The sequence below is a fragment of the Epinephelus fuscoguttatus genome, linkage group LG9 (genome assembly GCF_011397635.1).
Source record: "Epinephelus fuscoguttatus linkage group LG9, E.fuscoguttatus.final_Chr_v1".
NCBI classification, from domain to species: Eukaryota; Metazoa; Chordata; class Actinopteri; order Perciformes; family Serranidae; genus Epinephelus; species Epinephelus fuscoguttatus.
Window position 1 is genome coordinate 24258399 of NC_064760.1, and position 288358 is coordinate 24546756.

A 288358-nucleotide genomic window follows, 5' to 3' on the forward strand; every position below is an offset into this window, starting at 1 on the left:
CATGCCAACAGACGAGTGTATACAAGGCAGAGGAGGGGAGGGGGGAGATGGGAGAGAAAGGGGGGACGTGAAGGGGACAGGGCAAAAAGGTTTAGAAAGAGGCAAACGAATAGGGTCTGGGGACATGAATGGGTAGAAAGGTCTTGGAGGGGGGGTGGCAGCGGAGGAGGAGGTGATGGAGGGTTGAGAACTTGAGATTGTGCCACTGGCAGTGAGGACACAGAGCGAAGGCCAGCGCAGAAGGAAAAGGGGGGTGCTGGGACAATTCCAGATGGACCATAATATGGGGAAACTGTTCAGAACTGTTCTCATATGTTTGCAGCTTTTTACACTGGCAGGACTTTCACAGAGTCTTGTAACTGATTTTGTCAGTGTGTGTGTGTATGTGTGTGTATGTGTGTGTGTCTGTTGGGGAGGTTAAGAGGAGAATGATGTTTTATATCAGATCTTGATAGATTAAAAAAAAAATTCTGGCAAAGACTGTTTGGTGTGTGTGCCTGTACCTAAATCTGCACACAGTTATAAGTGTGTGTGTTTGTTAGCGTGCTGTGTGGTAGGTGTTTGTGTGAATATAATCTTACATGTGTGAGAGAGATTGATATATTTGGGGATAGTTTGGAGAGGCAAAGGAGACATTCCCTCATTGCGTAACTTCATCTCTCTTATCTCCGCTCTCAAAGCAAACTGTCAATGCTGCGTTCCCATCTCTCTCTTTTTTTCTCTCCCTCTCTTTCTGGATCAAGTCTTCAAGGGCACAACCTTTTTGCTTTCCTCCCCTCTCACCCTGCTTTCCATCTCATCTACTGAGTATTCAAGCTGTTTGTCTACTTTGGAAAAGTGCTGTTAAAGTGCCACTATGATCCAAACCTTTAAGCACTCTGTGTGTGTGCGTGTGTTTGCGCGTGCTCAAAATATGCTGATGGTATGAGCCGTACGTGTTCATATGTGCATAATGCGTGCAATCTATTTTAGTGTTTGTGCGTTGTGTGTGTGTGCGTGCGCTCTGTGCACGCTGACCGCTCTTGAAGCCGAATCAAAGTGCTCTGCTTTCAATAAGAGTCACAATCAGCAAAGTGGCAGCAAGCAATGACATCACTGCAGCTGGGTCCCCAGCTGGAGCACAGAAAGGACTTTGGCAAGTGCGTGTGTGTGAGTGAGTGAGTGTGGACATATGTGTGTAACAGAGTCAAAGACCAGTGTACGCATAGTTTATTTGTAATATGCATATTTCATGCAATTCGTAAACTCTGTGGCTGAGCAAAATGCAAGCAGGTCCATGCCAATGTAGAACCTTTTTCTTGCAGCGTCCATGAGTGTGACTGCGTGTGTGTGTGTGTGTGTGTGTATGGTGGCTGAGAGTGTAAGTGAGATTTCCAACCTCAGTCGTCCCCATCAGTCTCTCTGCACATTCTGTGCCTTGTTTCTATTGGAGCAGACAGTGCTGCGGTGAGAAAAACAACAGGAATTTCATCTGTCATTGATTAAGCCCATTAACGGTGGTGTCTGATGTCTTTTACACTCATTCCACACACACCGACATGCAGCTGCACTCACAAACACACAAAGTTACACACACCCTGACTCCCCCCACACTGCACCGCTACCAAGACTACCATACAGTAACGGACACACCATGGATTATCATCAAGATCCACACCATTACTGTGTGTGTGTGTGTGTGTGTGTGTGTGTGTGTGTGTGTGTGTTTGGGTTGGGTGTGAATGGATTTTCACACGCTAAGTCATGCAAGCCGGAAAATACTGATCATAAACTTCCAACCAGCATGAGCAACCAACAACCCCACAGAGAGCCAACACACACACACAAACACACACATACAGACACACCATGCTACTGGACGCACAAGCTTCTGACGCGGTCCACACACACACACACAGAGTCACACTCACACAAACTGTAAACTGCCCTCATATGAACAAACCATGCTTTCAAACACACACACACACATACGACACAGCCACTGAAAACACACAGCTACTGAGCATACCGCGCAACCAGACACTCCAAACTCACTAAACAAATGTCTGATGTTGTCACTCTGGTATTTACCACTCCACCACTGTCATTTTATAAGCCAGCCTCACTACTTTGAATGTGGAGGCATTGTGATTTTAGCTGCGTGCTGAAAAGTACAGCTCACATAATGTGACAGTTATTGGTTGAAAACAGAGCTCAAGTGCTACAATTCCACTACGTCGATGTGGTTTACGTCTCTGTTTGACTGCAGAGTAAAAACAAAGGTGAAAAACTCCATGTATCAGTGATCTACCTGGAGGCCTGAAGTGTTGATGTTGACATTGTGATTTTCGTCACCAAAGACACAGTCCTCAGCACTGTCTGTTCAACACAACAACAATGTTGGCATTGTACTTTTCTGGATTTGTTGGAGCTTAACTTTTCTTTAAATGTTGTTGTGAAGGTGTGGTTAGTTTAAGGCACAAAAAACACTTGGTTCTGGTCAGGAAAAGAACATGTTTTGGCTTAAAAAACCCACATTTAGTAGCACAAAAGCTGCTGGAAAAGCAGTGACGGGTAGGTGAAAAACACCCAAGTTCAGTGGCTCAACACCGCCTGGTAAATGCTGTGATGTTTTGGTAAAAACACCCAGGTCCAGTGCCACAAATGCTGCTGGGAAACACTGTGATATGCTGCAAAAACACCCAGGTTCAGTGAAAAAAACTCCCAGGTTTGGTGCTACAAATGCTACTGGAAAATACAACGATGTGTTGGTGAAAAACACCCATGTTCAGTGCCACTAACGCCGAATGTGCCACTGAAACATCCAGGTATGGTAGAAAAACACAGAGGTTTGGTGCAACAATCACCATGGGGAAACACCACGATGTGCCGGTAAAAATATCCAGGTTCAGAGCCACAAACACGGGTCAAAGTACAGTGAAGGTTTGCCAAAATACAACAGGTGTTGTTGTTTGTTGGTCTCAAACAGTGGTCCACAGCTTGGCAGCTGTCTCGCCAATGTGTCAAGCCATTCACCATCCCTCCCACCTCCTGATGACAAAATCAGCTCATATACTATGTCAGCTTAGAAATGCTGATATGATAGGTATGGAATGTAAAAATGTAACATATCTGTGGTTTACAGAAACATATAAAGCAAACATTTTCTTCTGGCGACTTCTCTGCACATACACTTCCTGCAAGCCTCATGTAATCTTAAAATTCGTATGATTTTGCTACAGATGAATATGGTTCTACTAAAAAGCCTAATTAAAGTTTACTTATACCTTGTTGCTGGTGCTTTCAACCACATTTCATGTTCTTCCTCAACAGATTAAGATGGCTGAATTCTCACTTAAGTCTTAAACTTCACTCTTCAGGTGGTTGTAAACAGTACAGATAGTCACTTCTTGCTTTTCAGACATGCTCTTTGTTACTTAATGACATCCATGTCAAGCAGAATAACAGAAAACTTTAGTAGGTGGACCTTGAGTAAAGTATCTTCTGTCAAACTATTATTTCAATGTAAAGAATGAACTTTAATGCTCAGTTGAGAATACAATCTGTCATGCAGATGTCTAAAATGATGTGAAAGATATTAGGTGCGCTTAACTTGATCTAATGCTGCAGCCAAATGTCATCTTGGGTTTAATATGTTTTATTCAGCACTGTAAATGTACCATATAGTTGGAACTGAAGCTGTTTCGGTCCCTAAATGTGGTCCCTAAACTCCACTGGAGCAATGAACACCATTCTACCAAAAGATATTTCCTCATTTGGTGTTTTTATCATGGTGGTGGATAGCACTGTGTAACATGTCGGTCCAAAATGTCCCACACTGTAGGTGTTCACAGTGTTGAGATAAAGTCTGTTTACACATGGTATTAATGTGCGTCAGCGGTGATCCAATCACAAGTGGACGGCTTTAAGTACATCTTTTCACACCTAGCATCAGAATGCATCTCCATATGCATCTCAAGTGACCACGTGAGATCAGATCTCACTGTCCTGCTCTATGTGCAAATAAACTTGTGAATCATTTCCATTTGCAAAGACCAAATTGTTGTTGTTTTTAACCAGCGGGAGGTTTGTAGGGCTATGCTCACACTTATACCCTTTACTATTTAAAATTAGTAAGCCAAGTTAAAATAAAAGATGAAATATGACACAAATAAAATATGAGATAAGTGATATATATGGTGAGAGTCCGCCCCTGCAATATGCACACAGTGACAGGGCCAACTGTTAGCATCACACAGCTAACATTACCCAACGGTTATTAATGGGTTTAATGACAGAGTGGTGTGGTTTCAGTATTGGTGCGAGTTTGTTGGAACTGTTACATGGCTGCTGCTGCTGTGTTAGCTTGTACTAACCAGGCAGATGCTGAACTGACCGTTCACAGGGACGACAATCTGGTTTGACACTGAAGTCGCTGAAATCCGGCACTTGGGCAGTGACTTGTGGCATCAGACACTGATGAAAAAGTCGTCCTTTAACATTGGCATGATACGCAACCGATTGGTGGTATAGTTTAACGGTGCTCAGTGGCATCAGGGGGAAATATGGCTGGACAAGAACAAAAATTGAGGTGGCAAAAGTCCCACTAAGGTGGGCAGAAAAGGTGGTGGACACTGACTTTCACCCGGGAGAGCGGTATTTGTGTTTTGTGTTTTTCCCAAACCTAACCACATGCATTTGTAGCCTAAACCCAACCACGTGCGTTAATGGTTAGAGTAGATGTAAATTCAAGGTGCTGTATTGACGAACTGCGTTTATTTTGAAAGAGACTGTATGTAACAGGCAGAACTTGACACGACATCCCAGAACATCAACAAACAACGCACCCAGGGTACCTTTCACATCGTATCTGGACGTGGAAAGTCCATGACCAAACGTCAATTTGTGATGAGGTCGGTGTGAGAATACGTTGGGAAGGAAAATGGCGCCAGAGACAGTGCTTCACCTCTGCATCTGTGTAACTGCATCAACAGAAAGTTTTCTTATTCAGTGGGGCTAGTAAGCAAGGATGTCAGCTAAATAAGTGGTCCTTTAATGTGGCATGTGACTCTGCTGAAGAATGTGGCCATATGTGGCCCAGACCACGTCTGAATGTGGTTTTAAGCAATCTGAACTCAAGATGTATTGAAGATGCATTGGGTGTATTTACACTCGTATTTAGACCTGTCCACCTGAGATCCGATCACTCAGGATACATGTTAATACCAGGTGTAAACAGGGCCACAGTGACTCTGAAGGCCACAGCATATGATTCACATCATTTTCATCAAACCATTCAGTGACTCCTTGCACCCTCTGTGAAAGCATCTGCATCATATATTTCTCCATTCATTTTTTTCAAGCTTTCTTTAACTTGTCACTCGTCTGTATATGGAAAATGTCCATTATCAGTTTTATGGGAATGTTCATAAAGCTATGAAGCTTGAGAAAAAGGAATAGCTCCTTAATTGCTGTGCAGCGATTGAAAATGTGTGGGAATATTTTCTTGGCTTTGCACAGTACAAAGGAATCTGGATGAAGATAATTTAGCCATGTATAATAGGAGTTCCTTTGTTCTTTTTTCCATTTTCAGTGTTTTATCCAATATGTAGTTGTTTGGGTATTTATAGCCTCTGAAGTTTCCCTTCACTTCGGTCAGCGCAGTTCTCACCAGATCATTTGGGTCCAGAATAGTTCCCTCGTAATAAAAATAATTTCCTCCATCCAAGCAGAATATGGGCTATTGAGCTGTAGAGAATAATTTAACCAAATGGTTGTCTACCAGCTGTCACTACTTGATTCATTCTTTTTTTTTTTTTATTATCGCAGAAGCGAGAAGGGAGTTATGACTTACAAGATATAAAAATAGACCTTTCAAAACGTATGAATTTAATCATCCAACTCTAAGCTTCAGACCAGTTAAAGCTCAAAGTTATTATCTGTATTGTAAAATATACACTGGCAAAGCTCTTTACAAGCACTCCAGTTAGTCATACTTTCAGCAGTAGAACAGTATAGATATAAATTTGAATAGAATACAATAGAATACAACAGGGTAAACCAGAGCTGAACACAAAGCATATACAGACAGCATCACAGCAGAACAGGAGAGCAGAGTGAAGCCAACAGCAGAGACCTGGGGGAACAGAGCAGTGATGAGGGACGGCTACCAGAGACACCCAGCAACTCACATGGGTGTGCACAGCAACCCACACACACCAGTGCACACGGGCCATTAAAAAAAAAAACACATATGATTATACACATAGATACAGCAGCCAGGAGAGGGCAAGCATGCAAACACACACACCAGGCCATGCACAAATACCTGATCACACCTGTAGTGCACATGCATACCCATCTTTGTCTCAGTGCACACTGAACACATAAATTCATGCCTGTAATCATGAATCCTTTCTTATCTATATGTTTCCTCTCGTCCATTTCTCTGCGCTTCCATCTCCGTCCTTCTTCTTCTATTAAATTCCAGAGATCTGTCACATATTTCCATCATAGGAGACAGCCCCACGGCCCTGCCGCTCTCCAGAAGTCCACGGCTCTGTCCAACACACCAGTCTGTCTCCAGAATCCTGTCATGTGCTATAATTTAGCTCTTTCCAGAGCACTTTACTTTCCCTCTGACTGTCACTTCCCATACATCACTGTCATTCAGCTCATCTGTCGGGGGTCTGGGAAAAGGGCTACGGGTGACTGAGCAGAGGTGTCATCAGATTCCTGTCTGAGTTTTTCTTGGTTGCTTCCTCTTCTCATAACACACACACATACATGCATACACACATATATAACCTCAATCTGGATGACAAAGGGCAGAGGGGAAAGGCAGGTGGGTTTACCATAGAGTAAGAGGTTGAAGAGAAAGAAGGAGGAAGTGACAGAAGCCAACAGAGAGAGTGTGAGCGAGGGGGAAAGAGCGTGAGAGAAAGAGAAAGCAGGAGAAGAAAATGGAGAATAAAACAACAGGCAAAGTGGGAGAGAAAAGGAGAGGGAGAAAGCCTCCGGAGTGCTTTTTCGCTCCAACGGGACAAAAGGTTACAGCATGACGGGGGTAGGTGTCAGGTGATGTGTGACAAGTCCAAATTAAAGATGACATAATGGTGGGGGCCCGGATGGGGTCCAAAATGGGGGCTGACTGAGACCGAAGGTGGGGGCAGACTGTGGCAACCAAGTCGAGCTGGGCCACGCTGGGCTGGGCTAGGCTGGGGCTGGGCAGCAGGGGGCTACCCTGCAGGCTCCTCCATATGGAACGCGTTAGCCTAGCGATTGCTAATGAAATGCAGGCTGACGTCAGGCAGACACCCACCCATTGTTTTGCTGCTTAATTTGTTATAATATTTGTCTTACAAATGAGGATTTTGCCAGGACAGGGGAAGAATAAGAGGCTACAGCCGCAGATGAACAGAGGTGGGCAGAGGGTATTACAGTAAGAGTCCGATGTTAAAGAAAATGGGGTATGAGCGTTTGCAGTAAAGGTAGGGAAAAGCTAGGGAACTTAGCATGTATGCTAACACTAGAAGGGCCAAGGCCTCAGCTGTCTAAGTGGGAGGTATAGTGACCCGAGGACTAGCATGGGTGGGTGCGCTGGAAAGGGAGGGACTGCTGTAAGAGGAAGTGAGTATGTGTTAATTGCATATGGAAGTTTTTAGCATAAACAAACATTTCTGCATTACTCACAACAATTAGTGTGAGGAATGCACCATTCAGGCTACTCCTGCAGCTGCCTGCCTGTTTTATGCATCCTCATTTACACTCTTTCAGTAAGTGTTATTTCTTATAATTCACCCCCCCCCCCCCCCCCTTTCTCCCTCTCTTCCTCTCCTTCAAGCCCATTCACCCAGTTTCCAGCATACAGAGAAGTCTTCCTAAAATAGGCTCAGTGGAGCAAGTTTAAGAATGCTTTTGTTATTCCAAAAGGAGTTGTGCTGTAATTGACCACCACCTGGGCATCTGGCAGAAGTCACAGTGAGCTGGAGAGAAGGGGATGCAGAGGGAGAGGAAGGAGCTGCGGATGGAAAGAATGAAAGAAACGACAAACAGAGATGAACAAATGGAGACTGAAGAAAGACAAGAAAGGAGGAGAGATTAATGGAGGCGGGGGGGTTGAATGATGGAAAGTGTGTGTGCTGTGTCCTTCTCTCTCTCTCTGTCTCCCGCTCTCCCACTCTGACATGTCAATTCGAAGGTGCTTTATTGGCGTGAGTAATGATGGGAGGTGTTGCCAGGGTAATTACATAGCACATTAAAGGGTTTCATAAACATTACAGTTCCTCCTCTGCCCGGTGGCAAGGCTAAAGGGGCAGGGAGAGGGGAAAAAACAGAATGAGAGAAATAGACACAGTGAGAGGGAGTAAAAAAGGATGGAAGAGTAAAGGGTGCTAACTGGAGAGGAGGGGGAGGAAGAGAGAAGGGAGTATGTGGATGAGAGGAACAGAAAAGATGACAGGAGTGGAGGTTACCGTGATCATGGATTCCATCGCTGAGCGCCTGAACATGAAACAGGAAGAAAAAAAAAAAGAAAACAACATGCTGCCGGAGCAGCGTCCAACACAAGCCACAGCTGCAATTCACATCACTATGCATGGAGAGCGCAGGATAACTCTCACTCTCTCTCTCACACACACACACACACACGCACACTGCAGTCATGAAACACACATAACTTTATGCATTCCCTTGTTGACGCAATCTTTGCATGCGCTTGTAACCATTTACACTATAGCCGCAAACTCCCCACACTCAGCTGTGCGCAGTCTGTCACTGAGGGTCATGACACTCTCACTCAACCAAACACACACAACCACAAGGACCATAATTAAACAAACATCCACCCAGTCGCTGAGCGTTGCATATTTATGTACAACCTCATCGGTCAAAAGCAATTATCTTCTTCTTCTTCTTCTCAACATCCTCATGGAGCACAATAACATCTCCTGCCAATCAGCGTCAGACAGCGTGCAGTGCCACTCCTGCAGTACATCTCCATCACGCAGGACTTTTTGCGTTTGCCATTCCCCCTCCCTCGTTGCAGAAACTTATCGTTAGTTTTAATGTCAAATCAAATACTCAGATGGTCCCTGTTGTTGTTGAAATTTGTTTCGGTCCTTGATTTAAGTGGCCCGGGTGGCACATTGGTGCAGTGGTTAGCAATGTCGGGCTGGGGCCCATCTGTGTCAGTTTGCATGTTCTCCTTGTGTCAGCAGGGGTTTTCTCTGGGTTCAGTTCCGAGTTCTCCCACAGTTCAAAGACATGATGGAAAGTCATGTGAGTTGGGTTAACTGGGGACACCAATTCGCCTGTAGTCCATGCCTATACTCAGACAGCCTGCCCAGCATATACCCCACCTCTTGCCCAGTGTCAGCCGGGATAGACTCCAGCACTCCCATGACCCTGAATTGGATAAGTGGTTGCAGATAATTGATGGATGGATAATAGCTGGTTCCTTCATGAGTCTGTCATGAGTTCCTGGTGACGCTGATATTTGATACAGGTGCATGAGGATGACTCCTTCCAAGTTTGACATCTTTGTTTTTTACGTACCACTTCATCAATGCAAAGTGTCCAAACTTCAACAGGCGGACTTGCCAGATGGCGCAGAGGTGAAGATAAGACAGTCCCACTGCTGGATTGCATATGTTGTTGGATCTGAAGTCAATACTTTGCACTTGGTTAATCACAGATGTTTTGTATTATGAAATGTTTTGGCAATCCTTGTCCACAACAATGACAACAAACTCCTGAAGCCACTGAATAACTCGCTATGAAGGCAGGTGTAGCCCAAAAAACATGACCACTTGATTCACTTTACAAAACCAGGCTTTGGCCTAACAATGACAAGCTAGATTACATGAATAATTACCCTGACACAAGTCCAAAGCAGCATCAAACCCTCCAACTTGAAAGTGTCAAAGTAAAGTTATTCCAGTGCTTCAGCTGGGCTATGTATAGAGACAACAGCTGCAATGGATTGTGCGACAGAGGAGAGTAAACGTTCATATTCACTGGATTAATCCTGCTAAGCGAGAGAAGGGAGCAGGCTGTGCACCACCAACATCGCCGCTAATAAAAACAATATTTTGCTTTTCTCTTCATCTCAACCACGGCTCACTATCGTACAAACGGCTCTCCGCTAATTAATTCCTGCTCTTACTTAGTTGCAGCTGTCGATTCTCTCATCTCGCAGACGCGGACAAGTGGCGAACAGGTTCTCATTTCAAAGCCCGGCACACTGTACGCATTCCTTGACTTCGCATGGGCCCCCCTGTCATCAAAGGGCCTTTATTAAGTGTCTCATACATTTACACATTGGGGAACAGTTTAAACTTGGCCCATGATTAACAGAGTAGGGATATCTATCCCAGAAACCGATGTTAGCCTGACATCTCAACATCTGATGTGAAGTTTAAGGCCCATGTCTGCAGGTATTAATCAAAGCCAAAAGCCTATTTCTCCCTCCAGAGATCCCACATATACACAGACCCGCTTCCCCCCTCCCATCCAAACATATACAGCCCATATCTTATAGTCAAAGCTAATTGGACACAATCCACCGCACTTGACACATCTGAAAACTCCAGATCTGTGTGTCACCAGGATGATGGATTGCATTTATACTGTTCAAAGTTTTCACAGTGTCTAACACTTTAGAGCACACCGCGGGGGGATGATATCGCCTGTCTGCCAACTTGTCTTTGACTCCATCCAAACAAAGAATATCTAAACTTGACTCCTCACCCACACAACAACAACTGTCACAATGAGTCAACAACTGGCCCATGGCTCAGAACACTTCGAGCTCTGAGTAAGGTTCCACTCCAGTCACCCATAACACAGAGTCCAGCACACCATGCCTTTCCTCCACGATGACCTTGGGGTCAGGCAAGAATGCCCTCATATAATGAGAGTGCTGTTTGGGGATTTGTTGGACTGTGATAGAGAAAGGGCAAGCACACGCAATGCACCCTGGGTCTTTGTCTGGTTGCTGACGGTATTGACGAGCACTGATCGATGTTAATTGCTAGACAGAATGGCCATATTGACCAGGCTCCCTGGATGAAGAAGCCTGCAGGCCCAGTCAAAGAGAGAGAGAGAGAGAGATACACAGAGTAAAAGCTGCTGGGCCCAGACCTACAGCAGCTACAGGGCCCCAGACACACACACACACACGGCTCTCATTCACTTTAATGAGTCGAGAGAGGAGCACAAAGGCATAACGTCCATCAATGCCAAGTCTATTCAACACAACAGAGGGTATATGCAAAAAATAAGTATCCTGGTGTGTGTGCCTTTGTGTGTGTTTATGCACACGTGAGTGCATGCACGTGTGCATTTAGGAATAATGCTTGTGGCAAAGTTGGTCCGCGTAAAAGGAGCGAGGATTTTTGAGTGCAGAGAAACGGGAAGGGGACATCCATGTATGTGAGGATGTGTGTGCATACAAGTTTGTGTGTGTGTGTGTGTGTGTGTGTCTTAGCTAAGGATCAATAGGCAGGAGCTGCAGAGGCAAAGACATGGGCAATCAATATGCTGGCTGCAAACAGAGGGAGGGACAGAGTGAGCAGATAAAAAACAGCCGGGGAGATTAAAGAGACAGATAGGGAGGACAGAAAATGAATGAGCAAGAGTGATGTGACAGAAGGAGAGAGGGAGAGGAAGAAAAGGTCTGGTTGGTTTACAACCTTTGTTTTCTTTCAAACTTCGTTATTTTGTCAGATAAGGTAGGTGGAATGTCATTTCTGAACCAAAAATGTTGGCACTGTACGTTTCTGCAAACCACAGATTTCTTACATGTGTAGGTTTCAAGATATGTATCATATCAAAGGTTTCTAAAGTGGTGTAGTGAGCTGACTGTCATCTGGAGGTGGGGGGGATGGTGAACGGCATGTCACCTGGGCGAGACACCTGCCAAGCTGCAGACCAATGGAGACCACTGTTCAAGACGAACAAGCATCAAAACTGGTTGTGATTTAATGAATAATAGCTGCGTTTCCAGCGGATTTTTAGACACCAAATGTGCGTGTTTTGTAGCGACCTGTCACTGTTTTTCAAGCAGGAATAGTACAATGAAAAGCTGTTGTTTTTAACTGAGACATCACTGCATTTCTTGTCAAGATAGTGGCAAAATGTGATTGTTTTTTACTGACATGTGGTTGCTTTTTCCAGAGGGGCCCCCAAAACTGGGCAGTTTAAGCCAAAACAAGATCTTTTCCCAACCATTACCAACTGGTATTTGTGCCTAAACCTAACCACACGTTAACCACAGCGTTGTTGAATCGTAAAGTTTCAACATATTCGCCACACAATAACGTGCACATGTACTTATCCGTGGTTTGTAGAAACACACAATGCCAACTTTTTTTTTCTGGCAATTGTGTTGCTCCAAACCCAAGAATTGTTTCTCCATCAAACTCAAAATAAGGAGCAGGCAAAGTCATTTCTAAGACTCGCAGCTACTGCTTTGTTTGGTGAGGAACCAATCACAGTTCTAATTGAGGTATGAACAATGTGTTTTTCCAAGTGTATAATGTATGACTCCAGATGTGAACGGGGCTCCGTTTAATTTTGTGCTTTGTTTTCTTTTTGTATTTCAACCAAAACTTATGTTCATAGTGCTGTGCCAGGTTGTGTCAGAAGAATCTTCCTGTAGCATAAATTTGACAGATTTACAACGGGAGTAAGATTATCTCTGCATCGGGATCCTTTGGGAAAATCTACTACTATCTACAAATCCACAGCTACTGTTAAATCAGGCTTTCGTGCACAGTGTGTGAACAGAGTTGAGCCCCTCTGTCTGCTTTTTCTTACTCCACCATTGTACCAAGATGTGCTATAGTCCCTGTTCTGAACCCTTCCATCTGGGCTTAAGAGTACCAGACGGGCCTCATTCCTCATCACCAGAATGTGGTTCAAATCCCTCTCCACAACATTTACACTCGTGTCCCTTGCAGCAGTGCGGTGAGCGGCGAAAAAGCACCCAGACACAGGTGCAAAGACAGAGAGAGCCAGTAGTAGGAAAGAAGGCCAGAGGCTTGTCTATGGAGCATGACTGGAAAGGCATTCAACCACAGTACCCCTACCCAGCCCAGCTCAACCCTGTCCAGTTGCAAGTGTGTGTGTGTGTGTGTGTGTGTGTGTGTGATTTGAAAGTACAATGTTGAAAAGAATAAGCCTACACTTGGAGCCAAGATAACTGTCCCTGATGTATGAGGCCAACCCCCTCCCACCTCTATTACACACACACACACACACACTCACTCACATGCACAAATTTACACTCTTTTCCCCCTATTCTTTTTCTGTGTGTGTGTGTGTGTGTGTGTGTGTGTGTGTGTGTGTGTGTGAGTGAATGAAAGGTATGGCAGGAGTGTTGTGTTGGCTTGGCTGACCGTCTGCGGTTGTGCGGCGGTGAGAGGGAGTTTTGGGAGCGCAGAGCGGGCGTTGCTGCCGAAATCCCTGAGAAATGTTCGTTTTGGATCCGTGTCCGTGCTTACATACCGCCCTCCCGACTGTCTCTCATTCTCCGTTTCATTTTTCCCTCTTAAGGTTTAACTTAAAAGTTATGAAATGGGGAGTCAAAATACATCACTTGAAAGCGCGGCGGCTCTGAAGGTTGTGTGTGTGTGAGTGCACTGCCCTCCACCCTCTCATCCTGAGTCCGGGGCCACTGAGGCTGCAGGGGTGAGGTTATCTACGGGGGAGATAGTGGAGGGCAAGAAGTGCGCTCGGTTTTAAGACAGATGTTCACTTGACTGAGACAGGTGTCTTTGTTTTGTGGAGATCTTTAAAAGAACACAGAAAAAAAGTTGTTGCTTCTTTCTCTTTCTGTCACATTCATTTACTTTAAAATCCTATTTCCTGGACACAAATGAAATCCTCCCGGCACCATGACATCATTCAAATTGTTTCCAATGAATTTTCTTGTTTCAGGAATTCCCACAAACAAACATTATTTGAAACAAGACAGAATAGCATAATAGCCCAAAAGAAAATTGCCTGATGTGTAAAAATTACAGAAACAAGTTGCTTTGATGTAAACAAGTAAAATTATCTCACCTCGTTAGCAGATGTTTTTCACATAGAACAGAACACTTGTTAAAATTTATATTTTTGCAGTGTAAGTTGGGTCGGCATCGCATAGCGACTGACTAATCCCATTTTGATCCAATAAGTGTGCATGTGCGTGTGTGTGAGGCAGAGAGAGAAGGAGAGGGGAGAGAGAAAGAGAGGTGGGAGGGAGTGAGGAGAGGAGAGGAGGGAGGGAGGATTGATCCGCGTCTGTTAAAATCTTGTTCTGGTTTTTCTTGGAGTGAGGTCTGTGCCTGCCGACGCGCCTCTCCTGTGCAGCCCCCCTCAAGAAGAGCTTTTTATGGAAGGGAACCTTGGAATTTTTGAAAGGGAGAAGGATCTGCATAATACCAGTGAAGTGGATAAAAAACGCACGGCTGGGCTCTTTTTGCTTTCTCTCTTGCGTTTTCTGCTCTGGTGTCTGAATGAAACAGGGAGGCAAATATAAGGGGAAGGGGCACGGTGCAGGTTCTGGACTGGGAGTCGATCTGTCAGTGTGATTTTTTTTTTGGGTAAACACGTCTCCAGTGCGCCCGTTTTAACTTTTATTTCTTCAGAAACTGGTGAGCTCGACTCCTCTCCTCTTGCACGGCGGAGTTCGTTTTTCTCGGAACGAGGAGACTTTCGTGTTTTTCCCCCCTCTGAGAAACTGCTTAAACTTTCTACGTTTAAAAAAATAAATAAAAAGATCGGATTGCATTTTCCCCCTTCAAACATTTTGGAGGTGATGTCATCGTGCTGTGTTTTGGCTGGTATTGTGTCGAGAAGGCGCAGGGAGGACTGCTGCAGCCAGGCGGTAACCAGCGGCTGAGGCAAGCGGGGAAGTCCGGAAAATCAGGTGCAAAGTGCGGCTGTCATTTCCTCGCGGTGTCGCGGGTGGCTGAGTCCGCCACCCAGTCACAGCTGTTCCCATCCTCTCCAGCCACCCCTCCCTCCCTCGTCTTTCTCTCCCCTTTATTATCCCCTCCCATTTTCATTCACCACTCTCCATATACCCCTCTGAGCTGGACCGCTCCGGGACCTTATCGCCCTCTTTGTCGGACACTGTTGGTTGGTGTCACCTGAGCCACAGACCCGTTGAGCCAGCGTGGGGGCGCAGTCATGACCGAGGCAGCCCTGCATTACCCTGCGCCCGCAGAGCCCCCGTCTCCAGCTCGCCATTTGCTCCATCAGCCAGCCCAGGTAGCCCACCTCCAACAGCTCCTGACCCTGCTCTGCTGGGACTAAACCTGCCTGCTACTCCTGTCTGTACCGGAACAAACACTCCACCACTTTCTTTTATCATCTCACCGACTACAGAATTCATTTTGGTGACCAGAAGCTTTCTGTTGCGCTGAAACGTTACGCATTGGATTACGCAGAAGATTACGCACGCACCGCATCTGTCCACAGGGCTGAGCATCACTCTAAGGGTCAACAAGGTCGATTGGAGTTGGTTATCTGTGACGCGTGAGCGCGCTTTCACCTGTTCCTCTCCTTGTCGGGGACGCGCAGCCTTTAAAACCCTAACCTTCCCCCTTTGCTCCCCCGCCCATCCGTCTCTCCACCGGTCTGGACAGCTGTTAGAGGTTGCCCGGCGGTCACAGTGGCACAGTTACCCCAGCCTCACACCCCACATTGCCCGCGCCCGCACATTTACCCACGCCGGGAGAACCGGGGCACGCCGCCGCCGATGCCAACGGGAGTGTCCGCTGACTCTTTGACTCTGCACAACATCCAGCGGATTCAAAACACAGAGGGGAACTCTCCGGACTGTCGGACTGGCTCAGACCGAGCGAGGAGACTGTCTCTGGGACACGTTCCATAGTGGAGGGGGGAAGCAATGTGGCCCCTTCTTTCCACGCTGACCGTCTTGTAAGTCACTTTTATCACTTATCATGTAAAAATCTTGTTTATCAGCTCAGGTCTTATCTCTGTCTTCGGCTGTTTAAACTAGTTTCGTGACAGGCCTATAGCTACAGACGAAGATGATGGAGAGGAAGGTTGCAGTGTCTAACGATTACATCACTCCTCATCAGTCCCCATAGAAAACATGCCACGGAAGGCCCTGTTTTGATTGGCTGACAGTTCAGGGTCACTGGGTCAGAGTCAGGGCCCTGTTACTCATAAAACCTGCCATAAACATCTCCATCACCATCTGCACTTACTTCAGGGATGGCCAAGCTGGCTTAGGAAAGGCCATTTTCCCATCGCCAAGAAAATACTTTTTTTCCCCTATTGAAAATATTTCAGAAGTTGAGTCAAATAACACCGGCTTTATCTAGTGGGATAGGAAAATGATAAAGTGCCAAGAGCAAATCTAAGGGAGGAGGATACAGACTCAGGGGGCTTGAGTTTGCCCATTTGAGGTGTGTCTTGTTAAAAGCCAAGGGATTTATTTTTCTTTCTTTGTGTCGGCTGTACTTCTCCCAGATGGCAGTCATCTCCAGATACTTCTCATTCCTCACACAACCTGGACAGGGTGTGTGCTGCTGCTGCTGCTGCTGGTGTCTGCCTGACTTTCTCTCTCTTCGTCTGTGTCTCCCTCACACTCTCTCCACTTACCCACCTAACTGCCTACATCTGTCTTCCTGTCTTGCCTATACCCCGTTTTTCCACAGATACTTGCTCAGATAAAAAGTATGAATTAATAACTGATGAATGATGGCGCCCCTGGCAGTATCTGAGGAGGAGCAGTCTCACTGTTTAGTCTGCTGGTTTTAGTTTAGGTTTTTCAGAGCCAATCATCTTTCCATTCATTTCCTTCTTGCCTATCAGTGTTACCACAGCCACTTCATTTCATCCGTGTTGTTTTACCAGCATGATCTTACTGAATGTCTTCAGCCAACAAGAAAAGCCAAGGGCCTTTTGCCACAACAACCTGTTAACTGCTCTTCTCATAAAGCCGCAGCTCCATGTTGAGGCCCTGTGCTTCCCTAACCATTGCTCCACCATGGGCCCTATTACTGCTGATACCACTCACACGCCCACTAGCCTAACCACTATTCTTCACCGAGGCCCGCTGCTGAACATCTGAAACTCTTGCACCATGCCGAAGCCCACTGCTCCAGTGTTGGCCTACCACGCTAACCACTGCTACACACAGCTGAAACCGCCGCTCTGTGCTGAGTCCCACCAGGCCGACCGCTCTCACTCCACGCTGCTGCCCAGTCCTCGGTGCTGAGGCCTGCTAGTCTAACCGCAGCCTCCATATGGTAGATCTGCTGGGACGCAGGTTTATGATGTCAGACCTTTGCTTGTTTTGGCAGCCGGCCAAGGCGCACCGGGCTTTCCCTCTCTCCATACCTTCTTCTGTCTTTACTCTCCCCAACTTTTACTCGGCGCTCTCTTATTCTCTCGTTTTCTCATCCCTCCCCCACCCCTGGCTGCTCCTGTCTCCCTCTTTCCTCTCTCCTTCTCTTTCTCTCTGTGGCTGGCATAATATGGAGTGTCTGTGGTTTTTGTGGGAGCGGGGGAATCCAGTGCCGAGGCACTTTTCCTGCAGTGTCCTCGGCGGCAGTGCAGCCGTGGTGTTTTAACAGCTGAGAGTCCTCACAATGCACAGGCGCTCAGGTTTTTTCGGCTGCGCAGGCAAAATGTGAGGGCCAACACTCTATTGCATTGCCCAGGATATCTGCATCTATTAGAACGAGTCAGGGGCCAAAACACCAGCTATGGGAAAGAAATGTTGAGAAAGAGAAACGAGATGAGAAAGAGTGGGGATGAGAGAAAGCAAGCATATGTACATATGTGTGTGTTAGTCAGGAGGCAATGACATGTGTTACGATGTGCACAAGTTAACCCCCCCTTCTTTCATTCCCATTATTTATCTTTTTGTCTACTTCTCACGCCAGACCACACTCTGTGGTTACACTACTGTCTCTCATTTTGCCACTTTTTCTCCTCCTTCCTTCAAGATGTAACCTTAGTTCTTTTTCACCGTCTCCTTCTCACATCTGTGTATCTTCCTTCTGATTTTATCTTTCACCTCTCTTACTATCTGTCAGCCTTCTCTTGCTTCATCTCCCCTTTATTTATTCTTACATCACCTTCCCTCTCCCTATCCCTTTGTGTACCTCTCAGTCTCCCTCTCTCTCTCCTCCTCGCTATCTCCCTCTCTCAGCAGCGCGTATGTCTCTGCTTTGGCCCAGCTGTCAGCTGCCTGCTCCTCCTGTACACACACATCCACCCTGCACACATCTGCACATCTGTGTGCATGCCCATGACAGTGTGGAGGAGTCACCCTGCTAACCCCAAACATAAAGGAAGAAGGGAGGCAGGGAACGATAGGAGAAAGGTAGAGTGGACAGAGACAGGGAGGAAGAGATAAGGTAGAAAAGAGATAGGGAGGACAACAAGTCAGAGAGAAAGAGTGGAGCACAGAGAGACGGAGAGAGAAAAGGCATGCAGAGAGATAGCAGACGATGAGGTGGGGAAAGACAGAATTCGTAGAATTGCTTTTCAGCCCACACACTTGGTTCTGAACTTCATCATGTCTTCAGCCACTAATTCAGAACAGTTCAAGGACTGCCAGAGTAGTTTTTGCGCAATACAATCACTCCCTTACTAAAGCTGTGAATAACATTTGATACATTCAAGGTCAAGGTCTAAACTTTAATTAAGGAATGTGATAAAGTGAGACAAATTTTAATTGTAACTATAACCAGCTGTCTCAATCACAGATGTCTCTGAAAGTCCACATCAGAGGAACAAGTAATAATGCATAAAAGTTATTTTTTAAAAGAACAATGCACATTAATTCTGCATGCTACGTCACCATGGTTACTCTGCACCAATTGATTCCTCCATTAATCATCTTTCCACAGCTCATGTTCTCACTTATTCATAGCATCTCTAAATGTAACCACAGTCCACCGCTCTCCAAAGCCACATCACAGCAGAGTGTACACCTGTAGTCCAGCCCAGCTGTCTACATACACAGAGCAGCCAAATAAGCCAGCCCAGTCCCTTAGATGTCCAAACCAAAACATGTTCTAGTTGTCTCGGCATGTTTGCCATTTCGCCACGGTCCAATCAGGTCATTTGGAGGCCAGATTTTGGTGTGGCGAAAGTCAGGAACGGGTCAGAAAGTGGGTTTGGACAGAAGGCTGGTAGCGTTACGATAAACAGTGCCCTGGGTGTTGTCTGTCTGCCGATGCCTGGACATCTGCCTGTCTGTATGTCATGTCCCCGTGCCAGCCACACACCCAGCAGTGTGAGTAATCACCCAATAAGGAAAAGACATGTTGAACAGAAAGAACGGCAGAGAAGAAAGAGATGGAAATCATGGTGTCACGCATGACTCTTCCAACATTCAATGTTGCTTACATATTTCTGAACTCATCTGTTTCTACTTTTTCCCAGATGTATCCAGATGTTGCTGGTGATGTGCAATCCATTACAGGTAAGAGTCTGCATGCATGTCAGAGAGCAGCCATACATTATAAAAGACAACTTGTATATTGGTAGTATCTGCAGTTTTTCAACCCTGTTCATGACTCTATAAATGTATGTGTGTGCCAACTTCTGGGTGTGTGTCTGCCTCTGTGCGTGTGTGTGTGAATCCAGCAGGTACTTGGTGTGGATGGGGTCAACTTCAGTGTGCATGTGGAGAACCAGACGCAGGTGCGAGACACCATGAGTCGGCGACACCACCGGGTCTACCAGCTCTACAGCCGCACCAGCGGCAAACACGTCCAGGTGCTGGGACGCAGAATCAGCGCTAGAGGAGAAGATGGAGACAAATTTGGTAAGACACACACACAGGCACACACTCTGGTACATGTGAATGTATGCACAGTTAGATGCTTCCCTGCACACACATGCACACTCACACTGACTAACGGCTGCAAGTACAAAGACTTGAAGGTTGACCAAGTGCATGCATGAATGGATACAGAATGCAACTGTGCAGGCACACTCACAAAAGCACACACACATGCCTCCCCAGGCTTTGGCAGAGGGGCAGTGGAGCTTGTCTTGGGAGTACAAAGACCTCATCGACTGGCTGCTGACTCAATGATTCACAAGAGAGCAAAAGAAAGAGAGAAAGAAAGAGGGAGAGAGAAAGAGGACAGAAGGTGTTAGTGAAAAAAGTGAGTTAGCGGGAGAAGCCTGGCAGGTAGCGTGTCGGACCGAGTGTTAGAAACTCATCTCCGTCATCGATCCCTCCATTGATTTCTCATCCTCCCTGTTGTCTCCTCTGGATTTAAAACAGCAGGCTTCCTCTCCCCCCCACCATCCTCCAACACTCCCTCTGTCCATCCCCCACTCCCTCCTCCTCTCCACCTTTCTCCGTCTGTAATGATGTCGAACCCATTCTTAAACCACACACAGAATCAATGAGCAGAAGAAAGCCAGAAAGCAAGAGTTCATATTTCTGTATGTGCTTCAGCGGTGGCTCACATTGCACACCCCGTCGATTCACAAACATGTCAGGTCACTCACACGCCACTTCAAGCCGTAGGTGGGACCCTCCTAAGCCGAACAATCCACCCAAAACTGACCAACTACGGCGATGAGGTATTACACAAGGGAACCAAGAGCAGAGAGAGAAGAAATAAAGCAAAGAAGGGGCGGGAGCATGAAGGTATAAACATGAAGCGAAAGAGCAGAAGGGAGACGAGAGGAGAGTTGGGGGAAGAGAGAGGAAGAGGGCAAGAGGGAGGGAGGTATTGATTTCTCTTGACCCCTTTGTTGACTAAGGTCATGTAGGAACCATTTTAGGGATTTATTTTTAAACAGGCAAAAGCGCTCTCTGAAGATGTGTACTTGGTGAAGCGGTATTGCCTGGAAGGATGAACATGCATGCACCTGCACACACACAGATACACAGATGTGCATGCGCACGCGCACTCACCTTAAAACAACAGTATCGCAGACACTCAGTCTGAGTGTTCTCCCGCTCCTCCCAGCCCTCCGTGCTCTGTCTACTCTTGGCTGTTATCTTTTTTACGAGGCCCATTTGTGGTCAGCGGCCTCACATCCATGTGTGTGACCGGGCTTATCTGACAACCATCTGTCCAGCAAGAGACATTTACATCGGCCTGTGATTTATCAGCAGGTTTAATAGCAGCTATGAATCCTGAAACTGTGATTTAATGTGAATGCCTTATCTGGTTATAAAAACACAAATCTGATTTAATGCTGGCTGGTAATCTGTGCAATTAGTGTCACACTACTTGGCTGTGGGCTTGTTTGTGTAAGCTTGAATGTTGTTCTTTGCTTTGGCAAATAATCCTGGACAATATGAAACAAAGTGAGCTCTAAATCTGGGTTATCTTTATCTTCCTTCCTCTAATATTTGTGTGATACAAACTAATTAGGGATGTCAGTTTCAGTTAATTTTGCTTTCAAGAGCCTGACACCCATTGACCAGTGTCTAACTTTTAATTTAAAAAAAAAAAAGCAAAATGAAGTGAGATATAATAGACCTTTCTTTTAGTCTGGCACTCAATTGACTCAGTCACTTTAGCACCACATTTCAAAGCGCTATCCATTTAGAGGTAATCAAATGTTAATGCTTTGGGTTGTAAATCTCTTGCCTTTTAATATCTGTTGGCTTTGCTAACAGACAGGTTAGCTCGCTGCAATAAGATGTGGAAACATACAGTGCCCATTGCCCACCCTCTTGCCTGCCTTGGCTGCTCTCTACTGTACACCCGGGTTAGGTGGGAGCTAGCTAGCAGCACCACTCATTCGCTATTATTGCTTGTAATGCTGCCTGGCGGCAGGACAGTGTTGCTGTGGAGACATGGCAGCATCCCTGTGGTCTTCCCCAAGGTAGCCCTGGTGAGGACAGCAGCTTTACTTTGAGCCACAAAACCCCTTTAGCATTGTTAGCACCACTGTCGTGCTGACACTGCCAACGTTACTAACAGTGGGGGTTTGCGGCTCAAAACTGAGCTGCTTAATGATCAGGGCGACCTGGGGGGAGACTGAGGGTTGGGTCAGTGTTTCCAAAGCAATGGCATAAAGTCGAGATGGCATTACCAGTAGTAATCACCACAAGTGGCACCGCTAGCTAGCTCCCACCAGGACTGGGTGATTTATAGTCTGAAAAGCGTATAACTGCTCAAATATATTCTCTGCAGCTAACCTATTAACAGTTAACAATTGACATCCCTTAACTTAATGAACCTGTGAAGTGCTGCAAACACAACAAAGTGTTTCTTTGCATTGCCTGCGGCTCTAATGTCTGTCTGTCCCTCTGTCTGTCCCTTCACAAGCCCAGCTCGTAGTGGAGGCCGATACCTTTGGCAGCCAGGTGAGAATCCGGGGCAAAGAAACCAATTTCTACCTTTGCATGAACCGCCGTGGCAAGCTGGTAGGAAAGGTGAGACTTCTTTCTTTTAGAGATGTGTTTATCAAAAATCAAATTATCTTTCAGTTTCCTGACCAGCCTCTTTTTGTTTCTCCCAATGTGTGTGTGTGTGTGCGGGTACCTGTGGTTTCTCTGCTCTCTCAGAAGGCCAGTAATCGAAGCGATGACTGCGTCTTTGTGGAAAAGGTTCTTGAAAACCACTACACAGCTCTGATGTCAGCACGCTACACAGGCTGGTACGTGGGCTTCACTAAAAGAGGCCGTCCTCGCCGCGGCCCCCACACGCTCCCCAACCAGCAGGACGTACACTTCATGAAGCGCTTCCCGCCTGGGGAGCAGCCCGACCTCACCACCCCCTTTCGCTTCACCACCGTCAGCAAGCGGGGAAAGCGGGTGCGCGCTACTGGGCCCCGCTAGTAGTGGCTAACGCTAGCACCCACTGTCTTGTCGTCCAAAGCCTTGACCTGAGCCTGCCAATGGCTAACCCAGTCATCTCCTCTGTCGCACACGACTGAACACCTCCCTTTGTTGGGACAAACATTGACCAGAAACTTGATGAATCATTCATGGGGTTTAGCTTTACACCTACTAATTTGCCACTACAGCCCCTAGTTAGTGATCATTCCTCTCAAATTTAGTTCCCTTACTGGACCAACTGGATCATTACTGGTCCATCGCTGGAAGCTCTATGGACCTGATCTGCTTCTCTTCATAGGCCAGAAATACTGAGAGGGAACCTGAAGGGCAGCCAGAGTCCCAAGCTCTACAAAGGCCTTCATTCCACAACCACAAAAACCACAAGGCCTTCATGTCTCCTGTTCTGGACTCACTGGACAACGTCAAGTATGGGATTACAACTGGACCATACAGAGAGAGGACAAGGGTGGGAAAGACTGACTGAACAAGAGAATGGGTGCTTAGCCTACGGATAAAGGGAAAAGAGGAAGGAGAGGACAGGAAAACGGCATAGTGGACAAAGGGATAGAAAAATCTGCACAGATCAAATGGACCAATAATGGACTGTTGACATGTGACGCACTTATTTGTCTCACTGCTAAATTGGTGGGTACCTGTGAGACTGTTGGATGAATGGATGACAAAAGGATGAATGAGGGAATGATCGAGTGAGTGATGTACTGAATAAACGCATGTTTGTAAGAACAGGAAGACGAGGAAATGTATGTAAGTGTGTGTGTGTGTGTGTGTGTGTGTGTATGAGTATGAGTGAGTGCACCAACAACCAAGAGTGAAGCTGGATCACAAGGGACTCTGGAAAGGGACCATTCAGTCCCTGCATGAACCCGTGACAACTCACCGCAGGGACTGAAGCTTTAGGAACTGGAATGTATAAAAACCAAGCTGCACCAAAAACAGCCAGCCAACCAAACCAACGACCGACCAAAGACAACTGGAGACCTTCTTTATGACTCCTCCACACGCCCTGCCCCCCCCCCACCCCCAGAGGACACTAAACCCTCTGCTTATAGGTGCAGAGGGTGCTGAGCGCAGGGGCGAGCACGGCGGGAGGGTGCCTTGTCTATTAGCATTGCTATAGAAACGACCCAGGGGATGATGCTCCCGTGCGATACCGTGGATACAGAATGCTGCTACCAGGACATTCAGTGGAACAAACCAAAGTCTCATGCATACACACAGGAGAAAAAATATTAAAGGGAACAATTTATTGAAAGTTATATATATTATATATATAAAAGAAGACAGAAACCCTAAATAAGCAATCTTACTATGATGGTTATTATAATTATTACGATAAAATTATTTCATTTATTTATTTCAGCTCTGTGTGCAGCAGTCTTTCTCGACTCAGTAAACCTTACAGAAACATTTCCTGTGTCTCCTAGCCTCTTTAAACTGCTTCTTCACATGCTCTCTTTTCTGTCAAGGGATATATCTTAGGAAGAGATTCAAGTTCACCCAGGCTCCAGATGTGGTCAGCTGGCTTTAATGCACAGTTAGTTGATCGACAAAAAATAATTGGCAACTATTTTGATAAATAATAATAGCTTAACTCATGCATCAAGCAAAAAAGCCCAACATTTGCTTGTTCCAGCCACTTCACTGTAAGGGTTTGATTGTTTTGTCTGTTTTATATCATTCTAAATTGAACATCTTTGGGGTTTGGACAAGCAATCTGAAGAACTTTCCTTTAGCTCACAGTAATTGTGATATGCAGAAGGTTTGGGCGATATAATGACCTACACCATGATCACAGAGGATGCCTCACTGTTTATACCAAGGTGTTTGTCCCTTTAATATATCTGGTTGTATTGGAGCAGGTGTTATCAAAGTTTTGATCACTGGGTGCCAATTTAGTAAGCCAACATATGATTGAGGGCCAAATAGAAAAAATACACTAATGAAGCTAACAGCACTACGATTGATATATACTATACTATGACTTTTTACATATTTGTTATGGCAAACTATACTATGACATATTTTTTATGCATAATATATTTTGACTTTTTATATATATTTTTAGCATACTATACTATGATATTTTTAAATATTTTTATGACAGATTCTGCCATGATATTTTAATGACATACTATATTATGACCTCTTGTAGATTTTCATGACATACTATACTATGACATTTTTATGACAGGCTACATTATGACTTTTTATATATTTTTATGGAACACTGTACTGTCACTTTTTTATGGTATGCTACACTGACTTTTTACATATCTTTATGTTATAGTACACTATGACTTTTTAATATATTTCTATAACATGGTATACTACGACTTTTTATATTTATTATAACATACTATACATTGTTACTTTTAAATATTTTCGTGACATAGTATACTATAACTTTTTAACTGTATCTTATCACATACTATACTATGATTTTTATATATATATTTATGGCATACTATCGAATGACTTTTATATTTGTTATAACATACGATACTTTATTATTTTTATTTTTATTATCTTTATTAGTTTTATGAGTTTGATGTCATACTATACGAAGACTTTTAATATATTTTATGACATACTATACTATGACTTTTTTCACATTTTCATGACATACTATACTATGACTTTTTGATCAAAATTTTTATGACATACTATACTATGACTTTTTGATCAAAATTTTTATGACATACTATACTATGACTTTTTGATCACAATTTTTATAACATACTATACTATGACTTTTTTCACATTTTCATGACATACTATACTATAACTTTTTTTCACATTTTTATAACATACTATACTATGACTTTTTATAGCATTTATATGACATACTATACTATGACTTTTTGATCACAATTTTTATAACATACTATACTATGACTTTTTTCACATTTTTATAACATACTATGACTTTTTATAGCATTTATATGACATACTATACTATGACTTTTTGATCACAATTTTTATAACATACTATACTATAACTTTTTTTCACATTTTTATAACATACTATACTATGACTTTTTATAGCATTTATATGACATACTATGCTATGACTTTTTTCACATTTTCATGACATACTATGCTATGACTTTTTTCACATTTTCATGACATACTATACTATGACTTTTTTCACATTTTTATGACATACTATACTATGACTTTTTGATCACAATTTTTATAACATGCTATACTATGACTTTTTTCACATTTTTATGACATACTATACTATAACTTTTTTCACATTTTTATAACATACTATACTATGACTTTTTATAGCATTTATATGACATACTATACTATGACTTTTTTCACATTTTTATAACATACTATACTATGACTTTTTATAGCATTTATATGACATACTATACTATGACTTTTTGATCACAATTTTTATGACATACTATGCTATGACTTTTTTCACATTTTCATGACATACTATACTATGACTTTTTTCACATTTTTATAACATACTATACTATGACTTTTTTCACATTTTTATAACATACTATACTATGACTTTTTTCACATTTTTATAACATACTATACTATGACTTTTTTCACATTTTCATGACATACTATACTATGACTTTTTGATCACAATTTTTATGACATACTATGCTATGACTTTTTTCACATTTTCATGACATACTATACTATGACTTTTTTTCACATTTTTATAACATACCATACTATGACTTTTTTCACATTTTTATAACATACTATACTGTGACTTTTTGATCACAATTTTATGACATACCATACTATGACTTTTTTCACATTTTCATGACATACTATACTATGACTTTTTTCACATTTTTATAACATACTATACTGTGACTTTTTGATCACAATTTTATGACATACTATGCTATGACTTTTTATAGCATTTTTATGACATACTATGCTATGACTTTTTATAGCATTTTTATGACATACTATACTATGACTTTTTTCACATTTTTATAACATACTATACTATGACTTTTTTCACATTTTTATAACATACCATACTATGACTTTTTTCACATTTTCATGACATACTATACTATGACTTTTTTCACATTTTTATAACATACTATACTGTGACTTTTTGATCACAATTTTATGACATACTATGCTATGACTTTTTATAGCATTTTTATGACATACTATACTATGACTTTTTTCACATTTTTATAACATACCATACTATGACTTTTTTCACATTTTCATGACATACTATACTATGACTTTTTTCACATTTTTATAACATACTATACTATGACGTTTTTCACATTTTCATGACATACTATACTATGACTTTTTCACATTTTCATGACATACTATACTATGACTTTTTATAGCATTTTCATAACATACTATACTATGACTTTTTATAGCATTTATATGACATACTATACTATGACTTTTTTCACATTTTTATGACATACTATACTATGACTTTTTCACATTTTCATGACATACTATACTATGACTTTTTATAGCATTTTCATAACATACTATACTATGACTTTTTTCATATTTTTATAACATACTATACTATAACTTTTTTCACATTTTCACGACATACTATACTATGACTTTTTTCACATTTTTATAACATACTATACTATAACCTTTTTCACATTTTCATGACATACTATACTATGACTTTTTTCACATTTTTATGACATACTATACTATGACTTTTTTCACATTTTTATGACATACTATACTATGACTTTTTGATCACAATTTTTATAACATACTATACTATGACTTTTTCACATTTTCATGACATACTATACTATGACTTTTTATAGCATTTTCATAACATACTATACTATGACTTTTTATAGCATTTATATGACATACTATACTATGACTTTTTTCACATTTTCATGACATACTATACTATAACTTTTTTCACATTTTCACGACATACTATACTATGACTTTTTTCACATTTTTATGACATACTATACTATGACTTTTTTCACATTTTTATAACATACTATACTATAACTTTTTTCACATTTTCATGACATACTATACTATGACTTTTTTCACATTTTTATAACATACTATACTATGACTTTTTGATCACAATTTTTATGACATACTATGCTATGACTTTTTATAGCATTTTTATGACATACTATACTATGACTTTTTTCCACATTTTTATAACATACTATACTATGACTTTTTGATCACAATTTTTATGACATACTATGCTATGACTTTTTATAGCATTTTTATGACATACTATACTATGACTTTTTTCACATTTTTATAACATACTATACTATGACTTTTTATAGCATTTATATGACATACTATACTATGACTTTTTTCACATTTTTATAACATACTATACTATAACTTTTTTCACATTTTCATGACATACTATACTATGACTTTTTTCACATTTTTATGACATACTATACTATGACTTTTTTCACATTTTCATGACATACTATACTATAACTTTTTTTCACATTTTTATGACATACTATACTATGACTTTTTATAGCATTTATATGACATACTATACTATGACTTTTTATAGCATTTATATGACATACTATACTATGACTTTTTTCATTTTTATAACATACTATACTATGACTTTTTTCACATTTTTATGACATACTATACTATGACTTTTTATAGAATTTTTATGACATACTATACTATGACTTTTTTCACATTTTTATAACATACTATACTATGACTTTTTATAGCATTTTTATGACATACTATACTATGACTTTTTATAGCATTTATATGACATACTATACTATGACTTTTTATAGCATTTTTATGACATACTATACTATGACTTTTTTCACATTTTTATAACATACTGTACTATGACTTTTTGATCACAATTTTTATGACATACTATGCTATGACTTTTTATAGCATTTTTATGACATACTATACTATGACTTTTTGATCACAATTTTTATAACATACTATGCTATGACTTTTTATAGCATTTTTATGACATACTATACTATGACTTTTTTCACTTTTTTATAACATACTATACTGACTTTTTGATCACAATTTTTATGACATACTATGCTATGACTCTTTTTTTTTAATCACATTTTGATGACATATTATTCTAAGATTTTTTTGATCGAAATTTTTTGCGCCATGCTATACTATAACTGTGTTAATCACATTTTTATGACATGCTATTTTATGATATTTTTTCATCCCATTTTTTTGACATACGCCTTCTTTTAACACATTTTGATGACATACTATACTATGATGTTTTTTGATGAAAATTTTATGAGATATTATACTATTACGTTTTTATCATATTTTTATGACATACCATGTTATGAGTTTTTTATCACAATTTTATGACATACCACACAATGACATTTTTATCACATACAGTATTTATGACGTACTATATTATGACCTTTTTTTTTTAAATCATATTTTGACGACATACTATGCTGTGACTTTTAAATCACAATTTAAGACACACTATACTATGACTTTTCATGGCATCTTCATAACATGCTATACCATGACATTTTTATAACATTTTTATAACATACTATACTATGACTTTTTCACATTTTTATATCATACTATACTATGACTTTTTATAACATTTTTATGACATACTATACTATGACTTTTTATAGCATTTTTATGGCATACTATACTATGACTTTTTATAGCATTTTTATGGCATACTATACTATGACTTTTTATAGCATTTTTATGGCATGCTATACTATGACTTTTTTTTAATATTTTAATGACATGCTATACTATGACTTTTTTAATGCATTTAATGACATACTATAGTTTGGCTTTTTATAGCACTTCTATGACATACTATACTATGAATTTCTTTTTTAACACATTTAATGACATACTATACTATAATTTTTTTAAATCTTTTTTTATGATATACTATAGTATGACTTTTTGATTACATTTTGATGACATTCTACTCTATGACTTTTTTTTTATGACATTTTGATGACATACTATATTATGATATTTTTTGGTCAAAATTTTTTGACATACTATACTATGACTTTTTTAACATATTCAATCACATACTATACTATGACTTTTTTTTCAGATTATTTTTTGATATACTATATACTGTGACTGTTTTTAGCATTTCTATGACATACTATACTATGACTTTTTTATTACATGTTCATGACTTACTATGCTATGACTTTTTCTTATCAAATTTTTATTGCATACTGTGCGATAATATTTTTTGACCATATTTTTATGACATACTATAGCATAACTTTTTTCAGATTTTTTTGTTCACATTCTATATACTATGACTTTTTATAGCATTTTTATGACATACTATGACTTTTTTATTACATTTTTATGATATAATATTCTATAACTTTTTGATCAAAATTTTACGACATACCATACTGACTTTTTTAATCACATTTTCATGACATACTATGCTATGACTTTTTTTTTATCATATTTTTTATGATATACTATAGTATGACTTTTTGATCACATTTTAATGACATTCTATTCTATGACTTTTTAATCACATTTTGTTGACAAACTATATTTTTTTGCTCAAAATTTTTTGACATAATATCCTATGACTTTTTTTTACCACATTCAATCACATACTATACTATGACTTTTTCTTATAAAATTTCTATGATATTTTTTGTCATATTTTTTTGACATACTATAGCATGACTTGTTTTCGGATTTTTTTTCCACATACTATATACTATGACTTTTTTATTACAGTTTTATGACATACTATACTATGATATTTTTTGATCAAAATTTTACGACATACTATACTATGACTTTTTTTAATCACATTTTGATGACATACTATACAATGATATTTTTTCATCACAATTTTTTGACATATTATACTATGACTTTTTCATCACAATTTTTATGACATACTATACTATGATTTTTTTTTATCATATTTTTATGACATATCATAGTATGACTTTTTTGGGGATTTTTTTCCCACATACTATATACTATGACTGTTAGATGTTAGATTATGATATACTATAACTTTTTGATCAAAATGTTGATGACATACTATACTATGTTTTTTCATCACAATTTTGTGACATACTATAGAATGATTTTTTATAGCATTTTTATGGCACACTATACTATGACTTTTTTCAATCATATTTTTATGATATACTAGCCTTCTGATGACATACTATACTATATTTTTTGATCAAAATTTTGACATAATATACTATGACTTTTTTAATCGCATTTTCATGACATACTACAGTATGACTTTTTTTTCACGCATTTTGACGACATACTCTACTATGACTTTTTCATCACATTTTGATGACCTCATATACAAATTTATATTTATATTTTTTACGACATACTATACTATTAACTTTTCTGGGACATGCTATAGTATGACTATTTATGACATACAGTACTATGCCTTTTTATATGTTTTTATCATATACTATTCATTGATACCTGCTTTTACTTATTTCTACAATTTTTACAACATACTATACTTTTTGAGTTGATTGAGTTTTATTATTTCTATATTTTATGTATCCATATATGCTACTCCTAATAGACATTATTCACTATTCTGATTTATTATTAATTTTTTCATTTGGCATTTTATACATAAGAAAAGGGTAAGTGCTACTCAAATTTACTTAGTTGCAGCCCTAGCTGGCTTCACCATTATTGGAAAACTGTATACCTAATAAACTCCAAGCAAGTATCAAGGGCCACCAGCAGCCTGTCATGTTCATCATGCCAATTCATCAAGTTCCCCAACTACTTTACCGTATTAACATCTCACCAGCAGATTTCCAATAGAGACAAGGTGCAAAGATGCACAGGCTGCAGTCAAATGGATTTTATAGTTGTCACAGTCTTTTCAGAATGGGTTGAAGTAGTCCCTGAAGCTTGAAACTCAACTTGCTTAAAAAAATACAAACCCAAGATCAGGACCAGTCTCACTCAGGGACCCTTTGAAACTGCTGAACATGTACTGTTCTGCAAAAGTCAACAGTGACCTCCACATTATGAAGTTTTGCCATGAATATGGAGCATGAGGGATCAGACAGAACAGTGGAAGGGAAACATGCAGTAGTGAGATAGAGTTTCATAGCTGCTTCTTCTCTCATCTATCCTGCTCTTATCCCCCCATCCCTCCCCTTCCTTCCCCATCTTAGCAGGAGGTCACTGAAGAGATGTCGCTGCCAAATGACCCAATCATGCCGGCAGACACAAACAGCTGACTCAGGGGGAAAAAAGGGTTGTACCAGAGGATTCCTATTGCAAGGCAGCAGGAATCTGTGCTGGAGGGGGGTGGTATAAGGGGGGGAGACAGTGGGGTGGGAGGGAAACGGGGTGTGGGGGTGGGATAAAGAAGAGCGAGTTGGGGGGTGGTGGGGTGAGTTGTTCATTTCTGGAACGTTGCTCCAGTTCCACTCGGGAATGATGGAAATATTCCGCGTAGCCAAACCCAGAGTGGAAGGTGTATGGTAATCATGTCGGGGAAGGAATGCCAAATATGTGCGTGAGAACGGAGCTGTGACCTGAGAGCTGCAGGAATTATGGGCCAAAATCCCACAGACCCAGAGGAAGCACACACACCCATATCCAACTCATACACACATCATATACTAATGGTGCTCCACCAAGCACAAATCCATCCCACATAACTTATTCCCAGTATTTCAAACATTCTACTAAACTGAACCCAGAAATTCAGAAAAACCAACTCCCCTCCTCAGAGTTCAGAGAATGCACACTGTACAATAAGCAGACAGATGCATCATAGAGCTCTGCAACACTGGCCAGGTCTGTGCTGAAAAGGCACCACTTATAGCATCTGAAACACACATTCCTCCTTCACACTTACAGTGTTTACAAGACTGAGTATGTGATCTACTGTAACAGGTTGTTTAGACTCCAAACTTGGCTACCAAGCATTCAGAGCTCAGGTCTCATAAACACATCACACTGAGGCAGATAGCTGAATTTATACTCCCACCTGGTGGCCATCCTAAACACACTGACAATCACACAACACAGTGAGACCAACATTTGTTTCTCGTTAAATGACTTCAAGTCCAAATTGCAAAAAAAAAAAAAAAAAGTAACAATAATGAAAGTAAACTGGAAAATCTGACTGACAGGTGTGCAGAATCAAATTAATCTGTAACACATAAAATGATTCACAGCATACAGGATTCTTTGGCTTCTCTGGTCAAATGTGTGCAAAGTAAATTACCAGTAACTACAGGTCAATGTGTAACAACACTGAGGTCAGCTTTGTTTCATCTGTGCCCACATATTTTGTCTGTTGCAAATGTATTTTCAAGAGCAGGTGTGTCCACTACTGTTTGTAGAATGTGATGGGACAAACAGGTGATTTAAAACTACCGACCTAAGTGCTGCTATCCAGATATAAAAGATGCTGACATGTACTCCTCACCCACAATCATTTACATTTCACTGCAGCTACAGCAGGTTTCTGTATTGAGTCCTATTTAGAAAATCTAAAGCTCTGAACCTTTGACATCACATTCAAGAAGTTCTTTACAAACATTGTTGCAGTCTGAAATCAGAAATTTGTGCACTAGAGTCTTTGTTAAGATCACATTTTTGGAGTATCCTGGTTGTGCTGTGCTGCTGTAAACATCGTCCTGGTTTGAAGAAACCTGGATCTGCTACCTGGAGATCTCTGATAGTGTGTGTTAGTAAACAACATGGTGGCTGAGATGGTGGGAAATCAAAATAAAGCTACACACAGATTATCAGAAACCTGGATACCGTTACAATCTGTATACACAGGGATATGAATCAGCAGGTTTCACATGTAAACAAATCCTGAATAAGATAGAGACGCACGATCTAATGTTTTCAGCCCTGGTGTCAGCACCTGGGCTCTACGTATCAACCGATACTGAACAGCGAGCCAATACCAGTGTTTAATTAATAAGCTGTACACCTCACTATGTGAAGGTGACTGATATCACTCTTTTATGTGTAAGGCAACATTAAGCTTGAACAAATATTTACATAGATATGATTAAAATAAAGTATTCATCAGCAACTAAGTAAAAAAAAAATCTTCAAATTAACATGGATTACAATTCAACAATTTTTTAAAATCCCAGGATAAAACAATAAGGCTACATGAAATGAGAACAAAATGTAGTCTATGTGCGCACTGCTGACATAGTACATGCACACAGAATCAGATGTAAACAGCTGTCTCAGTCACTATTGGCTCGATCTCAGTTCTAAATCAGTGAAACCAGAATAAGATCAAAAACCAGGATAAGACTCGTAACTGGGACACGATTGTGCAGGTAAACGCACACAGTTTTAAGTGGAGCATGAGCGTATATCTTGACCTTGGAAACAGTTAAACCAAAGATTGAATAATATACTAAAGGTCCAGTCTACCAGTTGATTCACTGAGCTTTCAGACCAAGTTTGCTCAGTTGAGTTGTTGACTTTTGAGTCTTGTCAACTGAGGAAGACCTCAAGATGCTGTTGTCTCCAGAGAGAAAATCTAGTAACTGGATCTTGAGGTATTAAGTCTTTTTTGTGAACAACCAGGAATTTCACGCATTACAAATTCATATCTACATTCTTTGTCTGCGGGACAGACAGCCAGCGATTCTTCTGTTGTTACTGAAGCACCGAGGGAACAGAGTGGCGGCCCGCTGAATTGTATCTACCCGTCAGATAGAGGCAGCACAGCACAAATCCACCCACACATGCACACACAGACAAGAACAGACAGACAATTAGACACTCATTCATGTTACAGTTGGCTCAACACTCCACCACTGTCAAGTACTTTATTCACAATAAGGTCATTTTCTTCTTTAAAAAATCATTTTTAATATACAACACAATTTTTGACAAGACAACTCCGTTTACAGCTAAATTTGAGCTCTTGAGTTCCAGCTTCTCTCATAACCAAAGCAAGCACGTAGATGATGGGGGAGAGAAAGATGGAGTGAAAGGGACAGATGAACAAGGGTGGAAGTTAGAAGAAAGAATGAGGAGAAGACAGTAAGAGATAGAGAGGAGGAGGGGAGGGGGAGTAGAAAGAGGACTACGCTTAGTATGATTTTTGTACTAAGAACCAAAATACTCAAATAAAATGAGAAAATAACAGTAATAAAAAACAGTAAGAAAGTAAGAGTTAAAGAGAAATAAAAGCAGAGGTGTACCGGGATGCTGTATCCACGGCAACCTCACATGCATGTCTGTCTGTTTGACGCTTCTGCTCTGTCGTTTCACAAGTCCACATACACAAACACACACTCACGCAAACTTGAGTGTGTGCGCGCCCCCATGTTCCAAGCGAGTGTGCATCTCTGGGGGTTAGAGGGGGGGAAGGGGGGGTGGAGAGAGAGCGAGAGACAGGGAGGAGTGTGAGGGAGTGAGAGGGAGCGGGGGAGTCATCCCCCGACACATTTCTCCCTCATTCACTCCCTCCATCTCCCATCCTTCCCTCCTTTCCTAGAGCTGAGTAAAGAGTCTCTGTCTCCCGCATCACAGCTCCGGTCATCCTCTGTCCAACTGTGTCACTGTGTGTGTGTGTTTGTGTGTGTATGTGTGTGTAATATATATAAATATATATCTATAAGCGATTCCATATCTGTGGAAACCTGTTTTGGCAGGCGCTGAAAACTGAGGAGCAGAAGCTGCTTTAAGTTTGTATCAAGGGGACAAAAGGGAGCCTGTGACTTATATAAGGTCTAAGTTAATACTGTCATTAGTGTACTTTACAAAACATAAATTAGTAGTAGAAGGTGAACTTCTTGGGAGAGTTGCATCGGTTCTGTAGTCGGGAATCCTCATCAGTGTTGACCTGTGTGTGTGTGTGTGTGTGTGTGTGTGTGTGTGTGTGTGTGTCTGTATGTGTGTGTGCATGTCACGGTACTGGCAGGCAATGGGCCCAAGCTCAAGAGTCTGTCAGAACGGGCAGGGAGGTGGAGGTGGCGGGGCGGGAGGTGGACAGAGAGATGACGAGGAGGAAGGAGAAGAGATGGGCTCCTTTCCATGATGGACGCACCCATCAGCCAATCAGCCCTGGGCTCCTCCAAGAAAGGATGCAGTGGATGGCGCCACCTGGGGGGGTAGCAAGGAGTCTGTAATCACACAAGGGTGTCTCAGAAAGTGTAAAACATACTGACTGAACACGGTTCTCTAACCATGCACAAATAATGAGGCTGCACCAGCGTCATCTGTTTAACATTCAAATCTTCTATTAAGACTTTCAAATCTAACAAAATCCTTCATTTGAATAATTTATCTTTTTTTTTTTTATTAAATCTGCTTCCTATTACTATTAAATGTAATTTATAGTGCTGAGATTCTGCTAGACACCCCCCCCCCCAATACAGCTGGGTGTCTACCTTTGTGTGTGGTAAACAGAGAGCAAACTGCTTTTCTAAATGTAGGCAAAGTGTTGATTTTAGAGGCTAAACGCAAAAAAAAAACTACAGTCTAAAACAGAGCATTTTGTTAGATAAAAACATGCTGTGAATTTTGGAAATTAAAACAAATATCCCTTCTTTTTCTAAATCTTGACTTTTGGACTTCCAAAATCCTACGCAGCCACCACTGGAATCTAATTCTGCAAGTAAGTATAATGCTAATAACAACAGCGTAGTCCAGTGGTTTCCAACTGGTGGGTCGTGGGTCCATTCTAAATGAACCACAAAAGACCTGTGAACATGTCAACTTTGTAAAAACACACACTTTATTTTTAAGTACAGATAACTCCCAGCACAGAGCTTTATTTTGAAGTTTTCTACAGTAGAGCGAGTGAATACCAAACAGCCACTTAAGAGAGACAGCAAACTAGCTCGACGACAAACTGAGTGTGAGCCGCTCATTATATTAAACTGTCTGGAACTTGAACTAATGACTAAGGAGAAATCTGGACCCTGTGGCTGCACCAGTTGGGAACCACTGACATAGATTAATCTTTCTCTGCAACTGTGCAGAAATATTTGGTGTAAACAGAATAAACAGATATGAAAAAGAGCAGAAAAATGCTGTGCAGCATTGGAAAGTTGATTTAGAATTCAGATAAACATTACCAATGAAGCTTCAAAGCTTTTAATTATTCAGTACAGCCCTAACACATACACAACCTCATACGCAACAGTTTTACAAAAAGGTCAGATCAGCTAAGTGTGAATGTGTGTGTGTCGTTGTACCTGCTATCTAGAAATGTAAGTGTAGGTGCGGGAGGGAGATCGTCCCTCTGACTGGCCGTTGGTCGAGACGTTCAGGAAGTCCCAGATCAGAATGGTGTCGTCGTGAGAACTGCTGATGATCTGAAACTCATCAAACTGGAGGCGGAACACGCGGCCAGAGTGCTCCTGAAAACATGATAAATAAAGAGGTTATGTTAACATGCTGTGCACACAGGCAGACCACAGACTGTAAGAAAAACATGGACGTTTGTGATGTCATCCATGAAATGCATCGGTTGCAAGTTAACCGACCGAACATTAAAGATTGTATGATATCAGAAGCAAACTCTCAATGTTGAGGCCAGCTGGCAGCACCACATCCACATCCAAGACATCACAAATACAACAGAGGTGTTCTGAATGTTTTGTCCACTTCATTTAGATCAGTGAGGGAAGACTGAATACTGGAAAGCCTCTCAGTATTACGCAAAGAATCAAATAGCAACACAACCAATGATAATAAACTTAAATCTCCAGCTCTCTTAACAGTTTTACAACAAATGTGAAAAACAAAATCACATGGTATTTTCAGAGAAGTTTTATTTTTTAATCCTGTATAACTGAGATCTTTTAAGGCAACAGCTAAAGTGCTTTAAAGGAGCTGCAGTTTAAGAGACCTGTTCCTTTTCTCCGTCAGTCAGCCATGTTGCAACAAGCTAAATGAAATGACACTCACCACTAGAGTGCGCAGACATAATGTGCTGGCGGGGGCTCGTGGGTCCAGGGCTGCCTGCAGGTCCCACACCTTGATCTTCCTGCAGAGAGAAACATGAGATGACATGTCGTCAGAAACAAAATGCGTCTCTGTGCACAAAGCTGTGTGTGTGTGTGTGTGTGTGTGTGTGAGTGAGTGAGTGAGACTAACCCATCGTAGGCGCCGCTGACAATCCTTTTGTTGTCAAAGCGAATGCAACGCACCAGCTCCTCATGACCTTCAAGCACTCGCAAACATGCTCCACACTCTATGTCCCATAACCTGGAGAAAGAGAAGTCTTAGTAAACACGAAGCAAAATACACCCTTGATACTGTGATATTATTTTAAACAATGACATTTGATTAAATTAAGACTTTCTGACCGACTGGTCGTCCTTGTATTTTAAATTCATCGTCAGTCTGTGTAACACATACATGCATATGTTTAATCTCACACACGTACCGGATTGTGTTGTCAGACGAGCCGCTGACCACCAGACGGTCTCTGTACTGTAGACAGGCGATGCCCCTCTTATGACCATTAAGAGTGCGCACAAACTCACAGGTGCTGGTGCTCCATACCTGCAGAGAGCAGCACAAAACACTTTGTGAAACAGTGGCCTGGGTTTATTTAGATGTGTACAGCCTTTCAACATCCACTCTGAAACTCACTTGGTGGGTTTGAAACTACAGAACAAATTTGGTATTTCTAGTTACACTGTAAGTATCTCAGCTGAACAGACTGAATTATGAGGTCTAATCATACAAAACTGTGGGAACAGGAAACAAAATCTCTGTGTGCTCCAGACTTTAACAGACAAATAACATAACATACCCTGCAGCCACTATCAGAAAAATGTTTCTCTAGAATCCACCTCCTCAGCTCCTGTTACCTTGATGGTGCGGTCCCCTGAGGCGGACACAATATATTTGTCGTCAAAATCGACCACGTTGACAGCAGCCCTGTGTCCCACGAGGACACGACGTAGGCTGATGTCAGTAGGAGAGGCCATGTCCCAGACGGCGATTGAACGGTCCTTGGAGCAGGTGACCATCAGGCCGTTGGCAAAGCGCAGGTGAAGAACTGCCTCGTTGTGATGGATCAGTGTGTTCAGTACCTCACCCGTCGTCACCTCCCACACCCTGCAGAGGGTGAGCGGTAGAAGGAGAGGGATGGAGGGAGAGAAAACAGAAGTGGGGAGAAATGACAGATTGGCCGAAAGATGAGGGCAAAGGTGTCAGGCAGAGGAAAAGAAAAGGCAGGAAGGGAAAATGGGGATGTGGAATGGGAGGGGAGGGGTGTGAGACAAAGAGGGAAGAAATGACAAAGGGGTGAGAAAAGTGGAAAATGATAGGAGGAAGGGGTGAGTAGGAAAGAAAAACGAGACGAGGGCAGCGGGGAGAGTGGTCAAAATGAAAGAAAAGAAGGTTGAAGACGGAGAGTGGAAAAGAAATGTAATGGGAGTGAAGGAAAAAGGAAAACAATGGAGACAGGAGAGAGAATTATGTTTATTAGTTTTACAATGGAGAGCAACGGAGAGTTCACACATACTGTATAAACTGCACACACACACGCACACTCACACAGAGGGGCGGCTGCGAAGAACATGTTACTGAACTGCACCGCTGGGCATTGAGAGTCAAATGCAGAACACACTGGAAAAAGCTGACAACCGAACCTACAAACAAAGTGCCTGTCAAGCTGTTGCTAAGGAAGTGAAGTCACATTTTCCTTGGATACCGCCCAGCGAGTACGGCTGAAGTGTGAAGTAATAAGAGAATTAATGTTGAGCTTCTGTGTGCAGTAGCCAAGCAAGTGTCAACATACACACACACGCCAGGTCTTTAAATATCCGCAATAAAACACATCACACTATCTCTGGTAATGATAGTAAATCTAACTCATTATGAAATAATAAACGTCAACATCTATGTATTCCCTGCCAGATTGTGAGAGCAGCTGCAGGTTGGGTGGGAACTCATCGTAAACTATGGGCAGCAGTTGGTGTGTTTGTCACGACTGGGTACAAAGTGGACTATAAGCATACAGTATGTGAGATGACACATAGTGCGTCAACAGCAAGAATACTGTATTTTGAACACTGTGGTGCACTATGGTTAGGAATATACATTTAAAAATCAAATTAACTGATGTCAAAATTTATTTTTCTGTTTTTTACTTTGCTTGAATCATCTGCAGTTAACTTTACAGCAGAGGTGTATTTTACATGAAATATTTTGCATCAGGATTGTGGCAGCCTTTAAAGCAATTAAGCACAACAACAACAGTTTCAGGTGATAACAAAATATGTCATCTCATCTTATAAACAGTACAGTATGTAGTTTTATAGATGTTGCTCTGTGTATGAACTACTTATTATATTCTACAGATGCACTTCATTTTGAATGAACACTTTGACTGAATTTAAGCCTACTTCAGGAGCCGCTTCTTTGTTCATTTGTTGACATGAATGTCTTTAAATAACAGAAAGATGGAGCCAGATTTTTCTCCTTTGTCTTTGACCTTGAGATGTAGTGAAGGAATTAAGTAGATTAAGGTGAAAGATTTGAGCTACTTTACAAATCAGTCAGTCTAATCACTAAGGCCTCGTTCAGACTGCCAACTTCGTTTTTTGACATAGACAGATTCATCCAGATTGATTCAAGGAAGTCTGGACAGCAAAGAACACACATTAAATCCAAACCACATTTGATTCCAACTGGACTTCTACAGATGTGTCTCAGTCCATCCGCTTTAGCTGCTCAAATCTGATTTCAAAGTGTCTTTTGCGTCACTTGCAACACGAAAAACAACAACAAAGTCAAATCCAGACTGACAAAGTGCTGAGCAGAAGTCATGCTGCTGCTAGCAGAGCATTATAGAGGAGTTTGTCTCATGCGATGGAGGAGTTCTGATCTCAATTTGTGCATGACCGTTTGGAGCGCACGCTGCTTTGGAAAGCCACATCATCAGCAGGAATGGGTGTTGTTAAGAATTTATCGATACTACTACTATTATCGATACTCCTTATTGGTTCTTTTTTTCACTGTAATTGCTTTTTAGAAAGTATATTAATTTGTTAGCAATGGCCAAGGTTGGAGTATTTATGTATGCGAAAGCATTTGTAAAGATTATGTTCTAACATGGACCCTAGGAAGAGTAGCTGTTGCCTTGGTTACAACTAATGGGGATCCAAATAAACAATAAACACAAATCCAATCTGATTAACAGTGCGGACCATCTGTAAGATCTGATTTGAGAAACAAATCTGATTTGCCCGCAGTCTGATTGTAGCCTAAGAGCAGGAATGCAGCTTTGACTACATCTTTTTACAAAGTTACAAAGATAGAGTTTGTAGAATTTAGGGGCATCTACTGGCAGAAATGATTTTCATTAGTTTATTATAACTTTAAAGAAAGAATTGCTGCGTTTTAGTTACCTTAGAATGAGCCGTTTTCATCTGCAAACAGAGCAGGTCATCTTCCACAGTGCCTACCATGATGTTCTACAGTAGCCCAGAACGGACAAACCAAACACTGGCTCTAATAAGGCCATTTGTGTTGTTGCGTTGGCCACTGTAGTTCTCCTACATGCTTGGCACACGAGAGAAGTTTCAGGTCTGCAACCTCACCGCTACATACTGCTAAACCCTATACACTGGATCTTTAAGTAAGCAGTTTATTTGTTATTGATATATATGAATTATCATTAATCTAACCTCCACTGTGAAGTATTCCTTTCAGTTTGAGAAGGTGTGCTGCAGAAACACACTTGTTTCATAACTTGAAAATAAGCTGAAAAAAGAAGCGGTGTATTGAACAGTGACTAATCAGAGGTTTAGTGGCAGAGGCAAATGTGGAAAAGGACTTGATGTGCCAAGCATCACCACCATGCTCACAATGGCAGCATAAGCACCCTAATATGTCAGCTGTCATGTAGCTGCCTGGCCATTAACAACAGAGGGATTCTGCTCTGTTTGAATCACATGTAGAGCTCTGTCTTTGTCTGCCTACGTGTCTCTGTGTGTGCCTGTGCGTGCGTGTCCGTCTGCTTGTCTTGTTCGTTCTATTTAGACACAACTGACTAATATGTGGAGGCATGGAGCGCATATTTGATCATTTATCATTCATCAGATCATTTAAATCATATTTAATATATTTTTAATATCGTTCACAAGAGATCATCAGCATGTTTCCTGCCAAATTCGCACGCGGATTTCAGAAAACAGTCCAGACGCCAAAACTATGCTGCAGATTGCAACCGGCCATTGCATGCCCAGTGTGAACAGCCCCATTGCTCAACGAGGGCATCGAAGGGAAGTGGGCAGCAGTCCACAGAAAAATCGATGTGCTTTGTGTTGCTTCCACGTTCAGTGTGAACCAGAGCATGTGAGGGGAGCGGAGCAGGTGAAAATTTCCGCTCCTCGCTCGCTGACCTGTCACTTTGCGCCGCTCGTCCGCTCCGCTCGGTTCTGCGCATTCTTCGCTCCGCTCCATCATAAATTTTATCCCGCTCCACTCGCTCACCACTCCGCTAAAAAAAAAAAAAACTGCGTCGTACTACCCTAACCTGTAATCTTCTATTCACAAATAAAACGGGGTCTGCCCATTTTTCCGACAGCCCATCGGTCCGACATCCCATTGTTCCAACCATATTAAACCCATTGTTCCGAAGTCCTGTTGTTCCGAAATCATGACGATGCCCTGTGGTTAAGGTCTGGTTAGGTTTAGGCACAAAAACCACTTGGTTAGGGTCAGGAAAAGATCATGGTGTGGGTTAAAATGAAAAAGAAAGTGACAAACACATAAGCCGTGAGCCTGTTCCGCCTCAAGCCTTTCCCAGCTGACCCAGAGACGGTCGCGGCGCACCATCAAGGCAGAAATACGCCCACCGGGAGCCGTTCAGCACCACGGAGAGCTCCCCACACAACCCGGATCCCAGAGTTAATAACAGGAGGTTATGGTGTTTCATTCTCTCCTCTCTATGACACTTGTATCTCGACCAGTAGCCTACTTTTGTTGCGTTGCTGATCCTCTATGGTACACAAATACAGAAATAATCACATATCGGAACAACGGGACGTCGGACTAATGAGAGGTCGGAACAATGCTATGGCACCAATAAAACATGAGCTTGGTAGATTCTCCGGGGAAGCCCTCTCCCCACAATTAGGGACCGTTCTACACGGTACCGCTGGCAGGGTGGAAATAAGTCAAAGTGTAGAGGAGACGGACCAGGTTAAGCGGCCGACCTCCGAAGCCCTCTCGCCTCTCCCCGCAGTTAGGGACCGTTCTCCAAGGTACCACTGCTTCTCTTCTCAGTTTCTTTTCTGAAGTACACAGTAAACTCCATAGTTTTGAAAGAAAATAGTGTGGGTGTGCACAGGTGCAAAGATGCATTCTGGGTGGGGCATGAGCGACCGGAGTGAAATTGGAGCGAGAGATAAGGCTCCGCTCCACCTTTTAAAAAAATAGCCACTCCTCGCTCAACACAAAATCCTCCTGCTCCGCTCACATGCTCTGGTGTGAACCACCTAGCCTGCTACTGTGTGTCTCACCGTGCTGGAGTGAAGCGTATCCATGGTCTGCTCTAGCAGGGGACCCGTGGTGTGTTGGAGGTCTTCATGGAGAACATAATCTGTGATGCCATCACCCAGCTATACCGAGCATGCTGAGGAAGGCCATAAACGCCATGGATGTGGCGTATGCTCTTTAGAGGCAAGGACGCACTCTGTATGGCTTCGTGGATAAATAGATACTTTGGTAATTAATATCCAAAAATCTGTTTTGTCTTCGCAACACATCTTATAGGGGACACAATAGTAGGCTATTTAATATGCTGTTAATGAATTTAATTATTTGGTACCAAACATTTTGGCCCTTGATGTTTTAATCTGTTGGACAACTACACATGATATCGTCCAAAAGCCAGCATATACCAGCTAATGTAAACTCTGAGCGTGTCATGCAGACTTTAGCATAGTAGTGCAATTTTAGTTTCATAAATAAAGTAGCTAAATGCCCATCTACTTTTTGTCTCATGTTGCCAAATTTAACCAAGGAGGTACATTATGTTCAAACTGAAAATAGGTTGGGAACTTAAGATAAAAAAACTGGCATTTGATCCGAGCATAGTGGAGCAGTAAATCCCTGCAACTCATCAAAACGTCCAGTCTGATTAACACTCAGCAGAAGTGTTACTACTTGCTGGTCGTACTCCAAAACACAGTGTGTTCTTTCTGTGACAAGATGTGTGTCGTACCTGACAGTTGAATCAGAAGACCCGGTGACGATGACTCTCTCATCATACTGCAGACACAACACTGAGCCTGTGTGACCGGTCAGTATCTTCAGACATTCCAGAGACTGCTTATCCCAGATCTATCAGGAGAAAGCACAGGAGTAGGAAGAGGATGAAGAAGCAGAGGGAGATAGAGGAGGACAAAGAGAAAAAAGAATAATAAGTGGTTGTGAAAAGGTTGCAGATTTGGGTCATGCTAAGAATGGCCTATTCTCACAGCAGTGTTCATGCCCCATTTCCCCACTGCTGTGCTGAGCTCTGAGTGTGTACGTAAGAGCCCTTTCAAGCTCAGCCTCCTCCAGAACAATAAGAAGACAAATCCACTCTTCTCCTCCCTCCATCCTCCCCTTCTCTTCATCATCTTTTCCTCTTCTCCCAGGCCAGACAGATAAGTGGAACACACAACGGTTCTGGAGCTGAGCTCTTTTATCCTATAATTCACTTGTGTTCTGTCTCAGTGTCTGCTGGGTTAGCTCAGCGCCATAGACAATAAGATGATAAGCCATACTGAGCCGGAAGAAAAGATTCAATTCATAACTACACAAACCCAGGTAGGAAGAAAACAACCACACACAGCATGCATGTGTTTCTCAGAGCCAACACTCTGGCTGCTGGTGCTTTGGGACAGCAGGGGCAACAGGAAACAAAGTGATGGGACTTAAGCTTCTAACCAACCTTCTTCCAACCATGTAAAAGTCCAATATATATACTGTTACTGATGTTTAAGTGTTACCAGTAGGGGTGTAGTGATATTCCAGCCTTCACAGCTATGACATTTAAAACATGACAACAGAAATAAAAAATTTTGAAAGGGAAAAGGGGCTTTGCAGTTGCCACTTACAGGTTCAGGTTCAGGTTCAGGACGGGTTCAGTGTGTAGATTTTAGGGGGATATTTTAGCAGAAATGGAATATAATATGGTAAGTATGTTTTCTTTTATGTACAATCACCTGAAAATAAAACATACTGTGTTTTTACGACCCTAGAATTAGCCGTTTAAATACACATAAACAGCAGTTTCCCATTTACAGGGATTGCCATGTTGCACCGCCATGTTTTTAGAGTAGCCCAGAATGGACACACCAAATACTGGCTCTGGATAGGGCCATTAAAGTTTATGCATCAGCCGCCATAGTTCTAAGCCCCTCTGCAGCAGGCACTGGTGGGAAAATACTGATGTTTTTTTTAAACGAAAATCCTTTATTCAGTGTTTTGACCGGTGCGTTTGTTTTGGTTTAGGTGACAAAGATGCTAACCCCCAAAGGATGTCCAGGGGTGTGCAAGATCAGCTTTAAAATGTGGATTTGCAGTTTATCTTAGCATGAAGATTTAAGGGGAAACTCATCCCATAATTAATGTAATCTTACTGCTACAAAAGTAATGTTAAGAGAACATCAGTTCAAGGAACTTAAAAAAAATTAATTATCGTAAACACTGGCTCCCATCTTGCATTTACTCACACAATTTTGTAATAATGACACTGCTGTATAAACTTAACCTCTTGTGTGTGTTTGCTGCATTATCTACACTGTTGTCTCATGAAGTTGTCTCAGGTTCCAAAACTAATCCAAAAGCAAATTGTTTTATTATGTTACGACAGTATTAGCCTTGCTAATATTATCTTAGCAGAAAGTAAATGGAACCATCAGAGGCTAATGCTAATGTCAATTTAGCTGGGACTTTGGCCAAGGAACTCAACTTATGCTATTATTATTTAAGAATGGAATTTGGAACAAGTAAATATGGCTAGCATCCCCTGCATCAAAACAACTCAACAGTATCAGGTTATCTTTAGGCATGCAGGCGCAGGTGCACTGCATGCGTCAAGCACAGATGTCAGGAGCTATATTTTTTTAAGTCAACTCAGAAGACGTGGCTCTCATTTCATTCTCTGTGACTCTGTCCTCGCAGGCAGGCAGGCAGGCAGGCAGGCAGGCAGGGCTGGATTCTCGCGTGATCTTGTGATTCTCGCCAGCTGCCTTGCAACATGATTTGGGCAGACATGGAGGAGAGTGAGGTTGTAAACGCAGAAACCTGAAACACTTTAAATGACTGTTCTCAGGAACCTTAAAAGCTTAAAAAATAATTTTACTTTTACTGTTTTGTGTCTTTTGTTTTAAATTGTTCAAAGTGTTGTCTCATGTGATGCAGGTGTTTTTTGTTTGCATTAGGGTTCCAAAAAATAAAATAAAAGAGGAAAACAAATACAACATACAAACTACTGTACTGTGATGTATACCATTATTGTGATATAAAATTACATATACCATGATTGAAGATTTTGGCCACATCCCTAGGTGCTACCAGCTGTAATCCTAGTCAATGAGTTTCTGTGTCCACGAGCCGTCGGTGCATTGCCCGTTCATCTACCATCCATCATGGGCGACTGTGGCTCAGGAGTTACAGTGGGTCGTCCACCAATCGGAAGATCAGTGGCTCGATCCCCGGCTCCTCCAGTCCGCATGTTGAAGTATCCTTAAGCAAGATACTGAACCCTAAATTGCTCCCAGTGGCTGTTATATCGGTGTGTGGGTGTGTTCAAGCTGAGTAGCAGGTGGCACCTTGTATGGTAGCCTCAGCCACCCATGTGTGAATATGTTTGTCAATGGGTGAATGTGATATTTAGTTAAAGCACTTGGAGTAGTCTGAAGACTAGAAAGGTGATATACAGGTCCCAGGTCCACATAAACAACAATGACAGTAGAGATTTGGCATTAGAACATAAGGAAATTATACCTCATAAACAAACACCCTTTTCCTAATTTGTCCACTAAAGTCCCTGCTAATATGTTGACTAGACAGATCCTTAAGAGGTTATATAAAGAATATGTGACCGGCACATTGGCAAAAATAATAAAGTGGGCAAATTCATTCACTATCACAGACCTCAGACTGCCCTTTATGATTACACGCACGTACCTTGATGGAATTGTCCCTAAGGCCACTGATGATCTTGTCATCGTCGTACTGGAGACAGTAGACCCCTTTACTATTTTCTGAGCGACACTGAATCCTCTGCAAGTTGTGTCTGCCACATCGCCAATTTGCCTCAATAGTCTGGAGAAAGGAGGGAGAAACAATGAGAAAGATGAACACAACAGGCAACCAAGAAGAGAAAGAGAAGCAATGTAGCTGAACAGAGAGAGAAGATGGAGGCAAATATCATGTCATGTAATATTATTAGAGGAGGACAGTTAAAGATGTAATGTAGCCAGATGGGAAGTGGTTCAAATGAGTCCATATGAACTAGGGGTGTCATAATAAACCAGTATTGACGATAACCGTGATATTTAAAAGTGAAATGCTGATATTGTGTTAATAATATACATGTGATAATATCATGTAAATAATCCAGAGCCTCTCAAACCATTTCTGCTTCCTAACATTCTCGCTTTGTCTCCCTTACCCAACTACATCTGGTTGCCTTGTCACTATCCCTTAAGTGCGATTGCTCTTTTTGTACGTTTTTGTACAGTGGTGATTACAGACTCTCTCTCCATCTCCCTATACTCATGTTTTGTATTTTGAGTAACATTCATTTGCAAAAAAAGACACAACATACAGTAAACTAAGTTAAAGATGAATATGACTGATAGCATTATTTTAATGTTTTTTAAATACAGATATCATAATAATATTGTAATTGTGAACTTTGGCCATGATAACCATGTAGTGAAAATCTGGCGTCGTGCTAGCCCTGATATGAACCCATTCATGCTTTCCAGGGTTTTCGACACACTATAATAAATTCTGTGCAAGTGGCATTTTTAACAAGGAAAGAAAATATTTTTATATTAATAAGTAAATGAAAACAGTGTTCACATTATACTGAAACCCATTTCACTGTCTCTTACCTCTATGTCTTGGATGATCTTGGGATAAAGGGAGTGATAGTAGGAGTTGGGTGGGACTTCTGATGTGCGGTTCTTGAACAGATATTTCTCCCTAGGGAAAGACAAATATAAGAATGACAGCTGCTTTGTATGCACAGGAGTATAAACTTACTTCCTCCTTCTCTACCTTTCCTTTTTGTCCTAAATCTACTGGCAAAAAAAACAAAAGACGTACAAGCACACTAAAAAACAAGTGGTTTAACTTTATCCTCAGAGGGCATCCTTTTAATTTCTGCCAGAGTGTTGGCCAGTTTTAGATCTTATTGTAAAACAAAAGAACAATAGCCAGCCTGTTATATGTGTGTGTGAGTGTAGTAGGTCTAGGTCTATTCTCACCACTGGTGTCTCTCAGACAGGCCTTTCCAGAGCGGGTCCGTGCGGACCATGCGTTCAATGAGCTTCTTCCACAGCATACCCTCAGAGATGACCCTCTGCCACTCCTTACACACCAGCTCTGCCGAGCACAGCGAGCGTGCATCCAGGAAAGACAGGATGTTCTCCGCTATGTGATCCAAGCCTTGGGCTAAAGAGGGGAAGAAAAAGGCTGAGTGGAGTGTTTGTTGCAAAATGAATAGGATTTCATCTGGTCAGTTTATCGGTGCCTAGGGTTCATTATTTTTAACTGTTATCCATGTTTATAGGTATTTAGTTCGAATATTAAAAATGCCTTGAAGATCAGATGAAGAAAATCAATCACACAAAAGTGGATGCATGGACATAATTCAAATCCAATTTCATAAAACCTGAGAGTGAGGAGTCAACGCGTCAATGCTACTAAACGTTGCATTTCTATCTGTATTTGTACCTGGCAGCGCAGTGATGAAGTCCCTCTGCAGCATGGGTTTGAGGTAGGAGTTGATGTGGCCGTGCTGGTAGTGGCACATACGGGAGATCAGGCGCTCGACAAACTCCACCTGGTCGGCCTCTGACCACTGGTCAAACAGGGCGATGCAGTGTTCCTTCTCCTTCTCGTAGTTACCCTCTGACGGACGCTTGCGGGACCCCACAACAGGACCATTACTAAGCTGTAAATTAAAAAAAAACAAAAAACACTTGAATTCAGATCTACTTGTAACAACAGAATAAAACAATATCACCTCAATTACTTTCCAAATCTTTTTTTCCATCCTTATAACAGTCTGTGAACAACATCGACAGAAGTCTCTTCATGTTGCACAATGGACTAAGTTAAAAATCAATTTTCATTGCTGAGGGTTAAAGCTCGTTAAACCACTCGAAGCTGGAGATGGTGTGGGTGTATGTGTGGGAATAGGAAAAACAATGCTTTAAAATAAATGTCAACATCAGCGTGAGGTTTTTACTTGAATAAATACAATTCTGATGTCACAGTATACTGAGAATTAGGGCTGCACAATATGTAGTTGTTTCTTTAAATCGTCATAACGAAACACTGTAATACTGCACTTAAATTGTAGTAGCAAGGCAATAATTTACCTTCTGTGTGTAGGCGCCATTTTGTTTAATGCTTGCCATGCTGTTAACTCTCTGACCAATCAGATAAAGCCCTCAACAATAGGCAGGGTCCAACCATAAGGTTTGCTCGATTGCCCGGGGCCAGTAAAAAGTAACACTGGGCTAGTTAATACAATCAGTCAGCTGCCCAATCGAACCAGGCGAGCAATGTTCCTATGTCTGCTCTACTCTCCAAGACTTCCCTTTGCTCTGCCTAGATCTGTTGTTGTGGGAGTAGACACGTCATGCGCAGAGAGACACAGGCAGGCTTCTTTACTTAATAGATGAAATGGCATCAATTCATCTAACAACATGAGCAAAACGCAAAAGAACATTCATTCTAATTGGAGAAAAACATAATGACCGGGTTTAAATGATGACTCGTGTGATGAGAGTAGCGTAGCTCCTTTAACGATAGCTCAGTGAGTAGCACCACATGGTCAAGCAAGAGACAGAGTGTTGGTCAGAGCAGATAGCTGTCGGCAATCGCAGTAGGGAAGAAATTAACAGTTAAGTTGTTGAATGATAGTACAGTGAGGATTTGGCCCACTGCAGCTCTTTAAGACCAAAGTAAAGTAAATATAAATATATGAACTAATACATATACTGTGCATGTCTGAGTCAGCTTTATCACATATCTTCCTAATGCTGAGTGGCTGTAAATCTTGGAGAAATTGTTTCAAACATTGTTAAAATTGTAGTTTTTCATATTTTCAATGATACTGAAGCCTGTATACACCAACAGCACACACACACACACACACACACACACACACACACACACACCTTGAGAACTGTGTTCTTCTTTGGCGACAGGTCGTCCACGAGGTTCTGTGACTCCATCCCTGACGTGTTCTGTAACAAAAGAACAAAACAAAGAGAAGTTGCGGGTTAGCGTTTTATTGTCTTTGCATCTGTGTTAAAGGCACTGTGAGAGCCAGGGCAGCGGTGTGGACAGCGCTGGACACGAGAGTGCCACAAACACAGCCAAGGAAGGGAACCATCATGACTTCTGAGGCGTGCACGCACAAACACCCGTGCATACACACACATATGGAGTGAAAAAAAAAAAACTAAGCACTGCAACAAAAGGAATCTATTTGCTTGCTTGTCTGTGATGTGGGCTAAGTAGTCTGGACAGGAAATTAAACTGCAGCATCTTGGGTATGTCACTGGCAGCAGCTCGGGCATGACTGTAATGAAACTAAAGTCAGATAGTGGTCTTACACAGGATAGAGAAGAAAACTGAGAGGTTACCGGATCCCACCCATTTCTACCATGTCTTAAGTCTCTTACAAATGCATTGCAAACAAGCTACAGAGCCTTGAGTCATTTTAATAACAACAGTGCTATGGCACAAATCACCTATTGACAGTAATGGAGTGAGAGGCTGACCATTTAGCCTGGCTCTAAACACTTAACGAAGAATGAAATCTAATAATAAACACATAACAGGTTCTTTATAGCATAAACACTGCTTTGGGAGTCATGAACAGTCTGGCAGCAATGTCATAACCTTACATTTATCATTACATATATATAAAAAAATCCAACATGTAGACCTGCTAATCCTCACAGGGAGCATTGTAGTTTTAGCTCTGACTGAAGATACACCAAATTATTAATGTTGGAGACCACTATAAACCAACACGTTTGCACACTGTAAAACACACACCCAGCTACGAAAATTCTTTAAAGGATACACTGCAAACTCTCCGGAAATGAGCAGGAACAGCACAACCTTGCCATAGCATCACTACATAGGAAAACACCAATAAAGGACGAATGTATAATTGCTATTATCTGCAACTTCAATTCTAATTTTTTTTTTCTATACAATGTATATTTTCTGTTCACAGATACCACAAACTAATTTGGGGAAATGGGACAGGCAAAGCCTTCTACCTGGGAGAGGGTCAATGCTGTCACATATCAGTGTAGGTGATGACTGAGCCAAGGTCACACTCTTTGAAAACAGCTTTGCTGGTGAAAAAGCTAAAATAGAGGCCTGTCTGAATATTTATTTTCATAGCCTATCTGTTAGTGCTTCTCCAGAGGTTGAAGAGTTGCCATTGGTGGGCTGAACCTGGGGTCTATCTTAGACACTGGATTACTAACAATCTGGATTTTCTAAGTAAAACCCAGAACCCCCTCAAGAGCCATTCCAGGTTTTGCTCGGTGTAATTAACCATCTAACTTGGAGATGCTGCTACATGTGGAGAGCAAATTCAACAAAGAACATATCAGTGGTTGGCAGTAACACAACCACACAAACAAACAAACAAACGGTCAGGTACCAAGACCAAAGCAGACAGGACAAGAAGCCAGAATGGGCTTGCTGGTGTTGATGAACATGCAGAGCAGAAGGAGAGAAGGAGGAAGGAGAAATAAAAAACAGACAGACCAGGTTTGGCCAGGCAGGCAGGCAAGCAAGCATGTAGCCTCTCAGAGCTTGAAGGAAGACCCCCCACCTCGGCCCTCACACCTCCAGGTAGAAGGGGAGAAAATGTTACTCCTCAGTGCGGGGTTATTCTCTGGTACGTCCTGCATCCTGCTTCCACTCACGCCAAATTTCTTAGGAAACAGTCTAGTATTCAAACTGATTGTAAAAGTCTTCAGTTTTCATTACATGGCATAATCACTGTTTGACTTTAAGTTTTCCGGGACCTAATTTAGATGCAAGAACTGTGATTTGACATGATTATAAGGAAGTCAATTACAGTTTATAAAGCTACAATTTTGTTTCAAGCAGAGAGAGTTTGAGGATGCACCAGAGAAGAACCTGAGAGCAGTGTGCTTCCAACAGGGAGGAAAGGACAACGGAAGGTGAGGAGGTAGGAGGGTGAGGGGGTGAGTGGGTGCTGTCTGCACCAAGGTGGTATGAGGAGTCATGTGGAGTGGGCGAAGAAAAGTGAAGGGTGTGGAGATGGCGAGGGAGGAAGGGAAGGGAGAGGAGGAGGAGCAGCAGAATTAAGAGGAGAGAGGCAGAACCTGGTTGTGAGCCCGGGTGGAGGGGATGCTCTGCAGGCACCTGAGTGCACACAAACTCTCAGCCACCGAGGAGCAGCCCAGCCAGAGAGAGCGAGGCACAGAGCACTGTGTGAAAGAGAGAGAGGAAGGGAGGAAGGGAGGAGGAGAACGAAGTGGACAGGGTGAGGGAGGAAGAGAAAGGGAAGAGCGAGAGACCAGAGATGGGAAGTAAAGGAAAAGAGGAGGGAGGTTGATGAGGGAAGTTGGGAGGAGGAAACCAAAGGAGGTGAGTGAATGGATGGATCAATGAATGTATAGATGGATGGAAGTGGTGAGGAGTTGGTGAGGAACAGGACAGGCGGAGTGTGTAAAAAGTGTTAAGAATATAAAGGTAAAATGAAAAAATAAACAAATAAACAAAAAGGTTTGGTTTGGAAATTGAGAGGAGGTGGGTGTGTAACCATCAAAAGGTGAGGAGAGAAGAAGAAGGGGAGGAGGTGGGGGATAGTGAGGGGAAAAACCAGTATTAGAGCTACACACACATTGGCACAGTGAGCGCAGGAACACACACTCCTTCACACACAAGATACAGACTGATAAACATACACACAGAAGCATTATTAGACATGAACTGGGTGGGGATAGGTAGAGGAGAGGGAGGGGCAATGGGAGTAATTGTCAATTATTGCCACTGGTTTTGACAGAAACCCCACCCACTGTTCTGCCATCCCCACTCTCATGAGTGGTTAGTGAATAACACTGGGACAAAAATAAAATCAAAATAAATACACAGACACAACCCAGACAAATTTCATTTTTGTAGGCCTGTAGGATTACAGTCCCCAAATCCTGCAAAAAATGTATATTTCCCTCCATTTTAATGTGTGTGATCAAGATGTATAAATTCATTAAATCCATTGACTACACACAGTATGTGCTGTCCATACTTTGTCAAAACTATTAATCTCTTCTCTGATCTTTTCTTTTCTAATCTCTTAACTGAGTAAGCACCTGGGTAAAGTTCTGTTTTCAGTCATTATTATTATTATTATTATTATTATTTATCTTATCTCGGGACCAAAATAAAGCCTGAACAATCACAGAAAGATTTGGAAAGCAGTGTTGCTATTACTTTGTATTAACTGTTATGTCTACACAGTAATTTTAATTGTGGTTTAAATTTGATAACTTTTTAAACACCTTCCTGACGTCTGGTTAGTGTTTGATCTAGTGGCTATCTCCAATACTAATTTGTCTCTAAACTAACATTTAATTCCTCTCAAGGATGATTATTTATGGTCTATAAACATCTATGATAATTGTAGACACTTTGCTTTAGCAAAAGTAAGACACACTCTTCACTCAGCCACGGTTCTGTCACACAGGACACGTCTGGTCCATCTTATCTACTGTACAATCGAAGATTTTACTTTGTAGGCCTACCTAACTATGTCAATAGCGAGTAACTTATGACAATACAGTTGATTTGTTTGGTACAGACACTGAGAGCTATGCGGTGATACAAAAATTATAATAAATACCTGCCAGAGGAATGGAAACTATCCACGTTTAAGTTCATTAACAAAACAATACCTTGTCTTAATTGGCGTCTTCCTTGAGACCACTTTGACCCCTGTAATGTTAATGTTAGCTATTACTGAGCTAACGTTAGCCTAGCCTGGCTAGCTTTTCAAGATAGCTAATCATTCCACAAATAGACGATTACCTGTTGACCAAATCTAAACGTCAATAAAGGAAAGCCATGTTAAATAGACAGTTCGTGTTTCTGGTTATAAAACGAGCTTTTACCGACCTGACCAGTTTACTGTTTTGGTACGGTAACGGCTGTCAAGTACCCCTAGCACTTTTAGCATGCTAGCTATTAAGCTAATTGCTACCTCGCTAATCGTGGTAACGCTATGTGAATGAAAAAGCTATACACTTCCTTCTACGCACTTCGAAAATATAAACAGAGAACCAGCACGATATAAGGATTTGAGCAGCATTCCGTTGTATCGAGGAATCCATTTGACAGCTCAACACATCTGTTATCATGTAGGCTGCCTTAACATAAACTACATAATATAACATACCCGTAAATTTACGTGCTTCATCGCCTTCTAGCCTGTGTTAGCTGGACGGCTAAGTATCAGACAGGGCCCAGTTAAAGTGGCGCAGCGTCACCGCAGTGAACGCTACCCCGAGAATCCTCGGCTGTCTTCGGCCGACGACTGGACATCAACCTTTTAATTTCCCCTCTGTTTGCCAGTTGTATCCAAAACAACATATGACTTACATTTACCAGATGTTGAAGTCAAGGTCTCGGTTATTAATCCGACCAGTATGCGGAGCATTCTTAGCGAAATGTATCGATAATTTCAGGCCCTCCCTCTGTTTTCTGGTCCCCCCTCCTTTCTCCTCCACCTCTCCCGACAAGCCGCTTCAGCCCATTCCTGCCGTCGAATCGAGCCTCGGCGCTTCCACCAATATAAAGAGACATACTGATCACTTCGGGTGTTCAGGATGCCATAACAAAACGAATCTTACCATCAGTTCCAACGTTTTGTCCTCCATCTCCGGCTCCATGTTGACGATCCCCCCCGAAACTCGCTCTGAAAATGGAAACCCAGCCCTGCGTCGGCGGCCCGCAAATGCAGAGACGTCATTCACTTCGCTCAACCACACAGCTTTGGTAGGGCAGTGTCAAAAGGGTGGGTGGGGGGATGGTGACGCCCATACGGCGATAGAGCCCGCTGATTGGACGGATTTTGTCAAAAGGGGCGTGACTCCGCAGGTTTGCTTTTTATTGATTGGCTCACCGTGCTACCAAGGCTTTCCCCGGTGACTCCCCCAAACAAAAGGGCAAATGGATGAAGATGCTGTTGCTATCCTGAAGAGGAATACACTAAGGCAAAATCAATCATCCGCATAGCTTTGCTATGAGATGCTGCAGGATGCTGGCTATTTTAATATGTCATGTGTGATTAAAGGAAATAGTAATTTAAACTACGCTGCATAAAACAGCAACATAAGTTGTGCTGCAAGGATTTAAGGTTATGTGTTCATAAAGCTTTGTGATAAAAATGATCACAGTTTTAATAAGAGGTCTGGGTTGTTTTAGTACATTTACATCCAACTGCATATTTTAGTAAATCCACACAGGATGCTGCATGGTTAAAATATTATTCACATTACAGTGAATAAAGAGAGGGATAAAACTGAATAATAGTCACAACAGGAGCCATTTGTAAAAGCAGATGAGTTTAAGGGTTAACTGATGAGTAAAATGTGGAACTGTGTGAAAATGGATTGATGTAGGAAGACCTGTCAGCCTTTAAACAATGTAATCCAGAGAGTAAAGCAGGCGCTCAGGCACTACCTCAGTTCCCTTCATCCTTTACCTCAGTTCACCTCTGCTCATGCTTTCCTGTGAATCCCACTGGCATTAAAGGAGTATGTTTGACGGTCAATTAAGTGTTGATATTTGAATTACTCACATCCCAGTGTCTCAGAACTGTAATGTGAACTTTGCAGGATGTGTTTTATGGTTGTAATATGTAGGATGTTTTATTTCCTCAACACTACTCAGTATTCATCAAAGCAAGCTCCTGTAATGCACTTTTACTTCAGTAGTTTGTCCTGTGAATTGCTGTGACTCATTTTTTTAAGAATGGATGAGTGTTTGGTGTATTTAACAAGGCCATTCTTTAACAACTCCTTGGGCAGTTCTGTCATCAGCATTTCTTTACAAAGCGTTATGAATGAAAACTTGAGTGTATCTTTTAGCTTATTTCCTTAAAAGAGGCAAGCAATGCCAGCTGTAATTTTCTAGATGACTAACATCACATTTAAAACTGTATCAGCAGAAATACATTGATAAATTCAGATTCTGAATGGATTTTTGATAACATTTACAAATGCAATCACATAAGTGTAATCTTCTAATTGGGGTTCAGATTCTTAAAAATACGAGAATTTATCTTAACACGTCACCTTATGCTAATGATGCTAATGAATACCAAGAGATCTGATACCTTAGCTTTCTGCAATTAAAAATTAATTAAATTTCAACACGTGGAGGTGGATCCTGAGGAACTAATTACACAACAGAATCCCCCAAAAGTGGTCATGCATACTTATCACTCACACAGTACTACAACAATATATATATATTCATTTAAAGTCAGAAAAGCAGAGAAAAGGTCTGCCTTTCCGGCACAGGATTGAGACCACAGCAGATGAGGAGGTAGCAATGGTTTTCAGCAGTTCAAATTTAATACTTTGTCCCCCTTTCTCTACAGAAACCCAGGTAAAAAAAATCCCCCACTCTCATAAAATACAACAGCAGCAGTTACCAGTAAAAAAATGAAATGCAAAAAAAAAAAAAAAGAAAAAAGAAGAGAGAAAGCATAAAGGGGAGAAGAGAGAGAGAGAGAGAGAGAGAGAAAGAGAGAGAAGGTAGGGACATGTTGAGGCAAGAAAGGAAAATATATTTTCTATATGTGAGGAGTGAGTCCAAAGTTCATCTTCAGACCGGGTCGGGGACAGCGAGGAATCTGGGAACTTGCTGTTGTGTTCATTCAAAATGGAGGGGAGGAGGAAAAAAAAAAAAAAGAAAATGAGTCGAGTCCAATCCAACTAGGGGAAGGAACCAGCACTCTAAGGCAGGGATTTATTCAGGAAGGGCTTTCTCCCTCTCTGGATGAAAGAAAATCTCACTCCTCTTCAGCCTGTGTGATGCTTTTTGTCATGTGTACAGATGAAATGTATGCGCAAGTTTGTGTATGCAACAGGTAAATTGGAAGGTGTGTCTGTCATATATATGGTCAACACGGTCGCACCTCTCACTTGCTGCAAGAGAGGTGGCATTTTTCTTTCCTTATTTCTTCATTCATTCCTTTGCTTTTCTTTTTTTCTCCCAATATCAGTCCCCGACTACCTAGTAGTCATCCAAATCAAAGAACTCATCGTCCTCTCCTTGGTACTCCATGCCCTGGAAATCCACCCTGTACCGCAGGATGCCTGAGGAACACAGAGGTGATAGGTTAACAAGGGTAATATGATGGCTGGCCAGCTTATGTCATGTTTGGTTAGATCGTGGCAGCATTAAAGGAAGAATTTGTATTAGGATAAGCTAATCCCTCTTAGCTATGGGAGTGGGAGTATTTGTATCTAAAAAGCATGAATTTGTGAAATCCTCTTTTTTTAAGTAGTACTTACGGAATTAAAAAAAACATCAAATTTACTTTTAGGCTAAAGAGAAACTGTACAGGGAACTAATTCATTTCTTCATAAAAAAATGTACTACCATTACATTAATTTGACGTGCCATCACCTGCTCAACATTTTAAACCCACAACGATTCCACAACTGTCCTGCTAAAATGTAATGCATCACACGTGTTCATAAAGAAGGGATTCAAAGCTTTTGGATGATCAAAGTCTCTATCATACTCATGTTTACGTGACAATAACATATCAGTATAAAAAGGCCTTACCTGTAACAGGAATCCAGGTTAATTATATTTGGAAAACTGACTTATTATGCCACTGATGTCCAATTATGAGAGTGTTTGGCAATATGAATCTCACACAGGCCTCAATTAACAGTAAGTATCGCATATTAAGGCTGCGTATAATCTTTCCACATCATATGCATTTATTTTTATCAGATGTCACAGGCTTGTACTATAGCAACACTTTCAAATGTTTTGGTGGCATCTCAGCGTGCTGCATTGCCACCTCCATCAAATACGTGGCAGTCAGCTTCATCACACCACAGTCTGTATGGTTGTAGCTACTGCAGTAGGGGTCCAATCACACATCGCAATAAATAAAAAATGCTTGCAGTGATCGAAGGATCAAATTATTTTGGTCAATACCTTAACGGTATTGAGTACCAATATCCAGCCCTACACACTGCATTACACAAACTCTCATTTGGAGGAAGTCTTTTCTGTTAAAGAAGCAAAACTATGGGACGTGTCTACCAACTGCAGTGAAAATTCAACACAATTTTAGATTTTTAATAGAGGTACTGAGTCACGGCTAAAAGAGAAACAACATTGTCAACAAAACTGTATTTTGTGGATTGATTTGTGAATGTACTTTTTCTTTTTTATCGTAAGTTAAAAAAGCCTCCTGTGGACAGGTGTTTGTTTCACTACAAACACTAAACACACTGCATTTGGTCCTTGTAGATAAATTTATGTTACAGCTCTAATGCTAGTGTGATGCCCATATCAAATAAAATGAACTAACACACACTCTTTAGGATAAACACATGTTTGAAACATCATTCAAACACTTGGAATATGAAGGATAATGTGAAACTTTACTGATCACACAGGGAATTACTAGTGCTTACCTGACTTCAAGGAAGAGGACAACAACATACAGTGCAAATACAGCTCAATAAATTGGGGTGCTTTAAATTTGTCTTCACTGTGCCTTGTTCATCATGTCTCCTGAGGAAAACTCAGAGAGGGTGGCCAAAGGACAGGAGGAAAGTGAATCAAAGAAAAAAAGAGAAGAGAACTGAACTGGGACAGTCTGTCCCCTCTACTGTATCAGAATCCATATCAAGTGGCCCAGTAACAAGTAGCGGATTTAGTTAAAGCGCAGGAGTCTGATATTTTACACTGCTGTATATGTAAACAGTTATTTCCTAATGGTCTGACATGGCGTCTTTTACGGTGAATTAGTCACAGCCCTAACCTAGTAAGTATAGGTTATAGTCTTGAGTTCATGGAGTTAAGCCCAATGATTATTATTAGCCTGTGACATTCTTGTAATCATGTAGCCCTGGCTATCAATGTCTTAATTGCAGCTGATCTCAGCATAAAATAAATGTAGGTAGAACAGCTTTCCTGAAAAGCAGCTCTTGTTTTTATTGTGACAAAAGCTGTTATGTGGCTGATAACAGAGTCTTGTTTTCCAGCACTATTCCAGGTTGCAAAGATAAATAGGGGGCAGGGAATAAAAAGGAAAACTTTTCTAAGGTACTTTTTATATTTTGTCCATGGTCAATTCAGCATGGTGAAAACCTAAAATACACAGTGGCTTAAACAACAGCATCCTCACCCCCGATGCCTCCAAAGCCCTTGACGAACTGGGATCCTTCCTGGCTCTTGTCTGTGACTATCTCCAGCGTGGCTCCAAATTTCTTGTAGTTGTTAGCAAACCACTCCAGCAATGGCATGCTCTCGATCAGCTCATGTTCCTGCCCCGTCTAGAAACACAATCAGAGTCAGGGACACGTGGCATGATGGGTAATGGGTCTAACTTAGATCACAGGGATTTGCCCTTTCTTTGCAGCGCTCACCTCCTTGTCTGTGAAGTGGGACTTGTCTTTCTCTTGCTCTGGCGTCAAGTACAAAGTCTTCTCATCTGAAAACCAAAGGACGGACATTGAAATTATAGCATCATAGCATAATATTGCATCTCAGTATGTTCCTTGTTTCTCAGCAAAGGTAGATGTGATATTTGTGTACCGTTCTCTGCTCCGTTGCTCTCGGCCCCATGTACACGTAGAATGTAGCGCATGGTGTCTAAGTTCTCGTAGACTATGAGGATCTCCACTGCTCCCATCTCCAGGGCTTTGAGTGTGTCCTCTACACCAAAACAGTACTTCCCCGTGTCCTGGCTGATCTCATCAAAGTACCGCCCTGTAGAGAGGCACAACCATTAAGAAAATCTCGACCACAACAAAAACCTTTGTTTACTTTAGCTGTCACTGGAGACGTCCAAACAAAGCTGTTCCGGTGTGTCACTAAGACATCTCACCTATGAGCTTCTTCTCCTGGATGAACTTGACATTAGAGAGGACCTCTGCTGAGAGCTCAATAGCCTGGTTGAAACCATTTTCTCCTCCATAGGAGATGTCCACCAGCTTCAAAACCTTGGCCTGTAACCTCTGTGGAAAACAAACACACATATGGGTTAAACACACTGAAGAGATACCTGCACGCAGGCACACAAGTGATATGATCAGAAGCATATCAAACTCGGCAGCTTGAGAGCTAAATCCCTGAGTCCCTAGCATGAGAGATATGGTAAAGGCTATCAAAAGAAATATGCTGACAATAATGACACATGCTGCTGGTTTTGTTTCCAGCTGTAGCAGGATATCTGTGGGGAGCAGGATATCTGTGGGAAGCTTAGTCAACAGTTACCAGTGTTAAGACTGCCTTTCCCCAGGGGTTAGTGCGCCTTAACAACTAATGCCATGACCTCCCAGTAGAGTCTGGGATCATTTTCAAACATTTTAGTTGTTCATCATGTAAATACTCCGTCCGTTATCCAATATACTATGTGCTTAATATGTTGCTCTTTACAATATTGTTCATTATTGCTTAATAATTCAAGTAAAGGTTACTAATATAACAACAGTGTATTGTGGTGTAAGTCAACCCACAGACAAGAGCAAATTGCAGATTGCACTAAATGACGCAGTGTAAATGCTGTTTCAATGAAAGAGGGTTTTAAAACAGGGTTGAGAGACATACTCTTCATTATGGTATGACAGAATACAGTATATACAAAGTTTATAAGACCTCTTAGCATTTAGAATAAACTGCTGCAAGTGAGAGAAACACAGTTAACCCACTGTATTTGCGAAGCACACAGTGAGAATTTGGCAAACAGTCCTTTACCTACAGGGTGCACAAACTATAATTCTTTGCACTAAATGAAAAGTATATTATGTTTTTATGAGGGTATTCATAATATTTATTTAGTCTATTGTATAGTAAGAGTGTGTATCTTTTTTTGTTCGTAGTAAATACTTAATTGTCATTGACTTTTATCAGAACCAGGGCGTCTACAGGTATCAGACACTTGAGTTTAATGTTTTTTAAGATGTTTTTGAAATAGTTTTAACCAAGTTTCAGACTGAACTTTCTTATTCAAGAATTGCAGTTAAGTATAAAGCTTAGTGGTATATTTACGGTCCTGCGCAGAGGTAGGTCTTATGTGGAAATACGGTTATTAATGTGAGTTAGGCTAATCTATATTTTGCCAACAGGTAAGTGCAAGTATAAAGTAAAAAGACAGCATTAGTTTCAGTGGTAGGTTTAAAGATCTGTAACTTTGAGATGTGGACTTTCATGCAGGAGAACTTGACTAATTCTAACAAAAAGAAATGAAAAATAAATGAAATACAATAAAATGTTTGTGGCAATTATGACCTCACAAATTGAAACTATCAGACTATTTAAATCCTAATACTAACAATGCTAAATTCAAGACATTTTAAGACTTTTTAAAAAGGACCTGCGGACACTCTTCAGAACAGACACACACTTACTGGGTCGAACATGTCCGACTGGCTGAGCTCGGTCTTGAAGTCAGCAGAACCAGCCAAGACCATTCCTGCCACATTAACTTTGTCGTTGGACACAAAGAGCTGGACAGCCGTCTCAGCCACCTTTCTCACATAGTTGTGTCTCTTCTCCATTCTCAGACGAGCAAAACGCAGAGCAGACTGCCCTCCTCTGCCTGTCAGAAACATACAGAATAAGAGACAGTCTTTTGAACGAATCTTTACAGGAAGAGAGACACAAATGAATGCTGGGTAATATTTAATCAATGCTCTAATGATCCATGTGGTGAAAATATCAAAAGTTCAGTGTTGTGTGAGTATTGTGGGTCAGTACCGTGCTTCTTGGGTAGGTCCACAGTGAACTTGTGCAGCACCTCTCTGGTGTTGCCCTGCAGTGTGCCAAACAGCGCCCCACTACCGTCGATCACAATAAAGCCAAACTTACTGTCGTCAGAGAGCAGGGCTGTCAATGCCTGTGTTAGGGGAGAGTGGATGGATGATGAGAATGTGTCAGACAGCAAGTGCAAAAGACACTAAGAGACATATATGTCTGTACATGAAAAATATTGTATGCAGACACGGAAACCAAGCAAAAGCTCTCACCTCGGTGTGGAACTTGTTGTCGCAGAGGTACAGGGAGGTGTTGATTGGCTTAAAAGGCTCAAAGTCGATATTGACTTTCTTCTCCTTGCCTTCCTCTGTCACAATGGTGCCACAGTACACGACCAAACCGTTGGGTGGCACTGGCAAGAGAGAAATGTCAGAGACCAAAAGATTAGACGAACATCAGGTTTTTGTACAGATAAATAAACAATGTACTGTTTCTGGAAGGGAGGCCAGCGTCATCAAGCTTTCTCAAACATGTGACTGCACATGTAAGTTTTGAAAGGTCGCACAGTACTGTGACAAAATGTCCAAAGTGTTTTCCTTGGAGTGTTTTTCTGTGATGAGGTGAAGTATGCTCTGACATTGTAACGCTGGGTAATGCACACTCTTGTCCTGTGCTTATAGTGGCCTACTTTATAATTCAAAGCTATAACCACAACACTATGTACTAGTTAAACATTGCCCTCTCATTTATTAGCTGGTTGAAAGCTGGAGGGAGGTGAATAATACACCATATACCTGCCAGTAAAATCTAAAAAAAAACCCCTACATGCTACCAAAGAAGTTGTACAATTACATTTATATGATGTCCACTTCAGTCTAGACCTACTGTAACTGACAACCTATTTGTGTTTAGAAACCTGCAGCTATTGTCAAAGCCACTGAAATAATATATTTGCATCAGTAACATCTGACTAAATGTTAATCAAACGCTAGCTCTGGCCTTTAGTGGGAACATGAGGTTATTTTTGTCAGAAGGCGCCCTGATAGCTGCCCCTGGAAAAACAAAGTCCCACATTGAAGTCAGCAGGGTTATACTTGGATTTTCACAGCAACACATACCCTTGTTGTAGAGTTTTAGTCTTTGCTGTACAGAGGTGATGGCCCCGAGCACAGAGAGCCGGTTGACTCGACTCTTAATGTTGGAAGCAGTGCCAAACTCATCAGCCAACATCTTGGCCACTCTAGATATCTGGTCCTTGGGAGGGATGATCAGTGAGATCATACTGGTGCCATTACTAGAAAGACAGAGAGCATTTAATGTCAGTGCTTACATAAACACTGGGGCATACATTCAGACAAGATGCTATAGGATGCAGTGTCTAATAACTTAACGCTGTGACAATGTGATTCATATCTATGTCAAAAGGACAACTGCGTGATAGGTGCTATAACTATAATCAACTTTGACCTGTTTATTTTATTACCTTCAAGATAACACAGCCTCTTACTCTCATCTCATTTTGTAAACACAACCTTCCCTTGCAAAATAATCACCTTGTCAAGGTCTGAGAGGTTGAGGGACAAACAGGGTGGGCTTTCAGTTACACAATATACAATATCTGCCCTTGAAGCTGAGGACTGTTTCACTTCCACTACTCCACACTCTCTCACCATTCACTGCCAGTCAAAAGACAAAGCATACCAGTACAGGCTGACACTGCACACACACACAAACACACGGGCAGGTAGCAGCAGCTGGATGAATATAGGGCAAACGGTCAACTGTGTGTGACATGGCAGGCGGTGGAGCACAGGACAGCAGATTCTGCGCAACACTAGACGGCAAGCTGTCGCAGAGCAAGCTACAAGCCAGTTTAGCAACACCCACATTTCACATGTCGTGTTTGATAATTCAAGCAGGCCACGATGGCCCTGCCGGCGAGCAACTGATTTCTATACAACTGACCATTTCGTAGCCAGTACAGTGTTAGTGTAACGCTAAGCAGCCCGTCTGCCAGACGGTAACTTAGTTGACTCTTGGGGGAATTAATGAGCTGTCATATATTCTACATGTAAAACGGCCAGGCTAACGCCATTTGACGTTGTGGAAATAGTCTAGCATATGGAAGTCCAACTGTAAGCTAGCCGGCCTTCCTCTCTCATCAACGTGCTTTCTTGTTAAAGACACCCATGGCGGCCTCTTTCCAGAGATGACGTCTGTTAGCGGTTCTCATTAGCAGCACAGCTAACATCACCGTTACAATCTTTACACCCTTTACAGGACCCGAGGCAACATGCTCCGCAATGTCACCCGTGTCACAGACTAACAAAAACTCATTTTCTTCCACATTAACTTTACGGTTCTGTCCTCCAGACAGACGAAATGCGACAGCAGTTAGCGGTTAGCAGTTAGCGAGCTAGCAGCAAAAGCTACGGTAAGCGGGGTTAGCTATGCTAAGCTAACCACTCCCAAATTCGGCCCCACTTATCCGATCTCCAGCTGTTGCGGCGGTCAACATTCACACCATCACCTAAAGCCACAAGCCCGTGTACAGGTGGGCCCCGCCGCTACATCCACTCACAGCCCAAATCGATTTCTTACCCACGGGCAGCTTCCAAACTTTTGATCAGCTTCTTGATTTTCCATATCTCCACGTTCCTGTCCGCCGCGCTGGGGTCGTCCGCCATCTTTCTGCTGTAATCGCTTCAGCACCTGAAAAGACGTGAAAATGAAGAGCAAAACATATGCGTTAAACCGGCGAGTTAAGAGATTGACCGACATTCACAGTCTTAATATGCTGGCAAAATATTTGTCCTAACCAGCTGGGATAGATACCTCTCCAACCTAGTGGCGCGGTGTCCGTTAAGGCACCTGACCAGTACTGGCAGCTGGGCTGACCGTGAGGGAAAGACCCTGCCCGGGTTGTGTCTCTCAGTACAGTGCGCGGAGAATATCAGGCCTGCAGTCTACCAGGCCCTAGAGTCCACCCTGTTCTTATCTAATACGACCTACTTTCCCCTCTGTTCGCCTAGAAACCAACTGTCAGCTTTTAAGACGTTAAGTATATTTCAGTATAAATGGAGCCGGTACGGTACCTGCCTCGGACAACGCCGCTCCGCTCCGCTATCTGTCCGCTGCGCTACGTCGAGTCGGTGGTCCGAGGAGTGACGTTGCCTTCCCGACCGGTTTCTCTCTCCTCCACACGCTGCGCGTGGTGCTAACGACGGGGCTCACATGTGGGAGGTGGTTTGAATTGTGGCGTTTACTTCCTGGAAACCACATAGAAACCAATAACAGCACGTAGCTACTACGTCAATCATAAATACCGAAACTAATATTGGACGGAAGCAAAAAACATCATTAAAGCTGGGTGGGAGTCTGTAACTGAGGATCATGGGAGTTGTAGTTAGTGCATGTGAGTCCAATACTTTAGCAAAACTAGCACATTCATTTTAACAGTTACCTTTATAAGTTGCGTTTAAGTGCTATGTGTATAAGTGTGCGTTTGTATAAATGTGGATGTATGTCTTGCATACAGTTATGATGTGGTGAATAATGTATTCATACACTCGTGTATTATGGGGTGCTGTGTACAGACTGTGGCAACAAATGTCCTCGTAATGACACAGTAAAGAATCTATCTATATATTAGAGTTAGTATTTTGAGCTAAAGACTTCCTTGTCAGTGTCATTAGTCTACTTATTATGTGTGTTTTTCATATATATTTACTGTGAAGAGTGACATCTGCTGGCCATTTTGGAAACATGTTTGCCAGATAAACTTGTTCTCAATCAGAAAAGCACATAAGCTGTGGTCAGCTTGCTCTTTCACTTTTCTTTCTTGCACATTTCCTCTGTAAAAATACATTTTCTGGATAGGATGTTTAAGCCAATTCCAATTAACATTTTTATTTAGGCTTCATGCTGCTGCAACTCTTTTAAAATCATCCTTGAATTTATAATTTATAGTTTTACCACTATGATTTTATGAACCAGTTAATCCATGTTTTAAACTGTTTTAAATGTCCTTTTATATTGAATTGCCTTGTTTCATATATATGTGAAGCACTCAGTGCTTATACTGCCCTTATTGGAAAGCACTTTGTACTGCATTTCTTGTATGAAAGATGCTATATAAATAAAGTTTATTACTATTATTTAATTGTTAAAGAACATTATTAAAATCTTAAGATTTTAGCTTCCAGAAAAATATTGAATGAAGCACTGTGATTAAATAACATAAGCGCTCCTCATCTCTTCTGCTGGGGTTTTTAGGTCCACTGTTTGACCTCGCTTTGCACCATCCTGCTGATAACTTCAGTTTTGACAAGGCAAACACCTCAGCTCTCATTGGACTTAAACACTGTCCAATGAGAGACACATTTATCCTTCAAAAAACAGCGGTGGGTAATCCGTGGGCTGAAGGATAAACTGTCTGTAGTGACTCAGTTTTCTGACATACTCAGCAGTTGATGGTCTCATGACAATTCAAGAAAAAACAATCCAGCAGAAGTTACTTTTAGATGTTATTCTTCTTAAAACTTAACTCTAACACCCACCCACCTACTCTACACCTCTATTTCTGTTGCAACAAGTGTCCTAAATGTTACACTTGTGTGTTTCCCTCAGTATATCCAGGTTAGCAGGGTTTAGCCCTCCTTTTAGCCCATGAGTCTTCAATGTGGCTTTCAAACTGCTGAGTGGGCTCTTTCAAGCCAGAGAAAGGTCAGCTGTCCAATTAGTGTGACTGGTGGTATCGTAGCCTTTAAAAAAAAAAAAAAAAAAATCTAGCTGGGTGTTTCAACCCAAGCCGCTCAGTAATCCAATTACCCTCTGTTGTTGAGGTTGATGATGCAGATGCAAATTATTGGGTGAGATGCAGGGTGAGTTATGTGTAAGCCTAAGATTGCAGTGTGAGTTAGGTTTAAGTATAGTGTGGTGCTTATTGAGGGTTATAGGTCGCTCCGCAACACAGCAATTAACTGCAGAGCCTTCTGTGGATGTGGTGGGTCATATTTAGGGAGATGTATCAGTTTGTTTTTCACTCTTAGAATATTTGGTTTTGGTTTAAACCCAGAACATCAAAAAATCTGATGTAAAAAAAAAACAATTTTCAACTAAAGGGTTTCTGTCCACATGCTACATATGTGCTGTGGTTGTAGACTTTGTCATCTTCTGATTATAAAAATTAAGACGCAAATGTGGATAGCATTTGTTGGGTATCTATGTACAAGACAGTAAGTCTGAAATATTTCCCTCTTTGATAGAGGATCTACACAGAAGCAACCTACATTCTTTCTTTGGCCTATTCACATTTACACCACTAGATGACAGCATTGCTTTAAGGACAAATTAATGTCTTCTTCAGTATCTGGTTTGTTGATGAAGGAGCACCATCTCCCTGGAGCTTCTTTTTCTTGCATTGGGACACTCAGAAGTCAGGTCTTGTTTTGTGTTTGTTGTACTAATTGTGGCATGCAGTTTGTTAGACTTTATTAGGCTGCCATATGCTGGATATTAGTCAGGGTCTTTAGTGGATTGTGATTGTTTCTATCAGAGCAAACATCTGTTTGTGCGTGAAGCAGTAAACCCAAGGATTATCTCTGTGGTATTTACCCATCTCTGGTGAACTTGTGGAGTGGGAGGAGAGTGGAGCTGCTGCTGCTGCTGCTTCTGTCTGGGTTTAACACTCACTGGATAGCTACATCATTGAGAAAAAGTGATCTAGCAGTTTGTGCAACTGACTGCTTCCAAAATTGTCCGGCACCGGTATCAGCGCCAATTCATCACCATCTGTCGACCATCAGAGCTGTGATGATCTGTCGCTTGGAAATGGATGGCGCTCGCTGTGCCGCGGATGGGAGCCGTCCTGGCCGGGGTCGCTATTCCTCATTTCACCTGGTCGTCACACATGAGCATTCAGATGAGCAGAGGAGGTTGACAGGTTGTTGAATCCTCAGCATTCCAGCTAAATAAGACATTAAATTTGTTATCATAGTGGTGAATATAATCAGCATGTATGAGGTGTTACATCAGGGATTCATTGCCTGTGGCTTAATTTTTAGATCTAAAACATTTTCACAATCCCAATTTCAAGAGCTTTGAGAGAAGTTCAAACAGACAATGAAACAATAATATTCAAAACCTGTCTGATGTTTTTCAATCAAAAGTGTAGCAGATAAATCATGATTGTCTTTTATCAAAAGAGAACTGTTTTCCCATCATCTCAACTTAATTGCCTCATTTTCTTTTTAATTCTTTCTTTGCACACAGTACAAGCAGAGGTGGGTCCAAGTCATTGTTTTTCAAGTCACAACTAAGTCTTAAGTCTTTGCACTCAAGTCCCAACTCAAGACAGGCAAGTCCACAAGTCATAATGCGCTCTTCACCAAATGTTATGCCACTTTAACATCAAAGTAGTAATATATTACATTTGTATAATCATAAATGCTTTTTACAAATTGCATTTTTTTTGTTCAAACAAGTGCAACTGGACGTAATCATAAAAAGAGTAGCACCGATATTGTAGCACATATAGATATTAACCAGTATCACAAGAGATTTTTTAAACCTGTTCTGTATTGTTGTATTTAACTCATATCCTACTGGAAAAACATCTTTAACTTTCTCCTCCCAAATTTGTCGGACATTTTCTGTAACACTACTCTTCCTTATATGTTGTTGCTTTTTTAGGTAAATTAATTGATTCGTGGCAGTTTTCTAAATAACTTTTTAGTCTCTGGACTTGTGGGAGGGTATAAACAATTGTCAAGTCATAAAGCCCAAGTCCAAGTGAAGTCACGAGTCATTGGTGTTAAAGTCCAAGTCAAGTTTCAAGTCTTTTTTTGATTTTGTCAAATCATCGAAGTTGTGACTCAAGTCTCACTTGAATCCAAGATGTATGACTCAGGTCCACAGCTCTGTCTAACAGCTATCTACCAGAATGTTCAAAAGCATATCTGATTTAATCATTTTTACTCTGTTAAATGCATTTTATTTGATCTTTTATTGAACTGCTTTTGTCTTTATGCATTGACATTCAGTCAGTTTTACGGCCTTGACTAGAAAATAACAAGATTTTTCTTTAACTGTGTCTTTTAGTATTTGCAATGACACATAAAAGAAAGCTGAAGTTATTGACACTACTTAAAGTCTTAAAACTGCACTGTATGTAACTCTGGAGAAAGATAGTTGATTGTTGAGCCTTATTCTTAGGTTGTGAAACACAATGTTTCAATGGTTGGTGGTTTGGTCCACCTACCAACCCAGAGCGTCAGTATTTGACCATCTTTCTCTAGAGTAACATTTAGCACTTTTAAAGCTGTAGGCTCTAAATTAAAATTCTTACTGAGGACAGGTACTTATTAGGTGGATCCATTTGGTGCAGCCCAATGTATTCTATTACAGTCTCAGTTTAACACCTTTAACACTTTGAAACCTGGCACAGCATTACTGTTTTTGTGCTGCTTCCAGACACCATTTGCAAGTATTTAAACCTTTGAACCATGAGCAAATTGGTGCGAAAAACAAGGTAATGAGCAACTTGGTATGAAACGCCCCACAGATTGTAAATAAAATTTAAATTAATGTTACAGAGTTATTATACTTTTTAAGCACTCTTTCCAGGTCATTTCCTCTCTTTTCTTTGTTACTAATTTTCTCGTTTTTAATTTTCTCTTTTCACCGATTTCTTGTGAATTTTTTGGCTCATCTTCTTTCATTGCTCATTGCCTTCTTCCCATGTTTTTAAACGAAGTCAAGACAATTTGCTCAGGTTTCACAGAGTTAATAGCAGAGTTTGGTTTCTGTACATCTCTTATAAACTAAAAAAATCATCTCCAAAGAATGCTGAATTTTCTTACATGAATTCATTTCTCTGAGAACACTGTATATGGCTTGTTGCGTAGTGTCTCACACCATGCACTGTATTGTATTATGGAAGATCTTTCATACCCTATGCAGGTAATGATGTCACAGTAAAAGTGACTAATAGTCTGCGTCGTAATAGTCATCAGGCCATAAGAACGCAGCACTCTGTGTGTGTGTGTATATGTGTGTGTGTTGTGTACATAGGTATTAATGTGCGAGAGTTATGGAGAGCGTGACCCAAAACAGATGCCACTGGGTTCACAGGGCTCTCTTTCCCCATCTGTGGCCATCTGCTTAAGTAGCGTTGAGCGGAGAGAAGGATGAGTGAAGGTGGGACTCTCAGGGGTATTCAAGGACACAGTCTTGCTTGTCATCACTGAGAAATGTGAGTAGGGTAAAAAGACGGAGGGGGTGAGGATGCATCCATTCAGACGCTTCCAGAGTGTTACATAATCAGGGATACAGTACATGAACACATTGACATGGAGGTTGTGAAAGAGAGGGCCAACATCCCAGACCTATAAAAGTTAGTCAAAAACAAATGACTCAAAAGACATTAAACAAAACAAAGCTCTGGTACCTGTGTCCCTGTGACCCTGCTGTCATTGACATGTTAACGCTTTGATGCTTCCCGTCTTATGACAACCCCATTCGCCCCTCAGTGTGTGCAGCGCAGCGCTCGACACACACGAGGAAACCTTTGAACTCCTCAGAGGGAATTAAGCAGCACTTATTCTCTGCTGACTAGCAAATCTGTGACTCAGTGTGTCTCTCAAGCCTTTCTCTGTCCTCCCCAGTGAAAAAGAGGATCATAATCGTCAGCACTTCAATAGCTTGCTTATGACTTAAACCAATCTTCTTAGCACGTGCTGTATGGCTACGTGAATGTACAACTGTGTGTCTGCCAGCCATCTGCTGCACCACTGTGAGGTTTTGGTTCTGGGACAAGTGCAAAGATTGGGAATTGCAGCAGCAGGGGTGTTTTGGGTGCGAGTATGTTTTTCTTTGGCAAATCTCAGAGTTGACATTCTTGTCACATCCCTGGCTCTCTTACTGCTCTCCAAAGAGGCAGAAGGAGATTTACGGATCTGCGTCCTAATATTAAGTGGATTAATCAGGAATGGAGAGTCGAGGTTGTCATAAATATAAATGAGGTCTTTTGAGGCATAGGGCGAGACACGCTTCATGTCCACACAGTGTAGGCTATTAGGAGTTTATCAGCGCAGTGGATTAAGACCAATAACCTCAATTTAGAGGCCAAGACACACAGTCAATCTTAATGATGCATTGGAAAGGGGTTAAACCCAAAGGTAATATGGACCAGCAGGCTTGCCTACACCACTCACTGACCCAAGGCATAATCCAATTGTCTTTCACGCCTCAGGAAGCGAGGAGTTCAGTGTATTTTGCAGTGAAAGTTAGCTTTTTATAACATTTTTTCTTGCCTCGTTTTCTGCTACTGTAACGCAGACTAGTAAATATGAAAATAAAAGCAGAATTACTGGAGTAAACAATGCGCTGCCTGTCAATGTTAGCCTGGAGGATAGTGCTGTGTTGCAGCCAACACATCCAGTTGATAAAGCCTGGATGCCACCCATCGCTCCCCAAGGAGAGATTACCAGATGCTCCCATCAATCTTACATCTTTCCCAGGGCTTGATGGTATATCCTCTTTGCCAGCAAACTATATTGGAGAGACAGAGTGAATGTACACATTTGTACATGCAGAAAAACATAATTTGTGGATGCAAAAAACTACCAAATGCAGCTGTTCTGGAACATCTGTTCCCTCAATGCCTGCCACACACATAAACGCTGCAGTTCATCTGATGGCTACGTTCCTTTGCCTCTTGGCGCAATTAACACAGAAGAAAAATGAAGAGGATCATGTAAGTTGTACTGAATTACTACAAATTAGTTTGGTGCTATTTTCAGATTAATCTATACCGTTTACTGTGTTAGTATCTCTGCACCAGCTTCGCTGCAGGTCTTGGCTGTCACTCCCTGAGAAAATCAAGTTTTCATACTAGTGAATCTAGTGCATGCAGTAATCCACACCATCGCTCATGCAGCGCAGCTTTAAACCAGTCTGAAATCATTATATCAGAGCCACCACCATGAAAACCTCACCGATAGACTGATAGGGAGAGGACGATGGGAAGAGGGGATGAAACAGGGGAGAAAGATGGTGGAAAATTGATTTTCTTCGAGCTGCATTAATCAAATTGACTACAGAAAGGGCATTATCAGTACAATGGATTTAATACAGCATATTAAATGAAGACAAAGGCGTGTCTGCTGAGGCGAGCTCACTTTGAGTGATGATGATTGGAATGATCAAACGTCGATGACATTTCGATGACATGCATACATCTCAGAGTGGAATTATTTGTAAAAAACTCCTCTCCATACATTACTCACACTCACACTCACCCAATAGTGTACATGAATAATTTTGTGGGTAATATTCTGAAATCATTTTTAAGCTGCAGCTGTGTTTTTGTGGGAATGTGCTCAAGTCAACGTATGCAACTGAAGTACGTGTGTGTGTGTGTGTGTGTGTGCAAGTCTGCTCTGGCGCATGCAAAAGTGTCAGCTGTACAGTGTGTGTGTGTGTGTGTGTGTGTGTGTGTCTGCTGCTGGCACATGCAGTCGTCCGTCGCTGAAATGAGGACACTGAACAGACAGCATGGGACAGAGAGACTCAAATTTATTCATTGTGGAACACTGTGGAACAGTCACAGTAAAACCAAAACGTTTTCAGCTCATAATACGACCATTTCATCTGAATTTTAAAGCTGTTGCCTGGAAAACATATTCACAAAGCTTGCATGAAGAACGACAGAGATTTCTTTTTACAAGGGGAAAATGAAACATTAAAATAGGTAAACATTTGCAAAAGTGCTGATTTAGTACCGTATTTGTAATTCTTTTTGTGTATTATTGTGAGTGTTCACATTTGTGTGAGCTTACAGCCCCGGGCAGCAGCACCTCATGGCACCAGGGTACGACAACAGCCAGACAGGATATGGTGCCTCACCGACGACATCCTGAAAGGGAAACAGGGAAGACCACTCTGTAAATCTCAGAGATGATTAAATGGAATATAACAGCGAGAGAGGGGGTTATACTCATTTGCTATATTTGCCTTAATGAATCAATATCTCACATTAAAAACACAAAGAGAAACTGATGGATCTGAAGCAGAGAAAAAGGAGTGCCTTGTACTAGAAGTCAGTGAGCCCTGTGTCAAAGTGAAGATTTAGTGAAGCAGAAGTAGAAAGCTCCACAAGAGGGAGACAAAAGCACCACAGAGTTAAGAATAGGAGGGGCGTAAAATAGAGAGGTGGGCAGTTAATTTATTGTAAACAAGCTACATGACTGATATGAAAATTATGTAGGAGAACCTTAATTCTGATCGATTGACAGAAGGGTTGAGAGCAACCCTGCCGAGTGACAATTAGATTTCGTTATATTCTAGGTTTACCAACACTAATGGCTACTACTGTAAAATTTAAATGCAGGCAATATTGTTGCCATTAGCCAATTAATTTATGACAGGTACAAATTATTTATGATTTATGTGTAATTTGTGTTGCAGGCTACTGGAATAATTTTATTAAACAAGCACTGTTTCCCTGCTTGAGTAGGGAATGCATTTATATAGCACTGTTAAGCAAAGCACTTTCCAATTTGGTAGCACAAACCTTGAATAGTTCAAACTCAAGCTGTTTGGGGTTCATTGTCATGCTCAAGGACACTTAAACACATGGTCAGGAGAAACCAGGGACTGAACAACCAGCCCTGTGATAAGTGGTCGATGTGCTGAGCCACAGCTGAGGAGTTCAAACAAAATATTTCAGTATGTTTTCAGTCTGTTACCAGTGATGAGATACTCATCCAAATACATTTGCTATCAGCAGACACATGTTCATAGTTGTAGCTACACTGGCAACCAGGTCTCACCCCCAATGTGTCAAATACTGATGCTTGGTCAGTGGCCTGTCAGCATTAGACACCAACACACAGAGCCACCCTGTAGTGGTAGTATAAGATGACACTTGCGGTGGCATTTGTCGACACTTCAGGCAACTACAGTAGTAAAGAGCAAGAAAGTACCACAAAGGCGGGTAGGAGGGGAGGTGGATGTGTCAAACAAACTCTGGACCTTTTAACCACTGTGATTTCTCTTGCCTAAATCTAACCAATCCAAGCAACAAAGGCCACAAGTACTAGCCAATCATAGGGAGAGTAAGGCGGGTCTTGCCTTTGAAACGCAAATTTCCTCATCCGGGAGCCCACTGTTTGTGTCCAGTGTGAAACCAAAAGTCAGTAGAGTCATTTTAATAATGACGTAGTTTGCTAGCATGTTTAGCTGACTATGCTAATGATGTGTGTCACATGATATTGTAATATGTTAGTCAAAAGAGTACTTATTTTAAGTCAAACTATGAAAACCTAACCATATGTTGCTACTGCCTAAACCTCACCAAATTCGTTTGATGCCTAAACCTAAGGTAGTAAACCTGAAAACAATATGTTCTCAGTTTATTTTGAAATAGATGTACTGCCTCACGGTTGTGTACCTCCGCGAGCCAGTCAAGTTAAGGCTACAGACTCATATGTAGCCATGGCAGTAGACAATGCTTCAAATATGGATGTTGCTGCAAAGAGGCTACAAATTCTAAAACATGGCTGCCTCAGACACATCTTCATCCCAGCAGCACAGAAGATCTGTACAATTAGCAAAGTTTCAAGATTAGTGCCACCATATCAACATCCCACCAAATGTCTCCCCTTCTGTTCCTGAGTTATGACACTGAATAATGATCAGAAAAGTATCTTGAAACCTAACACCTTATTTATAGCATTCTAATAATTTTTAACGACTATATGAACTCAAATATTTATGAATATATGACAGGCACATACAAAAAACCCATCTCAACTAAACATGTCTCTGAGACAGTTAAAACAGTGAACTTCCCAACACACTGCTAAAGATAGCAATTTACATCCTGCAGTGTTTTTTTTTACAGCTGGATCTTGTAAGATATGTTGGTTAGATATGATTGAACCCACTGAGACAAATGTGAAAATGTGATTATGATTCTGTTAGCAGACTCCAGATAGAGACTTCAACTTGCTCAGTTAAACTCAGAGGCAACAAGCATCAGACTTCTTCAAACAAGCCTTGTTACTGTTTCAGATTTGTCTCTGACACACTGGTGCAGTTTTTGTGCCTCTATTTGCGAAGCTGACAGATAAACTCTGTTTGTTGTTTACCCTTTAGGTCCCTGTAAATACTGCTGTTTTTCAAAGAGGTCAAATTTGGTGGCAGACTGTGTTGTTTTTAAGGATTTCAGCCTGAACATAAATTGGGGGGAAAAGCTAGTGTTCCACTGGATTCTGTTCTTTTTTTTAACAACTGAATGAAGGTAGCAGCGGTGCACTGCTCTACATGTCGTGCAATCAGCATTGTGATATTTCTGTCAAGACATCCCCTCTGAGCTTTGGAGAAAAAGAAATAAGCCATATCACTGTGATGGCAGCGATGGACTCAAGCAGCAAAAATATAAATTATCATCCCTCTGTGTTTTGCAAGCCATATGTACAACTTGACCTGAACATCCCAATGTCAGTGACCGTGAAAAAACGCATCTTTCTCTTTCTTAGACTCGCTCCATCATTCAAGACCCCTAATATGAAAAAATTACAAGCATCTCACAGCCTGGAAGTGTGACAGTGATGCACTAACACTGTAGATCCCTAAAAGGAGCCCGGTGGTGAAATACACAAGACAGTGAATATCTGATGGAGAGACAGAAAACATAAACCAGAATCTGGCCTTCCTGGAGGAAACATGTAATATTTATGACCGTACGTACAGTAGGCTAATATTTTTGGCCCTTACAGACTGAGACCTGCGCATCTGACCCTGACACACAGTCACAGAGTGGAAAAATCTGTACAAATAAAAGTCAGAGGGAGAACAGAAAGTCCCTGTCACATCACATTTTGAGTTTCAGCAGGGTTTAGAGACAAGAGACAGTGATTTCTCTTGAAATATAAAATAGTCTGTAAAAAGTTACAACTGTTAATTTAGAGGGCACATGACTCCAGAGACATTTAGGCAAAAATTAAGTATCAAATCAAAAATGTGGATTAATGCCAAGATACAATGAGACCCAAAGCACACTTATTAAATGGCAGCTGGTTCTGCAGTGACGTCCCAGCTGAGTTTGAGTCTAAAAGCATTTTTAAAACAATTTCTTATCACAGGTAATACTCGTTTTCTAAAGAGCCCTATAAATGTTCAACACTATACCAATAGAAAAAGTGTACATTTAGAAAATATGATGAGTTTAATTCAGCAAATGTTAGAATGGAAAAATCAGTCAATCATTTGTTTGTCACATATGTTATACACATCAGCTCCTCCCTTAACTTATGCTCTCTAATTTAATCCTTTTTTGCACTGTCTTACATTGTTGGCTGCTGCTTCATAATTTGTCCATGTTTCTGGTTGTGGAAAGATTTAACTGTCCATACATCCTCCCGAACATGGGCAGCACCGCTCTGTAGCCACCTCTGAACGCCATATAACAGTGATCCACAGCAGGAACGGGACAGCACCTCACATTCCCACCGTCACACCAGTCCTTATTCACCGTAAAGCACAGACCTCCTCTCCCTATCTCACCAGAGTCCTCTGCTCTGTCAGATCGGCATATAGAGAAGAGCATCCTGGTCAAATGGCGCTGTTCAGGATTAAGCCTGTGTTTTGGTGGATCAAAGGATATTATACATCCTGGTATCCTGTTGGAAACTAATGAGGTACAGAGCTCATCCAATTTATTTTCAACACCTGTACAATGGCTAACAGGATGCTAGTTTAACTGGTGCCATCTTCTCCATCTTTTTCAATGTTTACTGATGTTTACATTTGAAAACCTTAACCTACGGCATGGATGTATAAAGAGACCTGGATACAGCACTGAAGATGGGCCCCCCTTTATTCCTATGAAAGTTGCTCAGTGGCACATAAAGCCAAAACAGCCCTATTTCTGTGGTATGAAATCCCCCGGATGTTCAGCACTTTAGGCCCCATAGAGCAAGCAGAGTGGCAGTGCAGCCGAGTAGCTAACCGCAGTCTGCCGAATGGCTTATTTCCAGTTTTGCACCAAGGAAACTATGGTATTTTATGGTTTCCTTGTTTAGCGCTCCATTAACTTGATTGGAGATCAAATGATTTAACAACACAACTCTCCTAGACTTTAGAAATGTTATCAGACCGAATGGATTGAATCCTGATAGTGGAATGAGTCATTTTGCTGGGGTTGTGATGCTCAAAAAATTAATTCATTGATTAACAGATGTCTCTTTCAAAAGGTAGGTGAAGTGTGGCTGACCTCAAAAATCCTTAGTTTATACAGCAGGAAGAGTCTTTGTGGTGTCTTTTTGTAAATGCTTTCCACATGATCCGTGAAGGTGAAAGACACAGTCCAACACAGTCCCTTGGTACTTGGAGGAGCTCACTTGTGCCACCTCCTGGCCTTCAACTGTAACTGATTTAAATAAAAGGTTTGACTGGTTGTTCTTTTCAGTATTTAGACACATTTGTCTTGTGTTTGGGTTATATTTAACAGAGGATGACTGTCATCAAACCACCTTATGAGTTCTGTAACAGTATTAGTGTACTTGTTTAATGATTGTACATTGGTAAGGCATGTCACATTACATCTGCAATAGGATGCAACCCTGTGGGACTCTCCAGTGTTTAAGACAAGAATTTTCTACCTTAACTTTTGAGGTTGGTTTCGTAAGAATTCTTTTATCCAACAAAAGATGCAACAGATCTGTATTAACGCTAACAATGCAGAAGAGGAGTCCATAAATAAAATCCTTGTGCAGGCTTTTAGCTTATCCAGGTGTTCAGTTATGATCTTTTTTGCTTGCCGTGACATGTTTTGGGATTTGCTTACTGGCTCTTTATGGACTTTATGGACTGTTTCGAAAAGAGACTCTTCTAAAATAGTGTCAACTCATCATCTGACTGAAATATTACTAAGCACCATGAAGTTTGTGGACCCGATAAAATGGCTTCAAATGTGCGCTGAGAGCGCAGAGGTCCCTGGGTGGTTAATGGTAGAGTAGATGGGGCAGAGGTACCAGACACATCCAGATCCATCCTCCCTCTCCAGATCTTCATCGTCCTCAGTAGCTCCTCTGGGGTGGTCCGTTTGCCTCGCTCATTTTGTTTGCCTCCTTCTATTGGTCAACAACGAGAATGACATCACCCCTGCTGCTAAAATCCTCTGATGTGTCCTGCTGCTCATCTGAAGAGAGATAAACACAGACAATAACACCTGAACTTACAAAGAGGCTGCTAGATTGCCTTTGATTGTTTGGTGGGTTTTTTTTTTTATGTTATAGCCCATAATATAACCCCTCATCATCTCAGGGGGAAAACAGATATGAGAGTTGGAGCTCAGAACAAAGTAAAAAAGAACACCAAACAAACACGCACATGCAGGGGGTAGAGAAAATAACAGGAACACCTGAATGAAAAACAGTCCAACATAAAAGCACCACAAACTACAGCCTGAAAACTTTTCTGGCAACAAAAGTGCGATGTAATGATGCCTCGAGGCTGTTATGTATTCACTTGCATTATAATGTGAAGTATTCCTGCTATTTTGTGTATTTCAGAGTTAGGAAGCACTTCTTTCCTATTATTATGTAATATATAATAATTAATAAGATTTAATATGCTTTTAGGCCTGAATCTGAAAATTAGCACGCCACTAAACAAACATACACTCAAGAGATTCCCTAGTAGATATATATTATTTTATTTAACAACAAATCAAATGGCTCACCATAATGTGAATCTAAACCCTAGACTACTACTAACGAAAAGTCAGCAGGCTTTTGCAGTCAAGGTCCCTCAGCTCTGGAGCTCCCTGCCTGAGGGTCTGAGGTTTGGAGAATCAGTGACATCTTTTAAATCATTTCTCAAAACTTCTTTATTTTCTTAAATTTTAAGCCTTTACTTTTATTATTTTTTGTTTATTTGCACACACAAACTGTATAAAAAAAGGAAGAAAAAAGTAACTTGTTTGGAAAAGAAAAGTAGACACAATATCTTTAATTTCCTTGAGCACACTTAAATTTTCAACACGTCTTATTTGATTATTATTATTATTATTATCATCATTATTATTACTGTTTTTGTTTTTATCTGATTTGCCATTTGGTATTACGTTATTTTATTAATATTTTTTAATTATTTATTTGTTCAATTGTATTTGCCTCAGTGCAGTATCCGGGAAGTTAATTTGTTTCATTGTTCGTATTTATTTTTATAGTTGGGGTTCATTTTGATTTTAGTCCATTTATTCTCTGTATTACCTAAATGGTCTGATTTTATTTGCCTTAGTCCTGAAATGTTTAAAATCCTGGTTCAACCATGTAACACACTTTGTAACTTTGATTTGAGAAGTGCTTTATTAACAAAGTTTATTATTACATTACTATATTGACTGCAGTCTCTTGTAATTTCATTTTATGGTTCTGGTTTAGCTCTCCCAGCATCCTCCGCTATTTAAAACCAGTTACTCCCAGTACACAAGCAGATTAAAAGCTGGACACCTATCATGACACCGTGGAGTCAGAGTAAATGTATGGATAGCAGCGAAAAGTTCATCTGTTGAATAAAAAAGACAAAGATTTTTCTTGTTTTAGCAATTGACAGATGAGACACAGGCAAAAAATGAGTCAGCAGGTGAGTAGTGGGATAACTCCCTCCAAAGTATTCACGTAGGTTTGGCTGGATGTGCAAATATTTTACAAAAAGTGTTTGCTAGCATGCTAACATCTTGATAAGTCCATGTACAGTTTGGGCTAGGCGATATGGAGAAGATTAAGGGGAATATTTTTGACCAAATATCTCAATACTGTGATAATATTGTAGGATTGCTTATTAGTGCTTTCAAAAAAATATTTAAACAAGAGATTTTTCATAAATAATCATCAGTAATGTGGCTATAATTCCTAAGTGGGTAAGGCTAATAACAGAATAGCTATAGCAGTCTGGTAAGTTCAGAAATAACATCACTTTACTTTAATGCAGCCTTGAAAACGAGGAGAAGACAAGAAACACTTAGGTTATTGCGATATCCAAAAACTCAGACAATATCTTGTGTCATATCACAATATCAGTATAATACCTATATTGCCCTGCCCTATGTACAGCATACTGTAAGTATTTGCTCCTGTGAGTTTGTTTTGGAGCTTTTGAGGCCCTCTAGTGGTCATAAAACATACTTAGGGGACCTTTAAATACTTAATGTTCTCTGTGCAACCCACACATCACACCATGATGTGCCTCTAAAAGACAGTACACCTGTAACTGCGATGTTCACTGTGTTTCAGTATAATGCCTAAAGAGAAGCTCTGCAGGCTGTTTCTAGCTGTCCAGATTACACTGGCAGAAAAATGACAGTCTCACAGCATTACACCCGATCAAAGAGCTAACTCTGTAACACAGAGACACTCTGCAAAAGGTGGAACAGGAGAATCTCCAGGTTGGATAGATGGTGGTATTTTCTAATGCATAGGGAAGGGATGGTTAGCAATTCTAATTTTGAATATAAGTGACAAGTTAGGGGTAACAGACATTTGAGTAATACAGTCCATCCATTTTCATCTGCTTATCCGAAGCTGGGTCGTGGGGGCTGCAGGCCAAACAAAGCACCCCAGACCTCCCTCTTCCCAGCAAAGCTTTCCAGCTCCTCCTGGTGGACCCCAAGGCGTTCCCAGGCCAGATGAATCCCTCCAGTGTGTTCTGGGTCTACCCCTGGGCCTCCTACCAGTGGGACGTGCCCGAAACACCTCTAACGGGAGGCGCCTAGGAGGATCCTGATCAGATGCCGAACCACCTCAACTGACCCTTCAAGATGCAAAGGAGCAGCAGCTCTACTCCCTCCAGGTGTCTGTGCTCCTTACCCCATCTCTAAGGCTGAGCCCAGCCAGCCCACAGAGGAAATTCATTTCAGGTGCTTGTATCCGCAGTGTTTCACATCATTTGTTTGAAAAAAAACCAAACAAACAACAACAAATATATGACAAAAACTTGTTGTACCTTTGAACAACCTGTTACTTTCTTCTCCAAGTCCACATTTTTTCACTTAATCTCAATTCAGTGTTGTGGTCTTACTGCAGCTGGGGTTGCCTTGTTTCTTAGAGCCGTTCAGTTCTGTTGCCATATTTGTCCAACACTGTCAAAAAGGAGTGGCGAAACAAAAGCATAAAAAGAAAGAATCACTTGGTCTTCACAGCCTTCACTGTGACTGCTGCAGGACAGCAGGACTAATGCCTCTTAAATGACAGCCAGTCATTTAACAACATCTACACATTTACGCACACTCTCACACAATGTCTCAAGGTGTGTATTTTTTTTATGGAGGAGGACTAATAAGACTAATATGCTCAGTAATAAAAGACTGACTGATTAAATTTGTATTAAAGGTGTAAAATGTGTGGGAGTTGCTGATATCTTTAAGTCTAATGAATTAAATATACTGTATGGTTTGTTTAGCATCCAAAGTGGGCACATATGTCCTTGGACAGGGGCGAATGACAAACAGCTTCCTCTCAGCTAAACTGACCTGTGGACCTCTTCCTTTGAGTCTGAATCATATTTTTTTCTTTGCCAAAGCAATCCTATAAGCACAGAAAAATGGAGTTTAACAAAACAGTTTTATCAACAAGCACACAAAAGAAATTTTGATATTGATTACCTTGTCCATCTCATTCGTCCTCTCTGTCCTTTTGCCCATTGAAGTATTGATTTAAACCACCAACAACCTTTTCAAATTTTCTGTCAACAAAAACCTGCCCATGCTTATCTATTCTGTTCTCGCTATTCTCATGTTATAACTCTTTCCCTTTTCCCAATCATTTTTTCTGCATCAGGCTGCAGGAGGCATTGCCACCACTTACATTTTCATCAATTTCTCTCTAACTCCTGCAGAGAGCATCCACTGACAATGTCTATTTTTGGAAGGTTTTGGGGTGTGGAAATGAGTGCAAGTTAAAATTTGGGCACCACCATGCCTGCAAATCTAACTGTTCAATACACATTCACTGCTGCACCTTTCTCCTCACTCCTCTTTCTCACTCCCTGCATCTCCCCACCCCCCAACTTTATCATTCCCTCCATCAGACTTCATCAGGAATCACAGGGGTTGAAGAGGGGCTTCATACACAGCTTGTACTTGTATGTGTAAATGGCAATCAGCCCCGACTGGTCCAGCAGGAGGTCAAAGTTCATGTCAAGCTTTGTTGAACATGTAACCCTGTGAGTCTCTACTGATGGGCCAGATGCCGGTGTCAAAGTCAAGAGACGAGCAGCAGACAGCTTGTGAAAAATCCAATTCAATCTACTTATTTCCACGACTGTCAACATCCTGATAATGACTATCTTACTTGGATCTGTCCAGTCTAAAACTTGCAGTGAAAATACAAGTATTAAACTGGCATATAAATAATGTTTTAGTTCAAATTCTATTTATTCGAAAATAACTTTGGCAGTAGTCAGTAATACCTTGTCTTCTGTGGCCTGTCTGACCTGTGGTGTTCCCCAAGGCTCCATCATTGGCCCCCTGTTGTACTGTATATACATACTGCCACTGGGAGAGATCATACTGTATATTATCACAAAATTCTGGTCCACTGTTATGTGGAATACACACACGTTTATGTCCCATTAAAACCAATGATGGCAATTTTCATTGGTTATTATCTTGTCTGCCATAAATAAAATGTTGGATGCCAAAACTTCCTCCTACTAGATAAAAGCACATCTGATATTTGGTCCTTCAAAGTCTATCACAATTTTACAAAAGCATCTTGGCTCACTGTCTACAAATGTCAAACCTGCAGCCACATACACAGTTATAATATTTGACAGTGAGCTTTTATTTGAAAAACAAGATACAAAAGTTGTTCGATCGTGTTTTTATCAACTGAGGAGCATCTCAAAAATCAGGTATTTTCTCTGTCAACATGATCTTGAGAGGGTCATGCATTCTTTTATATCATCTTGGTCAGATTACTGTTATTCATCGTATTCAGGGTTAAACCAAAAAACTGTCTTGCACCTTCAGCTAATACACAACATAGCTGCTCGGCTTTTAACAAATACTAGAAGACATATCAGTCCAGTTTTAGCCTCTCCTCACTGGTTACCAGTAAGTTTTAGATTGTATTTTCCTAGATTGTACCAATTACCTTTCAAAGCACTTCTTGGTTAAGCTCCTGGTTATAATGCTGAATTGCTGCTCCCGTATGAGTCAGAACACAGCCTCAGATCCTCAGGCAGAGCTCTATTGGCTTAACCTAACATGGCAGATGGTTTGTTACACAGAACCATCTGAAAAGTTATCACTGGAAACTGTTAGGAAAAGAGCAGGCACTTTCAAAAAATACTTGGCAGGTGACTGGATGAACCATCTGTCTATCACCGTCTATCACAAGAGAGGAGCAAGACCATCTTTTCCATTTAGAAAAGCCTTCAGTGCCATTCATAGATCTTTTAAATGAAGAAATACTCTTTCAGAATCAGCTCTGCATATAAATGATGCTATTGCAGCATCTACTCTAACCTCTTTAGGGGCCGTCATTGCTGTTTTGTCACCTGTCTGTGTCGTCACACACCTACACCATGCCTCTAGCTACCAGTAGCTCCTCATGCTGATTGGTCCAAACCACTGGTGGTGTGGACATAAATGCAATACTTGAAGCCTTGACCGTGCTCCAAGGAAGTGCTCTGGGCTTTGAAGCCAATTTTCCTAATGGTCATACATTGTAATTACATGCACTGACTGATGCCCTGTGGTCCAAAAAGATTTTTTAAAAACTGCTGTAGAGTTGGGAATATAAACATGGGGGTCTATGGGTATTGACTGAGTTCTAGAGCCAGCCTCAGGCAGATGCAGTTTTTGGCACTTCAGTGTTGGCTTCATTATTCAGCCCCAGAAGCTGCAGCTTGGTCAGGCCGAGCGCACCCAAGGAGGCTAAAAAAGCACACCCAAAAAGCACCTGAGCAGACATCATCCCTTTAATTCTAGCGCCGTCTGCTGTAATCCTCTAACACTGCAGCTCCAGTGATGTTGCGCACGTGTCATACCCCATATCTACCATGGGATCAAAGACCACGTCTCAGTGTTCATTGAACAGCCGTGCACACAGCGTGCAAGCAGCACCATTCATCTGGGAAATTTAATATGCGACAGTCAATCAATCAATCAATCAATCCATGAACCTGACAAGATCTCATGGTACTGCGAGAATCCAGCTGCCTTGCAAGGTAACTGCTGGCTGTTACTGAGGGCAAGACTAAAGGTAACCAGGCTTTTGCAGTTTTAGAGCTCCCTGCTTGGAGAGGGGAGGCAGCACAATCAGTGAAAACTGGTTTTCAGGCTTGTATCCATTTGATTGGACTGATTTATAAGATTGGGTGCCATAATAAATTTGTATGGTATATTGCCCCAGGAACAAGCTTTTATACTCTAAAATGTCCACACTATCTCTACTAGGAGCCCCTTAACACAAAAATATCAAATTAGTTGCCATGCCATGTGAGTAACTACAGTATATAATTGTGTCTTGTGCCATATACCAGTGATTCACCTAAACAGAGCATAGAGAGCTCAATGTAAGACCATTTTCTCAATTCTGAAATTGAGTAAGACAGATGCGCAAATGATCTATGGAGATACGGCACATTCAAATTAAATATTGTGGTTTCTTAATTCATAAACACTTTTTTTGTTAAGTGACGTCTTAGCCTTTTTAGACTTTTGTTAGACTTTTTAACAAATCAACAGCAGGGGGCAGTATTACGAAATGAATCACATACTGTCATTACAGTAAATAACTCAAGAAGTAAAACAAGAACCCACCCTCACCAGAAGTAAATAAAACATTTCCATTCCGATGCTGGCCTGTAAGAAATTGTATCCCAGATTATGGTCTACTTATTTTACCACTTCATCCCGTAGATTTTAATGGGAGCCACTCAAAGCTGAGAGTTACTCTTAAACGAGGAGAAAGGTTAAGTGGTAGAAACTGGTACAAAGCCCTACAGTCACACTTATACCCGCACACAGAGTAGATGTACTCACGTCCAGTGGTGGAGTTAAACCTGTTAGAGGATTTCAGGTGTGCTTTGGTGATGAGTTCTGCACCTACACACACAAACACATGAGGAGAGGCAGATGTAAATTTGCTTTCATCTGTAAAAACATTAACTACAAAAACAAAAATACGAACAAATACACAGAGACAAAATTCATCTTCTTCTTCTTCTTACCATTTTCTCATATAAACTCTCCCGTCAATGTAACGCAGAAAACATAATCTGTTGCAAAGTCTTGACTGTTACCATAGGAACGCAATCTGATAATTATATCTGACCTGCATATTTGGTTTTTGTGTGTGTGTGTGTGTGTGTGTGTGTGTGTGTGTGTGTGTGTGTGTGTGTGTGAGTGTGTATGTGTGTGAGTATCTCCTTTGATCGGCAGCACTAATTGATAAACTGAGATGGCAGCGTGTGAAGACAACACAGGAGTCACTCCGGGAAGAGAGACGTGGCGTGTGTATGTGTGTGCGTGTCTGCAACACAGTGACACCTTTACAGCTTACCGTCAGAAGCTGGACTGAGGTGAGAGAAAACAAAGGTGAGGATCCAACTCTCTCTCTCTCTCTCTCTCTCTCTCTCTCTCTCTCTCTCTCACACACACACACACACACACACAGAGTTACTGATTGGTTTCTTTGGCAGTCACCTCAGTCGCTGACGCAGAATTCTAGCCATGTATAGGAACAGCAGTAAATGATGATATTAGGGGATATTATAGTTAATACATACATAATTTTTTTCCCCTCTAAATATTAGCACACCGGCAGCATGGTGGTGGTAGTGGTTGGCACTGTCGCCTCACAGTAAGAAGGTTCCTGTGACTGGCTGGGGCCCTTCTGTGCAGAGTTTACATGTTCGCCCTGTGTCAGCATGGGTTTTCTCCCACAGTCCAAAGACATGCAGATTAGGTTAATTGGTGACTCTAACTTGTCTTCAGGTGTTAATGTGAGCGTGAATGGTCGTGTGTTTATAGCCCCATTCCCACCAAGCAGTACAGTACAGTACAGTACAGTTCAGTTTGGTACACTTTTTTTTCCATTTCCACTGTGGATGGTACCAATGGAACTGTTCTGTACCGTCCCCATTTTTGGTCACCCCTCTGTTGGGGTACCTAGCACACAGATCTGGTACTAAAAGATGGAGCTGTGAACACTGCAGTCTGTTGATTGGTCAATAGCAGACGGTCAGTTTTGCCCGGGGCTGAGTTGTGGTTGTGATTTGTAACCACTGTTCATCCCATGGAGACTTTTACGTACATTAGTAACTATAAAATGAAAGGATGTTTTGCTGCCTCTCACAGCAGCTGTAGTCTGAGAAAAGTAATTCACTGGGCTGACTGCCAGCAACTTTTAAGGTGGAATCTTTACTTGTAATGTTACTCAGTGCATGAGTGGACAACATTAATCCACCTTAAATTTCACAACTTTGACTATTACTTTCGTTTTTATTCACTCTCTTGGATGACATACACTTTTAGTAAGCGTTGCGGAGCATTGTTCCTGTGGACTCTAGCAACACTAAACCCCCAAGCTTGCCTGAGAAGGACTAAATGCACAAACCCGCTATTTTTAAATATAAATCTCACTGCAGCCTGCTCTGTTTTGTTCTCAAAATGTCGGCATGCAGCCTCGTTCTGTGGACGATAAATGAAGTGCAGACTGATAAAGGAGGAAATACAATGAGTGCTGGACGGAGCCGTGAGTGACAACAACCCTGCCCACATTTAAGAGTACTGTTTGCGGTGGAAACACTGGGGTCCAGGTACCTTATCTGAAGGGTTACTTTTGGTTCCACAGGTACCATACCAAAAGTGTTTGGGGGAAAAGGGGCTTATGTGTCAGCCCTGTAATAGTCTGGCGATGTCGTCAGGGCGTGCCCCGCTTTTTGCCCAATGTCAGCTAAGATAGCCTCCAGCCCCCTGCGACCCTTGAGAGGATAAGCATCTACGGATAATAAATTACTGTCACTGCTGACTACTGATTTTCATGTTTGTTTTCATTATTCTAACAAAAGTAGATAATTAAATGCAGTTTATAATTAAAACATTTAATATTTCTCTCAAACACAACAATCAGATATATGATTCAAAAAGAATTGGATTTAATAAGATCAGAATAGTAAAATGATGACTAACCCTCCAGTAAAATTCTCTCTGCTTCTCAATAGGAGCCATTTATCTCAAGACATGATTTAAGTCGAAACACTCATTTTCTCCTGACTCAAAAACAGAGGTTCACGTCGTGTTCACTTTAATGTTCCTTTCCGCTCTTTTTCCATTTTCTCCCTTTGACAGTCTTTGGTATTTGGACACAAACTTAATTTGTTTCACTTTGACACTCACTCTACTCTTTCCTCCTCTGATTCTCCTGCTGCTCTGACTTATCCCTCTCTCCATCTTTGCCTCTCCTCTCTCTTTAGGCTTTGCACTGTGGCCCATGATGAGTCTCGAAGGAGCCCTCTTTTCTGTTTCACTTGGCGTGACCCAAATTGTTTTGGACAGGAACGGCTCTGCTGCCTGTGATGGAAGTCCTTTTGCTGGGCAGTGAGTCAGAAAGCCGGAGCAGAAAACATTTGCACACTGTGAGGCACACATACAAAGGGACAAGATACACAGAGACAACATGTCCTGTTAACTGTTTCTTTCAGCAGCACAGCAGGGTCAGGCCGGCTTTAAGATGTCAGAGTCAGACACACAACTGACATCAAACTTGTTCCACAGAGGATACATGGTGAACACTTGTACATTCAGAGCACAAGGGGGCTTAGTGGTTAAGAGAGACCTTCAATAGAGGGCCCTGTGAGGGGAAGCATTCACCCTGCTGAAGTCATCTTGAATGAGACACTGTGTGCCAAACGGCCTCCAGGGAACTAGGCTGTGGCTGATCCTGCACTATTTGAGATGATAGAGTAAAAATAGAGTTCTGTACACTCATCCATGAATACATTAGACTACTAACAGATTAAAGGACAAACATGGATCAGAGATAGAACAGGAAAACACTATATTGCATCTATGGTCGAAATGCTCAAAGGGAGGACAACAGAGCCCGACGAATATTTTGCGGGTAATATTAATATTTGAGAGTTAAATAAACTTGTACGCTCAAGTAAACAAAATATAAACCCAATATAGACTTGGAAATTGAGAAGCTCACACTGACTACACTGTGTCACAGGGACAATTACACCCGCCAGGTGTAAGCCTGAAAGGAAGGGATCATGCATTTGGTTGTATGTGCTTGAAAGAGTGAATGTATCCATCTGTCTGCAGCTAACTTAGTGTGCTTTCACACCTGCCCTATTTGGTTTGGTTCAATTGTACTCAAATTCTTTTGCCCCCTAAGTGCAGTTCATTTGGGCAGGTGTGAACACAGCAGACGCACTCAGGTGTGCACCAAAACAACCAGACCAAGACCTTCTTGAAGAGGTGGTCTCGGTCCAGCTACAAATGAACTCTGGTGCAGTTTGTTTGTGGTGAGAACGTGTTCCGACCTTAATCCGAACCAACTGCAGTCACATTACACATTGTTTGGTTTAAACATGAGCATGTTAGAGTCCTGGAGGATTATTAATGTGCACCTCCTCCTGTACTGCCTTAATATGCACATTCAGCACATCCATTGCATCAAAACATTGTTTTCTAGTTGGAGCCGCGCTTTGTTTATTTCCTGCAATTTTCCCGCATGGAAATTCTGACCAATCAAGAGCAGCTTTCTTGCACAAGGCATTTTATCTGGTCCGCTCGTAAATACTGCCGTGAGAACACGAACCAACTCCAGGCAATTATGCAACTTTGCAACAAAATTAGTCCCTGATTCAGACCAAAGCAAGACAACTCTAGGTCTGAAAGCACTCATTATCTCACCCACTACTGGACCAATCAGCCTCATATTTTGTGTTCACTATTATGACTACATGCCCAAGGACCTCGTTTGGTTGCAGTGATTCACAACTGTTGGAAAAAAAAAAAAAAATTCTATTGACTGTTTTATATTGTCATTAACTGCTAACTCTCTCCTCATAACCGGCTGGCAGGGGCCACAAGTTTTCTGAAAATAACTCGGCTAAACTGGAGCATCTGCATCTGCTATGTTATGATCCACTAAAGTTAGGTACATGATGAGCTGAATAAGTCAACTGTTTTCTTTTCTTTGCTGCAGTCTTGTCTGTTAGGAAGGGAGGAGGGAAAATCTCACCAGGCACAGCTGCACTGCGTTTCGGCTGCCATAGCTGCGATCGGGTTTGGTTCTGCCATGTTATGTCCCATCTGTTATTAAAAACACATTCATCCTCATAATTACATTGTATCTATATTTCACACACAGTTGGGAAACTCAATCTCCTCTGTGCAACATGTCACTGTTCCTTCAAAAATAGACAAGGTACGTATTTCTATTAGCTTCTGAAATGTGGTGAAGAAGGAGTTGAGCTGAAAGGCGAAGCTTTCGATTTACTGGTCCATATACGTCCCAACCGTCACCTACGGTCTTGAGCTTTGGGCAGTGACCAAATGAAAGAGATCACAGATACAAGCAGCAAGCAATGGGTTACCTCCGTGGGGTGGCTGGGCTCAGCCTCAGAGATAAGGTGAGGAGCCTGGACATCTGTAGGGAGCTCGGAGCAGAGCTGCTGCTCTTTCCTGTCGAAAGGGGTCAATTGAGTGGTTTGGGCATCTGATCAGGATGCCTCCTGGGACCCTATCATTGGAGGTGATCCTGGCACGTCCCACTGGTAGGAAGCCCCGGGGCAGACCCAGAACATGCTGGAGGGGTTACATATCTTGTCTGGCCTGGGAACACCTTGGGGTCCCCCAGGAGGAGCTTGAAAGCGTTGCTGGGGAGGGGGATGTCTGGGGTGCTTTGCTTGGCCTGCTGCCCACACAACCTGGCCTTGTATAAGCAGATGAAAATGGATGGATGGATGCTTCTGAAACGTGCTGTGGCGCATCTGCTGGAATTAAAAGATTTGTCTAGAGTAGTTGCGATCGGCTCAGGCGGCAGCGTGGCGGAGATCTGCACCCTACTGAGTGCACTTCCTTGTTTGTTAAGGTCTTGCTTTATTTATCATAGTACATACAGACAATCCTGTTTTGGACAACCATCCACACCACAGCCATATATTGTATGTACAGCCACAGTAAATAATGTTGCAGCTTTCTTTTCCTGCTCAATTGTATCAACATCAAATTGGACAGGTCTCTTATGACAAAGGTTGCTAACAGTTTGAACAGGAAACAGGTAAATATGTCTTCCTTTGGTAAAAGCATGGATAAACCCACAGGCTTTGCCATGCTGACAGTAAAGCATAAGACAAACCGTGTATGTGAAAGAGCTTTCATAAAACAGGACAAGAGAGAAATGGTGAGGCGAGTAATTCATCTCTGCAGTCAAGATGTGTAGGTCATCCATCTGCCCTTTATGCAGAAGTGTCACCATCAAATATGAGAATGGAGTGGAGAAAAGGAGAGGGGAGGATGACATGGAGATGGATGAAGCAATAGAGAAAAACGGAGAGGAAAATGGGGAAAGTGAGATTTAAACAACCGAAGGCACAGAGAGAAGTGCTGGGTATCTGATTCCAACTATGCTTATCGATTTTGGTCCTTACAAAAGCCTGAATTCAATTCTTGTCATATTATTTGAGTATAAAAAGAAAAACCAAAATATTCAGATTTTTCTTTTTTTAAAAAGTAATTTTCTGCAGATTTAGGCCACTGTAAACTGACATCTCTCATAAATGACTGGGCAGTTTGTGGAGGTAAAATATAGAACAAGGTAGGTGGATAGTTTAAGGTGGAAATTCTTTTTTCCAGTAGGTGCATACAGAGGACAAACGAGTAAGAATTACAGAATTAAAGAGACAAAGAAATGGAAATGGACTTGTTTAACTACATTCTCTCTGCTCTGGGCACTGCAACCTCACTTTCACACCCTACCATCACACACGCTTTGCACACAATGTGGCACCAAAAACGGCATTGTGATTCGGTCTGGTAGGTGGAGGTTGTATAGGAACGTTTCCATAACCAACCCTTGACAGCAGGCTACAAGCAGCAAAGAACTAATGAAACTTGTGGCTGGATTTGTGGTGGATGAAACGTCTGTCTCTATGACTGACTCTTCCCCTTTAGACACATCCTTTGCAAATACTGGTCACAGCAGCAGAAGACGCCCAGGTGAAAAATAATATGCAAGGTGTTTAGCCATAGGTGAGCTTATCATTTATTACCCTGACAAAGTCTTAATCTTGAGGAGAAAAAGACGCAACTACAACTATTGTGGGGTGTAACAGAAAAGTAATATGATAAGTAGTGTAACATTATTTTTGGCAGGGAGCAATAAGTAAAGTAATGACATTACTTTCTAGAAGAGTAATTAGCAATAAATACATTTTATACTAATGAGCCGAACACTGTGATCTATTTCATCTAATCTAATCATATTTGAAGTAGAGGATACAGGTGGATGGCCTTTGACAGTCAATTGTACAGAGGGTGTAGCGATGCAGACTGAGTACCCACTCCTGTGGAGCGGCAGTATTGAGAATAATGGCGGGTGACAGTGAATTGTCAGCCCTTGCTACTTGTGGTCTGTTGGAGAGGAAGTCATGGATCCAGTGGATTAGTGTTGATTGAACTTGGAGGTGCTGTAGTGTCTTGATTACCTGATGGTGGTGGATTGTGTTATTATAGGTGGAGTTAAAATCAATGAAAAGAAGTCTGGCATGGTTCCTTTGCTTATATGCAAATTGGAGGGGATCCAGGAATGGTATAACATATGGAAGGGTACTGGTTTGGACTAGTTTATTGAAATGTTCTCTATCTTGCCATGTGCATGCTGAATGTTGACTGATATGTCACAGTATTAGCAGATTTGAGCTATGGAAATGCTACACCATGCAGCAGTGAAAGCTTTGTCAAATAAAATTATTTTTATGCAGTGATGACATTTTTCTGTTTTACTTCTTACTTGTGAGGCTCAGCCATGTTTGTGAGGTTACATAGGCCCATCCCATCACCAGGAGGTATATCAACTTATATCAATATATTTTCAAGATGTAGGATGAGATAATACTGTTAATATCCATATAGCTTGATGGTGTATTCCATAACCTGTTTCTTTCGTAATGTTATGCCAGTTTGCATCTCTCCCCTCTCACACTGTCCTCACAACCCCACCCCACCCGCTCACAAGTTCTCCTGCACGGAAGGTGTCACAGGGCTGCTACTCAATTTTAATCAGTCTGCCTTTGTTGTTGAACACATGCAAGCTATGCAAACATCGGTCTGTGTGACGGATGAAATTTCCACAGTGGAGCCTATCCAATACAGCTCTGCATGCGAGACAAAGAGTTTGTTTGAGGGTTTGTGTGTGAGGGGATGGCGCATCACTTTTGTACTTGGTAGTTGCAGTGTATTGTGCAACAATGAGACAGCACCTGGATGCAAGCGACAGATGTGTTTATAAAAATGCAGACATTTAATACAGGAAACTATCTCTTAGAGAAATACTGTACATACATTTAAAACAATATCTGCATTTTTTTCAGTACTATATTTATTTGAAAAGCCAGAAAGAACCACATTTTAAACTCCCCACATCAAAGAAATGAAACAGTCTCATACTACCTTGACCTTGATAAGTTAACACTCATGCTACAATTGTGTGGCCTGTGCTACAAAACTTGTGACCCCTGTAGCACTGGTCCAATGTGTGAAAAAGGTAACTTACGGCCCTGTAATTTATTTTATATAAGTTTTCATTTACATGTCTAGCAGGTATATATTTTAAAGCAGGGAAGGAAACCCAGTCTTTGCATTCTATTTAGAAGAACACCAGATATGGATGGATATCCAGATATACCTTATTAATCCCCAAGGGGAATTACAATTCTGTTGTCATATATGCACAGGCCTGAAATACAGGAAATAGGAAATGTACATGCATTCAGTGGAGATTCATTCAAGTTTGGAGCATGGACTAATATCAGAGTGGGGCTGCCTTGGGAGGGCGCCCTGAGCAGGTGAGGGTTCGGTGCCCAGGGGGTGAACTGGCGCCTTTTCAACTATCAGTCCACCCTCCATACTTGGTCTATACAGGGATTTGAACCTGTGACTCTCCGTTTTCCAAGCCAAGTCCCTATGGACTGAGCCAGTACTGCCCACAGTCAATGTCTGTTTTCATTAAAGTGCATGTGGCTTTGACTTACAACTGAACATTTTGCCCACTTATATAATTTTTGGTCTGTATCGCCCAGCACCTCGTTCAGCTGGATATATTGCAAACACTATAAGTTTGATCAAGACAAAGCACAGTGAGCCCAACCTTCACTGTCAAGAATTACTGATCAGAATCAGAAAGCATGTTAGGAAACAACTGCCTACTTACAGACACAACATTAGCATGTATTTTGAGTTGTGTTTCTGGCCGCCTGATAAACTGAAGTCAAACAGTCACTCTGTTTTAGCTGCATTTTAATTTAAAGCAACAGTGACTAAATAAAATTAACAAGATGATGAAAGAGGGAGAAAGTGCAGAGAAAATTAGGAAGGTCATATATGGATTTTATATGAACTGAGCAGTGTGTGTGAAGGCATTTGTTCGATGATCATGCACCCAGAAGGCAGCTGTAGTAAACAGTCAGGCAGGAAGGCTGTGTGTTTCACATCAAACACACACTATTGATCTGAGCAACAAGTCTGATATCAAACACCGGATCATGGCTTGGAATTACCCTCCTGCCTTTTCCTTTCTTTCTTTCTTTCTTTCTTTCTTCTCTCCATCTCCTTCACCCCCTCGCTCCTGTCTTTCATGCAGTATTTGTTAACTCAGATCAATAGGGAATGGCAACAAAACAAAGCAAAGGAACACACAACAGTCATGTGTTTGACGGTCAACCACACATACACACATCCATATATCACATTTGTGTTGCCAGTGTTGTAACTACCCATACCAAACCAAAACAGATCATGGCAAAATATAAATTAGAAATGAACCTAACCTAAATTACCAACAGGTATGAGCCAATCAGGGCATTTTTGCCATTATTCTCCAGAAAATAAAAGCTCTGAATGAGAACTCAAACTAGACGGTTACAAAGATTATATTGTACAAAAATAATATTTGATGAGTTGAGTTCTGATATCTCCAAACTTTTTCAGAGGATCTTATACTTCTCTGCTAAGTGTGACTTTCAGGGGGCATGCTTCAGTTCTGCTGCGCCAACACTGAGCGGGTCAGCATGTAGGAATTGTTGACTCGTACAAGTACTTGGGCATTACGATCAATAACGATCAATAATAAGCTGAGCTTTGATTGTAACACCAATATGTTCTGTACAAAAAGCCAACAATGCCTTTTTTGTGAAAGCTGGCTAAGTTCAACACTGACACGTCTCCGGTGACTATTTCTTTAGACCTTTTATTGAGTCGACTTTTACTTTATCTGTTATTTGTTGGTATGCTTCTCTTAATCCTCAATCTAAAACAGAAAGAAATGCATTAACAAAGGTGTTCAAGGTCTGTAGCACTTTAAGAGGTATTCAGCAGAACAGTTGGTCTGATATGTATAACAAATATTTATCAAAGAAAGCAGAATCCATCCTGTCTGACAGCACCCACCCCCTGCACCCAGAGTTTCAGACCTCGCCTTCTGGTTGCCGTCTCAAATGCCCACTAGCATTAACCAACAGATACGAACTCTCTTTCATACTGTCAGCCATTTCACTGTTTACCTTCAACAGACTAGAATTACCCTAAGGTCTTTGTCAGGGTGCAAAAGGGTCACCCTTTTGGGTCGAAACCAGTCAGTGTTTCAATGTAAGCAGCCATGTTTTGGAATAAAGGCTTTTCATCTTAATTCAAATGCATCTGTTCTTTCTCCACATGATAACTGCTGAGCACTCAAAAACACAGACAGATAGAAACATACATACATGCATGCACACAGGAAGTGTATTCATATCAAAACAGAGACGGGATGCTAGGAGGATAAAGGAGGAAGTCTTTGTCATCTCTGAAATCAAGGACACATCCATATTCATGAAGACATCATTTCTGCATCACTCAGCAGCTCTAACACACAAACATGTACAGACACACACACACACACACACACACACACACACACACACACTCACGAAGAGAATATGTAAGAATAGTACAAATTGGACCCTATCATCACGTTCAACCACTGAATTTGTTGATCTTATACATCATTACAACTAACAAAAAATTACTGGTTGTTTAAAACTCTTAAATTCAGTCAGAGAAACTTAGGTGTGTTATGAAGTTAGCAATAGTTCCCAAACATTTTACACTGCGTCCTCAGGAAATTTAAGTCTCTCCAAGTTCCACCATCATGACCAACGTTAAAACACAGTGGTGGAGGCTGCGGCAGGTTTATTCCTAATCAGAAGATTATTTATTGTTGACTGCTGTCAGCCACAGCCATGCTGCACCAAGAGGAAGCACTACAACTGGCACTTAAACTCTGCAACACAACCCTCACACACCGGGGGGGCAGCCACTCATCAGTCGCTGTGGAGACTTCACCGGTGCTGCTTAAGTAGCCACAAGCTCTTGTGCTCGGTTGATTATCATCCACTTCAACAGGTGTTTCAACAGGGAGAAAAAAGAGAGGAAAAAAATGGAAAAATTCTCCTTGTGAGCTACCCTGGAAATCCAGAGTTCTCGCGAGAGCACAATTTGAATTTGCTCAGCGAGTCACTCTGGCAATCAGTAATGATACTCACTATCTATGCCCATGAAACCGAGCTGCACCAATCACATCGGTGTATCTGATATAGGCGGGCCAGAGGCGAGCTAAACAGATGACGACGACAGCGCTGTGACGACGAAGTCCAGAATCAGTCTGTAAACACTGCAAGATGACTACGGAGTTGTTTGAAACGGCTTTGGCCGCTACAATGAACGAGTTAGACTTGGCTTTTTCTCTAAAAGAGGAACAGAAGACGGCGCTCGAATCTTTCCTTTGCAAGAAGGATGTTTTTGCTGTTTTGCCGACCAGATATGGCAAGAGTTTAATCTACCAGTTAGCTCTGCTGGTAGCAAAGCTCTGGATACTTCACCCCGTGTATTGTTCTGATTGGTCGTAGTGTTATCCAATTGCGTGCAGTGATATTTACAAATGCATGCTTGGTGCCACCCCTCGAGTTGGGCCATCTTCATTACTCATGGCCAGACCCTAAATCTTTCTAGATTTGGGTTTGGATTTCCAGACTACTCCTGAGCTGCATTTCTCTTCCAAATATTTCACATTTGAGGTCATGCTGGTTATGGTCGTGCTACGTTCCTAACCACAACTACGTAGCAGGCTGATATCAAAAATAAAAAATAAACAAAAATATTACAGGACATGCAAAACGTATTTTAAATTCAATGTCAGGGATCTCATCTCAACGTTGTGGTATTTTTATAATAATAATATATATATTAATATCAAATTAATTAATTTTTAAAAATATATTTAAGAAATGCCTAAATGTACCACTAAACGGAGCTTGTGTACCACCTGAGGCACACGTACATAGTTTGAGAACCAGCGATTTATGGCAAATGGTCATATGGATTTGGTGGAGAAGGCTCTGCTGTTTGAGGTAGCGCTCACAGAATCAGAACAGTAACATACAACAACAGCAACTATAGTATATCAGAAATACCACATGAGGAGGAAGTTGAGGTGGTGGAGGTGAACTCACCGGTCTCAAAGCTAAACTCAGCGTGTTTTCTAAACAGACAGTCTCTCACCGCTCTCCTCAGTCTTGTGTGGCGGTTTGCTGAGATCCTGAACAGTCAAACAGGGACACAGTCCTTCACATTTCATTGAGATCGTCTTCCCAGACAGACAGCTCTTGAACTCCAGCTTAAGCTGTAAAAAGGCACAAAGAACTATGGGTCATTGAGTCCTCATCTCCACTAAAATGAACCTTGGATAAAAGCACTGCATATCGCAGGTGTACCAATGAAGACTTCAAATGAAGCACAGTCTTTACGTTTTTCACAGATATGTAACTCACAATTGAGTCCTCACTGAGCAGGGTGAGGAGAGGACAGGGCTGGTCATTTATCTTCCGTGAACAGATGTGTCCATTAGGCAGCCATGTAGGCACACCATCAGACACAGAGATGCTCAGTGTCACTCTATTATTCACCGCAGTACAAACTTAATGCAATGACAAAGGGAAAGCTGGGATACTTTAGAATGTCATTTAACAGTATAAATCTCATGTCCAGTACGTGAGTGTTGGTAGGGCATTGTTTGGATAGTTTGACAAAAAAAATCCAATTACACAATCCTCTAGGAAGAATAATGCAAACTGAGATGGGTTATGCAAATTCTGCCTGTGATGACCTGTGACAAGTTTCACTATATGTAAACATGCTTTACAAAGGCTTAGCTTTCTCCAAACAGTACTTGTAGTTCCAGAAATTCTGATTCAAATCAACCATTTCTATCCCCTTCACCTCTTTTTAGTGCTCGCTAATGTTGCTTGACGAAATCTGTTGACAAAAAAAAAAAAACAACAAAAAACAGTGCTGTTCACATCATGTTGAATTATCTGTCTAGGGAGAAAAACGCGGGGGAGAGATGACACTTCCCTTGTCACTGTCAACACACTGAAAACATCCGAAACTTTCTTTGAGGGTTAATTTTGTATTCATAAAAGACTGTTTTAACACCTATTTATCAAATATGAAAACTGAGAAGAGGAGAGAACAATAGAGGACACAGTACCCCACATCTTTCTTCCTCTATATACACTATATGGCATCTGTACCAACTGTTTATGTGTGAAATTGAGGGTGTGTGTGTGTGTGTGTGTGTCTGTCTGTCTGTCTGTCTGTCTGTCTGTCCTTAAACCATTACTCCTTTATCTCTTTGTCACGGTGAAGGTGACATGGGAAGCGAAGGACAGTAAAAGCAGTGAACAACACAAAAGGAAGACCAAAGAATGAAGAGGAAGGTGGTTTAATAAAAGATCCACTATTCCTGTGTCACTTTTAAATTACATTTCTGACAAAACATTAAAAGGATAGGATTTTCAACCACCTTTGTGTCATGACAATGTGAGCAGTATGTGTAAATGAACTATGGTTAACTTCCCTTCATCTTACCAGCGGCCACATGTCTCTGCTCATCTCTCAGCTCAAATCTGAACTTGTTTTAGGGCTGTTGCTCGAATTACAGTTTGTACTTCTTTGACACTTTTAAAACTAAGATTAAATGGTAAAACTAGGCAGAGCATATTTTAGTGCACTGTTTATCTTTTATTTGAGATTGTTTGTTCCCAGCTGGCTTTCAGCTGGTTTTCTATGTCAAAAAGGCCAAGCTGTATTACCTTGCCCACTGGCTAGAGTGTTTAGTTGTACGGTGCAACGTAGTACATTTTGGGTGTTTGACGTTTTTTTCACCTCTTGTGCTAAAGCAAAAGCCAAAGCCTTTTTTCTCAGTTTTCTCTGGCCATGTTGCACCAATTTCGACAGTATTTGCGTTTCTTACTGCACAGACGGGCCATCTTTCCAGCAGTAAAATACTTTTTTAAGGTGACACACAGGAAAAGGTAGACAAAGTGAAAAAAGACTTTAAGACTGACAGGAAGAAACAAAAAACACCTCACCTTTGAAGAGTGCAGTAGATGCAGCCATCAGATCCACTCACATGGCTGGATTGGAATTTAGAGCACAGCCTACATTTCCCATGAGCACCAGCTGGGAGTCTGACATTTCCTGGGCTTCACACTGAGTGAGAAACAGTGGGGGAGAGTGAGTAACAACAACAACTGGTTTGGACTAGATGTAATTCTTCACATATTGGTATAATCAAGGAGCTGCTACTCTACTGTGCAACTGTGTGACTGCAACATCATGTTACTGAACTAGAGTCTTATACATACATACATACATACATGCATACATACATACATATATTATGTATATTTTCTCTCAGGATGTTTGGTGTAAATAAATAAATGCTGTCTTTTAAACATTCTGTGCTCTCTCAGTTTCAACCCAAACTGTTTTTTTTACCACAAGGGGGCAGAAAGAATCCAAAAACAGTGCTGCTAATTGTAACTTAGAAACCACAACCAATGATCCCAAAGCAAACAAAAGGGTTGCTCTATCACCAACACTTAAAAACACAGAATTAGACTGTACTATCACACTATCATTATTTTACTTTGAATCAAACCCTTTGATTTATAGACCTTGCCATAATGCCTCCATGATTATTTCTGGGACCTCCTACTGAGTGTGTACATATAGTTCCTGTTAAGACATAATATATCATAATATACTACAGGCTGGTGTAAATTGTGGGTGGACTGCTCGTGATTGGTGCAGACAGCTGTCTGGTTATCACAGGTGACACGTACCTAAAGAGAAGGACAGCACACCTTCAGACACCTTCAGGCATTCTTCATATCCTTATTAATATGCGGTGACTGCATGGGGTTAATGAGCCATCGTCTACCTCTTTGAAACTAGTGATGGGAATTGCAACTTTTTAAAGGGAACCAGTTCTTAAAGGTATTATTATATGTTCCTTTCTGAGAGAATTTAATCAAGCTTTATACTCTGTGTAGGTGTGAACCTTTCTATAGTTGTTAAGGTCACATGTAAGTCATTGATCCACCCGGCCATCATGTGTATCATTCGGGTTAGATGGGTCCAGGTGTGAATGGGTATTAAGTTGTTTTGGGGAGGGATACCAAGACTGCATTGTAGGTGGGGGATAACTGGTTTCATAGGCCACCTGCTCTGTTTGACGATGGTCATTCCAGTTTGACGTGCATTTTTTTTCTGGTATTTTCTGTGATATTTCAGATCAGCCTCTGGTATTTCAGATTCTTTGACACCTAGGTGTGAAAAAAGTCATCTACGTCAAACTGGAATGACCGTGGTCGTTGGTCAACGGCCATCAGCCGATGGCCATCTGGAAACTGGAACTACCATCGTTCGAACAGAGGAGGTAGCACCACTTATCCCCCACCTACAATGCAGTCTTGGTATCCCTCCCCAGTGGACTAAACACCCATTCATACCTGGACCCAACTAACCCTAACAACACACATGATGATGGACCAGCAACTCACATGTGACCTTTACGACTCTGAAACTCAGAGCTCACGTGACCTCAACAGTTCTGTAAGGGCTCACACTCACAGAGTATAAAGCCTGCGACTCCGTACAAGTCCGTTAAAACTGAAGAAGCTTCTTGGATGAGAGGCGAAACATCTTCAAGAAACTCAAGCAAGTCCACTTGCCTTCGATTTAGCATTTAAGATTACTATAATCTGGATGACTGACAATCTTCACCAACAGATCACTTGCATAATCATAGTGTTAGATTTGAATTCGGGGGGAGGAGGGAGGACAAAAGTCTCACCGTGCTTGGCTTTTTTCATGTTATTGCCAAAGTGAGATGTTTCTGTATCATATTTAACAAAAACATATTAGGAATATCCTACTATTCAGCCATATTTTCTTTAATGTACCACCTGGTAGATGTTCTGAAATCACAAGATAACACAAAGAAACCAAAGTGACAGAATACGAATAACGACAACTTCTTTTAGGAACATCAACGCCATCCTCCACCACATCAGTCTCCACGGTGAAGTTATCATTGTGGCATCGAGGCACAGCTGGATGGCGTTCAAGATCAAAGCAGCTCATTGACTCTGAGCGTTATTTCATTTCACACTAGGTTAACAGCACAGACCCACTTTTAGGTGTCGAAGGTGGGAGACATTTTAGGAAGTGACAGTGACAGTAAAACAGAGACAGGAGGGGACTAAATAGAGACGTAGCTGTCACAATGCACAAAAGCTGTGTGTGTGACAGCAACAAAACCACAGTGCAAGATGTGCCAACAGATTATAAGAGGTAATTGTGCTAACTTAGTTTGAACGGCTAATCTGCCCTGGAGCAAGTGTACTTCAGAGGATTGAATCACAACATGTCAACACCCAGATCACTGACCAATCAGATCACTGTAAAAAAAATATTCAGACATGAACAAAAGTCCTGGATGACAAGAAAAAAGAGAATACCTTTATAGGTTGGTAGAATGAGGCTTTCTATTCCCACTCTGGGTTTACAACAGAGATTCTAACAAATGGAGAGATAGTTTCAACACTACAGATAATAAGGATTTTAGCTTTAATTGTGCAATGTTTATTTAATCCCCGGCGTGATAGCTAACAGTGTGGCTGATTTAACACTGATTCCATCACAGCGGCTCAGAATAAGACAAGACACCTGCGTGATAATAACTGGAAAGACTTAGCAGATTGTCTTTTATTAGAAAAATAATCCACACACTGTTAATTGCTCCTGTGAGTCGGAAAAACTTCATCAGTCATTAGCAACTTTTCCACTCTTGGGTATCAGAGACAGTCTGGCATTACTTTTATTAGCACTGCACTGCTAGCTGCCACCGTTACAGCTTAGCCACATAGACGTTTGCATGGGACATCCAAGGTTAGAGCTGTGTGCAGTCTCAGCTCAGACTATGAATGCAGCCTTGTCTCTCTTATGGGCCTAATGGGCTGTTTTTGAGCTGCAGCTGGTGTCTGATGTGAACCAGATCACACACTGCGCTACTGTTTACATGATAGGTCATTACTGTTAAGTCACACTATTAAATCTGCCTGAGACCCCCCCCCGCCCCCCTTTGAATCTCAACCTGGTTAAATAAATAAAATAAACATGCATCATTAAAAGTAAAAGCTTGTACTACATAATATTTCTACATCACAGCTTTGCATCACTCAAGCTGGGTTGAGTTTCTATTTCTGGTCACTAGGTATTGGGTTCCACACAGGGACTTTAAAAAATAGATTACTACCGCAGAATGAGGATGGAAAAAGAAGTTAGGAAGTGACAGAAGGAAACTGAGACCCACATGCACACAGTAAAATTGTCAAAGCTTATTTATGTACAATCAAAGAAACACATCCAATGGGAGGGAACACTTGGTCATTTCCTGTCTCTGTGTGACGTACTGTGTAGGCCACAGGAAGTCAAAACTTCACTAGCAAAACATTTCCAATTTTCCAGAGTTTAGCAAAGTGACATATCAAACTTTCTCCTGATGTTCTGCTGTATTAATTCGGAGGTTGGCATCAGTTCCATCTATCAGTGCTCAAGGTAACCTGTCTGACTTCTGAGCTTCCTCACTGTGAGGAGACGATAACAGGGATGAGAGGATAACTGAGTGTTTCTGCTAACACATATCTGCACAATCACAAAAATCAAAAGAGATACAGTGAATTTCTGAATGTAAAATGTCACCTCATGTCACAGATTGAATGATGTCTGCATACGTATGGTGAATAAAGTGAGCTGGGAAGTCAAATAGGAGGGCTGAGAAGAGAAATGACTGCATGACTGAACCCCAAAAATGGGCAGAGAGGAGAGATGTAGTGACACTGATAAGAGGAGAAGGGGAACAGGAAAGGTCAGGAGAGTAGACAAGAGCTGGGAGAAGGGTAAAGGGGATGAAAGAAATAGTTCTGAAAAATGAATGACTGGAACTCAATTATAATGCCGGGATCAGGATCACTTCACCTTGTACTTCCTTTCCTCATTCTCCCTCTTCACCCATCTTCCGATTCTCATTCTTTGTTTCTTCAGTTTACTTATTTTTCTTAAAACTGCAGCTTCACTGAACTCCAATTACCACCTTGTGGTTGTATGCCTCCACCAAGCAGTCAAGTTACAGTGTACGTGTCTGTCCAGACTTAAATGTGGCCATCCCAGTAGAGATGGGGGAAAAAAATCGATACAGCATAGTCTCGCAATATTTTTGTGTGGGAGTATCGTACCATCACACAGTGCCAAGTATAGATTTTGTTATTATATAAATTAGTAAAACTACAAATAAAAATAAACTTTCAGTAGCCTACTAAAATAATGTAATAAATTACTTTTTCAGTCCACTAGATACATTTTGCTGCTGCAAAAAACTGCTTAAGTCAGATGAACAGACTGAAAACTTTATCTTATTGGATATAACAGATGTTGGCAAAGTTTTCCTTTGGGGGCATAATTTACAGTTGGAAAAATGTAATTAATTGCAATATATTTTATCGCAATACTCAGCATTAATTCATTTTCCATAACCGCTTATCCAGTTGGGGGTCACTGGGGGCAGGGGTTTATCCCAGCTGACGTTGGGTGAGAGGCGGGGTACACCCTGGACAGGTCGCTAGACTCTCACAGGGCTGACACATAGAGACAGACAATTATTCATGCTCACATTCACACCTACGGACAATTTAGAGTCACCAATCAACCCGAATGTCTTTGGATTGTGGGAAGAAGCCTTAGGGCGCATTCACACCAGGACTGTCCGAGGGACTTGGTTCAATTGGGCGGGGAATGCCAAACAATTTCACACCTTTATTTGGTTCGGTTCACTTTCACAGTGCACTTTCATTTAATGCGGACCAAACTGTCTGGACAACGTCACATAGTTACAACAGCTGCTCGTGTGGGAACAGTATTGCTTGAAACGACCACTGACCAGGAAGAAAAAAAGCATGAGGAAGAAGAAAACCTGGCTCATCAATTGGCCAGGACCGAAAACGGAAATCCATCCCCTCCAGCCGGTTTGGTCACCACAAAAACACCAAACACCAAAATGCAATGCGCTCTACGTCACTTCCTCACTTTGGCTCACTTCCTCTCTTTGGTTCGCTGGATAGTCCGTTTGCATTTCCCACTGTAAGCAAACCGCACCATGGTTAACATGCAAGTGAACCGAATCCCACAGTTTTCAAGTGGACAAAGGTTCGCTTGTTTGGTCCGCACCTGAATTCGAATGAGCGTTCACACCACTCCCAACAAACCGAACTATCCGTGCAAGCGGACCTGGCTTCGCAACCTCCCATCCTAGGTTCGACCCAAGAACCCTCTTGCTGTGAGGCGACAGTGCTAACCACTGCACCACCGTGCCGCTAATACTCAGCGTATCGCAACATATTTAAAATCACAATAATATTGTATAGTGACTTGAGTATCGTGATCATATCGTATCGTGGATCCTCTGGTGATTCCCACCCTTACATGACAGTAGACAATGGTTCAAATTTGGATTTTGCAACAAAGAAGCTATAAGTTTTAAAACACGGATGCTTCACAAACATCTCCCCCTCGGCAGCACAGGAGATCTATACAATCAGTACAGTTTCAAAGTGGATACTCAAGATTGGTGTCACCAATTCAGTAGCTGACCAAATGCCTAACATTCTGTTCCTGAGTTGTGATGCTGAGTAATGGCCAGAGAAGTGTTTCTGCGGAACATTATGATGTCACAGTGAAGTTGACCTTTGACCTTTTGGATATAAAATGTCATCACTTTGTAATTTTACTCTGTTAGACATTTGCGTGTATGTATTCTTAAACTATGGCCTTGCTTTGTGAAGTCATAGTGTCCTTTAACCACCAAAATCTAATCTGTTCATGATTGAGTCCAAAAAGATGTTTGTGCCAAATTTGAAAAAAAGTCCCTTCAGGCATTTCTAAGATATCATGTTCGTGAGAATGGGATGAACAGATGGACATACAGACAAGTCAAAAACATAATGCCTCTGGCAATGGCTGTCGTCGGTGTGGAGGCCTAGAAACATACAGTATCAATGTAATGACTGTTCTTTTGGCATTGACACTGGCAAATGTGTTAGCGTAACAGATTTCAGATAATAGAGTTCTTGGACGACGGTGGTTAGTGTGACACTTCTGCTCAAGGTTTCAATGAAACAGAAACCCTGGTGCTCAATCAGAAAAAAAAGCTGCTGCAAAAAAGAAGTGGAAAAGATGTGAGTGTGAAATGACTGTGATGACTCTTCACCAGATGCTTTTTGTTAAAAAAAGACTGCACTTTGAGTGACTCACCTGATCTAAGAGGGAGCATGTCAGTGATACTTGCTATACTCTATATGTGAGCGTGGGATGGGAAAATGCTTTGGATTGGAAATGGTAATGCTGAGGGTACACCACATACTGCTCAGGTAACATCACTCTGAATTATAAGGTAAAAAAAAAATAATCTCTATTTAAGGATATAAAGTGCAGTGTAACAATGAGTCATTAATCAAACAGAAAATGACACAGACCCCAATATATCAAACTTCTTCATAGAATAGAGTCTGTTTCACCCCGAACCACCAAAAACTTTTGGTATGGTACCTTTAGAACCAAATGTAACCCTTCACACATGGTACCTAGACCCTATACCCTTAAATGTGGGCAGGGTTGTTGTCACTCACTGCTCTGTCCAGCACCCACTGTATTTCCTCATTACTGGTGAGATGGAAGTCTGCACCTCGTTTATCGTCCACAGGATGAGGCTGCACACAGACATTTTCAGAACAAAGTAAAACAGGCTCCAGTGAGAGTATCTCTCAACAGGTTATTTAAAAATAGCAAGTTTTGCATTTAGTCCTTCCCAGGCAAGCTCAGGGATTTAATGTTGCTGGAGCCCACAGGAACAACGCTCCACAACGCTTTTTTTCCCCAGAGTGAGGATTAGAATATATAAAGTTCACATAACCTGGTCGAAACCAATATTTATAAACACTTGAGGATCCACTCATTACTAAAAGTGTATGTCGTAAAAAACTAAAGTAATGGTCAGAGTTGTCACAGTGACATTTAAGGTGTGTTGACTGATTCACGACGTAAACTCATGCATTACAAGTTGCCGACAGACTTTCACTTTATAGTTACAGTCAATAAAACTCTCCACGGTATGAACAGAGGTTATATAAGCCTTAAAACCAGCCACAACTCAGCCCTGAACAGAGGGGGCCTGTCCGCTATTGACCAGTCAGCAGACTGCAGTGTTCACAGCTCCAACTGTGCGCTAGGTACCCCAACAGAGGGAGGACCAAAAATGGGGACAGTATGGAACAGTTCCATTGGTACCATCCACAACTTTTCATAGTGGAAGCAGAAAAAAGCATGCCGAACTGAACTGAACAGTACCATACTGCTCAGTGGAAACAGGGCTTTAGTCTCTACCAATTTCATAACAGGTGTGATAAGTTAGATTCTCCTGCAGAATCAAGTCCACACCACATTGTGTTACATTATGATATGCATGTGTTTGGCCTTTCAACAGGGAAGGCAAAAGTAGAGTACATTAGTACATGGCAAAAATAATGCTGTTAGGCATGTACAACACAAAAACATGAGCAAATACATTTTCCAAGCACATATGAGACTGACCTCAGGGCTACAACCAAGATGAAACTGATAAATCGAGCCTGATAATCAAGCTGTAAGACGCTGGGTCTGAACTTCAAAACAGCTCCATTCAGAGATAATCATCTGAAATGCATGTTTACATTGGAAAGCTAAATTCAAAAAGAAAAATATTTGTGTAGAACTACTGAGAAATCCAACTTACTGTAGTTGTCTTCCAGTTTGTTGGCCATACAATAAAGTATTTGTTTAGGGGAGTGTGCATATGTAAATTCAGTAGAAAGTCATTATGATGAATATCAATGAGGTGTTGCTGGATTACCAGCGGTGCACATGCATCTCCTATAACATACTAAAAGCCTTTATTAGTATGAGTTTATGACACAGTGCATACAGTAGTTAATTGTGACCAATTTTGCAGCCATTAACTTATTATTTGCTGAGATGTTTAGTGTTGCTAAGTTACAGGCGTCTACTACTTTTGTGCTGGCAAATGTAACAGCTGAAGGTTGTGTGTTTGTTGTAATGCATGATGTATTTTGAGGAGTTGCAGGACCACAAATATGAGAGGAGGAATGAAGATTTATGCAAATGAACACTGAAACTAATTACTCACGGCCAATTAACTGCAGTGGTCGAGGTAATTACATCAGAAATTTACAACTGCAGAAAAAAAAAACATGAAATTGAGGCAGGGTTGAAGCCTTGGTGGCCATTAGAAGGATCACCAGAATAACTTCATCCGACAGCAGTCAGGAGACTTCACCTACAAGGTGGTGATGAGGGACAATATGTACATAACTGTCATAACTGCTACAGGTGTATGGGTCACATGAAGATGTTAAACAAAAAGAGAAGGACCGAGGAAGATATTTCAGGTATAGTAGAGAGTAACATGACAATGAAAACTACAGAAATGACAGCAGAAAAAAAAAATGCATTTAGTGCACTTTATGGGAGTTTTTTGTTCAGCTCCACAAAACCACAGCTCAAATGAAAATGCCAGCAAAGCAATAACTATTATTTTTCATATTTATTTTTTTTATTGCTGTCCCTTAGTTGCCGTCTGTGTGATAATGTATTTTTCCTGACGTTAAGCAGCTCACAGCAGAGTTTAGTGTTTAGTGTGTTATGATTGAATCTGCCAATCATGCACTTTTTATACATTGGATTTCTTTCACTGCAGTAATCTGAATTTGAAGCTTTTATCATATTTATCATGGTTTTACGTCAACAATGACAAACACAGAGGAAGGCACTGGCACAGAGGATAGGATAGTCATTAAATCATAATGTATAGCAGTAGACAATGCTCGTTAGTGGTGGTAATACTTTACCTACAAACACACCTGTTTGTCACCGACTACATTTACATGCACACTAGCTAATATTCCACAATTATTCCAATAACGACAATATTCAAAATTTGATTTGTGTCATTTAAACAACATATTCACTTTATATATTCCGAATTACACTGTATTTCAAACGTAGCATTTAATGAGACACCTAATATGCAGATATTATCTGGGTTTTAATTTGCAATCAGATTTCCATTCGTCTCAATTAACCCTTCCCTAAGTCCCGCCCCCGGACACAGACTGACCAATCCTAATGTAGCATTGGGCCGGCTCAGACCAGGGTCCGACAACAACCCAGCTGTGCTCTATTGACTGTAATGCAGTCATTTCAGATTTCCTTCATTTTTAAGGCTGGTTTTGTGGATTTGGAGCTAAATGTTGTGCCTGGGGCACGTTGTGTATTAATGATACTCGATACCTGGATAGGTTGGAAAAAGATATACGTTTCTTCCCTGTTCCAAAACCAAAATCAAACCCTGAAAAGTGTAGGGTTAGCTAGCTAGCTACTGAAGTTATAGCCTACTGAATGTAGAAAAAAAGACCAACCCTGCTGTACAGGAACCAGTGAAGGGAACCAGGGATACTTGACTGATATTCAAGCAGCTGTGTGTCATCGCATTGTGCGCAGATGACCGTCTTTTGACTTCCATCCCTGCCCGTTGGGTGGCAGAGGTTCAGGTGCTGGCAGTGGCACGTGGGCGAGGCCAAAAACCGTTCATCTGCACACACTGTGATGCCACACAGCTGGTTCAATATTGGCAAAGTTTCCCTTTATATTCATTGTCTTGTGTGGCGATCAGCAGTGATGTGGTGGTTCACTTTTACACTGTGATCTATAGCCTATAGTTCAGCTTTAGCTTCTAACTATCTTTGTCTTTTTAACCTGTTGTTGCTGCTGAGTCAGTTTGACATCCTGGATATATCCTTCAAACACAGACTGTAGACCCTTCTGTCTGCTCCTCTCTGGAATCACTGCTTCATTTTTCCAAAAATATGATATTTCTTCAGAGAGTGCAGTTAGTTACAGTGTGGGCTCCGTGCTTACTCTGACAGCTTGTTGGACCATCACAAAGGGGTGCTTAGCGAAACGTCAACTGGGGTATGCACTTCAGTATGCAACAGCCTATTTACAGCTGGCTCTGTGAGTTGCGTCATGGAAATGTTGTACACAAACCAACTTGCCAACAGTCTGCAAGGCTGGGGTCCTATCCTATTTTGATGCAAAGAAGCAATATGGCACTGGCAGTCCCAGTGGCTCCACTTTTCCATAATTTCCTGTGATAAACGACATCTTAGGGCACACTAATTGGACTAAGCATGGCTGTATGTTAACAGGAATATCAATTTTCACCAGCCATGTAAACAGCTATACTATAACTATAAACTATGATATTATGTTCACATAAACGTATCCAGTAATTTAACATGCAACCACACTTCATTTCAACCTCCACTATAATAAAATCCTCCCTTCTTTAGTCGCAGCAACATTTCTAACCAGACTTCGGGCAGGAAAAGAACCAGCTCAAACTTAAAAATTTCATTACAAGAAAGGTTAAGCGTGAAACACCTTTCCCTCCCTGGAAACTGCAGCATTGTATTTCTTTATTTATTTCACACTTAATGTGCCTTCAGACAAAGGCTGGGTCCAAAAGAGGAAGATAAGATGAAAGACTCTTTCTGGGTCCTCTAATACTGGGTGGATGCCAGCACTGATTGGATAATAAAGATAGAGTGCAAGAGAACAGGCCACTTTGCCAAAAAGCCCTCTCAGAGAGAAGACGATGGCCTCTAATTAATTGCTACAGAGCTGGACATGGGTCAGAGGTTTGTTTGTTTACACTGTGAGTGGATTTTTATACTTTTATCTTTATGAGAAGCAGCTGGAGTCAGTTTAGTTTAAGACCTTCAGAGCGAGAATATTTTGTGATCTGAAGAGGCTTTGTTGTTTTCAGGTGTTCGCCCTAAGGTTAAGAAATAAGTGTTGTCAGTGAAAGGTCTCCATGAAAGGTGTAAGAGGGTACGCGTTTGTGATGTTTGCTCATTGCACTCCAGTGTTTGTTTGTCCAGCTCCTAATAGCAAATGAACAAGTGTAAAATTAAACAAACAAGACAACCATTCACAAATGAGACATTACTGACTGTCATTAGAGAAATGACTAATTCAAAGGTGTTTCCTCTCTTTTGTACGAGGCTACAGGGAAAAACTAGAGATGCAGAGAGAGAAAACAGAGACTTTGAACGGATCTGACTGTTTGGCCTGTGAGAGGCACTGTGATCATTACAGCCAGGAATGATGGAGGGATGAAAGCACAGAGAGAGAGCCTCTGGGAAGATAAAGTGATAAAACAAATTTAATATCTAGGAAATGAAGTATTGAACATGGCTACCTGTGTTCATTCCAGTGGCACAAAACGTGGTCAAATATTTAGGTGGATGGAACTGAGGACTGGGTAATATAAACAGGCTATTTCTAATTTAATTAAAGACTAAGGCCAAGCAAGAGTGTGGAATTGTTTATATTTTTTAGTGCTTTATTAAAGGGACAGCGCACTCTCCAGTCCAAAATACTGTTGGAGATATGGCCTTGGAGATGTCTGCCCTCTCTCAAATATAATGGAGCTAGATAGAACTCGGCTTGTGGTGTTCAAAGCACACACACACAAAAAAATACACTTGAAAAACTCAACAGCAATGTCTCTTTTGTGATATCATAACCTGGCTACTCAAGATAATCCACAGACCTTGTAGTGAGTAGTTTAATATAGAAACTATTTTCTTCCTACTGAACTACACCCACCAACTGAATCACGGCGCAGAATGAAGTGTGCATCTACTGCAAGTTCATCTAGCACCACTGAGCTAGCTTATGTTACAGCTCAGTTGAGGAGGATGCCATTAATATTTACATCTTGTGCTGTCACAAGCTCAATCATCTCATCTATGAGTAGATGCACACTTCCTTATGCACTGTGATGCAGTTGACAGACATAGTTCAATAAAAAGAAAATAGTCCCTATATGAAACTGCTCACAACAAGGCCTGTGGATTATCTTGAGTAACAGGGTCATGATTTCTGTAAAGAGACACTGCAGTTACTTTTTTTAAAAAGTATTTTTGGCACCTTTAGGACCACATGCCAATTGCCATCTAGTTTAATTATATTCTAGAGCAGTGGTTCCCAACTGGTGATTTGCAGTCCAAAAGTGGTTTGGAAAGTCTGGTGCATAGCTTTTATTTTGAAGTGCCATTTCCTGCTGTAGAGTGATTGCTGTCTCTGTCAAGTAGCTGTTTGTTAATCAAACTAGCTTGACGACATAGCCAAATGTAAGTGTGATGCTGAACATATTAAACTATGTGGACCATAAACTAATGAATAAGCAGAAATCTGGACCCCCTGGCTGGACCAGTTGGGAACCGCTGTTCTAGAGAAGGCAGACATCCCTACAGCTGCTATCTCCAACTCTAAGCAACTCACAGCAAAACAGTCAAAATTTATAAATAGCACTACAGGTAATAGAAAAAATCTGCACATTTGATTTAGGATGATCATCTACAGATAAGATGTAAAGAACCTCTGAACCTAACGTGACTTTAACAAAGGGCTGAACTGCCACATTAATACACAAAAAAGACTGACCACTTGTTTTCTTCATATTTACCAGCACACTTGAGCCACTAGCTTTTGCGACACTTATTAATATCAGACGTATTAAAGCACACATGAGGAGCATAAGCAGCTTTTACACATGGATGCCATAAAATCGGTGTTTCGCATCTCACAAATTGCTGTACCAGCAATGTGTTCTCTAATCAATACTTTCTTTCAGACACCAAGCTACAAAATAAACTGGACTAAATCTAAGGCAATGCCTTAATCAATAAGTTGTCCTCCAATAGTTGGGATCAGCTGGTTGTTTAAACAGGTTCCTTCAAGCGTGGTATTAATCTCATAACAGACACTGAGAAATAACAGCAACCTACATACAGTATCATTCCCAGCATTCAGAGTCTGCTACATAATTGAAGGAATCTGAATAGGCTATATCCCCATCATATTAATTTCATAAAAATTTAACCACCAAAGTCATCAGTATGACCCGCAGTATCTGCTGCCACTTACCCTCCAGCCATCAAGAGTACAATCATCTTTGATTTGGCAGAAGTAACAGTCTCTTTTTAACTGCACACAGTTTTACTTTGCCAAGGAGAGCACGGGACTCTCTTTACAGATCAGACTCATATTGTCATTTTCACTCCTCCAGCAAACAGAAGTTACTTGCTATACTATAGAGAGCACGCTTTGGGTTTAGAACGAAGAGATGTCTGATCCCCTTCCAATGGACAGTTTTCTTAGACAACAAAACCAAGCTTTTTTTCTCAGGCATCAGAGCTTCATACTACTATATTGTAAGCCAAGATGTAAGATTTTTTTTGGCAGCCATTTTTTTGTCATATTTCACTTGTCAACATGAAAACAACTGATCACAGTGGGACGACTCACGATGAAAGATGGGACCCTGCAGTATTCCGGTCAAAACACATCAAATGTTATATTGAAATTTTACATAAAACTGATAAAATGGCCAAAAAGAACATCTGAAATGGGGCAAATTATTCATTTTGGGCACACACACACACACTAATGAGAGATGGTGAATGGATCTGTTTTTCAAGGCTTATCACACGACTATAACACTAATTCTGAAATGTAACCTTGTAATAATAAATATATTCAGCAAATTAACACAAATAATGACCCTATCAGCTAACACAGCGCCATGTATGCTTCAGTGTAAATGAAGCAAAGCACACATTAGTTTGATATTACACAGTACACACACCTCTCATACACCCTCCCTGACGTTTGAGTGCAAATTACTACAAAATCAAGCATGTGTTTCAACCACAAGGTCACAGGGAAGGACACAAGACTGTCTGGTCACTGACCGTCAGCATTACCCAGGATTTGTGAAAAACTATAAAGCCAAGCAGGAGCTGTTCTATAAAGCAGGAGGCCTGTCAAGGTTGCATCGATGTGGTGGTTGGTCTGGCCATTTAAAAGATGGATAAAAAGACATGGACTGAACTTGTGATTCTGTGTGTGGTATGTGAGCTAAAGACTGATGCCTAAGGCAGGGTTGACTTTGTGTGAGTTCAGTGTTTCTGTGTGTGTGTGTGAGTGTGTGGATGTGAGCAGGGTTATATCTTTCCTATCACACAGCCAGCTTTGATATCAGCTATACTCCAAAACCCAGAGAGAAACAACTGACTCACAAACGGTCAAGCTTGAAGTGCCACTTTCACCTTTTGCTTGATGTCAATGAAAAATTCATTGGCAGAATACAAATGATTGATAATATGCGGGAGAGTGCTTATCTGTGTGTTCCTGGCTAAAATGTGAAATATGCTTCTGACATGCAGCTGGTCTGGCTTTGCCCATGTAGTAAACTTAATACCCTCTATTCAAATTACATGTTTATATCCAGTTTATTTCCTTCGGTTATTATTTTATGTTCTTTTGTTTTGTTTTGTTTGATACTGCTCTTCCACATATGCTATTAAAATGACAACATTATATGATATGTTAAATTGGTAAAAAGAAAAAAAAAGTATATTTTTTGCTTGTGTCTATGATGAACGAGGAATCCAAAAACTGAGAAAAAGATTGATGAATTGATCAAATTATATTATATTATAATTATATTATATATTTCTCTGTACAATGCCCCCCCCAACTGTTCACTACTCACCCCATGTCATGTTGAATTTGTTAAAAATAAAGTGTATTTTTGCTTGTGTCCACAATGAATGAATAATCCAAAAACTGAGAGAAATCTTGATGAATTGATCAAATGAAATATAATGTATATTTCTCTGTACAATGTCTCTCTCTTCATCAAGAGTTTTATGTTTTTGGATTCTTCATTCACCCAGAGGCAACAAAAACAATTTTGTCATGAATTCAACATTAAACAGGGCGAATAATTGAAATACAAACAATAATTTCGGGGGTGATGTATTCATTTAAAGCAAAATAATTACTGTTGTTTAGGCTTTCGTCCACTAAACCGATTACAAGCTATGTCAGGATGTGGGTGGTTTACCACCTCTGCTTAACAGTTGTGTGGGTTGTATAACTCTCGGTCTGCAGTACACACTGCCCTCTGTCTGTCTTCCTGTTGTCTGGCCACAATAATCTGCACTGCATTCTTGATTAGCATAATGCTAATCAGCAGCAGAAACACAATGCCAGTGGGTCAAAAGATTGATTCTCTGGCACAGATGTAATGCCTCTTTGGCTGCTGGAATTTAACACAGCTAGAGACCATGCTTCAACTCAGCCCTGTGTTAATTAAGGCACAACAGTGTGACTGGGAAGCCATTCTGGCTGCAGGCTCTATATTTCCTCCAGAGATAGTGCAGGGCTTTAGGGCAGGCCTCCAAACTCACTGCAGTTACACAACCAACTGAAAAGCTCTGTGTTTATCACAATTTTGAGTCTGTTTCTTGTCTTTCGGCAGTGTTGCAACTTTTTCTTCCCTCTCCTTTATCAGCTAATATACAGCTGATCAGCAATACCAGTCTTTACAACTCCTGCATATGGTTTTTCTTATGTACCAGTATGTGTGTTGTTTAAGGTTCTTGCTTCATTTTCGACTGAGTTTATTTTTTGACTTGGTTCTGCCCATAAATTGTAAGTGCATGGCAGCACGGATCAACTGTACCTGGAGCTTCATTGTGTTTACATTAGTGCATGCTTCATCTGTGCCCCCCCAGACACACGCACATCCCTCTCTACGTTGTCATAAGCAAATGCATGGCATCCTCTTGGTTTGATTAGAATTTAATTGACTCTATCTCCCTTGAGCAGTCTGCTTTCTCAATTCACAATGCCTTATTGCTTCTCTTTTCTCTCTCCATTGTTAACAGTGTGTGTCTGTCAGTAGACTCCACAGCACTGATTATATGTGTGACAGGGTAATGTGATGTGGGCAAGAGCTTGTGTCTGGCTCTAGCTTTGTTTGTCCAGTCCTGATAGATGACTGGAGGTGCACGCTTCCGTGAAGCAGAGTAATAATAATAATAATAATCACCATGGTCGAGGTCGTCGGTGCTGATATTGAGTCACTGTTAAACTATTAAAATTCAGGGAAGTAAAGGAGTGCAGTGCCTGAAAAACAAGTTACAAACTGTCAAGACATTACCAAAATGGGATACATTAGTCCTTGCTTCATTTAATATTTCTGACTGCTCAGTCTGGTTTAGACTGTGAGACTGAAATCTACTGAGTAAGGCAGACAGTACAGAAATGTGCAATAAGTTTTAACGACTGTGAAAATGTATGAACAAATCAAGCCACCTACTTTCTCCTTGACTCCATGCAGACAGTCACAAAAATACCACATCATTTCACGCACAATTGGATTGTTACAGACAGTAACAGTAGTGGTTTCTCTGCCATCAGGCAGATTGACAGTGTATAATCACAATGTAACTGATGCCTGAGAGCTAACCTGCCAAACAAACCGCCATTACCTGACAGCAATATCTGAGTGAGAGGAGCAGCTGATCTGCCTGTGAGCTGAAATGACACTTACTGGGCAATAGAGTCAATAATGTATTTCTCATTTGTAGGTAAGGTATACTGAGTGGAAAACAGCAGCTGTAATTTTGTATGTATAAAAACAAAAATATTAAGTAACTAGAATTACCACCCAGCAGTTGTCAAGCAACTTGATTGGCTGCTGTCCAAAGTTTAAATCCATGTCTGTGAAAACATGGATGCTTCAAACACATTTTCAACCCACCAGCACAGATCTATACAAACAGCACAGTCTAAAGGTGGGCACCCATGATTAGTGTCACCAATTCAGTATCTGACTAAATGTCTCAATATCTGTTCCCAAATTATGACGTTAAATAATGGCCAGACAGATTTTTTTGCAGGACATTATGATGTTATCGTGAAAGTGACCTCTGACCTTTTGGATGTGAAACGTCACTACTTCATAATTTTATCCTACATATTTGTGTGAAATTTTGTAATAGTTAGTGTAGTAATTCTTGAATTATGGTCAAAAACATATTTTGTGAGGTCACACTGACCTTGACCTTTAACTTTCAACCACCAAATTCTAATCAGTTAATTCTTGAGTCCAAGTGGACATTTGTACCAAATTTGAGGAAACTCCCTCAAGGCCGTCTTGAGATATTGCATTCACAAGAGCAACACGGATAGAAGGTCAGAGTAACCTTGACCTTTGACCAACGAAATCCAATCACTTCATTGTTGAGTCAGAGTGAACGTGTGTGCCAAATTTGAAAAGAATTTCCCTCAAGATGTTCTTAACATATTGCAGTCACAAGAATGAGGCAGACTAGGTCACAGTGACCTTGACCATTGACCACCAAAATCTAATTAGTTCATCGTTCAGTCCAAGTGAAGGTACTTCTGTCCATGGCTATCGTCGGCGCGGAGGCATAAAAACATTATACTACATGACAAATTAGCACACCAAACATGCCGCCTTTTTGGAAACAATGCATCAGTTCAAAGTGCCAAGTCTAAGTCAACTTCGAAAGTCCCAATTCAGTGACAGCCATAAATCCCTTTTTAAAAAACCTGTTCAAGACATGAATGCCTCACTATTCTGTATAAAGGGTACGAACAGGGAATGGGGGGGCAGAATTATAATCTGTGGAAAAAGTGTGAGCTGGCAGGACAAGACAAGTGTGACATTTTGATAATGTGTTAAGTGTGTGGCTCACCAACGGGAGCTAGCAGCAGTTAGCAACAAATTCAAACAGAAAGAACAGCAAACTGAAGTGCGGGAGCTCCTTACTCTCGAGCAGAGGACGAGATCAGCTACCAAATAGGGTCGGTAAATAATTGTATTTGCCATGTGATGCCACTATTATTGCTTAGACAGTGCTACTGATGCATATGTTACACGTCACACTAGACACCGATGCTGTTGTTTAACATACCACGTCCGTCAAGCCTCTTCTGCTTCCAAAATGCCAGTATGCTATCTGAAAACACATAATAATGCCAGCATTGATGTGTAAAAAAACTAAGTTAGCATAATGAAGGGTCGTTGTTGCGGCTGTATTGCAGGATCTCTGTGCAAACATGGCTATAGACTGCAGTCACACGTCTTTCTTTCACCACTCTTTCTATGAGCAAATTTCTGGTAGTGCCTCTGTGCCAGTTTGACTCTCCTGTGCTCCTCTGAACTGGCTGTGATAATGGGCCACTGCCTGCCATTTGTAATCCTCCCTTTGACTGCCTTCACCAGATAATGCATTACAATCGCAACCTCACAAATCTGTTGGGCATGCAGATAGACAAGACCTCAGAATGAAATTCGCCTTGCTAAGGGCTCAACTCTTATCTGCTCCCAAGGATTCTTCATTCCCTCGTGTCTCTCTGTCTGTTTACTCAGGCTTAGAGGCCTTTACGGGGCAACTCTCCAGCCATTACAGATCAGACAATAATGCAGATGATGAAAACAAATAAAAAAACAAATAAATAAATCAGAGTTTGACTTCAGACAGAGACTGTGCAAACCTAGAGGACATATTAGCTGGACACTGGAATCTATACAACATGTGACCAAGCAATAGATAGAGTGGGTACAGAATAAGTGACTTTTCATGCATCCGTACAATTTTCTCTTTGCAGTATGAGCTTATTTGAGAATGAGTCTGTTTTTCTCGTCCACATAAATGGAAAAATGAAGTAAATGTCAGCACACGGCTGACATTTTAATGACTACAAGGCAGCTACTCCAACCAGAGATTGCAACAGTCAGTCACACCTGAGGGGCATAGAGCAAGGGCAACCACATGTGTGTCTGACTGTAAATGTGTGTGTGTGTGTGTGTGTGTGTGTGTGTGTGTGTGTGTAAGCCTAAAGAGGTATTTTTCAATTAATGTTTTAGTGACCCCTGTTTGAGTGAGCATGTTGCTGGCCCAGTTTACACCAAAATGGAAACAAGGGTCTGAATATAAGGTCATGATCAAAGTGAAGATGTTGTATAACTTGTTTGCAATCACTTTACTGTAATGCATAAAATTCAGATGGAGGACAGGAAGTGATGAATCCAAGTGCTGTGTGAATTGGAAAATAAAGGACCATGACTACATAAAACGGTTGGATGAACCTGCCGGCAGCGAGTATCATCAGAAATTCATGAAATCCATAAATACAAAGAAAAGTGATTTTTCGCACAGCTTGACCGATTTGCCCTGTGTGGACACGATCGCCATTACAAATTGCCTTGTGTTCCAGACCTCCTAACATTACCACTGCTACATGGTGAGACGGTTAAAAAAGGGTACAAGAGTCTAGTGCAATATAACTTTTTTGTGTGCAGTTGGGTCGATGACTGAAATGACTGATGTCTTGTTTTTGGCTGGATGAGTAAATGCACTTGAGTCTAACGGTCTTTTATACTTCCACTCTGTACATGGATGCACCCCTATTAGGCTAATGTTAGTAGCTAACATTAGCCAACTTTAGCTACAATTTTATACCTATTAGTTCAACTGTTCCCAGAGGTCTGGTCAAACGCCAATAAAAATCTCAGTTGTGGCTAAAAACACAGAGAGGTTGCATCTTTGAGGTTTTTTTTGTTTGATTTTTTTCCTCGTTTCTCTTTTTTTTATCCTACTATTTACAGAACTTAAAGACGCCTTTGTTTGTTTTTCAATCTGATTGTTTGGAGCAGCCATAAACAGTGCATGTCATACGTATTTGTGCAGTGTTGGTAGTCTTTGCGTCCAGTTGCCTGCGCTCAATCTGGACAACACACCGATGTATGATGTCATATGCAAAGAAGCTATCAGGTTGCAAAAATCAAAAGTTTGGAAATGTTTGACTCCACCACTCAAAACAACAAACCCACTGCCATATGACCTTCCTCGTGAAGCTCAGTGACAGTGATCGTCTGCCTCGATACTGATCTAGAGTCTGTCTTCAAGATCAATCTTGTGATAACAGTGTTATCGCTAAGGTCTGAAGACTCTATCTGACATCAGTTTCTCACACAAGCACTGAAGCCACGATGCCCATCAAACGCTCCATCTCCTCCTTTCCCTCTGTATGCACATGGGTAGAGGCAGGTTTGTCAGAGCTGCCCTGTCCCTAAGTGTGAAGTATTACATTCATTACCAGACTGTCAAACCCAAACACCCACAAACACACACAGACACACAACAACCAGCTGTAGTTGTAACAGGCACCCTCAGCTGAATGTTAAATCAAATGTGCTGGCCAATACACCATCGCCATGGCAACACAATGATATTAAGTGACAGCATAATGAAGTATCGCATATTACAGAAACTGTATACAAATGCAAAGAGTTGAACATTCTGAATACTCTTTGCAGCAGTTCAACAACTGTTCAGGGTGTAAAAAAAAGGCATGATTCATGCTTTTGAGACATCACATCCCAAAACTCAGGGAGAAGGACGTCTGCCACCAGTTCCCCATATGTCACTGGAAACATTTGCTTTAAGCTAGACTGTGTAACTTTTGCTGAACAGGAGGGGTAATAAGGGTATATTGTTAAATGCTTCAACTTTCTGTGACAGTAGAACAAATGGAGAATAATAAAGTCAGCGAACATCTGTGTAATGTCACTTACAGCAATACACTATATCAAAAGTTTGCTAACATTAGCCACAAATAAGGAGCAAAACACCCGAGTGTATAACTGAGGGGAGCATGCTCTGTTTTATTACTTATGAATTCATCTTTTTGTCTGTAAAGAGGATGTGTTGTTTCTTTCTCTAGTTACGTCGTCTCACTTTAAAGCTGTAGTTGGTAAATAGCTTTTTGTCATACTTGTTGAACTGTCACTATATCCAGACAGTAGTACATGAGACAGATAGTCTGTAAACAAAATCAATTTCCTCCTCCTCCTTGTAGTGCTTCTAATGGCATCCACCCAGTTGAAGGAAAACAACCAATCGGGGCAGAGGAGTCTCGTACACGGCCGTCATTTATGTCAATCATGGCTCGTGAAATGTGGTCAAACTGTCAAACTAGACAGCGCTAATCAAACTTGAATCAAGATTCTCTTACTGTATTGCCTATTTCTTGCCTCAAATGTTTTCAGAAACATATTTTAGTGTACTGTTTAGCTGTAAAATAAGAAGTTTGATGGCAGATCATGAGAAGTGACTGACATGATTAACAGCTGCATGCTGAATATAACTTTTTTTTTTCCATAAAAGTTACCAACTCTAGCTCTAAGGGCCTCTCCTAGAAGTACATACACATAACACCAAAGCAGAGATGCCTAACCTTAAAAGCACTGTTTGTTATAACCTGGGTCTTGTTTTTGTAGTTTGGGCTATCATTTCTACTGGTAATAATAACACCATAGCTCACCATAGTAAATACTAAGGATGTCCTGACCCTATCTCAAAGAACGGTATCGGGGCCGATCATGGCATTTTTAACTGACTGGTATCGGCTATACTGAGCTATATTAAGCTCAATCCAATCCTTTGTTTTACATCAGCTGTCACAGGTATATTAACTGGTGGAGCTTTAATGCATAGCAATGAGTACAGCTATCATCAAATCTCTAACTGTCTGCTGTCTGTCTTTCCTCACCTTTGCTGGGTGCGCACGCGCGCGCGTGTGTGTGTGTGTGTGTGTGTGTGTGTGTGTGTGTGTTCAGAGTCTGAGCTCCAATCCTGGCGAAACACTACGCACCATAAATGACAGCAAAATGCAGCATGAGACTATTGATGTTATTCACTTAATTTATGTGCACTTGTTTCATTTCAGCGCAGTGTGAGAGTCTCTTTTGCACAGTGCAAAGCCAAGGACACACTCATCATATCACTACAAGTGCAACAAAAGTGAGCAAAAAGCCAATAAGAGTAATTTCATTAATGTAATCCATGCAAAAGATGTAAATAAACAGGGTAACTCAGGGAGGATACTTTTTAAAAAGGAGGAAAATTTCCTCAAGACAGTGACAAGGCAAAAACGATTACAGAGAAGGTTTGTTATTTTATAGTCTGCCTTAATTTTTAAAAATAAAAACATTAGGGAGAAACTTGGATACAGACATGTTTTTCTTTAATGCATTGGAGAGCTGCTACATTGTCAAGCATATACAATGGATTGATTTTAATAACTTTAAAGTACTTGAAGTGTGCACTGTGCAGCTTTATTATCGAAGAAAATAGAATATCAGATTGGGACACTGCATTGGCAGATATTCAATATTAAACCACTGGGATGATGGGACCGCGGATGTATCATGCAGACAGAACCGAATAAAACCACACGGTGAAGCTCCTGATGACTCTGCGCATAATGCCATTCCTCCTCCGAGAGCTGCAGGCAGGAGGACAGAGCTGTGGTAGGATGGGCACGAATATCAGCCGGTGGGTCCTTCCCCGTTGCGATAAATGCGTCATCATATGTTAAAAACAAAACTTATCAATATCTAGAAAAATACAAATATTAAATAAGAAAGTGAAGTCCTTTCAAGTCATGTGTCTAAGTCAAATTCAAGTCTGAAGTCATAAATACCAAGTCAAAGTCAAGTTGAGTCTTCCATCAAAGTTAGTCAAGCATGTCCTAAAATTTGCGACTCGAGTTGGACTTGATTCAAGTTATGTGACTCAAGTCCCCCACCTCTGACTGTTTCTGCTACAGAGCATTAAGATTAATTTGTTCAGACTTCCTGAAAAATCACTTGGACTGGTCACAACCAGACATATGCAACTTGTGATGAAGCTTTGCAAGCAGACACTACTTCATTTTAAGACAAGCCCAAAAAGTTTGTGAGCCTCTGATCTAAATCACTTTATTTCAAGCTAGAACTGAACGTAAATGCGCCTGAAGTGTCAGTAGTAATCCCTTATTTCACAGGAAAAAGTGTTCCTCTTTTAAAGTCTCATATTTGGGGGTGAATATATCTTCCTTGCTGGTGCAGGTAGGATAAAGGAGAATATTTAGGCAGAAAACATTATGCTATAAATTGAACACAAATGAAAGGCACCATTGCAGGCTTGAAAAGTTGTTTGTGAATCCATATTAACTCTCAGCACTGACGCTGTTTGGACTGAAACTATGACAAATAAAACCTAAACGTCTGTTCTGATAATCATCACTAAAAACGGTCACAGCTGTCCTATTTGTTGTTTGTTGGATCAGATGGTGTGTCTCTGATGCTTCACAGGCAGGAAGATAAACACATCCGTTTTTTTTTTAATGGAGTCGCAAACACGCTGTGAATATAAACAGATCTCTGAACTCACTGTCTTTTTATTGGTGCCATTTAGAAAAAAATAACAGATTATCTATAAATATCAGGCCAAAAACTTTATAAACGCTCTGAAATCGTGTTTGGGCTTGAATTCAAATGAGAGGAGAGGAAGTAGGCAGATGGTTACAGCACTTGTTTGGTCTAATGAAGATTCAAAGCAGTGCATAAGAGGCTAATGAAACTAAAAGACTGGTTAGATAATAATGAGAAAACCACTTTGTTCAAGTATGTGTGAAATACATGCAAATAATTATCAGCTAAATCCCAGAGGTCTTTGGTATGTTGATTCACTGTCATCCATCTACTGGAAAATAATTTAAGATTCATCTTAGGAGCTCGATACATAAAAAACTGGAAGTTTCTCAAAGAAAAGACGAGAAGACGCATAGAGGAGTGCAAAGGATAATAAGCCTGACAGGAAGGAGAGAACAAAATGGAATAATAATCAGAGTGGGGATAATCACATCTACAAGCCAAGTGAGAGAAAAGGTACAAAGAAAGGGATGAAGAAAAAGAAATGTTGACAGTTAAAAACTCAACGTGGGATCGAAGGGGACAAAACATTTTCTTTTTTTACTATATATTTATATTTCTCATCATTTCTAAAAGACACAGACAGCCAAAAACAGCTTTTAGAGCTTATTAAATAATCAATAAAGCCCTGTGTCTCAATCATGATTCACAATAGCAGAGGCTATCATTACATTCTCAGTGGAGTCAGTGAACACCCCATGAAGAGCCACGCTATGGAGATGAAGTTTTGCAGCTAACATACTGTAGGTTTGGTTCATTGTCTGCTTTGTGACTACTGCCTAAAATATTTCTAATAAAGCTGAGGCAGAAAATGAATCAGATGTGCAAACAAGAAAAAAGTACTTGATTCAGTTAGACAAATTGAGACAGAAAGTTCCTGTTTAAACAGAAGCCCCGTGGATTAAAAAATTAGGCCTAGATTAAGCCTAGATTATGATGACATTATACAACTAAGAGCCACAAAAACAACAAAATCCTGAAATGTAAATGGTACACACACCCTGGAGAGATGAAGCATATGTTAAGATTATTTTTTAATTTCTATCTATTAATTGATTTGCTTGTTTTATTAAGCCACTTGGAGGCAGCAGTTAAAGCTGTAAACACAACACTGACATATTATCTCACCTTATGGAGTCCCATACCTTCCAGTGTCAGGCGTGAACCTTATTTCGGATAAATTATGTATAGTAACAGTAGTCAACAGCAACAGAAAAATACATTTTTGTTCTCCTTTGAATAGTGCCATGAATTATACTTATGATGTTTGTCAACTTAAAGATCATTTTGCAAGCTAAAAGTGCTGCAAAAACAGCTGATTGTTGATTCCCAGGTTATCAAATACCAATGTTTAGGGTGGTACTCAGACCTAACCACCAACACAAAGCATTTGTATTTAGCCCCATTTCCACCACTTTCAGTATGGTACCTTTAAAACCAAAAGTAACCCTTCAGACATGGTACCTAGACCCTAGTGTTTCCACTGCAAACAGTACTCTTAAATGTGGGCCGAGTTGTTGTTGAGTAGTTGAAGTCTGCACATTGTTTATCGTCCATAGAACGAGGTTACACGCCGACATTTTCTGAGCAAAATAAAACAGGCTGCAGTAAGAGTCTCTCTCCATGGGATATTTAAAAATAGTGGGCTTTTGCATTTAGTCCTTCTTAGGCAAGGTCAGGGGTTTAGTGTTGCTGGAGCCCACAGGAACAATACTCAGCGATGCTTTTGTTTTTCGGAGTGAGGATTAGAATATAACCATATAACCAAAAACATTAAGAACATAATCACAACATAGACCAAAGCACATAGCCACAAACAAACACACAAAAACACATAAGCAAGGATGACAGCACACAAGCACAACAAGCAAGACAGACATAACTATAAAACCAATGCACACTAAGGAAAATGTACTATACAATAGCACATGAGTTGAAAGTTAAGTAATGTTTTTGCAAAGTTGCTTACTAACACCCACCAGATACGGAGCAATATTAGCATGCATTTGCAGTTGTGTTTCTCCAGTCAAATAATCACTTTAAGCTCTGTTTTGGTCTCCACCAACTCCTAAGGGAGATATAAATATCTAGCTGCTGTATGCTCCATATGTTCACCAGTCTGTTGTTTGGGGCTTGGCAGGTAGTGATAGCTGGTTTATAAGGACTTTATCTTAATTCTCTTTATATTGCCCATCTTCTTTACTTTCACTGAACACTGCCTTGAAGGGAGATACTCTGTAAGATCTGCCATATATCAACTATACAGAGGCATTATGAGAGGGGGAAAAAGAGCCTGTCCATAACTGCAAATTGTCCTTGTCCCTTAATTTTGTCTCCACTCCAGCTCTGTTCATTTGCCACTTTACTAACTTCAGCAGAAACTGTAAAGGTGAATAATGACATATCCCTGTAGCTGCTAGAATCTTACAAAGGAGCTTTACGGACTTCACTTTAAAATGACCTACACATTACAGTCACCTTCTCCTCACTGAATCATATCACCTTCTCCTTAAATTACTTCTTTTGCTCCATTCTCTATTTCTACCATTTCTTAGAGGAACTAGTCATTAAAAAATGTCATTGGTGATATTTTATACCGATTCTAAATTGTCATTAAATGGGACCTATTGTACTCATTTTTAGGGTCACATTTATATTTTGGGGTTTCCAATACAACAGCCTTGCCGTACATACACAGTGACAGGGTTAACTGTTAGCATCATTCAGCTAACGTACCCTAACGGTTATTAATGGGTGAGTTCATTGGTACTGTTTAACGGCTTATGTTGAATGTTAGCCACTCCTGCTGTGCTAGCTCGTGCTAACCGGGCAGACGTTGAAACAACTGTTTGCCGGGAAGAGAGTGGCTGCGGAGAGCAACAGAAAGTTTTCTGATCTGCCGGAGAGTGTGGATGGTCCAGGATCAGACTGCAGCACAAAAAAGATCAAATGCAGGTATCTTTTGACGGGAGACGTTTCAATACTACTTGGTACCGGGTTATTTTCATTGATACCTCAAAGATAAACTATGCCACCATTCGCCAGACCATAAGCAACAGGCATCCAAGAGACACACTACCACAACAACGCAAATATAGCAATGTGAAATGCCAAACAAAAGTGAGTCTGGGGTTGGCTTTTACTTTCACTTTTGCTGGAGAGTGTGTATACAAACAGTAACCAACAATCCTGCATGGTTTACCTTGAAAGCAGGGTTAGGCAACCTGCAGCTCTGGAGCCAAATGCAGCTCTTAAGCCCCTTTCCAGGCTTTAACAAAACATTTAATGGAAATAAATAACTTTTTTTCTCACATTTAATTTAATGTATCGTTGCTGTAGGCCTAAAGAAATTCTCACATTCTCCAGTTGTAAAAAAAAAAAAAAAAGTTAAGCATATGCACAGAGTAAAAAATGTTTTAACATTTCATGAACTAAAATGTGCATCGACTCACACATCTACAGCCTGGTGCCTTTTCCTCTAAATTTTGCCAAACCTGTATAGTGGCCCAAATCCAAAAACGGAAATTCTTGGAGGAAAATAGAGAACTTAACAGTGCATGGACAGATGTGTTTTCTTTCAACGCCCATGCTGCGAAGGTAAAACAACAAATAATTATAAATAGCTCACAGCATAGTAGCAACCTTGTGGTAAAAAATATTAATGAATTCTCATTTAGACCTATTAGTATTGTCAATTGGCTAATTTAGACTTAATAGGCTGCGTTACCTTCATTATGAGGCTCAAACATGTTCAACAGCTCCAGACAGACTTTTCATTTTTATTATTATTGGTCAAAAATAGCTCTTTTGATGGTTAAGGTTGTGGAGCCCTGCTTGAGTAGCCTTTCGACACTCACCCCTAGGAAATAAATCACCTGTGGGGTGTCTACTCTTTGTAGGTTTCAGTAATGTTCAGATGTGCTCACAGTGTTAATCTAAGTTAGTAGTGATTGCTAGTGATTGCAATTGCTGGGCCTTCTCCTGCTCAAGTATCCCAAGAAGCATATATTTAAGGACTAAGACAGAGAGGTCTTTCCTTGGTTTAGGGGTTTGGCAGGAGCTGTAAAGGCAATAATCCTGAGAAAAAAAACACAGCAGAACAAAAGTGAATGTATACAGAGACAGAAAAAGAAAGAGAGACTGAAAATGTGTGTTGGCTCGCCAGATTAAATGTCTGCACTTGTCCGTTTTCCACACATACAACACTGGGCTATTGAGAATGAAAATCAAAGAATGTCAGCGAGATGACAAGATTAGCGCAGCTCCTTTGTAACTCTCTAATTTCTTAGCAGTCTATGTCCCTCTCTGTTAATGGAATGCAAATATTTAAGGAGCCTTTAGGATTGTGGGTCTTCATGAAGTATTCATCCCTCCAAAATCCTTATTTGTAATGCGTCAACAAACCACGCCATGAAACAAAATGGACGCCAAGTGGCATTAGTGTTATCAGGTCAAAACACTGGGAGTATGCACAGGCATGCACACTGAAGAGTACACGTTTGCTCAAACAAGAACATCCACAGTGTAGAGTGTACCTCACAGGGCATAATAATATTGTTTACCTGACTGGGATGGCTTTAGATCTAAACACACGCACACACAATGATGCAGCATGCAGCGATGTTGTGCTGCTCTCATCTGTAATCAGCTTGGCTTATCGGGTCCAGCAGTTCAACACGAATTTAGAGACAGACTACAGTGATTTGTTCACCTGATTATCTCCCCTCCCCAGACCGCTGATCTGTCCCATTGAGATGAGACAAATCACAGAGAATTAGCCTCCAATTACACTCTGCAAGCAGGCTAGCCTCTCTTCATCTGTCATCCTCAATTAGCCCCACATGCAAATGTTTGAAGTTAAATACTGAATAGAGGGTTGGACTCTGAAAATGATTCCCCCTCTCCACCCACCTACACTGCAACCCTCTAATGTAGCTTCCAATGATGTTTATCCTCCAAGGGCATCACGTTGGCGTAATTACAATCAAACTGGTGTATGATCAAAGTGTGTGTGTCAGCACCGGAATATTACTAATAAATCACAGTTGTGTGTTGTATGCGCTGCAGATGGGATTTTGGCAAACAGATGTGTGATGTGTGTGTGGTGATGTGTTGCGGAGTGTGAGACTAAATCTGTTGAAAATAAAGATTGGTTTTGCTGCCAACATATTTCGTTTCATTCTCTCTCTCACACACACACAGGCATGCGTACAGTGGAGGTGTTTCCTCAAACAGTTTTGTTCTATCAATGTGGCAGTCGGCTCGGAAAACACTTTGATAGCCTCGTGTCAAAATCCAGAACCAGCGCTTTGGTTTGCACAATGCTGCCGGGCACGTGCTTCAATAGCGAAACTTCTTCATCACCCACAGCTGGATCCAAATCATTACCCACAGCTAAAGGCCCCCCAGTTCATCAAAGTGGCTCAGTTGGCTAAAGCCTAGTAAAAGAGCTCTTTCTCCCACTGAGAGTGACAAAACAGCTCAGTTCAGCCCACAGTTCTGCCTTTCCACAGCTCACGACTAAAAGCTTCAACTCTTCAGGCTGCACTGACTCCTTTTTACCAACAATTTGTCTCTGCCTCCCCACCTCTCTATCTTCAGGCTCTGTTTGTCTGTCTCTCACCTTAAAGCACCTTTTCTTTCCAACCTTTACCACGCACATTTACACTGACAGCCATGCAAATAGCACTCCCTGAACACAAATAAACCACGGCTACCTGTTCACCCTGTGACCAAATGAAAGATTCCACTATACGGGAAAAAACACATACATACACACACACACACACAGACAGGTCCAGTAGTAGCGGCATATACACTTCAAGTAGCACCCTGATAGAGTCATATCTGTGTCAGCAGGGAGTAATGTGATATTGTCCTTTTTTCCATTGGCTCAACACACTCCTGTCGCATCATGCTGAGCTGTGATCACAAGCGTTGCCGCTGTCCAGTTGATAACAGAGCTGACCCGTAATATTGCTTTCCTGCACGACTGGTCCAATATGTGCGCTCATGCAGGTGACGAGACAGATACCGACATTCTTAAAAGCCTCTGAAGTTTAAAATTTTAGCTTTGCTTGTGCATTCCTATTTGTAGTGACTGAATCCTATACTTCAGCTGGCTGTTAATTGATCTGAGTTGTTTTGACGTGTACTCAGGAAATGATTCTCAGTCTTTACCAATACTTTACTTCATCATATGTTAAGTAGTTCACTGGTGTTCAAAATTTCCGTCAAGTTTTAACACATATTTAAGACAAATACAGCCATACAAGTCTTTTTTCAAGCACAGTCAAAAAGTGTTTGTCTACTTCAATCAGCAACACCTGAGTTTACTAGCATGAACTTAAATTTACACTGGCCTGTCTCAGCCAGTACCAGTAACCATCTAGTGGCATGGTGGGATATTACATCTAAACACAAATCAAATACATGGCTCCTACATTATTCTAACTTTAGGATACTCTGTTTCTTCGAACAACAGCACTCTCATTTTAGAGTATAGTGTCAGATTGGATTTATGAACGCACACACATTGACTTTGGGCCACAAACACCGGTCTCCTGGGTGAAAGTCCTGGGCTTGTCTGCATCACATCACTTCCTCATCTGCTCCTGTAATAATTGATACAGCCACTAGATGGCGCCACAATCAATCTAAGTATGGGTCATAATAAGCTGCTTGCTGTCGACCTATACAGCCACTTTTCCACTCAGAGCGGCCTGACTGAAAGAGCTTCACCTGCAATAAGCTGCTGCTAATGCAAACAGAATACTTTCTGATGTTGTAGGGTCACAAAAGCTTTCAACTGACTCAGCAGTGGGGGGCTTTAATTGTGAAGCAGCTACAAAGCAGCTACATGAAAAAGCCCGGTCACTGAGGTCAGCAGTCGATGACTTGTTTGATTATAACATATCTAACATTACTACCGTTTTTTTGTCAGTGGTTCAACTTTAAATGTGGAATGGTACATAAAAAGGTGCTCTCTAACTGTACCAGAATCATAGACTGGGATCAGTGTTGCTCACGGCAGACATGGTGCCAATATCCTGACTCTATAGATACAGTATATATCATATCTGAACCAGGTGGTGTTACTATTCTAGGCTTGTACGGCTCTTTACATTCTTTATTAAATAACAAACAGTCAGACCACAGGAGAGAGAGAGAGAGATAGTGAAAGGAATAAGAGGGGAGAAGGATGGATGTCATAACAGGACAGGCAATAATCTACACATTACCCCCCCCCATAGAGGGGAAAATTGGCTCACTGAGTCAGGGAGTCCTTGTCCTATAAACTGCAGCTGTCTGTCCTTTAGCTTGACGTGATATTATGAAGCATAATTAGCTACATTCTCTTCATTTTCTTCACACTAATCATCTCTGTTCTTTTATTGGCATGAAAGTGAAGTCACAAATTTGCTTTGAGACATAAGTACTGATATATAATGAATATGAACATGCCTTTTTGTAAGTGTGTTTGTTTGTCAGTGTGTGGACAGCAGAGGGTCTGAGCTGTTACTTGGTTTCCATTTCAAAACTCCTCCGCTACACACTGTGAATCCTAAATAGTTTAGTGATGTGTGTGCCGACCAATGTTTCAAATAAAATTCAGAGTTGAAATGGAAAAAGGACAAAATGTTGAACAAGACAGACTTTTTAACATCATACTCTTTGTGCGTTTCTGCTGTTGCTGGTGGAGGTCGCTCACTGTCTCTCAAAGATGCCAAAACAATTATTGCTACTGAGATTAAACTGAAGCCACCACTGAGAATATTTAAATCTCATGATCATTACAAAATATTAGGTTCTCCAATGACCAACGTTAAATACGGTAACTGCTGCAGACAGCTCACGTAGGAGGCAGGTTTATTTCTAATCAGAGGATTATTTATTGTTGACTGTTGTCAGCCACAGCCACATTATACAAAGGGGTAGAACTAGAAACTGTACTTAAATTCTTTAACATGACTCTCATACACCGCAGAGAACAGCTCCTCATCAGGTGATGTGGAGACTTTACTGGGTATGCTTAGGTAGACATGAGCACTTGCACTTGGTTAGCTGTCATCCACTTCAGTTTCAACAGGGCGGCTAGAAATATTCTCCTCCTGGTCTGCACTTCTCTTCCTAATATTCCCATTTGGAGCCACATAGCAGGCTGACTTTCAGACAAAAATATTACAGAAAAAGCAAAACTTGCTGATTTTCAACCAGCTCTGTATCATAACAGTGTGAGTAGTGTATTTAAATGAGCTATGGTAACCTTTATTCCATTTTAGCAGCGCCTCGATCTCCCTGCTCACTTGCTAGAAAAAATCCACCAGATTGGGTGCCCCCGGACGTCACCTGGTATAGCTTATATCAGTAGTTCCCAACTGGTGTGTCCCAGTCCAAAAGTGGGTCCCAAGTCCATTTTAAATGGACCACAAGTGACTCGCCAACATGTCAAGTTTGTAAAAAAACACACTTTATTTTGAAGTACACTGAATTTCTGACACAGAGCTTTTACTGTGAAATGCCGTTTCCTGCTGTAGAGTGAGTGAGTGACAGCTACTTGACAGAGACAGCAAACTAGCTTGACGACACATGGCCAAACACAATTATGATGCTCAATGTACTGAACTGTGTGGACCTTGAACTAATGACTAAAGAGAAATCTGGCTGGGTCAGTTGGGAACCACTGGCTAATACTATTAAAATTCAGTCCCTGTTGCTCAAACTACAGATTGTACTTCCTCATTTTCATTTGACTGCCACCATGGACATAAAAAGTCAAGAAGCAAATCGAGTGAAAGAATCACCCCTGTATCTCTATCTCTGTATCAAACTTAGATCACACAGTAAAACTAAGCAGTGCTGATTAAACATAAAGCAAGATTTTGTTACTGAAGTGCCTATTTCTCACCTAAAATCTTTTCAGAAACATTTTTTAGTGTACTGTTTAAATGCGACATGAGATCGTCTGTCATCAGCTGGCCGCCACATTGTTTTAGGACAGGCAACTCGCATTACGTCACCTACCAGGGGGAGCATTTATTGGTCTGGTGTGGTACTGTGCATTCTGGTAGTTGTAGCTTTTCTACCTGCTGAGGAAAATCAAATGTCACAGGCCTTTTCCTTTGTTTTCTCTGGTCATGTGGCACCAATTTTCAAAATTATTGGAGTCTTTCTCATGCAAAGACAGCCCAGTTTTATGAATGGATCATCTTTCCAGTAGTGAAATACGTCTTTAAATATTTTCTTTTGAAATGTTGTAGTATTTTGCATTCCCCTACACTCGGTCAGGGCTAGCCTATCACCCGTGGTACACGTACCACAGCTTGAGAATCAGTAATAGACTATTATAAGCCCTTTTCCTATGATTTGGTGACCTCTTACCTGAGAGGTTCAACACAATATTACAGTATTTATACAATAAATGCACTGATAGTACTTAATGTACCCAAGTATGGCTGACCAGCTATCCAAACTTGTGCGTACTGTGCATTTAAATCAGCTACTCTCTCTCTCTCTCTCTTTCTCTCTCTCAGCAGTAATGGCTCATGAGAACACCTCCACCGCACTATATTTCAACACAGTATACCATCGAATATAAACAAAGTGGTTTTATTTACCTCTGCTTCCCTTAAATGGTTGCAGAAGCAAGACAGATGAAGGCCACACAGATGAAAGAAAGGTCAGTGATAATGATATACTGTATTTCTATCAGATATATTACAAGCCCCTGCTACTCATCCTGAACACTAAAGTCAACCCAGAGATTCATTTAATGGGAATCTGGCTCTGAGGGTAGTGGCGGTACCACTGTGCTGCTGGATACACACACACACACACACACACACACACACACTATGGCTGCAGAAGCCTGATAGCCTTATTTGATGTGACATGTAATTCCAAACACATCGAGGGCAAATTATACAGGCTGAAAGAGAGAGGAACAGAGAGGTAGAGTAAAGAGAGAGATAAATTCCAAGGGAGATGAGACACAGGCAGCTTCCTGTCCTTCCCTCCTCCATTTCTCTGCCTCAAATATGTCTGTACTTGTGGACAGTAATACAAATTAAAGCAATTAAGTGGGTCTTTAAGATCAAGCTATTAAGAATAACTGATGATGTGTCGTAGGTGTATTAGGGAAAGAATTTAGAAATCATGATGTTCCTCCTACCTGTATATGTTGCTGGCTACTGTTTTAAGTTTAAATAGAAACACGGCATGTGTAGAGTTTGGCAAAGCTTTTTGCAAACTCTCTTTAAACAAATGGTACTAATTGGGTGCAAGCTGTGATATCCTGAGTTGTACAGTAGTTACAATAATATAGGTCAAGCTCCAAAAACACTGGGTCCTGCAATTTCCATAATGCTAATTAATAGTATCTTTCCCACTCTGCTTGTTAAATAACCAAATCTTTCAAGCTCCGTGCCCCAAAATCATCTCTGAAAATGACTCTAAGGACATCACAGGGTTATTTCCTCAGACTTCCAAAACATATGCATCCTGCACCCCTGATGCATTCAATCTAGAAGGATGCAGTAACCTCACTATCAACGTGTCCAGGAGACGCACCCTATAATTTTCCCCGATAATGCTACAGTATGAACAACAAATCTGTGTTGAAATCATAGACAGAGTGGCATCACCTCACTTTACTTGTTATGAAAGTATTTCTCACATCATAGAAACTATTGAGAGTGAAACTTGTTTTTTTTGGATGTTACTATCATACTGTCAGTGATGTGTTTTTCCGCTTTCTTTTGGTGCTCTGCACAGATCTGACACCGGCCTACCCACCCTCATCGCTGGCGCCCTGAAGCTCTGTGCACCGCTGCTGCCTGGCAAAGGTGACAGTCATGGCAGCATGACACAGAGGTCCCCAACACCATCAGTAGACACTAACCTTACATGTTTACATTCATAAATTGTACCAGAATTCACAAAATGTAGGATATTACTACAGACATTCTGTTTGCTGTGACAGCAGATGCTGTAATGACCCATGGTGAAGATAACCCAATGATGCTTTCCTGTCCAACAACACGTCTTGTCCCTGATAATGCTGCATTGTGATAATGTAAATGGACATGCACTTGTAAAGCACCTCTCTAGTCTTTGGACTTCAGACTCAAGGATGCTTCGGCATTCAAACTGGAGGAGCCAGGGATTGAACCCCTGATCTTACGATTAGTGGATGACCTGTTCTACCTTCTGAGCCACAGCTGCCATGTGTTTGTGACGCTGATTGATACTGTATTGACACATGTCAGTGATGACTTCATGATTTTTTTATTGTTCAGGGGATGCGCAGGGTTGAAGAAATATTTTCAATGGCGGCAGCCATTTGCTCATATATCCCGTGCAAGATGAGATCCTGTTTTATTTATCGTCTCAATGAGTCAAGGGAAAACATAAAAACTATTCTCAGACAGAAAGAGTTTAAACACATTTCTTCAAATGTTGAACAATTACATTTATACATAGCACAATCAGGTATCACATTTGATTTACTTTACACTAAGTAGATGATTTTGGTGTTCTCTATACTCAACTCAAAATCTGATATTTGTCGGTTTTGTACACAAACTGTATATAAAGATACATACAGACCTACAGTCTATGGTTTTTTTAATTAAGTTTCTGTCTTTGGGATTTTTTTTTTTTTTCAGAAACATTTCCAACAAACATGAATATAGTTGTAATAACTATATGACGTCAAACACAAATAAAACAGTAAAATTTGTCAAAAAACACAAATTTTATTGGGGACCCACTCAAATGACTACCCATGGGTCCTGGGCACTTACAACTAGTGGTGGGTGGTATGACCAAAAATTTATATCAAGGTATTTTTTAAGATTCTGGCAGCTTTACAGCACATCACTGTATCTCAATCCCACCTTATGTAGATTTATAGTGGCTTGTTCTACTGTCAGGAGATCATAAAATATAAAAACTAAAATTTTAGTATCATCATACTAAGAGGGTTTTTCTTGACAGGAAAAAAAAAACTACAAAAAAAAGGGTTTAGTTTTCCTGCGCTTGTTGTTTACATAACTCACAATGAGGACAACATGGTGTCACACAGCTGACTTCAATAGGATTTTTCAGTTCTGTTGTTTTTCCGTCATCTCTGACTTTGACAGTAACGTTATTGGTAAGCTCCGCTGTTACATCTTTAAAGTTGTTTTTTTCTCTGGGTGCACGCAAGTCGGATTTTTTAAAAACCAAAAAAGATTCCAAACAGCAGACACAGCTCTTCTCTGGGGCACCACTTCTTCTGGTGCCTCTCTGGTCTCTTTCTTTATGTACTGTTGTGACCAAGCCTCTCCCAGCTGTTCCCAGATTGTTATGCTAACTGGCTAGCTAGCAAGCTGTACCCAGCATGCCGTTCAGTGGTCTAATTTTGTAAATGTACAAATACTGGTGTTACAAATTGTTTTTGCGTCACACATTGTTGTGCACCATGGCATTTTGCCCTGTTGGAGAGTTAGTTGTGGATTATTAATGGTGTTATAAAGTTAACTATTAGTAGGCTGGATACACAACCGCAGCACTCCTCTCGGTGAACTTTATACGTATTTTGCTGCCTGTTGAAAAGTTGCATCAAGTGTTTCAACTCTGCACCAGTATAAGGGTACATAAAAAATTCACATCATATTGGACTGGTATACCGGTTCATCCAGTTCATCCAGTACACCGGCCAGCACTACTTACTACACTGAAAACCCCGTCAACATCACTAAGATGTTGGTACAACTTTCTCAGCTACTCTATGTTACAATCACCTCTATTTTTTATTTCGCCTTAGTACGAGAAATGACCTTTCTTTTCCCTGAGCCTCATTAATATTTTAAGTACGCTCATTTCAAAAGCATTAACTTGGTCTCCTCTGACTTCACCCTGGTGTCACTCAAATCCTTCAAAGTGATTACAAGAATATAAAACTGTCTTTTGTGATCATATCATCTTTTTATTGCTCCTGTCTGTTTCCTCTTTCATGACTAATAAATAACAGAGTTATGTCCGTGTATTTCATCCCTCTCCTTCCAAAGCCTGGACAGGGAGGTGTGAGACAGATTTAAAATGCCATCAAAATGAATGATGCATTTGCTATCTCATGTAACACTACAGCGATAGAAGAGCCAGATTGTGGCCAACACAAAACTGGCCAAACACAAGACACAGAGACAAGTCGCACACTTGCAATTAAAAGCACTCACAGTCTTATGGTCTTTGCTGTAATGGTTATGGAAATTAACACACAGAGAATGAACTATAAAATGTACTCAGCAGTAGGCAGTGTGTAAAATTACATTAATGAAGTAAGGGTTTAATGACACTTTCCTGTCCTGCTGTCATCTGTCTTGTGAGGCCATGCAGGAATAAATACCAAATATGTCAAACAGGATATAGTTATTGAGTCACACAGGCTGGAATAAAATGAATTGGACTGCAGAATGCTCCTGACTGCTCTGTGAATAATGGTTTTTAAAGCAATTTGCCAACTTTCCAAAACTAAGTGAAAATCATTATGGACAGAAAGTTGGTACTAAGCCTATGATGAATGTATTAGAAACTCAGTGTGCCCTGTGTTTGCACAAAGATAGGGCTTCAATCATTGAGATGTGCCACTGATTTGTATTAGCCAGATGGCACGACTGACATCCTTCCTGTGTTTCTGCAGGTAACATGCATCCGTTGCATTCTGGCAACAGCTGCTGCATCAGCTGGACAGGGTGTCCTAGGATACTGTGGGGAATATTTCAGTCCTCTGTATCCATTAGGTGATAGACTAGTGTGAGCCATTTGGTAGTAGCTCATTCGCTGCTTTCATGGCACAGTTATTAGGCAGATTTGATTTGGAGAAGTGACTGCATGGATCTGGTCGGATAGATTACTGGATTTCACAGTGTCTGGCTCGCACAGCTGCAGAGATGCTAGATTAAAAAATGATCTTCCCAAAAGGATGCGTCATTAACCTCAGAAACTCTGTGCTTTTACATCTCTATCACAACTACAAACTAAGCACGTAGATGCTGAATAGTTGGAGGCTTTATATATTTTATTAATGTAATATTTTGCATAATTGCATTTTTTATCCACAGATGCATTAAAGTGTGCTCAGAGATTCAGGTAGCACCTGTGTGTTTAAAAAAAGATTTTTTCAGGATAGTCACCAAATAATCTGATAGAAAAGCTTTCCTAAATGAATAAACTGGCTCATTTGTCAAAGACTATTTACATGTTTGTTTGTATCTGTTTATGTGGTGTGTTTGTGTCTTTGTCACTGTGCTTGTGGCAACAGAATGAGGGAGAAAAGGCAACGAAAGCGAAATCTGGGTGTCGTGATGAAAGTTTAATGATCGGAGGCTTGAATTGCCTCAGAGCTAGATAATTATGATAACACACACACACTCGAGCACACACACACACACGAACACACACACAAACTCTCCTTAGCTTAAGGAGGCCACTAGGGAGTCATTATAGTCAACTATGACTCCCACTAAGTAGGTTACTTACTGTGCAACTACACAGTACAAATTAGGTCTCTGGCAAGTGATGTTAATCATACTGTTGAGTTGGAATACAAACACTGTGGTTAGAAAGACTTTGCAGAGCAAGAGATGTATTGCTGTGGAGGAAATAATAGCACTTGATGAAAATCTACCGACTCCACAGCAACACAGCTGTGACAATGTTGTGAATGGTGTTTATTCTGTGGGACTTGGTGTGTGTGCGTTCATGAATAGTTTTATGTATACATTAGTATCAGTACCATGCTGAGGCATTCTGAGTCTCTCATTTTTCAAAGTTTAACACAGTACAAACTTGTGGGTATACTGGGTCCACATATTTGTGATACAGGAGCTTAAACCATCAGGAACACTGATTTAGAATCACACATTTTCTACATCAGTATATTGGTATACATGTGCAACACATTCTCACTCCTGGTCAGTTGCCCTACTCACCAAAACTCCTTCAGGTTTAGGCAACAAAACTACTTGCCTAAGGTTAGAAAAAAGATTATGGTTTGGGTTAAATGAAGTATGTTTGTTATGTAACTTCAGAAAGGGGGTTTCTGTAAAGAGCTGTCAAGTTTAGTTGATTCAAAACACACCCAAAAACACATTAAACATGGCTTAATAGCGACAATTTCAAACACAAGTACACATTTCAGCTTCACTATAACTCGCAGGATTCACAGACAAAGCACTTGTCTTTATCTGGACACACTGTGTCCGAAACACATACCTATGGCTTCTGACCAAGCTGCCATATTTGACGCCATGGGAATGAGAACGTGCTGACATGTGACACATTTGTGTAAAGCATCTAAAGTTACACAAAATGACTTGTGTCAATTTTGCTGAGCCAACAAGCTGTTTAATGTTACGTGTCCTTAGAGGTCCAAAAAATTCCATCAACTGAGGTGCTGTGTCCTGTACTGCATTTGGTTTCCAGGGCCTAGATTCTATTGTATTCCTAATTTAAATTCTTTCTGATTATCAGTGTTCTTTTCTTCCTTACTTGAAAAAAGTTGCTTGTAATTTTTCTGCTGAAATTTAATTTAAATGTTCATTTTTCCTTTACCCTCTGTCTAACGGTTCACAGTGGCTGAGTTGCCATTATCTGAACTCTAACTAATAATATATAATAAATAATAATAATAATAAATAATGACTTGTGACCTGTGATAGATAAGGACAGCTGTCCATATTCCTTATCTGAAGCTTTCTAGGTGATAAGAGACACAAATGTACGCCTATTAAGTCACAAAAATGTAAAATTTTGATTTTTTGCATATTAAAACATTTAATGTATATCTAAACCATTTCCTCCCATAATCAAATTGAATTAGGATACAATTTTCTCTCTCTTTTCTGTGCTGTACACAATTAAAAAAACATGAGGTCACATATTTTATACTTGCCCGACTCAATGCTGCACCATTTTTTAGGGAAACAGGCACTTGTTTTATTCATGGGTCTGCAGCCTTGCCCAACTCCTTCCCTCACTCTTCTTTTTCCCTACTGTCTCCCCCACACTTCCTCCCTCTCATCCTCTATTTCCCTTCCTTTCTACACTCTGTAGATACAGTAGACTCTGGACTAGGATGGATCAGATAAATCCCATGGAGCTATATAAATAAGAGCAAAAGATAGAAATGATATTAAGGAAGTTTTCGTTTATAAATTAGCTTTTTGGGTGAAAATGTCACTGTCTCCTGACAGCAGTACCTAAGACAGATGATCAGAGAAAAAAAACATGTTACTTTTTACCTGTAAAATGTGAAAGTTTTTGTCCTAGGTGGCATGTTGCAAACAGTTGAGCCAAACAAAGCACCATCCATCAGCCAGAGCAAACGTTCTCATTTTACAGCTAAACAGTACACTAAAATATGTGCATGAAAACATTTGGGGTGAAAAATAGGCAATGCAGAGACAGAATCTTGATTCATATTTGATCAGTGCTGCCTAGTTTGACCACAGTTCAAAAGCAGCGATTGGCATAATCGATAGCTACATTAGAGGCTCCTCGACTCTGATTGGTTGGTTTCGTTAAGATGCTGTGGATTCTTGCAAATCTGATTAAAAGCAGTAGGAGGAGACATAAGATTATCTGTCTCATGTACTTCTGCAAATGTTATTTCTTTTATTTTATTTTTTAGATATTTGTTTGGGCATTTTAGCCTTCAATCAATAGGACAGACAAGCGTGAAAGGTGGGGGGCGCCTTCTCTATCCACTAAGCCATGACGCCCCGAAAAATGTTATTTCTTATAAAATTTACAAACTGAACCTTTAACTAGAGTAACTTTGCCCCAACACATTTCATGTTGCATTTTGGGTAAGTGGCACAACTGTATTTTTTTCTGTACTGGTTGACCTGGTTTAACTCTCTTCTACTATCAGTATTTTTCCTTCTACCTGTGCCTCTAGTCCCCACAGGTTTTGTGTGGGTGTTGTTGAAAGGCCTTCTGGTAAATGTAGGAAATCACAACTGAAATACGGCAGAAGAACAAGGTTCAGACAAAGTACCACAACTATAAAGGTAAAACAGAGTATTGCTACTGTAAATCTGAGTATCCGGGGGTATTTTTTTCCTTCCTATTCTGGCACTTAAAACAACTGACAAACAATTTAATGAAAAAAAAAGCTTGGGGCCTGAACTCTGTAACTGAATTCCTTTATGTAAACATTTACACAGATCACAAACTGCAAATATGCTAGGCCACGATGCTGAGCTCATTCATATTCAAGGTTGTTTTGCACCCATGCCCTATAGCAAAATATAGGTGTGAGTTCACCCTAAATCTGGTATTGGCAAAGCCAGTGGCTGGTGCAGGTAGAGTTATGAATAATAGATAGGACAGCATGCCTCTCAATTAGCCAGACACTATGAAAATCCTGCTGCCACTGGCTATTTGAGAGGAAAGGAAGCAAGAGAGGAAAGAGATGGGAAGGTGAGAGAGGGCAAACACATATAGGGTTGGACAGATAATGAGAAGGCAATAAAGGAAGGAGAAGAGATATCTTTGTTACTGTCAGATTGCTGCATCAAAACACGGGAAAAAAAAAATAATGAGGATAGGCAGAAAAATGGGGAATTTCTCATAACTATGAATTATTTGAGCAAATAGCCGTGACAAGATTGCTTCCTGCAAACACAAACAAGTCTGACTGAAATTTGTACAGGTGAGAAAGAAGTGAGAATGCAGTGGCCGTAGAGCAATCTGTTTATACTGTTTTCCCATCTGTCTGCTGACCTATGTCTTTTTGTGTGTGAGCTAGGCAATTTCTAAAGTTATGCATGTTTTAATTTTCTTTGGTTAAAGTTGGGGTAAGCAGAACTCTGGAAAAACACCCCTCTCACCCCCCCCAAAAAAAGATAAAAAAAATTGAAAAATCGGATTTGAATATACACCCTCCTCCTGCAGCTATCTCCTCTCTCCTCTCTCCTCTTTGTCCTAAGCTCTCCCTCCCAATGGCAAATACACTGATTTATTCATTCATCTATTCATTTTCTGTAACCGCTTATCCTCTTGAGGGCTGCAGTGGGGGCTGGAGCCTATCTCAGCTGACACTGGGCGAGAGACGGGGCACACCCTGGACAGGTCGCCAGACTGTAGCAGCACTGACATATAGAGACAGACAACCATTCACACTCACATTCACACCTACGGCAAATTTAGAGTCACCAATTAACCTGCATGTCTTTGGACTGTGGGAGGAAGCTGGAGTACCCGGAGAAAACCCACGCTGACACAGGGAGAACATGCAAACTCTACACAGAAGGGCTCCCCCACCCTTGGTCTGATCCAGGAACCCTCTTGCTGTGAGATGACAGTGCTAACAGCTGGCAGCTTGAAAAACAGATCACTGGTTGGTGGCTGTAGTGGCTCAAATCCAGTCAGCAAAAACCCCCCAGCGGTCAATGTCACAGTGGGCTGGTGGCCAGAGGCAACGCCGGTTGAGGGCAACCACAGAAATTTTGCTGATCCGGTGGGGAGTCGGGGCTGTCAAGGCCCTCAGAGCTGGCATTTGTGCTGGCTGGATTAGGGTTGCTGCAGTTGCAGACCAGTGGTCTGGAGCTGCTGCTTGCTCAGCGGTGGGGAGTGAGGCGAAGAACACACTGTGATTCAAGTCTCTTGCTAACATTAGTTGCATGAATGTGAACCTTGTGCCTCATACTTGAGCCTTTTGCTCTGGTTAGCAGAAGGCTAAACTATTAGCAACATTGTCTGTCCATCTCCGAGACCCTTCACCGATATTGACACGTGTTTTACTTCGTTTACTGTCAGACTTTCTTTTAGACTCTCTTTTTAATAAGACCATCTTCATTTTTTGGGGTTGCTTTGTAGTGTAGGCAGATGTTGCCAATTTTGGGATAGCAACTTAATCTGCACAACTCTCCACCAATGAATCAGGCTTTCAGTGAAGGCACATGTATGTGCATCTGCATTTGTAGAGCAGTCATAAGAATGCCCTCTCTCTGAAATGACCTGGGATTGCCCAAAGTCTCCTATCGCAGTGTAGATTTTCTGTAGCTGAAAACAGAGCTAAGAGGAGATGAAGTCTAGTGTTCTCTCAGTCAACTTGAATTATTACAAGATTTCTACCCAATAAAGCCAAAATTAACCGCCTACCCCAGCTTTAAATCATCATTTAAGATCTGAGGAGAGGGTAAATATAATGTTGCACGCAAAGCCAGAGCAGAGTAGAGAGTACCAGAGAATGCACTGCTTTTTGACAGGGAAATAATTCAAACAAACTGCTACAATGTAGAGTAGAGATAGGTTTCCTCAGCCCATGTGGCTCAGGACAGCAGCTAACACTAAAAAACAAATATTAATCATGTAAAATATATAGGCTACTTTATGTGTGAGGTGAGCCCTACCGGTGGGCTAACAGCTAGGAGGTGATGAATTGAGTTTGCTGCTGCTGAGGTGTTCTGGCACCACTGCTAACAGCCTCAGCTCTCTGCTTCAGTTCTCACACATTGCTTATATGGCTGTAATGCTTCCATAACCTCTGCACGGTGTGAAAAACAAAGATGCAGCCGTCTGTCTGTGTCTGCTCCTGAAAGAACTCAACAGCTTGCTCTAAACATTCCTGTTTTATTTTCATTTGCTCTCCTCTAGCTGACAGATGTTGGTATACCATCACCACCGTGCACAATACAGATCTCTAGAGTGAAAATTATTAGTTGTTAATGGCCCACCTGTTTCTCCTGAGTGTGATTTTCTGCGTATGTGTGCGTGTGCGTGTGCGTGTGTGTGTGTGTGTGTGTGTAAAAGAAAGTGACTGAGGGACAGACACAGGGAGAGGGAGTTTGTATACCATTGTGCTGATATACCTGTCAGGCTTTTCCGAAATGAATCAAAGAAAAGCAGACACAAAATTTACTCCAGGCCATGGCCTAGTGTCACACTAAACTCCTTACAGAGCAGTTTTTGCTTGTAAGTGAAAAGAGAGAGAGAGATGGAAAGAGAGAGAGAGAAAGTCTTTTCAACTTTTGGAATAAAATATGTTTTTACTGTGTAGGCTTTTCTGGAGGTCAAAGAAATTGTATTTGCAGTAAATGCTGAGCTCAGCCTGAATCCCGCCCAGCCAATATTTCCTTCCCTTCAGGAACTGTTAAATAAATAATTTTATATATTGATGTAGCCTACAGTCCTCTTAATGATCAATAACTCACTGCAAGTTTGGAGCTGTGTAACAACAAATGTGGAATTAATTATATAAATCCCTCTTTTTCAATTTACAGAGACAGATGTTTTAAAGATTAAATGTTTGCTGGCAGTGATGCTTGCTGAATATAAATGTTGATATTTGTTACAACTGCAAACTGAATACAAAAGTACATTTTACAACAGAAGATTTCCTTCAGGAAACCAAATCTCAGTGTGTGTGAATATGAGTTGGGCATATGAATGCATGTAATGAGGTAAAACCCACCATTAGGAATGCGATTATTTTAGTAATCGACTATTTTAACAATTATTCCATTGATTAATTGAATAATTGGTCCCCTATGTGTGTGTGAGAGAGAGTTGTTAATTGTTTCCTTACTGACCCTAAACAAACTTGAATTACTTACACAGCAGGGTCCATACACACAAAGCTTCATAGTACAAAGAGTTGCTCCTGGTGATGAAATTCTAACTGTGCATTCACACCAAAAGCGTCATGAGCGTCATAAGCGGCCAGCAGCCATTCACTTTCAATGTACGCTTGCTACGAAGGGCGTCAGGGGCGTCAGCTGCAGCGAGTGGCGCGATGCAAGCTATCAGAGCGTCAAGTAGAAATTGAGAGAAACTGAACTTTATGCAAATGAGCAGTGCCGCTGCCCAAGCAGCAGCCAATTGCAGACCGGGATTCGGGTACGGAGGTCTGGGCTCTCCCGGAGCTGTACGAGCCAGTGAAATTCACCGTGGAGTTGCCGGGTTTGCAGGACTCTATGGACCCAGACGGCCCGACGGCTCCGGACCCCGTGTTTCCTCAGCAAATACGCCGATGCACTACAAAGGAAGTTTCCAAAAGTGCAATTAATGAGCCCCCGCTTATTTACCACCAATTACATTTCTCAGTGGTCCTACGTGCCAACAGCAGGGTAAAATCGTAATTATAAAGGACTCTATATTGACTGTGTTTATTACCGTTATTTTAATTGTGTAATGAAAGTCATGGATAATACAAAGTGAAGACATAAATGATATATTTGTTCATCCTTGTAAAGTGAACAGCCGTGTCAGCCTTGATGGACACATCTGCAGCAGCCGGCCCCGCCCCTTTGGCCGCTACAAGTGCCTGCTGGAGCTGCTGCCAGGCAACACGATACCAGCGACCTGAGCGACCGCTGGCGCTCATGACGCTTTTGGTGTGAATGCACAGTAAGAGGATTATGACATTTGCATAGAAGTTCCCCTTAATTTTAAGACTAGATCCTGGAAAAGATCAAAGTTATTTACAAAGCATCTTGGGCCTTCAGAGAGCTCCTAAGGTGAAAATCTGTTAGGAATAGAGGCAAGGACTTTTAAGAGGCTTAAGAGTTTCCTAAGCAGAGGACAAAATGGTGGAAACACAAAGAGGAGGGAGAAATATTCTCCAAATGCTGAATGACAGTAAGTAAATTAAATGCAACAGATTAGATGGTGCAGGGATAATGTGTGTGGTTGATCTCATTAGGGATACATAAACATTTCCCACCCAACGCAATAACACCAGACATAAAATGATCACAACACTAAGGTCTTTGAAAAACTGGAAAAATTCAACAGTGCAGCAGTAATGACTTGAGTCTGCCTCAACCTTCCATCAGCAGAGCAATCTCAGTAACAATGACAATACTTTCACAGCCCATACTGTGATGCAGTTCATTTCATTTCCACTGGGTGTCCACACCTTGCAGGCTCACAGAAGGGTATGTCTATGACAACCAATCACCAATGAAGTCATCAAGTACCATTCTGAGGTCATCAAGTACCATTCTGAAGTCATCAAGTACCATTCTGAGGTCATCAAGTACACGGTCGCACGTTTGCAATCCTCTGCTCTCTGTATCGCGCATGGCGGAGTTCAGCCCCAATACACACACACACACACACACGCACACACAGGTGAGCACACAAGAGCGCGTCACGAGCTGCATTTTCCTGACCGACAATTATAACCGAGCCCGGCCAGGACTCGCAGCACGGCATTCAACACACAGTCTATGGAGCGGAGCCGGTGTTGCGTTCAGGCGTTGTCACGTAATTAACAAATTCCAGCACTTGAATAGGCTGTAGCACAACACAGCAGCATGTCAAGTGCAAAGTCAAGCAAAATAAAGAGATAATTTTGAGGAAAAAAGTTGTTCTCTTTACTCACAAAACACCGTGGCCCAAAAAATGAGGTACGGACTGTACCGTGGGCTACCTGTATTGTTGAACCCCAACACTATACCAGCATATAAATTTCATTCCTCTGTCTCTTCCCAGTTGTCTGAATTGGGGGACACTTCTGACACCAAAATCTTGCCCTGTTGCCTCAAGATTCTGCACACATATGCAGATATCTGTTCATAAAGATTATCTATCCCCTGGACAAAATTATAAAAGACTAGTGACATAAAAACATTGGCATAAGTCATCTGTACTTTCTCCTAATTGGCATTAATGAATGTCTTGCCCTTTAAAATGTAGATTTAGCCACCAGAATTATGATTCCCTGACATCTATAAGATGAGATATTGGAAATCCTTATTTTACGGACACCATTTATAAATTTCCAAAATGGCCGCTATTTCTGTGTTGACATCTGGCAAAATGTCAGCTTGTCTCAGTGATATTTCTCCATAGCCAAAGACAAGAAAGATTATATATACAGCCTGTATGCAGAATTATTCATGACATTTAAGAGAAGGACACCAGCAGACCTTCTCTGTGACCAGCCTACTTTTTCACCAGTCCATCCATCATCTCTGCACCCAACTCTACTGGTCTCACTGTCGCTGCCTCTCTCATACAAACACCACTGAGATGTTAATGAGCTCACCTAGGATGAGACTTTTCCATCGGGGGGACCTGAATAAATCTTGTCATGAGTTGCTGTTACTAAAGCAACTGTTACTCAGCTAAATTGCTTTTTGATGTCATTAAGGAAGTGCCAAGCCACCTGCACACAAGCACAACAATTACACACCAAGAGAGCTTCTTGATGACCGTCACATCCTCACTCATTAGACTTCCATACACGGACATGTTTGCTAACAGCATAGCACTTTGAGATTGATTACAACACATGTCTAATGGTAAAGTGCGTCTGTGCCACAGTAGGCCTGATAACATTGTTTTATTGGGGTAAATGATCATTTAACTGCAGCTAAATTATATTTTATCCACATATCTGCTATATACTGATGTTTTAAGTTTGTGTCACACTGTTCACGACACAGATCTGCAACACTGATCTATGGCGTCACAAAGGGCTACGTCAATAGCCATACACACAGAAGAAGTCAAACTGCAGTAGTGTGAATGCAAATCGCTGCTAAACATTTCTTAAGGAGATATGCAGCATATAGGGGATGTAAAGGCGCAACAGCATACAAAACAGATCCCTTGTCTGCTAATCCATCCCTACCCCCTATTTGTCCATTTCCTTCTCATTAAGCTTGATTTCCCAGTGGAAAATGGGCTGTGGGTTGGCATTTGTCATTGTTGATTGGTTGCCAAGTTTAAAGAGGGTGGGTCTTTCTTAATGTGAACAGGCCTGAGGGTAGATGCCTGAAGAGAGGAGCGAGAGTATCAAAAACAGAGAGGAGAGTAACGTGCTGCTGAAAGCGCAATCATGATGGACAATGAATGATAACCCAGTCCTGGAGTATTTTGGTTTAGTTTGTGTCTGCGTCTGTGTTAAACGTGGATGAAGTTGAGTGTGAGGTTAACCCCAGAGGGGGACCAGAGCGCACCTGAGCAGGTTGGCCCTTCCAGCTACACAGTCAAGTAAGCAGCACTGTGGGGAATAAGTGGAGCAACTGTGGACAGCAAATTGAGCTCACCGGGATTTCAGATGAGGCCTGCATCCTTTTCTTGTTGAGAGGCAACCGAGGAATTTGACGTGTGTGGCCTGTCAATAGCTGACACAGCAATTAAGCTTAGTGGTAATTAAACTCCATAGATTTAAAAGTTCAGTGTGCAGTCCTGAAGAAATATAGTTGATTGCTGAGTCTCATTACCAGCTCGTCAAATACCAATGTCCTTGGGTTAGTAGTTGGACCAAAACACCAACCCAAAGCATTAGTATTTGAAGAACTGGGAATGAGACTCAACAATCAAACACCTTTCTCCAGAACTGCATCCTGAACCTTTAACAACTGATTGTACCACTACTACCTGTGCTGTGACCGGGCTTACAAAGAGAACAGTGAGTTTGGTTGTTGCTGATGTGGGTTGCCGTTTAGGGATATACATCATTTTGGTCCAGAGATAAAAATAAATAAATAATAAAAGGTACTGCATAATGATTTCTGAACTAATTGGGGCACAGTTACAAATATACTTAAGAGGATTAAACTCTAGTACCTCATTCTGCATTAACACAATATTTAATTAATTCATTTAAGAGAAAAAAATTTAAGTGACAGTTTGGATTCAATTTTTGATATCAGCATGTTGCTAACCCTCATGGTAATGAAATCAAACAATGTGTTGTCAATTTCTCCACATAACTGTCAGACTCTCCTAAATAATCAAATCTGGCAATGCAGGGTTCCTTCACATTTTTGCCAATAAATTTTCAAAATTTCCCATAATATTCTACCCCATTTCTATCACTTTAAGTATTAAAAACATTTAGGCAGATCATTGGATGCTGCAATGGATTGATTGAGTATCAGTTGAAGTTGTCTTGTAGCTACACTGATGCTCGCTGTAATGGCAAAGGCAGTAAGGTTATCTGGCCTGGCTATGGCAGGCGTGAAATATGCCCCAAAGCTTGCAGTCTGCTGAGCAGCCTTTTCGTTGCCTTGATGCTTTTCTGCTTTAGCATGGCTGACCAGAGCTGCTACACCATGTTGCCATCATCAAATGTTTTGGTGCAGAGCCTACATGCAGCATGGCTAGGATATGCCATGTAGCATAGGACCACTTTAGTCAAAGGAAATTTTATTTCCATCTGCAGTATCACATTTGGCAGTATGGCTCTGTTCTGGGGCCTGTCTGCCTTTCCTAGGCCTATGCAGAAACCCTCTTTCATGTGCCTATGCAGAAAGCCTAAGGTGGAGGGAGCACACCTCTCTGCCCTTCCACACGCAAATGAGGAAGCAGGAGAGAACAAACCACCCTGTCCTTCCATGCGCCTACATGGAAAGCCTAAGGCAGAGAGAGCAGCAGCAAAGACCCCCCAGGAACAGAACAGAGCAGCATCAATGACAAACAAAAAGGTCAATCATAAGTCAGACACAGCATGAAAAGAAGGAGCTGGGGGGAAGCAGGTTGCAAAGCGGCTTGCAGAGGAAACAGCAACAATGGGCAGGCCAGAGCAGTTTAAATAGGGCCTGAATGAGATTAGCCAATTGGTTGCATAGAAAGGACTAGGGCTGTACCCAGATATTCGGATATTCGAATATTTGTTTCTATGGGTAGGTATTCGTTATGAAAATTTGGTATTCGATATTCGTTTTTTTATTTACTTTTTTAAAAAAAAATTTTGGTGCTAAATGTAGTCTTTTTGTTGTTGGTAAATGTAGGTTATCAATAAAAATCAAAACTTTTAAATTGCATTGTTAAAAATGTGAAAATATAGTATAGCCTACCAACTGCGCTTGTGCGCATGGCATGCTTGAGCGCATCCGTCTGAGGCTGTGGATCAATGCCAAGTTTTACCACTTTATCACTATTCCCTCTAACTTGTAGCTTTTTTCGTTATCTTTTGAATTTAATATGAATTATGGAACCGTTTTTGTTTTGTCAACATTTGTTTCCCCCGTTTTGTACAATAAATTATTGTTTAAAGATTCAACAAGTTTCTTTTGGAGTGTGTGACACAAGTGTGTTTTGAAAACGACCGCGGACTGTCACCTGCTCAACGCATCAATACCTTTGGATACCATGACAGTAATAGCCACTAAAAATATCATTTACAGATTGATTTAACAGACGATCACTGCTGCCCGACCCATAGGTCCATGTAAAGGCTGTACACAACAGTAAGGCTATAGACATTATATTCTATTCAGGCTGGCAGAACCAGCAGCGTATCAGCTCTACAGTGCACGGCACTGCTGATTAACCATTTTATTGCAGCACAGAGTGTCTGCCAGCAACCAATTACTTGCAGAGGCTTCCTACAACTTGTTTCAACGGTTCCGATTTAATCAGAAGACAAAAGTAAACAGGATGACTAGCCAATGCAAAAATCAAAAGAAAGCACAGAATAATGTACTGAAGGAGACTGTTGTGCCATCACATTTTTTTGTGGTTTGAGAGCAAAGATCCGGTCGCCACTGTGCAAAACTCCGCAATACAATTAGGTCCGAAAAAAACCCCGGAGTCCACACCCCCATTTCTATTCAGCACACACTGTCTGACACTGCTACATAAAAGTCCCTCTATAAAGCAATGTGTAAACAAAGACCAAATGACTGTATGAGGGCAATTTCTCCTTCTAATTTATAAGCAACAGTCCAGTTGCTCACACAGTTTTCTAATCTCATTCTTTAGTCGTTCTCCTCTCCGTCCACAGTACAACCTTCGTCTGTGTTTTGCGTCTTCCCCCCTCTCCATCCATTATTCTCTCAGCAGTGGGTAATGAGAATGGCAGTAAAATATATAAAGCACTAGATTAAAAACTGCAAAGAAATATTTTAGCAAGCCTTTAATGCTTTGTGTGCAGCAAAGCAGTTTGGGCAGGGGGGAGACGATCTGCAGCGGGGATGGATATATTGATCGTAGCAGGTATAAAACACATCATCCTGTTGTCAATGGTAACATAATCACACTGTCTCTCAGATATTAATGACACCAAACAGTCTGAGGTTTTACTGCAATTAAATTAAATTGAAGAATTTCCTGAGAAGACACAGGGAAGATCAATGTTCTTCTTAGCCATATCCATCCTCTTCTGGCTCAACAGGCACCAGCAGCACCTCTGGTATTTCACCCACAATGAGAGATGTGAACTCAATAAACTCAACTTCTGGTCCTGTGAATGGATTGAATTACTGTGTGGTTCAGTTATGCTAGATCTATTCAACCTGGACTATTGTACTATAAGTAGTATTTAATTTGCCTATTATTTACCTACTTCAATAACCAAATCAAATTAAACAGAGACAAGGCTTTGTGGGCCATTCCTCAATCTAAGCTGAAAACCAAGGGTGACTGAGCCTCTTTTGTTAGGGCCTCCACACACTGGGACAACCTCCCTGAGGAGGTCAGACTGGTGAGTTCCTTCTCCTCGTTTAATCCCCCTTAAAAACACAATTTTATAAATGTGTTTTCACAAGGTTTGTGGCGTGGACACACTGTTATCTGCAGGACACTTCTACAAACCTCTTTCTATAAATAGGCATTCCTTTAACTTTTGTTTAATTGACTGTTTTATTTATTGTATGAGCCACTTCAGCACATATTTATATTTGGTAAAAATGTTTGTTGTGATATGACGAATCAAATATGTTGCATTTTAATGGGTTTTTAATGGCCAGGTCTCTCTTGTAAAAGAGCTTATCCCTTACTTAGAATACAGGCATAAGTTATTTACAACAGGTATGGTGCCATAAGGCAGTTTAGTACGCATGGCAAAAGGAGACTGTTACAACATTGTGCTTGAAGATGATGTGAAGTCTGCTAAGGTTTGGATCATAATACGTTTTTGACCATGTTATATAGTGTTAAAATGTGAGGTAACAGGTAATATGGTAAGAATACATAGAAATAAGACATTAAGTAGGTAGCGGACCATACAAAATGTAATTCTGGAAGGACTTGGCCTGCCATTTTGTTTTCTTTTTTGTATTTTCAATAAAGCTTGTTCATATTTTTCCCCGTCTCCTGCAAGTACTGTGAATCTTCACAAAAGGAACAGGAACATGGGTCAGAACTAAGACACCTTGCAGACTAAGTGGCCTAGGAACTTGGGAATGTTAAAATGGCCATTATATTTAATTATAATTTTTTTTTTTTTTAGTTTCATGTACTTTTTTACTCTTTGTCATGTGTAGCTCCTCTTGTCCCACGTTGTATAACTTAAAACTTTAAAACAGGTTTTATTATTTTTTTTTAGCATTGCCTTTTGTTTTTTAGTTTTTTTAAAAGCACGTTGTAGCTTTGTTTTGAAAACCACTATAAAAATAAAGGTCATTATTGACCACTTAACCACCATAATCTAATCAGATTATTGCTGAGTCCAAGTGGACATTTCTGCAAAATTGAAGAAAAATTCCCTTGACGCCTTTTTCAGATATATCATTCACGAAAATGAGACAGACATGAGGTCACAGTGACCTTGACCTATGACCACCAAAGTATATCAGTTCATTGCTGAGTCCAAATGGACCATTCCCTCAAGGCGTTCTAAAGATATCTTGTTCACAAGAATGAGACAGACAGATGAACAAACAGACAACTCTCCAACGTAATGCCTCTGGCCACAGCTGTCACCAGCACAGAGCCATAAAAACGTCTCAGTGCACGGTTTTCACTAAATTCAATATATCACCTGGTTCCAATGGTTATTACAGAAAAAAGTCACACATCACAGTCAGCATGTTCAGCTCAGTCAGAAACATTGTTCACTTCATAACATTTCTGAACCCCAAAGGGCTGCAAGTAAATATTATTTATTATTATCAATTAATCTGCCATTTAATTTCTTGATACATCAATTAATCATTAAGAAAATAATTAATAATGCCCATCACAATCTGTGCCAAGTCTAAGGTGACATCATCACGACTAAGGTGACTTGTTTTGTAAGACCAACAGTCTTAAAGGACAGAAGAATGTTTGGCATGTTTGCTTGAGAAGTAACTCAAACAATTAACGGACTCTCAAAATTCTTGCCAATTATTTTTCTGTCAACTGACTAATCGATGAAATCTTTCAGCTCTACATCATCACCATCATAAAGCTGACAAAAGTGAAATGGAGCTTTATTGGAGAGTACAGTCAAGACGGACTGACACCAAAGGGAACAATGTAGCCTCCCTCCTTTGTGTATGTGGCCCTGTGTGTGCTTCTAGGACAGTCTATAGGGATCACCAGTGAGGTCTGTCATTTTATGACTCTAAATTCTAACAGGCCAGTGTGAGCAGGTCAGCTCTTTTACAGCAACCTCTCTGAGGCTGGATCCTCCTGAATTATCACTAATCTATCAGAGGGAGGAAGACTGAGGAGGAAAAATTATGATGGCCGCTCTACAGACTGCAGAAATATGACAGGACATTGGACTGTTTCAAATACCTAGACACCATACTTTTACTAGAGATAAGAGAGTAAACAGAAACCAGCAGCTATGATAAAAAATGTTTAGTAATACGAGTTAATTCAAATAAGCAGTGCTGACTTCGTTCTCTGATGATTTTGACATTACGTACTCTTAATCTGATGTATTTAAAGAGAGCAGAGACGCTGCTCCACTCCTGTAGCGAAATTTAAAATGGAAGAAAAGTTGTGACAGGATTTTGACAGGCATCACAGCAGCATCAGACTGGAAAAGGTCAGACTTTATCTGGGCTCAGAGGTAACATTTTATTTTAAAAGCAATTTATTTGCCTGTGGTCTGGTTTACACTTCTAAAAGAAAACACGCCAAATGAAGATAAACTAGGGAAACACATTTGGGTCAGATTAAAATAGATTCTTTGTTTTTCTCCTTTTTTTTTCTTGGTAAACAGGGGAAACAAAACTAAGCTTCAAGCACTTTCAGATATTTTCCAAAGCATGTACAGATCTATCTGTACATCTGGAGATACAGTAAATCTGATGATTTCATAGACGTAATGCTATAATCACTGACCTATCTCTGATTTTATTACATTTTTTGTAACACATAAATTGCCTTTGCAGAAGAAAACAGCAGGCTAATCCTGCATTGTGTACTTATTCTTATATATTTTATTATGTAATAAAACACTGACAAGCTAATCAATCTCAAATATCAGGGATTTAAGTGTATTTCCCAGTCAGTCTTTTTTGTTCCTGTGTCCACACATTAAGCCCATGGACTTTTTGCTCAACTCACTTTGGACTTGTAGGTGCCTGCACTCATATCTTTCCACTGACTGTGTTTGCGTTCATGGTGCATTTAAATTTACCTTTGCTGTGAACACTGTAAGTGAAGGCCACATTCATCACACTCTTTATAAAGCAAACTGGCTTTGCAATGCTTGCAAGGGGCATGATTACAGTGCCCATGACATAAATTGCTTTTAAGCCATTTAAGGGGGAGATAAAAACACCACAGGCTTGAAAACAGAAAATAATAAAGACTAAGGAAAAATGCAGAATGCTTTGCCCCCCTTTTTCTCTGAAACAATGAAAGCACTACATGTGCGTTCACTGTTTCATAATCAATTTTTTGTTGTTTCCAGCATTTGCCATAATTAAATTTTTCCATGTTCTTTGAATAGGAAAAAACATCTTTTCATTTTTTATTGTCTGAAAGGCAATTTGAATATATCTGCAATCAAATACTGACATACTGTAGATAACGACCTCGAACATGTCATTCAAATTCAGAAAAAAAACAGCTAAAAATTGGAACAAAACAAAGGACTATGAGTTGAAAAAACAAATCTGCATTCATAATAAGCCTTTGCTGCTCTAGTCATGATCTTCTCTGCAAGAACAGATGTTAACTATCAGCTATAATTAACTATACAACAACTATACTAATGCATTATTAGGGCTGCCCCTGAATATGAATTTTTCTAGTTGAGCAACAGTCGTCATTTAGGGCCATTAGTCGACTAGTCACCTGCATGTTTATGATATTAATTTAATTATTAAATTATATATTTTGGGCGGGGCAACACAATGGTTTGAGTTCAAGGTGTGAGAAAGACTGGTATTAGTAACACTAACTTTAATTGTTAACACTGTGCTACATTACAGAGAAATACAAAACTGTACTAATGAACCTTCATTAATATAGGCCTATATTTTATCTACAAGTGCACGTCACACACTGAGCGAGCCGCCTCACAAACAGTGTGTTTGTAGTTTATAAGTGTGTAGGCCTATCGTCCATGGGACAGATGTAAAGCTCTGGGTAGCCCTGCACTAACATGATCAACTTTTGGTATTTATCAGACTGAATATTTACAGAAGAAGGGAAAGATATCTGTTGGCTGTAATTGGTTTGTAACGTGACTACTGTCTGACTGCTGAGTGTGGCCTCTTCCTGTGTCTGTCCTTTCAAATTAATTTCCCACATTGTCTGGTCATATAGGTTTTAATTTATTTTGACAAGGCGCAGCTCCTAACAGAGTTTCATGTTTTATTTATTTATTTATTTATTTATGCGTCAAAGCGACCAATGAAATCTTGCCAACTAATGACCTTTCTGGTCGACTATTAGGGGGCAGCCCTACATATTATAAATTGTTTGTTTATACTGTTAAAAAAATATGCATGAAAAGCATAAGGTTGTTGTTTTAAGAGGGTTGTGTGCTGAACCATTTCTTAAATGGGCACAGTGACTTCTTGGAGTCTTGTTGTTACTGTAAGGTTGCCAGGCAGAGGCATCGATCGTCTCATCTAACTCTCAAAGCTATCCACCTTATTTTTCACAGAAACACGGAGGCAAAACAGAACACAGCCAGCTTCCGTTTTTTTGTGCGACACTTCCGGTCCAGCACTCTTACCACTGTGTAAATGGGAATCGCCTTGTTGTTTACCTTGCTGAGTTTAGCTATATATACGTATATATCACATTTTTCACGTCACTATATCACCGTTTAGATTAATCTGATGTTTGTAAAGTCTATAAACACAATGACTGAACAAACATTAGTATTTTCTCTGTGTGTAATTAATAACATGGTTATCGTAGATTAGCTGGGCTAACTGTTAGCTGTTAGCCGTTAGCCGTGTCTGTAATAACTCACTAAACTCACAAAGTGGCCCGTGAAAAAAATATTTTCTCCAGCGGATGTCTTAGTTACAACACGATTGAGCTAATTGGAGTAGTTTCATGTTGTATCCGACAACAGGAGGCTTTTAACGGATGACGATCCTGATGTTAGCGTTGCTGTTAGTGTTAACGTTAGCTGTCCCTGTCAGCTGCAGCCACTGATGCTTTCTAGACATTGTGATTTCCCAAAACTGAATAAATACCACACATAGCAACACAAAACTGCTTTGCTAGCTCAATCATGTTGTAACGGCTGGACGGTTGATGCGTACATGCTGATTCAGGTGCTATCAGAGCCGATCCGCGCATCACTATGGCTTAATGATCAACTCAGTCAATTAAAACAACACGTCCTGTGTTAGGAGTGTATGTCGCTGACAGAAAGAAAGAAAGAAAGAAAGAAAGAAAGAAAAGGGAAAAAAGATAGAAAAGCAGCGTACACCTCACATATTTATTTCTCACAGTTGTGCACACGTTTGGCTGGCATGTAGAAGCACCGTCTGTGTGTCAAGGGTGCGAGCCGCAGCTTCAGCTGCTCAGGTAGAGAGGCTTAGCCCGGTGTGTTTTTTCGCTGATTCGGTTCTGCGGGTTCTCTGCTGGTACACTGGAGACGGGGATCAAGCAGTTTGTCTCACTCGGGATAGATTGTGCTTTTTTGGTTCATAGTTTATGATTGACGTGCGATTTATTCGCGTTTAGAAGGAATAAATTTCTGTTATAACGGAAACGTGGGCACAGTTATCTAACTTTATACAAAATACACAGACTAATTAACTAACAAACTGACTGATTGACTAACATAAACAACTGAAAATTGAAAAAAAATTAGCTTGCACCGTTAGCTCCGGTAAGGGAAAGCGGCTGACCGGAAGTCATGCACAAAAAAACGGAAGTTGATCACTATTTACTTCCGTGTTTGAAAATAAGGTGGATTGGAACAGGCATATTTCACAAAATGTTAAACTATTTCCCTAAATTCACCAGGCAAATCAGGGTGAAGGTAGTGATCCTTCATATGGTCAATTATTAAGCAAATTCAAACTAATAATTACACCTACAGTTACAGACACACACACACACACACACACACACACACACACACACACTTTTGTGGGGTAAAAACAGCTCCCACCAAAATATATGCAACAGACACACCATGATGGAAGCCATCCCACATCCCACTGGCTCTGAAACAATAACAGTGTTTCTGACCAGAGAGAAAAAATCACCGGTGACATTCAGGCTGCAGGCCAAACAGTTAATAGGCTCTACCCTGCTTATCAGTATACTGCACTGTCTGCCAGCCCCCACACACATACACACATACACACACACACACACACACACACACACACACCCTTGCCAACAGACCTTGGTACCCTGAGGGTTTCTGTCTCCCTTCTTTTCTGACTCCCAGCCCCGGGTGAACCTCCCTCTCCTGCTTAGAGTTGAGAGCTTAACAATTTAAGCCAGTTAAGTGCCGTATTGTTGTTGATAAGTAGGAAGATGAGGGTCTGGGAGGAAGGGTCTACGGTCTCAAAGCCTATTCAGGACTCATAATAAATTTGTATGCGTGTGTGTATATTCTACCTGAGAACCTGAATGCTTGGCTAAGCTGCAAGCTTGAGTTCAAAAATGCAATTACACAGCATTTCAAAACTCCACCTGTGCATCTGAGCCTGCATGAATGCACATAGCCCCTACCTGTGCCTGTATGCATGTGTGAGTCTGACTGTGTTTTACTGTGTGAAAAAGACAGAACAAATAGTTGTCTGTGTACTCTGTACGTGTGAGTATAGACATCTAGAATGCAAGAAAGATGAGACTAAACAAAGTGTGTGTATGTGCCGTACATCAAGAGATGAACATTTCATGATCTCCTCAAATGAAGTTGGGAGATAGGAATGTTCAACCAGCTAGTTCTCTATATCTAAGTGTTGTTCTACCCACTCTCTGCCCACTATAACTATACTATAAGGATATAATTTGGATTCAGCTTTGTCTAAGAATAAAAATCTGATAGAAAAGGTACAGTCTCCGATTACAGTGATGCCGTTTTGCTTGTGCAATGGAAGTTGAAGGTTGATCCAAACTTGCAGCAGCTGGCCTGGTGTGAGCACGTTACTTCACGTTTGCCATCCATGTTTTTATCATAAAGGCTACTTGACAGCTGTCTCAGTCTAACAGAAATCCAACAGCCTGCCTCCACACAGACAGAGACTACAGACCTTATATAATCTGTCATCCGTTTGTCATCTGTAATTTTCTATACATTTAGACTCGGTCAAAGATAACCGATTATTTACTGGCAGTTACCATGAGCTTATGCTGTTCATACGCCTTTAGGAAATAATTGCAATGACAGCCGTTCTCCGCGTTCTAGTTGAAAGTATTTTTTTTTTGTATTAAGTTTCAGAAAATATTTTCATTCTGTTATCCTCTCAATTTTATTCAAGTATTTTTTTTCAAGGACAAAGAAAAAAAACCTACTTGAGAAAAATATGATGGATTTTAACTTTGTGGGAAAAAAAACAACAACCTGAAAACCACATCTTTGAGAAAATGCTCAGCGAAAACAAAACAAAACAATCACCAGGAACTCTTACCATAAATAAATAAATAAATCACTCAATCAATCAATCAATCATTAATTTGTCACATGGAATCATACAAGGTACGACAAGTTCATAGTGATCTCATCAGCTCCTTTGACTTGAGCACCGTGATTTACTCCTTTTTTGCACCTTCTTACATTGTTGGCTGCTGCTTCATAATTGCTCATATTTCCAGATGGTTCTGGTAATCCATGGTCTCTGGCTGTGAAACTATTTAACTGTCCACTAGTCCACTAGGGGTGGGTGATATGGCCCTAAAAATTTCTCCTCTAATCATCACGCTGTAACTTGTGACAGCTTGTTATGCTACCAGAACTATCGTACATTTACATATATGCCGTTTTTTTGTCCAGCCACGAGCGTCACGTAGCTTTACATTGCCACAGGCTTAACCACATGATGACACCAACACCTGTGTGCGCATGACCAGAGAGGAGACGGAGAGACGCTGTGCTGCTGCCGGAGGAGCTGCTGAATGAGTTCCCTCTGCAGGGAGGACAACTTGCGGTAACTCACTTAAAGAGTCTGAGAAGTCCGGGACTGTTTATAAAACATTCAGGACGCCACAGTTTATTCCACATGACTGAAGCTGCTCCTCTGTTTAGAACCACCGCAGTCAATAAAAATTTCAATTTTAGCCATGTTTGTTGTTGCCATGGGTAACAGTATGACATCAACATGTCAGGATAGAACAGATTCAATAAAAGCAGAGTAAAACAGCGACATCAGGGACTTATCAATTTGAAATCTGGCGAGTTTCCTTAAACAGAAAAGACGCTGTTTAAGGAAACTCGCCAGATTTCTATCCTTTTCTATTATTTGTTGGTACGGCAACCTGGGGACCAGAGAGAAAAACGCCCTTGACAGGATTGTTAAGGTGGCAAGTAAGATTGTAGGAGTGCAGTTCACCAGTCTGAATCATATTTTTACCAGGCAGGCTCTTAAAAAAGCTGTGTCCATTCAGTCCCATAGTGACCATCCTCTCAGCTCAGAATATAACCTGTTACCTTCTGGCCAACGGCTGCGAGTTCCAACTGCCACAAAAAACAGATATAAAAACTCCTTCATCCCAGTTTCCATCAGAGCCTTAAACGACTCCTGTAGGAGGTAACTGCAAAGGCGTGTCTGTGAATTTAATCAAACAAATTGGATTTGGATCGTGTGTATGATTGTATGTATTGTATGTGTATTATTGTATATTTACTCTGTGGGGTGGGAGTGTTGGCTCTGACTGACAAAATGTGGAACTGACTTGATGCAGACTTGATTTACAAAGGACAGATATTGTCTAAATCTCTCATAGTTAATTACCTGTGTGGTAAATGGATTATCCATTCTGGTCTGAAAGACTGTGAAATGGATTGACAGATACTGATCATGCCTGATCTCGTTAGATCTCGGAGAGACCTAGCCTGATCCACGGGTTCTTTCAAACTGGTATGCAAATCGCACATAGCACTTTAAATCGCACTTTATGAACTCTGTCCCCCATCCCCACCCCCATGCAAAAATACTTGTCTGACTGACGTATGCTCTTAGGTTTTTATTTTATTTATCTGTGTGTTTTGTTTCTCATGCAAATGTACTTTTTGCAAAGGTACTTTCTGCAATTTGTTTATAATGCCTGTGCCTGCTGCAACCCAATTTGCCCATATTGGGACATAATAAAGTTGAAGTGAAGTGAACAAGCTGAAATATCGCGAGTATCACAATATGAATTTTTCATATGATATTTAAAAATATAAAGGTATTATCGTGAACGAGATGATATGGCACACCCCTACTGTCCACACATTCCGACCTCAACAAGACAGCTGCATGGTTACTCCACCCGAACAGGGACAACGACCCCACTCTTCATCCGCCTTTGAACGCAGTATAGCAGTGAACCACAGTAGGAACAGGAAAGGATCTCACATTCCCACTGTCACACCTGTCCTTATTCTCTGTAAAGCACAGACCTCCTCTCCTTCTGTCACCAGAGTCCTCCTCTGTCAGATCAGCAACATGGAAGTCGTCCAGTTTACTTTCCAACACCTGCACAGTGGCCAGCAGGGTGCTAGTTCAGCTGGTGCACATCTTCTCCTCAAAGTTGACTTAGGTTTACATTTCAAAATCCTGACCTGTCTCACTACAGAAGCCAATAGGAGGAGAGTTTACAGACTGGTGAGTTGATTTCCTCATCACTATTAGTAACTCGCAGCCACACGCCACCATCGTCAAAAGCCAACCACAAAAAGCACCACCAAGTTTTGCAAAACTGTTAAAGTGTTAATTTAGTGCAAATTTAGCAGAGCTGACCGAGAGGCAACTGGAAACATAAGCACCAACGGATCCTGAAGTAACCTACATTGTATGTAAGCTGCTAATCTCTCCAACAAAATCAGACATAATCAATGAGAGCAACACCTTCTCCCAGGGTGTTGATGGTCTCCATTGACGTGGACTGGCCTCTCCTATTCATAGTTATTCATCTTCTGTCCATAGAAAACAAGGAGGTAAGAAAAGGGAGGGCGTGGAATAGTTGAGAAAACATTTACAAAGGAGACACGGTGACAGCTGTGAAAAGAAAGGAGGCCACACAATGAAGTGTAAGATGTACTCTATAGAGGTGGGATACTGGAGGGAAACCACAAACAAGCATCTGTTCTCCAAAATGTGATTAACTGTATCCACGGTGGGAATGATGCAGTGACAACACACGCAGGATAGACCACAGACACTCGTCTCTCTCCCTCTGTGTCCCTCACACAGTTTAATTACCATTCATTACAAACTTCACATGGCTGGTGATTGGCAGTCTGTTTGAGGCCTGAGATCAGCGCTGTGTTTTGTTTGTTTCTCTGTAGGAGGACTCATTTCCAGCACTAATGACTTAGCTGGCTCCTTTATGGATGATAGAAATAAAGGAGCTGTCACTGTCAGCACTCAAACAAAGTCCTCTAACAGACATAGAAAAAAAATAACTACTTAGTTCAAGCTTCAAGCCTCTGTGTCTCTCTCCAGATTCAGATATTTTTCCAAGGAGGATGTGATGTTTGGACGTTCATTCTTGACCTTGGTAACAGTATGTGCCAAAATATGATCTCAGTTCAACAGTTGATTCAACAGTGTTTCTCTTTTGTGAGCTTCATTAGTGATTGGAGCTGACTCAGATGTATTCACCTACAATTTATAACATATGAATAAACTGCAATTTGTGGTTGTTCACCAAAAACCGCTTCCCTTAAAGTGCACAAGGCCATTCACTTGAAACTGTAGTTCAGTGTTACTGGCAAAAGATTTATGCCTAATGGGAAAGTGATGCAGGAAGCAGTCACTGCCCCAGTGTGAAAAAACTGCCGTTTCCATTTTTAAATTTTATGAGAACACTAACTTTAAAGAGCTGCATAATGAGCTATGGACATTTTACTAAACACAATGCTCTGGTGACCAACTGGCCCAGTAAATTATAATGCTACTGTAGATCCAAACTGAACAGCACACTGTGAAATTGTGCAGAAAAGGAAGAGCAAAGCTAGAGCTCACTCCTTCTGGTGTAGAGCAGTAACCAAAGGCTGTGTGTTTGTGTGGTTATACTCCAGCACATTTTACATTATTAATTTGACTGATTAATATTTATTATAATGAAAGGATGATTGTTCAAGTACATTCAGTTACAGTGCACCAATATAAACCAAGAAACAGGCCACAGTTCCCAAGCACAGCTGGTGTTAACGTTAAATTAAGGTGAAAGACATGTAAGTGAAATCAAACTAGGGTTGGGTATGTTCCAATACCACTGAAAACAGGCACAAAATGTCTGTCAGATACATTAGTTGTTTAATGTTTGTATTTTTAATTGCAAGGGGAATTATGAACTTGAAATTGAACAATATGTTAACTCTATAACAGTTTGAAGCATACTTAAATACATAAATATGAATAGATATTAACATGGAATTCAAATGATAAAAAAAAACCTAATCTTGAGATCAATAATTGTCTCAAGAGAGACTCAGCAGCCAGACATTTTTCCACTATATGCTTAGGAGCAGTTGAGATTGCCACCACAATGACAATAGCTGGTCTACCTTAACAATCCACCTTAAGGGTGGCTAACTTCACTGGCTAATTTCAGGTCTAACCCCCTTCACTCTGATCAGCAGATGGCAAACAAGACACAGGAACTTGCCTTGTGTATGGACAGGCTGTAGCATTTATTCACTGACAAATAGCCTTATCTGTGCTCACACTGCATTGCTACGTTTAACGTCATACTCTGTGCTCTGGTCGCCGCAACCTCACTGTCATGCCTCACACACATGCCCTATTTCTCTTTCTTTTGACTGCACAGAAATGGTACAGAAATGAGGCACCAAAATCTGCACTATGATTCGGTATGGTTTGTACCAGTCATAAAAGAACCATTGCCATATTAGCAGCAACTTTCAGTACCCAATCCTCGTAAAAACTATGACATTAATTCAACGGAATTCAATTTGATTCATACAAAAATCACAAATCACAATTTACCTCAGTGGGCTTAAAACATACGACACCCTCTGTCCTTGGATCCGCTCAGCTATGCAGTCACATAAGCGTAAGAATTCCTGAGTTATGGTCCAAAACATTTTTTTCTGACCTTTTAACTTTTGCCACCAAAATCCAATCAGTTCATCATTGAGTCCGAGTGGACGTATGTGCCAAATTTGAGCAAACTCCCTCAAGGTGTTCTTGAGATATTTTGTTTACAAGAATTGGACGGACAACCTGAAAACATAATGCCTACAGCCATGGCTACAGCCAGTGCTGAGGCATAAAAACTCTTACGAAGAAATAAAGGAAGACACTGCAAGGAATTTACTCGCATTCTTTCATTAGAAGAAGCACACACACACAGCAATGTGCATATTGTCCATTTTACAGTCCAGAAAAGATACAGCCCTGCCCATTTTGCAAACAAATCCGTCTTGTGTGTGCCCTTGCGATAAAATAAACCATTCATCAATCTGCGAGGTAGAACCAACTCTGGGCCGCTGCTGTCCATCAATCAAACCACTGGCCAGCTGTCCAACGAAAGGCAGAGTGACAGTGATGACCCCGCCCACCTGGTCGACTAGGTGACCTTTGAGTCGTCCTGACAAGGTGATGGATTTCCTGTACCACAGGAAGAGAAACATTTCCCCTGAAGACTGCAGGTGAGCTGACAGAGTTACAACTCTGATGAATACTGCACTGTCTTCCACAACCACACGAACATTCACGTATCAGAGCATAAAATCATTTACGGAGATAGATGTATATAACCTGAGTGCATAGTAGTTAGAGTGTGATTAAGTCCAGTCAGAAGATGAACATTAAAACCAGCAATAAGCCACTTCTCTCAAAAATAAGCAAAGTGAATCCATCAGATTCAAAGTGCTTCTATTGATTAGCAGAATCGATGGGATGTCAAAGGGAACACAACAAGCCACAGGTTCCCTCTATAACGAGGAGAGATCCAATCTAGCTCCCCATACAGATGCACACAGAGACAGCTGCTACTGAACTATTTATTCTGCCCAAAGGCCACAACACTAGCATTTGGTAGTGAGGAAGAGCCTGTGCTGCTTTCATCGAGGTTTACTTACCATTAGTAAAGAAATGAAAAACACTACTTTCACAAATAAACACAGACAAGCACGTATGCAAAGAAAGCACATCTACTGTCCCTTTAAATCTTTTTATCTTCTCTGAGCTGCTCCCCACACCTCAGAGAGCTACAGCCATTTAGCACTGAAACACACACACACACACGCACCAAAACTGCAGTGTCAGGTATCTGCAGTCTCTACCCTTGTTTGGCGAGAGAAATGTTTTCCAGCCTCATTAATTATCTTCTACCTTCAAGTCTCTCTCTCTCTCTCCCACTTAAACACACACACACACGTATGCACCACACGCACACACACACACACACAAACACACACACCTCTTTTGTTGGAAAAGTTTTTCTTCACGCTAGTTTGCTGGATTAGTTCCTTTAAATCAGAATCTCTGAATCCCTTCATCCCACCTCGTCTCTCCATCTCTTTACACTTTCCCTGTTCCATCGTCACAGATGTGAAGAATGAAGTTGTCATTAGAATGTAGCTACTAAGCAAATACACAAATTCAACACATTTTCTAACAGGCTTGCCGCAGTAGTCGATGTTACCAGTGTCACGTGGTGTTTGGGCATACAGCAATTACACATGATTACATTAACTGCCCACCACCTCCACAGTCCTTTTGCTTTTCAAAAACAGAAATAAAACCCATTTAGATTAATGCCCATGTTAATCAAATAAAAGCAAAATTTGTAATATACTAAGTGTGTTGTTGATAATTAGACGAGGGACGCTATGGTTATGAACTGAAAGTGTGTGCTCCGTACAGCAGCAGAATGGCAGCACAGAGCTCTGACACATGCAAGCAGGGAGCAGTTTTGCTTGCTGTAATCATTCCCGCTGTTCACACCGGCACTGAAGAGATCAGTTCCCAACACAATTTCCATGTAGGTGATGAGGGAACAAAATCCACAGTCCTGTATCTGATGCGAGCATGAGGCTTCAGCAGTCTGAGTTAGTCAAATCAAGTGGATACCCCAGCTTTTATATGTGTCTGCCCGATTCATGTCTCATGTTCTGACTGTTTTTTGCCTACTGGCATTTGGTTTTATTTTCACGCTCTGTAATGTGACCTTGGGTGTTTTAAAGGCACATATTAAATAAATTAAATTACTCATAATGAAGCTCAGCATGAGTTCAATCTGGAAGACTTTCTTTGTGCTCAATGTTTCACATTTCTCTCCCTTCCACTCCCACTGCTTCCTCTAATCAGTTGTCTACTGGCGTTCAGTCTTCTAGTTATCAAATCAAACTTCGCCACAACCTCTATCAGCCAATCAGGATGCTACTACAAAATTTTAAATCCACTCTCTCCTCTGCTACTGTCAGCTGTCATTTTAGGCAGAAGTGTCGCACCCTCCTCCACCCCGTTCACCTCCAGCCATCATATCCAGAGTCCAGGACGAGCACAACATAGACTCATTCCTCTACTCATCCAGATCCTATTTGACTATATACTGTCTTTTCTGTACAAAATCCCCCCTCTGTATTTCTCCTGACAGTCTCTCCTTGGGGTGGATGGAAAGTAACACAAAGACGGACTGTGGATTTACTTCGCAAGGTCCCACTCATAGACGCAGACTGGCCAATCGTAACGTAGCATCAGGCTGGCTCAGACCTGCTCCCAATTGCTTCGAGAATTGATCTCTTCAGAGCGAGTATGAACTGGAGGAATAATTACAGCAAGCAAAAGATTTGGACAATTAATGACCTTTCAGCAGTGGCTTCTCCTTGATACATTGCTGTATGAGTGACATCCAACAGTTTATATGATCGCGGAATCAAACACCATCTGTTTCAAGTCCAGATCAGTTCAGATCAGCAACTCTCACACACACACACATAAAAACACAGAGGGCTGGAAGGTCAGCCAGAAACATGACGTCCATGATGCCAGCTGTTACCACATCACAGTGCCATCAAAGTGGGGGTGGGACCATTAACTCTGATTAAAAAGGTTGAGGGTGAGCAGCGAGGAAATGTTAGATATTAATACTGAAATCAACAAACTCTCTGACAGTGGTTGTGTTTCACTGAGGGGTTTTAACAGGATAATAGTGAAAATGAAAGGTGAGCCAATTTTGTCATTAGCATGTCTATGAATTGTCATTTATGTGCCAAGCTGAAGCAACAGACTACGTATGTCTGCCAAATTATACTACTGTATATATAAAGAGGAGAATGGAGCTGTCCCTGGAAGTGAAATATAATGCGGAATTACATGAGAGATTTGGTCTTTGTAAAGATCTTTAGTCGTTTATTAAAGCTTGTTAGACAATGTCTATTTAAAAAGGACACACTGTTTTATCAGCTGAACATCGGTATCTGCTGATGGTTGCCTTGTTGGCTGTCATCAGCCTACCAGCAAATAAGACGAGCCTCACCAATGGCAGTAGCCAATGTTTTTTTTTTGTTGTGCCCCATCAATTTTGCACAGGCTACAAAGCAGGGCTGGAGACTAACGGACACAAACTTAAATCAATGAACAGGTGCAAGAAGAATACAATGACTGTTTGGCAAACGGGCTTGGTGATCTTACTGCTATGTGACGAGAGTGGTGACAATAGTAAACTTGTTTGGGACGGACAGAGATCTTCCTCGGGATGCCTACGGAATTAAAGTAAACTCGCTATCATCGCGTCAGAGGACATGCTCTGTTGTTTCCCTGATGATGCTACATTATGAGCAACGAACCCATGTTGACATCAGCAGGAGGTGAGGTAGTTACCATTAGCTATTAGCAGCCAGTGGTCACAACTAACAGATCACAGAGGCTGTATTAGTTACATTATGAGGCGTTCAAGCTCTATTCAGTAACAATGATTAATGGGCAAAGGTAAATTATAACGTTCTCACGATGTGTCCAATGCAATTTAATCTATAGGGTTGAATTTGAGCTTCTTCAAAGGCAGTGTAATGAAGGGCTTAATTAATTTACAACAGTTGTTCCCTGGCACAAAAGGGCAAATAAATAGAACAAAATCAAATTAAACAACAATATAAAACAATGGCATCAGTATCAGCTATTGGCCAAATTGTTATTTTAAACATGGGTTTTTATATCAGCCCATAGTCTAACAATTAGCGCGTCCCTACTAATTAAGGAAACTGATTAAAGTCTACAATCCTAGTAGGGAGCCAGTTGTACCGGTCCTCTATAGTCTAAAGCCTGCTTGATTTTGAAAGCCATTACCACTTTAAAGGAGAGCAGGGAAAAAAGGGTGCTAGAGAGTGACTTTACAGTAAAGTAGCTCCAGTCTACAGGGGCAGTGCTGAGTATACACTTCAAACACGCACATTTAGGTGTACACTTGGCAATACTAAAAATACCAAGAAGTTTAGCATCATTGAAACACACTTTAAAATTCTCCCTTCTTCCGTCTACCCTAGGGTGCCAGGTAGGAACACACACACACACACACACACACACACACACACACACACGCACACACAAAGATTAAATCAAGGCTCTAATCAAAGTCTGAGGATAGGTAATTTTTTCTAATTACTTATGGCTGACTATAAAAGTAAGTTTTCATCCCAGGAACCTGAGGGTGGTTAACCAACTGTGTGTGTGTGTCTCTCTCTCTCTCTTGCTCTCTCCTTCCAGGCACTTGAGAACTGCTTTCAGTTATTACAGCTGACACTGTAGTAAAGGAGAGAGAGGGAAAGACAGGAAACAGACCAAAAAGAGGCACTGAGATTTTAAAAACGGAGGGACAGTGGTTGACAAAAGAAAAAGAGAGAGAGGCAAATAGCGATACAGTAAATGGAAAGAAAGAGGAGAAGAGAACAAGGAAGAGTGAGAAAGAGCATGAGAGAGAAAAAACAGGGCGCTGTGCTATGGCAGCATTTCATCAAGGATTAGTGACGCGTGAAACTAGTGAGGGGAGAGATGTGAGATTTAGAGGACGAAAGAGGAGGAAGAGATGAGATGAGGAGGAGGAAACGTGAGGAAATAGGGAAAGCAGCAGGAAATAGGAAGGTGATGACAAAGAATGATACAGTAGATGCTGAGCCAAGGCGTCTTTAGTGGCCGGTAACAGAGAGTGAGAAGGTGTTATGTGTTCTGAGTGGATGGGTGTAAAGCCCAGTGGGATGATCCAACTGTGCTCTCAAGGAAAAGCTTAGTCAAGAGAAAACGCGGGAGAACTGAGAGTCAAAACTTTATAAAATAGACGATAAGAGATGAAGTGAGACACTTATTCAAACAGCAGGAAACCACAATTCCATACACTGTTTGCAGAAACAGTACACAAACATGTGCGGAAGCTTGTTTCTTTTCATAAATGTTGCATTGTGACTTAAAAATTAGGAAATCTGAGACCTTTCTATCAGCACAAAGACACACACAGAGAGAAGCGGTAGAGGACAAGTAGGAAGAAACAACAACAAAGGAGCTTTTCCACCTCTGGAGGATCAAATCAGTTGTACTTGTTCAGCAACAACAAGCTTTCTGTCGCTGTTTCCACACAGAGAGTCTGACAAAAGATGCTGAAGAAGCAGGAGAGGAGAGGGGACTGCGGTCCATTTGGTGCAGATCTGGATTCTCGGAAGTGCACATTCAAAGACAGACAATACACATTAATCACAACTGCAGCACATATTTCTGGAGTATCTCCCTCTTAAAATGAGCAAAAGCACAAGGGGAACATTTATAATTACGCTGCACAAAAAAAGCTCAGCTGAGTGCAGTACCAGCTGCTCTAGGTGGGGACATACTACCTATTTTTAGGCTCACGCATGAGCTGTGACAAATTGACCTGGCTCACTTTGCTGCTAACAACCATAATAAGACTCTTCCCTACCTAAAAACTGTACTTGACTTAAGTTTATTAGTTCAATACACTGGGTACACCTCCGCTGGGCCACACAGCTATTAATTACCCCTACATTTTCAAAAAGTGTATTGGTACCATCCTACACTGTATTAGCACTGGACAATAAGAGAACAGTCTCAATAAAATGGAACAAATATCATAATAATTACAACATGATAATAATTGAGTAAGTCAAAGAAAAGAGAGAAAAGAAAGGACGGAGAAGGTATGTGGGAGTGCTTCACACCGTAACCAGTAACTAGCGTGCACACTACTGCACTGGACACTTGAATGAGTTTCCTGTCTTTAAGAGAACTTTATGTGTCCATGTGGTCCCATTGGACAAACTAAAGAAGCCAAAATGATAAACTACACGCACTGTAACTTAAACCAGATTCAAAGCAACTCTACTCATATCATGGATTGTAGTTTATGTTGCTGCAACTTGTGGGAAACCTAAGTATGTACCAAAACCCTCTGTTGCAGTGCATCTGTACAACAAGGAGCTTTAACAGTTGGCATGGCTGTTCTGCAGCTATAACTGTGTTTGTGTGTTTCGGGCTGGATGATTTGGCCCCAAAAGATACATGTATTTTACAAATCACACAAAAACAAATTAATGGATTGTCTCTCTGTGTGTTTGGTGCTGTGCTTTACACCCCACTTTTTCTAAATCAAACTTTCTTCTTGTCTGATTAAGCCAGGGGTTGGCAACCTTTACTATTAAAAGAGCCATTTTGACCAAAAATAATGTTTAAAAAAATCTGTCTTGGAGAGTTGGTGTTGAGAGGAAATTAATCTGTCCACCCAGTATTATATTCTGTATCTTCCACTGAGACTTTTTCCTTTTTAAACAAGGGAGAATCCAGACTGATCACTGCTATTGAGGTCTGGCAAAATTTGGAGGAAAAGGTGGCAGGCCATAGATGTATGACACACATTTCAGTTATTAAAACATTTTATATTTGATGCATAGGTGCCTAATAGGTGCCACATATGGCTCCAGAGTCACAGGTTGCCTACACTGATCAATTAATCCAAACTATCTTGCAAGTGGTGAACTTGTTTTTTTTATATTCTCCCACAACTGTTCAGTAGATGGCCCTAATGTATACCGCACATACGTATGTTCCAAGCGTTTCTTTTTGCTGTTAGACAGAAAATAAATTAAGTTTATTAAGCTTAATAAAAATGGGGTTTTATGTGTGGTCACATCACAAAGCCCTACCTTGAGAGTGTACTGTATCTTGCTGTTGAAACTTACATCTCTGAGTCTGTCCCAGGATCTGTCCTTGTTGTTCTTAACCACGGCAAGTTACTGGACGTTACTGTTCCTCCGTTCAGCATGAGACACAGGACAGGTAGCAGAAGGAGCATCTTTGGGAATAAGCTAGTTAGCAAAAGATGACAAAATAAGGAAAACTAAAGTTACACAAACCTTCACACTGTTAACTGAGCAGAGACTGACTGTAGAAGCTTCTAGAGTCAAGTTTCAGAATAGAGCTCAACGCGTGTGACGTCATAACGTTCTACAACGGTCCGTATCATCAAGTTAGCTAAACTTAACGGCTAACGTTATTAGCTAGTTACCAGCAAAGTGTTTGACAAACAGTGGTCTAAACCACCAGCTTTAACCTCCTAATTAACCTGTAACGAACTACCTGTCCTTTATGACGGGTAACTAACGTTACTGTGACCAAGAGAAGGGTGTGTCTGCAGACCTGGAGACCGCAGATTCAGACCTGCAGATCTGGACCCGCAGTTCTAGACCCCTTGTATTTCACGACAGCGCCCTCTATTTCATTGGAAGCCAACATACTATTACAACTATTGAATATGGCCGACGACGATCCGAGTGTGAGTATTGAATGTGAATCATATTATTTGTTTAAACTATTTTGTTGACTTGAATTAGAGAGCGAACTTCATGTTTTACAGTGCTTTAAATTAAACACGAATAAATGATTAAAGCAATGAAGTGGATGATATGAGAAAAACGTGTATAGGCTTACGTTTTCATAGAAGCATGAAACTGTTTAACTTACATATTGGCAATTAGTGTACTTTATGCTAAAAGTTAATTTTGTATTTATGTATATCATGTAATACATCTTTATTTTTTTTAATATATTTTTTCCTTTATTATTCATAATATTATATATCACGTGTGTTTATATCACTACATTGATATTACTCTATAGCATATATTTAGAGATTTTGTGGATAGAAATTAAGCTCATCCAGCGCAGATGATCAGAAATGTATTTTTGTCTATTATTAGGTTTTGGCCTTGTTTATGTGTGTAAAACGGTTGGAAAATCTTAACTTTAAATAATTAGAGACTCTCTTTTTAAGGTGCACATAACAATCCAGAAAGGGGAAACCACAGTGAAGTGGAGGATCGAAAGGCAGACGAGGAAGGAAGGGTCACTATTGTTAATATGTCGATATAATAATGTATTTGCTATGCTCCAGAATCTTCAGTATTTCAGTGTAGACTGTGATAGGTATTTAATTTTTTTTTAAGTATTTCTGTTTTCAATTTTGTGATATGTTTGATTTCTTTTTTTCTCTGCAGATCTCCCTGATGTGTGATGTAACAACTGCACACAATAAAACATTTCAAACCATTTCAGTAGCCTATTTCACAGCCTTTGTTTCAAATTCCCACAACAAAAGTGAGCACTGGACACCCAAGACCAGACATTTCCTATTATATGTTGTAGCGGGTTTGATCAATGCAGTGCAAGTTTTTGGCATGCTAGTCAGAGCAGTCTGATGAATATTAAGAAATAAAGAACTAAAATACTTGGATCAAACCATACAGAACAACCAGCAAACAATAATGATGCAGAACAGCACCCAGGCATAAATCAACAATTAAATCTTGGTATTTTTATTCGGGTGTAATAAAATTTTAAAATTGTAAATTGTAATAAAGCATTAAAAGTCCAACTTCTTTCAAACAGTGGTGTTTGGGTGCGACGCTGATTTAGTTGCAGTTATACAGCCGTCCAGTAGAGGACGAAAAACAAGGGGTCTAGAACTGCGGGTCCAGAATTGTGGGTCTGAATCTGCAGTCTCCGGGTCTGCAGAGACATACTATTGGGTGACCAACTGTGACCGCTGTCGACTATTTTTATTTCTCCCGTGTATTAGCAAAAGCCAAAACAATTCAAACAACTTTATGTTCTCTTATTAATTCCCGTCTTCTTCACATTGAGTCTACATGAGAAGAGTCATATCCACTCCAGTTTCCGGGAAGTTAAGTCCTCTTTTCCTCTGTCCTCCGGTAACGTTAGGTCAGCTCCAGACTGTAGTGTGGATAAAGAAGTGAGTAAACTTTACCTCTGTCCTGTGTCACCTAGTTACCAGACCCCGCCTCCTCCTCCTCCTCCTCCTCTTTTGCTATCTATCTATCTATCTATCTATCTATCTATCTTTATATGTAACAAAAGCAAATATTTCCATCAATCAATACAATTTAGTCAAATTAATATATTCTTCAAGTGGGTGCCTGTATGTGTGTAGGTATGCAATAAGTAGGCTAGGCTATGTATAAGCTTATATGGGTGAGGATCATCTCATGATGACAACTGTGTATGACTGCATTGCATTTATGGATGAGTAACAAACAGAAGTAAGTCATGAAAGTTGTTTTTTTGAAGGAACAATGACTTTGTTACACATGAAATGTACTGTATTGTATTCAGAATCATGCTCATGACAATCAAGACATTGGGCGAGAGGTGATACACCCTGGACAGATCGCCAGACCATCACAGGGCTGACACATAGAGACAGACAACCATTCACACTCACGTTCACACCTACAGACAATTTAGAGTCACCAGTTAACCTGCATGTCTTTGGACTGTAGGAGGATGCCAGAGTACCCGGAGAAAATCCACACTGACTTGGGGAAACCATACAAACTCCACTTAGTAGGGCTCCCTCTCCTTGGGCTGTGATGAAGAAGATCAAATGGATCCCAGTTTTATTAAGCATGTCTCAACAATCGAGAAAAACTACAAGTAAATTAGGAGAAAAAGCGTCACCAAGGCATGCTGTACAAGGTGTACATTATACATATAATAATTTAATTAAAGACACCCTACAAAACACTATGTTATACTACAGATTGTGTTTCTTTGGCCCAAAATATCATAAAATAATTGATAAAATGTATAGATCTTGTACAGTACAATCTACTGGAGAAGCCATTTTCACAAAATCTTTGTGTTGGAATCTATCTGTAGGTCTCTCTCTTTCTCTGTCACTCTTTTAACCAGGGTGTCATTCATGTGCAGAACAACAGATGGGGTGCTACATCCACATGGGAATAGTAACTCAGCTTGTATGGAGATTTCCAGGTGTTATAGTTAGGGGCCCCTGAAGAAGATCACAAAGTGCACCCAGCGACATACTTGCAGGCTGCTTTTCATGCATTGTGGGCCACTGAAGTTGTTGATGAGGTCCCCAGTGAAAAGAAATCATGTTTTATTACAGTTAAGCACACTAAACTATAGGTGTTTGGACCATCTGCTTCCTTCTTCCATAACCTTCATCTCCTTCTGCCTATAGGAGTAACTGTGCTGCATTGCTCCATTACTCTCTTTCATCTAAGTCTGTGCTTTGGTGTGACAAAACTTTAAATATCCTTTAATCTACCCATGTCAACAGAGTAGTGAGATTATATATGTATGGGGTCCACAGACTGAGGGGCTCTGTCCATGGTGCTGAAAGCTTTTCATTCAGACACTAACTGCATGTCACTATTGAACTAAAGAACACCTGTAGCCTTCATTATAATATGATGTAATTAAATAGCCCTGCAATGAAATACCACCTAGGGTGAAGGTAAGGATGTTTAATTTCTGTTAAAAATACAGTTGGTAACTTTTATGAAATAACACTGTGTATTTGCTGAAACTGTATTCTGAAAGTAAATGACACAGATAATAATAGTAATAATAACAATAATAATAATAATAATTACTGTATTTGTGGAGCACTTTTTGAGCTGAAAGCACAAGGTGAAGAAAATGCAAAACAGAAGTGATACTAATAAAACATAAACATATACATACCCCTACACCAACAGTCCAAGACCAAGTCTTTCCAACTTTCAGGAAAGGCCAATGTGTAAAAGTCAGTTTTCTTTTGAGATTTAAAGACATGAACAGAGTCAGCTGATGTGATCCTCAGTGGGAGGCTGTTCCAAAGCCTTGGAGCAAGAGACTCTGTCACCCTTTGTCTTTAACCTGGACTCTGGAACAGTTACAAGACCCAGACTAGCAGACCTGGGAGGCGTGTTTGGACAGGACGGTTGTAAGCTGTAATTCAGCAGTACATAAGCAGAGGTGTGTGTCTGACTGTGGATGGTAGAAGTGTTAAATGGATTTGTGGAGTTTGTTAGTTGCTCAGATGTGGTTTGTCTCAAGAAGTTCTATGGTTTGATTAATGTTTGACAAGCAGGCAGGGGGCTCCGCTATCTGTGAGTGTAGCTGTGCTGTAAGCGAATAGTCAGAACTCAGCAGAGTTTTCTTTGACAGCTTAAAGTTAAGTTTTAATCACAACACCGCCTCTCTGCGAGAGGACATGAGTTTAAACCTCCAGACTAAAACATTACAGATGTAGAAAGAATTCAGGCTGAAATAAAGTTATTTCTTTGCTTCTTCACACTGAGACTGATAACCTGTCAAAAACTCTGCTGGGGAAATATGTAGAAATTATTTGTAGTTGTAGAAAAAAAATACATCTACATGAAATTTTTATACAACCTGTCACCTTGATTTGAATGTCTGATACCTGCATTAGCCTAGTTGGATTAATTTAGAGGAAAATAACATTTTGACCAAACATAATGACTAAACTTCTATGTCTAAAATGTGGTGACTTATCATCAACTAAAATGTTTTGCGTTGTTGTTGAGCAAAACTGTGAAGGATAATTAGCCTTTTTTTTCTAAGACAAAATTAACACTGTATTTGATCAGCACCGCAGTTTGACCACAGCTCATGAACAGTGCAGCTTTGAGATTTTATTCAGAGTGGTATTGAGTCAAAGCAATGGTCTGTAACCACAGTTCAATCAGGAGAGAAAGAAGAGTGAAGTAAAGATAATATTTAATACAGAATATGAGTGAACAGATTAACAGATGATTTGTGTGGATTAAGATTTAACAGAAGTCTTTGGTGCTTGGACACCAGGGGGAGATATTCTGTGATCGAGGGACGTCTGAGCAGCAGCAGGATAAATCCCCCCCATGGAGTGCAGCCACTGGTGTTGGTGGCTGCTGACTCTGAGGCTGATGACTGCTGAGGCATATGAGGCTGATGAATCCGTAAAGACTAGGTGGTGATGGGGAGGTGGAGGGTGCGCACGACGGCAGCAAGAAAGAACTATGGCAGAGAAAGAACCATATTTAAAATAAGGAGCAGTAAGATAATAGGCTGACTGAGAAGGTGTGTCGTTTTGCTATTGGTTGATTGTGAATCAGCTGATGACTCAATTCACCTACCCAGACAATGTCACCTAAAGATAGTGAGTGAGCATGTGTGCAAGGGGTGAATGGCAGGGTGAGAAAGAAACTATATATACTGTATATATTTTGTTGATAACACTTCTCTTTGAGTAAAGATTTCAATGCAGGACATTTACTTGTAGTTTTATTGTGACTACTTCAGCATAAGTACATGATTTGGGCACTCTTTCTACTGCTGCTGTTGAACCCTGTCACTGCACAGTTGTGTAAATAGTCATCATCTTGAAAAAATGTGGCTGAGTACAAGTTAATGTTTCTACCCCCTACTGACACCTCTCTAAACATCCCTCACTGCTGCCAGAGTCAGGGAGCTGGATTAAATTTTCAGCCGCACCTACTTAATAGTCCGGTGCAGGTGTTCATCAGAGGCAGAAAATGTAAACTGAGGACTGTGGTATATGCTCTGCAGGTATCTTTAAACATACCCGTCTAATCTTGCATTAAAATAAGCAGAGATCATCCAATCAGTCTTCCACTCACACCAGCTTTCATGCTCAGCTGCAGCTGCATGTCTAAACCACCTACCAGTTTCCCCGAGGCCTGCTCACACACTCATACACAACCCCAGTGTGACAGATGAGCCAAACCACATCATGGTCACTGGCATGAAGTGTGTGCGTGCATCTGTGCATGTGTGTGAGGACCAGTAGGTTCAACATGCCACCGAAATTCATTCACATTTGTAAAAACAGTAACTCCTCACATTACAGTGTTCTCATTAACACACTGCCTGTAACAGCAGCCCGAGGCCCCCCCGCAATCACACCCAATTACTGAGTGCGGTCCCATTTAAAATAAACCGAATGGGAAATGGCACACACGGTTCCAGTGGCTTCTCTGCTGGTGATGGCTGATAAATTTAATTGCAAATTTTAGTTTGTTATTACTCCAATGGATGAGTCGGCTATCTTTACCTGTGCTGTTTTATACACACATAGTTGTTTTTCTTGTAAGCTATATTCATCATGTTACTGAACACACTATACATTTTTTTCCAACTCTAACTGAAGTGAGATTTAAATTATACTCACATAGGTACTACTGTAGCACAGAGAATTAACATTAACTTAAAAAAAGAGGGAAGGAGAGAGAAACTGAGCATGAAATCAGTGCACCTGCTGAGCAAGTTAGTTAATGTTACTCTTTACAAGTGGGTTATTTTAAAAAAGTAAAAAGTAAAGTTAAAGGGACTGAATCAAAGTCTGCTTCTGCCTTTATGTGGTTTTTTTTGTGTGTTTTTTCAAAGCAAAGAGATAAGAGCATTTCCTGCTGTTTCCATTTATGTTTGTGTCTCTTTAGAGGGACGCAGCTTTGCCAAGGTTTCGAAAAGGTCAATGATAAGATTTCTTTGTATTATAGGCAGTCTAGAGAGGGATATGACTGAGCATGCTGATAATAATGCAGCTAATAACAGGATGAATTGATATAGGCAGCATTTAAAACACTCCTCAATGATTCAGTTTACATAGATACACAATAAGTTCTTTACTGTCACTTAATGCAAGTCCAAGTTAAGTCTTTGGTGTTTGAGGGCTAAATTTTGTCCAATCAACTAGAGGATCCTGTGAAATAGCTTTTAGATCATGTATGTTTTGGTGGTTTAAAGGTCTAGAGTGTAAGATTTCTTAGCATTAAGCGGTGAAATTGCAGATTACATCCAACTGAGACTTCTCCTGTGTGCCAAGCATGTAAAAGAACTACGCTGGCAGACACAAAACACAAAAACAGGGCTAATGTAGAAACAACACGCAGGACTCTGTGGGAGAGGACCTCATTCCCAGTAGGGATGTGCACAATCCAATTTCAAAGATCAGTATTGGTAGCAATCAAGGCATTTTTTAACTGATCAGTATCTGTGTATTGAGCTATATGGTGCCAGATATGATCTCTGTTTTACATCAGCTGTCACACAGGTGTGTTTTCTCTCACAAAGCCCTCATACCCAGCAGCACTGCAGCAATCGTCAACTCTCTCTGTCTGTCTCTCCTCCACTCCACTAAGTGTGTGTGCAGGGTCTGAGCTCTGCCCCCGGCAAAACACCACACACCATTAACGATAGCAAAATGCAGTTTGAGACTGTTTGAGACTTATTCTCTTCATTTATATGCGCTTGTTTCATTTCAGCTCAGCGTGAGAGTCTCTTGTGTGCGGTGGAGAGCTGATGACACACCCACCTCACCACTGCTTGTGAAACAAAAGTAAGCAAAAAGCCAGTAAGAGTAATTTCTTAATGTAATCCATGCAAAGTCAGGTAACTCAGGGCGGACACTGTTAAAAGAAGACAGGAATCCCCTTGAGACAGCTTGAACGCATTTTTTTTTCCATTGTGCATGGTAGAGTTGTTAACTTTTCAGGCATATACATTATATAGATTTTAATTACTTCAGTGTACTTGTAGTGTGTGTAGGAAAATAGAGGTATCGGATCGAGACACTTACCTTTCTGGAAATTTTACATTTTCTTTGTTTAAGTTAAAATGCTATTAATAAGCTGATGGCACACTAAAATGTAAGTGAATTCCACCAGAGATAAAAACTCATAATTGTACCATTCTAATATGGTTCTAAGAACCATAAGACCGAATGCAGTCATTGGCCGAGTGTCCTGTCTGTCTTCTCCACATGGAGGCCTCCGACTGACGTAACAGCTCGCGTAACATGTGGATATAAACCTTCCATAACAATGGCAGACAAATGCGGACCACCGCTTCCACCTCCAGCCGCTCCAACAGGGACATAAGTTGGCAAAAGAAAGAATATAGCAGAAAAAGCTAACACTAAGAGAGAACTCGATGCTGGAAGAGCCAAAACTTGGGTCAACATTGGTTCTGCTTTCGAGTGATGGCGAAGACTGATGCAGCTTCATCCTGGGCTAACAAAGGACGAGGTGGTCGCAGAGTTTCTGCTGGACAGGTATTTTTAGTTTGCCTCTAATGTAACATAGGCTGTAACGTTGTATATGACAACACAGCATCCAGTTGCTAATGGCTAACGTTAGCCTACTGTTGCGTAGCCTCTGAAACATTAACGTTATCCTCCTTCTGCTTTTCTTCTTACTAGCAACATTAACACTACTATCTAATGTTAGCACTGTAACCTTATTCTAAAACTCATCAGTCATCACTGACTCTGGTTGAGTTTTAAAACTCTGGGGTTGCATTTGACTGTCTTGGTTGTAACGTTACACTCGCTCTCCTCTTCCGTGTATCTAATGTTACCTTGCCAACGCCTACGTCTATCATAGACCTAATGAGGACATAATGGAGGAGGGGGGAGTAGGCCTTTGGAGAGAGGTGGAGTTGCAGGAGGAGGAGGAGGGAGGCGGGAGTTGTGGATGTTCAAATTTTTTCTAAGTGCTGTGTGAAATGCAAGAAAGGTAAGAGATGCTTTGAATGACTTGGATCAGGATCTAGGGCAAAAAAACTTAATTGGCACATCCCTAATTCAAAAGTAACAAAAACACAACTATTCTCATTTTCAGGTGATTATACACAAACATGGTTATGAATATTATATTTAATTTCTGCCAATATACCTCCCTATATACTACACACTAGGCCTCTTATATGTCTCTACATGAAACAAGATTTTGGAGTTTAGGCTTAAAAGAGTGGAAGGAGGTTAGTGGTTTTATCCTGGACATCATCTCATATTTGAGAGCTATGGCAGTGGAGACAGCTGCTGCTGCTGTCGGAAACATTAAAGCAAACCCACTCAGTATTACTGGTATTAATAAACTGTGTATTACATATAATTGGGTGAGGGGGTGGCTGAGCCAAAGACATTTTCTTTGCACAGATATTTAAAAACAAATTTTAAAACCTCGAACTTGAAAAGGTCGTTGAAGACTGATTATGAAGCACTATTTTGTCCAACTACATTAGAGACAGTATGAGTCATAAAGAGAGCAAGATTATCAGACAAAGAGTTTTAATAATCACACGTTGTTCTGCAGCTCATCATCACACATCCCATGTACACCCACCACTTCTTGGTGTAGGCATCGTGTCTCTCAGAGAGAGCACTTGTTACTCTGATGTTCCCCAGATTTTAATATTAAAGAGAGGCTCTGCAGGCTGTCTCCTGACTGAGAGAAGACAACCACGCAGCGGTTCAACTGGATCAAAGTAGTAACTCTGAAAGACAGCCAGACAAATGGGAGCCAATGTAGCCAAAAAACAACAACAACAACAACAACAACAACAAAGACAAGCCTTACCGGACTGGACTGTGTAGACAGAGGTTTGGTTTGTGGTCAGTATCCATGCCATATTTGTATGCAAACACAGAGAGAGAAAGAAAGACAACACAAAGGATGACACCAGGGAACAGCAACAAGGCTGGAAGGCTACAACAAAAAATTAGGATAAAAGAAAGTGAAAATAAAAGTAGAGATGGGAACAGCAGAACAAAATTTAAAGCCAGTTTGTTACAGTAAAAGTCCCATTTGATCCTCTGTATTCTGACTGTAGCTCTTGGGTATTCACAGACTGACGTCAACAGTTGATTATAATTGTGAAGCCTACAGGTCAACAACCATACAGCGTGCTTGAACTGGACTGGTCATTTTGAGGTGCACATGCACACACAAGCACACAGACATTATAGACCACCTTATAGACCAGGACACTATATGAGCACCATATTAGTACACATGAGTGATCAGTGGTTAACAAATATAGATGGCAAGAAATTAGCAGGGGCTGTGCTGATGGATTTTACTGCAGCATTTGACGTCATCAATCACAGTATTCTTTTAGCTAAACTCAAATATTATGGTGTTTTACCTCTGGCAGAACACAGTGAGTGTTTTTTAACGGCAGTTTTTGTGACAGCAGAGGGCTATCTTTTGGTGTTCCACAAGGGGGTTGTTTGGGGCCACTCCTTTTTAAAATTTTTATTAATGATTTGCCATATGCTGTTAAGAAGGCTGATGTTGTAATGTATGCTGACGACACCACTTTGTTCTGCGCATCACCTATGATTGCAGATACCTACAGCATGAGTTGATTACCAATACCAGTTGAGTGAAAATTAACAAATTAATATTGAACATTACCAAAACTAAATGCATTGTTTTTTTTTGCAGAAGGAAGGTTAAACTAATGCTACTGCTCTCAGTCTGCCTATAGATAGGATATTAGCTGAGCAGGTCACTAAAACTGCATTACTGGGTGTTAAATTAGACAGCCTTCTGTCTTGGTCTGACCAGATCGATCACATTGACTTTGTGATGGGAAAGGGCATTGTCATGTCAAAGAAATGTTCTGGTAATGTTCCACCTTCCATTATAAATGATATTGTATGGTCATTTGTTCTGTCCCACTGGAATACTGACCAGTCTTTTGGTCAAGTGCTGCTCAAAAACACCTTAAAAAGCTTCTAATTGCACAAAACAGGGCAGCCAGATTAGTTCTTCCTTGTTCTTTTAATGTGTGTGAGATGCATAATGGACTATCTTGGCTGACTGTGGGTGCTAACTAAAATCTAGTCTTTTGTTATTCATGCATACTGTCATCTTTAAAAAATACACCTCAGTTTTTTGGTGAATTTTGTCATGGGGATTCGTGACATGTCAAGTAAGCACTGGTCTTCGGGTGGCACAAAGTCCACCAACAAATTTTACGATGAGAACCGTTTTTTATAGAGGGGTCTCAGCTTGGACTGTGCTCCCTTCCAGCATTAGACAGATTAATAATAGATATTCCTTCAAGACGTCACTTAAACTAAAACTGATGAATCACATGTCAATTTTGTTCTGGCAGATCTGAAACATTTGTGGAAATTCTATTTTATTTTTTATTTGGTACTGTGAGTTTGTGCCAGTTCTGTTTTTTATTCATTTGTTGTCTTAATGTTGGACTCATATTGAATGTCATTATCTCACTGCTACTGTGTGATTTTAAATTGATGTATTTTTAATGCTGTTTTGTGAGTGGACCCTAGGAAGACGAGCATCCACTTTGTGGAAGCTAATGAGGATCCGAATAAAGATACAGAAATGATAAAGATGTCATTCCACTTTGGGTGACTGAGAGTAGTCAAGTGTGTGACAGCTGTCTGATTGACCTATATGGTTTTCCAGCGACCCTGATCTCATTCTGACAGGCCAAACGAGGATCAGAGAACAAACAAGGTTAGGGGATTTATTTCTTACATCCATTAAAACAACCGGTTCAGTGACCCTGACCTCCATCAATCTCTCCCTGAGTACCTGACGTATCTCCATCCTTGCTTCCCTCTCTCTTTCATGTGTTTTTCATACCCTCATCTCTTCTCTCTTTCACTCCCCTCTTTTCTAGCTCCTCTTCTTGGTTTAGTACCTCTTCTCCTCCTTTCCATCAATCTCACTGCAGCTGTGGACATCAACATTCTGAATACCTACCACCACTTGCATTTCCGTCAATTTGACCTGCACTTGCACCAACTCAGTGGTCTTTATTTGTCATGCTATCCTACCTCCGTTTTCAGCAGCTGGAGTCAACAACACAACTCGGGCCCTTATTTATCTCTTCCATCTTTATTTAACTTTCTCTCCCTTGATCTCTCCTTTACTTGCTCATCCCCAGGCTTCTGGATGTAGCACCACTACTTAGACTGCTTGCCATCCTTGAAGAAGTCCAGGTGGACAGACCTCAGCTCAGCTCATGTCCAGCAGGACGCTGAAGTTGATCTCTGGCTTGTTGAACATCCAGCCAAGTGAATCATTTCATATGGGCAGGATACTGGTGTCAAACAGGAAAGAGAAACAAAGCCCCATAAATAGAGGTTAGGCTATGAATGTAAAGACTTCAAGGAAAGAGCATTTGCAGGATAGTAGAAATGGCTGTGTGTGTGTCTGTTTAAGTGTGATGGAAAGTTAGATTGTGTTAGGACATGTTGAGAAGAAAGAAAACAGATCAGGGTCGTTGTTTACATCCCCACCAGCTCTCATGGGAATGGGAAGAAGTAGCTGTTTACCAGGAAAAGAATGGTCAAACACATTCAGGTCATCCTCCACGCCGATGTGCTCTGTGCCACTGCAGACCACACACACACACTGGGGAGAGAGAAAGGGTAAATATTACTCACACTGTCACTGAAAATTGGTGATAAACAGCTGGAAACAGTGAGTAGGGAAGAAAACACAGGAGCCATACAATATAGAAAAAGAAATAAAAGACAGGGAGAGTAGGGAGAGATACTGTGTCTGTGTTCTGACAGATTGAAAGCATTAAAGTGTCTTCAGCTGGGGTACTCGAGAAAAAAAAAAACTAAAACTACAGGGGAAACTTGCAGGTCTTCTCTATGCTAGGGGAGGACAGCATGGCCCTAAAATAATACCACAAGACTTCAGGGTATTTTTGCAATAACAATAAATATGACAAATTAGTAAAAACAAACATGTTTGTTGTGTTGCAGCCTTTAGCCTTGGCTGGTAAAGGAAATGGATAATATTTATGCTTGAGGTAACTGTCGGAAGAGCAGAAGGCCTAAAAGAGGCCTCGAGGTCAAGCTACTTGACCTTTGTCATAAACGCACTCCATCTATCATCTCCCAGTTGTGGTGCAGGGAGTACAGCTGCCTAGATAAGGGTGCCTAGCTGGCTCGGTTGTCATAACTCCCAAGATTAAGATAAAGGGAGACTGCATTGTGCCCCAGGCTCAACAGACGAGAGCCTCATTTTAAGATATGTGCATTTTGTAAGAAACGATCAGGGTGATTAAAAGCGAGCCAGGTGCGCATGCTTGTTGTTTAAAGGTAGTAACTAATAGAAACTTCACAAAGTCATAGATCGGTGCAGATTAACCTTAACCTTTGGGAACGTGGAGTAACTCTCAAGGGAATAGTGTTTGGGTTAAATGCAAGAACTGGGCAAGGACACCCTCAGAATCTCTGGACAACACACACAGTCTTTCACTCTGTATGTTAAGCTGTGATTCAGCTCGATCGAGTCTTCATTAAATACTGTGTGTGATCCATCGAAGTCTCCTTCGACAAACCTCACAGTTTCAAATAATCAGTCAACACTAAACAGAAATGATCTCTCATTTCTTTTATTTGTGAACAACAACAGTAACTCAGATTGAGATTCAGATTTTGTCCACAATATTAATAGTACAACAAAAAAAACCTACCACAAATTACACATTTAAACAGCTCCCAAATACAAAAAAGTAACCTGGGACCTCTTTATAAAAATAAACAGGCGATTTCCTTCTCTTATAGCAAAATCCTGCATGACTGACTTGTTTTCTTCCACCTGGATCTTTATCCTTGGCCATATTTCCTCTAATCATCACGCTGTAACCTGTGACAGGCTGTTAGGCTTCCATAACTATTGCACATTCATATATATGTAGTTTTTTTTTTGTTGAGCTGTGAGCGTCACGTAGGTTTACATTACCAAAGGTTTATGACAAACTTGACGACACCGACTCCCATGTGCACAGCGAAGGAGGAGAAGGAGAGACGCTGTGCTGCTGCCAGAGGAGTTGCTGTATGAATCCCCTCTGAGTGGTAAGTCACTAAAAGAGACTGAGAAGTCCGGGGCTGTTCATAAAGCATTCAGGACGCCACACTTTATTTCACACTACTGAAGCTGCTCCTCTTTTCAGAGTTGGTAAAAAATTCACTTTAGCCATGCTTCTTGTTGCTGTGCATAACAATATGACATCAATATGTCAACAAGTCATAACATTGTGGGTATCCTGATATGAAATTTTCATATCATATTAAAAATGATACCGTTCATGAACAATACGATAATGCACACCCCTGCTCTATGTTAATAATTCTGTTTCAAACGTATTCCTCAAGAACGCTGCGCTCAATGAGGGCATTGTCAAATTCAGAGTAAAAGCCAGACTACAAGTCCTTCCCAGTAGACTCAATGTTTCCATCTGGTTTCCTACAACCTAGGTTACTCAGTGTTTGCATCACACCACAGAGCAGATCGCTGAAACAAAGTCACACATCTCTGATAGCTGCTGTGTTTACAAAGGAATGCAACACACCATGACACAATAGTGGACCTTATAGAAAAAGACATATCAAACCTTTTTTTCAGCCTCAGTGGGAACCTACAAACTGGGGTTGCAATGGTATGAGATTTATATGGTTAGATTACTGTCTTAGAAAATATCATAGTTTCACGGTATCACAGTATTTTTATTATCAGTTATAATGACTCTTCAAGGACTGAAAACAGAAGGTTTTTGGGATTGTATGCCTCCCTGAACCAGTCAAGTTTCTCCTACAGTTTACATCCATGTCTGTGAAAACACGGAGGCATCACACGTCTTCCCCCGACAGCACAGAAGATCTGTACAATCAGCACAGTTTCAAGGTGGACACCCAGGATTAGTGTCACCAATTCAGTATCTGACCAAATAGCTCCCCTTCTGTTCCTGAGATATGATGTTAAGTAATCGCCAGAAAAGTGTTTTATGCAAAACATTATGATGTGACAGTGAAGTTGACCTTTTGGGTATAAAATGTCATCACTTCTTTGTAAGGTCACAGTGACCTTGACCTATGACCTTCTACCACTCAAATTCTAATCACTTCATTCTTGAGTCCAAGTGGATGTTTGTGTCAAGTCTGAGGAAACTACCTCAAGGCCTTCTTGAGATATCATGTTAAAAAGAACGAGACAGTTGCAAGCTCACAGTGACCTTGACCTTTGACCACCAAAACTAATCAGTTCATTGCTAAGTCCAAATTAAGGTTTGTGCCAAATTTTAAACATTTCCCTATAGGTGTTCTTGGGGTGTTGCGTTCACAAGACTGAGACAGACAAGGTCACAGTGACCTTGACCTTTGACCTATGACCACCCAAATGTAATCAGTACATCATTGAGTCCAAATGGACGTTTCTGACAAATTTATAGAAATTCGGTAAATAAAGGGTATAATAACTGTCAATTTTTATACCATGGTATACCTTGGAACTGGTATACTTCTGCAACCCTGGTACTAACAGTCCAATGTCAAACGTTACATTTTCCATCTGTGCAATAGCAACTCTGGTACTTTTTCACATCTGTCTGCCAATGCACCAGATAGTCCAGCAGGACTTTTTAAGCAAGGTCATTATTAACAACCACTCCAAATACCACCTAAGTCGTAGGTTATGGGTGCAGAATACTTGTTTTCATATTTGGCGGCCTAGGACACACTCACAGGTTGGTCTTAAGAGGGCTTCAACAACTTGGGATGCCCCAAAAATAGGGCTGAACAACTTGAAAAGTACAGTGCTGTCTCTGCTATCATTGGCAACTGCCATATACTAATAGACCTGATAGCTGAGTACTATATCTTCCATTGTGAAAATCTATGGGATCGTTAATATTTGGGTCGTTGCACTAGTTCTTTTAATGTGGACCTAAAAAAATTGTTAAATGTGTGTTTAAGTGTGATGGAAAAGCTAAATTGTGTTGAATCATGTTGAGATGAAAGAAAACAGATCAGGGTCACTGTTAACATCCCCATCAGCTCTCATGAGAATAGGGAGGAGTAGCTGTTTACCAGGAAAGGACGGTCAGACTAATTCAGGTTATCCTCCATGCTGATGTGCTCTGTGCCACTGCAGACCACACACACACACACACACTGGGGAAAGAAAAAGGGTAAATATCACTCACACCACACTGTCACTGAAAATTGGTGATAAACAGCTGGAAACAGCGAGGAGGGAAGAAAATACAAGAGCCATACAATGAGGAAAAAGAAATGAAAGACAGACAGAGGAGGGGGAGATATTGTGTCTGTGTGTTGATGGATTGAAAAACATTAAAGCGTCCTCAGCTGGGGTACACCAGGTAAAAATAAAGAATGAGCCTGGAGTGGGAGGCATACTGAGGATTAAAGGCAAGTTTCCACATGTGCACATATTGTCCATTAATGCCACTGAAAAGAAAGGTGGTTCAATATTGTGCAAGAGGTAAATGATGCTACAATAAAAAAGAAAAGAGACAGATCGATCATCAGAATCCTGTCTCATATTTAATTCTTCTCTTTCTCTCTTTGTACCGAGGTGCTGCATGTGACTCTTTGTGAAGGCTGTAACAAAGCTAGAAGCAAAAGCAGCTCTCTTGCTCACACTGAGACAACCAAAAGTCAATAATTCTTGGCAAACCAGATAAATAATAGTGTTTTGATATTCCACAAGGACGTTCAGGTAGGAGGGGGTATACCGCTGTATCAGTGTTTGTTCAAATATTAGGCTGTTTGTGCAAAAATGCCAACTTTCTCCATGCAATCTGTAATGAATTATTTCTCTCTGCAGTTTGTGGTTTTCAGCAAAAGCAGATCACTGAGGTCTCTCTCACTCAGACACACACACACACACACACACACACACTCTTGTACTTCTATTTTTGTGAGGACCCTCACTGACATTATGCCTAGCCCCTTACCCTGACCTTAACCACCACAACTAGGGCCCTGCGTTGGCGTAGAGCCTATGCTGTACCCTAAGCCGTAGTCTGATGTGCACCTCCCCAGAAATGTAACTATGCATCGCAGCAACGCAGACCTCCTGTCTATTTTTGAAAGTTGAAACCATTTCCCTCAGTGGAAACAAAGCTTCTATTTACTTTAATTCACAGTGAAGAAACAATTAAATTTCAAGACAATAAAGTCTCCACAAAATAGCATTTTAAGTCTTATGTGTGATTTATCTTTCAGGGATTTATATTTCGGGATTTATCCTGGCTTCATACAAGCAGAGGATTTCTCATCTAGTTCATCGCTAGGCTAATGTATACAATGTAAAATGCTGTATTTGTTTGGAAAACATGTTTAATATAAGACAGTTGTTTTGTTGGTGAACCTTGTGAGTTGCAATAGAGCTGAATTCGTAACATTACCTTTGTTAAATGCTGCTGTTGTCTCTGGCTTCATATGAGTAGAGAAAAGTCTGCTAGCAGGTAGGCTAATTTATACAATGTAAAATGCATAGGCATGTGCTAATAACATTAGCATGTTGTATTTGGGGGAAAATGTGTCAAACAAAAGACAAGTGCTTTGTCTGTGAATGCTGCGAGTTGTAGTGAAGCCGATTTGTGTATTTGAGTTTGAAATTGTCTCTATTAAGCCATGTTTAATGTGTGTTTTGAATCAACTAAACTTTACAGCACTTCACAGAAACCCTATTGCTGATTAGTGTTTTGGAAGTGTAACTGCAGAGAGACACAGACACACCACCACACAAGTATAAATGGTCACAACAGTGTAGGCCACGTGTGTAGGCTATGGCGTCGGGCCTGCCGCACAGTATAAATCCCCCTTAAATGCCTAACCCTAACCCTTTCCCTAAACCTAGCCTAAAACTAATTCATATCTGAATCCTTAAAACAAAGTCTAAACCCTCAAACCGGCCTTTAGAAGAGGTGAGGACCGGCGAAAATGTCCTCACTTTGTAAAAATGTCCTCACACACAAACAGAAATACACAACCACACACACTGGAGTGAATCAACTGTATTTCGTGATTATAGTTTGAGAATGTCAAGGCATTTCAGCCGCTGTAAAATAGTAGGGTCCAGGTATAAGATTGGAACTGAGGAGAAGACAAATAACAACATTATCTGGCTGGCTATCCGAGCTGACATTTCTACTTAAATCGCATGCTGGTCTCTCTCTCTCTATGTGTGTGTGTGTGTGTGTGTGTGTGTGTGTGTGTGTGTGTGTATAGGTTGGAACCCTTTTGGCAAGCGTAGACAGATAACATTTCAGAGTGTTCTTCATTTCCGCAGGTCTCTGGCGCACAGAAAGAAAGATCAGGATCCCAACAGCGAAACATTATCTGCCTTCACCTCCTAAATATCAGTCTTCCTCAGGCAGAAGTGGATCTGTAGCATGTTGCCCTTTTCCCAAACAAAACCTCGGGAAACTCAAGCTCTTTCTTCATTTATCTGACTCTCCTCTTTCATCCCGTGTTTCTATCCCCCCATAACAGATCCCTTTCTTTCTCATTTCAGTCACTCTCTGCTTTTGCCATTCCACTGTTGCATCTAAGGACTTGTTCATTTCTCTCAATATTGTCTGGTCCATTTTCCATTTCTCTCTCTCTTCTCCACCTGTCAATCTCCCGCCAGCTAATAGAGGCCACTTATCCAAACTCTACCTATCCTACCTTCTCTTAGATCACTACACTGTATCTCTTGAGCTCTCCATCTCTCTCTCTTCTTTTATTTCTTCTTTTGATGGCCCAGGGATGCTCTGAGTGCTTCCTTTCTCATTTCTCTCTTCACTCCCTCTATAGCTTTAAAGTGTTGAAATACATCTCTTGTTACTTTTGATACTCACTGTCTCCACAATCCAATTTCTCTACTCCTGACTCCCACTCATCTCTCTTTGGATTTTGATGTCAGACCCAAAGTGAGTGCAGATCGACCATCTCTCTTTCACTCCTATGACCTAAACTGTGAAAAGACTCCAGGCCTAGATTAACCATCTGGCATACAATGTCCATGCCAAGTGATTTACAGTAAGTATGGATTCTGGAAATACATCACATTAAGATTAATAATGTATTCTACTACTACTACTACTACTACTACTAAAACCTAGCATAAAGGGCTTTACAAGAGAAACAAATCAACAGAACAGGTATTAAAAAGATTAGACACTAGGAGCAAATACAATAAAATAAAATTCTAAAGAGATTAAAAATAAAATTCGATACTTGTGGTAAAAACAGGCTGGTGATGGTAAAATCAATTTAAAGACATAAAAACCAGAAAATAAATTTGTGGAGTATAAAAAAAAGGAAGATCGTAAAAAAATGTTTTGAGTGGTCCCTAAAGCTATCAACAGAAAGTTGCTCATCTTATTTGTGATGGGAGCTTGCTCCAAAACTTTGGTGCATAACAACAGAAAAAATACTTTTTGTAATCAATTTTTGGTAAATTGAAAAAGGGAATGGTCTGAAACATACTCACATAAGAAATCAGAGACTTATGAAGGTAACTACACCATTTATGGCTATAAAAACAAATAGGAACTTTGAAATGAATCCTCAACATTATAGGTAGCCAGTGTAATGATGCTATCGTACTGGTATATTACGTTAAAGAAAAAAAGAAAAAAATCAATGTTTTTTGTTTGTTTGTTTGTTTGTTTTTAAACGTAGTCCGGTATAATGTGTATTACAGTAATCTTGGTGAGAAAATACAAAGTTGAACGGGTATGTGTTCAACGTTTGGTAGTGACCTTTATTTATACACAGAGTAAACAGGAACTTGAGCTGCCAAAGATATTCAAGTAACAGTTCTGCTTTGGGCTCAGAGCCCACACACAGTCTCTGGGTTCAGGGGCCAGGGGACTGGGCCAAACCCAGAAGCAGGACCAAGAACGAGGACTTGAGTCTTCGGACCCGGACAGTTCAGTCTGCTAGTAGGCAGAGGTATCAAAGAGGACTAACTGATAGCGTGGTCGAGAAGGTGAGGGGGCCGTAACTAGAAGAGCAGTCCAGTGAAGCAGCAGAGCCAACGAGGGATGAGCATCAGAGAAGTAGAAGCCAGGTGATGGGTGGAGGAGCAGACAGGTAGGTGAAAGAAGAACACACACACACAAGGTAGGGTGTGGCGTCTCACAGATAGTCTCTGAGCTGCAGCAGGCAACCGGCAAAAAGGTGGGAACGCTCACGCTGAAACGTTGTTGCAGGTAAACACCACACAAGCATAGGTAGACGGAAACCAGAGACCAGAGACAGAAGGCTGGTGAGTTTAAAGGGAAGCGGATGGTGTAGACAGGTCAGAGGCAGGCAGGGTCAGCATCGGGAGATCAGGCAGTTAAGGAGTGCTGGAAAGTCTTGCACGTGGGCAAAGAGTGTTTTCTTCTTCTGATGTTTAAAGGCGGTTGGCAAACAGCTTTTAGGTGCACCTTCCAAAATGGAGTGTGGATCAGAATGGTCTTAGTCGTACATTCCTCTGCCTATTCCTGTCTTTTCCAAAAATCTAAATATTGCCTTACATCCTACATGTCTTGAATTCAATTGTAGCATTTCCTTGATTTCCAGTTTGATGTGTTCCTTTACCAATCTGCTTTTGAGAACCTGTCTTTCCTGCTGGTATTTTTGGACAACAAATAATAACATGCACCACTGTTTCCTGGGCAAAGAGTGTGTGTGCTGGAGAGGCTTAAATACCAGGCTGATGAGCTGCAGCTGTGGAGGCAGGTGAGAGGGGAGGGGTGATCAGGTGGGCGTGGCTGGCAGGTAGAGTGGGAGAGCAGGGGAGCAGAATGCAGCCAGTGACACAAAGGCATGGGTTTAGTTTTTGGCATCTTCTAAAACATGTACGGTCTAACTCTCGTGATGTTTCTTCGATGATAAAAAGCTATCTTTGTGATATTGTTGATATGCAATCTAAGAGGCCGTTTACACGTACACAGTGATTTTGATAAACGGAGACATCTTCCTTCATTTGTGCCCTTCGTTTACACGCAAACGGAGATTTCTCCTCTGAAAACGAGTCTTTCTAAAAACTCCGGCCAGAGTGGAGATTTTGGAAAACTCCGGTTGCGCGTTTGCATGTAAACTGAGATAAACGGAGATAAACGGAGTTATAGGCAGTCGACGTCACAGTATGCGCCGGAACTTGCGCCTGTGTCAAAAGTGCGGCCTATGTTGCTATGGTGACAATGGATACATGGAAGGCTTGAGCTTCTCGTTACACTGCCACCTACAGGTTTGGCATGCTCTTGTGTATATATATATACGGGTAAGTGTAAACGAAGATCTTTTTGAAAACGGAGACGGTGAAATGTCCGTTTATGAAAATAGCCGGCAACGTGTAAACGGCCCCTAACATTAAGCTCAGAGTCAAAAAATAATTTGATGTTTTAGTATCAGAAACTACTAACAGTGGCAAGCAGGTCAACCTACTGCATCTGTGTCTACCTATTATTATGTGTAACTTCGCATATTTCTTTCTTTCTAATACTTTCTCTGAATTCTAGCAGCACTTCCAAGTCTGACCCTGTGTGAACTGCGTGAGCTGAAAACATTTACACAATGTGAGGCACAGACAAAAGGAAAGAACACAAAGGAGAAAACACAGCAGTAAATCAGGGTCAAAAATACTTTAAAAAAATCATTTGAATGAAGGTCTTTCTTCAGGCAGCGAAGAGGACTACGGCAGAGCGGGATTTAACACGGAACCTAATACAACCAGCAAAAAGCAACGTTTTAAAAAGAAAGCGCATATAAGCCTGTTGATTCAAGTTAAAAGATCCCTGAACAGACACTGAAATGTTTACACTCTTATAAGATTTAAAGAGCAGATGAGAGAGAGGAGGATACACCTCTGCCAGGATATGTAATGTGCTGTGAATCTCCTGCGCGTTATTCAGATTTAGAGGCAGTGATAAACTCCACCTCGGGCACAGAGCTGGATCCTCCAAAGTCTCTTATCACACACTGAGAAATACATTTTCTACACACACATATACAAACACACACAGAGAGATCCTTTCAGTGAAAGGGATTACCCACAAAGACATTAGATTATAGAGACACTAACAAACACAAAGATGTTTGGACTGGAGAAACTGAGAAATCGATAGGTCATCTTCTGGATAGACGGAGAAGAAGAATGTTATTGTTAGACTGTACTTGCTGTTTTTTTCTCTATGTAAATTTCTCCCTCAGCACTACTAACAGCCAAATACAAATCACAACCTGTTAGCTGCAAAGACAGCTTCCTCTCCATCCTGAGTCTTCCTCACATTATATTCCAGACAAGGAGGGGGAGACAGTGAAAAAGAAAGACAGTGAAAGAGAAACAGCAGCTTCTAGGTCTTGCTCACTACAGCACACAGGGCCAGAGGAAGACACATACTATTATGAAAGGATACAGCTTTTCACACATACTTCCCAAATTACTGAGAAAACCTTTCAGGCAGTGTGAGTGATTTTCACTACTGACACACGCACTACATTCAGGAACATTTCCAACTTGCACCTTTTCACACTGATATCTTAATCCATATTTATGCTTGATGCAAGGAGTACCTCCTGTTTAGATTTTGATCTTTAGGTCAGTGTTGGCTTGACAACATGATCTCATCCCTAAATACACTTCGATGCTTGAGCAGAACCCCCCAGGTGTTCTAATAATGCAGTCAGGAGCAAGTTTTTGCATTGTAACTTAACACAGAAGGGGTCGACTGTAGGTCATGTGAGTCCACTTACTTGACTGAGAAGGGAGCAGCGTTTAGATATAAGCAACAAAACTACTTGGTCAGAGTGAGGGAAAGAGCATGGTTGACTTTAGTCACATGAGTCGACTCGTGACTAACAACTCACATGACTAACCAATGACACAAGCACCAGCGTCCTGGGTCAAAGTCCTGTGTTTGTTGGACCCATCCACCTCCCCTTCTAGTCCTAGCTGCCTTAAGTGGACTTTCATGTTCTTTATACTTCCTTTGTTGCTCTGACTGTCTAATAAGCCTGTTGCGTCTATAATGATGCTGCCCCAAGCAGTGTATTTTGACACTCTGGAAGTGAGACCAGGGTGCCGTTGATGACACCCTCTGCAATCCTAACATATCATATGTTTTCGGTCCATATCCTGCTTTAATTAGATTCCCCACAGTTAAAGGGGAACTAACGTTTTTTTCAACCCGGCCCTATTTTCTGATCTACTTTTGTCTAAATGAATGATAGGATGTTCAATATTTTACATTTCTCTAGTACAAAGCTCGGGCTGACCTGCCTGCAGCCTGTGAGTGCGCGCTATATAAAATAATAGGGCACTCAGACCACGTCAAACAACGTCCACTAAAAATGCATTTTTTTCACACAGATAGGCTCAGAAAGGAGAAATGAACATCTGTCTTTACCTTTAGCTGGAATGGGGCATATTTGTTGTGGCAAGTCAAAACACTTTCTCTGCCTGCTCCCTCTCTCTCCTCGTCCCTCTTCAATGAGCTCTGCGTCCGTGTACGTCTGTGTACTCCGTGTACTCCGTGTTCAAATAAATACGGGAGGTCATCAAGATTAAATGGTTCATCCAGATCCAGTTGGTCAAAATCGGGTAAAAAAATCAGCCATGACTACTCCAAACAGTTGCATTTGTAAGCTCACTCCAGCAGTAACTTCCTGCAACAACTCAAGTCTCGCAAGACCAACTGCCGTAAAACACCATAGACTGTATAGTAAAACACCAAAGAAGAAGAAGAATCTCGCGAGACGTGAGATTTTAGAGCCAGACTTTCACTCTCTGAGTGTTTTGACTTGCCACAACAAACATGTCCGAAGTCTTACCCGATTATGATCAACTGGATCTGGATGAGCCATTTGAATTTGATGACCGCCCGTATTTATTTGAACACGGAGTACACGGACGTACACAGATGCAGAACTCATTGAAACTGAAGAGTGGATGAGGAGAGAGAAGGAGCAGCAACAGGCAGAGGAACATGTTCAAATCCAGCTAAAGGTAAACACAGATGTTCTTTTCTCCTTTCTGTTATGTTGTTTAATAATTATACTAACAATTCGAGCCTATCTGTGGAAAAAAATGCACTTCTGGTGGACGTATTTTGACGCTGTTTGATGCTGTCTGAATGCCCTATTATTTAATATAGCGCATGCTCACGGGCTGTAGGCAGGTCAGCCCGAGCTTCGTACTGGAGAAATGTCAAATATTGAACATCCTATCACTCATTTAGACAAAAGTAGATCAGAAAATAGGGCCAGGTTGAAAAAAATGTTAGTTCCCCTTTAATGTTTTACAGTTTTACTGATACAGAGCAAAAACAGGATACACACATACTTATATAACTGCAGATACATCTGGATAACTCCTACTTTTCATTTCTCTCATCTCATTACTGAAAAAAAGACTTTAGATTTTTTGTGAACATGTAAAAAATTCTGGTCACGCCAAATGAAAAGTAGTTAATTCACCAAATGCATTTAGATTTGCTCTTATAATTGACTGACGTTGCCCTCAGCCTCGCTGCTAGCTTATAGCTCATGGCGAGTCAGACTTGTCCAGGTAGAGCTAATATTTGAATTCTAATGTTTGAATTGCTTTTAGCGGAGTATGAATTGTATTTTTACAGCCAGAACCTCATGCCTCAGCTATAGAGACACAGTAAATGGTGGTGTGTAATTGGGCTCCAAACCTATTTATACTTTGACAAAGCTGAGCTTTCACTCTGTATCTCTTCGTTTTTACAATTCCATATATAATTTGTTTTGGGAGAATATATGTCTCCATAGTACCCAGGAGGAAGTGATAGCAAGAAGCCAGCCAGACAGTCAGTGTGTTTCTCACAGGAGAAGCAATCGATCAGCTGCAGGTCAGATATGAGGAACTGGTTTATGGCTAGAAATTACCTTCTTTTCTTTTTCTGCTTCCTGTGTCTCTCCTTCCTAACCCCCCTCCCTTACTCCCTCACTCCCAATGTCTTTCATGTCTGTTGTCTCAGATCGATAGAGACTCCTGAGGCATGGAGCAGACAAAACCCAGTGGCCGGTGTGTTTTTCAAAATACGCAGGATGCCTCCTTTCAGGAAAATGGTAGATACGCAATCATACAGCACATACAGTGTGTACAAAGATAAGGACACTTTCTACTCTAATACATCAACTCATTTAATTACATCCAGGTCATTCTCTCTGCTTTTATCCCTCTGTTCCACAACAGCACAATTAAAAACAGATTTCACCCCAAATGTGTCCTTTAATCATTTACAGCTTTTTTAATCAACTGTAATCTTCTGTATGATCTGTCTCTGGTGAAATCCTTGCTGTTCTGTGGCTGGATGAAAAGCAGAGATTAACATAAAAGGGAAAAAGAGGAGAAGAAAAACACTTTAAACAGTGTAGCAGGGTTCAGAGTCTCAGCTTTCTGCTGCAGTGCCTTTCACTTAAAGGGACAGTTCACCTCAAAACCAAAACTACATAGCTTTCCCCTTACCTGTAGTGGTAGTTTTCAGTCGAGGTAGTTTTGGTGTGAGTTGCTGAGTGTTGGAGATATTGGCTGTAGAGATGTCTGCCTCCTCTTAAATGTAATGAAACTAGATGGCACTTGGCTTGTGGTGCTCAAAGTGACAAAAAAATGCAACAGCAATGTCTCTTTCCAGAAATCATGACACGGTTACTCAAAGTGGAAAAAAAAAAGAAAAAAAAAAAGGTGTCAGCAGTGACGCGGGTGCTGCGCTGGACTGGAGGGAGCTGATCCAGAAGGTAAAGCTTTCAATTTACAAGTCCATCTACGTCCCAGCCCTCACCTATGGTCATGAGCTTTTTATAGTGACTAAACAAATGAGATCGCAGATACAAGCAGCCGTAATTAGTCTCTTCCCTAGGGCAATAGGGCGAGGAGTTCAGACATCTGGAGAATCTTGGAGTACATCCACTGCTCCATCACATCGGAGGGAGCCAGCATCTGATCAGGATGCCTCCTGGGTGCCTCCTGTTAGAGGTGTTCTGGGCACATCCCTCTGGTAGGAGGCCCCAGGGTAGACCCAGAACACACTGGAGGGATTATATCTTGTCAGGCCTGGGAACGCCTCGGGATCCCCCCAGGAGGAGCTGGAAAGCACTGTAGAGGAAAAGGATGTCTGGAGTACTTGCTGCCCCCGTGATCCGGCCATGAATCTCACGCTGTCACAAGTGGATGCATCTCATCCATGAGCAGATGCACGGTTCCTTTTATGCTGTGATACGATTGGCAGGTGTAGTTTGGTATAAGGAAATAGCTCCTACATGAAGCTGCTCACACCAAGGTCTGTGGATTATCTTGAGTAACAGGATCATGATTTCTAGAAAGAGACATTGCTGTTGAGTTTTTCAAATGTATTTTTTGGCACTTTAAGCGCCACAATCTGAGTGCCATCTTGTTCTATTGAAATCAATAGAAGGCAGGCATCTCTATGGCCAATATCTCCAACACTCGGCAACTCACACCAAAACTATCTAGATAAATAGACAGCACTACATGTAAGAGGAAAAATGAGCATTTCTGATTTTGGTGGATGATCTGTCCCTTTAATTAACCACAATCTAACTCTGGACACTGGACTTCAATGTAATGCAAAGCCAGACATATTGCTCTGATTAAAATAAACAAAACAAACAAACAAAAACCTCTGTCACATTAATTAACTCAAAGAAAGAAAGTGGGACAGGGGAAAAATTGTGTTATTTGAGTGACAGGTGAACATGGAAACAAGACAGGCATCTCACACACACACACACACACACACACACACACACACACACACACACTGAGTGACAGTGTACCTCGCAGTGCGAACAGAGGTCATGTGTTTGTTATAACTCACTTGTATGATTGAGTCAGGTCCTGATGTGCTGCTACATTGTTCTGAGACAGATTACCAGTGTCGCCTGGGGTTTCTGACACCTTGACGTGAAGGATGAGGACGTGACAGCTATCGTCATGGGAACACAGAGGATCAACACTGTCACATACATCTTCCTGAGTGGCAACACGTAGTCTGTTACTCCAAATCTTCATTTAGTGGATCTCCTACGGTGTCTTCACTCCTCTCTCCTGCCTCTTCAGTTGCTAAGTGAAAATTTTCTGTATAAAAAAGAGAAACCAGTGAGGAGGTGGATGCAGTTTGAAATGTTTTCACCAACATGTTTTCTATGCTGAGCAGGTTTTATTGTTTGGTGACAAACTAGCAATCATCAGGAGGCAGAAGCATATCTGAACATGTTTTTGCAGGTGCTGGGTAACAGTAAGTTGCACAAAGAAATGAAAACACTCTTCACACTGCTGCCTTCCTCTTACTTCTTTAATTCTATAAATTGTAGTCAAAACATGGTCATGGAGAATAAAAGAGGAACTGGGAACGAGATAGCGTAGATAGTGCATGGGATTTTTTAGTTTCGTGTTAGTTAGTTACTTCACTGACTTTGTCTTTCTCCAAAAAGAATTAAGGTGCCTAAAGTCTTTTGTAGGGTGGCACGGTGGTGTGGTGGTTAGCACTCTCGCCTCACAGCAAGAGGGTTGCCGGTTCGATCCCGGGCGTGGGAGCCCTTCTGTGCGGAGTTTGCATGTTCTCCCCGTGTCAGCGTGGGTTCTCTCCGGGCACTCTGGCTTCCTCCCACAGTCCAAAGACATGCAGATTGGGGGCTAGGTTAATTGATAACTCTAAATTGTCCGTAGGTGTGAATGGTTGTTTGTCTCTATGTGTCAGCCCTGCGATAGTCTGGCGACCTGTCAAGGGTGTACCCTGCCTCTCGCCCGATGTCAGCTGGGATAGGCTCCAGCCCCCCCCGCGACCCTCAAGAGGATGAAGCGGTTAGAAGATGAATGAATGAATGAATGAATGAATGAATGAATGAATGAAGTCTTTTGTAACTATCAATAATAATAATACAGAAAGACTTTTGTTTTGGATAGTCTGCCAGATAGTTTATAGCAGTGGAGCAGGGTAGTTACGATGGCCCCCCAGCGCATGCTATCATGCACTTTGTCTTGTCACATGATCAGAAACTTGACATTGAATAACATCAACATACATTTTCATTTTATTTCATTTTAATTTAATTTAACCTTTAACCTTTAACCAGAAAAACCTTGAGATTAAAAACCTCTTCTTCAAGAGCGTCCTGGCCAAGACAGACAGCAACATAAGTTACAGACAACATAGAAAAAAAATACAGAATAAAAATGCTAAACTCTAAAACAAGTAATATAAAACACAAAATAAGATGAGTACAAAGAAAAGCCAAAAAGTGTGTTAGTAGCCTATATACTAGAAATGAAATATAAAAACTCAAAAAAATGGCAACTACATTTTGTTACAAGGCCCAGCTAAGACATGTCGTGACACTGACACATAGAAGATCGTGTACAAAAATCCTGCAGCAATGCTTCGAAGCAACCAAAAAGTTCAACTTTCAGTCCTTCTTCAGAAGATCCTCCACATTAGGAGCTGCATACATACCAATGCTCACTTGCCAAACTCTGTACATACCCTTGGTAAAGTCAATAAAAACATGTTTTGTCAACTTGTGACTCCACTTAAACACCGCACATGAAAATACAATATACAAAGGACAATAAATGACAATGAAATAACAATTTATCAGTAACTCAATAATGCTGAATCTATTACTACTTACATATTAATAATGTACCCTTTAATAAATAACACAGTAACTTAAGTAATAAAATGACCCCAAACAAATCAGCACAATTAAATAAACTTCAGTAACTGTGAATAAGATAAAACTATCCAACATTTAATTAAATAAAATACAATAAAAATGTAAAAAAAAATAAATAAAATAAGGCCAAACAAAACAAACAAACAAACAAAAAAAAATAACACAAAAACCCCCAAAACAAAACAAACAAACGTGCGGAACAGAAAAATAAAACTTTAGGCTCACATTAAAATTAAAGATAAGTTTTAAAAGTGATTTAAAAGATGTTACTGATTGTTCCAGAGTTGACGGACCCTGCCTGAGGATCTGAGGATCTGAGGCCGTGCTCTGGCTCGTAGAGCAGCAATTCATCAGTATAACCAGGAGGCAGCCCATGAAGTGTGTTGTGTAGTCAAAATGAGCAGTTTATTGTTTGTGCCCGTTGTTGCTTGGACACATGCTGGAAGAACTTCACTTAAGAATTTATAATGTTTAGTTGGTATGCCGCACATTAAATGTCAATAAATTTTATCTTTTTCACTCAGATCCTTCTCTGTAAATATCTTCTTGCTATATTCTTTGCATTAACAGCAACAACATATTATCATAATTTTTCTAATAACTTTTCAAACTACTTCTGTAATGCAGCATGATCCAAACTTCTCATCTTGTACACTCAGCATACGAATAAATCCGAACTTGTCACCACCATGGCAGCAGCCAGTGACACACTCAGACAAAAGCTATTAATCTGGAAACAAGTTAATTTGCAACACAAATATTCTCGGCTTTGGAGATTTAGCAATTGGTACAAAAATATATTTTTCGTCAAGTGTTCTTTTAAAGATTGAGGCTCCCTCACAAGTAAAAACAGTAAACATAAAATAAATTAGTGCAATTATTTGTTACAACTTAACGATGAGAGTATTTCTCTTTGTGTGTGTGTGTGTCTCTGCAGGAGTTGAGACGAATGTTTAATTACACGGGTTCAAAGACACTCCATTATAAGAGAGCAGACAGAATGGAGGGGAGGGAAAAGAGTGGAGGGCAGGAACATAATCCATCCTCCTGTGAGCTGTGTGGCTGTCAGACAATGTTGCAAGGACAAATTTAATTTAGTCAGGGGATTTAGCCCATTCAGTGGCTGACTTTGCTTTGTGAGCATCTAGTTTCCTTCAGCTTCTGCAAGCCGATGAAGACGCAGAGTTAAAGGATCCAAACCCATTCACCTTTGCGGCTCCAATTTTAACATCTAATTAACTTTCAAAAAGGAGAAAAAAGACTTCCACGGCCTAATGAGTTCATATCAGCCCCAGTGACAATTTGGAGGATTGAACCGAGCTTACACATTTTTTACTGCTGCAATTACACTTGTGGTAATAATACCGAAACACTGAATTATTGCTTTTCAGAGAGCAGAACACAAACATCATTTGGTAAATAAGCAGAGAGGATGAGGACAGCTAATACAAATGGGACAAGTAATATGTTTGTGTATCCAGTGCAGGAGACTAATAGACCATTTTAATGACCTAAGAGAGATAAAACACCCAGCCAGTGAGTCTGTGAGATTCTCACATAAAACTGTCGGCATCTGGGTGAAGGTTCACAGATTTGAATCTGTGACCTTTTGGGGAAAACTTCAAAATAAATCTCTTGAAATATCTGTGAAGATGGAAACCCAAAAATACCTTCATACCTGTCTGCCTCCGCCCCCAACACAGCCACAGTGCAGGTCCTGTCACACTGAGCTGACAGGTGCAAAGGTCTTAGAGAGTTTAACTACTGCATTGTCATCCCAGCGTGCTCCAGTCTGTCCCCCGAGGAGCCGGGGAAGAGAGAAAATAGATAAGAAAAACTGAAGAAAGTTGTCTGGATTAAAAAAAGCGACTGAGTGAACATCCCTCTGTATTAAATATTGGTCATATTCGCCTGCCCATTCATTCCAGATGATGCAATATCAAAGCAGAAAGAGTGGTCCAGAGGGGGAAACGAGGCAGCCTCACCTCGTTTTTACCTCCTCATCAATCTTGTTACAATATGACGGTGAAAAAAATGACAGTAACACAGAGACCGGCTGCAGAGAGAGGGAGAGTTGACGATTAAATGTCAGAGTGGATTAAAGGAAAATGTGAGAAATTAAACACTGTGTCTGTAAAGTTTGGTCCGTCAGACGGAGACTGAGTGACAAGAGAGTGAATAAATGCTTAAAAGTAATTAGTGAGAATGCTGAGAGTAAAGCCTGGATATTAAACACAGCTGCCAGAAGGAAAAAGAAAGGAAAGATTAGAGACTGATGTAAAAGAAGAAGAAGAGGGGGAGGAGGAAACTTTGGACTTAATGAGTTCAGTTCTGAACATCTCTCTGAATATCAACTCATTTACTGACTTTTACTGCTGAAATTAATACCTTAAGTACTGACTGTGATTTTCAAAAAGAGACGGACACACTAAAAAGCACAAGAGTAAAGGCAGTGAGCCAAACTTTAGAAATCAGTGTAATGCTGTTTACACAGTCCAAGACCTGGAAATAGATCTTCTTTAACTCGACACATCCACTTCCTTTACTCCCACAGCCAAGCTCCGAGCGAACCAAACACATAATTAGAGTTTCCACAGATCAAACATGGAGACCAAGTAATTAGGCAACAGCCAAGTTGGTAAAAGACTTCTCTGGTATAACATCACTCTCTCCATCATTCAGCCCTATTTACTGTTTTCAAAACCAGTTCTTATTCTTTTGGAATTTAGGAAATTATTCTTGCTAGTTATGGTAAATAATAGCTAAAAACAACAACAACAACAACAACAACAACAACAAAACTCCTGTTTAAATCTGAACTCTACGGAAGCCCTGAGAGGCAAGGTGAAACCAAACAAAGGCCAAAACCTGAGTTTATCTCCTACATATAAGACATCCTCCTGAGACCTCAGCTTCTGTTTGGTGTACATTTTTAATGTCTCCTAGCTATTTGGGATCAGTAGGACCTGATAAGCATAAAAAATGACATTGTCCTTGAGCAGGAAGTAGTTTTGGAGAAAAGAAATGATGTCCTCGTATGGGGACACTGGGTTTATCTTAACAGTCACAAGTGAGTAATTAAATATTAAACAGATCACCGGAACATTGTTGTGCAAAAACTAAATTACAAATGATGCAACAAATCAAAAGATTTGCTCATTGAGAAACTCAGCGTGAATGTTCCTAGATACATACTACAAGCTAGGAATGTCCTTTGATCTGTAGGAACAGTCTGTCACACCTACTTGGTCCCAACATCCTCAGATAACACGATAATAAAGTCCCAATGTCCTCAAACGAGACGATTATAAAAGCTTGTTACTGTTGCCAAAATTGGTCAAATCTGTTGTCATATCAAACGACAAACATTTTTAATCATAAATAAACAAGTTTCAGCCATAAAACGTGATCAGGTGTTGGACCTTGTCCACTTTTGTGTTGGGATCGGCTGCAGACCGATCTGGCAGTTTTTACATATGTGTATTGTGCTTTTGATACCACTAGATGGCACAAGAAAGTGTCGTTGAACAAGGACAACAGGTCTAAGTTGAGTAGAATGAAGTATGAGGTGCAGCAAACCCAGAATGTGATGTCCTCATTTGAGCACACGGAGTCTTATGAGGATATTATTTACCATGTACAAGACATTATCACTTACGCAGGAGGTATTGCTCTCTGTCTACTGTTATCTCCTACCTGGACCTTTATGCTCTGTCATTCCTCTAATCATCACACTGTAACTTGTGACAGGCTGGTATGATACAATAACTATCACACATTCACATACATGTTTTTTTTTTTTTTTTTTGTAGAGCCATGAGGGTCACGTAGGTTTACATTACCAAATGCTAATCATTTGACGATACCGACTCCTGTGTGCAAACGGTGAGGGAGGAGAGGGAGAGGCGCTGTGCTGCTGCCAGAGGAGCCACTGAATGAGTTCCCTCTGAGCAGTAAGTCGCTAAAAGAGTCTGAGAAGTCCGGGGCTGTTCATAAAACATTCAGGACGCCACAGTGTATTCCACACTACTGAAGCTGCTCCTCTTTTTGGAACCATTGCAGAGCTGGTAATGATTTCGCTTTCAGCCATGCTTGTTGTTTCCTTGGATAACAGTGTGACATCAATATGTAAACAAGTGGAAATATTGCAAGTATCACTATATGAATTTTTCTCATGATATTAAAAGTATCCTGGTGTTATCATGAATGAGATGATATGGCACCCTCTTATTGGCCAACATTGCCCACATTTTTTCCACATTGCCTCTCAGGCTTCTGTATAAACCACTTATCTGGAATTGAAAATAAAAGGCCAACACACTTGAACTCTCAATCTTGATACAGAAAATAGCTCAGATTTCTAAAAGCCTCCTGTGAGACAGAGTGCTGAACTCATGCTTGCATCATCTGATTGGCATCAGCCTCTTCATTCATGCTCATTGCACATTCATAAACTGCTTGGCTACCAGCTGACCGGTAACATCTTGTTGATTTAACTAAGATTTAATGTTCATGTACGTGTTTATTAAGGGGGATTAGTTCTCCCAGCAGCACCACATTTCACTTTCGAGTAAGACATGGTGAGACAGAAGCTCTGCCATTGCTTTATAACAGGGAGCACTGTGTGACAAGCACTTCACAGGGCCATCATATGACCATTTTTGCTTCACTAAAAGCAGGAAGTTAGATAATCAGAGAGCTATCTGTGTGTGTGTGTAGTTTGATCAATCACAGCCTAAAAATGTGACTAAATCGCCATTTTGTTGTTATTTGACATTTTGGATCAAAGAAAAACATGGTGATGTGAGCAGATACTCAGGGGCCTGGCTACATGTTTTAAGGGATGTGAGTATTTATTATCATACATTTGTCTGGTACACAGCAAAATGCCGACATGCATTCTGTGTGTTAGTGCTGACAGTACCCTGTTGAGTCAAATCAATTATTTTAACTTTTTATTCTTTTTAATTTGACTTTAATTTGAAAAATGATGCAATATGTGAAGAAGAATGAAAGTTTGAGATTCCTCCCACCACTCCCCCATCTGCGATGCACAAAGTCTGTGACCATAATGGTCCATCCATTCTGTGCTGGCCCCTTTAGATTACATTTCTCATCCAGAATCTCTCCATCCATCTGCTGAAATCCTATTTTCATGACAAACAATAAGATACACACACCCGCTCTATCACTGCTGCCTGAAGCTGCCAGAGAACGGGAAAACAGGAAGGGATGGAGCAAAATTAAAAATGATGAGGTTGAAGGAAGCTAAGAAAAAACAGTACTGGTTCTCCTATAGTGTTTAATTAATAGTGATAATATGTTGTCAGTGGTCTGCAGGAGTGTTTTGACAGTGAAATGAAAGGGGCAGCTATATCTGAAGATGTTAACTCTATCTGTGACTTTGAAGGTGTGAGCTGCTCCTCTGGTACCATGACGGACCAGAGATTGCTTCAGGGAACAGAAAATCCTGGGCATATTCCAAGCTGACAACAAACTCCACCACAACTCAGTTATCCTCGTACGAGGAGCGGCACCCAGATGTGAAGTCAGCATGTGCTGTCACAACACCACTGCCTTCAAACATCAAAGCAAGCTGCAGCTGATGCTGTGAGAGCGACCGTTTGACAATCAGCTCTATTGCCTACAGCAGCGACTCACCCGGGAATAAACCTTCTCAGCATAACTCTGATTGACCCACTCTGCACTATATCAGTGGCTTCAGTCTCTCTGCAGCTCACAGAGTGTGAAGCAGCTGCTGGGCTGCCTCGCTTTGCCTGTTAAGCAGACGTCATTCCCCCCAGCTACTCCCTCCAGCTCCTTCTGCTGAGGCCATCCAACGTGGCATTTATGATCCCACCAGCTGCTGTCTATCCCGGTGGTTCCTAACCTTTTTTTGTGTCAAGGACCTCTAAATTAATGCACATTAGATCACAGAACTGTATTTGATCAGTGGTTTGATTAGACCACAAAATCTGCTGGAAACCCCATATAAACTATGTGCAAGCAAAGTTGGCAAGATGCAGCACAGTTCTGGGGAAAAACAAGAAACACTTTGGATGAGAAAGCATTGTACACCCTGTATTATTCACTAGTATAATCGTATTTGAATTACAGTGTGGAAGTATGGGGCAGCACCTACAAAAACACCCAACAATCATTGTGCATACTACAGAAAGAGACCCATAAGGATAGTAAACAAGACTGGATATTAGGAACACACTAACAACCTGTATTTCAAGTCAAATGCATTGTAGTTCATGGATCTGGTGGATTTTAAGACTGCACAAATAATGTACAAAGCAAGAAATAATCTACTTCCTGGCAATACACAAAAAATGTTCTTGAACAGAGAAGAAAGTTACAACTTGTGAGGAAAATTTAACCTGAAACAATGTTGTACTTGCACCAACCTTAATGTGTGTGTGTGTTTATCCGACATTTTAAAAAGATGTACAAAAAAGACGAATTTTTACAGGGTACAGAAATGAAGACAGGAAATGTAAAGCACGGTATTGACGCTCGGTAAGTTCAATCAGGAAGACTTTCTTTATGCTATATCCATTCACAATTCTGGATTCAGAGAGAGAAAGAGCAAAATATGCAGGGTCTTCTGGCAATAACAAAAAGACATTGTGATGGCTGATATAATGCATAGTGGACAGTCCTTTTGGATATCTACTGGTTAACTTGTAGGTAGCATGGTGGTGCAGTGGTTAGCACCTCACAGCAAGAGGGTTACTGGTTACTGGGTCTTTTCCGGGTACTCCAGCTTCCTCCCACAGTACAAAGACATGCAGGTTAATTGGTGACTCTAAATTGACCGTATGTGTGAATGAGTGTGAATGGTTGTCTGTCTCTATGCGTCAGCCCTGTGATAGTCTGGTGACCTGTCCGGGGTGTACCCCACCTCTCGCCCACTGTCAGCTGTAATAGGCTCCAGCAACGCTACCCCCAACAGGATAAGACACGTCATCTGTTTCTACAGCCAATTGGCTTGTAGTGAAGTCCGCTGGTCAATTCAAAATGACCGCAGACAGTGTGTTTGCTTGCTGCTGGAAATCAGAACGTAAGTACAGAGAATTGTTACATTAAGATGGTACACCATCCCATCTAGTTGCATCGGTGTGAACCAGCAGGTTTTTAGAACGTTGCAGAGTGGCAAATTGCAAGTAGTTGTACATTTCAACTCGTCTCACCACAAATTTTTGGTCTGAACTGGACTTTAGGCAACCATCCCCACCAACGAAACCCCCTTGTTTCCACAGTGTGAATGCCAGGGCTGCAACTAATGATTATTTTCATTATCGACTGATCTGCCAATTATTTCAAACAATTATGTGATTAAATGTTTAGTCTATAAAATGTCAAAAAACTGTACAAAAAAAAAATAATGCTCATTACAATTTCCCAGATCCCAAAGTTACACTTTCAATTTGCTTCTTTTGTCCAACCAACAATCCAAAACACAAAGACTCTTCATTTTCTCTCATACATACAAAAGTCTCACATTTGAGTGGCTGGAACAAGCTGATGTTTGATATTTTTGCTTAAAAAATGAAAATAGTTGGCAATTAATTTTCGTTCAATCAGATAACAGATTAACCAGCTAATCATTGTAGCTCTATTGAGCACCCAGTATTGCTAAGCCCACAAAGGTCATTTCAGTTGCTCATACAAGGATCTCATTCTATGAGATCCTTTGTCACCATTAAATCATCAATCAATTGGTAAATCTATAACTTCGCCTTCAGGTCCCTCGTAATCTTATCCCCCGTTTTGTTTTACCCTCAATCATAAACAGGACACAGGATACTTTAACATCAAGGTATTTTAATTGAGGCAGCAAATTCTCACACCAGCTGCTTTACAACAGGCTGAAAACCACCTCACTACACATTGGAAGTTACAACCCAATGATGCTAAGAGAACTACATAATCGGCAAAATAATGTGGGCTTGGAGGCTTGTGAGTATCCTCACACCTACATGGCGTTTCCCCACGGCTTGATTCTTAACAGACCCCTCAAGCTTAAAGTGATATGAGAACACACAATAAAGCCTGCACACACAGGGCAGATATGCACATGTGCAAAAAAATACGATTAACCAAACTCCTGGTATGTGAGAAGTGTGACAAAACAAATTGAAATACTTCAGAAAGCACTTGAATAGCATCACTCTCATCTGAAAAAAGCATGGGGTGAGAAATTGTTTAGTTTGAAAAAAGCAAAACAAAACAATCCAATCACAAGGTCCCCCCAGGAGAAATAATGGGAACTTAAGTAGGTTATGTAAATTCTGCCTTTGAGTAGCTGAGGACAAGTGTTAGTGTGACACCGCGCTGCACACACACACACACACACACACACACACTCTCACCTTTCTCCCACTCATGCCTTCCTTTGTCACGTACTAATTCAAATCCATTTCCTTCCTGTCACCCCTCTGATAACGCTGCTAATGTCCCTTAATAAAATTATGCAAAGGAACAGCTCTGTGTCCTGTTCTGAACATATCGAATTATCTGTCTGAGGAGGGAGCCAGAGAAAGAGAGAAAACCCAGGAGATGGATGACCTCTTCAAGTCACTGGCACATCTCTCTCTTTCTCTCTCTGGGGGTTAATATGGTTTTAATGAAACCCTGCTCCTACAACAATTTATGTCACGGGGGGGAATGACTGGGAAGTGATGGAGAGGCTCAGTGTGAAACAATTTTGTTTACTATTAATGAAGGATGCGCAGTGGAAAACACAGGGGAGAGCAAAACAGTGTAACAACAACATGCAGGCAGGAGCGAGTGAGCCTAGTTTGAGCGTAAACCAGAGGGATTCATCTATTCACCAGTTCCCAAATCCCTCCAAATGACATATGGTTTTCTGAAGTAGCTGTGGGTCTATCTGTGTCAGTTAATATGGTTTTGATACACTGTTTTAATGCCGCATGAACAGAAAATTGAAGGCAGAGCGTGCAAGAGATGACAGTTGCTGAAGGGTTCAATCTGGAGCTGCTCCACTTAACTGGAGGATGAACAGAAGAGAAACGAGGAGAGATGATGATTTAAGAGAGCCAAGGAGTAACGCACTACACTGATGAGGGCATTGTCATATTAATAGGATCTTGTATACGTGTATCTGCATAGGTGTGTGTTTGAATCTCAGTGAAAGAAAACGTACTGCTGGCTGGTGGTCGTGCACTCAAGTCAGCGCCGAGACGGACAGGAGTCAATAGATGAATAATACATCAAACAGGACAGGGAGGAAGGACAGAAGAGGGTGAAGATGAGGAGGTAAAAGAGGTGAGACAACGAGACATGAGCTAAAGGGGAGGAAGGGAGGAAAAAGTTAGTTTGGGTTAGATGACTCAAAGGATAGATTAACTGAAGTTTACATAAAAAGAAAGTCAAACAGATGTGACCTTCATTACTATGCAAGAAATGGGAATTGGGAATAAGAGGGTGACACATACGAGTCAGAGTCAGAGGAAAGTACAGAGACAAGACTTTAAGATTCACAGGAGTATACTATAAACTGAGAAGGACATCGCACTGTGGATGTGTGGCTATCAGATGCACAAACGGGATTATAATAGATTGGAGTATCAATGCTGTGCTTGAGTTATCATTATTGTCCACGTTGTAGTTGACATCAATATTCAAAATGCCATTACGACTGGGAATTTTTTTTCTGAAAGGTCGAATTTTTATGTGTCACTCACTTACTTATTCCAATAGACTGTTAATAAAGATGGACAACACATCTCTACTGTCCCCCACTGTATAAAAATGAAGCCAAAATAGCCTGAGTACGGCTGCTGCCATCTTACGCTGATATCATTTGGAGCCGTTGTCTGAGCAGTAGTGATCTCCGCAGTGTCAAGTTCCTGCCCAAACACCTGTCCAACCAATGCTGAGCAGCGTCACTGATCACAAGCACACCTATTGGTACACACTGCTGTCAATCATGATGTCAAATCTCCTTTTTATAGTATCAAATAACTAATCAAAACCAAACTCATCCGAAATCTGAACACTTGGACAAACATCAGTGTGATAAGAACTACTGAAAATGACAGAAATCATCTTTGGGAAAAATGTATTGAAGTTCACTTTGAGTTCTTAGTGTGGCCCATGTCCCATCCACTAACATGGAGAGGGTGGACTTTATGATATGTATTGCAGCCAGCCACCAGGGGGTGATGAAGCTGTTTTGGCTTCTTTTTTTGGGGGCGCTGTCATGTTGTCCATCTTTTAAAAACAGTTTATGCTTATTCCTCTTTGTGTCCTGCAGGCAACATTGAACTCACTTTATCACTCCCTATCCTTGGCAACATGTTAAACCTTCTCCAAAGTCAGTTTTATGTTCACTAGCTCGTTTGTCACAGTTCTGGAGCTGGTCGTTTCTGGTCCTCAGGGTTCTTTATTGATACAACTTGGCGTTTAACCCTCCAGCTGTTTGTTTAATGTTAATTATATATGTGTTCCTGGACCAAAATGGCCACTCCATTATGTTTGATTATAAATCCATAATAATATATACATTATCACCTAATGTTACGTGAGATCTTTTAATCAGATTAAAAATGTACTTGGCAGGATTTTTCTAAAAAACAACGTATGGATTCATACAGGAGTAATTCCTCTCAATCATCAGTTATGATCCACTGGAAGTGTGTGTCTGTATTTCTATCTGCAGACACTCTGCCCTCTCTGCTTGGGACAAGTATGGGTGTGTTTCCCCACAGAGCTCAGGTGAGGTTGAGCTTTATAAAAAGTAATTAACTGGATGCTTAACCGTAACCAGCAGGCATCCAAGAGACACAGTGTTGAAAACAAACAAACAAACAGGCAAACACACACACACACACAAACATAAAATGCATATACAGTGAGGCGACATGCCAAATTAGAGTAAAACTGAGGTTAGATTTTTACTTTCACTTCCGCTGGTGGGCGTGTTTATAAACAGTCACTGACAATGGTGCAAAGTATACCATCAAGTTTGTGTGAACATTACAAGTATTAAACTTCTTTTTGATAGTTATGGCCTGTAGGCATTATTGACCTGAGCTCATACAACTCATAAATTTGTATTTGTGGTAATCACTGATCATATTCAGTGTTGTCTTCATCTTCTGACACTGTCCCCTTTAATGCATCTTCACTGTCAGTGTCCTGGCCTCTCTGCCTCTCACTGGCGTCATGATCAAAGATATAATTAACAACCTCACCAACAGTAACTTTGATTATTGTGCTGCCACAGACAGAACTGTGAGCCAGGCCTCAGAAAAGCTTTATTCAACAGAGCTGCAAGAAAACTAAATATTATTGAAACAATGTTGAAATTGTTCGAGAATTGCCAACAGCTGTGGTTCCTGTGGGGGTTGCCATGGAAGCCAAGAAGGGGTGTGTGTGTGTGTGTGTGTGTGTGTGCGTGCACTCAAGCACACATGCATGTAGGGGTCTGGGAGACGAAGTGTGTCCATCTGATGAATGGGCAGGTGCCTGAACTCCTGAACTTGTTGTGTCACCCATTAATTCCTGATTATATATTCTTTTAACACCACAGGAGAAAAAAATTGCTTCAATTAAACAGCCTAATGTTAAGGGAAGTCATTTGTTGAAAAAAAGGCAATTTACAGTTTACCAGTATGGTACATTCACGTGTTAATAATAACATGAAAATGGCTCCGTTATATTTAAGTGTGCCAGTAAGCAGCGTGACAGTGAGCCATACTGTATTTACACGTGCTTCCATGAAAAGGGTTTATGCTATGGCTCATCCTACAAACACAGCAGTCAGAGTTTAAATGACCCAATAATAGTATGTTCAACGACATGAGGTGGATTAGTTATTATTATCCACCCTCTCACCAAACACTATATTCATCACTTCGACTAAAATAACTTAAAAGGATAACTTCGGTATATTCCTCTCGAGATGACGTCACACAGCCCAGAGGTAAGGGAAACGCTTAGTATGCTATTTACAGAGATAGCACTGGCAATCTGCACCGGTCAGTGGCGAAAAAAAGCACTTTTAATGCGCAAGTTTATACGAGACGCATTTGCCCCCGTTACCGTTTTAGTTCGTTTCGCGGCTCCCGGCTGCATCCGCCTCCCTCAATACTGAACCAATTTTAAAACAAGTTGTACCTATGAATCATACGCACACATACACATGGGGAAATAGGGCCCAGGTTGAAAAATACCGAAGTTATCCTTTAATCTATATGTGTTTATGTGTAAACGACAGCCATAAACAGATTTAACAAATAAATGGTCCACTAAAAGCATCTTCATTTTTTAGGATAATGCCTATTGAGGTCTATATTTACTAATTTTGAACACTAAAATGTGCTACGGACGTTTTTAATAACAGTTCTCCACATTAATGGGTTTTTATAGTTGAAACCCAAGAGACAGAGAGGAGACACAATATAAGAGGGAAAGTGAAAAAAGATGAGGACACAGTCATTGAACAATATTTTAGACATTTTAAGAAGGTTGGCTTTTTATATTAAAAGTGCCATGTACTCAGTAATAAGTTGTAAGATAAAAAGAAACTTCATACTAATAGGAAAGTTTCTCTCTCTGTCAGGGTTGGCTGGAGCAGAGTGTCCTGATTGGCCCATTGAGGTCTTTTCAATAGTGGGTGTAATTACATTTGAAAATCTAACAGCACTCTCCTGACTAAGTGCTCTCACAGAGCACCCTAATGTCTCCTGGCAGACCACCACTGGAAAAAGAGTCATCACATCAACTCCTGAAGTGAACAGGTGGAGAATACAACGTCATACAACCTCTTTTATATTCACATCCCGGGCAGCGTGTCACAAGCCTCCTTCACCGACCGAGTTACAATCATCATTGTGGATTAGACATGTTATAGTTATGGGAAGAATGACTTTCCACCCAGCCCACCTTTACCAAAAAAAACCATAAACGTCATCTCTGCAAGCAGCTTATTACAACTTATATTCAAAAAAATGTTTATTGTTAGGTGGCGACCTCTAGTGGCTGTAGTAATTTCGATAGAAGCAAAGAAAGTCAGGTGACATACTAAAATGAGCAACAAAGTTTGCATAGGGCGTCAGGTAGGATGAATGACTCAAACAAATGTAGAACTTTGACCGCTGTTTGTGTCCTGTGTGACTTATGTTAAGTACGAACTTTACCTGAGCGACGTCATGTACCTAACATTCTTATGTTATGTCATGTACATGGCGTGAGGTAACTTAGTCAAGCCCCTTAAATTACATAACAAACATACTTATTTTAACCCAAACCATAACCTTTTCTCTAAACTTAATGAAGAAGTCTTGGTGCGTAACTGCGACAGTTTCACGTGTTTAAAACGGCAACTATTTTTATGTGTGCCAAGGGCTGTGGACCAGATCAAATACCTTGCGCGAGAAAGCAGCTCTTGATTGGTCAGAATTTCCATGTGGGAAAAATCCAGGAAGCAAACAAAATGTTGAAGAAGAGTACATTTGCAAGATAAATGCAACACTTTCCAATGTCACAACGGAGGGACGCAGGTTGATTTTAGCGCTGCTCATCGTGGACTATATTGCTTGCATTATTCATTTTAGACAGACTATACAGTTTGAAAAGGAGGCGCGGCTCCAACTATAAAACAATGTTTCGATGCATTGGACGTGCTGAATGTGCATATTAAGGCAGTACAGGAGGAGGTGCACATTAATAATCCTCCAGGACTGTAACATGCTCACGCTTGTTCGTTTGTGACCGGACTGAGACCACCTCTTCAAGAAGGTCTCAGCCCATTTTTTTTGGGTGCACACCGAGTGTGATTGCTGTGCTCACACCTGCCTAAACAAACCGTACTTAGGGGGAAAACAAACTTGAGTTCAACTGAACCAAACCAAACACCGCAGGTGTGAAAGCACTCACTCCAGCAGCCTCCTAGTGAGTCAAAAGTATTGCTGCAGCACCGACCTGCTGTGCATTTTTTGGTGTCTGATGTATTTTCTTTTCTATGTTATTTTAGTATTGGCTTAGTATCACTACTATACGAGCAGACACACATATAGACACACAAGCAGACAGACAGTAACAAAAGATTAGCTCTGTGTGATTAGAAAACAGTAGAAAAGCAGAATTGCCTTTCAGTTGACTATGTCACCCCTGCAGCTTGTTCAAAAATTATATTTTTCTTATTACACAGAAAGTAAAGTACTTATTTCCAAGTACCAGAACCAATACTGTTATCGGTTCAAATGTGAACAGAAGCCAACCCTATGTGCACTTGTTGCTCATATGGGATGTGCACCCATTGCTGCTATTCCCAAACATCACTGGCAAACCATCTATTCTGTCGTTCAGGTATGAGGATGTGTTGCAGCAAACCCAACAGAGCAGAGGGACGTTCCGCACTGTGTGTGCTGAAGTGTTGGATTTCCTTGCACAGGATATCCATGACAGCCTGCATATATGAGACTGTGTCTCTGTGCCACAGCTGAGAGCAGCACAGGGGATCTCGCTGTGAAGCTCTCCCAGCGACGCCAAACTCATTGTAAAAGACAGACCACCTAACAGAAGGAGACAGGGAGACAGGTAATGGTGGCTGAGAGGTTTAGGCTGGAGTTGTGTTATCTAAGTTGCAGTGGAGGAGAGGAGAGGACTTCATGCATATAAACAGCAAATAAAGAGTTCAGTGTTTTGGTCTGATCCTGGGATTTGTTAACAGTATACAAAATTCTAACACATCCCCAGCTTGACCGTTAAAGAGACCTGATCAATTATTTTCCTACTATCACTGAAACTTCCAATCAAATGCCAAATAAAAGCTGCAGTATAAAAACAACTTCAAGTTCTTCATCATGACCTGAGCTGAAATATACAGCATTCTGTGAGTGATACCACTACAGGGCCCTCCATCATTGTTGTGTTAATTACAGCTCAGTCAAATTAAATGAGATTAAACAACTGCATGGCTCAAAGCCTCAGTGAGTGATACTCGTGAGAAGATGGAGTTATAAGACTCTTAATTTGTTAGATAAATGTCAGAGCTAATAGGGAATTGAATTAATTCAAATATAAACTAGCGCATTAATGACTTAAACATACCTACTGAACTGCAGCAAAGCGTGTAACAAAAACCTTTCTGTGAAAATTTACACGTAAGATAGAGTAATCAAAGGCAGCACATAGAGCACATTATGATTAAAAGATCATTTATAAAGCCATACTCCATTTTGTCCTTACGCTAGATCTATTAAGAAGAAGAGAGCAACAAGGGGGCATCCATTAGCTTCTTTATTTAGATGAGCTATTGTTGCTCAGTGACATTTGAGGCTGCACGACCAGGAGCATCATAACATCTATAAATGAACGCTTACTCCCACTTAATTGCATAATTGATTTAATGTTGCAAAGAGGAATAGGAGAGAGCAGAGAGGCACAGGCTGGGGTGTAAGGAGATACACCTGCATCATCTCACCCCTCATCCTCCCTCATTTCTCTTTCTTTGCTGAGTCCGTCAGCTTCTCTGTCAGGAAAATAGAGGTCAGATTATACAGAAAGGTCTGGGAGAGGCGGGTTATTACTGGTGATTGTAGGTTTTGAAATAATATCTGAAAGTGCAGGGCACAGTGTGTGGGTGGGGGCCATTTTTATTCCTGAATAAAGTAACAATTTAATGGATTCTAATGTGTGATAAAGAAAGTGGCTTATGCATCAGAAAAGCATATATTCTCTGTTTGTTACTGCTGTTATTTTTTCCATTTCTTTGATGCATTTCTGTTGCTCTGTTCTTTCTATGTCCTATTCTACTAAAGTACAAATACACTGAGTACCCCTCATGGCAAATACACCAAAAAACCAATGACAAAAACTAATTTTTCAGCCTGCTCCTACACTCACTCATACACCATGTTAAGTAGTGCAATAACTGCAGGCACAAAAGTATTTCTGTATTGTTTTGTTCTGCAACTAGGGCCGCAAACTGATGACCAGAGAGGAAGAGCTGGAATTTGCTATGTAAGGGATGGGAACACTTCTGAAGAACAGAGCTCGTCTTACACTGCAGCTGTGAGAAGTGAAGAACTAATAGTATAAGCCGACTAATCCATGTGACAAACTGGAACTGGGAAGCGAACTGGGTGGAGTTGGTTTTTTTTTTAATCAGACATAGGTTACCAAACCCAAGTGATACAAGGGAAAACGACAATAAAGGCCTGATAAAAAAAAGAGTCATCATGGGTTTTATCAATACAAAAACTAGCCTACATGTTACCCACCCTCCTGTTCCCACCACGTTAACATCGTCAGCTCTGTCAGCACTGTTGCTGTTGCTGTTGCCATTGTTTGCATTGTTCATGCTGTTAGTACCGTTAGCTGCTAGCCACCTGCTCAGCCACCTCCATGCTGAGCAGTAAACCCCTGATAGGATTCAGACTCAAAAAGCTCCTTTGAGACATGACCGTTCTATGTGTTTTGGTATGTGTACAGTACTGTCTGAACTAATACCTCTGGGCTGACATCATGCGTATATCCTCTGTTGAATAAATTTGACATTGTTGTTTGTGTTTGTCATTACTGATGCAGTGTTTTGGACCCAAAAGAGGTCAATATGTTGTTGAATGTATGATACATCTGTTCATACCTAGTTTGATTGGGAAGTTTGGCTAAAAGCAGCATCACAACAAAACATTTATTTAAAATGCAGCAAACATTTTCCTGATATTGTGGTTCGTACTGAAATCCAACTGCCTAAATTAAAAACACAGCAAAGCCTGCATAGAGAGAAAAAGTCAAAAAGCAAGAAAAGTAGAAGAGGGATAATGAAAGTTAAAAAAATTGAAGTAGACATAAAGTTTTCTGAAGTATGAAGAGATTAATAAGGACATTAATTTGAAAGACCCAGCTGGCTGGAGTCCTAACCGACAGAGATCAAAGACGCTTTGACTTTGAACCATTGTTCATTTATTTCCTCCATAAACCCACACACATGCACACCATTCACTGTGTAAAAAGGCTGATGATGATTTCAAAGCTAGTTAATCATCAGTTAATCATGATTAGTAAGAAGATGAAAGCGATGTGTGTAGATGCTAATGTCCATTAGAGAACTGATGGGTTGGGTTTGAAGCACAGCTGGTGCCTGTTTGTTGTGAAAATGAACTCTGACCAGATCAGACGCTGTTTACATAACATTCATGTTGAATCAGCCACATATTCACTCACGATGTCTTCTCATGTTTCTGATCCAAAAAGTAAACACTAACATGATGTAAGCAGAAATTAATGGGGTATCTCACGCATATCTTTAGTCCTGGTGGTTGTTTGGCTTGGGGGATGGCAATATCAGTCCTCGGTTGGTTGATCCACCACTAATACTGGATGGGTTGTCCTGAAATTTTATGAGGAGATTCCTGGTCCCCAGAGGACAAAGCATACTGACTTTAATGATCCTATGACTTTTCTGCTAGTGTCACCATACAGGCCATTCTTATTTGTTATTTGTACTTTCGCCTACAGAAAGTAATGCACTAGAATTCATATGTACCCACGTAAATGTGAGCCAGGAGGCTGTGATCATGTGACCTATGAGCTGCAGGCTCTCCTCCTTTATATAACAGGAGCAAAAGAGGAATGCAGGTGCTGTATGATAAAGGCTGACAAATCCTCAAGGGGAGTTCAAACAAACACAGGACTTCGACCCAGATGACAGAGGTTAATGTCCCACGTGAAACCAAAAGTCAACACTGAGTCATTTTAAATTACATACGTACCTAACATCATCACATGTACCCATGATTCTTTTCCTAAATCTATTCTAATTGGAAGGGATGCTATTTTGTAAGATATTTAACTGTGTGTATAAGATATCATACAAACTGTTGTATAAGGATACTTTTCACCATGTGGTTGACATTTTTTGACTTCTGTAAAATGTCTTAACATCTACTGAATGCACTGCCATGACACTTAGCACACAAATTCATGTCCCTCTTAGGATATATTGTGACAATGATGGTGATGATCACTTAAAGTGATACTTCGCCGATTTTCAACCAGCTTCATATCATAACAATGTGGGTAGTATGTGTAAATGAACTAAGGTAAACTTGCACGTGTGGCAAGTGGCGGGTGGGGATGAGTGTGTTGCCGTGTTCCTATTTTTAGGGAGGCTAAAGGTCACACAGGTTCGGATCACCACTGGACAGGAGACAGTGTTCAAGGTATAAAAATATTCTTTATTACACAGATTATTATTAAAAAGTCTCAGGATTACCAGTCTGTACCACAACGAAATACTGGGCCAAAAGGGGAACGGACAGGACTGGGGCTTACCGCAGCGGCCCGAAACCAATGAGGGAGGAGAAAAATAAACTAAACTATCACCTGTGACACTGCACACACGCACGCTGAGGAGAAGTGAAGAACCCGCCACCAGGGATTGGGGTGCTGCTCTGGGCCCACAGCACCTGTCCACAGGGAGAGAGGGAAAATTAAAATGGCCTCACAGTATGACTGGTCTTACGGCATGCGCGCACGCACGCGCACACACACACACACACACACACACACACACACACACACACACACACACACACACACTCCCCAAAAACAATAAAGTAATATGGAAAATAACAAACAAAAAGGAATTAAATCTTCAAATAACAAAAACAACAAGTGAAATACAAAAGAAATCTAACTGAAATTAATCAATGTTCAAATTAATTAATCAGATATATTATTCATGAATCAATAAAATCAACAGCAGGACCCCAGAAACCCAGGAGACCGGTTCAGCCTCCGCCAGCAGCTCAGTGATGAGCAAGCGTCTGTCAGTGTTATGTGCTGAGGGTTCTGGCCCCCACTTAACCCAGAAAAACCAAAACAACAAAATAATCAAACGTTAATTGACACTAAAATAGCAGAACCAAAAAACAATGCCAAAACAATGCCAAACCAATAAAACCAAAACAGCAGCGTCATCCAGGGAGCCGTGGCGATGAATTAATATTTAAATGGACCTCACCGTCGCAGTGTCATAGCAGGCCAGGCAGCGGAGTTATTTCCACAGCTTCTGCCTGATCCAAACTGTGGCACAGAATATTAACAATTAGCCAGGAGTGGAGCAACGGGTGAGAAGGAAAAGAGAGCGGACAACGCTGACTTACCACGAGGAGGCACAACCACACAAGGAGGGCTTCCAGCGGGGCAACCTGGCCCCACAGCAACAGTAGTCTGCCACACTACAGTAAAGAAAAGGACCGTGTCACCAATGCGCATATGGCACTCTAAGTGGGAGAAAGAACAGCGGTGCGCATACCTGTTATGCTGCGAGAGGAGACGTGCACCACGATGGCAAAACACGCCAGACAGCGCTCCGATGCGCTCACAACCATGCCACAATGGCTCCACCACACCTGAACAGGCTCTGCCACACGGTTATGCTACGAGAGGAGACGTGTGCCACGATGGCAAAACACGCCAGACAGTACTCCGATGTGCTCACAACCATGCCACAATGGCTCCACCACACCTGCACAGCCGCTGCCCGCCACGCCAGGCCACAGCCACCACGGGGGACGAGTGGAACCAGAAGAGAAGAGAGGGATGGCAGGTGTGACTGGACCAGTATATAAAAGGTGCGTGGCGCCGCCTAGCAATCAGTGGAACACCAGTGAAGCCAGAGCCCTGCACTGGGAGGGGTAAGTAACAGTGCACCGGCTACACACGGGTGCTCCGTCCCAGCAAAACTCAGAAAGACGTCACTGATTTTCAGGCTATTGCTTGAACTATGGGTGGTACTTCTACAATTTTGTATTGCCTGTCATTCATGCCACCACCATGGATACAAGGAGTATAGGCATGGATAAAGAGAAAGAGCCACACCTCTCTCTCAGACCCCGATCAAACATTTAACCTGGGTCAAGATGATCAAATATATTAATCAAGATAATGTTATTGCACTGCCTATTACTCACCTGTTATGTTCTTTAGAAACATATTTTAGTGCCCTGTTTAGTTGTAAAAGCAAGAGATTGTGAACAGAAAGTGGGTGCCATACTGTTTCCTGCATAGTGAAAACACAGACTGATCAAATGGTAAAACTAAGCAGTGCTGATCAAATATAAACCAAGATCCTTTTACTGAGTTGCCTATTTCTTGTCTCAGATGTTTTAGAGACATGTTTTAGCATACCGTTTAACTGTAATATAAGACTGATTGTTACCAGCTGGCAGCCATTGTGTCAAATAGACAAGGCCACATTACATCTAGTCTTTATTGGTCCGTTGCAGAGCTGTGCATTCTGGTAGTTGTATGTTTTCTTCCTGTTGAGCAAAAGCGAATGCCATAGCCCCTTTTCTCTGTTTTCTCTCATGTAGCTCCAATTTCAAAACTACTTGCGTCTTTCTACTGCACAGACAGCCTAGTTTTTTTTAAAAGACCATCCTTCCAGCTGTGAAATACTTCTTTAACTGTTTTAGTGTCATCATCAAATCAAGATTTTTGTTTTTTCAATACTTTAATTTATGCCTTAATACCTACAAAACTAACTGTATTCCCATCAACCTCAGCTTTACTTTGTGTGTAGGGGAACTGCCCACTGGTTCGACTGCCCATTGGTTCGACATCCCATTGTTCCGACCATATTAAACTCATTGTTCCGAAGTCCGTTCCGAAATCATCATGATGCCCTGTGGTTAAGGTCTGGTTAGGTTTAGGTACAAAAACCACTTGGTTAGGGTCAGGAAAAGATCATGGTGTGGGTTAAAATGAAAAAGAAAGTGACAAACACAAGCCGTGAGCCTGCTCCGCCTCAAGCCGGTTGCGGCGCACCATACTTCCACCGCGAGCCGCTCAGCACCGCGGACAGTCGAACTAATGGTATGTCGAACCAATGAGCTGTCGAACCAATGACATGGACCCGTGTGTAGTGCTAGTTAGCATACGTTAGCATGCTAACATGCCAAAATAAGATCGTAAAAATTTTGTACCTTCTAACACTGTCACTGTGAGTATGTACCCTTGTTGCATTGTTCCCCTAATTTCCCTTTCTTGCTGTTACCCTATCATTTAATTTCTCTCTCTTCACTTCCCTCCTCAAATCTCTTTCTAGCTTTGATTTGTTGTAGCTCTAGCATTCCTTTAATGTTTGGCTCACACCTCCTCTGTCTGTTGTCTGTTGTTGTTTTTCACTTTGTTCTTCTGTATTAATTTTGTCCGATCTGTCATTTTTTTCATAGAAAACTAATGAAATAAGCCGTCCAAGTGTGCATTCATTCATCTAACTGTGACATTACTGTGATGGTATGAATTATTAGCATGGTTATAACCAGGATCACATGACTTTGTGTGGATGAGATTGACCCATCCTCCCTCATTATTTTTCCTCATAACTCCCCACTGACTCAGCTTTCCCCCCTAAACTAATCAAGTATGCTGCAGCCAGCTCTACCCTCAGCGTACCCACGGTCTCCCATGTTGCCTTATTTGCTTTACTGGCTTTTTATGATTCTTTCAGTTGATTTCTGAAATATAACGCTTGTGTACAAGGTTGCCTGGGGAGCTGCACCTGTGTACCTGTATGTCATGGCAAAAGTTATTGCTTTCTAGATGTTGTTTATAATGCATTGTGACTTCGGTACACACACACACACAAAGCTGAGTATTTACTGCCTTTGAATGATCGAGCACCTTTAAGACCCTGAACACAAATTCAAGTCAAAACCAACCAAAGCCTGCTATTGTTGTTTGTGCAGCATGTCTGCTGTTGAAGGGACAATAATTGTCTGCACTGAACGGTTCTTTAATCAACCTTAATTGTTTTTTTTATCAAAGGATGTTTTTGGAGAAGATTAAATAAGGGAGACTTAAAAAGTGGTCTGGATGAAGGGGGTGTCTGTGTTGTTTAAAACATGAGATTTTGGATTGGGTTTGATAAACTAATAAAGGTATTCTTCTCACGCACTTGAGGGAGTTGAAGGAAACAGAACAAAGTATAAAACAAGACAATTTCAGAATGAAAGGAAAAACACTTCTGTTTTTGCTTTTGTAAAACATTCCCCAGGGTGTGACTCAGTTTGGCCATTGAGTGGCACTGGAGTGTGGGATAACAGAGAGGAGGAAACAGAAAAGAGGCATGATAGAGGGATAAAAAAACAGACAAAGCCTGTAAAGGGATGATGGAGAAAAGGACAGAATTAATGTGCATGAAATATTGCTGTATATTATGGATGTAACTCAGAAGATTAGTTATATAATAAGCTGCTCGGAGACAGAGACAGAGAGAGCAGGCTTGGCTCTATTGTGGCAATGTGGACTGACTCACTGTCTTAAAGTCAGGACAGATTTCACAGAAATAAACACACCAACAATTGACAAGCTGTACAAATCCCTGAATTCACTCCAGCTTGACAAAATCTAAAACCAGTGCCTTCAAAACATTCCCTCATTCAGAGGTTCTTTTAACAAAGGGAAGTCTGACATTTAGCCAGAGGACTTTGCAGGGCCGGCACAGCTGCATGATGACATCCCACTAATTGGAAGTCGACACGGCCAATTTTACTGAAGTAACAGAAAGTAGCAGTTTAAATACTTGACATGGCGAATCACCTTCAAGTAAACCTGTCGTGTAGAAGGTTTTCCTTTTTCTAACTTTTATTAACAAAGACATGTTTACTGGCCTCTGTCCTTCAGTCTTCTTCAAGTCCCCAGTGTTGTGCCGTACAAGGATTTCTAACAAAGGCCTACACTTTATCCATATCCAAAGGAATCAGTCAACCCCCTTTCTCTGTGTGAATCAGCTGATTCAACCCCCAACACAGCACCCCAGCTGACCAGCAGAGGTCCCTTGAAATACACAGCTCCCATTGGGTGAAATCCGTCATGGCCAACCCCGCACCGATGACGTCACGCCGGGGTATATCATCACAAAGCGTACCTGAGGGAAACGCTTCTGGCTGTGATCCTCATAGCCAATAGAAGTACCCACAACTGTTCCTAAAGCTTAGCAACTCGTCCCACATGGCGAACGCTTTAGAAAGAGTTATTACTGTGTACAGTTAGACGCGTTTTAGGCCTACGGATTTCCCTCGCTGGTCGAGCTGATCTCCTCTCTTCTCCCTCACTCTGTGTGCCGAGGAACACAGAGTAGCCCAGTACGAGACCACGGATTGACCCTCTCACCCGGATGCCCGCGGATGCGAAGTTTGATAGATAACAAGGACTGCCTGCTTCAAGAAGAAGGACAAGGACCCCCTTCTTTCCCCGAGTGATTCCCCGCTACGAGCCGGAATTAACTCGCCTCGCCAGAGACTTTCCCCTTGCTGAGGACCCGTTAGCCGCTGTGAGCCGCTAACCACTTCACCTCTGCCGCAACAAAGGACGCACGAGGAACGACCGACACATCACTCCACCTTCTGCAACAGTAAGAGGCTTTAGCTCTGGGCAGATATTAGTTAGTGTGTGTTTTCTTTTTGTAAGGGCTTGTTGATACGGACCGCCGCGTCCGATTTTGGCTGCATTGATATTGTAAAAATATTGCCTGTGTTGCTGCTGTCTGTTATTCTCCTGCCCGTTTGTGTCTGCTTGTAATACGTAGTGATCCGACCTCGTCGGAACACTATTGTGTCGCCCCGCACGCGGGATCGATCAGTACTTCGGCTGTGTTGGTTCAATGTCCAGCTTCACGCCGCTCACCAGCTGAGCCGAGCGCGTCTCTGCGTAACACAGATGGGTTACTGCATCTCAATACCGCCTGCGTGACCACACTTCTGAGTGCTTCCCTTTCTCTCTTCCTCTCTTCCACTAACCTACACTTGGAGCTGAGCAATTTGAACTTCCCTCTCTACCGGCTCCCCTCCTTTTTGAGTCGCGTGCTTTCTTGGCAAGCCGCCATTGCGTGACATAGCTTGCTGCGTCACAGCCGCCATCTTGCTACGCTCACACACCTCTCCCTCTCTCACACACCCACTCGCTCAGACATACATACACATACACACACACACACACACACACACACACATTCTCGCTCACTCACCCACTTTCTCCCACACCCTCATACACACCCACACACACACACACACACACACACCCCTCTTGATGCTTGCTGGTTGATTCGGTAATGTTTTATAGTTGATAGGGTTTATAGAGCAATGTTGATGTTGGTTGTAAATTAATGTCATCAGTGTGAATAAACCCTGTTATACTGCAAAGAGAGGTTGCTTTGGTTTTTCATTGTATACTGTGATGAAGCTGGTTGACAAAGTCAGTGCCTGAGCTCCACTCCTTCCTGTTCATCTTATAGTTGCTGATATCTCCCTAGAATTAGCTTCCTAAATGAACACTCTTGAGACTGAATTTACGTCTGATCATTGGTCCGGGTTTTCCTGGTGGTGCCCCGCCGTAAGCTAATTTGATTATTATGCTTATGTAATAATTAATTAGTTATTAATTAATTAATCAAATATTTTAATAATCCATAATTAATATTAATAATTATGAATTATTGCCAATGATCATATTTAGCTCCTCCTCTTCCCAACACCAGTTTCCTCTGTGGAGACTCGCTTTCTCCTTAGACTAAAAAAAACCCATGCCCTTACCTCTGAAACAATTCAAGAGCTGCTGTGTGACAAGGATTTCTTTTTTATCCTCTGGTTGAATTAACTGAAAGAGGTACAAAGAGATGAGGATGTGTGCTTAAGAGTTGCCATTTGAAACACACACACACACACACACACACACACACACACACACACACACACACACACACAATCACAAGAAGTAATCTGCTTGTATTATATAAGCATATAACTTACTTGTGAATCTATATAAATCCCTATGTTATCATTGAAAACTGACTCGAAACCAATATCCATTCATTCATTATCTGCAACTGCTTTGGGTACATGCCTTGGGTACACCCTGGACAGGCTGCCAGACTATCATAGGGCTGACACATAAGCCCTTTTTACACAGAGATCCAGCAGTAGGGCCGCAATGCAGCTTTGCTTTGTTATACAGAACCAAACAACAGCAGCATTATGTCGCTCACTGTGTGATTTTAGGTAGCATGCAGGCGTTCCAGAATCACAAGAGGCATGACGTGAAATGCCGTACTCACACAACACAACATTTCTGTCCGTTCCGACAGGCACTATGTCAGATTAGACGATCATGGAGTCATAAAATCTTGCTGTACGTTGGTTTGCGATCAATCATCCTGGTTGTTTTTCACCACGTGTGTGATGTCATCAGGTTATTCTTGTTCTATTCTAATTATTATTACTCTTATTTCAGTAACTGTGGCTGTTCATGTCTCAGCTGAAATGTTATTGTAGTAAATTAAAGAGTACCACCAGCGCCTAATTTACACAAATGGGAAATTTAGAGTCAACAACGTAACCTACATGTTTTGGACGGTGGGAGGAAGCCAAAGAGATTGACAAAACGTTAAGATGGGGAGAACATGCACGCTCCACATAGAAGGGCCCCAGCCGGCAAGTAGGTTTGAATCTGTAACTTTGTCTGTACATTCTGAAACAAAACAGTCTAGTTTGTCCTGTACCAATTTAAACTATTAAAGAAATATGGATACACAATAATGACCGCATGCTGTTTAGAGTAATTTAAGCAAGTTAAGTCATGGGGAAAGTAGGCAAAATAATTATTCGTATTGGATATGGGTCAGTTCAACAACAGACAGCTGCATTTCTTAAACGCTCCCACTGCACATTTTAACAGGGAACAAGACATTATCAAATTCAGTAGACTTCCAAGGTAAGTCTTGTCTCCACTGTGCTGTAAAGATCAGCTTCTCTCTCTGCTGCAGTCTCTCAGTGGTCCAGCCTTAATATGTATAATCTTGTCGTAGTGAAATGCTAATAAGCTGCAGATGGACATGTTGCCAGAGGGCCAGTGGACAGATGCCAAAGGGCGACCAGTCGGGTATCGTCTCTGAAATCTACCTGTTAGAGTCACAGTGAGACTCCAAGTGTCTTACTGTGCTCTGGTGTTAATGAAGGCACAGGAGAGCGAATGTGAGGCCACTCTGCCTCAGGCTACAGGATGCCACTGCTGATTGTGACCAATTACAGTCAGTAGAGCTGAAAATAAATAATGGAGCTCTGTGACACTGTTTAAAGAGGTTTTCTGAACACTCACCCACAGTGGAGTCAGCTCTGCATGAACTGTTTTGGCTGCTATAAGTCAAGGCAGCTACCTTACATGCACTGATTAAATCTTTCACTCTATCTAGATATACATTTTGGCTACATATTTATTCTAAATGCATAATATGACTGGACCTTCAGTTTAAAAGCAACCAGCTCCCAGTAACTCTCATGGTATCTCCAGCTCTAGGAGGTCATGATTCTTGGCAGCAATGCCAATTAGATTCAAGAATGCTGAGGTGATCAATGGCCACCCTTGGCCACATGCAGCCGGTATAAACCTGGTAATCACTTCAGCAACTGGAAACTTAACTCTCCATACATATACACTAACCAGCCACTTTATTAGGTACACCTGTTCAACTGTTCATTAACACAAATAGCTAATCAACTAATCATGTGGCAGCAACTCAATGCATTTGGGCATGTAGACATGATCAAAATGACCTGCTGAAGTTCAAACTGAGAGTCAGAATGGGGAAGAAAGGTGATTTAAGTGACTTCGAACGTGGCATGGTTGTTGGTGCCGGATGGGCTGATCTATTTCAGAAACCACTGATCTACTGGGATTTTCACACACAACCATCTCTAGGGTTTACAGAGGATGGTCCGAAAAAGAGAAAGTATCCAGCGAGCAGCAGTTCTCTGGGTGAAAATTCCTTGTTGATGCCAGAGGTCAGAGGAGAATGGCCAGACTGGTTCAAGATGACAGAAAGGCAACAGTAACTCAAATAACCACTTGCTACAACCAAGGTCTGCAGAAGACCATCTCTGAACCAACAACATGTCCAACCTTGAAGCAGATGGGCTACAGCAGCAGAAGACCACACTAGGTACCACTCCTGTCAGCTAACAGCAGGAAACTGAGGCTACGGTTCACACAGGCTCACCAAAACTGGACAATAGAAGATTGGAAAAACATTGCCTGGTCTGATGAGTCTGGATTTCTGCTGCCACATTCAGATGGTAGGGTCAGAATTTGGTGTAAACAACATGAAAGCATGGATCCATCCTGCCTTGTATCAACGGTTCAGGCTGGTGGTGGTGGTGTAATGGTGTGGGGGAGATTTTCTTGGCACACTTTGGGCCCCTTAGTACCAACTGAGCATGGTTTAAACACCACAGCCTACCTGAGTATTGTTGCTGACCGTGTCCATCCCTTTATGACCACAGTGTACCCATCTTCTGATGGCTACTTCCAGCAGGATAACACACCATGTCACAAAGCTCAAATCATCTCAAACTGGTTTCTTGAACATGGCAATGAGTTCACTGTACTCCAATGGCCTCCACAGCCACCAGATCTCAGTCCAATAGAGCACCTTTGGGATGTGGTGGAACAGGAGATTCACATCATGGATGTGCAGCCAACAAATCTGCAGCAACTGTGTGATGCTATCATGTCAATATGGACCAAAATCTCTGAGGATTGTTTCCAGCATCTTGTTGAATCTATGCCACGAAGAATTCAGGCAGTTCTGAAGGCAAAAGGGGTCCAACCTGGTACTAGCAAGGTGTACCTTATAAAGTGGGCGGTGAGTGTAGATAACCAATAACAGACCAAAGGAGACAAGGTGGGGCATTAACATTAAGTGATTTGTTCCCAGCACTGTGGTCAAATTAGGTAAAAAACAAGTAGTCGAGTAAAAAGAGTATACACCACAAAGAAAAGAACTGCATTAATTAACCAATAAATATCATAGACCATGCCCTTATTACCACTGGAAGTGTCCTGAACAGTTGGAGACACAAAATAAACTGTAAAACAAACTGTTTAGTCATTGTTTTTGCTCTTTTTTTAGTTCAGGTATAATATTGCTTTAAGTGCACCACATAAGCTTCTGTTTCAGAGATCAGCACTCATGAACAGGATTTGTCACACTTTCAAGTGTACTTGTTCCAAAATAGCAACAACATGGACCCTGTATCAAATGCAGGTACTTAATGGTTGAAAGTTTTACTTTATAGGGATTAAGTGCACAGAGTTACTTTGTACTGCTGTAAAATTTAAAGGACCAAATAGATATCAAGCATGTAAGCTGATATGGCATCTGACAGGTGAACATAAAGTGTAAACAGAAACTATGGGGATGATAATAGCAGTAGTGGTCAAGTGCTTCTTTCCTTGATATCAATTTCACTTCAAGTGCACGGTCTCTCATTCTACATATCACTTTTTTAAGCAGCTCAGAAGGCATGGATGTTATTGTTTAACTTATATTAAATCAATCAATCAATTAATCAATTTTTGTTTGTCACATGGAAGTATACAAAGAAAAACTCCAGTGAAATGTGATCCTACCAGCTCATCTTACTTGTGGACAGTGATTTATTTCTTTTCTGCATCTTCATACATCGATGGCTGCTGGTTTATAATTGTCCACGTTTCCAGATGGTTCTGGTAATCCATGGTTTCTGGTTGTGGAGCAATTTAACTGTCCACACGTCACGACAACTACAAGATTGCTGTATGGTCACTCTTCTCGAACATGGCCAGCGCTGCACTGCAGGCGCCTCTGAACTGCGTATAGCAGTGATCCTCAGCAGGAACGGGACAGCAACTCACAACCTCACCATCACACCAGTCCTTATTCACCATAAAGCACAGACCTCCTCTCCTTCTCTTGCCAGTCTTCTGCTCTGTCAGATCAGTGTATAGAAAAAGAGCCTCCTGGCTGAAAGGCCCTGTCCAGTATTTAGCCAAGTTTTGGTGAAATAAGGCTTTACAGTTCCCGATATCCCATTGGGAACTGATCCAGCATGGGGGTCATCCATTTTACTGTATATTCCCAGCGCTTGTACAATGGCTGGCAGGATGTTAGTTCAGCTGGTGTCTATCTTCTCCATCTTTTTGTTTATATTAACAGATGTTTACATTTATAAACCTCGCTTGGCTAGCTAGCTAGAGGTCTGCGGGGGAGTTGATTTCCTCATTCCGATGAGTGACTCTCAGCCATACGCCAACACTGTCCAAATCCAACCACCAAAAGCCACAACCAACACTTGAAAAATAAATATAAGAGCATGAATTTAGCATAAGTTTAATGGCGCTGGTAGAGAGGGAACTGGAAACGTCCGTGCCTACGTCATCCTATCTGTAGATATTCAAACTAAAGTTCAGAGGTTCAAACTGAGTATCAGAATGGGGAAGAAAGGTGATTTAAATGACTTTGAACGTGGCATGGTTGTTGGTGTCAAACGGGTGGTCTGAGTATTTCAGAAACTGCTGATCTACTGGGATTTTCACACACAACCATCTCTAGGGTTTACAGAGGATGGTCCGAAAAAGAGTAAGTATCCAGCGAGCAGCAGTTCTCTGGGTGAAATTGCCTTGTTGATGCCAGAGGTCAGAGGAGAATGGCCAGACTGATTCAAGATGACAGAAAGGCAACAGTAACTCAAATAACCACTCGTTACATATAAGTTCTGCAGAAGACCATCTCTGAACAATCAACACGTCAATCCTTGAAGCAGATGGGCTACAGCAGCAGAGGACCACACCAGGTGCCACTCCTGTCAGCTAACAGCAGGAAATTGCGGAAACAAGTTGCACAAGATTGGAAAAACGTTGCCTGGTCTGATGAGTCCATCCCTTTATGACCACAGTGTACCCATCTTCTGATGGCTACTTCCAGCAGGATAACGCACCATGTCACAACGCTCAAATCATCTCAAACTGGTTATTGGAACATGACAATGAGTTCACTGTACTCCAGTGGCCTCCACAGCCACCAGATCTCAGTCCAATAGAGCACCTTTGAGATGTGGCTGAACGGGAGATTCACATCATGGATGTGCAGCCGACAAATCTGCAGCAACTGTGTGATGCTATCATGTCAGTATGGACCAAAATCTCTGAGGATTGTTTCCAGCACCTTGTTGAATCTATGCCACGAAGAATTAAGACAGGTCTGAAGGCAACCCACTACTAGCAAGATGTACATAATAAAGTGGTCAGTGAGTGCAGGTTAAATTATAAAGTTTATAGTTTAAATAACTGACATAACCTGACATGTTTCTCTGCATCAGAATCACTATGATTCTCGATTCAGCAGCTGAATGCGTGATATGAATCCACTGTGGAAAAGCAGAAAATGACCTTCATCATAGGTGTAAATGTAACTAAAGCACTTGAGGAAACACTTCACATTATGACTTTCTTATTCTGACATTATAATATATCTGACATTATAATATATCTGACATGAAGACCTAACCAGCTGTGGTACAGTACACTACAAAAGAACAGACATAGATATGCCAATAAAGAGGTTAAATAGGTTAAAGAACTGCTCATAACATCGCCTCTGTCACCAAAATGTAAATAGTAATACCTTACTTTATTCCATTACAGTGAAATGACAGTAGATTGCCCCCTAGAGTTTATGGCTTTGGGAAAGACACTGCCTTATCTCGTAAAGATAAAAAATGGTTTGAATATTGAATGTGTGACCTTTTCCTCTCTCTTTCCCCAATGTGTCAAACTTACTCGAGTGTATTTCCACCCAGGCACAACATGGACATCTGCTATCAGTGTGAAGCACACCTGAGTCCAAGAAGATGTTTTAAGCTTTCACTCTTATGTCTCTGAATACAGACTGACCTCAGGAATCTTAGTTTCCAAGTCGCAAACTGTAACCCAGAGAAATTACTAAATGTCAGATTTAGAGTTTGTGGCTGTAAGGCTGTTGGACTGTGCTGTGCTTTAATATGAATGGCCGACTCTCTCCTTTTACATTTTACACTATGCTGCAGTATTTAGAGAGAAGCTACAGTTAATGAATAGCAGAAAAAATACTGTTATTCTTCAGGTAATGTAGTTTGCATTAGAGTCTGCCTGTCAGTGCACTCTGTGTCTCTGCAGCTCAGCAAACAGTCCAAGTCTGTGTGTTCAGACTGATATTCACACATTCAGCACACATATGAGCAGTCAGCAGGATACTTCATTTCACTGGTTCCCCACTGGTATGTGACGCACACACACAAACACACACAAACACACACAAGCACACACTGCCTGCAGGTAATGCCAGAGGTGGCCAGCATTCATCTCATTTGTATCCCATCTATCTGCTGAATCATAATAACCACGGAGAAGCAAATGCATGGCAGGGAAACAAATGGGGAGAACCACTGAACCATTTGGTCAAATTTAATAAGGTGGATGCAGAGGAGGGCAACTTTTTGTTTTTTAACAATGTTTTTTGTTCCTGCACCAGTCAGAACTAAAATATATTAGGCTAGTTTGATAAATATTCCTTCATTGCACACAGAAAACACAGATTTCAAGGTTTCACTTCAAAAAGTTTCAGCAAAACACACTTCTTAGGAAATTGCTTCTTGTTTTTTTTATTACCTCTATTAGGTCACATAAGTGCCAGATTTCTGGCATCAGCTGAATCTACTGAGACAGGTTTGACATTACTGTAAGTTGGAATGTGTTTGTAGTCAGCGAACGAGAAATACAGAGTGCACAGATCTCTGCCCACTGTGTTTAAGCCTGTTAACAGAGGCCATGTTAGCCTTTATAATTACATGCTACCGCAAATCTCCTTTTGCTGTTCTGCGGAGGAAGATCTTTAATCTACTGCCCACACATTAACAATGTGTTAATAGCAGCGGTGCTAAGTCCCAAGCTACAGCTTTCATGTTAGCACACACTAACAGACCATGATGTTAGGATTGAAGCTAACCCTGGAAATAGCTCCATGTAACTGATGGGGCTAGCTTTGATCCTCCTGTCTGCATTAGCCATGGCTCTATCTGGTTCAGATGACATGCTGTAGGCTTGGTTATCTCTCTACTCCATACTGACATCTCTTCACACTTCCGACACATGCAGATCATTAATACACTAAACACAACTGTGTACAGAAGCTGCAGCATCACTTTGTACTGTAGCAGGAAGAGAAAGAAACAAGTTGAGTTGGTTTCAAGCTCTGTAACTACTGTTGTCAACCAACCGTTAAATACTGAAGCATCCAGTAATGATGATAAAATTGTGTCCTCAGTAAATCAATATGGAACGTGTTTTGTCCAATTGTTTATGCCAGAGTGGTCACAGCGAGAGGATGGTTATGAATCAGGTTTGGAGTGAAGTTTTGGCAGAAACTACAGTAAAAGAACAAATCAATAAAATGAAAAGACGGGGGATGGGAAACAGACTTTCCTCAGTGCCATAATGGGCGAGACAGTGTGAGAGAAAAGCTGCTCTGTTTTTTGAATGAGGCTTTATCCGGGCTAACAAAGAAGATAATTTGTGATTAGTGTTTTATTTAATCTGTTTATGGCAGTGCCTGGTTTTCTAGGATCCCTGGCAGGTGGAGCTTCTCTCTCAAAACTACACAGAAGAGCAGGTTAAAATCAAACTTTGACAACTTTGACTGCTCATACATTCAGCTTTTTATCGGCATCTTTGGCTGGCTTTATTCAGTCATTGAAAGTGAACCAAAAAGACAACTTTTTAAAGGTATACTATGAAGGATTTCCTTAAAAAAAAAACCCCAATAAATAGACTGATACAAAAGTAATCCCTCTCAATAATCAGCTATGACCCACTAGAAGTTGTTGGTGGTGTATTTATCTGCAGACTCTGACCTCTGCCTATGTTTTCTTTTTATTTTACTGTGTGAAGCTGAAAACACACAGCGCGTCATGTGACCCGCATCAAGTGTTGCCCCTAGCACACTGGGGGCATCGCAATGCAGCTTGTCAACAGACGACCATGCAAAGTTATCACTACTTTTACTGAAGGATCGGTATTTCCTCCACCTTTGCACAGCCCTTAATTAAACTTAACTTTTCACCTAAATTGCCGATCTCTTGACTCGCAAGGCAACATCTTTTGTCTTTTGTCTTTATAATGATGGGATTGTGGATCATTTAGTTGTCATTTCTTGACCTTAACGAGTCTTCTATTCTTTGTCGTACACGAGACAACAGCTGCAGAGTTCTCTTCATACATCCATGGTGAGGAGAGGAGTCAAGTTGCCATAGGAGCAAAGAAAACAGCTGCTGGAGGAGCCAGCAGAGAGCAAGTGTCGGGGGTGGGGGGGCATTTAATTGAATAACTGAAGTACCGCTGGGCTGCGCCTCCAGGAATGCCAACGCACGTCTAGCCACTGCCATTGTGGGGCTGTACACTGAAAATAACAGTGGCATATTTTCCGTTGCTGGTGTGTTTTGGCCTTTAGGGGCATTCCTGTGCAGATCACACATGTGAAGTTGAGACTTTATGAAGAGGTAACGACCAGGGGCCAAACTGTGAGCCGCACGTATGCAAAGGGGAAGTAAAACCACAGACCCAGCGCTGAGAGAACTCACTGTTTTGTAAGTAATCAATAATCCCTGTATAAATACCTAAGCACTTTAAAAGAAGCATCATGTTATGTCTTCAATCCAAGCCCCTAGTGTCATTTTACTTAGAACGTGCTTTTGATCATGTTACACAACCTCCTTGAGCAGATGGAGTTCGCCCAGTTGTCATGGAATTAAAGATGTTGTTCACGTTTAGTTTTTCAGAGCACTCACAGGACTTGTTGTCCATGTAGAGAATAAAGAGAAAGGTGATCTTTGATCTCCTGAAAAAGATTGTGTGATACAATCCTAAACATCAAAGCAGCCATTGGATGGACCTCATGGTGAGATTATATTATTCTTCCTTTTTTATTGTTTCTGGGGTCAACATTGAAATTCTGATTTCAACGTTTAAGTCAACAAATCCCTTAAAATGAAATGACAACTGAGCACAGAATGATCTGCTGATGATGGCCATGTGAGACGACTGACCTCATGGTTAGGTTTGTAACTTCTCTCCAAATCTAAGGAACACTGAGGTAGATTAACTCTATAAATAAACTTCACATAAGTAAATTAAGCGGACCAGTAGACACATGGACAAGGACTGAGTGCCACAGTGTGTTTTTTAGAGAGAGGGGGAAAAAAGGTGGAAGGTGGATTACTGCAATGTGGAGCTCCGCCTCATGATGTAATGCGCACTCAATGGGCTGCAACATGGCAAACGGAACCATGACATGAGAACCCTGGATGTTTGTGTCATGGTTTTGGTCTCAGGTTCAGACATGTATACTCCTACTTATAATAACTTCTGCTTTGTCAGCTACATGTGATGCCGTTTCCAGTGAGTCACCAAAATAAAAGTATGCTAACTTAAGAACCAAATTAAATTCATAAAGGGCAGGAAACAAGCTGATCATTGATAAAATAAATTGATACAAACTTGGGTGCAAAATACAAAGTATTGAGTCATGTACCTTTCATCAACCTCTTCACACACACACACACACACACACACACACACACACACACACACACACACACACACACACTTCATGCTATGACACCTCACCATATGGTGATGTGGTGGTGCAGCCTGAGGGAGGGAGCAGTGCAGCCCAACACTGAGGGGTACAGGGAGTATTTCATGTCTGTCTGTAGCCTGTGACATTAACAACCCAAGGTGATTTAACTTCCTAATTCATCCACCTCCTTTATTTATGAGCCAGCAAGGCTTTTTAGCAAGCGCTGATGGATCGCTCTTGCTCTTTTATGCTCCACCCCCGAGGACTTGGTAGCAGCATAAAAACTGAGATGGGGGGAAAGTGAGGTGGAGAAAAGTGGGGAACAAAATAGTGTTGCAGAGGTGTGACAGGGTCGTGGTTTGTTGCTAAGCCACCCAGAACAATAAATTTCATTTTACAGAAGCCTTCTATGTTCTTCCTTGTTCCTAGCCTTCCTTCCATTTCTGTCAGTCTCTCACTGTGTCCGATCTCCAACATCCTTTTTCTCATCATGAAGTGTCCCTCTTATCTCAAAGAAATCCTCTCCTAAAGTAATCTGTCTTTCTACAAGGCTTTTTCAAGGCTTTTATATACCTCCCCACACACACACACACACACACACACACACACACACACACACACATAGACACACCGTCTGGATATCTCGTGTTTCTTCCTCCCAGTGTCGCTTAACTTCCCGACGTTTGGCCTGAAGGCTGCTGTGATCTTCACTTCAGACTCTTTGCTCGTCATTTTGCCTGGAGAGCAGAAATGTCGAGATCCAACAGAAACTGAGAGCACACATGCAAACATGTGGAGGCGTATACACACAGTTTTTCATCTACTTCATCTAGATTGTGTGTATGCTGTGTTTACCTACTCTAAACCAGCCAGTTTTGTACCACTTAGATAACACACAGTCAAGGCTCTATTGATTCAGTTTTATTTTGGTCTACGCTTACATCAGCCAAGTCGTATTTGTGCCTAAATCTAACCAAACTTTAACCATCCTGCCAAAAAGGCAGTCAGACCAGAAAACATTTGATTTTACCGCCAATTCCTGAAGAGTTACAAAATAAAGTTTCCTGAAAATAAGTGTATGGTTTGGTAATGGTTATAGGGGAAATAAAGACTGATCAGTTGGTGCACTTGCGATTAATTCCAAAAGCGTTACCTTGAGATTTACTACAGGTCGGCTGAACACGCAAAAATTAAGGCTGTAAACTTCTGGTTGAATGGTTGGTCAGTATGGTCTTGTCATACTGCATTTGCATTTGCAACCAAATTCTCATTGGTTGGACAGTCGCTAGTGTTATTTTATTAAAGCCATGTATCCACCAAAGTGTTTCTTTTCTCAGCTGAAAACAGCAGTTGTTGTTCAGCACTTGTATTTGTCCTCTGTTGGTCTTTGTGGTATTTGTCCCACCCCTTCCCCACTGTGATTGGAAGTTAACCCCTGAGTTAACGTCTGTAAGTGTCTAGTATGTCAGTTTTTTCCATCAGTCCGGTCCAAAGCTTAGAGGTAAGAAGAACTTGTACACGCAGCTCAGGAGAAAAAGTGTTACAGTTTTGTTTTCAGATAATATTACAGTGGAGATCACATTTATTTTTCACTTGAGGCATTCCACTTGCCTGAATACAGAGTTTACTTGCCTTGGGTCAATGGTAATGTTGATCCCTCAGACAGGACAAAAACACTTCGGTGGACACAACGCTACCAGGTAGAGTGCACTCAATGCACTGTGGTTGATTTAGTTAACTTAGAGATAACATGCAGATCTTTGAAATCCATCCATCCATCCATCCATCCCTTTTCATCCACTTATTCGGGGCCGTGTCGTGGGGACATCAGGCCAAGCAAAGCACCCCAGGCACCCCTCTTCCCAGCAACGCTTTCCAGAACCTCCTGAGGGACCCTAAGGCGTTCGCAGGCCAAATGAGATATGTTATCCATTCAGCATGTCCTGGGTCTGACCCGAGGCCTCTTGCACACCTGGCACCCAGGATGCATCCTGATCAGATGCCTGAACCACCTCAACTGACCCCTTTTGACACAAAGGAGCAGCGACTCTACTCCAAGCTCCCTCTGGATGTCCTACCCTATCCTACCTTACCCTGTCCTTACCCTGTCTCTAAGGCTGAGCCCAGTCACCCCACAGAGGAAACACATTTCAGCCGCATGTATCCACAATCTCATTCTTCTGGTCACCACCCAGAGCTCATGACCATAGGTGAGGGTTGGGATGTAGATGGACCAGTGAATTGAAAGCTTTGCCTTCTGGCTCAGCTCCCTCTTCACCATGACGGTCAAGTGCAATGCCCGCATCACTGCATATGTCGCACCAAACCACCGATCCATCTCACTCTCCATTCTACCCTCACTTGTGAACAAGACCCCAAGATACAATCCACTGGTTTCCGGCAGAGAACGATGGCCTTAGATTTGGAGGTGTTGACCGTCATCCCGACCGCCTCACACTCAGCTGCAAACCGCCCCAGTGCATGCTGGAGGTCACGGTGTGATGAAGCCAACAGAAACAAATCATCTGCTAGATTTCAGTCAACCAAGATTTTCTTTGACTGAATACAGCCTTAGCAAAAATGTGCAATTTGTCTGCAAACAAACATACAGTTCAGCATACTTGAAAAATACAGTTTAAAATAATAAATAAATATTTACTGGTTGAGGGTTGCGGGGGTATACTGGTTTCACAGTATACAGTGCTATGGAAATTCACACTTACTGTGTAATACGGTATACTGTGACACTTGGTTGTAAACGGAATTGTTCTTTCAAGAAAATTCTTCTGGAAATCAACAGTGACATCAGCAGAGGTAACTGAACTAAAATAACAACTTTCTTTGCTGCTCCAACAATGATCAACATGCATGTGTTGTTTCCAGGTACAGAAACACATTTGTTGTTTAACTTGGAGAACTTGTTTCTAAGCCAACCCATTACTTTCATTTCTATCACAGCTATTAATATTTAACAGCGATTAGGTCATTCGCCCTGACATGACCAGCATGTGTGCAGCAAACAACACCCCCTGACAGGTGTGTGAGTTTATGTATAGTAGTTTTCATTTCTTTAGTCTCAACAGGTTTCACATCACATCACAGTGTTTTGCTGAGGTGAGACTGTAGGATATGAAACATCGCTGTAAGCATCTTTTCTTCTTGAAGCAGGAAGATGGGAACTCAGTCTGAGGTCGCTGGTATTTACTCTGAGTCTCTTTTTATGATGTGACCAACAAGTCATTAAAATCAGAGTGGTAAACAATGAGTAGAGAACACATAGAGAGCGCGCCACAAACCCTCGGCATATTAAAATTAAATGAGAATTGTTCTCGCTGTGAATCTCGCTCCATTTAATACAATACATGGAACCCCCTCTAGTACAGACCTGAGGCACTCACTATTGTTTTTCTGACTTCTTTGTCACTTTTCATTGTTAGACTCTGTTTTCAAAGTGCTTTCAGTTATTGGACTTTGTCATTTCTTACTCCATTAGTTAGATTGCTCTCTAATTATTGCTGGAGTCACGGTTGAGCATAGAAATCAGGGTTGACACTACTCAGAGCTGAGCCAAGTCAGAGTCACAGCAGCATTTCATTTGCAGAGACACTATTAAAACAACTTCTGCTATAAGCTCCTGACTTTTTACTGCCCTACTTTTATAGATTTTCACATCACTGACTTTACAAAAACCCACCAATTGCTGCATTGACACCAGTTACGTCCACGTCTTAACCAACTGGGTCACCAGCAGTAAGGTGGTTTACGTCTTAAGCCAGTCCTCGGGCAGGTTCTTGATAATGAACAATAATACTGATTAACTCATGTGTCACATTTGATGGCTAAGATTCAGTACAAACTGAAGGGCTTGCTATTCTATTTTTTATGTTAAGCGTTTCGATGTTAAACAAGCCTTGAACAAAACTTCCAGCTCTCATGAAATGTTTGGAGCGTCTCTGTTGGCTGGAGTGTTCTGTACCTCGAAAAAGGAAGCAAGCGTATTTTCTGCTTGGCCAGGTCACACATACCCAGTGGCAATTCTGAAAGCAAAGCTCTGCATGCCTCAGGGTTGAATACATTTCCCCGGGCAGAGTACAAAATGTGATACTGTGGAAACCACTTACAGTGATCACGTCTCTGGGTCAAATTGATCACCATAAGCGGATGATTATTGCCACTGATTTTTCTTTGTTGTCTTTCTTTGTTATGCAGATTACCAACTAACTGACATTTGTATGTTTATTATCTGAGTATATGGCAATGAAACAAACAGCTTGGCTATTTCCTGAATTTTACTGACTGTTTTAAAATACAGTACAGATGTTTCATTATGTGGGCATTACGGGAATGGGCAGCTTTAACCGCAGGTGCTCTCCCTGAGATCTCCCTCATCACCAGCAGCCATGACTGTTTCTCTTTGTTTGTAGACTGAAGAGCACCGAGCTTCACCGCTGCATCCCGTTGGCTCATTTTTGGCTGTTTGTCATAAGATTTGAGGAGTCTACAATTTTTAATTAGAGAAAATGACTTTCTTTTTCCCTTCAGGATGTAAATGTGCAGGCAGCACCAGCCTCAGGTAGCCAGCTGGAGCAGAAGGGGTATAATAGGAGTAACATTTAAAAATAGATAAGACCCAAAATGAAAACTGTGTGCACACTACTCGATTAGTATAAACAAATTATTTGAACAGCATTTGTGTAGGAATGATTCTGATCAAAGCTTTTTGATAAGCATTTGATCACTGTATTGTAAGTGGTGTCCACTGTACTTAGTTTAAGGGCTGTAACAATTTATATATTCACGCTGATTCCTCACGGTTCGGTGCACACGGCCCCATGCCGAAAACACAACATGTAAATTGATGCATGTAATGTGGAACCAAAATTCACAAGCACTGGTTCTGCCTGGAAACTTTATGCCAGGAAACTGTACGCATGCGCTGAGGTTAACACAGCAAATAGATTTGTGTGCAAGTCAGTCACACTATGGTGAACTCAAATGAAACGCAGGAGCTAGAAAACCTGCCAGCGGCTTCCCCGTCAGCTAAGACAGCAACAGAGAGAGAGTTGTGTGGAAGACAAGGGGGTGTGGGCATTGCTCCACTGTTGTAGGGGATGTGAATGGAAACCATAGATGTATAATAACTACATACCGAACTCCAAGATGGCTCCTATTCAGTCCAATGTAACTGCTCGCCTGGTGCATACACCAAAAACATTTCTAGCTTCCAGGTTTACTTCCAGGGTGTGAAGCCCATTGAATACGCACAGTAGTAACAAACTCCAATACATTCAGAACTCTGCTGCCCGTCTGCTCACCCAATCCCGCTTCCGTGATCACATCACCCCTGTCCTTCAGAAACTCCACTGGCTCCCTGTCCCACAACGCATCCAATTCAAAGTCCTTCTCCTCACTTACAAAGCCCTCCATAACCAGGCCCCCTCCTACACTGACCTGCTCCACCTCTGCACCCTTCCCACAGTCTTCGCTCCTCTGATGCCAACCTCCTGACTCCATCACTCAGGACCAAGAACCAGACCTGGGGCGACAGAGCCTTCTCCATAGCCACCCCCTCTCTCTGGAACCCTCTCCCCAAACACATCTGAGACCTCACTGACCTCTCACGATTTAAATCACTCATCAAAACTCATCTTTTCAAAGTGGCTTTTAATGTGTGAATGATGTTGCGTATTTTATTGTATTCTATTTTATGATCATTTTTAACTGATGTAAAGTGCCTTTGAGTACCATGAAAAGCACTCTATAAATAAAATGCATTATCATTTATTATTAGTGTTTCCTTTGCTGGTGACTTCCCACTTGGCTTGTTGACTTTACATTGTGATGACATCACTTTTTTTAAAAAAAAAAAATCACTTTCCTTAGCTCAGGGATTGTTTTACAAATATTAAACCTTCATAGATCATAAAATCATAATAAGAAGATTTGTAATTGACCTTGTTTGCAGTTCAAGGTGTCCTATCAACAGTTTTACAGACCTCTCTTGTGTAATGGTGGTCTATGGGGAAAAAGTTCTTTGGGCCACAGGGGAATTTTTTGCTGCAATACCCAAGTGGCCACTGCAAAAACTGGGAGCAAGGCTGAGCTGCTTTCCTGAGAACCTGACAGAAACACATCCAACATGCTACTGCACATTCAACGACATCATCCAGACGTGCTGATCATTGTGACGATAAACATTTGGGTGCTTTGAATTTTTAAATACAGCCACGTTGGAACTCACTGAAACACTCCTAATGCTCAAGTTTTAGTTTTTATTATTCTGTGTATTTTGGTAATTTTCTATCTCATAGCATAAGAGATGTTTTTTAGTTTAATAGCTTTTCTGACCTGTTGCCTTTAGGAAAAATGTTTGTTCAGTGTTGGTTATACAGCAGTGTATGCAATGTCCCTTGTTTTTCTAACAGAAATACTTTACCAAAGTTGCTTGTGAGCAAAATGCTCTCAGTCCCCAGCAATAGGATTCTCTTTTTCCTTGACACTTGCACTACTGCCTGTTCAAAATAAAAAGAAACACATCCTAACAACCTAACTGTTTTGGTTTTACTTTTTTCTCTGCTGTACCAATCTCGCACTGAACTGTGACTTCTGTGTACCATTACCTCCGTACTTATTCTAGTTTACCTTGGTTAGGTCAGTTTTATACACATACTAAATCTTTTTGCAAAGGTAGCAGCTACTGACAGTCAACACCAGCTTGGCAAGCGTGGACAGATACAGTATCACCGTGTCCATGTCTCTATTCGAGTTGATAATTGTATCCAGAAACTGCAGGTCAACCCTGACTGATGGACAATAATCCTGTAATCCAGATCTGCCTATCTTTCTCTAGTCCCTCTGTTTATACAGTTTATTTCTGTGTTGTGTCCTCTGGTTGGGTCTCAGTGCCAGTGTGACTCTCCCGTGCTCCTCTGGACTGGCTGTGATAATGGGGCACTGTCTGCCATTTGTAATCCTCCCTTTGACTCCCTTCACCAGATTGTGCAATGCAATTACAAAACTACAAAATATGTTGCGCATACTCATATACAACAGCCACCCATCTTATTACCAAGTCTTTACAATGCTGATACTAAATGTGGTTATCTGCTTGCCAGGATCTTTCATTTTGGTTTTTCTGCTTAAGCTCTGAAAAGTTGAGAGAAACTTTTTAAACCAGTTGAGACAAAACAGGACTTTAATTTCCTGTGAAGTTTCTTGCAACTATTTAATTTACTTGAGTTAGAGTATTGTTCTGAGACAATTATTTGAGTTAAGTTAGTTGTGTTGAGTTTAAGTCCAAGCAGCAATTGCTTTCCAAAAGAATGTCCTTTAAATAGGTACTCCATTTCAACCCAAGTAAATATTCAGTCTTTATGTGTCATGAAAAAACGTGTATTTGAGAAATTTTATTCTAATCTTAATAAAAACTTTTTAAATTACCCCATGCTCAGCGAGCCTGCTAAACACTAAGTTACATTAGCAGATAATTGAAAGTAATGAATCAGACATGTACCAATATAATTAAGACCAAATTACATATTCCTATCCAGGCACGTAATTTTACAGTTAGATATAGTTCCTCTTCAGGAAATTATAAGAAACTCAAGTCTTAAATAAAGCATAGGCCTTTATTGTTACCAAAAACAAATGTAATGTGCTGAGTTTATAATTTCATGTAGGTGCACTTGTAGATAAAATATAGGCCTATATTGATAAAGGTTCATGAGTACGGTTTTGTATTTCTCTGTAATGTAGCACAGTGTTAACAATGCTACTGATACTATTCTTTCTCACACCTTGAACTCAAACCATTGTGTTTTAATATTCACAAATTAATATTCCATGCATGCAGTGACTAGCCAAGTAATAATGACTATTGGTCAACTAGAAAAATTCTTAGCTGAGGACAGCCCTAATTTTTGAAGTTATTTTAACACTAATACAGCTTTTTGGTAAAAGACAATGTGGTGATGCTGAAGAGTTCTCAGTCACGCAGCGTTATATTCAATAGGCTAGTGCACCTGTATTTGGATTTGTGCTGGTTCTTCCCCCCTCCTTCTCTGTCCTTTTCCTTTCTTCTTCAGAGCCATGTTCACCTGCAGGGTAAGTATTTCACAGATAATTCTTATTGCTGGGCTGACTGTTATATATGATATGCCTTATTGGGCATAATGCAAAAAAACTGTGCCTGATAGGGCCATTCACATTTTTGCGTCAGCCACCGCAGTTCTCTTACATACTTAGTGGTGTCAGTTCTGCAACCTCACCACTAGATGCTGCTAAACACTACACACTGGGCCTTTAAACAAAACACGATAATTTCAATCGAGAAAAAAATCGACCTGACTCAAAGTAGATGAATACAAATGAGAACAAAGCAGTTTAACAAAGCAACATTACCAGCATATATACATTGTGCCGGTCTCACCCCAAAGTCATCGAAATCCAGTGCTTGGGCAGTGACTTGCAGCATCAGAAACCAACGAAAAAGGGCGTTCTTTAATAGTTTAACTGCGTCTGGCAGCGTCAGGGGGAAATGTGGCGGGACAAGAATGGAAGTTAAGGCGGCGAAAGTCAGAGTGGGGCGGGTAGGAGGGGAGGTGGATGGGTCCAACAAACATTGCTGTTCACCTGGGAGAGCAGTGTTCTCGCCCCCTGAGAACCTGTTCTTTTTTCCCTAAACCTAAGCACGTGTTTTTGTTGACTGAACCCAAACGTGTGTGCGTTGTTGAAGGGAAAAAACAACAACAATTTCCTGTGTTGTACAGACGTAAATATGTTGTGAAAACGAAAGTGTATCTTGACAGAAGACAATTAATGTAACAGGCAGAACTTGACACGATGTCCCAGAATGTCAACAACAAACGCACCTAACGTACCTTGCTCGTATGTGGACGTGCATATGTGACGAGGTCGGAGTGCGAATGTGTTGATACATCACCAAATATTGATCATTTATCCTGGTGGAGAGGTTTAAGGTATTATACAAGGATCCATGAATTGAAGTTTGATTCTAGTTTGAAATTTAAACACAGATTAAATATGACTCGGAGATGAAATGTTTGGAATACCAAAGTGGGGATCCAGAAGCAAAACCTTATCTTTAATCCTCGAACTGAGACTCAGATCTGTTTGATACGCTGTTGCTCATATCAAGTCCCTGAGCCCCAGTCTCCAATCAGTGTTTGAAGGACATGCCCCCAGTGACTGAGACAATATTATCTCCAAACCTTTAAGTTCTGATCTGATATCAGCCTCTGGCACAAAAACTACACCTCTTATCCCATCATACATTATGTAAATCCTTGCTTGCTGATCCAGGGTCAGCTGAGGGGAACAGTAGCAGACATGTGAAGCCCTGCAGGATCTGATGGGAGTTCAGCAGATGTCTGGTGAAACCACCCACAGGGCAAGCAAGGCTGTCTGCGAGATACGGCCAGACTGACCTCAGAGCTGCCTGTCACCTTATCTCTCTCCACAGGGACACCCACCCACCCACACACACACACACACACACACACACACACCTCCATGTATTTCTGCTCCTTTTATACTTCATATTTAGAAGCTTCTCATCCAGCTCTCTAACAGTAAGTGTAACAGTAAAAACAGTTTCACCTTCGTCTTCACCAACGTCTTAAAGAAAATAATAACAGTAAAATAGAGCGCGAGACTGAGCTGTGACCAGGAAGGAGGATTGGAATATAAAAGAGAGGATATAAGTGAGATAAGAGAGGTTGACCTACAGTGTTGGTTCTTAAAATGCTGAGTTCTGTGTACATAACACAAAGTAATTCAGCTGTGTGGACTGGATTAAGAAGGCCGTTCCATCATTGTGAATCCAGGAGAGAGAAGAGAGGTGAAGCTGAGCAGAAAATAAAATTGCCAGTGCAGAGAACAAGGTGTTCGGGCCTGGATCCAAGCCAAGAGGTACGGGGGGCCTTGATAGCTTACATAGCAACAGGGTTTGGAGATTAAATTTCAACAGGCACTCAGCACCTAGTGTTGGGGGTTCAGGAGGGGACACTCTCTGAACCCTGCAGCCCGCAAGTGGGTTTTCTTTTTTAGAAAATAGCCAAAATTACACCATTAGTCAAAGCCACAAACTGTAAAAACCCAATCACTGGATTGTGAAATTTGCTAAAGTCCACATACACATCATGCACAGTGAATGCTTAGGCCAGGAAACATAACCAAATCTAACCTAAAATAGTGACATTTCATCAACATCACCTTAATCTACGTCCCACTGAAAACTTCACCATAAATAAACCGATTGCACAAACCAGATCCTGTAAACTAATTTAAATTCTGTGCTCCTGAGCGCAACTGGAAAGCCATGAATGACTCACAAGCGGCAACTTTCAAGGCTACAAAATGAAGCCAATGCAGAACTGCCAATAGCTGCAGTTCATCGCATGGCCAAATCCCCATAGACCTCCATGTTAAAAAACTACAACAGAAATAAACATTTACAGCCTGGTGCAAAAACTGTTTGGTCTCTATAGCTATTTCCCCTCCATAACAACTGTACGGAGGGTAAGTCTTTTCATAAACCACACGTATACATTTTATCAAAGCTTAAATTTATGCATGTTTAAGGGTGCAGATGCTTGTCAGGCTGTCTGCGAGGTGTTACTACAGTCTGTTCATCAGATCCACCCTTCGCTCCTCTAGAGCTCCACACACTTGTCCAAATATTCTGTGTGTTCCAATACCCATACTGTACTACCATACTATACAGTATGCCAGGAAAAGATTTAGTATGTCCCAATACATAGTATGCCAAAAATACCAGGATGTTCTACTACATCTGGTATGATTTTGCAGTATGCGAAAGTATGCGATTCAGAACACACCCTACGTCATCTCTGGCTCCAAAATACCAAGACGATGAGGGCTGAAATGCTGAACTCAAGGCTTCAAAATGGCAGTCCACAAACCAGTGAGTGACATCACAGTAACTATGTCCATTGTTTATACAGTCTACGGTAATTCAGCTGTGTGGACTGGATTAGGAAGGTCGTTCCATCATTGTGAATCCAGGAGAGAGAAGAGAGGTGAAGCTGAGCAGAAAATAAAATTGCCAGTGCAGAGAACAAGGTGTTCGGGCCTGGATCCAAGCCAAAAGGTGACATGACAGTCACATGACAAGAATCAAAGTGAAACTTAGGCCAGAGATGTTCTTGCTTTTAACTGCACATTTGCTTCCGCGTGATGGCTGCCTCCATTTGGAGAAATGTTTCTGCATGTACTCAGGAAGTAACACCACGTGTACACAAGAAACAATACTGGATGAACAGTAGGGACGTTAAATATACATACTCGCCATTGTCACTACATGCTTGATTTAGGGGCCTTTTTTCATACTATCTGCAATGGCCGCGCTGTCACTTTTTCTGCCGTAATCTCAGGATTAACAAGAGTTGCCACGTTCATTGTTTATATCACGCAAATCCGAATCTTCTGCACAGTCTCAGTTCAGTGGTGTGCCCTCTAGTGGAACCAGTAACACACCTAGTACATAGGCAAGTATGTTAACAATTACATTCACAATGCAACTGGTTGTTTTTACAAACTCAGTGTAAAAAGCGAGTATATCTCCGGCCTTAAACAAACTGCAATCTGTTTACACAAAGCAGACAGGCGAGGACAGGAGAGGCTGTCAGTAAAGTGTGTAATCTACAACTTGTTTCTATATTCAAAAACAGCAAACATGACAGTGCACCTGATATTGCATTTGTGAAGTGATGCTGGTATGCAGTCAAATCTCTGCAACTGACTTAGTAATGATTTTTTAAAATTTGTTATTTACTTACAGCACTGGCAACATCAAACAGGCGGTGCAACCCAACCTACATTTCTAAACAGCAGATAGAGGAGCAGCTAAACAGAAAAAATGTTAAATCACAGCTAAATGTTATTTCTTAAAATGAGATCTAGAATCTTTCAGATTATATAAATGATCAGACATCACAGTTCAATAAATATCAGTACATTTGATCAGCCTAACTCAAATGAGCCTCAACTCTGAGCGTCAGCTTGAATGTGAAGACTGCAGAGATGAGAAGGAAACGCCGATATTTACTGCAGCACAATAACGCTGATGGAAGAAGAGACTGAAGCCACAGGAGAACAATTAGGGACAGAATGTAAGAGCTATAACTAAACCTCTTTAATAAAATATGAACACATGAAAACTGATAACAGATGATTCCCACTGGCTTTAATTGCGTCTGTGTGTACAGTGTATCAGTGTAACGTGTTTATCCACTCCCTCCATTACTGATGCACAACTATCAACATGTAATTCTTGTCTGATGAATCGAATATGTCAGAAATCATATAACACTGTGTGTGAGCAGAGAGAAAAGAGAGTTTGTGGAGGATAACCAGTGATGAGGAAAAAGGAAGCATGTAAGGCTGAAACCAGAAACGTGCAGTAGGAAAAAGAGATGGCGTCCACACAGAAAAAGAGTCGAAGTCAAGAATAGACAATGAATAAGAACAAAGGAAGGGGGACTATAATGAGGTAAAAAAAAAAAAAAACAGACGAGCGTGGCCACAGGCTTAATGCAGTGTCCTCTCTCTGCAACAAAGCAAACTAAACAGATAAACTCTTGTAACTAAGGTACTGCCTGTTTAATAAATGAGCCGCCCTGAAAAGAATACTGTACAATGCCAACAACACTATTCACATTAACAAAACACTGGTGGGGAAAGAAAAGTAATTAAAGCAACTACACAAACAAGACAGAGACGGATTCTTTAATAAAACAAACAGGAGAGGAGGAGGAACAGGTCCCTTTTTGAACAGAGGTGTTGTAGTTTGCCTGGACTGGATCCCCTCACATGGACCGTGTGCTCAGGAGGATATTAAAATCTTTTGTGTTCAGTAAACTATAAACAAACGTTTGCATCTCATTAAGTCTCGGCAAAATTTACAATAATTCTGACCACAATGCAAAAAAAAACAACCCTTGGATAAATCAGTCTACCTTTACTGTAGTATCTTCTTCCTCTTTGTCTCATGGTGCAGTGAAGTGGGTTATTCAGGCAATGATATAAACCACAATCACTGTGAACATGGAGCATCTGCAATCATTTCCATTAAGGTGTGAGTCAAGAGAAGTTGGAGGAGCCATTACGCACTTGTAATTAACATAAAGGACCTTTCACCGTTGCCATAGCAAGCGGTTGTTACTGTTACTGAGCACACACCAAACCTGAACACCCACACAAGCATGCGGTTGATACTCAGGTGTAGGATGTTCACTGCGCTCTCTCAGCATAAGTATTCAACAATCAAGTAATCAGCCACAAGAGGTCTAACCAATCAAGAAATTAGTATACAACAAGTGGTAAGTTTACACACCGCCCGAGTTACTAACAGAAACATGATCTCGTGTCCCAGTTCACCTCAGTGGATGTGAAATGGAAATGATGACAGTGGCATGATGTGGCATAAAAGCAAAATTGAAACCAGGGTTAATTTTGACAGCCATTCTAGATTTAGTCTTAGTCTTGAGATGAAAATGCTACAAAGAATTTCTACACACTTACAAACTTGCATTTCTCCAGCAGCTTTTGACACTTGACAGTTTCAGGGATGATTTACAAGCACACACTTACTGATAACCACTCCTACGGGTGGTCATTACAGTTAAACAGTAAGCTAAAACACGTCTCTGAAAACATTTGAGGTGAGAAAAGGCAACTCAGTGAGAGAATCTTGGATTATATTTGATCAGCCCTTCATAGTTTCACCATTTTTACTCAGTTTGTTTGGCCTTGATGTTCATTGTACAGTATGGCACCCTCTTTTTGTTCGCAAACTCTCACCATTACAGCTAAACAGGGCACTAAGACATATTTCTAAAAGCATTTTTAGGCGTAAAATAGGATATATAATAGTATTTATATTCCATCAGCACTGCCTAGTTTTAACCCCCCTTGGGGGTTCCCAGAGTTACTTAAGGGGGTCCTCCAAATTCTTGTTTGACAATTAAATTAATGTTTTGTTTTCTTTTTTTTTTATATGAAAATATGAAATACACTTTAAAATGAAAGCAACATATTATTAAGAAATCTAAATTGTCCTATTTTACAAAATTAACTAACTGTTACCCATGAATCCTTGTGCAATCATGTAAGCTAGGTTATGCTCAATCACCATGCAGCACCTATCCATATTGGCAAGATGAACCTCTAAGCTAACACCGACATACTATTTAATCATACTGGCTAATTAGCTGTTTTGTGATTCCAAGTGTTCGGACACTCTTGTGAGTGAGGCAAAAGATTCTGACACACTGCCCATCTAAGAAACCACCAGAAAAAGTGCTTAGGGTGGGACTAATGGACCTAGCCGTGCTACAACTGCTGCTGTCTTGACACCTACAGGCCAGCACAAATGGGAGAAGACAAAAAAATATTGAAGGATGCAATGTATGGGGCGGCAGCTTAGTGGATAGAGCAGGCACCCCATATACAAGGCTGTTGCCGCAGCGGACTGAGTTCGACTCCAGCTTATGGCCCTTTGCTGCATGTCACTCCTACTCTCTCTCCCCCTTTCATGCTTGACTGTCCTATCGATTAAAGGCAAAATGCCCCCCAAAAATATCTTTAAAACATGCAATGTATGTAGTAGGGGGTCCCTCCTCCATCTCTCTTTGAGCTAAGGGGTCCTTGGCCTGAAAAACATTGAAGACCTCTGATTTAATTGGATTCTGTCCAACATTGAGAGAGCAGAGAGGGGGACGGTTCTGTCGCTTGAGCTGCTTCTGTACTCTATGTGTCTGCAGTGGCTGCATGGGTGGTGGGCAATAAGGAATTGTTAAAGTACAGACTGTAGTTCGAGCAACAGCCTGAGAGCCAGCAAAACTCCACTGGGTGGGGAGGAGGGATATCTAGGCACTGATAGGATAGAGTAAATTAAAAATTGGCGAACTATCTGTTTAAGTGTTGGGCACTCTGCTGTCAGTGCCTAAACAAAACAACAGAAGAGTTTATTAAGGCTGTAGTCAGTATGAGCCAATAATGTATGCAAGGTTCGATATTTTAGCCGAAAACAAATGAAATGTTATTAGTGAATACAACAATATTTTTGCAACTTGCAAGATACATTCATTAAAAATATTTCTTATTGCATGAATAGAAAATGGAACCCAGCCAGCATCACGATCCTTTCAAAATGTTTTTGTTGCTGCAAATCAGTTGTAGGCTGTAAATATAATTCATGGGAGACAGTGCTGGATCACAATATCCACTCGTAGGAACCACAGGATGATGAAACATATTTTATGGATATGGTAAAGCACTGACAGCACTTGGCTGAGATTAATTTTTGAAAAAGTCAATAGTGACTCAGGCACAACTTCCTTCACTGGAAAAAAAAAAATGTTGCCATGAACATTGAGGCAGATTGCGCATTTTCTATCAAAATGTAACTGGCAAAGCAAATTAGTAAAAATAAGAGAAGAACATGAACATGCAAACTCTTCCACCCTGGGTCTGAAAGAGGAACCATCTTGCTATGAAGCGACAATGTTAACCACTGCACCACATGCCGCCCTCAAAGAAACCCATGGATTGTTATTTCAAGGTGATTATAAAAGAATTATACAACAGTTAGTTCCGACTGAATAATCTGATCGGACGAGAGGCATTCCATGAGTGCTGATATGGAGTACAACATCACTGGGACTTGTAACAGTAAAATCACTCCGCTCACAGGTCTTATAAATATAAATACAACCATGAATCAACCAACTGTCACACTCGCTACACTGACGCAAACTGACACTATAGCTATACACTATATACACTGAATTATCAATGATCATCTGATGAGGATGAGGGAGAGTGGAAGCTGAATCCGGCCGTGCTAATATCCAGGTTTGCCAACGTTTCATCAGCTGAACTGGACGAAGTTACACAGCTGCAGATCAGTGTAAATACAAAGTAGCTTGTGGGTTCCTGGCGTGTGTGCTGTGTTGCCTGGCAACAGACTGGGGGAACTGTTTTTTTTCGCGGAGCTACATAACATACTTAAATAATTTATTTCATCACCTTTTGTTAACATTTCCTTACTCAGCATTGCTGTTTGAGCTGTTGTTGAACTGTTGTATAAAAGCAATATCACACTCGAGGTCGTGATGTTGTACTGTATATCGTCACGGCTGTAACTGTCTTCGGCACTTGGACTGCGGCCTCATGCCTATGACCGAATCACAGCCGTGACGATATACATCACGAGAGGGAGTACATCACTCCCTCTCCTGTGATATTGCTTAATTAAAATCAGAGTTATGACTATGAAATTCCATTTCTGACAACAGATGCTCCTACACACTGGAACTTTAAGATGCATTTAGGGATTTATTAGAAGATACATTAGTGATACACTGAGAGGCGATTTACAAAAGTTGTTACACTCTCAGACACACTCACTTCCACCAAAATTGCTTTCATATTTGAAAAAGAAGGATCCAAACAATTCTCCATCTGCTTCTGTCTCTGTGGTTGTCCATTTCCTTCTCCTTCAGACATTTAATTTATTGTATTTTTCTCATTATCACTCAGTCTGTCTTTTCCTGTTATGTGCTTGCAGTTGTGTTTGCCCTAAATTTCATGAAAACAGAGCTTAACTAGTTTTTTTTTTTTTTTTTACCAAACAAAAAAACAGACCACAGTGAAATTGGGAAATTCTGTCCCCATTCCGCTCTCCTCTCTCTCTGTCGTCTGTGTTCAGGAGAGCAAACAAAGCAGGAACAGAAAAATCATACAAGATCAACAGAATGGCGGAGAGAGAGCCACAGAAACAGAGGTAAGGAGAAAGATACAGTGACCTGGACGTCAAGCTTGGCTAAGCAGAAACTTTTTACAAAATGGACCAAGGGAAACAGACAAAACTCTCCCTCTCTTACACACACGCACAGACACACACACATCTTAACTCTTGCACTGTGGAAGCAAAATTGGCTGACCAAATTATCCCCGTAGGTGCTTCTTTAGTCAGTACCTCTCTTACTCCTCATTGCATCTTCATCTCTCTCTCTAACTCTCGGCTTACCTCTATCTCATTTTACTCTCCTCTGACTGAGTTAGACTTAATTAACCTTTATGAAAGTGGGAAGTGCAATATTATCACAATATTATGGTCTAATTCAATGACAGTTGAGACAGAAATTCTACTACAGTAAGTACATTTCCATTTAAACAAGTGAAAGCCAATTACTTTAAAAACCTTTTGGATTACGAAAAGCTTTTGGGAGTTGTGCAACTCGCAGAGTTGCACAAAGCTGATGAGGAGGACATCTGACTGTCCATAACAACGGCATTATCTGGCATTATCAGCTTATGTAGTACAACTCAGCAGCCTGTCAGAGGTATGAGGGGGATCCTAGTATTTCAGTTTTACATCTATTGAGCTACTGCTACCTTTACTACTACTGCTATTCGAACACAACTAATGCTACTACTTCTACTGCTACCACGACTACTACTAATACAACTACTACTACTACAACTACTACTACTACACCACTACAACTACTAGTACTACTACTACTACTACTAGTAGTACTTCTACCACCACTGCTTCTGCTACTACTAGGGTTAGGGGGGGTTAAGGGTAAAAGGGCTACTACTTCTACTACTACTTCTACTAAAATTACTGCTACTACTAAAACTACAACTAGTATTACTTCTACTTTTACTATTACTACTATTTCTGCATTTTCAGTCATGGTTTTGAATTTCTTTCAGCATTTAGCATCCACATGCATTTTCCGCAAGAAGTGAATTTTCCTAGCAAATAAACTATAAATTCAATCAGTGACTGGATCATTTGGGGCAAATTCCCCCAAACAATGTTACTTACTAAACAGTAGAATGTCTCATGGCAGATGAAAAGCCGTTACCTCTAAAACAGTGAATTAATTAATTTATGTAACCCTCAATAATTATAGCCATTCAGCGAGGTATTAAACAGGGCTGCATGGAGCACTGATGAGGGAGCATTTAACCAGAAGTTATCATAAAAATGTTTACGCCTTTGTTTAATTATATGTCTTATAAAGTATATTTAATAATGTCAATCAGAACTGTAAGAGGTTTCACAAAATTAAAAACAGCAGTGTTGACTTTAATTTTGTGAAACCTTTTACAGTTCTGAGACAAAACCTTTCCAACAGATGCTTTCCTACTCCTACGAGATGATGTGTTTGTAACAAAGATAAGCAGTTTAATACCATAACTGTACATTTGGCTGGTTACCCAACCTTACTGAGCATACAGCTACGGCTCTGAAGCTCTGCAGCAATGCCTTGTGACAACGTCCCCTCTATGAGAAACATCAGGTTTGACAGGATCCTGCAGTGAATTTCAATACACTTATTAAAGTATAACAATAGTGGATTAATCCCTTAACTGCACTTACTTTAAATAATTTCTGAGGACAGAGCCAGAGAACAGTTGGAGGGAAAGAGGTAAAGGTCATTGACATACGTGATGTACATCAGCTCTGATTAAGGTGCCGAGTTTCTCCCTCTGAATACAGAACAGAGGCAAGAACCTCATTATACAGCTGATTCAAGGATTCACAGATAAACAGCCACCCTTTCACGTGATCACATGGCCTTCTGCTGCAGAAAAACACTAGCTTTCTTCATCATTTGATTTGCGTGTGCAGGAAAGATCAGAGGAACCCACAACAGATGTTGCAGGCGCTGGATACATTTACTCTAATGCAGCTGAGAGTGGTTAATTACCATTATTATCTCGGTATGAGGATGAGAATAGTCAGGCAGTCAGTCAAGTGAATTCAGCTTTCATGTTAGCAACAGCAGAAAATGCTAACCCTACTCCAGTTCGATTTGTAAGCAATGACACTACACCGCACTACAGTCTGAGGTCGGTTTGTATTTCCTGCTGTGAGGAACAATAAAAGAGAAACAGCAAAACTCATCCTTTAACTTTTTATTCACCTTAGTTACCATAGCCTTGAGCTGCAGCTGTTTCTTCTAACTTTAAGACATTTAATAAGACTTATTTTCAGTTCACGTCTTACAAAAGTGTCTTATTAAATAGTTGAGTAACTGTATTAGCATTTCTGTGGATTAAAGAAATCAAATTTTCTGTGAGATGGGGCGGACGGATTTTCAATAGATTAACGGCATTGCAGGCAGGAGTGATCTGAATTTTAGCAGCGACCTGTCAGAGTGGGATGGTGAATGGTGCAGTAATGGCCGGAAATCCTTACAGAACAGGTGGGTGCAGGATTGAGGGAAAAATATCAGATAAGTGGCAACAGCTATAGCTACGTTGATAGGATGTATGCCATATCAATAAGATGTTTAATAACCTAGATAGGATGTAGTCCCCATGAAATCAGTTTCGACATTTGCATGTATTGGTTTGCGTGTGTGTGCAGGTTTCTCTGCCAACCATCAAAGCCGGGATGCTTCCAGTCAGAATCCATTAGTCCAGTAACAACCACATCGGGCCCAAACAGCCTCCGTCAGCTGAGAGTCAGACAGGCTCGGGTAAAATTTGAAGACTTCAAAAGATAAAACATAGAGAACAGACTCACATTTTTAATGTCATGATGAAAAGCAAGCTGGACCAGTTCCGTCGATAATAACATGCCGACTGACTCAAAGTCAGAGTGTTACTTCGGGTTTGTACATCACAGGTTTGCATCATGGTGCCTTACATCGGGGTACAACATCTCTGGAATAGACTTTTCCAAAATTTCTGATTTGGTTTGATTTAAGATGTAACTGGAGATTGTAAGGTTAATTGTGAGTAATGCCCGCCTGCTACGGCTGGTAATTCCCTTTAAATGATGGAACAGAATTGATATGAGTCAGTGCTGGGCCATTCAAAGTTAATCAGAAACAGAGACACAGAGAAGAAAATTCATTAATTCACAGTCAGATTTTCCCATCTACTGTCGCTGTCAATTTGATTGGATTGTTTTGCAGGTATTCTAACTTTCCTGAGGATCCCTCTTTGAATGGACCTATTCACAGTTTCCTCCAATTTAGTTTCTCATGAATTTGTGTTCCACTTTTCATGGTGAGGGGGCATATTTATCATTTAAGGCTGCTTAGTCAGGGAGAGAGGCAGAAATTGAGACTGTCATCACTAGACAAACAGCATCAACATCATTTCAGCAAATGCCCCAAAACGACATGTGTTTACAGTCAAGTCAAAAAGCCCTCTAGAGTCTGTCAGAGTTATGACTCTCGTCCATTTGAAGTAAAGGAGGTAGTGAAGTGACATATGACAGAGACACAAAATCCACAGACGGAGGGGGAAACGATTGAATAGACTGTGGTTTGTTTTCTGTTCCCTACCAACAGTCACCATTGGGTTGATTTTACTGTGACGACTATCGTTCCCCAACATTAACCAAGTGGTCACTGGTGAAACCACAACAATGAAGGTTCCCTAACCTTATAGTCCAGATGAAACAGCATTTCCATAGTATCTAGCTTCAGTATCATGATGCATTTCTGAGTAAAACAGGACAGGAAGACAAGATATATTGTTGGGAGGAATTTGATTTGATCGTTGAAAAGTAGGCATGTCATAACAACCAGTGCCGACTGGATGTTAGTATTTGTGAGGGAGACGTAAAGTCCATTGTATTCTCCATGTAACGTTAGTTGCTGAGACAGTCCACTGTAAATTGCCTTATGCATTATGTGGAGGTGTCACAGATAACACTTTCCTACAAGGCCGTACACAGGCCACGTTTTTGTACCCTCATATTCATTGTTTTCAATGCAGAAGGCCCACTCATACGCCAGAGCGACGGAAACAGTGAACAAACACACTGCAGAGATGTAACAGTCTAACACAGGAGGGGTGATGCTGGGGGAAGGACAGAAGAGGAAAGGAGCTGGGACGGGAGGAGGAGGAGCAGAGCGAGGAAGACAGGAAGTTAATGAGAGATGGAGCTCATCTGGATTCTATCCAGTATTCATGTCTACAGCTTTGGGATTGACAGGCAGAGTCTCATTCATATGAACAGACAGGTAGGCACTAAATATTAGATATGGTGCTGAGAAGATGAAGCAGCACACACAGCCACATGACTCTGCATCTGGTGTGAAAAACAGGCACAAATACCAAAGCTTTGTTAACAGATATTCAAATACACACATGATCCACCCCAACAAGTGCACTTGTTTTGGCTGACAGGCACATGCATATTCTAATCAATAGTTCATTACTAGATACACAGACACTCATCCCTCTAGACAGTCAGACAAAGAAATGACAAAAATCATCATATAATTTTGCTCTCTTTCCATTTTCCGGCAAAAAAGTGACCAATGTATCAGTTGGTTGTATTAGGGGAATCTTATGCTGATAAAGAAACTACATTAGCAGTAATTGAATCCATAAATTTGCATTGATGAGCTGGGTGGAGGCACTAATGAAGGGAGATAAATGAAAACACAGAAGGAGAGAGCAATGAATTGGCAGAGGGGATTTGCAGCAAATGTAATATTTTGATAACATAATAGTCACTTTTCTCTATATATCACAATGGAGATGCTGTGGTGACGGGCCAAGTGTTAAACCAATCAGACACAGACTCTGTTAGCTGTCTGTTCCTATAGGAAATGAGGGATGGGCTTAGGGGGAAGGAGGGATAAATGTCCTTTTTTGAGTGCACTACTCACCACTAGTTTTATCACTCTATCATTTCCTCATTTGGCTACTTTGTTTTATCCTCTTTCCACCCCACTGCCCCTCTTCAGCTATCTTTTTTCTCCTCCATGAGTACGCAGCCATCAGTTATCCTGCTCCAAGCTGTCATAAAATGCCTTTTATTTGACATCCACTCTCATAACATCCCTCTAAAGCCCACACAGAAAAGAAGGTGCCTGGACACTCACTGTTTTATATTTTTGCCAATCCTGAACTTATTCTAACCACCAGTATCAAGTTTACACATCGTGTGATTGTGGGGAACCTATCCTTTCATTCTGTTGCAGTATAAAGTCAACATCATACATTACTTTTATTTGAGCGTGCCCTATTTGACATTGTTGGGATCACTGAACTCCAAAGATCATTTGTGCAAATTTAAACTGGACATGTAAGAGCATTTCCCCACTCAAAATGGCTGCTGAGGCCTCCTACATCTTCAGACAAAGACCAGCCAAATTAACTCAGTTTCCAAAAGTTCTCTGTTCACACTAACGTGTGACATGTTGCCAAGGGAGTCTGGAGATCCTGTGATGTCACCAGGCCAATAAAGAATAAGCAGTAACACTTTACTTGATGGTATCTACATAAGGGTGACATGACACTGTCATAACTATGACATTATGTACATGTCATAAACGTTTCTGACTGCTGTCACTTAAGTGTCATTTGGTTTTTGTAATGACAAGTTGACATTGTTTGGGTTGTCTTGATTATGACAACTTGACATTAACCAGGATGACAATACCAGAAGATGTCTTTGTCATGACAACTTGACATTAACAAGAAATGCACCTCTTTTTGTGTTTATGACAAGGTGACATAATGATTATTATAATTAGATGTCCAAGGTTACAGACCGATTCTAACACTTGGTCAGATAGATGTCTGCCAGGATACGACACAAAACTGGCTTGACACAATTATGACAGTGTAATGAATAAATTCTTTGACCTTAAGTAAAGTGGTACCATTTTGATTTGTCATTAAGATATATTGAAGGATAAGACTGGCTGTCATGACAGCATTATAACACTGTTATAATTATTAATTATATAATTATAACACTGTTATAATGCTGTCATGACAGCCAGTCTTATCCTTCATGGAACTGCTACACCCTCTGCTGCTTTTTCTCTTCTGCTCTGTCAACAGACTATCTTACTTCTATTCTCTACTTGCACAGCAGAAACTCAAGATTTATCTTCCTTCAGGCAGAGGACTGGTCTGAAGGTTTCTGGTAAACAAGTTAGCACCAGCAATCAGACACAAAGTCTACTGGCGAACTTTCCAAGCAAAAGAGTAACAAAGCTGAGTTAGTGCCAAACTGCTCACTATGCAATGTCTGTCAATTCATGGAAGACTGCGGTCATCTACTTTCTCAAAAGTAATTTTTTAACTCCTCACTGCAAACACTAAAACACACACACACACACACACACACACAAAGATGATATCTAAAACTTCTCTCACAGTAGATTTATTGTTTTCCATATGCTGGGCTACAGCTGCGTGCTCCTGCCAACACAAAAATTTCCACTCAAGTACGCTAGCACTATGAATGTACAAAGAGAACTGGATACAGCATCGGCAGTGGGACCCTGCTCATTCCTATGAAATATACTATATCACATTGGCCTCAAAGCCCAGCACTGTTCCTTGAGTCTTGGTCAGCACTCTTCTGCTCCCAAATCATGTGATTGTTTGCCCTGTAAATGGGCTCTGATGGCTGTAAGGCACCATGCATTAGCTTCAGAAAGCTTAGAAACTCAGGGTTCAGTTCAGGCACAATTTAAAGCTTGTCTCTACCATAAACAGTTCCAGTTAAGTTATTTAATGTCTCATAGAATATGTCGAGCAGAGCATCGCTGATATGCTCAGTTTCCAGTGTCAAATTAGTTCAGTTAAATCTGCACTAGTGGATCTATGTCACATTTAATGTTTCATAGGGTCACACATTCTGTTTACAGACAACGGTTCATGTTTGTAAATGTGAAGCCAAATTGAATTAATATGCTAATCCTACTATAAAGTTTCTGAGACTCAGTGAGAAGAAAGAATGAAAAAATAAAAGGTGCTTTTTTTGTGTCGTCTAGAGAAATTCAATTAAAGTACAAACACTAGTTAATGTACCTTTTCATGGAAAATGGGCCGCTCTGTGTGTGTGTGTGTGTGTGTGTCTGCCTTGTTTGCTTTAAAACCGAGGACCGCAACAAACAAATCAAGGGTTTTGCTCTCTTTTGTGTCCTGAGTAAACCCAGGGGGGAGAGAGGGAGTCACACAGCACAGGAACAGATTGAAGGCAAAAAACAACAACAAACAAACCATGTGAACCATGTTTACCTCCATAAATGATGCAGGGTCTTGGGCTAGCTACAAACAAGTTGCATCATCTCCTCATTGAAGTTTCACCAAAGCTGGACCAGTGGTGCTGCTGTTTGGACTCGTCCTTTAATTATGACACCTTAAACAGGTTGTTTTTTTCTCTTTTAATCAATGAGACCAGTGCGTTCACTCATTCATCTAGTTTACTGGACATCTCCTTTATCTTCACCACCAAAAAGAAATAAATCGAGACAATAGAATTTCAGGTACCAAGTCCCATCACCAGAAATGGTTGGTTAGATTAGAGTCACTCTCCAGGTGGGAAGCACTGAAGGTGCAGTTTGTTGCCGCCTGCATATTGTCTCAACATCAACACAGCAGGAGCAGGCGCACAGCGCCCCACATTATCACTGATCAAAGACTAAAGCTTTCAAAGACTAATTCCTCCTCAACGTATGCACATGCTCAGCTCTCAGACACACAACAGCTGTGATCTTGTTTCACACCGTCTGAGAAGAAGCAGAAAGTCTTAGTTGGGAACAAAGTTAGGTAAGAAAGGAGTGAAGAAAGAAAGAATGATAATACAGGAAAGACAATGCAGCAGAGTTCTTCTGAAGGTTAGCTTCAGTACAACAATGAAACTTCTTTCTCAGTATGCACAGTACACCAACCTGAATGTTGTATATTATTATATAGCCGACATGTTAAAACTTTGTATTTCAACAGTGCTGTGGTGAACATGTGGTTAGGTTTAAGCACAAAACCCAATTGGTTATGATTAGAAAAAAATTAGGGCTGCCCCCTGATAGTTGACAAAATGTTAGTCAATCAGAAAGGTTCTTAGTCAGCAAGATTTCACTGGCTGCTTAGTCCCAGAAAACCAAAAAAAAAACAAAAAACAAAAAGCAAAAAAAACATGAAACTCTATTAGGAGCTGCTCCTTGTCAAAATAAATCAAAACCTATATGACTGGACCATGTGGGAATTTAATTTGAAAAGACAAACACAGGAAGAGGCCAGAGCTTTACATCTGTCCCATGGACCATACGCCTACACACTTATAAACAGCGCCTGGAAGAAGATCAGCTCTGCACTCAGGATTTCAGGTAAATAGGCTTTACGGTGCTTGTTAAGGTTGCTTAGCAACCTCAGATGCAACCTGCTGCTGTGCTCCTGAAAGCTGGTACAGAAAAGACACAAATGTAGCGCCCAGTGCCCGACCTTGCGTTTTCCAGACGGTTAAAGACACGGTACAGCCCCTACTTTCCAGGGCTGGTACCTGCAGTTATTCCACAGGCTAGTTAATAACATGTTGGGCAGGAAATCCAAAGTGTGGGATCATTTTGAGAAGGTGAGGAACAAACCCAAGGTGATATGTAAACTCATCTTCATTGGTCGACTACAAACATGATGTATCATCTGAAACATGTCAGTAGCTACATGCCCATTAGCCACTTAGCACAATCATTACTGCTTTGCCGACAGCGTCATTAGTGTTCAGTGTGTGACGTGCACTTGTAGACAAAATATCGGCCTATATTAATGAAGGTTCATTAGTACGGTTTTGTATTTCTCTGTAATGTAGCACAGTGTTAACAATCAAAGTCTTTCTCAGACCTTCAACTCAAACCATTGTGTTGCCCCGCCCAAAATATATGATTTAATCATTCAATTAGCATCGTAAACATGCGGGCGACTAGTGGACTAATGACCCTAAATGATGACTATTGGTCAATTAGGAAAATTCTAGGTCCGGGGCAGCCCCTGAAAAAATTATGTTTTAGCTTAAGATACACGATTTGACGGGAACAGTCTCAGCTGGAAAAGCAGCAGTGTTGTGTTTGTTTGTCTTGAACACTGGTCTGCAGTAGTCTGTAGCTTGCCAGACGTCATGCCTAGGTGACACACCTTCCACCATGCCCTCCACCTCCCGATGACAAAGACCTGTTCAAGATAGAATACTGAGTCACTTTTTACAGTGTAGTCAACAAGTGGCCCACTGAAAGTCAAACTGAGTTATCGCCCAGTCCTATTTAAAATAAGTTTAGAATCTTTTTTCAGATGGTGCCATTGTATATCAAAGGAGTGATGCCGCTTCCCCAAAACCCTCTGAAATCACCCTAAAGCATATAAAATATAAATCCCACAGCATTTGAGTTCTGTCAACTTACACTGCAAGGAATCTAATGAGCCCTCTTGAGAATACGACACCATCCCCACCCACCCATTGGATTATCTTCAGTCTAATCGGCAAGCCAGGCATTAGTCTGCTCAACGCCATACTGTGGTGACGCAGGAGAGTTCTGCAGGAGAAATCAGTTCAACATCACATTAGGAAACCTTCCCCTGGTCCCTATGATTATACAGCGCAGCCCCACAGTCACTTTGCATCAGCAATTTTTGATGACACTGAAAGTGAAAATTCATTCTATTTTTTTTTCTTTTCTGCTCAGATCTGAATCACAATGTCAGCCTCAGTCAGTTTTTGCCTTTCAGCCGGGCTCCAGAGAGGCCGTTTTTTACTACACACATCATTAAAGTGAAACTCCAGCCACTGCTGTTTGGAAAGCAGAGAGGACCGGCTTGTTCAACATATTTCACTCAGTCAGGGAAGTCACACAGTCCTCATGCTTGCTTTTTATTCTCCATGTGTTTGCAGTTGATACAACAGTTTGAGGCAGTCTACAGCATTTTAGGCATGTACTGAACAGTTCGAAGCTTTGAAACTTTGATCAAAATGTTGACATTCAAATTATGGATCAAGATTAAAATGCTTTTTATTAGAAGATGGAGAGAGAGAGAATAACAGTAAGACTGTATCTGTTGCATGCACATATGAGTGAAAAGGGTGACACACTTGCAGTCTAGACACAGCGTAACTCGTTAAATGCATCAAATCCCCTTTTTTCAAATTGAGGATTTGGTTCAAGTTTTGTGTGTGTGTGTGTGTGTGTAATTAAATCATAAAATATGTCGACAGATGTTTGAAGCTTTCTTAGAAAACCTCATCAGAAGCTTTAAATGTAAAAAAAATACATCCGATTCAGACCTAATATTCTTAAAACCAAAATGACCTAACCACACTGTCTCTCATTTTAAAAACGAGCTGAAGGACTTGCATGCCTTGCACGCTTCTCTTCTACTGCTGTACCTCCAATGATCCTCTCGGGGCGACAGAGGAGATTGATAACACTTCCATGCTGTAAGGCTACTGCTGATAGTTCTTCAGAGTTCCAGGGAGCTGATGTGAATAACAAAACACACCAACAGTAACCACTTAGACAGACAGCCAGTGGGCTGGGCAATTAAAAAACTGACACTCCTGTTAAAGGCTGTCGAGCGGGAAATCCACAGGCACCTCAAACCATTAACAGCTTCATAAACTAAGTGTACTTTCATTTACAATAAAAAGCACTTTTAGTTGAATTATTTGTCAGTCTGCACACAAAGCTAGAGAAACACTGAGACTGACATACCCCAGGAAAAATCATAAAAAGCTTCTAAGGAGGTGCGGACAGTAGGGCTCATACTAAGTTGGTTTTACAGTGGCATGCAAAGTTCTGGGCACCCATTTACTGTGAATAGTTAAGTGAGTAGACAATGAACTGATCTCCAAAAGGCAGAACGATAAAGATGACACATTTTTCAGTATTTTAAACAAGATTCCTTTTTAATTTCAATCTTTTACAGTTTCACAACAAAAAAGAAATGGGCCTGAAGCAAAGGTTTGGGCACCCTGCATGGTCAGTACTGAGTAACGTCCCCTTCGGCAACTATCACAGCTTCTGAACACTTTTTGTACATAGCTAAGAATCTTTCAGTTCTTGTTTGGGAGATTTTCATCCATTCTCCCTGCAAAAGTCTTCAAGCTCTGTGAGATTCTTGGGCCGTCTTGCATACACTGATCTTCTGAGGTCCATCCTCAGATTTTTCATGATGATGGACTGTGAGGGCCACGGCAAAACCTTCAGCTTGCTCCTCTTGAGGTAGTCCATTGTGGATTCTGAGGTGTGTTTAGGATTATTGTCCTGTCGTAGAAGCCATCCTCTCTTTATCTTAAGCTTTATTACGGATGGTGTGATGTTTGCCTCCAGAATTTGCTGGGATTCAACTAAATCCATTCTTCCCTCTACCTGTGAAATGTTCCCCGTGCCACTGGCTGCAACACAAGCCCATAGCATGATCCATCCACCCCCGTGTTTAACAGTTGGACAGGTGTTCTTTTCATGAAATTCTGCACCCCTTTTTCCTCCAAACATACCTTTGCTCATTGCATCCAAAAGGTTCTATTTTAACTTAATCAGTCCACAGGACTTGTTTCCAAAAAACACCAGGCTTGTTTGGATGTTCCTTTGCAAACTTTTGACACTGAATTTTATGGTGAGGACACAGGAAAGGTTTTCTTCTGATGTCTCTTCCCTGAAGATCATATTTGTACAGGTGTTGCTACACAGTGGAACAGTGCACCATCACTCCAGAATTCTGCTGCAGGTCTTTTGCAGTCAAATGGGGTTTTGCTTTGCCTTTCTAGCAATCCTACGAGCAGCTCTCTGGGAAAGTTTCCTGGTAAGTGCTATTTCTTAATTACATTACAAACTGAGGAAACAGCTACCTGAAAACACTTTGCTGTCTTCATAAATTCTTCTCCGGCTGCATGCTCTTTTCATTTTTCTCATTCTAAAATTGTGCAAAACAAAAATAATGCACTGATCTTGCTTAAGATGTTTAAATGCATGTTTCATCTTTAACTTCATGCCTTTTGGAGAACAGTTTATCTTCAACTAACTTCACTATTATACAGTATATAAACAAAATTTTGACCAGGGGTGCCCAAACTTTTGCATGCTCTAATCTGTGGATAACTTTATTGATCACTCGTTTAACATATTTCTAAAAAGGGAAGAACTTAATAATTACCCATGGTGATGTTTTTTGTGTAGCTTGTTTTGTCCTAACAATCAGTCAAAAACCTAAAAACATTCAGTTTGCTATCAGAGAAAAGGATAAAATCCTCACATTGGAGAAGCTGAAATAAATCAATGTTGGGCATCTTTGCTTCAAAAATGATAAAGCTGTCATCTATGGCCAATTATTTTTCTGTTGACTGACAAATCAATTCATTGACCTGTTTTCAGCTCCAGTGAGTCAGATTGAGTCACTGTTGTGTGACAATGACCAAAACAATAATAAAACAGGCTGCTGTTTCTGTGTCATTGCTAACTTGAAATACGACAATTTAAAATATTGTCTATACAAATGCAAGCTGGTGAGAGTTACGCTAAAGTCAGTAATTACAGTACTTTGAACAGATGTTCAAAAAGCAGAAAACAAGACTGATGTTGTTTATGTCACAAACAAACTAGACCATCTGATCACAGCGGCTGCAAATGAGTCTCTCTTTCTTTTCTTGTTGTGATGGTGAAATAAGTTATGCTGAACAGTAGAGCTGTTTGTACTGTGACCTCACATACTGGCGCTTTGGTTGTATAGCAACATAGAATAATTAATGTTACAAAGACGTATACAAAAAACACAGAAAGAGAAAAGGATTATCTCATGTTGCAGAAATACACATTCACCATTTGTCTTTCTTTTTCTGCCTTTTCTCATTCACATCTCATCCCCTATCAACCACTTAATACATGTTTACACATTTGTATTTGTACGCTCCATCATTTATACAGATTACTAGAAATAGGAAAACCCTCCAAAAAAAAAAAAAAAAAGAGAGGTAAATAGAGAAGAGACGGGGTAAAAACAAAGCAAACAAACAGAGACACCAGTAACAAATATTAATCTCACCAAAACAAATTGAGGTCTCATTGCACTTTAATGATTATAAGAAGCTTTCCAAGCAGAAAAGAAAAACATCGACATTCCCTATAGCCATATCTATCCTGCTCTGACTTAACAGGCAGCAAGAGCACCGCTGGTATTTTACCCTGATCAATAATAAATAAACAAGGCCAGTCACTTCTGTTCTTCAGATTAAGGAGAGGTGTGTGTAAAATGCTGAATATGTATTGCCTTGGAGAGCTAGCTGCCGGGAAAATAACCACTCACTCTCACTCCTTATTACGAAAAACACATTTTGTCTTCATTTTGAATGATGCTTGTTTTGGTGCAGTGTGCTTCCACTCTGTGCAGCAGACAATATAGTTCTATTGTGTATCATAACAAGATGTAAATCAATAGGTGAACTTTGCAGGCTAGCTTTAGCTAAAGTGTAGCGACAGTGCTGCCCATTCATGTGTGTCCTGCTGCCACATGGCTTATTAAAGCTGTTTTAATCTTTAAAGGTTCTATATACGACAGTCAGGACTTAAATACAGCAGCACACCACAATTTGCTATGTAAAGATTTAGTGGCGTAATGGCCCCCTGAGCAGAGAAAGATGTCACACTCTCTGTATGTGTGTTGTAATCCGAGCTTCTCTGTTGATCCCTGTGTGTGTGCGCCCCACCAGCTAGGTATTTGCCGTCACTCTGCACTGCGCTCATACTGCGCATATTCAGCAGTTAATGCTGATGATGCCACGCCAACCTATGGTAGCAGTATGGGGTCAAATCAGAACCGTGACGCCCACTCGCCAGTACCCATCCAGGTTAGCACTTGTTAACCGTTGTGAACAGTTGCCATTTTGGCCAGCCACCTCCATGTGTGCTTGTGACATCAGAAATGAGAGCCATGTGGAATCAATGCCAGTCCAGACTCTGAATGTCGGAAAATGCAGCTTTAAAATATTTTAGTCACTCAAGGATCTATCAGTTCTACTGTTAGGTGTAGACTTCCCATTAATTTAGAGTTTTTGAATTGTTGACTACTTGATTTGAAATGTGATTCATCTGCCACGTGATTTTAACAACCCTTATGTCACTCACAACCATCACACATTGGTGACAGGGTCATGCCCAGGGTAAAAGGTTTTGTCATGTCAAAGTAGGATCAGTTAATCTTGGTAAATTAAGATGGGAAGTTGAGGTAACCTTTCTGATGTGCCAAACTCAGCCACATTCTACCAAACAAAGTGAGAGACATTTATTGCTGTATGATAGAATATACTCACGGGACCAGCAGTCTCCAAGCGCTGGGTCAGTGACCAGTACCAGGCCACAAAACATTTGTTACCAGGCCACTAGAAAGCGATATGATTCAGCAAAAAATACATAAACAAACCTTATGAACAAATAATATTACAGGCCATTTGTGTAATTACATAGAACTTGTGGTCTCACTGTGTTGCACCTTTCCTTACTCCTGTCAGACCCACTACACATGTGCATGTGAGGTCATCTTTTGGTTTTCACCCGTTGACCTACGAGATGTGTGTGTTGCAACCAGCTCACTTAGACAGTAAAAAACCCAGTGCAAGAAAGAGATGAATCCCTCGAGCTTGCAAATGAAAATGAGCTGAGGAGTATGTTTGACCTAACATCTCTGCTGGCATCCTGGATCGCTGTAGCATAGACTGGACATAAGAACAAAGCTTTGAGTGTTGCTGTCTCCTATTACCCCTCAACTGGACAGTTGTTGCAGGGAAACAAGCCCAGGGCTCCCACTGATTCAGGGATGCTAGTGAGTTGCAATGTTTTTATATGCACATGCGAGGAAAAGATGTGCTGTGTTTGAAATCTAAATGTTACTTAAATGTTGCACGGTGCAAGAGTGGTTGGGGACCCCACTAGGGGAAGACTTTCTAGAATATTGCTTTTACTTTTACTTTTATGTGGGGCTCTCGGGGTGGTAATGTCAGTCTTTTAGCCAGTTGGTCTACTAGTTTGGTGTAGGCAAACATTTGTCGACAAATTTTCTGGGTTGTAAGGCTGTGGTCAAACCAAGAAAATCTTGGTCAACTGAAATTCTACCTGCTCTTCAACCATTCAGTTGGTTGATGGGGGAGAAATGCTATTTCCAGAGTAATCAAATCACCACAGTGAACTGAGTGCGTAATTGTGTTGTGTGTCCACCAAAGCAGTTTTTTCCAGTCACAGAGCTTGACATGAATACTTGCCAAAGGGCAAGTAAACTCTGTTTTCAGGCAAGTGGAATGCCTTAAGTAGAAAATAAATGTGATCTTCAATGTTATATTACCTGGAAATAAACTGTGTACTGTAACACTTTTCCATCTGAGCTGTGTGCATGAGTGTGTCTCACAACAGGACTCATGACAGGACTGGTGAGAAAAGTCTGACATATTGGACACTTGAGAACTTGAAATTCTAGCTACTCTTCAACCATTCCGTTGGTCCATGGGGAAAAAAACTGCACGCTATTCTGGAATAACTAAATCACCAAAGTGTACTGAATGCACTCTGCATGGTAGTGTTGTGTGTCAACCAAAGCATGTTTTTCCAGTCACAGAGCTCAACACTGACACTTACCCATGGGCAGGTAAACTCTGTGTTCAGGCAAGTGGAATACCACAAGTGAAAAATAAATGTGATCTCCAATGTATCATCATCTGCAGTGCTTTTCCATCTGAGCTGCATGTGCGAGTCCATCTTACTACTAAGTTTTAAAAAGGACTGGACATACTAGACAGTATACAAGATAACTCTGTGGTTGGCGATATCTTACACAACATAACATTATTAATGTTAAATATCTCTGTAATGCAGCATGCGAGAGAGACTTACTATTTTTAGCCTATAAGCTAATGTTGCCATCCTGCCGCTCCAACAAGAGCTCTGGAGTGATTGTATCCCTTTCAGAAGCTTAGTGATTGAGTCTTGAACTGTGGTGTCTTTTTGGAGACATCCATAGTGATAAAATCCGACACTGAACGTCTTCAGTGATTATTTATCCGTTGTTTCCATTAAAAATGAGAGTTGAAAACTGTAACTTCGGGTAAACCACTGCGCTCGTCACTGTTATCAGTCGTCCAATCACAATAGAGAAGGGTCGGGAGAAACACTGCAAAGACCAGCTGTCACAGAGGACAAAGTGCTGAACAACAGCAACTGCCATTTTCAGCTGGGAAGAGAAATACTTTGATGGACACATGGCCTTATTAAAGTAACACCAGCGATTGTCTGACCAATGAGAATTTGGTCGGACAAGAGCATATCCACCAGCAGACCAGATGACAGCACTAGTGGATTGCCATGAAATTTGGTACAGAAATACATGGTCCCCAGAAGAGAAATCCTCCTGGCCTTGGTGATGCCTTTTCACGTAACAAGTTTCCGTTCATGCATCCTTTGGTGATCCCTGACTTTCCCCCTGTGGCACCAGTCAGTTCACAAGTATTTAAAGTTAAATGTCTTAAAAACTATTGGCTACATTTCCATAAAATTTCATATATGTTCCCAACAGGATGATGTGTAATAACTTTGCTGACTCCCTGACTTTTCCTCTAGCGCCACCACTAGGTCAAGATTTCAGTTTGTCCAGTGCTTTGTTTCCTGACTAAATACACAACGTTCTCATCAATCTCAGCTGTACTTTATGTTTAGCACTAATTACTGTAGCAAACATGAGCATGCTAACACACTAAACTGAGACAGTAAACATGGTAAACATGTTTTGCATTCTACCACACACAGACGCTCACCCTCGTCAGGACAGGTGTGGTCTTGTTAAGCTCATCCATCTTTCCCTCTGTTGTTAATTGTGGACAGAATGAGTCTGGTGCAGAGGGAGCTGGCTGACAGAATGAATCAGAAATTGGTGTTCGGTCAATAAGCAGAGTAATCAAAAACATAACCATCATCATCACAGCAGGTATGATCACTATAATTATAGAGCTGACACAAGTGGTAATCAGAATGCAGATAGTGGAGTAATTTAATTTCTTTCCATTGTTCCATTTTTTATCATAACAAATGACTCTGTTTAGTAAGATACTGGCTGCATTTAAAGATAATGAACGACAAACTTCAGTGAATGGCATGTTTTTCTCAAATGGATTCAACAGAGGCCAAAATTACTATTCAGTAAACACCAGTTCTGGTTTGGGCTGTCTTTGGCAGAAAATTTGATAAGGGCCACCTGTCATACAGTCGACAACAGCAGAATATTATTTTGAATGCCTCAGTTATGGGAAGTCCATCTGCTTCACTCTTCAGTCTTTATCCCTGATGACACACTCTCTGACGGAGCCCATTAAATCAAGGAAAGAATATGACTGTAGCTGAAAACGTCCTCTGATTGGCTTGCTGAGTTACTAGTTAATGAATCCACACACCACAATTTTCATAATCAAATAATTACGAGCCATTATGTAGAGCAAAAATGAAAAAAAAATGCACCAAATGGAAATATTTGTTATTTTTTATTGTATTGTGTGATAGAAATCTGAGTAACTCTGGATTTTGAGGTGTTTATTAAACAAAATAAACTGTTTGGATGTGTTAACTTGGGATTCTGAAAATCATGAAGGACAATTTTCAGTATTTAAGATGATTTATGTATTAATTGAGGTAATTATGGTCAGATTAATTGTTGACAAGATAATCATTACTTGAAGCTCTACACCGAAGTGACTGAAAATGATCACAAAAAAGAACACTATCATGGCAGCTGTGATGCAGCATGAATACCGTCAATATTTAATCAGAAGCCTAATTCCAATTAAACAACCGGTCCCTTTTACTAGCCCAGCATGGCTACACATTTTGACAAATACAGGCCTGTCTCAATTAGACGCCTGGTCTGGTTGCCAAGCAGTTAATATTTTTTTAATATAAGTTCTTTGGACATATAAATCTAGTTGTTGGCCACCTCACATTATATGTGCCCATTCTTTGATTACCCAGTAAGTTATTCATATTTCTTTAGGCTGTAAGGGTCCTCAGATTCAAAGAATCAAAAGGGTTTTTCATAAAAATTTATCCAAGTTGTGAGTGTTGTTTTAACAGGATGAAGTTGTGTTGTGTCGGTATGCCGGGTACCGTAAGCCTCAAGTGCCATAACTTTCTTTCTGATGCGCTGTCTGTTGGAGCTAGATCAAATGAATGATTCATAATTGATATTATCTGAAGCCTAGTTTTATATACAAGTAATATTCATATTGGTTTAAATAAACAATTTGATTGCTTTTCCCATCTTTGCTGAGCAACAGCTTTGTTGTGAAAGGAATCAAAGCCCTGTCCCAAATATAGGCCTGTTGATTTCAGTGATTTAAGCAAATATGGCCCGGGCTATTAACTGAAGTTTTACGGTGTAATTTACAAGTATTTGATAGAAGTTAATATGTACAAACATGCTCCCCGTTCAGACACGTTCATTATGTGATGAACATGAACAAGGGTAATTTACTAGTGACCTACAAGCTTGTAAACTACTATGAATTTAAAAAAAGCCAGAGATTTTTTCCGACAGATGGAATAGATGGAGATAAGTGAATAACTGAAAGTATTGCTATGGTGATTAGACACTGGAAGACAAATTAAATAACACTGCAAATCACTGAGACGTTGAGACAACTGGGTGCAGTGCCCCTCAAAAACGTGCCTGTTCGGAACAGGCTGATTGCTCGGCCTTAGGTATTGCCGCTTGCTTCTCAAGAACCACTGATCCAAAGAACTTTAATCTAAGCAATACTATCATATATGTGTCATTTGCCAACAGATAGTTATTTGAGCCAGGCTTTTTCTTCCAAAAGTAACATCACTGATGCTCGAAATACTTGAGTTTGCAACGATGTAACATCTCCGGTCTCTCTTTCGTCATCTGATCTTGGATGTCCTGTAGGGAGCGAGCTGTACCCAGCATGTTGTTGGGGGGTGTAACAGTTAATAGGGGTCCCCTCTCAATACACTACACAGTGTGTTCTTTTGGCGGTGGTAACATACTACTAACAAATATGTCCATAAGATCTCAACAGCTCGAACTCAAAGCTGCACTTCCTTGGGTCCTCAGCAATACACCCACCAAGTGTGAAGTCTAGCAGACCAACAGTGGTAGAAAAAAATCAAAGTTTGGACATAACACACATACAGAGGGAGACTCCTTCCTTTTCAGTTAGAAGAGAAGAGAAGAGAAGAGAAGAGAAGAGGATGCAAAATGACATAAAAAGCTGAAAAAGCTACAAAAGCCATAATCTCAGGGGTGCCCTTGTTAAAATGTAGATAAAACAATGAATGCTGCATTTCCTCACTAGATGACAGAAGTTTTGTCCAGATTGCAGCATGCTGGAGGCAAACACAAGCACACAGCGAGAGAAGAGAGAAAGGAGTGAATGAAAAGAGGAGATGACAAGAAATGAGGTTTATGGCTGTGGAGGTTAATGAATAAAGAAATGACTAAAAAATCACATGATGTAAACCAGCGCGGGTCCCACTGGCTCTCTGATAAGTGTGGATGTGGTCTCTGACCATAGACAGAAAATCACCAGCGACATTCAGGCTGCAGGCCAAACAGCTAATAGGCTCTATCCTGCTTATCAGTGTAATGCACTGTCTGCCAGCCCAAAGGACACACACCCAAGCATGCACGCTCAGACACTCAAAAGAAATGAGTGACAGAGCTGAATTAATAATTTCATACGTGTGTGTGTGTGTGTTTTTCTGAACACAGGGCAGAGCTGCTCTATAGAATACATGCCGTGGATGCAATGGAATGCATCGTCAGTGATGTATCCTGGGGTCATCACGTGTTTCGGGTGTTTTCAAACATCAGACACCCTCGCCCAGGCAACCCAGCCACAATTTCTATTTTTCAAAACATGTATTTTGTTTGTGTTCAATCTGCAGCTCATGTCGTTCAGGTCAGTTTAATTTATTGGACTCAATACCAGCCAAAACTAGCGCTACAATTTCAAAAAGGCAGTTTTCTGTATTGAGCATAAAATGAGCTATTGACTTAATATGCACCATCACACTGTGGGCCTGGGCGGATCTCATGCTTGTTTTTTTATTAATTCTACTGAACTTCTCACTTCCAGCAGAGACATTTAAACTTCGCACTTTAGACTTGTAGAGACACAAATTCACACACACCTGGTTGACACTGTTCTTGACTTGGAACAAATGTAACACAGTGCTTCACAGTCATTCAAATAAATTCCATTATTCCTCCTGTCACAGTCGGAATAAAAGGAGTCAGTGAGAAAGCCAAAGAGCGGGTAGGAGAAGAGCTGAAAATGTGATGACATGAGAGAGAAAAGGAGAGAGAAAAACATGCCTTAAAGAAAATATGGCCATGAAACAAAAGACTCCACAGTGATGCAATGTGAAGAGGAAGCACGACAAACTACAAACACTTATGCTCCTCTTGTCTTTCTTCATATTCCATCACTCTCATTAAGTGTTTCACACTTAGCTGCTACTTCTCCTCCTCACTCTCTCCTTCCCTCTCCCTGTTTAGACAGGATTTGTCCATACGGCATGTGGATGAGCAACAACATTCAGCTGCTGTCAGCTCCTGCAATTAGCCATGAAACATTATTGACATGACTTAAATCTGGCTGCTACGACTTTAATATCTGTTCAGATTCACCAAGTCTGACCAAGGAAACATAAAAAATGCACACATTACAGCAATAAGCAGACTTTGAGGTTCATTAACAGAACGCGACTCATCTGAAGTGTGAAAAAAAACAACAACAGGAGATTATCTGCAGGCTGTTATTTACTGGTATTAAAACTGAATGAAATGGCAGCAACAGAAATCAATGTGTAACTGTGCACTGCACAATCACTGTGTGGTGGGGCTATGACAACTAATTGATTAAACTGATTATAAAAATAGATAGCACAGCTTTCATCATCGATTAGTTTGGTCTATAAGGGTTGGGAGAAAAAATCAATACAGCATGTTATTGTGATATTTTCGATACACAAAAGCCAAATGTTAATTTTGTATTTTATAAACTATTTATGTTGAAAATACAAATTAAACTTATGGTAGCCAAGTAGAATAATAGAAATAAGTCCACTAGAAACATTTTACTGCAATAAAAATGACTGAAGTGAGATGTAAAGACTGAAAACTTATTAGGTAAAACAGATATTGACAAAGTTTTCCTTTGGGGACATAATTTGTTGTTTAAAAAAAGGTTATAAATCACAATCTGTCGCAATACAAGTTATCACAATACTACTTACATTATACTCCAGTGTCTCGCCAACCTAATTTCAGCTAATTAGCTTTAGATAAATCTGCTGTCTATGGTAGATTTGTGTCGTTATAAGGAACAAACGCACAATTACAGGTTAATTTAAAAAGAAACCTCTGTTTTTTCTGTTTTGTGATGGATCAATGTAGCTGTCAGGCCCTGATACAGCTATTTTAAAGCTAATGCTTGATAAGGCTAACGCCCAGCTACACTGACTCATCACAAACCAGAAAACAAATGGAGGATAAAGCTTTTTCTGTCTGTTATGTTTGTTTTTAAATTTACCTGTAATGGTGCATTTGTGCATCAAAATAGACACAAATCTGCTGGAGAGGGCAGACTGAGATTAGGCTGAAGAGACACTGGAGTATAATGTTATGGAGTTTTTGGAATATTTCACACTGTTAATCAGATACAGGCTAAAGTGAACCAAATTACTATGTAGTGGCAACAACAACAATAACGTCCTGGTATAACTAGCAGTTGATTACAGTTGCCGAGATATGCAGAATTGGCAAACTTCAGCACATATCAACCTTAACTATAACATTTAAATATATATAGTTAAACGTATTGGTTCAACATACCTGGCGATTCTGCTGTGCTCACTGTATGTACTTTGCTGCTTTGCTATCATGTCTGATAAACTAAATCTACTAGCACAATAGCTTAGCAATGTAAGTTACTGCTGTGGAAGGGGCTTCAGCAAAATGTATTTTAGCCACCCCAAAAAAAAAAAAATCTGTGTAAACTGTATGCTATATTTGAATATTTGCTTCCCTTTACCCTATACACTAACCAATCGATGCTGAGATAGACCAGCAACTCAGTGTTCTGCTAAGTGAAATTAGTGTTTTTCTCAGTGGAGTTTGATGGCTATTAAATAACGGCTTCAATTCTCTGTCAAAAAAGGCTGCCAGTAAAAATAGTCTAAATATAGTGCATATTTGAACTGATACTGATTGTTTTTGTAGGCCTTTTTTAGGCGGCGAAAAACTAACTAACTGAGGCAGGGTTTGCCCAGCTCCGTTAGATTTTATGCACGTGACACGAGGACATCCTACCCAGAAGTTGTTGTGAATAAACACTGTGATTCCGTCTATTTCTTCACTATAAACACTTTGGCAACATCTGATCAAATATATATTTGTTACATTTCCCTTTAGTTTGTAGTGCATGGCTGTTTCCCCAAATATCAATTTATTTAAATTCAATTTTTTGTTATTTGCAAGTTGTTTGACAGAACATTGTTTAAGAAGATGGAGAAATGTTTGTTTTAATAGAATGCTGAAAATAATAACATTTAGCTTTTTTCTTTTTATCTGCTTAATAATCCAGTAATTGAAATAGTCAACATTAATTACCAAAATAATTGTTTGCAGCCCTGCTACCTATTAAATCACCACGACTGGGAATAATTTCCCAACGCTCATCTTTTGTTCACTTAAACAGTCATTATTTACATGATGCTCCATGAGGACACACACTATTCCTCTTTACAGTATGTACATTTACTGTGTGACCTTGGTTTAATGAGGCCCCCATTGTCTCCATTTATTCTTTGTGTTTCTCTTCATCTCCATCTTGTTTTCTCAGCTTCTCTCCCATTCATCTCATTTACTGTATGTGGATTTATTGGCACTCTGGCAACAGAGTCTTTTAGTCAGAGCGTTAGGAATAATTTCTGTCACTAATTAATTATCTGATCTTAATGGATAATGGCAAACAGAGATTTAACTGTCAGGAGTTAATGTCTTTGTCTTGTCTTAATGCCTTCTCTCCTCTCAGTCTCTCTGTCTCTCTCGCATGCGAGAAAATCTCAAACTGGGTTTTATTTTATCTTGAAATAACAGACTTGCAGGGAATGAAAAAAAGAGCTTATTAAAGGGGCAAAGTCATCTCTTACTGATTACTCCTCCAGTTCCTTATCCATATCTGTATGTCAAATATAATGTAATATGTACATTCATATCCACGGTGCAAGAAGGATGTGACACAATTTACAGTGCGAGTCTGTCTTAGAGAGTGGAGCTTATTTTTGGATGCTAGAAAAAACTCATTATAATTTACAGTATCATCTTGTTCATTCTTTATCTGAGACTAATAAGCCTGATGTAATATGCAGAGTGATGACAACATTACTCTGACAGAATAATGATGAATTGTGTTCCTCCAAAATGTTGCTTTGCTACAGTACATTGTTGTGTGGCTAAAGTTTGACGAGACGCTGAACATCTGTATCTGATTCAGCTCCACAGTGGTACAGTAACTTAAACAAGTTTCCTCACACAGTCTTTTAGTATGCTGCACTGCCTGGTGACTGAACTAATAAAAATGATAGGGGTGAAATGAAATTGAGCTAGAGTCTGAGTGCAAACTTGAAAAAGGAGAGGGAGGATAGAGATAGAGGAGCTACAGTAAAACTCAGCCAAACTTCAACCTGAACATCAGTAGGAGCCATGTTTCTGCCTGCTAATGTACTAATGTGCGGCTCCAGAGTAAGAACTGAAAAGAAAAATCAGTAGACATCCATAAATCCAACCCAACAAACCCATCCCACCCAAACAGACTCCAGCTCACACACTGGAGAACAACCTTCAATGTTTGATGCTTGTAGATGGTGTTTCTGCTCATGCACTGTTCATGTGGTGGAAACATACAGTGCATTTTGAATTTGAGATATACTGGGTGCAGACACTGAGCACTGTAAGAATGTAATACTTCAAATATACATGTTTAACTAAAGTAGCTCAACATTATGTTGTGGTGAATGCTTCAAAAATAAACTACAGAAACGAATGCAGCTCAGCATGCTGACAGCTTCACTCACTTCTTTCTACCAAGGTTACTGATTGCCACGAAATTTGACATATACGGTCCCCAGTGGATGAATGTTAATAGGTTTGATACCCCGATCTTTCACCTGACACCATTTCATTTCATCCAATGCTTTATTCATGACCATATTGCTACAAAATTTATGACATTCCCATCTTCTCTAGCTGTACTTTGTTTAGTGCTAATGAGCAAGACTTAGCGTCCTAGGAGGCTAAAGTAACATGGTGAACGAACGAAGTAAACATAACACATGCTAAACATCAACATTCTAGCAATATCATTAAGAGCATGTTTCCATGATGACATGAGAATTTAGCTCAAGTACAGCCACTAACAAAAGTCTAACGTCTGGATTTTATCGGGTGAAGCTGCTGTACATCCGGATGTCCAAATGGTTTTGTTCGATTCTCTCCTGTGCATCGTACCACACATAGAGCAGTGGTCCCCAGCTGGTAGGTCACGGTCCAAAAGTGAGTTGTGGGTCCATTTTGGGTGGGCCACAAGTGAAAAAACACATTTTAAAGTACAGGGAATTTCCGGCACAGAGCTTAATTGAATTGGATTCATTCACCAAAAAAGACCCATGTCCACATCTTCACACAGAGGGTGACTGTGACTCAGAGGAAGTGTGGGCCATCCACTAATAGGAGGTCTGGAGGTTCAATCCCCTTCCAGTCTGCATCTTGAAGTATCCTTGGGCAAGATACAGAACCCCAAGTAGCTCTGTATGACTGTGTGTGAGTGCTTTCTGAGTTGCAGGTGGTAGCATATATGTGTGTGTGAATGGAATGTGACATGTTGTGTAAAAGTGCTTCGAGTAGTACGAGGAGTAGAAAAGCGCTTTTCAAGTGCAGTCCATTTACCATTTAGAGTTAACAGTCACCAATGTCTGTGTTTAAGATGCAGGAAGTTTAAAGTCCTTCACAGTAATAGCCTAAAAATGTCAGGTCAGACAAAAGCTTCAACGTAACAAGAATTCGGAGGCACAAAATTTACCAAATTAACCAAACTGATGATGAACAAAGAGGACGCTGACAAAAAAGGCCTGACTCTACTGGTAACCTGGGGTAAAAATGGCAAGGCGATGGATTTCATTTAAACCCATACAGGGATGTGAAACATATCCCAGTGAGGAAACAGTTCTGATAGAAACAGACATGCACAGGAGCGCATGAGAATTACAGGTCAAACAACAAGGTGACATGTTAGATACTGATTGGCCTTGAGGGACCTGCTTCCTTCCATGGGGATGACATGTGTCCTTGTAGGGTTAATGGAGAGAAGAGAAGAGAAGAGAAGAGAAGAGAAGAGAAGAGAAGAGAAGAGAAGAGAAGAGAAGAGAAGAGAAGAGAAGAGTCTCATAGGAATTACATTTTGATTTACAGCTTTAATTAGAGGCTCATTTGAGTCACAGGGAGAAGGGGTTGTGATGAAAGATACAGAACTCCAATCAAAACCCTTGATTTCTCTCTTGGACTCTCACTGATGAAAAGATTCACAAGTCAGGCACAACCAGGGAATGCCTGGCCACTGTGCTTGTGCATGTGTGTGTGTGTGTGTGTGTGTGTGTGTGTGTGTGTGTGTGTGTGTCTCCACTGATGTTTGCAAACTAAAATCACAGCTGCCTTTATGCTGTTGATTCAAGCAACTCCTCCACCACAAACAAAGCAATGCATGCTGCACACAGGCACGTACGTGTGCGTGTGCACACACAAGACAGCAGCTTTGAATATTTTATCTTCTGTGTGCTGCTTCACACTCCAAAGGGAGCGAGGGCAATTTACCTCTGACACAAACACAGTCTGCAGAGTCAGCAACGCAGGCATGCACACACACACACACACACACACACACACACACACACAAGCACATTGTTTGCAGCCTGAGTTCTCTGGCATACTTACAGAGGTAAAGGGTACAAAGTAGAAGAGATAGTGAGTTTATAGAGAAATCCTGTTGAGTTTAGCAACTACATCAAGGAGGATAGAAGTGGAGATGCATGCACACACACACACACACACACACTCACTCACACACACAGTCCCGAACTATACAAATAAGATCTCGATGGGAGATGAAATTGGATTACGTATTTGACTGTGACTCTATTCGTTAATTTGTTTTATCACATAATAACTTTCTCAAATGTGTTGCTTAATTATGTCTGACTGTCAAACCAGACAGAGCCTGCTCCGTTTTTAAATTCCCCACATTAAAACTATTAAAACTATTCAGAGAATTATGCAGATGCCATGTATCTATCTACTTTGTTTACATTTGAAGAGACATCTGGAGGTTTCTTTAGTCAGAGTAAGCAAACATGGAGCTGTCTGGGGCTGATTTGAATCATCAAGTCAACTGAGAGTGCTTCAAGTCGAACAGTTGTTTGTTTTTCTCTTATTGTAGAAAGGAGGAGAAACTTTCCACCACTGCTGATCCACCGTTAGCTTGTTTACTATGGGTGTGTTCTGAAATCAAGGTTGGAAATTAACTTTTTTGTCCACCTCCCACTGTGGCTGGTGGATTCCAAAATCTACCAGCCATTCAATAGATTACCATTATTTTCTTGGCTGGTGAGTAAAGCAAATATGGCAGCCACATGCATATTTTACCAGCATTTGGCCCCGTTGGCTGGTGCTAATTTCCAACCCTGTTACGAATACCCCGTCCGAGTGCTGAAGCGCACTTTGGGCACTATGTCTGGGGAGACTGAGCAATAAAGTGCCAAGCAGAGTGAATGTGTTATTAACTTAACCGTTAGTTAATTAATGCAAACATAGAATGCTCCATGTCTTCAAATTACAGCTCTCTCGTCTTAGTGTAGAACATCAGATTAGATTTACCAACACACCCTACATTACGTGAATGCTGCTATCACACTGAATATCCCGTTGAGCCCTGTTTAAACTTAAAACTTGATATGAGGGGGAAAAAGCAAAACTAAAAAAAAAAACAGAATTGTTGAAAAATTCATATTAAATGGCTGAATTTGATGCAACTGACATAATTCTGAGTTGGGTACAGCCTTAGAGTAACTCCATGGTGCTGAAATCTACTCCACTGAGATACGGAGATACAATGACAACGCTTTATTCTAGAGTTTGATTTATTCTAGAGCCCTACAAGGGCTGAGCAGTGTCATAATCTAAAGATTTTGATTTTGAACAAAAAATCATGATGATATAATAAATTATAATGTCAAACACATTTTTAATTAGGCCACCTTAATAAAAAAAAAAAGGGCGGCACGGTGGTGTGGTGGTTAGCACTCTCGCCTCACAGCAAGAGGGTTGCCGGTTTGATCCCGGGCGTGGGAGCCCTTCTGTGCGGAGTTTGCATGTTCTCCCCGTGTCAGCGTGGGTTCTCTCCGGGCACTCCGGCTTCCTCCCACAGTCCAAAGACATGCAGATTGGGGACTAGGTTAATTGATAACTCTAAATTGTCCGTAGGTGTGAATGTGAGCATGAATGGTTGTTTGTCTCTATGTGTCAGCCCTGCAATAGTCTGGCGACCTTTCCAGGGTGTACCCTGCCTCTCGCCCGATGTCAGCTGGGATAGGCTCCAGCCCCCCCGCGACCCTCAAGAGGATGAAGCGGTTAGAAGATGAATGAATGAATGAATAAAAAAAACCGCTGACTTTTACAATTTAAGAAGCTATTACTGAACTAGTAAAGGGGAAGTACACCCATTCTCAAAATTCATACATGTTAGTCTTACAGTCCGAGACAGTCCAAAAATATAACTCTCTCCCAAATCCAAAACTAGAGTGCTAAAACTCAAATTTGTGAAGTCATTAAGTACAAAGTCTGGAGCTGCTCCACTGACAATGAATTGATATAAAAAAGAAAACAAACCTTCTGTGGGTCCACAAAATCAGGCTCCCATTCACTGTGTGTGGAGCAGCTCCAAACTTTATACTCTATGACATTAGAAGTTTTATACTTTCTTCTCTAGTTTCAGGCTTTGAGAGGGAGTAGCTCATGTTCACAAATATTGATTGAACTTTCTTAGACTGTGGAAATAACCTGTTGGAATTCTTAATTTCGGTGGCGTTCCCCTTTGAGGCTTTAAATAGTTAAGTCACACTTAACACTACGTAAATCACAGCAGTGTTCTACAATGCAGACCTCTACATTAAAACTCTCCATAGGGGTGTCCATGACTTGGTTGGTGGAGCAGGCGTCCCATTTACAGGGGTGGTGACCTTGCCGCAGCGGCCGCAGGCTCATTTTCATCCTACAGCCCTTTGCTGCATGTTATCCCACCTCTCTCCCCCCTTCACACTTAAACTGTCCTATCTAATAAAGGCATATGCCAAAAAAAAAAAAAATCTTTCAAACTCTCCGTACAAGCAGAGTTGTCTGCAGTTTCACTGCCACTTAAACTCTTTTCTCATACAACATGCAGCGTAGCTTAGGAAAACTAAGGACTACAGTGATCAGATTTGACACATCTTTCTGTCAATGTCATCTTTTCTCTTCTTCTCTTTCTTTTTCCATCCATATCATACATCCATTTTCATCCACTTATCCAGGGCCAGGTCTTGGGGGCAGCAGGCCAAGCAAAACACCCCAGTCGTCCCTCTCCCCACCATGGCTTTCCAGCTCCTCCTGGGGGATCCCAAAGCATTTCCAGGCCGGAAGAAGGTGTTCTGGGTCTGCCCTGGGGCCTCCTACCAGTGGGACGTGCCCGGAATACCTCTGATGAGAGCCGCCCAGGAGGCATCCTGATCTTTCGACGCAAAGGAGCAGCGGCTCTATCCCGAGCTCCCTCTGGATTTCCGAGCTCCTCACCCTATCTCTAAGGCTGAGCCCAGCCACCCCACAGAAGAAACTCATTTCTGCTCAGCTCCCTCTTCACCATGACAGTCCAGTGCAGCGCTCGCATCACTGCAGATGCCGCACCAAACCAACAATCCATCATATGCTCTATTCTACCCTCACTCATGAACAAGACTCTGAGATACTTGAACTCCCTCGGCTGGGGCAGTAACCCATTCCCAACCTGAAGGGGGCAATCCACTGTTTTCCAGCAGAGAACCGAACCATGGCCTCAGACTTGGAGGTGCTGACTTTCATCCCAACTGCTTCACACTCCTTCTATTTATGTAAATGGTAAATGAACTGCATTTATATAGCGCCTTTCTACCTTTCTGGACAAAATGCTTAACCATTTGCATTGCATTCATACAAACATTCATACACCAATGGGGGTGGAGCTACCCATCAGGCACAAGTTGGGGTTCAGTGTCTTGCTAAAGGACACTGCAACATGCAGACAGGAGGAGCCAGGGACTGAACACCAACGTTCACCAACCACTCTCCATTCCACCTCTCCTTCCTACCATTCTCCAGCCAAGCCCTCACCTTGGTCATTTCCTGCTTCAGTGTTCCTACTAAAAACCTGCTTAACCTCATCTACATCTTGTCTGTGTTCTGTGCTTGGATCAAACCGCAATAACTTCAAACAGTAGGAGATGAGCAGAGGAAGAAAGATTAAAAAGGAAGAGAACAGAGTAGGGGAAAAAGTTGAAGAGGAATGGAGACTGAAAGTGTAAAGACAAAAAAGGACAGCTTGTGTCAGATGTTAGTGAGAGAAAATGTAGTTTTGGATATTACATGTTAAAATTTACACTCTTCGGTCTGGATCCTGATTCCAACACATTGCAAATTGCCACTCTTATGGTTGATGATAGCTGCAAAATTAATCAGGCTTTGGCATTAATATTTACACAATTGGGAATAGAGAAAATTAGAATAGTGAAGAGTATAATATGAGGACATTGGCACGATATTGTAAACTGCTGATAGAACAACACAAGTAGGTGAAAACAGGTTCAATTGAATAATCTGTAAAAGTTTCAGGATAAACAACATTATAACAAGAATTTAGCAGCAAATCCTGTTTTTCTATGTACAGAAATACAATCTATTTACAGTAAGGAACGAGCAGCAGGAACGTGACATGGGGAGGGGCATGGTGTCCACTGTGGATTGTGGGGAGATGTCCAACCAAAATCTAGATAGGGGAAGCTTGAATTTAATAAAAAAAAAAAAAAAAGTTTTACTTGATTATATAAATTTCTTTGAATATATAAATTATGTATTTTCTTTTTAGAAGAAAGATTGAGACTGGATTAATCCGACAGATAATGCAGATGAGTTAAACACAGGCATTATATTACTTGAAATGGCCAACAACAGCGAGGCAGCATACACATTTACATTCTGTATGTATGGTCAGTGTCATTGGTCTTGTAAATGATGCATGTAGCTATACTTGTCTGTGCCGCTATGGTTCATCTCCAATCGTAATGCTGAGCACTGGATTCACACGCTATAAAACACAGATCAGAACAAGACAAAGCCGACACCGGCATATGGAGAGAAACAGAGGGAGGCCAACAGGGAAAACACACAAACACACACATACATATTCAGTCTACTTTTAGAACACGGACACAATTATTCATGCTTAAGCTTATGTGCAAGACTCTAAAGCTGCATGCAGAAATGTGCACCAAAATACACACACAACAGCATGTGACACAACTTATTTTTGATCGAATCAATCTACAGAACCGTGCGGCTCTGCTCGCTGCTGCAGAGATTTCTTTTGATTTGCTTTTGGACATGTGCAGCATTTTGAATAGATGTCTGATTACACCACCAAACCCATCAAAATATGTACCTCACATCAGCCCTGTCAAAATGACAGCAGTGATCCTATAAAGTACAGTCAAGGATGATATTAATGGCTCCCTGTCGTTATTAGCAAAATGCAGTTTTGCTAGAAGAACTTACAGCAGTCATCATGACGATGAAATATAGTATTAAAAAATATATACAGTTGGGACATTATCAGTACTGCAGTACTGCATGCAGGGTAATGATGATAAATGATTCAGGGAATCAAGCTCTATTAGCCTTTTTGTTTAATAATCCTCACTGTAAAGAACAGATAGGAACAGAGACTGTGATAAAATGACATTATAAAAACGTTAGCTGCAGTTTTTGGTGGAGTAATTTACATCAGTTAGACGCTACTTGTTAAAAGTACTACTGGGTATGATCGTCTGGGAAACGACTCTCACATTGTAACCTGCAAAACTAAAAGCTCCTGTTTTAAGCACTGACTTACACAAGTTTAGACAAAGACATTATGCACAGCAACTTTAGTTATTGCCATTTTCCATTATGTGAAAATGTTCAGTGAGAAATTAGTCAATTATACTGTTGCAAACACAACAACATTGTTGGAAGAAATGGCCTGGCATTACAATAACTGTCAGAGGTTGAATCTTCTGTTTTAATCCATCTGGGGAAATTTACATTTTTGATAGTACAATGGTGACAGGTTAATCTTGATCTAGACTTTCTCCAATAAAGTCATTTAATGAGACTTTTATGTGCTGCTATGAGTCTTTCTGGATGTGTGTCTCTGTGTGTGTGTGCTGAAGTCTTATTGATTAAATTAAAGCTCCAATGTAGATGGTGGGACACATCAATATCTGAAAGAGAAGTAGCGATGAAGAGAAACAGAGAGAAAGAAAATAATTGAGGAGTGTTACGCGGCCCCCCCTCCCCCCCTTTACACAGTGTACACACAAAGAATGCACGGTGCAAGTAAAAAGACACAAAATATGTGAGCCGGGCTGCTGAATATGACGATATATGCAACACTTCATCAGCAATTAATGGAGCATGAAACGAGATGGCGAGAAAGCAAGAGACTGAGCACTAAAGATGGTAGAAAGAAAGAGAGAGAGGAAGAGGACGTGAGGTGGTACAGAAGATACAAGAGGAGAAGTGTAGGACGGAACAAGAGAGGAAAAACAGACGTTGTGTGTGGCTGCACACGACAGTGGGAGGAGCTGGATGAGCTTAAAAAGTGGAAATCACCTTCACTCTGCATGTCTTATAATGTATATATGCAGATGACAACAACAATATTTATAACTTAAATTTAACCAAAACTAAATAACCTGCTGCTTTGAGTAATCTATCACAATGACTACTTTTGGTGGCCGATATATTGTCCCAGAAATAATTGTGGTAAAGATGTTATTTTGATTTCAAGACCATTTTATGCCACTGATATAATGATAATGTAACAGCTAAATAATGCAAGTACACCTTTAGAGCTTTTAATACTTAAGAAAATTTCGAAACTGGAATTGTACATTGAAAAAAGCGAAACATAAAGTGTGTGTGTGCACTTGAATAAGAACATTCAGAATTAAATATTAGAGACAGCGCTTACTATGAAAGTTTCTTTGAGTGATTTAAGATAGCAAATAGCAACACAGTGTGTGTGCAGAGAATACTTTAATCTGGAGTCTGGCACTTTTGCACTGATATACTTTGATAGAAAACCTGTATGTGTGCATCACTGGTGGTGGAGTCTGCACACGATTGTATTCATGCGTGTGTGTATGTGTGTGTGAGTGTAACACATCTTTTTCTACTGTTCATTTGGCTTAAGCCTAGTTCACATTACACGACTGGCAGACCAATCTTGAGTCACAGAGATCTTTTCAGTGTTCATACCTGGCGACGTGTGTTTCTGTCATCGGGAGTCTCGCCAACTGTGTTACGACCTGTGTGTGCACACTACAAGATTTCTCTACTGAGCCCTCGCCGCCAGAGCCCCAGATAACGCAGTGATGTCACCAAACTGTTTTGTCACGTGTGAACAAAACAGGTTATTATGATGTTCCCTGGCGCTGCTTGTCAGCATGGATGTCCGACAGCTTGGAGCTCTACAGGTTGTTTGTGCCCTGCTCAGCGCTGAGAAGAAATGGGGAAAAAAGGAAACGGATTTGGTTAAAGGAATGGGTCGCTGCACACGGATTGCGCAGGATGTCTATTCTGCAGAGAGAGTTGGAAGTGAGTTCTGTGAATGAAACTCGGTTGCCACTGTGCCGCTAGCCTATTAGCTTGCATTGTACTGTCTATATAGTCTATGCATGTATTCTGACCCAGATTATTGTACCTTTCATAGTTGAATGATCGAACAGGTTTTCTGGATGTGCTATAGATGACAGTGGAGGACTTTGATTTCTTGCTGGGGCTGGTAGAACCGTACATCGCAAGAAAAGACACCAGATTTAGGCTTGCCATATCCCCTAGAGTACTTCTGTCCTTGACCCTGCGCTATCTGGCTACAGGTGGGTTATTTATATTGCGTGGAAGTGAAAATAAATGAATTAGATCTGCCTCCAGGGTCGCCTGGGTCCACACACAACACGCTCTACCTGCTGCTGTGGACGCCGCCATTGTTGCTGTTGCTTGTCGGCTTGTCCTCCTGACGTGGGACGTATCCCGCCTCTCATTGGCTGATGCTCTTTGTCAGTCGTGTCACACGTTGTCTAGCATGCCAGATATCCAGTTCCAGTCTCAGAGCGGGCGACTTGCTTGTAGGCTTGTTCACACATGAGGACTCGTCATGGCAGTCTATCTCCGACCCAAGTGGCTCTCATGAGCCTCTGCGACATCAAAATCGCGGTGAAAATCGTGTAATGTGAACTAGGCTTTAGGCGCTGTGAAAAAACGCTTAGGCAGTACTCCCAAGAGTTATACAGGGTGGGAAAACCCTGCTGTTTACTCTGGTATCATGTTGACTAAAATGTTGGTGACACTCTAATGTAAACAAACTCACATGTTAACGCAACAGACAATAATGTATGATAATTGGACATGACCTTGATCACTTTTGCTGACCTCGATAAATCGATAAGGTAATCATAGTGACAGGTCTATGAGTAATAGTGTTGATTATGATTTTTCCCCTTTGGTCCTTGTTACATTAGGCTTGTTTGAGATTAACTGCACCTCGCTTTGAAAGTGGACGATCAGGTGGCTGCAGCAGGAGGTGGTGACAAAAAGCTGCGGTGAAGTCGGACACTTTACCGTTTCCAACAGCCTTCAGTCCGTACAAGAAGTCACGGAAACAATCAAATTCTGTCCAATATGATGTTGATTATTAAAATATTATCAGACTCATATATCAGTTTGTTCTCAGTGTCCAATTGTTATAATTATGACAGAGTTACCTAATAAAATGCTCTACAGGTGATCTGTAATTTATGTTCATGGTTCAACCTCCATTTTACATGAACTGTCATGAACATCAGCATCACATCAGTTTGCAGAGCAGACCTGTCCCCTCAACTACACAGGCGAAATAAATTGTGTTTGACTATTAGGTTCATGTTTACAGAAAAAATACAAGACAACAGCTTTCATTAAGTATCAGTCAGATACAGTCAGGGCTTTACATCCGTACAGATGTTACTGGAAGAATCCTCACATCCCACTGACCAGTCCCCGTGTTGCTAAACACTTCAATAATGAAAACAGTCCAATGTTAATTTACAGTAGGCTACGTTTAGTTTATGATGAATCTATTTTTTCTCTGACGACTAAATGTCACCATCAATCACACGTTTTCTGTTAAAATAATAAACCTTCAAATCAGACAAATACAATTTTAATCTCTGAAATTCAACAAAAATGAAAAGTCTATCTAAAACATCATTTTGTTGATTCAACATCTAAACCAGTCATGCTCCAGGTCTTGCAGTTGGTGGAGCAACTGCAGCACCTGGCTCTTAAAATTGTGCCCGTCTTGCTCTCACAAGATTATCGTTGTCCACTTCTGCATTCATCCCGAAGAAGTCGCACATAAATCTAACCATTATGCACTGTGTAGCAACCACCAGTGATCAGATCTGCGCAGGCCTGGCTCATCTTGAATGAGCCTATTGTTAGACAGTCCCTTAACTGCTTACAGGTTAGTGATGCACCTCCTAGTGTCGCCTCTTCTCTTTATACCCTCTCTGACTGCACGTCCTCCCTGTGATGCCCATGTGAATAAGATTATCCCTGCTGTAGACATCTTCTCCCTGTTGTTCATCTGATCCAATTTGTTCCTTTATATCACAGCCTGACAGCAAAAAAGTGAATTCCTCATATCTCCTTTACATAGGCTAGTTAGCACAATATTTGATGGCTATACTATATGCTTCTAGTTGAAAAAGGTAAGGTCAACGAGTCTACATTAAAATGCATGTCTCTGTTGTGCATCTTCTTGAGGTGGTAATTAATACACTCCTTTATATCTGTCATACTGTGTTAGTCTCAGTGTAACCCTGGGACACACTGGGCCGCCACCAATATAAAATAAAAACATGCTGTTAAGTCCTTAAGCTTTCAAGTGTGAAACCACTTGAGGGAAAGGTTATCTTCAAGATGTGTCAAAACCTGCTTTTGGATATAATCACTAAAAATGCAGGACTTGGTGTAAAAATATGCAAAATCCACACGGGGCTATACACGCGCACAACACACACACACACACACACACACACACACACACACACACACACACACACACACACAACACACATGCACACAAGAGAAAGAAGTTATAGCAAGTGGCAGCCCCTGAGAGACTGTCAGAGCTTGGCAAAGAAATGAGTGCTGATAAAAGATGACAATATCTAATCCTCGTCGAGGGACTCAGCTGAGACAGGCTCTCTGTCTCTTTTATACATACAGAGAGCAGACAGAGCTTCGGAGCTGGTGGGTGCCACACAGGCAGGCAACTAGGCATGTGATGCTTAGAAAGAGAACATTATTACACGCAGATAGAGACGTAGATGCGGAAATATTCCTCACAAGTACGGCACCTGCTTTCCTTGACAGCACTGAGGCAGTAAGCAGTAGAACTCCTTGTCAGCACACGCAGAGAAAAGGAGGGAACAAGGGAGAGGGAAGTAGAGGAGGGGGACAGGCGAGGAGTAAAAAGCCTTTGAGGAGAAACAAACAATGAGCTTAGAGACAGACAACAACTTTTCCACCTCTTTAGGATCAAAGTGGGGGTGTTTGATTGGCAACAGCAGGCTTTTCTGTCCCTGTTTCCATACAGCGATTCTGACAAGAGATGCTGAGGAGGAGAGGAGAGAAAAGTGGGGAGGGGAGAACCGTACCTAAACCTCAACTCAACAGGGATTTGCCATATTCTCTGGTAAATCTCATATACACACAATGTCCGTCCAAGTGTCCTCTCTTCATCCTTCCCTCTGGTCATACATGTCTAAGCTGCAGTGGCAGGAGGCCCAGCAAGGTATCCCAGATGTCCTTCTCCCAAACCACATCATCCAGCTCTTCATTGGGTCCCTGAGGCACTTTCAGGTCAGATGGGATTTATAATCTCCTCAGTATGTTCAGGGTCAACCACAGGGTCTCCTCCCAGTTAGATATGCCCAAAATACCTCTATAGAGTGGTATCCACCTTAGCTGGTTCCTTTCAACCTATTTTGATAGAGCATTAGTTCTACTCTGAGTTGCGTTTGGATGTTTGACCTCCTGGACCTGCCCCTGTGGGTGAAACTCCATTCAGCTGCTTCTATCTGAAACGTAAGGGTGCTTTCACACTAGCTCTGTTTGGTTTAGTTCAATCGAACTCAAGTTCATTTGCCCCTTAACAACTGGACTGAGACCTTCTTGAAGAGGTGGTCTCGGTCCGGTTACAAACAAACTCTGGTGCAGTCGTTTGTGGTGAGAATGTGTTCCGACCTCGATCTGAACCAACTGCAGTCACATGACACATTGTTTGGGTTAAACATAAGCATGTTACAGTCCTGGGGGATTATCAAAGTACACCTCCTCCTGTACTGCCTTAATATGCATATTTGGTGCATTAAATACATTAAAACATTGTTTTCTACTTGGAGCCGTGCCTCGTTTTCAAACTTTGTGGTTTGCCTAAAATGAGCAATGCAAGCAATATAGTCCACGATGACCAGCGCTAAAATCAACCTGCGTAGTTGTCCCTCCATTGTGACATTAGAAAGTGTCACATTTATCTTGCAAGTGTACTCTTCTTCAATGTTTTGTTTACTTCCTGGATTTTTCCCCACATGGAAATTCTGACCAATCAAGTGCAGCTTTCTCGTGCAAGGCATTTGATCTGGTCCGCTTGTAAATACTGCCGTGAGAACACGAACCAACTCTAGGCAATTATGCAAATTTGTAACAAAATTAGTCCCAGAGTCAGACCAAAGCAAGACAACTCTAGGTCTGAAAGCACCCTGAGTCTTTCAGTCACTACCCAAAGCTCATGACTAGGGCCGGGTTTAGTTTAAAAAATGAAGATATCAGTATTTAAAACAGCACTCTTAAAGTCATACTGTCACTAATAGAGTACTTTATTTGACAACCTTTTTTCTATCTACTTTATTCAATACCCATCATATGGATGGAGTGGCTGGTAGCGTAGCCATAATTTTTGGTGCCATCTCTGCACTCACTGCACACTGAACTGCCAACTATGTCAAATACACTGTTTGACTATACCACATCACAGACTGTATGTTGTAGCTGATGAAGTAGTGGTCCAATCTTAAGTCTCATTCAATCAAAGAATGTTTGATTGGCTGCAGGCATAACCACAACAACAGTCTTTATTTCTAGATCTGGATACAAAAAGGATGAAATGCAAGTATTGTTTGACTTGAAAGGTTCTGATACTACTAAGTGCTGGGTAAATTTAGTCTATACTTTAAAAGGTTGCGAGTACCTAAACCCAGCCCTTCTCATGACCATAATTTGGACTGTATTTGAGCTCGTTCCTCACTATTAGATTGTGGTATGATAACTGCATCACTGTGGACAACAGAGCAATCAGCCTGTCAACCTTACTCGTCCTCTGATCCTCACTTGTGAACTCGGCAGCAGAGGACCATGCCCTCAGACTTAAAGGTGCTGACCAACATCTTTACACTTTGAACTGGACTGCAAACCAGCTTTGTACATGCTGGAGGTCACAGTCTGATTAAGCCAGCAGAACTGCGTCATCATTAAAAAGCAGAGATGCAATGTTGAGGTTCCCAAACTGGGCACTGTCCACTCCTCAACTGTGCCTACAGATCTCCATATGGTTCAGATGAATGAAATCCAATTATACTCTTTCATATCCTGTGTTTGGTTTTGAGTTACAGTGGCAGGCTTATATCATGTGCTGCAAGCTGGAAACATTTATTTATATTAACAGTTAAAAGTGTTGTCTGTAAGTCTAAAAGACTTACACAGCCAGAAGTGAAAAACACTGAGAATAGAGGTCGTATTTGAAGTTATAAGCCACTTACACAAATTGAGAACTGTCGTCAACAGCTGTTGTAGCCTTCCAAATAAGGCTAGAACAGATGTTGATGACAGATTTTTCTTTTTTTGTTACACTAGGGCCCATCTGGAACTCAAAGGAAATACACCAAAACACCAAACAACAGATAGTCAACACCAGCATTAAAACAATACTGCTCTATAGTTCAGAAACACAGAATATAACAAAATCCTTCACCAACACAGCCCAGATCTGTGTCAACAAGTGTCTAAGAACTATCATGAGGGTGCATTGACCAAACACCATCAGAAATGAAGATCTGTGGGAGAATTCAAACCAAAAGAAATCCAGATGAGAAAAGGGAAGAAATGTTGGCTTGGACACACTCTACGGGAAACCAAAACCAATATAACCAGACAGGATATAACATGGAAACAGAAAGAGCTGGAGGAAAATAGACAAAGTAGCAAAGGAACTGAAGCACACCTGGATGGAACCGGAGAAAGCTTCCAAAAAACACAAGTGCTGGAGAGGAACTGTGGATGATCTGTGCTCCACTAGGAGACAAAGGGTTCAAGTCAAGTAAGTGAAGTCAACTGCTTCACTCTCAGCTACAACTGGTAACTTTTATATAAATAAGTTTTTGTCATTTTTGCTAAAACTGTCAGTTTATTCTTAAAGAAGTACATGAGGGGGGTAATCTGTTCATTCATCTATTTATTTTCTGTAACCGCTTATCCTGTTAGGGGTCACGGAGGGGCTGGAACCTTTCCCAGCTGACATTGGGCAAGAGGCGGGGTACACCCTGGACAGGTCTTCACACTGTCGCAGGGTTAACATATAGAAACAAAAAAATCATTCACGCTCACATTCACACATACAGACAATTTAGAGTCACCAATTAACCTGCATGTCTTTGGACTGTGGGAGGAAGCCGGAGTACCCAGAGAAAACCCACGCTGACACTGGGAGAACATGCAAACTCCACACAGAGGGGCTCCCCCACCCTGGGTTTGAACCAGGAACCCTAATCTGTGAAAAAGATAATGCCCTTTCTCCTCCCCATAGTGCACATTTGGTAATGCTGCCACAAGGCAAAAAAGACAGCAGAGGTATATGATTTTTTTTCCCCACAGATTATGTCTTAGTTATTGCTGTGTAAATATAGTGACAGTTTCAGCAAATATGACACAAAGTTATTTTTCATAAAAGTTAACAACTACAGCTTTAAGTGATCACTAGAGGTGATGCACAGTAGCAGTGTTGGTTTGTGTGATTTTAAAATTTGGCGACATGTCACCACAGCAGATTTGGCACCAAGAAATAAGTGTTGTCCTTTCACTCTCCAGTGCATCCACAGGAAACTCACAGCCGTCAATACACCACTGCTCTCTTGCTGCGCTGGCCTGACACATCCTTTCTCAGTGCATTTTGTCACCTGTCTTTGCTTAGAGGTGGTTGAAAATGTCTTGATGGCATGTGGGAGTAGCCTCCCTTCTCCTCTCCTCTAGTGTTAAGCGCCAGTCCCCAACAAACACCATTACACACCATCATACTGACTACAGCTCCACCCGCTTTTGTCCTTCTCACATATATGAAAAAAACATACACCACATCTTCCTTAATCTACAATACATAAACTGTAACAGGAAAATCTTGTGGTTTTGCCAAATATAAGCAAAAACTGAATGTTATTTAAATACAGTCAGAATAGTTGCTGCTGAAAATGAGTGCCTACTGATGGGCTGCTACATGCTAGAATGATTCCCCCAGGCTTCATTAAGGAAGTATTTCACTGTTGGAAACATGGTCTTTTCATAAAACTGGGCTTTCTA

The 288358-nt window shown here is 41.0% G+C and overlaps 3 protein-coding genes and 1 long non-coding RNA gene across 13 annotated transcripts; 1 reads left to right on the plus strand and 3 right to left on the minus strand.

Moving 5' to 3' along the window:
- Positions 1-13610: 13610 nt before the first annotated feature.
- Positions 13611-24198, plus strand: fgf18a (fibroblast growth factor 18a). 4 transcript variants are annotated; one of them, XM_049585798.1, is made up of 5 exons: positions 13611-15912; positions 19402-19441; positions 19606-19786; positions 22266-22372; positions 22508-24198. In XM_049585798.1, exons 1-5 carry the CDS (start codon positions 15881-15883, stop codon positions 22775-22777), a joined length of 630 nt encoding a protein of 209 aa, XP_049441755.1. In that variant the 5' UTR covers positions 13611-15880; the 3' UTR covers positions 22778-24198. The 4 variants fall into 4 exon arrangements, with proteins under 4 accessions (XP_049441755.1, XP_049441754.1, XP_049441752.1 ...); XM_049585797.1 differs by having other exon boundaries at positions 19609-19786; positions 22505-24198; XM_049585796.1 differs by having other exon boundaries at positions 13771-15912; positions 22505-24198.
- A 10433-nt stretch (positions 24199-34631) lies between these two features.
- Positions 34632-55121, minus strand: fbxw11a (F-box and WD repeat domain containing 11a). Of its 4 annotated transcripts, none has more exons than XM_049585690.1 (13): positions 54970-55121; positions 50239-50307; positions 48785-49004; positions 48316-48502; positions 47941-48031; positions 47006-47143; positions 44049-44167; positions 38680-38929; positions 38250-38368; positions 37958-38068; positions 37769-37847; positions 37054-37218; positions 34632-35956 (listed from the first exon to the last, which is right to left on the minus strand). In XM_049585690.1, exons 1-12 carry the CDS (start codon positions 55006-55008, stop codon positions 37057-37059), a joined length of 1584 nt encoding a protein of 527 aa, XP_049441647.1. In that variant the 5' UTR covers positions 55009-55121; the 3' UTR covers positions 34632-35956; positions 37054-37056. The 4 variants fall into 4 exon arrangements, with proteins under 4 accessions (XP_049441647.1, XP_049441648.1, XP_049441650.1 ...); XM_049585691.1 differs by having other exon boundaries at positions 34632-35976; XM_049585693.1 differs by lacking the exon at positions 54970-55121 and adding an exon at positions 54719-54793.
- Positions 55122-57022: 1901 nt separating this feature from the next.
- Positions 57023-65318, minus strand: etf1a (eukaryotic translation termination factor 1a). Its single transcript, XM_049585978.1, has 11 exons — positions 65170-65318; positions 64676-64786; positions 63193-63368; positions 62347-62486; positions 62078-62216; positions 61729-61919; positions 60207-60336; positions 59915-60088; positions 59746-59810; positions 59505-59652; positions 57023-57444 (listed from the first exon to the last, which is right to left on the minus strand). The coding sequence occupies exons 2-11, from the start codon at positions 64759-64761 to the stop codon at positions 57362-57364; spliced, it is 1332 nt and encodes a 443-aa protein (XP_049441935.1). The 5' UTR covers positions 64762-64786; positions 65170-65318; the 3' UTR covers positions 57023-57361.
- Positions 65319-72729: 7411 nt separating this feature from the next.
- LOC125894394 (uncharacterized) lies at positions 72730-168803 on the minus strand. 4 transcript variants are annotated; one of them, XR_007450064.1, is made up of 8 exons: positions 168506-168803; positions 98792-98912; positions 96872-97041; positions 85134-85196; positions 81615-81669; positions 81089-81224; positions 78115-78281; positions 72730-72992 (listed from the first exon to the last, which is right to left on the minus strand). It is a non-coding gene; the product is annotated as an uncharacterized LOC125894394 (long non-coding RNA). The 4 variants fall into 4 exon arrangements; XR_007450065.1 differs by lacking the exons at positions 81089-81224; positions 81615-81669 and having other exon boundaries at positions 168542-168803; XR_007450063.1 differs by lacking the exons at positions 81089-81224; positions 81615-81669.
- Between the last annotated feature and the right edge of the window lie 119555 nt (positions 168804-288358).

What these genes read in the sequence shown, in the direction of transcription:
- fgf18a (XM_049585795.1), top strand. Translation starts at nt 15,881, where the DNA reads ATGTGGCCCCTTCTTTCCACGCTGACCGTCTT. An exon ending in CTTTCCACGCTGACCGTCTT is followed by an intron (nt 15,913 to 19,401) that starts GTAAGTCACTTT and finishes ACTTTTTCCCAG; the next exon opens with ATGTATCCAGATGTTGCTGG. An exon ending in AGAAGATGGAGACAAATTTG is followed by an intron (nt 19,787 to 22,265) that starts GTAAGACACACA and finishes TCCCTTCACAAG; the next exon opens with CCCAGCTCGTAGTGGAGGCC.
- fbxw11a (XM_049585690.1), bottom strand. Translation starts at nt 55,008, where the DNA reads ATGGAGCCGGAGATGGAGGACAAAACGTTGGAACTGATG. An exon ending in CTGTCTGAGAGACACCAGTG is followed by an intron (nt 48,032 to 48,315) that starts GTGAGAATAGAC and finishes GTCTTTCCCTAG; the next exon opens with GGAGAAATATCTGTTCAAGA. An exon ending in CAGGGGACCGCACCATCAAG is followed by an intron (nt 38,369 to 38,679) that starts GTAACAGGAGCT and finishes TGCTCTCTGCAG; the next exon opens with GTATGGAGCACCAGCACCTG.
- etf1a (XM_049585978.1), bottom strand. Translation starts at nt 64,761, where the DNA reads ATGGCGGACGACCCCAGCGCGGCGGACAGGAACGTGGAGATATGGAAA. An exon ending in ACTAAAACTCTACAACAAGG is followed by an intron (nt 62,487 to 63,192) that starts GTATGTGTTGCT and finishes CTCTCTTGCCAG; the next exon opens with TGCCACCCAACGGTTTGGTC. An exon ending in AGTCGGACATGTTCGACCCA is followed by an intron (nt 60,337 to 61,728) that starts GTAAGTGTGTGT and finishes TGTTTTCCACAG; the next exon opens with AGGTTACAGGCCAAGGTTTT.